This window comes from Tachyglossus aculeatus, chromosome 3, assembly GCF_015852505.1.
Source record: "Tachyglossus aculeatus isolate mTacAcu1 chromosome 3, mTacAcu1.pri, whole genome shotgun sequence".
In the NCBI taxonomy this organism is placed as follows: Eukaryota; Metazoa; Chordata; class Mammalia; order Monotremata; family Tachyglossidae; genus Tachyglossus; species Tachyglossus aculeatus.
Genome location: NC_052068.1, coordinates 53,025,773 through 53,314,130, shown reverse-complemented (window position 1 = coordinate 53,314,130; position 288,358 = coordinate 53,025,773). Strand labels below are relative to the sequence as shown.

The 288,358-nt window shown below is 43.2% G+C and overlaps 2 protein-coding genes and 1 non-coding gene across 6 annotated transcripts; 1 reads left to right on the top strand and 2 right to left on the bottom strand.

The window, feature by feature from the left end:
• The first annotated feature begins 63,815 nt into the window (after positions 1–63,815).
• On the top strand, positions 63,816–141,568 carry PHYHIPL (phytanoyl-CoA 2-hydroxylase interacting protein like). 3 transcript variants are annotated; one of them, XM_038743634.1, is made up of 5 exons: positions 63,816–63,959; positions 124,380–124,576; positions 128,188–128,362; positions 133,862–133,979; positions 140,305–141,568. In XM_038743634.1, the coding sequence occupies exons 1-5, from the start codon at positions 63,854–63,856 to the stop codon at positions 140,837–140,839; spliced, it is 1,131 nt and encodes a 376-aa protein (XP_038599562.1). In that variant the 5' UTR covers positions 63,816–63,853; the 3' UTR covers positions 140,840–141,568. The 3 variants fall into 3 exon arrangements, with proteins under 3 accessions (XP_038599562.1, XP_038599564.1, XP_038599563.1); XM_038743636.1 differs by lacking the exon at positions 63,816–63,959 and adding an exon at positions 93,200–93,230; XM_038743635.1 differs by lacking the exon at positions 63,816–63,959 and adding an exon at positions 119,843–119,905.
• Positions 141,569–141,658: 90 nt separating this feature from the next.
• Positions 141,659–283,035, bottom strand: FAM13C (family with sequence similarity 13 member C). 2 transcript variants are annotated; one of them, XM_038743632.1, is made up of 13 exons: positions 282,904–283,035; positions 272,530–272,728; positions 248,583–248,692; positions 215,969–216,032; positions 192,944–193,028; positions 176,806–177,016; positions 175,015–175,150; positions 169,638–169,719; positions 166,771–166,982; positions 154,566–154,661; positions 152,979–153,178; positions 146,288–146,389; positions 141,659–143,146 (listed from the first exon to the last, which is right to left on the bottom strand). In XM_038743632.1, the coding sequence occupies exons 1-13, from the start codon at positions 282,963–282,965 to the stop codon at positions 143,023–143,025; spliced, it is 1,683 nt and encodes a 560-aa protein (XP_038599560.1). In that variant the 5' UTR covers positions 282,966–283,035; the 3' UTR covers positions 141,659–143,022. The 2 variants fall into 2 exon arrangements, with proteins under 2 accessions (XP_038599560.1, XP_038599561.1); XM_038743633.1 differs by having other exon boundaries at positions 152,979–153,175.
• On the bottom strand, positions 258,857–258,994 carry LOC119926159. The gene has a single exon (XR_005450061.1). It is a non-coding gene; the product is annotated as a small nucleolar RNA SNORA7 (small nucleolar RNA).
• Positions 283,036–288,358: the final 5,323 nt, after the last annotated feature.

Sequence of the window (288,358 nt, the reverse complement as noted above, 5' to 3'; positions counted from 1 at the left end):
TTGGTACAGTGCTCTGCACACAGTAAGTGCTCAGTGTGAGCTTGCTGTGGGCAGGAAGTGTCTGTTATATTGTACTCTCCCAAGTGCTTAATACAGTGCTTTCCACACAGTAAGCACTCAATAAATACAATTGAATGGATGAATAATTATGACTGAATGACTCTCCCTCTCTGGATGATAAGCTTCTTGAGGGTAGAGGTAGTGTCTATTAAGTCTTTCAAGTACGTGGTACAATGTTCTGCACATGGTAGATGCACAGTAAATGCTATTGATTTATAGGAAATGTGTTGCTAATTGTGTTGTACTCTCCCAAGCCCTTAGTACAGTGCTCTGCACATAGTAATCACACAATAAATACCACTGATGGATTATGCTAGGAAGTTGAACCCAAGGCAAACCAAGAAACCATGTGATGATCTTTGGTGTGCTGGGTTGTTTTCAACCAGCTATCTGGGTCAAGTACTAACCACCAGATCCTGAATCATAGTTGCAATGGTGACATTCATTCAATCGTATCCCCTATTGCACTCACTCTCTCTTCCTGTCCTTTCCCCTCTCACTTTCCCCTCTCCCGCTCTCCCTCCCTGTATTTATGTAGATGTACACAAACATGGAATCAGCTTGGCCTAGCGGAAAGAGCACAGGCTTGGGAGTCAGAGGACCTGAATTCTAATCCTTGTTCTGCCAATTGCTTGCTCTGTGATCTTGGGCAATACACTTTACTTCTCTGTGCCTCAGTTCTCCTGTTCTCCTTCTTACCTAGACTGTGAGCCCCCTGTGGGACAGGGACTGTGTCCAACCTAATTGTTGTCTCTACCCCAGCACTTAGAACAGTGTTTGAGACATATAAAGTGTTTAAAATACCATGAAAGTTAGAGTGAGTTAGAGTCCTGGCTGAATATGCAAGCTGATTTCCTTGAAGGCACTCCAGAGCAAGCAAGAGGTGTGCAGGCTTAGCTGCAGTGAAGAAAATGAAGACCCAAGAAATATTCCTTTTCACAAGGGCCTTATGTGCCTAGGCCAAAACCCATCATCATTTCAAAAGTAAATTATTCTAAAATCCACCATTTCCTAATGGCCCAAACTCACCTTTCAATCTGCCCCACAGGGAATTCTGCTTTTGCAGAAGTTAAAGAAATTCAGGATCTTGTCATGATGGGTTTAAAGCTGCTTGCTAAGTTTAGGCAGCTGGAGTTTAGGTGTTGTGATTGGGTTTTCCAATATTATTAGTTTTATATTGAAGCTCTTACTCTGTGTCAAGCACTGTTCTAAGTGCTGGGGCAGATTCAAGTTAATCAGGTCTCCTAAGATTCCTAGCCAAAATGAGGCTTACAGTATTCCTCTGGAATGTTTCTGAAGTCCACTTGACTGACAGCTAGCTGCTTTTATGAAAGGAATGCTGCTCCTCTTACCCTTTTGTCAGCCTTCCCAGACCCTGAAGGTGCTCTGTAGACTCTCTTTGGGGAGGGAGCTGTGGATGTGGGGACAAATCCAGGCCCTGATTTCTTGGTCCTTTAATGTGCTGACCACATGATTCCCAAGTTGGAACCAAATCTAAGCATGAAGACAGTTGGGCAGGGGGCGGGGGGGAGCACTAACTACTTAGGTATTTTTAAATTATACCTGTGGAGTCAGTAGTTGGTATGGAAGCATTCTAACTGTTGGTTTTTCTTAATATTCATTGTAATGCCATGAAAGCTCCTTTTGTGGCTCTTTATTTTTGGAGGGTTACTACTTGTCTTCAGTTGCCACCTTTAAAACAATAGTTATTGAATGTTTTAAAACTGAGTGGATAATCTAAAGGGTTTTTTTATCTGTAGGTGTTTAAGGGAATGAAGTTCCCTTGCTCTGGGAAAGGTTAAAACATTGTCAAAAGTCAACCAAAAGAATGAACACTCCTTCTAGGGAAAGCTTCCTGCAGGTCATTTTTGTAAATCACTGGCTTAGCCCTGGTACTGTCAAATTTTTCTTCAGTGACCTCAGCTCTTTTCTCTGAAATTAATATTATGAAGGAATTTAACCCCACTTATCACAACTTGATTTAGATCTGTATGTCAAGTTTGGTGGGAAGTCTAGGACTATTTTCAGTTATTTGTGCTGAAGATTTCAAATGCAGTTAAAAAGATGTATGTAAAGGTGATAATTAAGCAGCTGTGACTTGGTGATTCTTCTGGTTATTCTGCACCAGATAAATACCATCCTGTTGACTTTGACTCAGGTTTTGTCAGTAAGCTCAATGTGGGCAGGGAATATGTCCCTTTTACTTTGTACTCTCCCAAATGCTTAGTACAGTGCTCTGCACACAGTAAGTGCTCAATAAATGAGTCTGACTAAAGTGTGCATAGAGAAAATTTTCTCACCCACGTGTGAAAAATTAGGAATTCTTGACATGCCTTAATTTAAAAAATACATTTTGGTTAATTATGTTGACACTGTTGGAGGGAGGAAAATGACTCCTGATTGTTGTGTTCAATTTGGAGCATCAATTTTGATCTTTTAGAGAGTCATCACCAGTGGTGGTGGTAGTAGTAGTAATAGCATTTACTAAATCCCTATTTTGTGCAAAGCACTGCACTGAGCATTGGACATGGTCCCTGACCCTCTAAGGACTCCCAATCTATGAATAAGGTAGGTCAGGGTTGGAGACAAACACAAAAAGAAAAATGAAGTCAATGAAAATACAAGATCACCATTAAAATAAAACAAAAAAAAAATAGAGTCCAATATGTCTGGTGGTGAAGGAGATAACTAGGGGTGTCTCAGTACTTATTAGAGTTCTCTACACCAGTAAGCACTCAATAAATACCACTGATTGATTGTGGCTACCTGTCACCCCCATTTACTATCAAATTCTTCCCAATAAAATATTCTAAAATTTGAAGCGGCCCCTTTCTGTCCCTACATGGCTCAGCAGAAAGAGTGTGGGCTTGGGAGTCAGAGGTCATGGGTTCGAATCCCAGCTCTGCCACTTGTCAGCTGTGTGACCTGGGGCAAGTCACTTCTCTGTGCCTTAGAAACCTCATCTGTAAAATGGGGATTAAGACTGTAAGCCCCAAGTGGGACAACCTGATCACCTTGTATCCCCCCCAGCACTTAGAACAGTGCTTTGCACATAGTAAGTGCTTAACAAATACCACCATTATTATTATTATTACTTAAATCACTTGCAGCCCATTAAGTAGAGGGCATGCTGGGGATGAAGGCTGTGGGTGGTGTGCTGGGAGAGTGATGAGGGTTCCCAATGGTTTGTCTTGGATGTCTAGTGGGAAGAGAAAAGGTGATCATAAGATGATGATGATAATAATAATAATAATGGTATTTGTTAAGTGCTTACTATGTGCCATGCACTGTACTAAGCACTGGGGTAGATACAAGGTAATTGTGTTGGACTCAGTCCCTGTCACAGCCTTAATCCCCATTCTACAGATGAGGGAACTGAGGCCCAGAGAAGTGAAATGACTTGCCCAAGATCATGCAGCAGACAAGTGGGGGAGCTAGAATTAGAACACATGTCCGAGAAGCAGCATGGCTCAGTGGAAAGAGCCCGGGCTTTGGAGTCCGAGGTCATGGGTTCAAATCCCAGCTCTGCCAATTGTCAGCTGTGTGACCTTGGGCAAGTCACTTAACTTCTCTGTGCCTCAGTTACCTCATCTGTAAAATGGTGATTGACTGTGAACCTCCCGTGGGACAACCTGATAACCTTGTAACTTCCCCAGTGCATAGAACAGTGCTTTTCACATAGTAAGCGCTTAATAAATGCCATTATTATTATTATTATCATTATTATTATTCTGACTCTCAGGCCTGTGCTCTGTCCACTATGCCATGCTGCTCCTCAAGATATGCAGTCAATCAATCAATCAATCGTATTTATTGAGTGCTTACAGTGTGCAGAGCACTGTACTAAGCGCTTGGGAAGTACAAGTTGGCAACATATAGAGACAGTCCCTACCCAGCAGTGGGCTCACAGTCTAGAAGGGGGAGACAGAGAACAAAACCAAACATATTAACAAAATAAAATAGAGTAGATATGTACAGGTAAAATAAATAGAGTAATAAATATGTACAAACATATATACGTATATACAGGTGCTGTAGGGAAGGGAAGAAGGTAAGATGGGGGGATGGAGAGGGGAGGAGGGGGAGAGGAAGGAGGGGGCTCAGTCTGGGAAGGTCTCCTGGAGGAGGTGAGTTCTCAGTAGGGCCTTGAAGGGAGGAAGAGAGCTAATTTGGCGGATGAGGGGAGGGAGGTCATTCCAGGCCAGGGGGATGAAGTGGGCCAGGGGTCGACAGCGGGACAGGTGAGAACGAGGCACGGTGAGGAGATTAGCGGCAGAGGAGCGGAGGGTGCAGGCTGGGCTGTAGAAGGAGAGAAGGGAGGTAAAGTAGGAGGGGACGAGGTGATGGAGAGCCTTGGAGCCGAGGGTGAGGAGTTTCTGCCTGATGCGCAGATTGATTGGTAGCCACAAGAGATTTTTGAGGAGGGAAGTAACATTCCCAGAGCATTTCTGGACAAAGACAATCTGGGCAGCGGCGTGAAGTATGTATTGAAGTGGGGAGAGACACGAGGATGGGAGATCAGAGAAAAGGCTGATGCAGTAGTCCAGACGGGATAGGATGAGAGCTTGAAGGAGCAGTGTAGCAGTTTGGATGGAGAGGAAAGGGCAGATCTTGGCAATGTTGCGTAGCTGAGATCGGCAGGTTTTGGTGACGGCTTGGATGCGAGGGCTGAAGGATAGAGCGGAGTCAAGGATGACACCAAGTTTGCGGGCTTGTGAGACGGGAAGGATGGTAGTGTGGTCAACAGTGATGGGAAAGTCAGGGAGAGGGCAGGTTTTGGGAGGGAAGACAAGGAGCATATTCAGTCAATATGAGTGAAATTAAATCTTTGATAGACCCAAAGTATCATTTTGTAAAACGTATCTGCCAGAGCTGTAAGTGGTGTCAGGGGGCTAGAAAAATGTAATGGCTCTCTCAAAGGAGCTGACTTTCAATCAACTTATCAGTCTTTCCTCTAACTCAATCTGTGGTATGTATTGAGTACTTACTGTGTGCAGAGCACTGTACTAAGCACTTGGGCGAATACAGTACCCCAAAGTTGGTAGACCTAGTCCCTGCCCTTAACAAGGTTAGAGTTTAGAGGAGGGGCAGCCAGTAATATAACTAAGTTATGGATAGGCAAATGAGTGATGTGGGGCTAATGGTGGAGGGGACATTTCAAGTGTCCAAGAATTACAGATCCAAGTCACTGGGGTTAAAGATCAAAATTTATGTGTTAGGGCACGAGACCAAGTGCTTGTCTTTTTATGGCTATTCTTCAGTGTCCACACTTAGGGTACTCAGAAAATACTTGGTAGCAATAGCAATTTGTGTGTGCGGTGAAAACCTCCTCTTCCTATGCACTTGGATAGGTCTCTCCATTTGGATCTGTGATCTTTGGGTGCTTGATATTCTCCTCAGCCCTACAGCACTTATGTACCTATCTATAGATTATATATTACAAATTACATTAATGTCTGTCTCTTCCTCTAGACTGTCAGCTCCCTGGGGGCAGGGGATATGCCTAGCAACTCTGTAGTATTGGGCTCTCCCTAGTGCTCTGTATTCAGTAAGCACTCACTAAATGCCATCGATTAATTGACTTCAGTTGGTAACCCAAGGGTAATTTGACCTCTCAGCTCCTCTTGAAGCTCCAAATGGATTTATTTCCTACACTTTTTATTTTGCTAAACTCCCCAAATACATCAGACACATCTTCCCAAAGTGTGTAAACAAAGTGGACTTAAAGAGCAACTCATTTCAAATTTCAGTTATATGATTTAATTATCTAAAGGTTAATCAATGAATGAGCCTAAGAGGTATAAGAATAATATTGATCCTTAGGGTCTCAATTCAGGTTCAAATCTTGAATAAAACTGAGCACTCAGCTATAAAAGTTTAAATGAATGGAGAAAGTTCTTCTCGAAATGATTAGTTCATGAAGCAATGTTAATGGACAATTAATTCAGCTAACCTATTTGAACAATTTAAAAATCCAGATCATAAACATCAGTTACTTCACTAGCTATTTATAATGGTGTTGGTATTCATGCTAATGGGAAAGTTAGGGGGAAGAAAGTGTTTCTCAGCTGGGAGTTGCTTCTAAGCCTCTATCATTTTGGCTGTTCTTTGAATCTTGTTCAACTCTCAGCTATGAATCCAGCCCCATAAATTCTGACTGGACCCCCCAGGCAAGACCAAAGAAGACCAAACTACTTCCAGCAGAATTCTAAATATGTCCCAGAAGCACTAGGAATGAACAAGAAAGCACTGTAAGCCCGTTGTTGGGTAGGGGTTGTCTCTATCTGTTGTAGAATTGTACTTTCCAAGTGCTTAGTACAGTGCTGTGCACACAGTAAGTGCTCAATAAATATGATTGAGTAAAATATGGCAGTGGGGGTGGTATCAAACTCTGGGTCTCCTTTACTTGGTCTCTCTCCTTGCTATGGGGTTGTCTGAGTGGGAATGACAAACTGGATACAATCTCACTGAGGTGTTGTGGTGCTACCCTTTGATTCATAACCCCCACCCTCTCACTCAGTAGTAGTAGCATTTCTTGAGTGCTTTTTAAGTGTAAAGCACTGTACTAATTGCTGGGAAACATATTCCCTGCCCACAAGGAGCTGACACTCTAGCAGTTATATATAAAAGTATTTACAGAGTAATCAGAATAATAGAATAAATGTACCTTAATGAATTCTGAGAATAAATAGCAGCATGGCTCAGTGGAAAGAGCTGGGGCTTAGGAGTCAGAGGTCATAGGTTCCACTTGTCAGCCGTGTGACTGGACAAGTCACTTAACTTTTCTGTGCCTGTTACCTCATCTGTAAAATGGGGATTAAGACTGTGAGCCCCAGGTGGGACAACCTGATTACATTTTGTTTCTCCCTTCCCCCCCACAGTGCTTAGAACAGTGCTTGGCACATAGTAAGTGCTTAAATACTATTATTATTATTATTATTATTAGAAAAGATTCAGAGAGGGCAGCAATGTCTATCTTGGAATGGTGGGAATTAATCAGGGAAGGCATATTGGAAGAGGTGGGCTTTGAATACAGGAAAGGGCTGTAGTGTGGGTTTAGGGAGGAAAGGCATCCCAGGACTGGGGGGAATAGCATGAACGAGGTGATGGAGGGGAGTGAGATACATTTAGCAGACTGAGTTGGGAAGAATGAAGAGAGTAGGAAGGGGAGTTGTGGGTGAAAAGACCAGAGAGGCAAGGTGGAGTTAGGTTTTGGAGAGAAAAAAACCAATTGTGAAGAGATTTTCCTTGATGCCAAGAGATGTGGGAAGCCAGTGGAGGGAGCAGAGCAAGGAAATAGTTCAGGAAAATGATCCCTGCAAAAGGAAAGGAGCCAACAGAGAATAAGAGTCTGGAGACAGCAGTGACAGAGGGAAGAAGGGTGGCCCTAGTGCCTTTAGGAGGAGAGGGGACAGGGTCGGTGATACAGATAGAGAGAGCAGGATTTAGGGAGTAGGTAGGAGCTCTCATCTTGTGAAACAGCAGGGAAGCAAGTGAAGGCCGACAAAGGGATAAAAGAGCAGTCAAGGAATCGATATGAAGACTTTGGAAAATTATCTGCTGATGGTTTCTGTTTTGTCAGTAAAGTAGCTGGTGGGATCATCAGGGAGTAGGGAGAGAGAAGTGATGGCGCAGGGGAATTGAAGGAGTTAAAAATTTGGAAAAGTTCATGGGAGTTATGGACATGGGATTTGATGGGGGAGGGATAGAAGTGTTACCAAATAGCAGAGAAAGCTGAAGAGTAGCCAGAGCGAACTTAGAGAAGTTGTCAATGGCTGGATTTCCACTGGTAGCATTCAGCTACGTGGGCACAAGAGAGGAGAAAGTGGAAAATGAGGGGTTTGTATGTGGGGTGGGTATTACCTGGGAAGAAATATCTTCTTAGAGTCACCACATCTTAAAAACAACCTGCAGTCCTTTCAGAGGGCAGTTGGCCAGGGTGGGCTAGGCAAAGTTGGGGGAGATTTGGGGGTAGGCACTCCCCTGTTTGCTAACTCTTCACCATTCCCTCCCCAAGGCTATTGTTGTTTTTGTTTATTGTATTGTTGTTGCTCTGTTTTAATCCATAAATTCAAGTGCAGTCATGTGAAGGGACCCCAAAGCTCTCAGTGCAGCTCCAGATGGCCACTCAGGTCTTTGCCACTGACAACATCTGTATAACTGTTTTAATGCATTCTAAATAAGTAATGATGGTATTTTAAGCACTTACTGTGTGCCAAACAGTGTTCTAAAAACTGGGATAGATACAAGATTATGAGGTAAAACACAGTCCCGTTCCATAAGGAGCTCACAATGTAAGTAGGAGGGAGAACAGGTAATGAACTCCCATTTTATAGATGAGGAAACTGAGACACAGAGAAGTGAAGTGACTTGCTCAAAGTCACACAGCAAACAAGTGACAGAGCTGGGATTAGAACCCAGGTCTTCTGACTTCCAGGCCTGTGGTCCTTCCACTTGGCCAGGCTTCTTCCTATGTGCTGTATTTCTTCAGAGGCCAAGAGAGGGCTTCAGTAAAACCACAATCTCGCCTCAGCCATAGTACTTATTAAATACAATTCTGTATGCCTTGACATAGCACGAAAAAAAATAAATACCCCATTTATTCATACTTATCTCCCCCAAATTATTTTCCTCATGATCCTTCATGTCTACCTTTTCATTTCTAAGAATCACTCGAATAACAATTAGTTGAGAGAAACTCATTAACTTTCTCTAATTAAAAGTCTCTAAGAAGTCTCTACACAGTCTCATTCTGACTCCCATTTTTCACATGTAAAATACACTGTGCACTAGTTGACTTAAAGTCCTTTCCTTGGAAACTGACTGAACACTGACCTCAATTACTAGTATTTTTCGTGCCTCAGTGGGACTATTAAAAAAAAAACCAAAAACTGGATAAAGTTTTCCTCATAAATCTAGGCAAATTATAATTTTTTTCATCATTTAATTTTTCTGCGTTTATTTTTTCAGAATGTCTTATTCCTAAACATAGAGTGAAATAATTCAGGTTTCTGAGAAGATCTGTAGGACACATATAAAATATAAATTCATGGAGCTTTTCCATTATTATTTTATAGCTTTGTGAAATGGAAGCACTTTTCAATTATCTTTCTCAAAGTTCAACTGCCTTTAGCCACTACAGAGGATACTCTTGTTCCAAATTCCTATAAGCAAAGTCAATCGGCAAATTTGGTTTCTGACTTTTGGCAGAATGACAATTCCAATGACAATTCTTCACAGTTCCTAATAAAATGGAAGTTTACAAATCATGCCACTAAAACTCTTCAAAGTTACTAATCCTTTAAGAATGTCAAGTATTTCACAAATAATTTTCTGTTCATTTTTAAGGAATTGGAGAACATAAAAATGTCATTATTGGGCCAGCTCAGTGGTTCATCCAGCCAGATATTTGATTCCTGGATGAACAATGGGATTGAACATAGCTCTGCTAACCATTCATCCTGAGGGTTATGGACGCACTATCTAACATTCAGAAAAGCTGCGTGGTTTAGTGGAAAGAGCACGGGCTTGGGAATCAGAGGTCAAGGGTTCTAATCCCAGCTCTGCCACTTGTCAGCTGTGTAACTTTGGGCAAATCACTTCACTTCTCTATGCCTGTTACTTCATCTGTAAAATGGGGATTAAGACTGTGAGCCCCACGTGGGACAACCTGATTACCTTGTATCTACCCCAGTGCTTAGAACAGTGCTTGGCACCTAGTAAGCGCTTAACAAAATTGTTATAATAATAATAATTATTATTGTTATTATTATCATCAACATTCCTAATTTTTTCCTCTACAATCCCCACTTTCCCTCTAGCAATTCCTAATCTATGAATCCATCCAAGTCCTTACTGAATTTTCTGATATTTTTGGCCAGCATAACCTCTGGGGGTTGAATTTCAGATGTTTGCCACCACTGTGTTAAGAAGGGCTTCCTTTTTATTTTCTTTGAACATACCACCTTCCCATTTCAACTGGTATTCCTCTGGCTATTCGTTCATTCAATCACATTTATTGAATGTTTACTGTGTGCAGAGCACTGTACTAAGTGTTTGGGAGGTACAATTCAGCAACAGAGACAATCCCTGCCCACAGTGGATATTCTCTGTCAGTACTTGTCCTCCCAGATTGGAGAGCCCTAATCCTTTCAACCTGTCTGGGTACAGGAGTTATTCTGTCCCCTGATCACTCATTCATTCATTCATTCATATTTATTGAGCACTTACTGTGTGCAGAACACTGTATTAATTTCTTGGGAGAGTACAGCATAAAAATTAACAGACACATTCCCTGCCTGCAACGATTTTACAGTCTAGAGGGGCATCACTTTGGTTGCCTTTCATGGAGGCTCTGGCTCCTTATATCTCCTTATGGAGATGTGACTAGAACTGTTGGCATCATTCCAGGTACAGATGGGTCCGGGTCTTATTTATTTAATTTTTTTAATGTACTTAAGTGTTTACAATCTGCCAGACACTGTACTAAGTGCTGGGGCAGATACGAAATAATCAGATTGGACACAGTTCCTGTCCCACGTGGGACTCACAATCTAAATTGGAAGGGGAAGGATTTAAATCTCCTTTTTAGAGAGGGAACTTCTGAGGATGCTGAAGTCAAGTGAAAGTTGGTCTTTTATAATTTGGACACCTGAAATGACTGAAGAAAGGGGACTATCAATTCTGTAGAGGTTCTGGATAGGAAGATACTTAAATGCAGTTTAAAAAAGACAGATTTAAGCCTGAAAACTGAATTAAAATAGAATAACATCCCCCTACACCTCCACTGCCTTCTTAAAAAATACCTGAGGTTATTGAGGCAGATAGTGTAGGCAACTCATTCTAAGAGATTGGTAAGGAATGATAAGAGGGAGATGAAACAATAACTGGAGGGTGCTTTAGGGTTAAGGGAGGGTTTTAAAGATAGGGGATGTAATGGGAAGGTTTGAAAGCAGTGGGGAAGGAGCCATTGGAAAATGAACGTTTGAAAATTGTCATAGGAAGAAGAAAAGAGGGGGCTAGTGTTTTGATGGGGTCAGAGAGTCAGGTAGAGAGGGTTAATTTTTGAAAGAAGGATAGTGACCTCCTCTTGAGATACTGCAGGAATAAGCAGTGTGGCTAAGTGGAAAGAGTGCGGGCTTGGGAGTCACTGGTTGTGGGTTCTAATTCTGACTGCACCACTTAAGAGCTGTGTGACTTTGGGTGAGTCATTTAGCTTCTCTGTGCTTGAGTTACCTCATCTGTAGCATGGGGATTAAGACTGTAAGCCCCACGTGGGACAACCTGATTACCTAGTATCTACCCCAGCCCTTAGAACAATGCGTGGCACATAGTAAGCACTTAACAAATACTATTATTATTATTATCAATAAGAATAAGAGTCAGAAGGGGTAGGAGGAGGGTGGGACTGGAGAGGAAGAGGGGCTATTAGGAAGATCATACCTGATGGTTTCAATTTGATCAAGATTGTTGGTGCCAGAGATGGAGGGAGTTGGGAGACCATGGAGTGCAGTGGCCACTACCTGACCCAGTGGGGATGCATGAGGGGAAGGGGCAACTGGCTAATGTCAGTTTATGTCATGTGGTCTGTTTGTCTACTGCAGTGGCCTGCCTAGAATCCATTGCTGTGTCCCATTATTTGAGGCTGTATTTCACCATGTTTATAAACAGTTTATTCTACCTTATTGGCTTATGTGCTCCCCTTTCAGTTCACTGCACAGCAACTAGGATATCCTACTTTCCATTCTCTCCACATACCCCATTCTGTGAAGCTGTGATTTGTATTATTACTGACTTACTCTGTGCCAAGAACTGTACTGTGTTCAGACATTCCCCCTTCTAGACTGTGAGCCCGTTGTTGGGTAGGGACCGTCTCTATATGTTGCTGACTTGTACTTCCCAAGCACTTAGTACAGTGCTCTGTACATGGTAAGTGTTCAATAAATATGATTGAATGAATGAACATCATCCCTATTCCCACATACTGTCTAAGGGGAAGGAGAGCAAATATTTTATCCCCATTTTATCCCCATTTTTCAGATGGTGAAACTGAGGCACAAGGAAGTTAAAGGACCTGTCCCACTTTACCCAGTAGGCAAGTGGTGGAGGCAGATTTAGAACTCAGGTCTTCTAATTCCCAGGCCTGTGCTCTTTCCACTAGGCCACATTGTTATCCTGAAGCTGCTCCTGCTGCTTTGCTGTGAGCATTGCTTCAATGCTGGTGAGTGAATTGTGGTCTAGGACCTTGTCTGGGAAATGGCGCCCTGCTACTTGCTGATGAATTGGGTGAGTAGGTGACTTGCTCAGGGAACTGGATGTGTCCTCTGTTATCAGTCAGTGCTGATTGTACTTTCCAAGTGCTTAGTATGTTGCTCTGCACACAGTAAGTGCTCAACAAATACGATTGAATGAATCAGTCACAATGTGGTCTCACAACAGTGAGATGCTTGGTAGGGCTTAGGAGAGTTGCCCTCCTGACATCCATCCTCATAGGGAAGCAGCATGGTATAGTCGAAAACACACGGGCCTGGGAGCCAGAGGATGTGGGTTCTAATCCCAGCTCTGCCACGTGTCTGCTGTGTGACCTTGGGCAAGTCACTTCACTTCTCTGGGCCTCAGTTTCCTCATCTGTAAAATGGGGATTAAGACTGTGACCCCCTACCCCCCATTTGAGACAGGGACTGTGTCCCACCCGATTACGCTGTATCTATTCCAGTGCTTAAAACAGTGCTTGGCATATATAGTATGTGCTTAACAAATACCACAATTATTACTGTGAAGCAATATTACTGAGAAGCAGCATGGCTCAGTGGAAAGAGCCCGGGCTTGGGAGTCAGAAGTTTTGGGTTCCAATCCCGGCTCAGCTACTTGTCATCTGTGTGACTTTGGGCAAGTCACTTCTTCTCTGGGCCTCAGTTCCCTCATCTGTAAAATGGAGATTGACTGTGAGCCCCACATGGGACAACCTTGATTACCTTGTACCCCCCCAACCCCCAGCACTTAGAACAGTGCTTGGCACATAGTAAGCACTTAACAAATGCCAACTTTACTATTATTATTGTCATTACTATGTTCAGGGATAGACCTGCTAACATCCTTAGCTTTTCCTTTTACAACCCTAACATTTCTTCTAATAACGGATTATTACCACAGTCCCACTTCCCTAGGCCCAGAGCAATGCTCAAGCAAGCCTGAAGTGGGGTCTGACTGAGGTGTAGGCATGTGTGTGTGTGTGTGTGTGTGTGTGTGTGTGTGTCTGGCTTGGCCTCCTGGTTTATTGGCATCCCATCCCAGCCTTGAACTAGCATCAAGCTGACTCTGCTTAGGGGCCAATGCCAAGGGAAAAATTGCTGCCTGAAAGCTTTCTCAGAGCTGTATGTGAGCGGGTTTCTGATCGACTGAATAGGCAGAGTTCATCCCTGGAGCTTTATAATGACTGAAGACTCAGTGCTGGCATATCCCTGTCTCTTGGAGGCTGTTGCCTCATGGGGAGTTGGAAATGACTTTTTATAAAGAGAAACGCACTATAGGTCAGTGAGAGAGAGAACACCAGAGAATTCCAGACATAGTAAAGGGCATTTCAGTGCAAAGGATCAAAGCCTGAAAAATTGGATCTTCTGTTTCTACCACTAGAATGATTAGCATTACTTTTCTGAGGGAAAAGATGCAGAAATTGCCAAAAGGGAAGACCGACAATAAAGAGAAATTTTTGTTAAAGCTCCATGGGATTTATATCATATTAGAACTAGAGAAGTCTAAAATTCATTACTTTTTTATAAAAAAACCCAGAATTCTGATAAAGCCTTGAATGACCAGACATCTGATGCCCTGCAAGGAGCCCTTATCTTGAAGAGGAACATCATAATCCTGAAATCCATGTTGGAAAGAAATGTGGGAATGGTTGCCTCACATATGTACCTCTCAATGAAAGGGCTTGCTTTGCTGATGGAGAGGAGCGGAGTAGATGCCCCTTCTCCCTTGTTGCAAAATCAGCAGCCACAAGCACTGTCACCTTTGCTATTGTTGCTCTGAGCAAATTGAGACATTCTGGCTCAAACTGTTATCATGGGTTTTTCCTGTGCAAGCTGGCCCAGGAAGTCCTCTGAATGGCCAATCCATGGCTGGATTGACAGCAGCATGGCTTAATGGGTAGAGCATGAGCTTGGAGTCAGAAGCACCTGGGTTCTAAGCCCGGCTCTGCCACTCGTCTGCTGTGTGAACTTGGGCAAGTCACTTCACTTCTCTGTGCCTCAGTTACCTCATCTGTAAAATGGGGATTGAGTCTGAGAGCCCCACTTGGGACTGGGACTGTGTCCAACCCTATTTGCTTGTATCCACCCCAATGCTTAGTACAGTGCTTGGTACATAGTACACACTTAAATATCGTTATTATTATTTCTCTTGTAGATACCATTATTATTATTATTATTTCTCTTGTAGAGAAGGAGAGCCAAGGAGGTGGGTAGAGAAGGTGGGTAATTGTAGGCTCCCTGAGTACAGAGAACATGGGTCTTACTGCTGTTCCACTCTCGCCAACTTAATTCCTGGCCAAGCATGTGGTAGGCATTTATTAGATACCATCGATTTGATTGACTGAAGACTAACCAGTGGGTACCAGGGAGCAGTGTGGCCTCATGGATAGAGCACGGGCCTGGGAGTCAGAAGGATCTGGGTTCTAGTTCCAGCTCTGCCACTTGTCTGCTGTATGACCTTGGGCAAATCACTTCACTTCTCTGTGTATCAGTTACCTCATGTGTAAAATGGAGATTACGACTCTGAGCTTCATGTGGGACATGGACTGTGACCTACTTGATTATCTTGTATCTACCCCAGCACTTAGAACAGTGCCTGACCCATAGTAAGTGCTTAAAAAGTACCATCAATATTATTATTATTAAATGCTTAATCAATACCGCAATATCATTATTATTAATAATGATAACCCAAAACACCACTGCTTTTAGGATTTCCTTCTCTTCCATAATTTGTTCCCATTCTCTTTTCCTCACCACCTGTTTCTCCCTGGTCCACGAAACCAAACATATATAAAAAGGAAGTGGGGCTTCTTTGGTTGGATAGAACAATTCAGTGCTTCAGCCTCACAGAAGGACTTGCCCAGAGTCGTGACATTTTTCAGGCAAAGTCTTTCAAAATTATATGACAACCAGGTGTTTTTTAGTGTCTACTGGTCGATCCATCTCATAGTTGGAATTGCTAGATCACCCAATCACTTGAGCAGGGGAGGGCGGCTCCAGAGAAGAGGGAAGTGCGACTTTCTGCGAAGCTTGAGAGGAAGGAGTCCAAACTGACTATGGGTCTGTGGTTTCCTCTGAAACCCCAAGTGTGTGCAGGTGAACTTGGGACTGACCCAGTGGCAGGGACAAAAGGGCCTCAGTTTGGCTGCTGCAGCTGGGTCTTTACCAGCCAGTCATGGCTACCATTGCTCCCACTGCTGCCATGAAAAGCAGCATGGCTCAATGGAAAGAGCCCGGGCTTGGGAGTCTGAGGTCATGGGTTCTAATCCTGGCTCTGCCAATTGTCTGCTGTGTGACTTTGGGCAAGTCACTTAACTTCTCTGTGCCTGTTACCTCATCTGTAAAATGGGGATGAAGACTGTGAGCCCCACATGGGATAACCTGATCACCTTGTAGCCTCCCCAGTGCTTAGAACAGTGCTTTGCACATAGTAAACACTTAACAAATGCCATCATCATCATCGCTAATCACATTCAGGACTGTGGGAGGGGAAAAGATGGGCAGGTAAGTTTGCATAACTTGGGTGCCTGGAGCTAATTCATTCATTCAATCGTATTTATTGAGCACTTGCTATGTGCAGAGCACTGTACTATGTGCTTGGGAAGTACAAGTTGGCAACATATAGAGACGGTCCCTACCCAACAGCGGGCTCACAGTCTAGAAGGGGAACTAATCAGGAGGGCTTGCTGGAAGAGGGGTTTTTAAGAGAGAATTGAATGTAAAGACCACTGTTGTCTGTTTGATTTAGAGAGGCCTGAGGGAACAGGGTGGGTGAGGAAATTAAAGTGAGAGGTACATTTAGAAGGTTGGCTTGAGAGGCCAAAGAGAACCAGCTGGGGAGTAGTGAGGGAAGACAACAGATATGTAAATTGGGGCAAATAGGTTCACTAGTTGCAAAACTCCCTTTCATTAAATTTTTAATGAGGCCGGTAACTTGCATTCCAGTTCTGAACTTTCTTTTGGTCTCTTTCAAACTACTGAATAAATTTCCAGGTGTACCTGAGTTATTTGAGTTAATTCACCTCCAAAAAGGAAAGTAATTTACTGTTGAGTCATTTACTCCCTGGAAGGAACAAACTCATCATTATATTTTAAGTATTTGTGAGGCACATTACATTGACCAAGTGCTTCAGTTATATAACACTCACATAAAACCAGTGAAGTGGGTCATTATTATCCTTAGTTAATCCACGAGAACACCTTAAAATGACTTGTCTAAGGTCATACAGTCCATAGCACTACTAGGACAAAAACCCATGCAGCCCAGGGATAAGACTTGGATAAAATGTTCTCTAACTCATATTTCCTCTCTTAAAATGTTCTCAAATTTATCTAGAATGGTAGCTAATATCTACTTAAGGCTGTAGAAGAGAATATTAGGGTTATAATAATAGTGGTATTTGTTAAGCGTTTGTGTTGGCTATAGTCCCTGTCCCGCATGGGGCTCACAGTCTTAATTCCCATTTGAAAGATGAGGGAACTGAGGCACAGAGAGGTGAAGTGACTCACCCAAGGCCACACAGAAGACAAGTGGCAAAGTAGGGATTAGAACTCATGACCTCCAGACTCCCAAACCAGTGCTTTCTCCATTACGCCATGCTGGTTCATAATAGAATAGAGAGATCATCTAGATCCATGATATCCTATGATGTCAGATGGCACATCCCTAACCATTAGGACAGACATCAGAGAGCTCAGCTTTCTCATTGTTGCTGGAATATCTACCAATCCTTCTCTGACCAGAATCTTTGTGTTGGGGATGGTGAGGAGGAAGCAGTAAAGGAGAAGAGGAGTTGAGGTATTGGAGCCAGAAACAGGAAGAGCTCAACATTCTGATGGAAGCAAGTATCCAGAAGGGTGGAACTGGGAGAATCATAGTAGAGTGAATGCTTCACCACAGGAAATCCAGGTTCTGGGACTTCAAGGGCAAGGAGACCCAGGTTTGTGTCTTTGGCAGGTTTGATGTCCATTAACCATAAATCCACCTGAGTTACTGGTGCCTATCCAAGCCACTGAATGCTTACTCTCATTTATAGCCTCACCGAAAACCCTTTTGGTAGGACTGCAGACCTATAATTGACTCTCCTATTATTTATTTCTGTGTAATACGTTGTTTCCTGCAGTGAGGGACGCTTTGAATTTTTAGACTCACAGAAAATTACCCATTTCAGCTGCAAAAATAATACCTTTTTTCAATCAATACCAAAATCCACAATTAGAAAATCAATTCTATGCCTGCTTTTCGACAACAACTTAGAGATGCTCAGCATGTGACTTTTTGGAACTCTGAAAAGAATTTTTTCTTATTATTTGGAGGGGGAATTTGGTTAGATTCTTCTAAACTTTTGCCTTGCTTTCTGCTCATCCTCAGGGTCCTGGAGTCACTGTGGATGACTTAGATGCACCGTGGATGAGGAGTTACTTTTTTATAGTATTTGTTAAGCACTTTCTGTATGTCAAACACAGTTCTAAGCACTGGAATTAGGTACAAGTTAATTAGGTCTGACAGAGTCCCTGTCCTGCTTGGGGCTCACAGTCTAAGTAGGAGGGAGAATAGGTATCCCTATTTTTCAGTTGAGGAAAATGAGGCACAGATGAGTTCATTCATTCAATTGTATTTATTGAGCTCTTAGTGTGTGCAGCATACTGTACTAACCACTTGGAAAGTAATTGACTTGCCCAAAGCCACACAAACATGAGAAGCAGTGTGGCTTAGTGGAAAGAGCACAGGCTTGGGAACCTTGGGAATCAGAGGATGTGGGTTCTAATCCCGGCTCTGCCACATGTCTGCTTTTTGACCTTGGGCAAGTCATTTAACTTCTCTGGGCCTCAGTTACCTCATCCGTAAAATGTAGATTAAAAGTGTGAGCCCCATGTGGGACAACCTGATTACCCTGTATCCACTCCAGTGCTGAGAAAAGTGCTTGGCACATAGTAAGCACTTAACAAATGCCATCATTATCATTATTATTACTCCAGTGCTTAGAACAGTGCTTGGCACATAGTAAGCCCTTAACAAATACTATCATCATTATTATGATTATTATTAAACAATTGGAAGAGCTGGGATTAGAATCCAGGCCCTTCTGATTTCCAGGCCCATGCTCTCTCCAATAAGTCACACTGCTTCTCCAAGGGCTTGTTCTCTATGGCTTATCATTGTTACTGCTTGTAGTGTGACAATTTCTGTTTGAATCAAAAGGATCTGCATTCCCAAGAGTTTTTCTCCCTACCATAGTCAATCAACAGGGGGACCAGATGCAATTTCCACCTGTGTGTTTTTTACAGGGCTTATTACAGTGTTCTGTGCATAGAAATCACTTAAATACTACTAGTAGTGCTTTACTATGTACGGAGCACAGTGCTCCCATGTGGTGCTTGAAAGAGTACAATAGAATAATAATAATAACAATAATAATAATGGTATTTAAGTGCTTACTATGTGCCAAGCACTATTCTAAGCACTGGGGTAGATACAAAGTGATCAGGTTGTTCCACTGGGGGCTCACAGTCTTAACCCCAATTTTACAGAAGAGGCAACTGAGGCCCAGAGAAGTTAAGTGGCTTGCCCAAAGTCACACAGCTGACAAGTGGTGGAGCTGGGATTAGAACCCATGACCTCTGACTCCCAAGCCTGTGCTGTTTCCACTAAGCCATGCTGCTTCTTGTATTCTTCTTAGAATACAAGAGTACAATAAAATTAGTATCTGGGAGGCCTGCCCTCAAGGAGCTTACATCCTAGGAGGGGATAGCAATAGAGTGCCATGTATTAAGGGTTTAAAATGTATGAACACAGTACTAAGGACTGGAAAGAGGTGCAAGAGCACAGACTGTGACACACAGGGAGACTCTAAATCTAAAGGTCAAAGGTGCCACCTTTAGCAGTATGGCCAAACTTTTGGGGGTTCCATTAGGGTTCTGTTTCCGACTGGAGTGATTGGAAAGGAAACCAACTAGTGCCGCCTCTTCACCCCTCCTGCTCCTCATCAATCAATGAAACTTATGTACATATCTGTAATTTTTTGTTATATTAATGACAGTCTCCCTCTCTAGATTGTAAGCTTGTCATAGGCAGGACTGTGTCTATTGTTCTGTTGTATTCTCCCAAATGTACAGTACTTTGAACAGTCAGCAGTCAATAAATACGATTGAACGAATGAATATTTGAGGGTCTACTGAGTATAAAACATTGTACTAAGCACTTGGGAGAGTACAGCAACACTTTCCCCTTCCTCTTGCTCAGATGTTCTGTGCCACGTTAGTGTTGGCCGCAAAGTCTTTCAATTGTATTTATTGAGTGCTTACTGTGTGTTGAGTGCTGTACTAAGTGCTTATATCCTTCTGTGGACAGAGTAAAGGGTCCTGGGAAGCTTTGGGGAACGGAGGTTGGTAGTACCCCACTCATCCTGGCATATCTCATCTTTCGCTCCATTGGTACAGAGATTTAGCGTGGTCACATGTTTCACGGGAGTGGCTGTCCCAGAATGAAGCACATGTCCTCACAGCCTCTCCTCCATCCCACTTGGAGTGACCCAGGCTGCTGCCAGCTGCTGAATGGCCAAGATCTTCTCAGTGGCACAGGCCAGTCAGTAGACGACCAGTAGGCTGCTAATGACCCTGTATGCCATTTCCTAATGGTGGACCCTGGGATCCAGCCTTTGCATCTCTTTGAAACTATTGAACTCCCTCTTCCCTGGGGTGGCAGAGGCAGTCTGAAGCATGACCTTGTGGAAAGAGCACAGGACTGGGAGTCAGAGGACCTGGAATCTAATCTCCACTCTAATGCGCGCCTGCTGAGTGACCTTAACTTCTCTGTGCCTCGATTGCCTTATCTGTTAAATGGAAACTAAATACCCGTTCTCTCTCCTACTTAGACTGTGAACCCCATGTGGGACAGGGACTGTATACAAACCCCATTATCCTTTCTCTGCTTCACCTGCAAAATGGGAGGTCTCCTCCTCACTCCCCTTGTCCACTTCCTCCCCACTGTGGGTTGCCTTTTGTGGTAATCAGATTCCCCTTCTGCTAACAAGCTAGGGTTTGTGTAAATGGCTGCCGTGTGTCAAGGTGGGTAAGAAAACCATAATACCAGAGAAGAAGCATGACCTACTGGAAAGAGCATGGTCCTCGAAGTCAGAGGATCTAGGTTCTAATTCCCACTTCCCCACTTGTCTGCTGGGTGACCTTAAGCAAATCACTTAACTTCTCTGGGCCTCAGTTGTCTCACTTGTATAATGGGGATTCAATACCTGTTATACCTCCTACTTACAATGTGAACACCAAGTAGGACCTAATGATCTTGTATCTACCCCAATGCTTAGTACAATGCTTGGTACATAGTAAGTGCTTAACAAATATCCCAATTATTATAATCATTATAATACCAGCCCACCTCAAGCTCTATCACAATCTACTCCATGATTTCTACCAAAAGCACAATCCATGTGTCTTCTCAATCAGAGCAGTATGGCACTTACTTCCAAGACACTTTAGGTAGGCTTACTGCCATTCTAAAACTCCCACATGTTTCCCTCAGGTCCACTACTTCTCATTCATCCATTTTTTTTGTTCACTCAATCATATTTATTGAGTGCTTAGTATGTGCAGAGCACTATGCTAAGCACTTGGGAGAGTACAATAGAACAACAGGCAAACCTCAGCTGCATTCAGCCAACCTAGTCAATATATGGACATCACAGTTGGCTAGGAGACCTCAGAGATACATCTGAAGGTTCATTGCCTCAAAAATGTTTCCTCCCTGAGTGCTAGCTCCACAAACGTTCATTTATGTCTGTTATTAAATTATACTCTCCCAAATGCTTAGTACAGTGCTCTGCCCACAATAAGTGCTCAATAAATATGATCGAATGAAACATCTGTTTGGCTCCTGTATAGTTTGGGCCCCAAACTGGCTGTTCCCCTTGGGAAAGAAAAACAAAATCTCCTCAAAAGAATAACAGCTCTGTGCCGTCTTAACCAATAAGTCCCTAAAGAGTACATAATAGCCTTTAGACGATATTGGTGTGATGGCAGGCTCAAAAAAGGAGAGGTTCTAATCCCACCTCTACCGATTGCTTGCTGGGTGGCTTTGGGCAAGTCACTCAACTCCTCTGTACTTCAGTTTCCTCAACTATAAACTGGGGATTGCTATTCTCCTTCCTACTTAGACTATGAGCCCTGTGTGGGACTGGGACTGTGTCAGCCCTAATAAACATGTATCTACTTGAGCACTGTGTGTTTGACACATAGTAAGCACTTAACAAATACCTTATGAAGAAGTGAGGATGATTTCCTTATTAGAGGGGTAGGCATGTATGAGAACAAAGATTTAGACTGCAGGAGAATGAGCAATTGGTCCAGTGGGAGCTGCCAATTGGAAGATTGAAGGAAACAGCTGTGCAAAGGATCTGGGCACCTAAAAGAACCAAACTAGTAGTTAAGAATAATAATAAAAAGTGTGGTATTTAAGTGTTTACTATGTGCCAGGTACTGTGCTAAAAGCTGGGGGGAAATACATGCAAATCTGGTTTGACCCAATCTCTGTCCCACACCGGGATCACAGTCTTAATCCCCATTTTACAGATGAGGTAACTGAGGCCCAGAGAGGTGAAGTGAGTTGCCCTAGGTCACACAGCAGACAAATGGCTGAGTGGGGATTAGAACACATGACTTTCAGATGCCCGGGCTTGTGCTCTGTCCATTAGGCCATGAGAATGGATATGACCCCCTTCTAAACTGTGAGCCCATTGTTGGATAGGGACCGTCTCTATATGTTGCCAACTCGTACTTCCCAAGTGCTTAGTATAGTGCTCTGCACACGGTAAATGCTCAATAAATATGATTGAATGAATGAATGTGGAATGGTCAGATGACAAGGGTGCCTTTAACTTTAGACTGATGTCTTAAAAGAAATAGCATAGATCCTTGCATTGTCCTTCCTTACCCAGATTCTTACTGTGGATACTTGCATAGTAAAACTGGGAGTTTGGTGATCTGTGAAAAACATCCCATTAAGTGTTAGGGCTTTTGATTCTCCAAAAAGAGATATTGGAGGCACAAAAAATCCCCATGGTAACAACCAGTCACCCTGAACACTTCCCCCAAGAAGAAAAGGTGACATGAGAAAAGAGTTGAGGCACCAGGAAAAATGCTGGCAAGAAGGGCTGACTGAGAAGTGGAATAGAAGGAGGAATGATAGATGGGACGGCTGAAGAAGCAGAAACAAAGCCTTTGAAGCAAAGAGGAAAGGGACGCTGAAGCAGGGAATCAATGCTCTGGGAACGAAGGGTGAGGAGTATGGCAAGGGTATAGAAAGGTAAACATCAAGAAATGCTCAATGCCTTAAAGATCAAATGGCTGGTCTGCAATGGGCTTTGTAAAATAGCTGTACATGGCATTACAAGAGAAAAAATAAAATTTGTTTAGCAAAGAAAGACTTTAACCAGCTGAAATCTGCAAATAAATTGTGGAGAATCCAGCTTTCACTCCTGTGTGTACAACAACTCACCCCTCCAACTCTGTTTTCTGTTTGACTTTTTCTCAGGCTTCAACTTCTAATTCTCTTTGGATGATTCCCAGGCTTGACTGCTCTCCTTCATTGCACTCTCACATTTCCTCCTGCCCTCAGGACACCTCTGAGATGTTCCACCTACATCTAAAATTAAGATGCCTGAGACAGAGCTCCTCATCTTCCCTCCCAAACCCTGTCCTTGCCCTGACTTTTCCATCACTATGATATAATAATAATAATAGTAACTGTGGTATTTAAGTGCTCACTATGTGCCAGGCACTGTAGTAAGTGCTGGAGTGGATAAAAGCAAATCAGGTTGGACACCGTCCCTGTCTTGCATAGAACCCTCAGTCTTAATCCCCATTTTCCAGATGAGGTAACTGAGGCCCAGGGAAGTGAAGGCCACACAGCAGACAAGTGGCAGGGGCAGGATTAAACCCATGACCTTCTGTCTCCCAGGTCTGTGCTCTATCCACTACACCATGCTGCTTCCCTATCTCACAAGCCCATAATCGAGGCATTATCCTTGACTCATCACTTTCTTTCACCCCCACATAGTCAATCTACTATGAAATCCCATTGCTTTTACTTTTATAACATCACCAGAATCCACCCTTTCCTCTCTATCCAAACTGCTACCATACTGATCCAAGTGCTTATTATATCCCACCTTGATTTTTGCATCAACCTCCTTGTTGACCCTCCTGCCGTACCCCACTGCTACTTGGACCATTTATCTAAAAAAAAAAAAAAAAATCAGCCCATGTCCATGGCATTGTGGAGAGAGCATGGGCCTGGGTGGTAATAATAATAATAATAATAATGGTATTTGTTAAGCGCTTGCTACGGTTATCAGGTTGTCCTACATGGGGTTTACAGTCTTAATCCCCATTTTCCAAATGAGGTAACTGAGGAACAGAGAAGTTAAGTGACTCGCCCAAAGTCACACAGCTGACAAGTGGTAGAGCTGGGATTAGAACCCACAACCTCTTGACTCCCAAGCCCGGGCTCTTTCCATTAAATCACACTGCTTCCCCTAACCACGCTGCTTCCCCCAGAAGGTCATGGGTTTTAATCTTGGCTCCACCACTTGTCTGCTGTGGGCAAGTCACTTCATTTCTCTGTGCCTCAGTTACCTCAACTGTAAACTGGGGATTAAGACTGTGAGCTCCACATGGGATAAGGACTGTGTCCTACCTGGTTTTCTGGTATCCACCCCAGTGCTTAGTACAGTGTCTGGCACCTAGCACTTAACAAATAGCAGAATTATTATTATTAACATTATTATGACAACTCTTCCAAAACCACCAATCCTTGCCCATCCATTTTTGCATCAAACATTGGTTTTAAGGCACTCAGTTCTTCTCCCTCCTATCTCACTGTTCTACTATGACTTAGTCCAGGCACTTCACTCTTCTAATGTCAACCTACTCTCTGTATCTCTATCTTGCTGATGACCCTTTGTCTATATCCTCCATCTGGCTTGGAACTCCCTCCCCATTCAATACCACTCTTCCCATCTTCAAAACCCTTTTAAATCACATCTCTTCCCAGAGGCCTTCCTGACCAAGTCCTCCTTTCCCATATTCACCCTTCCTTCTGTGTTGTTCTGTGTGGATCTATAATCATTAAGATCTTGATATTACCTCATCCCCAACCCCACAGCACTATGTACATATCCTTATACTCTACTGTTTTCCTTATCTGTGATTTATTTTAAATATCTATCCTGCCTGCAAGATTATTTTAAATATCTATCCTTTAAGGTCCTTGTGGGTATAGATAGTGTCTACCAAATTCATTGAATTGTACTCCCCCAAGCACTTAGTACAGTGCTCTGCACACAGTGAGTGCTCAATAAATGCCATCACTTGCTTGATCAGACATTCTGGCCCCCTTATGGCCTTCATTCCCAACATTGTCACTGCTACAAAGTCCTCTCTACCTGCATTGCTCATTTTACCCTAAGCTCAGGTTTCAGTTCAAATGTGCTCACAGATAACATTCGTTTTCCCTTTCTCATTTCTCCCTCACCTCATGCCCCAGCGGCTACTGACACATCCACAATCAGGATGGTGTCAGACCAATTCCTCACAGGATTGCAATGGAATTCAGTTTTTTCATGTCCAGGTAGAAATTTTGTCTTGGTGCCCAGAGCTCAGTTATGTCCAATGGGAAACATCTTTGCATTGAACGCTCCTAATATCAGCTTGTTGGATTGATGGCAGAATTCTTGCCAGTTAGTTGGGAGATCAGGGTCATTTTCTGGCCAGTGCAATTAAAATTTCAAGTGCCTACTTCTGTGTTTTGCACTCAGGTGTTCAAATACCAGTGCTTGATTAATAGAGAGGAGGCCTGCCAGGTGAAGAACTTTGAGCCCATGGAATGAAAGGTGAGGTGAAATGTATTCGTAATCAAAGAGAACATACATTTTCCATTTCAGGTGTTCAAAAAAATGGATTTGGTAGTCTTTAACCCATGGTGTTCTCTTAGAGTCCGAGTGTTTTGAGGAAAATTGAACATTCACTGATTATTTCAGGATTGTAATGATTTTAGGATTTACTAGTTAGACCAGACCCCCGTTAGTGAGAAAGAAGAACTGTAATATAGACCCAAGTGGTAGTGTGTCTTTCATTCATCCATTCAATTATATTTATTGAGCACTTACTGTGTGCAGAGCACTGTACTAAATGCTTGGAAAGTACAATTCAGCAAGAAGTAGAGATAATCCCTACCCAACAACGGACTCACAGTCTAGAAGCAGGGAGACAGACATCAAAACAAGTGAATAGGCATCAATAGCATTGATAAAAATAAATAGAATTATAGATATATACACATAATAAAATAAATAGAATGATAAGTATGTACATATACACACAAGTGCTGTGGGGCAGGGAGGTGGGTAGAGCAGAGATAGGAAGTTGGGCGATGGGGAGGAGGAGCAGAGGAAAGGGGGGCTCCTGGGAAGGCCTCTTGGAGGAGGTGAGCTTTCGGTAGGGCTCTGAAGAGGGAAAGTGTTCTAGTTTGGCATATGTAAGGAGGGAGGGCACTTCAGGCCAGAGGTAGAGCATGGACAAGGGGTCTTTGGAGGGATAGGCAAGAATGAGGCACAGTGAGAAGATTAGTACCAGAGGAGCGAAGTGTGTGGGCTGCACTGTAGGTGTGAAGTAAGAAGGGGCAAGGTGATGGACAGCTTTTATGGACACCAAAATTATCACTGGTGGTGTCTTGGATTGGGAGTTGAGCTGAGTCCCCTTTTCTGGTGAGGGATCATCTTCCAATCCTTGTTCTAATACAGCATCATGAAGGGAGGGCCTCTAATGTCTCAACTAATATCACTTTTTCTAGCCGAGATAGAGGTAGAAGGGGAGAAGCGTCATCTAGTGAAAAGAGCATGGGCCTGGGAGTCAGAGGACATGAGTTCTAATGCGGTTCTGCAACTTTGCTGTGTGATCTTGGGCAAATCACTTAACCTCCCTGTGCCTCAGTTACCTCATCTGGGAATTCCCTCATAAAATGGGAATTAAGACTATAAGCCCCACAGACTGTGTTCAACCTGACTAGCCTGTATCTACACGAATGCCTAGTACTGTGCCTGCCACATAGTAAGCACTAAATAACATTTAAAAATATATATAATTATGGTCTTTTTTAAGCACTTATTATGTGCCAAACCTGTTCTAAGCACTGGGGTTAGATACAAGGTAATCTGGTTGTCCCATGTGGGGTTCACAGTCTTAATTCCCATTTTATAGATGAGGTAACTGGGGCAAAGTAACTTAAGTAACTTGCCCAAGGTCACCCAGCAGACAGGTGGTGGAGCTGGGATTAGAATCCATATTCTCTGACTCCCAAGTCCCTGCTCTTGCCACTAGGTCATGCTACTTCTCTGAATCGCTGAGGATGAGAAGATCCTGAATTGAGCAGTACCTTAGAATTCTCTATAAGTATTCCTTAGAACATTTTTTTATGTTCACAGTGTTATCTGGTGAAAAGAGACTGGACTTCGGAGTCAAAGGACCTGGGTTCTAATCCCAGCTCTACCACTTGCCTTGTGTGTGACTTTGGTCATGTTATTTAACTTCTCTGGACCTCAGTTTCCTCATCCTTTAAAATGGGGATTCAATGCCCACTCTACCTGTCCCTTAGACTGTGAGTCCCATATGTAACAAAGAAGCAACGTGCTTTACTAAAACAATGTGCAGGCTTGGGAGTCAGAGGTCGTGGGTTCTAACCCTGGCTCCACCATTTATCCGCTGTGTAACTTTGGGCAAGTCACTTCACTTCTCTGTGCCTCAGTTTCCTCATCTGTAAAATGGGGATTAAGCCTGTGAGCCTAATGTGGGACAACCCAATGACCTGGTATCTACCCCCAGTGCTTAGAACAGTGTTTGGCACATAGTAAGCACTTGTCTACTTGTTTCAGTGCTTAGCATAGTGCTTTGCACATATTAAGTGCATAACAAATGGCAACATTATTATTATGTCCAGTGTGATAATCTTATATCTACACAGGTACTTTGTAACTAATGTACAAAGAGTACATCATTCATTCATTCAGTCGTATTTATTGAGCGCTTACTGTGTGCAGAGCATTGTACTAAGTACAAGTTGGCAACATATAGAGATGGTCCCTACCCAACAGCAGGCTCACAGTCTAGAAGGGGGAGACAGATAACAAAACAAAACATATTAACAAAATAAAATTAATAGAATCTTAATCAGATAAGGAAATGACAGCAAAAAGAAAACAAGAAGTTAAAAAGGTAGCAGAAAGAAGTGCTTTCTCATGAATGCCAGCAAACATCATTTGTGTTGTTCAAAAAATGAATAACATCTACTGTGTCAAATAGTTAGAACCACCAGATAAAATCATCCAGCTCTGATGAGTGAGAATATTCACTCTCTCTACCCACCCTGGCAACTATTCAACTGTATTTAGAATCCTTACCAGGATGAAACCTAAAATCTAACAAGGCAATGATAAATAAGACCCCATATTCAGCTCAACTCTCTTTTCTACTACCAAGCCTCTTATATTTAATGAAAGGAAATGTTTTAATAAGAATGACTGAACATTATCTCATTTGAGGGGACCAATAAAAATTCAGAGGGAATCAAGAAATAACTTGGGTTCATAATTTAGTGAACTTAGGTGTGAATTCCATTCTTCTTCATAAAGCACTGTCAGTATAGCTTTCTAGAGATGCCAAAGCCTCAGGCATAAGTACCTGAATGTCAAATGGAAGAATGAAAATGGGACAGACAGCTTGCCACCATAGGATCGGAAACAATGTAGCTATTGAACTTGGAACTTGAAGAGATCAGAACACAAGAGAAAATAGTAAGAAAAAACCATCATTTTTTATTACATTCACATCTTTAGAATGATTATATCTAAATAAATAGAAAATGGGGACATTTTAAGGTGGGTTTAGTTTTGCTTTGGATGCTCTTCTGTAGTTTAAAAAGGAAGGTCTCAGTACTATGTTGCCAGTTAAGAGCTTTGAATTCTAATCTCTGCTGTTGGCAAAGGACTGATCTTGCTTGCACACAAAGCCGAAGAGTGTCATCCACTCATCAGTCATCCATAGGTAGTATTTTGCCAGCCGCAGTGTCTTCTTTGAAACCAAAGGGCGGGTGTGTGTGTGTGTGTCTACTAATCCCAAATGTGCCACTGATTAGCTGAGAGATTTTGGAACATTCATTGCTTATTTTCTCTGAATCAGCTCTTCTCTCTGAAGGTAGGTCAAGTATTATAGGCAAAAATAGCAGTGTCCTTTCACTGTACTAAACTGGGATGGATAAACTATTATCTCTGGAAAGATCATCAAGATGGGAGCTCTAAAACTATCAATATTGCATTCCTATGACACTGAGTTATATAAATTTTTGCTTGTTCATACTTCCTTTGTCAATCAATAGTATTGAGCACTTAGCACAGAGCACTGTTCTAAGCACTCATGACAGTACAATAAAATTAGACAAGAGCATTTCCCTCAAGGATTTTACAGTCTGGACAGGGGTGGGATGGCCGTGGAGGTGAAGTTGCTCTCAAAGATCAAATGTTCACAATCTGACAGATGTCATGGGAGGAGATGGAACAACAAGGTAATTGTACTAGAATCATCATTTCCTGGGTCTGAAAATGGAGCTTGAAAGGTCAGATCCTTATCAGCCATCCTGTCTTTGTAGGTTCTAGGTGCTAGCTAGTAATCAATCCCCTCCAAATAAGAAGTGCATATTCAAAACCAAAACTTTCTGCTTATGTAAAAAATTCACCCATTCATACTGCTATCCAACTGAACAGGCACTGTGTACTTAAACATAGCCTATGGCTGAATAAAGCCAGAGTTCTCCAATAAACACAAATTGCTTTTGAACATTTAATGAAAAGTTAACTATAAAGGACAGATATCTTGAATTCCATTTCTTTTAGGTCTGCTGCCTGGTTTGATTTCTTTTAGGTCCTGGGTAAGATGGATCCCCCCAATTTATACAGTGATACTAATGTGAAAGTTTGCAATTGTTGCATTAAAGTCTGAGTGGATCTGGCTGCCCTCCAACTCAAGGCTCCAGTGATTAGAAACAATGAGGAAACAGTATTGAAAAAGGCAGTGCTCTGAGATGAGAATATTGTATATAAGGAGAGGTTCTACTGGGAGCTGTTTTGTGTGAACTTGAAGGAGTCATTCAGGATGCAAGGATTCAAGAAAAGTTTAGAAGGTGGAAAGGGTTACTTCAATTACCATGCTCTGTCTCTGACGTAGACTCTGAGAGAGGAAAAAAATAGTGGGAACTTTAAGGAGACAGAATGCCATTTAGAGCTCACTTCACTCACTAATAAGCATGCTAGGGGCAGGCTGATTAGGGAAAGTAAGGACATTTTGTTTTGCTTATAATATATTGAAAGTTTAGGAACAGTTTTGAACTATCCAAGTGAATAAAGCTTTGTTTCACATTTATCCAAAAAAGAAAATCGAAGGCGGATCACATTTTGAAATTTAAATTACTATAGTTTCACATAAGCAATGCATGTGTTACATAATAATAATAATAATAGCATTTATTAAGCATTTACTATGTGCAAAGCACTGTTCTAAGCGCTGATATGAAGTACTAAAGTGATGGGCATTATGTGGAAGACATGGATAAGAGGGATTAAAGTAAGTTTTAATATTATCAACATCTCAATATGAAATATGAGCCAATATGAATGGGAAAGGAAGTTCCATTTAAGTGAAAATTGTTTTCAAAAATGGGTATTGGTGTTTCAGGTACAAAATTCCAATAACCTTATTACATTAGCTCATTAATATATCCACCATTATTATAATTTCCAATTTGAGTAGGGATTCACTTTAACTTAGAAATCTGAAACTTCCATAGGATTGTATTTCTTAGAAACCTCAATTCATTAACTCTATAGTGGGGACGTGTGTCTTCAGCTCAAAAATGACTTTGAATTCATCAAAATGTCTGATTCAGAGGTTCAGGGAGATTCCATTGCCTGAAGCTTTGATGTACATCTCTGCTAGGCTGTAGTGACTATGTGAAAAACCAAACTGGAGGATTTTGTCTGTTCTCCAGATCCAAATTTGGTGTAGAGAAAGTTCCCTGAACACTTAATTCACGTGTTCTGGAGCTTAGCACACTGGCCTGAGAAATGTAATAGTGTTTGGTTTGAAGACAAGGTGATCTGTACTTTCTCAGTTATGACACCTCTTTGGGTGTCTTTAACCAATGCACATAGGTCAGTCCAGAGCCCCCCCTGAAAGGGAACAGCATTTACTTCTCAAAATGCATGAGGATATTCACCTGGTAAAATGGGAATGGGGAGCCATAAAGTGATTGCTGAAAGGACAGGAACCATAAAGTGTAATCTCCAGGACAGCTGATTCTCAATACTTACCCAATACATTGTATGTTCATAGTCCTTCAGCATATTAACAGTGACAGGGCTACCATCACCTGAACCACCAATCTTGTATTTACCTAGAACTTACTGTGTGCAGAGCACTGTACTAAGCACTCAGGTGAACAGTGTTGGTAGACACATTCCCTGCCCACAATGAGCTTACATTCTAGAGGTGGGGGACAGACATGAATATAAATGAATAAATTCCAGTTATGTACATAAGTGTTGTAGGGCTGAGGAAGTGGTGAATAAAGGGTGAAAATCTAAATTCAAAGGAGATGCATCCCTGAGAGGTAAGGTGGTTTTCTGAGCTCTGCTTCCTGTTTGAGAAAACCACGTGGCAACAATGCTAAGGGCTAGGCCAATATGGCTCTGGAAAACCAGTTTCAGAACTGCAATTCTCCTGGGTTGACATATAAGAATTAACCAGATTACTGAGGCCCAAAAAAACCTTAGGTCTGAATTATTCAGATATTTCAGCAGGAAAATAAATCCTCCAGAAATAACTGGATTATTCTGGCTGAAAGATATCTAGGAACCTGAATTAACTAGATAATTGCATATAAAGCTATAGAAGAAGGCTCCAAATTTATTAATGATAATAATAATAATGATGGCATTTGTTAAGCGCTTACTATTTGTTGAGCACTGTTCTAAGTGCTGGAGTAGATACAAGGTAATCAGGTTGTCCCAAGTGGGGCTCACAGTCAATCCTCATTTTACAGATGAGGTAACTGGGTCACAGAGAAGTGAGGTGACTTGCCCAAGGTCACACAGCAGACAAGTGGCAGAGCTGGGATTAGAACCCAAGTCTTCTGACTCCCAAGCCAGTGCTCTTTCTACTGAGCCACGCTGCTTCTCTAATTATTACTATTCTATTACTGATGATTTACCCCCAAATTATGTGAGTCAAAACTAAACTGTTAAACCATATGTGTCTTGCTTTGGTTGCACTCTCAAGCACTTAGTACAGTGTTTGCAATCGTTAGGTTTTCAATAAATACCACTGATATTTACAAACAAATATGCAAGGTAGATGGTTTCTGATGTTCTCTTTTGCAATGAAATAACCATTGAGACCACACTCAGAATTTCTTGTGAACTTCATTCAGCCCTAGGAGCCAAACACACTTATCTTTCCTCTTGTGTGCCACTTAAAAATATGAAGAAATAGCATGGCGTAGGGGAAAGAGCAGGGTGTCAGGAGGCCTGAATTTGAATTTGAGTTTCGCCACTTGCCTGCTGTGTGACACTGGGCAAGTCACTTAGCTTCTCTGTGTCTGTTTCCTCATCAGTAAAATGGGGATTAAATACACGTTCTTCCTCACACTTAGACTGTGGATCCCACGTGGGACAGGGACTATGTCCAATCTGATTTATCTTATATCTATCATGGTGTATAGTATAATGCTTGGCACATCGTGAGCACTTGACAAAAACACTACTATGATAATTATCATTATTTCTCAAAATTTCAATTGCTGTAGACTGTAAGCTCCTTGTTAGCAAGGATCATCTTTACCAACTCTTGTACATGTGTTTAGTACAGTGTTCTGCACACAGTAAGCTCTCAATAAATACCACTGATTGATTGATCATTCCCTGCTCTTCTGAACCATGAGTGGGTGGGTCAAAGAAAGTAATACTGGATATTTAAATAAGTTAAATATTCAACTAAGTAAATCCTTTCCTTCTTAGGAGCCCAATACTGAATGTTACTGTTGGAGAGATGGAAAAAAGAGAAAATAAGAAAGACAGCAATAAAGTGAGTAAGGATGAAATGAGAGGTTTACCTTCCCTTCCTCTATTTGGTTTTCACTCCATGCTTCTTTCTTGCTGCTTTATATTCCTGTATCTTGTCTTCTCCTTTACCATTTTCTTTGTCTGCATTTTATTCCCTTTTTTTCTCCACCTCCCACCTGAATTGCTTCACATTCATTCTGAAATTGTACAAGCCTTCCTAGCTTAGTGGTATCTGCCAGACTCTCCCTGTGGAGAAGCAGCATGGACTAGTGGAAAGAGCATGGGCTTGGGAGTCAGTGGACCTGGATTTTAATTCCTCTTCTACCTGTTTCCTGCTGGGTGACCTTGGGCAAGTCACTGAAATTCACAATGCCTCAGTTTCCTCATCTGTAAAATGGGGATTCAGTACCATTTCTCCCTCTCCTCCAGACTGTGAACTCCATGAGGTACAGTGCTTGGCACACTGTAATCACTTAACAAATGCCATAATAATAATAATGATGATTATTATTAAGTCTGATAACATCCCCAAAACAGATTAATCTGGATAATTGGGGGGTGGACTGGGGTTAACTGACTTCTAAATGACTTGGATTATTACCAGTATTATTTTCAGAGTTCTGATGGCAAACTTATTTAGGGAAAGCTAAATTGACATCAGTATACTAATGAAGAGACAAATATTGTCCGCATTTGAAGAAAACAAATGAGGAACATAGGAATTTGCTATTTTTATCTTCCATGACATTCTTATATAATGTCACTTTATATAAGCTTATTTATTTTTAAAAATGTAATGATTAGCCAGATTGTACCTTGATTTCATATTTGCAATGGAGAAATCTATAATCTGCTGCCTGAGGATAAGAAATAACTCTGAGAAGGAACAATTAATGAATTGGATGGAAACTAATTATTGTCATCATGATGCGTGACTCTTACTGATAAGGATCTTCAGAATTTTTTGAAGGTCTTCGAACTTCTTTGAAAACAGGAATAAACCAAACTTTTCAGATGAGATACAAACTGCACCCACAACAGCAAACAACTTTCTCCATTGTATTTAGCCAAGTATGCATTTTTTTTTAGTTTGTCTATTTACGTCCTTTGATCCAATTAGTTGAAGCTGCCCAGGAATCCAGTAGAAGACCTGTTGCTGTGTAGGAGGTGGGTGGGGGGTTGGAGGAAGTGCTACTGGAGACCCTTATCTCCTGGAGCCCCCAGTAAGATCTGATCAAGAGGATCAGATTTCCTAAAGAAGCTCTCTATGTTCAGGCCTATTTGGACATCACCAAGATCTGCCCTTTCCTCTCCATCCAAGGATCAGATTTCCTAAAGAAGCTCGCTAGGTTCAGGCATATTTGGACATCACCAAGATCTGCCCTTTCCTCTCCATCCAAACTGCTACCTTGTCAGTACAATCACTCATCAAATCCCAACTGGATTATTGCATCAGCCTTCTTTCTGACCTCCCAACCTTCTGTCTCTCCGCTCTTCAGTCTATACTTCATTCTGCTGCCTGGATTAACTGTCTACAGAAATCCTCTGGGCATGTCACCCCCTCCTCAATAACCTCCAGTTGCCTATAAACCTTCATATCAAGCAAAAACTCCTCACTATTGGCTTCAAAGCTCTCCATCCCCTTATCCTTTCCTATCTCACTTCCCTTCTCTCCTTCTACAGCCCAGCCCACTTAGTCTGCTTCTCTGCTGCTAACCTCTTCACTGTTCCTCATTCTCGCCTGTCCGGACATCGACCCCTGGCTCACTTTCGCCAAACTAGCTTTCTTGCCCCCTTCAAAGCCCTACTGAAAACTCACCTCCTCCAGGAGGCTTTCCCAGACTGAGCCCCCCTTTTCCTCTGCTCCTCCTTCATTCCCCGTCGCCCCTACTCCCTCTCTCTGCTCTACCCCTCCACGCCCCACAGTATTTGTGTATATATGTACATATTTATTATTCTATTTATTTTATTAATGATGTGTATGTATCTGTAATTCCATTTATTTATATTGACACTATTATGCCTGTCTACTTGTTTTGTTTTATTGTCTGTCTCCTCCCCTCCACCCCCACCAGACTGTGAGCCCATTGTTAGGTAGGGATATGTTGCCAACTTGTACTTCCCAAGTGCTTATTACAGTGCTCTGCACACAGTAAGTGCTCAATATATGTGATTGAATGAATGAATGAATTGTCTCTTTGTTGTACTTTGTTGTACTTTCCAAGCTTATTTCTGCACACAGTAAGCACTCAGTAAATACTTAGAACAGTGCTTTGCACATAGTAAGCGATTAACAAATACCATCATCATTATTATTATTATTACTAATGAATGAATGAATGGACCCAGTTGGGCGTACTTTTTCGAGATTGGAAGTCCTGTGATGTCACGCTGTGTGGCGGAGTAGCATTTGACATAGTGAATCTTGGGATCCGGTTGGCAGGAGTGCCATTGCGAGCCACCCTGACTTGGCATAAGGGTCAGTAAAGGAAACTGTGACCTTTCTTGTCCTTGAGATATTCAGCGCATGGTTCAACTGGGCCTGGAGGCAGATACCTGAAATAGATAATATCAGCAGAGCTCGCTATGCACATGATTCTATAAGAGGTCACTCATTCATCTAGGGCTGAGCCCAGCTGAAAAATAGGCAGTGCACTTTGGGTTTGTGTATTTGAATATTGAAAATAAAACTTTGTGTACATTTAAATGAAAATACACACTGCTGTTTTTGTCTAACTATAATTCTCATTATAAGAATGCTATAATTACAAATAATAATGATAATCCAGCATTCTTGTATTTCTCAAGACTTCTGAGGGAGGCACTGAGGAAGCAGTGTGGCCTGGTGGACAGAGCACAGGCCTGGGACTCAGAAGGACCTGTGTTCTAATTCTGGCTCTACCACTTGTCTGTTGTGTCACCTTAGGTAAAGTCACTTGACTTCTCTGGGCCTCAGTTACCACATCTGTAAAATGGGAATTGAGATTGTGAGTCTCATGTGGAACAGGGGCTGTGTCTCACCTGATTTACTTGTATCCACCTCAGCTTTTACTACAGTGCCTGGCACATAATAAGTACTTAACAAATACCATTATTATTATCATTATTTCATATAACTCTCTCCTCTGCTGTCTCAGCTCTAAGAATTCCGCATCAGTTAAGCGGATTTCTTCTGTAGTTCTGCAAGAAAAGATTTTGAACACAGGAAGGTTAGATCTGATTCTGCAGAGTTATGACCTGTCAGCATCTGCATGATTTTATGCAGGTAACTGTGTGTGAATTCAAAAATTATGTGCCAAAGTCGAATGAATAATTTGACAGAATTATCTACTTTATCCTAATTTGGAAATTACAAGTAACCAAATGCAGTTATAAGTACCCTCTTGGACAAACAGTTTAGGAATCCATTTTGGAGCATATTTCAGGATCCCAAGTAGCATCTGAGGTTAGGAGGCATAGGAATCAATCAATCAATCGCATTTATTGAGCACCTACTGTGTGCAGAGCACTGTACTAAGTGCTTGGGAAGTACAAGTTGGCAACACATAGAGACAGTCCCTACCTAACAGTGGGCTCACAGTCTAGAAGGGGGAGACAGAGAATAAAACCAAATATATTAACAAAATAAAATCAATCAATCAATCAATTGTATTTATTGAGCACTTACTATGTGCAGAGCACTGTACTAAGTGCTTGGGAAGTACAAATTGGCAACACACAGAGACAGTCCCTACCCAACAGTGGGCTCACAGTCTAAAAGGGGCAGACAGAGAACAGAACCAAACATACCAACAAAATAAAATAGGATAGAAATGTACAAGTAAAATAAATAAATAAATAAATAGAGTAATAAATATGTACAACCATATATACATATATACAGGTGCTATGGGGAAGGGAAGGAGGTAAGATGGGGGGATGGAGAGGGGGACGAGGGGGAGAGGAAGGAAGGGGCTCAGTCTGGGAAGGCCTCCTGGAGGAGGTGAGCTCTCAGCAGGGCCTTGAAGGGAGGAAGAGAGCTAGCTTGGCGGATGGGCAGACGGAGGGCATTCCAGGCCCGGGGGATGACGTGGGCCGGGGGGCGACGGCGGGACAGGCGAGAACGAGGTACAGTGAGGAGATTAGCGGTGGAGGAGCGGAGGTTGCGGGCTGGGCAGTAGAAGGAGAGAAGGGAGGTGAGGTAGGAGGGGGCGAGGTGATGGAGAGCCTTGAAGCCCAGGGTGAGGAGTTTCTGCCTGATGCGCAGATTGATTGGTAGCCACTGGAGATTTTTGAGGAGGGGAGTAATATGCCCAGAGCGTTTCTGGACAAAGATAATCCGGGCAGCAGCATGAAGTATGGATTGAAGTGGAGAGAGACACGAGGATGGGAGATCAGAGAGAAGGCTGGTGCAGTAGTCCAGACGGGATAGGATGAGAGCTTGAATGAGCAGGGTAGCAGTTTGGATGGAGAGGAAAGGGCGGATCTTGGCAATGTTGCGCAGCTGAGACCGGCAGGTTTTGGTGACGGCTTGGATGTGAGGGGTGAATGAGAGAGCGGAGTCGAGGATGACACCAAGGTTGCGGGCTTGTGAGACGGGAAGGATGGAAGTGCCGTCAACAGAGCTGGGAAAGTCAGGGAGAGGACAAGGTTTGGGAGGGAAGACAAGGAGCTCAGTCTTCGACATGTTGAGCTTTAGGTGGCGGGCGGACATCCAGATGGAGATGTCCTGAAGGAAGGAGGAGATGCGAGCCTGGAGGGAGGGGGAGAGAGCAGGGGCAGAGATGTTGATCTGGGTATCATCAGCGTAGAGATGATAGTTGAAGCCGTGGGAGCGAATGAGGTCACCAAGGGAGTGAGTGTAGATAGAGAACAGAAGGGGACCAAGCACTGAACCTTGGGGAACCCCCACAGTAAGAGGATGGGAGGGGGAGGAGGAGCCTGCAAAAGAGACTGAGGAAGAACGACCGGAGAGATAAGAGGAGAACCAGGAGAGGACGGAGTCTGTGAAGCCAAGATCAGATAGCGTGTTGAGGAGAAGGGGGTGGTCCACAGTGTCAAAGGCAGCTGAGAGGTCGAGGAGGATTAGGACAGAATATGAGCCGTTGGATTTGGCAAGCAGGAGGTCATTGGTGACCTTTGAGAGGGCAGTTTCCGTGGAATGAAGGGGACGGAAGCCAGACTGGAGGGGGTCGAGGAGAGAGTTGTCGTTGAGGAATTCTAGGCAGTGCGTGTAGACAACTCGTTCAAGGAGTTTGGAAAGGAATGGTAGGAGGGATATGGGACGATAACTAGAAGGTGAGGTGGGGTCAAGAGAGGGTTTTTTTAGGATGGGAGAGACATGGGCATGTTTGAAGGCAGAGGGGAAGGAACCAGTGGAGAGTGAGCGGTTGAAGATGGAAGTTAAGGAGGGGAGAAGGGATGGAGCGAGAGATTTCATAAGATGAGAGGGAATGGGGTCAGAAGCACAGGTGGCCGGAGTAGCACTTGAGAGGAGGGAGGAGAGTTCCTCTGAGGATACCGCTGGGAAGGATGGGAGAGTAGCAGAGAGTGTTGAGAGCCGGGGGGATGGAGAAAGGGGGGAAGAGACTTTGGGGAGGTCGGACCTGATGGATTTAATTTTGTTAATGAAGTAGGAGGCCAGATCGTTGGGGGTGAGGGAAGGAGGAGGGGGAGGAACCGGGGGCCTGAGAAGGGAGTTGAATGTACGGAAGAGCTGGCAGGGGTGATGGGCATGGGTGTCAATAAGGGAGGAGAAATAGTTTTGTCTGGCAGAAGAGAGGGCTGAGTTAAGACAGGAAAGGATAAACTTGAAGTGAACGAGGTTGGCATGGTGTTTAGACTTTCGCCAGCAGCGTTCAGCAGCTCGAGCATAAGAGCGAAGGAGGCGGACAGTGGCAGTGATCCAGGGTTGTGGGTTAGTGGTGCGAAAGCAGTGAAGGGAAAGGGGAGCGAGTGAGTCTAGCTGAGTAGAAAGTAGAAAGAATAAATAGAAGAGATATATACAAGTAAAATAAATAGAGTAATAAATATGTACAAACATATATACATATATACAGGTGCTGTGGGGAAGGGAAGGAGGTAAGATGGGGGGATGGAGAGGGTGACGAGGGGGAGAGGAAGGAAGGGGCTCAGTCTGGGAAGGCCTCCTGGAGGAGGTGAGCTCTCAGTAGGGCCTTGAAGGGAGGAAGAGAGCTAGCTTGGCGGATGGGCAGAAGGAGGGCATTCCAGGCCCGGGGGATGACGTGGGCCATGGGTCGACGGCGGGACAGGTGAGAATGAGGCACGGTGAGGAGATTAGCGGCAGAGGAGTGGAGGGTGCAGGCTGGGCTGTAGAAGGAGAGAAGGGAGGTGATGTAGGAGGGGACGAGGTGATGTAGAGCCTTGGAGCCCAGGGTGAGGAGTTTCTGCCTGATGCGCAGATTGATTGGTAGCCACTGGAGATTTTTGAGGAGGGGAGTAACATGCTCAGAGCGTTTCTGGACAAAGACAATCCGGGCAGCGGCGTGAAGTATGGATTGAAGTGGGGAGAGACATGAGGATGGGAGATCAGAGAGGAGGCTGATGCAGTAGTCCAGACGGGATAGGATGAGAGCTTGAACGAGCAGGGTAGTGGTTCGGATGGAGAGGAAAGGGCGGATCTTGGCAATGTTGCGGAGCTGTGACCGGCAGGTTTTGGTGATGGCTTGGATGTGAGGGGTGAATGAGAGAGCGGAGTCGAGGATGACACCAAGGTTGCGGGCTTGTGAGACGGGAAGAATGGTAGTGCCATCAACAGTGATGGGAAAGTCAGGGAGAGGGCAGGGTTTGGGAGGGAAGACAAGGAGTTCAGTCTTGGACATGTTGAGTTTTAGGTGGCGGGCAGACATCCAGAAGGAGATGTCCTGAAGGCAGGAGATGCGAGCCTGGAGGGAGGGGGAGAGAGCAGGGGCAGAGATGTAGATTTGGGTGTCATCAGCGTAGAGATGATAGTTGAAGCCGTGGGAGCAAATGAGGTCACCAAGGGAATGAGTGTAGATCGAGAACAGAAGGGGACCGAGAATATGTGCCTTTGCTAGTGTTGTTGAGGGATTTTTTTAATTAAAAGGAGCATATATTTTGGTGTTACTAATATATTTCTCGAGAACTTTAATTTTTGACTTTGGATATAAAGGTGAGAGTTGAGAAAAAGTCAAGTGATTCCTGAATACAATTCTGAGTTGAAAAGTCTCTGTACAACAACCAGTAGCAAGGGAATTGATATGCAAGAGAAATTCAAACATTTGCTACCTTAAGTTGTGTAAAATATAAAATGCCTCTGAAGTCTTCAGAATGCTGCCAGTTTTGATTTAAGTTGACAGCACTAAAGTTTCCAGCGATATGAAGAAGATAAAAAAAACTGAAATGCATTATTGCAGGTAGGTTTGTTCGAATCTATCACTAGGACATCAGATTTAAATTTCACAAATGGGAACTACTCTGAGCCTTTTCATTGTAGTATTTATTGAGTGCTTACTGTGTGCAGAGCACTGTACTAAGCACTTGTTCAGAAGTTCTTGGAAAATGCCTACACTTAGGTAAAAAAACAAAACAAAATCTCCTTTGTATTCTCCCACATCACTTCTCAGTTTTATACTTCAATCTCTGTCACCTAAAAACAATACAGTGCTTGTCATCTATCTTCTTCCTGGGCTTTTATGAGACGTCATCAAATGACACTCCTAGAACACTGAGGATTTGGATAGAAGGTGCTTTAAGTATTACCATTAGTATTTATGATACTATTGATCACTTTTTAATTAACAATTGCAGTAGGCGACTTTCCAGATTTACAGGGGGAAAGACTGAGTTCAATTCACATTTTTTCTTCACCTCTAAATAGTTCTGCCATGGGATTGCAGTGTGTGAATAGACACGGCCTTCTATATATTGCTTTCCTATGAGGTGTAAAGATGACACTATGGGGTGTCAGGTTTTTATTGATGTATTTGAGTGTGATTGATGAGATCAATGTGTGACTAACAACCTCTTCCACTGCGTTTGTAAAGATTGTTCTTTGAAGCACTATTGCATTTGTTACTCATGGTTGCCTTAAACAGTTTTCCTTTCTCCTTCAAAGTGTCAGCAACTCTGATAGCTGTGTGCTAGACCCTCCTGATGTCTGTTCCTGCCTCCCAGCTGTCCACTGTTGGGACATGTTGCTTGAGACTTTTCTTCGCTGGGTCTTTAAGGAATTTCTTCTATCCACCCTGTTTATAAGTTACCTTATTCACAAAGAGCAGCTGTTTGGGTATCCTTTCTGCTTCCCATTCTTGCCATACATTTCACCTTGTTGCTCTTCTGATACAACCCAGCCCACACACTTTACTCCTCTAGTGCCTTCCTGCTCACACTATACCTCGATCTCATCGTTCTTGCTGCCAAACTTTCGCCTGCTTCCTGCCTCTGTTCAGGAAAACCCTCTCTCTTCTTATCTGACAGATGATTACTCTCCCCACCTTCAAAGTCTTATTGAAGACACAATCACCTCTGAGAGGCCTTTTCTGACTAAGCCCTCATTTCTTTTTCTCCCACTCCCCTCTGTGTTGACCTGATTTACACCCTTTAATCACCCCCAACCTCAGCTCCATAGAACTTTTGTACATATCCATAATTTATATTCACGCCTGTCTCCCCCCCTAGGCCTTACATTCACTGTGAGCAGGAACTGCATCTTATATTGTTAATATAAGACAAGTAGTTAGCACAGTGCTCTGAGCATAGTAAGTGCTCAATAAATACAATTGAATGATTGGCTAGCACGGATCTTAGAACAGTGCTTGGCACATAGTAAGCACTTAACAAATACCATAATTATTATTATTATATGACAGGCATTTTTATGCCAGAATTGAACTGCCAGGACCTCATAATTTATGTCTTTCCTCTTGATAAGGAGCATTGAAGAAATTGCTCTAGAAAGTGAAAGAGGTACATTTAATAAGTACATGTCAAAGTTATAAAGTAGGCTGGACAGTACAGTTGTCCTCCATTCCTTCACTTTGGTCTGAATTTTGAAGTAAGTATTCGCGCCACATTTTGCCTTCCCCTGTCCCAGAGAACACATTATTCTTCTTAATTCATTTTTCTATCTCCTTCTGGATCCTTGCATCATTGGAGAATGTGTTACCCAAGTGACAGAATTTAGTGACAGTATTTATTCTGGGTTGCTGATGGAGCTCGTTGATGGGGTGTATGGTTTGCCAGATGTGGACTAATACATATCTTTGTTATGTCAAGCCAGTGTCCTATTTTCATTATCATTTAGATTTTGTCTTGTGTTTGTGCTCTCAAACCACAATCATCCAGGTCTAAGACTTTCAATGATGCTGGTAGTCTGCTGAGTTGAAATAGTTTCACAGAAGATCAGAATTACATTTTGCCACAAGCTTCCAAATTCCTTGTCATGTCTGGAGTGTGGCGCTATATAATAGATTGAACAAGCACACCCCTAATAGTACATAGCCATGCTTTATCCTGTTGTCAGCTAGATTACCATAGAATAGTCTTAAAATGTGGGTAAACTTTTCAGAACTACAAGTCTTTTTAGTAACTGCCAGAGTAACTACCTTTGTAAGATGTAGGGGCCCCCAAATTGAGATTTTGGTGTGGTTCTCTGCAAGTGTCTGACATGCAGGAAAGAACATGCTTATTTTAGCTTGCTTTGGTCTGAAGCTACATCATGAGTGCATGGCTGTAGACCAACTACTGAAGAATATTGCAAACCATATATTCCTAAAATCAAAATGCAACTTCAGACCTTAGTGAGGCATTCAAATGACTGTGTGTATACATGCTCATACATACATTCTCTCTCATTCTCTCTTTCTCTTTCTATATACATGCACATCTATGCATATAGTTATCCTTTACGTTTGACAGTGATACTTTGGTGGTGATATCCCATCTATGTATTTGTGCATGTGTCAATGTTTGACATTTTCTCTAATGTGAAAATGCAAATGTTTCAATTAAATAGGGCATATGCATTCCCTGTTATTTATTCTTGAGAACAATCAATCGATTGAGAACAATCAATCAATCAATCAATCGTATTTATTGAGCGCTTACTATGTGCAGAGCACTGTACTAAGCGCTTGGGAAGTACAAATTGGCAACACATAGAGACAGTCCCTACCCAACAGTGGGCTCAAAAAAGGGGGAGACAGAGAACAGAACCAAACATACCAACAAAATTAAATAAATAGGATAGAAATGTACAAGTAAAATAAATAAATAAATAAATAGAGTAATAAATATGTACAACCATATATACATATATACAGGTGCTGTGGGGAAGGGAAGGAGGTAAGATGGGGGGATGGAGAGGGGGTCGAGGGGGAGAGGAAGGAAGGGGCTCAGTCTGAGAAGGCCTCCTGGAGGAGGTGAGCTCTCAGCAGGGCTGAGAACAGTGGTCTTTATCTTTAAAAATGCAGGTGTGATTTAAATGGCTGATTCCTTAAGGCACAATAATTTTGAGAAGAAAAGATGAATGTGTGACCAGAAATTCCTTTCAGTACATTGTGTTCCCCCTTACTACAGTACTTAGAACAGTGCTTTGCATATAGTAAGCACTTAATAAATGCCATCATTATTATTACAATGATGTGTATACAGAGGCAGCCTGGCCTAGTAGAATGAGCACGGGTCTGGAGATCAGAAGACCTGGATTCTAATCCCGGCTCTGCCACTTGTCTGCTGTGTGACCTTGGGCAAGTCACGTAACTTCTCTGTGCCTCAGTTCCCTCTTCTGAAATATGGAAGTTCAATACCCGTTCTCCCTCCTACTTAGAATGTGAGACCCTTGCGGAACCTGATTATCTTGTATCAAACCCAGCACTTAGTGTAGTGCTTGGCACATAGTAAACACTTAACGAATACCATAATTATTATTACTATTATCATATGGTTTTTCTTTTCTGCATGTATCACTTTTTAGCTTCCTCTTAATATCTTGATCTTCCCAAAGTGTCTCTGACCATAGGAAGAAGCCTTTCCTGACAAAGCCCCCCCTCCTCTTCTCCCCCTCTATTCAGTACTGCTCTTACTTGCTCCTTCATTCATCCACCCTCTCATCCCCACAGCACATATCTAAATATCTGTGTATATATATATATATATATATATATATATATATAATATATATATATGTAATTTGTTTATATTAATTTCTGCCTCCCCCTCTAGACTGTGAGCTTGTTGTGGGCAGGAATGTGTCTGTTGTTATAGTGGATTCTACCAAGAACTTTATACAGTGCTTTGCACACAATAAGTGCTCAATAAATATGATTGAATGAAAGCAATCCCTCTATTTACCAAATGCCAAGATGAACTATCTGTTGGTATTTCTTTCATTCCTTCATTTAGCAGTTTCTGCATGCAAAGTATTTTATTACTATTATTATTATTGTACTTGTTAAGTACTTGCCAGGTGCCAAGCACTGTTCCTAAAAAATAGGGCAGATACAAGTTAATCAGGTTGGACACAGTCCCTGTCCCACATGGGGCTCACACTCTTAATCTCCATTTTACAGATGAAGGAACTGAGGCACAAGAAGTTAGGTGACTTGCACAAGGTCACAAAGCAGGCATGTGGAGAAGTGGGGATTTGAATCCCGTGCCTTCTGACACCCAAGCCTGTGTTCTTTCCACTAAGCCACACTGCTACTGAAAAAGACAATGAAGACACATTCTTGACCCTCTGAGTTGGCTTGTAGCTTAAAAGTGAGGGACTGAGAAGTTAGCTACTGACCTGTGAGAAAGAATTGGCTATTGCTTCCCACAGGGTTAGATTCTAGTCTTCACTGTGTCATTTGTTCAACCTTCCTCATGTCGGAAGTTTCCATTTCAGTTCAGGAAGGTCTTGGAATTTTACGATGTTGCAGCGTGTGGCTTCGATGCAAGCGGAATCTGGAATGACCAGCTTCTTGTTAATGGTGACCTTGTACTTTCATTTTCTGTTGAGGATGATTTGTGGATAAGGTTGATGAAACTTCATGAAGCTGCATATGCCTTTGGGACAGAGTCACACAGACAGATGGGCAGTACTTCAGCTTTAGTAGACTTTTGGTTTGCTATGAAGTTTGGTCCCTCATGGTCATCCCTCTCCAACTAACAGGCTCCCAAAAGACATAGCAATTAAAAGGTAGAATGCAGGAACCCAGGGGATGAAGTGATGTGTAAATTGAGCCTTAGGTGGCTAGAACTGTGACAAGAAAGAGATGGAGTGACCATCGAGTTTCAAGTGAGGATCATATCCAGCAGACTACCACTCTATCCATCTTCAAACCCCTTCTGAAAGCATAACTCCTCGAAGAAGCCTTCCCTGATAAGCCTCTCATCTCTCCACCCTATTCTCCCTCTCTGTGTCACGTGTCAACTGGGTCCCCTCAGCAGTTTGGTACTTAGCCCACCTCCATTGCATCATTCACCTGTAATTTGTCAGCGTCTATCTTTCCCATTAGATTGTAAACTCAATGTGGGCAGAGATTGAATCTACCAACTGTACTGAAGTGTACTCTTCCAGAACTTAGGTCAGTGCTCTGCACACAGTAAGTGCTCAGTAACTATCAGTGATTTATTAGAACTGGGTGAAGGATTGTAATTGCATCCAAATCTTCACACCTAAACTTCTGTACCATAGAGTACCTAATCACCTGACATTCAGTGCCCGTAAAACAATAGGTCTTAGCCTGTGTTGGCTTGGTCAGGTACTCCAGCCAGCCAGTTATGCATCTACCATTTTCAAATACCACATTACAGGGCTCTGAAAGCTCAAAGAAAGTAGCTTATTATCCTTAGAAATAATACAGAGAAACCACAAACAGCATACAGTACCTCTCCCATCCCCCGCCATCGCCTTTCCATTTCACTCTCCTGCCCAGTAAATTCTTCATTAAATGTTAAGTCTTTTCTGCCTCCTCTACTGGGTTTTAAGCTCCTACTATTAATAGGTACTTCCATTAATTTTATCATGACTAAAACATCAAATAAATGTTGGTCCATTGATCGTCTATTGATATCATTTGTCATAGCAGCTTTTTATTTATCTAATTGAATTTAAATCACTTGGTCAGGACCCAAGCTCATTCTTGTCAAAGTATAATTATGTTTGCCAAAGTTTTGCTTTTTTCATACATCATATCAGGTCTCCAAGGGTCTACCTCATTCTCAGAAATATGTGTAGAATCATAATAGAAATCTGGGATTATCACCATTTTTAGATTGTGTTTTCATTTATTTGGTTTTGCAGAGCACGGTGGTCTGGGAGGAAGCCAGAGAATTTCTAGTAACTCTGATCAAAATTTTACACTTCACTATAGAACTCGAAGATAAGGTCTGCTCCTTGTACATCTATTTGAGGTTTCCAACCTCATAGTACTGGGATCCACATCCAGTAGGTTCTCAATAAATAATGACCCTAATATTTCTAATTAAACTATAAAAAGTTTTCAAAGGGCTTATCTCAGAAACAGACATAATCATAAACATATCCTTTTAGTACCCTTTTGCTAGCCATGAGGTTCCAAAGTGCTCTTCATAATCCACAATCTTCCTCAAATGAGATGGAATTTATAAGGTGAAATGTGACACCTTTTTTTTTTTTTTTTGAGAAAATGCACAAGGTAGACTTACATGGCAGTCTGCAGAGATGAAGGTCAAAGCAATTGGAACTGCATAGGTATACTGTTCAGTTAGAATGGGGGCATTAAGTTTTGTCATGGAATTTATTGTCAACTCAATTATTCCAAGATCAATTATGTTCTTCATGTATTAGTTTGGGGTTCCCTGCTTTCTCCATTTTGTTATTTCCTTTAAGATTTCCTCTCTGCTCATGAGTAGAGGAGGAACAGGGAGAGTGAAAAATGTTGACTTACAATTGAGTTCCATTTTGCAGTTTTTAATAATAATAATAATGGCATTAAGTGCTTACTATTTGCAAAGCACTGTTCTAAGCACTGGGGAGGTTACAAGATGATCAGGTTGTCCCACAGGGGGCTCACAGTCTTAATACCCATTTTACAGATGAGGTAACTGGGGCATAGAGAAGTTCAGTGAGTTGCCCAAAGTCACACAGCTGACAATTGGTGGAGCCGGGATTTGAACCCATGACCTCTGACTCCAAATCCCGGTATTCTTCCACTGAGCCACGCTACTTCTCCGGTTCTTCAGTTCTTCTGAGTACTGATTAAACTGAACTGATTACTTTATTGAAAACCTGGAAATTGGGACACTACCCCATTCTTCTGGACAGTCTCCTTCACTCAATCACTTTGACATCGGGGGAGAGTGTGGCAGAAAAGTCCCCAACCTTATTAGATGTCCTCATTACAAATCTCAGAATGCTATGGGACCTAAATGAAGCATGTGCCAAGCATTCTCAATCAACCATATTTATTGAGCAGCTACTCTGTGCAGAGTACTGTACTAAGCACTTCAGAGAGTAAATTAGAATTAATAGACTCAATCCCAGCCCTCAAAGAGATGATAGCTGAGTGAGAGAGACTTGGAAGATCAAGTATTTTGGGTGAGAAAGAGCAACTACAATAGGTGTAAGGGGGAATGACCATTTAATAATAATCATAAAAATAATAACCGTGGTATTTGATAAGTGTTTTTTATGTACCAGGCACTGTACTAAGCCCTGGGGTGGATAAAAGATAATCAGGTTGACATAGACCATATCCCACATGGAATTCACAGTTATAATTCCAATTTTACAGATGAGGTAACTGAGGCCCAGAGAAGTGAAGTGACTTGCCCAAGATCACCCCAGCAGACAAGTGGCTGGGCTGGGATTAGAACCCAGGTCCTTCCAACTCCCAAGCTTGTGTTTTATTCATTAGGCCAGGACAGTCCTAATTCTGAGACCTTTGTGGATTTTTTTTCTAAATTGCTTAAAACAGCTTACAAGGTCTGGCACAATTGGCCAGCCTCCACCTGATAAAAGGTTGGTGGAGAGAGGAGAATTAAATACAGTGGTTGAAAGAATTCTTATGAATATTTCATTGTACCTAGCTCTAGCTCTGTCCCTCCATTAGTAGAGATCATCTAGGACTGTATATGAAATGAAAAATTTGTGAAAACACAAAACTAAGGAATGCTTTTCTCATGTTCAATATTTTGATGCAATTGAAATAACAAAAAAGAATGTTACATGTATGTCAACGTTTATCAGGTCATTATCAGCCTCTAAATGTTGTTGGTTCAAGATGGAAGTGAATAAAGGATATGAAAGCATACTGCGGTGGATGGGTCCTTTTCCATGCATGGGGATGCTGAGGATGGGTTGTATACAAGACATTTCCCCTTCCCCACCTCATTACGAGGCACCCAATGGACTTGGGGTCTGCCTTCAGTGTCTGGAGCTACTGGGACAACACTGAGCCTAATGCAGATCTGTTTTATTATACCTATAATTCTATTTGTTCTGAAGATTTTGACACCTGTCTACATGTTTTGTTGTCTGTCTCCCCCTTCTAGACTGTGAGCCTGTTGTTGGATAGGGACCATCTCTATATGTTTCCGACTTGTACTTCCCAAGTGCTTAGTACAGAGCTCTGCACACAGTAAGCACTCAATAAATACGATTGAATGAATGTTCTAAGTCCTCCCAGACTCCAGCTGGGTTCAAACAGACATCAGAATCTGGGACCAGCCAAGAGGCCTTCCTAATCCCGCCTCCTTTCCGACTTCATTAAGTTTGTTATCATAAATCCAAACTTTTTTTTTGCTTAGTGTCCGAATCTCCTGAGATTTTTTTTCCATTGACATGTATAGACCTCTAAATTAAACATGATCTTCTAATGCAACACTTTCTTGGCAAATCCGTTATGGTAGCTTTGACTTTATAGATTTGGAACTGTGGTATCTCCAGGCTCTGCAAAGAAAATCTAAAACTGCACACTCATCCATCCTTGGCTATTCACTTACATGCTTTGAGGGACAGCCCCAAACCTGACAGACCTGGGGAATCTGGATAGGGGCTTCAATCCCCTTGGATTTGGTAGCTCAAATCCCAAGGATCATGCTGTGCTCAGAAGCTCAGCTGAGCCAGCCCATTTCTGGGTTCCTAGTGATTTGGAAATTATGGCAGGAGATTCATTCATTTATTCAATCGAATTCACTGAGCACTAACTATGTGCAGAGCACTTTACTAACTGCTTGGGAGCATACAATATAACAATAAAGTCCAGGTTTCAACAAGGTTAGGCCACTCTCCATTTTTCTAAGGCACATAAGCAGCTACACCTTGGGAGAGAACTGGACTCCCACATCAAGTCCCCATTAAAGAAGAATTAAATAAGATAAATGATCTCAAGAGCAACTCAGTTTCTGAATTAGACAACACAAATGCTGGGATGCTGATAGTGTTGCATTATGCCACTGATGTTTTTTATTTAATAAAACATATTAAGTTTTTAATCTTCTGCTGCATCTCAAATCTCAAATCAAATTAGTGTCAGTGGTAATTATTACCAAGTGACTAGACTTAGGTAGCACTTCTAAAAATAAGGACATCTCCATTGGGAACACACACACTTAATTCTACTACTGTGATGTTAAACAAGCTTTGTGGTTCTTTAATCACATCACAAAAATAAAAAACCTTTTCTGGTTTTTTTTATGACATCAGTGATAAGCAAGTCAAAGAGCATAAGTGAATAGCCAAGAACAGATGAGTGGGCAGTTTTAGATATTCTTTGTAGAGCATAGAGATAAGACAGGTCAAGTTACCGTATCAACTTTGCCAAGAAAATGTTGCATTAGAAGATCATGTTTAATTTAGGGGTTTACATATGCCAATGGAAAAAAAAAAATCTCAGGAGACCTGGAAGCTGAGCAAAATCCATAGACTCATGATAACTAAGACTTAATGAATGTCAGAAAATATTTTTAAAGATGTGCTGGAAATAATTGATAAATAGTGAATTGTTAGAGAAAAATGAAAATAAAGACCACCATAAACTGAAAGGAAACGCTGAGAATACATGGAAAAGTGATTACGTCCATTGCCTAGAGAGGCATCACTACAGAAGAATTGCCTATGCCCCATTTATCCAAAATATTAAATTACCATTAACCTCAAAAGGAAGAGCCCCTTTTATTGAAAAAAAATCCACCACCCTAGCAACAGGGAAATAATTGGTGGGATGACTTTTGTTTGGAGGAAGAGAGGTAGAAAGACTGGAAACCAGAACAGGTGTCCTGAAAGAGGCATTGGGAAATCTCTTCGCCCACATTCCCAGTAGCGTGGCTCACATCTGTACCCTGCCGGAGCACTGAGAGTCAAATCCATTCTTTACAGAGGAGGCTATCCTGAGGACTTGTTTCCAAAACTCAGTAACCCTTGCAATCTGGAAATGTTTCTTTTGTTGTACCTAAATCCCTCATGCTGTAGTTTAACAAGGTTTCCTTTGGGCTGGTCTTCAGCAGCAAAAAGAGAAGAGCTGGCCTTATTTTTCTTACATTTTATGCATTTTTGTGGCTCTCCATTGGCCTGTCTCCAGTCTCTCAATGTCTCTGTTCAATTGTGGAGCCCAGAACTGTTCAGCATAAGGAGCTGATTCCTGTTTCCTCCAAGAAGCATAACCAGACTAAGCCCCACTTCCCTCATCAGGTCATCCTATCAAACAATCGATGGTATTTATTGAGTGCTTACTGTATACAGAGTACTGTACTAAGCACTCTGATCACTGTATTAATACACATTGGTTTATTCATTCCATCTATTTAGCTTATGCTTACTCTGTTTACAGATGAATCTGTGTTTTCCTTTTTGTTCCTTTAATTTGTAGATTACATGGGACTGTTTCCCCTATTGTATGGTCAGTTCCTCTACATCTCAGGCCTCTACTTTAAACTGACTGCTGCCAAGTGCTATGCACACAGGAGTTGCTTAATAATACTAATGATGATGAAGTAGAAAACTCAAAATGTAGCAGAGTTTGCTCAATTTGGATCATTCAATAATTCTATGAAAACTGAACCCCTCCCCCCCAGCACACACAAAATATTTTCATCTCTGAAGGGCTGATGGAAAGTACCATATTTTTCTGTCTCTATATCCATTATGCCTATGCAGAATGGTTTGGTGACATTATAGGTCATCACTGCACCCATTTATTTTAAGTTCTGTTTTGTGAATGTAAATGACCTAAAGTTGACAGTGCCTAAAACTGATGACTAGGTATAGTCCAAGCAATAGCAAAGCAAGCAGTTTTCCATGTCCTTCACCATTTGGAGATTTAAAAGGATTTTTTCAGTTCTTCCACTTATTCAAGATCTTAGTTCTTCTACAAAGGATAGACTTGGAAGACAACTTATTTTTATGGTAATTGCTAAGTGCTACTATGTGCCAGGCACTGTGCTAAGCACTGGGGTAGAGGCAAGATAATCAGATCAGACTCAGTCCCTGTCCCTCATGGGGGGTCATAGCCAAAGGTGGAGGGAGGAGGCTTTAATCTCACTTTGCAAATGAGGTAATTGAGGCATGGAGAATCGTAATTGAGGCATGGAGAAGTTGTGATGTGCTGGAGAAGCAGCGTGGCTCAGTGGAAAGAGCCCGGGCTTTGGAGTCAAAGGTCATGGGTTCAAATCCTGGTTCTGCCAATTGTCAGCTGTGTGACTTTGGGCAAGTCACTTTATTTCTCTGTGCCTCAGTTACCTCATCTGTAAAATGGAGATGAAGACTGTGAGCCTCCTGTGGGACAACCTGATCACTTTATAACCTCCCCAGCACTTAGAACAGTGCTTTGCACATAGTAAGTGCTTAACAAATACCAACATTATTATTGAGATTAAGTGGCATAGTCAGGATTTGAACCCAGGTCGTCTGACTCCCATGCCTAGTGGTTGGTTCACTCCATTTATGGAGAGGACATTATGGGTAGCTGAGAAGGACGTCTTAGTGATTTAATTGGGCTTTTTAACCTAGAAAGAACAACCTGATCTGGCAGAGAGACCAATTCCTGGACATTTGAATTGTCCCTTCTTCCTCAAGGATGTTGCTAATTCTGTTGTCTTGAACTCTCTCTAGCACTTAGTACAGTGGTCTTTGCACATAGTAAGTGCTCAGTAAACTCCACTGCTAGATGGTCATATTCTCTCAGTATGCTACAAAAATTCAATTTGAGCTGAAAGATGGAAAACGATTTTGTTTATCTGACCAACTGTATCTAGTAGAATGGTGAAAAATGGATGTATAAGGCTTAGTAGGCCCTTTATACACACCCGGAGGCTCCAGTCCCCTGCATCCACCACCGTCTACATGAGATTGCTTAGCAACTGCCATGGTCTCAGACAGAGTGTAAAGAAGAAAGCCTTGAAAAAGTATATTGGTGTTTCTTCTGTCCTCAGCAGGGAAGAGAAGTGTGAAGTAATTCTTTCTCTGTGGAGCTGTAACTAGTCTGTTGTCAAAGGAAGGCTCATTACCAATTTTTTTTTTTTTTGCTCATGAGGGAAAAACAAACAGGGAGCTTCAGTTCAACTATCATTTGAAGGCTGTAGATTAAGTGGAAAAATAAATGTCTGGAAATAATCAGAGCAATGCAGGTCACTAATAGCCATTCTGTGCTGCATCTTTCAGTGGCAGCCCCTTGAGGGATGGGAAAGAGAGGGGAAAGAGCCTCTGTTTAGTATTGCCTTGCCCTTTCTGACCGATTTAGTCCTAGGATCAGCTGTTGAATTGGATCCCTCCTGGGGCCCTGTCACTGGTGGTTAAGACCTGATTTTGGAGATCTGACTTTCACCCTCAGTATAATCTGGGATTAAAGAGACCAGCCATGCCTAGCCATTTAGAATACAAGTTTCTTTATTTGGCTCCCCATGTTCAAAATATCAAAGAAGCAGAACATACACAGAAGGACAGGATCACTAGTATTCAACAAAGCTGCTTGTAGTCACCTTGTTAGGAAGACAGTCATTACAACATGGACTAGTGGCAGGGATCAACTAGCCTTCAGAGAAAAAGTTATGACAATGAGGCCCAAGCCACCAGGCTCACTTGGATCCAAAAGCACTAATTCATTCATTCAATCATATTTTTTGAGTGCTTACTGTGTGCAGAGCACTGTACTAAGCACTAATCATGGAAGCAAATTAACCACTGAGCACCAGGTCCTTAAGAAACACACCTAGAGGTCAGGTATGTATGCTCCAGCCCTAAGAGGGACATCTAGCTCTATTCTAGGTCAACAGCAGGGGTTATGCAAATTCCTAGTGTGTTCCTCATGGTACTGGTTGTCATAGCTTGGGCACCCACAATCTGGGTAGGGGTGTCAGCATACTTGTCGTGCTATGACGTGCTGCCTCCTGGGTGCTGATTTTTATAGGGTATCGGCCCATCTAGGCTCTCCACTCGGGTGGTAACACTGGGGGATGCACTCTTGGCTGATCAGGGTGGATGTGGTCAAATACCAGTTTCCTGAGCACCTTTGCCTTCATTTTCAGCAATAATGATGGTATTTGTTAAGTGCTTACTATGTGCAAAGCACTGTTCTAAGTACTGGGGGGGGATACAAGGTGATCTGGTTGTCCCACATGGGGCTCACAGACTTAATCCCCATTTTACAGATGAGGTAACTGAGGTCCAGAGAAGTTAAGTGACTTGCCCAACTGACAAGTGGCAGAGCCGGGATTAGAACCCATGACTTCTGACTCCCAAACCCGGGCTCTTTTCACTGAACCACGCTTCTACCAGATGAAGGTTACACCCTCTCTCTGCTGACAGTGCCTAAGGTGACATCTCCCTTTACATTTACTGGGGACCTTGCATTTGCTTTCAGAACATTAAGGGGCCATTTAGAAATGCCTGATTCTGTAAGCTAGGTTGTCCCCAAGACAATCTGGTTCATTATGTCTTATGAATGATCATCATTTTCCTTATTGTGCATTTTAATTAAAAGAGATGAAAAGCAGCATGGCCTAGTGGATAGAGCATGGGTATGGGAGTCAGAAGAATCTGGGTTCTAATCCTGCCTCTGCCATTTGTCTAGTGTGATGCCTTGGGCAAATCATTTAACTTCTCTGTGCCTTGGTTTCCTCATCTGTAAAATGGGAATTAAGACTATGAGCCCTATGAGAGACATGAGCTGTTTTCAATCTGATTAGATTCTATCTACCCTAGTACTTAGTACAGTGCCTGGCACATAGTAAGCGCTTAACAAATACCATTAAATATATGCATATATTTCATTGGTTAGAATGCTCTTAAACGCAAGCTTCCATTGGCCAGAAGTGAAATTGCTAGTGAGTCTCAATCTCTTATTTAAGATCTGTACTCTATCTTTTTTTCATAACTATTGCAGTTCTTCTGGGATCTAATATTCTGGGAGTCTAAGGTTGCTCTTTAGTTTTTAAGGGTGCATCTTCAGGACACAATCCAACACATAGTCTAATAATATAATAAGTCAAAAGGCATTTGTACTTCTACTATATCATGTAGACATCATTGTAGGCAAGGTACATAGCTGTAGTATGCTCCCAAGTGTTCTGGACACAGAAAACATTGAATAAATACCACTGATTGGTATCATCTCATGTTTCCTAGGGATAATGTCATGTATATTGGAATAATTAAATGTACATAGAACTGGACTTGGAACCACAAAAATTTATGATTTCTTCTTGATTCCAAGTGAATTTTTCAGTAGTACATTCCATTGTAACCTTGATTCCTATGGAAAAAACTCAAAACCATGTAATGTTCACAATAATAACGATAGTATTTGTTAAGCACTTGCTATATGACAGGCAAAGTATTAGGCCCTGGTGTGGATACAGGAAAATAGAGTTCAACACAGTTCCTGTCCTATGTAGGGCTCACAGTTTCAATCCCCATTTTTATAGATGAGGTAATAATAATAATGATGATGATGGCATTTGTTAATTGCTTACTATGTGTCATGCACTGTTCTAAATGCTGGTGTAGATGCAAGATAATCAGGTTGTCCCAGGTGGGGCTCACAGTCTTAATCCCCATTATACAGATGAGGTAACTGAGGCAAGATATGATTCTGGGTAGGGACTGTCTATATATGTTGCCAACTTGTACTTCCCGAGTGCTTAGTACAGTGCTCTGCACACAGTAAGTGCTCAATAAATATGATTGATTGATTGATTCTGACACCTCCTTACCTCAGTTAATAGGATTGCACATCCTAGAACAGATCTAAAGCATCATACTTGGTTTTCCCCAGCTTAAAAAAAAGTCTGTGAAGCACATCACATTTCATTAGATATGCACATTTGTAATTCATGCTACCTTCTACTGCATTATGTCATATTTATAGCATGAAACTGTCAAATATACAGTATTATGAAACTGAATAATTCAGTGTATGAAAACATTAAAAATCATGTGGTGTTAAATAGTGAAGGTTTTAGACCCTATAGTGGTGATCCGGGAATCAAAATAGCAGATCCTTTAGTCTATGGACTGGTCAAAGATAACTGGTTGAATCGACCCAAGAACATAATTTTTCTTTTATTTATTGCATTCTTTCACCATCCATCTATCCTCTCCCCCAACCACTAGTCCTACTAGTTATGCTAAGTGGCCATCATCAACAGTATATATTGAGCTGCTACTCTAAAACAGTTCAGGCTCAGTAATTCACGTACCTTCTGTCCTGTCTCCATTTCATTCATTCATTAATATTTACTGAGCACTTATGGTGTGTAGTGAACTCTGTGACAGGATTGGGAAAGCACAATCAAAGCAAAAGGCACAGTCTTGTCCTTAAATGACTTACAATTTAATGGAGAAAGACTGCGGGAGCAGGAGGGAAAACACAGATCCAGCCGGTAATAGGAAAAGCATGGAGAAAATGAACAAACAAAAACATAAATTGTCAGAAACTTCTATTTGCTTTTGAGAGAAATGGGTAGCCAGTGAAGTTTTTTGAGAAGAGGAGTCATGCTTCTGTGAATGATGTATTAGAAGGCAGTACTGCCAAGTGGAAAGGGAATAGGATGGGAGTCAGGAGATTCAGGTTTGAGCCCCAGCTCTGCCACTGACCTACTGGGGGACCTTGAGGAAATCACTTAATTTCTTGGGGCCTCAGTTTGCTCATCTGTAAAACTGGGGAATAAAGTAGGTCAATCAATCATATGTATTTAGCACTTCCTATGCACAGAACACTGTGCTAAGCACTTGGGAGAGTACAATGTGGTTTAGAAGAAAGAACACGGGCTTGGGAGTCAGAGGATGTGGGTCCTAATCCCAGCTCTGCCACTTTTCTTCTGTGTGACCTTGGACAAGTCACTTAACTTCTCTGGGCCTCAGTTACCTCATCTGTAAAATGGGGATTAAGACTGTGAGCCCCACGTGGGGCAACCTGATTACTTTGTAAATCCCCTAGTGCTTAGAACAGTGCTTGGCACAGAGTAAGCACTTAACAAATACCATCATTATTATTACTATTACAATATAATAGAGTTGGGACACCCATTCCCTGCCCAAGAAGAGCTTACAAATTTTTAGTCCTGTGTGAGACAAGCAGCGTGGCTTAGTGGAAAGAGCACGGGTTTGGGAGTCAGTGGTCATGGGTTCTAATCCCGGCTCTGCCACTTATCAGCTATGTGACTTTGGGCAAGTCACTTAACTTCTCTGTGCCTCAGTTACCTCATCTGTAAAATGGGGATTAAGACTGTGAGCCCCAAGTGGGACAACCTGATAACCTTGTATCTATTCTAGAGCTTAGAGCAGTGCTTGGCACATAGTAAGTGCTTAATAAATACCATCATTATTATCATTATTATCGCATAATCTTGTACTTACCCCAGTGCTTAATATGTAATAAACACTAAAAAGGTATAATTACTTATAATGATATGATCCTAGCAATAGAGTGTAGGATAGACTGGAAAAGATAGTGGTTAGATGCCAAGAGATCAGGGTGGAAGAAGATACAGTTATCCAACTGGGAGATGACTAGAGTTGGAATCAGGGTGGTGGCCATTACTGTGTAGAAGAAGAGGTGGATCAAGGAAATACTGTGGATAAGAATGATGGCATTTGTTAAGCGCTTACTATGTGCTAAGAACTGTTTTATGCAGTGGACATCTTATAGGATTTGAGGACTTAAGGTGGAAGGTATAAGGCATAGAGAAGTCCAAGAAGCAACCCAGGTAATAAGCCTATAGAGCAGGAAAGATGGTAGCGTGGTCGACCATGATGAGGAAGTTAGGAGGAGGAAGTTTAGGAAAGAAGATGATGAAGTCCATTTTTGCCATGTTAAGATTACGACACCTGACAGGTTATTCATGCAGAGAGGTACGCATGCCTAGAGGAGATGTGAAATTGCAAAACGGGTGAGGGGTCGTCAGAAGTCTATTTGGGAGTCAGCCACGAAGGTGGGTACTGCAGCCATGGGGCCCCACCACCACCAAAGAGAGTGAGTATAGAAAATGGAGGGTAGGGGCCCAAAACAGAGCCCTGTGGCATGGCTAACAGTTACTGGTTCAGAAGTTTAAGAAGGGTTTGCAGTGGAGTCAGAAAGAGAGGAAGAGAAACTGCAAAGTATAATGTTGGAAAACACAGGGTGGGATCGATTTTCTAGAAGGGAGTGATCAGCAGTTTTAATGGCAACCCAAAGGTGGAATACCAAAAGGAGGTTATTAGAGACTTTGATGAGTGCAGCTTTAGAGCGACGAGGGCACAGTCCAGATTGCTATGGATTAAGGGAACAGTTGGTGGAGGGGATGTGCAGGGTGGATAGAAATGTGAGTATACCTAGAGAATTCAGAAGGATCCAGAGAAGACTTTTTTTTATAACAGGGAGAAATCTGAGCATGTTTGAAAGCAGAGGAGAAATTGCAAAAAGAGGCCTTGAGGTTGAAGGTAGTACAGGAGGGTGAAAGGATAGAGAGTTTTAAAGTGTGAAATGGCATGGGGTTCGTAGCACAGGTAGAGCGGTTAGGCTATAAAAGTGGGTATGAGGAGAATGTAGGACTGGGTTAGCCTGTAGAACACCACCCTGATTGTTAAAGAGAGGTTTATGATGTCAGGGATAGAGAAGGGGGACTTGGGGTTCAGGAGGGAGTAATAGGTCTGGAATAGTCTGTGTGGGCATGGACGTCAATGTGGTAAGTGTATGGTTATTGAACAGAAGCAAGGGCAAAGTTTTAGCAAGAGAGTGTAAATTCAAACTGCTAAGATGTTATCTTTTCTGGATTTCCGCCCTCAGTGCTCAGCTGCAGGAGTAGAAGTAGGCTAAGGTGGTGTGTGAGTGATGGAGGGCCTTAGTGACAATGAAGTTGAATTCCAAAGAGGATATTATCTCCTTTCTTCCAGCGAAGTGACAGGATTAACATGATATAGAAGCATGGGCATCTAGTGGATAGAGCATGAGCCTGGGAGTCAGAAGGACCTGGGTTCTAATCCCAGCTCTGCTACTTGTCTGCTGTGTGACCTTGGGCAAGTCAAATCACTTCTCTTTGCCTCAGTTACCTCATTTTGTAAAATGAGGATTAAGACTGTGAACCCAGTGAGGGACAGGGATTGTGTCAAACCTGATTCGCTTGTATCTACCCCAGTGCCTAATACAGTGCCTGGCACATAGTAAGCACTTACTACAAATATCACAATTATTACTATTATTATTACTGGTCTCCTCTATCCTGATTGAATCATGAATGATTCAATCACTCCCCCACACCCCCTACCAAGGATCCCTCTATACCAGCGCCAATCCTCCACTCCTCCCTCCCAGCCCCCTCCCTCCCCTCCTCCCCACCCCCACCCCATCCCAGTTCTCCTTTCCCATCGATACCCCTCTTCCCACTCTCCCCGCCTAGGCCCCCGCCAACTCATCCCAATCCAAACCCTCCCCACCCCTTGCACCCTTCCCCCTCCCTCCCCTCCCTCGACAGCTACTGCCAAGTGTGGCCTCTGGAATCCCCGCTCTGTTATAAGTAAGATCCCTTTCATCCTGGACCTATTCCTTTCCAGCTCTCTACTCCTTCTTGCCCTAACTGAAACATGGCTGTCTCCAGATGACACGGTCTCTTCTGCGGCTCCCTCCAGTAGAGGCCTCTTCATCTCCCACTCCCCCAGACTCACCGGAAAAGGAGGAGGTGTCGGTTTCCTTCTTGCTCCCCCAATGTCATTTTCGCACTATCCCTCCTCCCCCTTCCCTTTCCTCCCTTCCTTTGAAGCCCACATTATTCGCCTCTACCACCCCCTCCAGATTCTTGTAGCCGTCATCTACCACCCCCCCCGGCCCCACCTCCAACTTCTTTAACGACTTTGACCCCTTCCTCACCTTCCTTCTCTCCTTTTCCTCACCTTCCTTCTCTCCTTTTCCTCACCTTCCTTCTCTCCTTTTCCATGCCCACTCTGATCCTCGGAGACCTCAACATCCACATGGATATCCCTGGTTACTCCTCTGCCGCCTGCCTTCTGCCTCTCCTTGACACCGCTAACCTCTTGCTCCACCTCACCTCGCCCACTTAGCAACTTGGTCATACCCTCGACCTCATCATCTCCTACTGCTGCACTGTGTCCACCCTCACCAACTCTGAAATCCCTCTCTCTGATCATAATCTTCTCACCTGCCTCCTCACTCACACTCCTTTCCCCTGTAAATTCATATTACTCCCTCACAGAGATCTCTGCTCTCTTGACCCCATCCATCTATCTGAGCACTTCACACCCCACCTCGCCTCCCTCTCCTCTCTACGCAATCTTGATGATCAGATTACTGCTCTGAACTCTACCCTTTCTACTCAGCTAGATTCACTTGCTCCCCTTTCCCTTCACCGCTCTTGTACCACTAAACCACAGCCCTGGATCACTGCCACTGTCCACCTCCTTCGCTCTTATGCTCGAGCTGCCGAAAATCTAAATACCATGCCAACCTTGTTCACTTCAAGTTAATCCTTTCCTGCCTTAACTCAGCCCTCTCCTCTGCCAGACAAAAATATTTCTCCTCCCTTATTGACACCCATGCCCATCATACCCGTCAGCTCTTCTGTACATTCACCTCCCTTCTCAGGCCCCTGGTTCCTCCCCCTCCTCCTTCCCTCATCCCCAACGATCTGGCCTCCTACTTCATTAATAAAATTAAATCCATCAGGTCTGACCTCCCCAAAGTCAATCCCCCCCCAACCTCCCAGCTCTCAACACTCTCCACTACTCTCCCATCCTTCCCAGCAGTATCCTCAGAGGAGCTCTCCTCCCTCCTCTCAAGTGCTACTCCAGCCACCTGTGCTTCTGACCCCATTCCCTCTCATCTCATGAAATCTCTCACTCCATCCTTTCTCGCCTCCTTAACTTCCATCTTCAACCGCTCACTCTCCACTGGTTTCTTCCCCTCTGCCTTCAAACATGCCCATGTCTCTCCCACCCTAAAAAAACCCTCTCTTGACCCCACCTCACCTTCTAGTTATCGCCCTATCTCCCTCTTACCATTCCTTTCCAAACTCCTTGAAAGAGTCATCTACACGTGCTGCCTCGAATTCCTCAACACCAACTCTCTCCTCAACCCCCTCCAGTCTGGCTTCCATCCCCTACCTTCCACGAAAACTGCCCTCTCAAAGGTCACCAATGACCTCCTGCTTGCCAAATCCAATGGCTCAAACTCTATCCTAATACTCCTCGACCTCTCAGCTGCCTTCGACACTGTGGACCACCCCCTTCTCCTCAACACGCTATCCAACCTTGGCTTCACTGACTCCGTCCTCTCCTGGTTCTCCTCTTATCTCTCTGGTCATTCATTCTCAGTCTCTTTTTCAGGCTCCTCCTCCCCCTCCCATCCCCTTACTGTGGGAGTTCCTCAAGGTTCAGTTCTTGGTCCCCTTCTGTTCTCGATCTACACTCACTCCCTTGATGACCTCATTCCCTCCCACAGCTTCAACTATCATCTCTACGCTGATGACACCCAAATCTACATCTCTGCCCCTGCTCTCTCCCCCTCCCTCCAGGCTCACATCTCCTCCTGCCTTCAGGACATCTCCATCTGGATGTCTGCCCACCACCTAAAACTCAACACGTCCAAGACTGAACTCCTTGTCTTCCCTCCCAAACCCTGCCCTCTCCCTGACTTTCCCATCACTGTTGACGGCACTATCATCCTTCCCATCTCACAAGCCCGCAACCTTGGTGTCATCCTCGACTCCGCTCCCTCGTTCACCCCTCACATCCAAGTCGTCACCAAAAACTGCCGGTCTCAGCTCCGCAACATTGCCAAGATCCTCCCTTTCCTCTCCATCCAAACCGCTACCCTGCTCGTTCAAGCTCTCATCCTATCCCATCTGGACTACTGTATCAGCCTCCTCTCCGATCTCCCATCCTCGTGTCTCTCCCCACTTCAATCCATACTTCACACCGCTGCCCGGATTGTCTTTGTCCAGAAATGCTCTGGGCATGTTACTCCCCTCCTCAAAAATCTCCAGTGGCTACCAATCAACCTGCACATCAGGCAGAAACTCCTCACCCTCGGCTTCAAGGCTCTCCATCACCTCACCCCCTCCTATCTCACCTCCCTTCTCTCCTTCTACAGCCCAGCCCGCACCCTCCGCTCCTCTGCCACTAATCTCCTCACCGTGCCTCATTCTCGCCTGTCCCACCGTCGACCCCCGGCCCACATCATCCCCCTGGCCTGGAATGCCCTCTCTCCCTGCATCTGCCAAACTAGCTCTCTTCCTCCCTTCAAGGCCCTACTGAGAACTCACCTCCTCCAGGAGGCCTTCCCAGACTGAGCCCCCTCCTTCCTCTCCCCCTCCTCCACCTCTCCGTCCCCCCTGCCTTACCTCCTTCCCTTCCCCACAGCACCTGTATATATGTATATATGTTTGTTCGTATTTATTACTCTATTCATTTTACTTGTACATATCTATTCTATTTATTTTATTTTGTTAATATGTTTTGTTTTGTTCTCTGTCTCCCCCTTCTTGGCTGTGAGCCCACTGTTGGGTAGGGACCGTCTCTATATGTTACCAACTTGTACTTCCCAAGCGCTTAGTACAGTGTTCTGCACAGAGTAAGTGCTCAATAAATACGATTGATTGATTGAATCATTATGCTGGTAGGGAGTTGAATCAGTGGTATTTTTTGAGCACTCACTGTGTGCAAAGCAGTTTATTAAATGCTTGGGAGAGTACACTATGATAGAGTTGGTAGACATGATCCCTGCCCTCAAAAACCTTACAATTTAGTAGGGCAGACAGACAGTAAAATGAACTACAGAGAGGGGAAGTGTCAAAGTATAAAATATGTACATAAGTACTATAAGGCTGGGGTAGGGTGAGCATCAAAGTGCTTAAGGGGTACAAAGCCAAGCAGCATGGCGTGGTGGATACAGCACGGGCCTGGAAGGCAGAAGGTTGTGAGTTCTAAACCCAGTTCTACCACTTCTCTGCTATGTGACCTTGGACAAGTCACTTTACTTCTCTGTGCCTCAGTTACCTCATCTGTAAAATGGGGAAGGAGACTGTAAGCCCCAGGTGGGACAAGGACTGTGTCCAAACAGATTTGCACGTATCCATCCCAGTGCTCAGTTACAGTGCCTGACACACACAGTAAGCACGTAACAAATACCACAATTATCACTATTATTGCTAAGTGTCTAGATGAGGCAGAAGGAAGGAAAAATGGAATGGGGAGATAGAAGTAAGGGAAGTATTCTTGGAGGAAAAATGGTTGTGGTAGGGTTTTGTAGATATGGAGAGTGGCCTGCCAGATATGAAGGGGGTGGGAGTTCCAGTCCAGAGGGAGGATGGTGAGCAAGGTATAAATGGTGAGAGAGATGAAATGGAGCCATTCAGTGAATGTGTTGGTGATGGAGGTGTGAAGGGTGTGAACTGGTTGTAGTAAGAGATTAGCAAGGGTAGGTAGAATGGGGAGAGCTAATTGAGTGTTTTAAAGCCAGTAGTTAGGAGTTTGATGCGGGGGTGCATTGGCAACCCCTTTTTGGAGGAATGGGGAGATGAGTGTACTGATTTTTTTTTTTTTTTTTAGAAAAATGATCTGGGCAGTAGAGTGAAGTACAGACTAGTATGAGGAGACAGGAGGCAAACAGGTCTGTGAGGAGGCTGATGCAGTAGCCAAGATGGCAGTCACAGCCACTCATTCTACACACACACACACACACACTCCTTCGTCTCACAATCTCTCTCTCTTTCTCTCTCTCTCTCTCACACACACACACACACACACACAGAGTCACCCGCGCGCGCGCACTCATCCTCTTTCTCCACACACACCTCCCCGCACCTTCGTCTCACAAAATCACACACGGGCGCGCAGACACTCATTCTCTTTCTCCACACACACATACACACACCTCCCCCCACTTTCGTCTCACACCGTCACTCACACACACAGAGTCACACAAGCGCGCGCACTCATTCTCTTTCTACACATATACACACACACCTCCCCCCGCCTTCGCCTCACGAAGTCACACACGCGCGCTCATTCTCTTTCTACGCACGCCGCCACACCCACACACACCCCTCACCCCCACTTTCGTCTCACACAGTCAGTCACAGCCACTCATTCTGCACACACACACACACACACACACACACCTTCGTCTCACAATCTCTCTCTCTCTCTCTCTCTCTCTCTCTCACACACACACACACACACACACACACACACACACACACACAGGGTCACCCACGCGCGCGCACTCATTCTCTTTCTCCACACACACCTCTCCGCACCTTCGTCTCACAAAATCACACACGGGCGCGCAGACACTCATTCCCTTTCTCCACACACACATACACACACCTCCCCCCACTTTCGTCTCACACCGTCACTCACACACACAGTCACACACGCGCGCGCAGACACTCATTCTCTTTCTACACACACACACACACACACACACACACACACACACACACACCTCCCCCACCTTCGCCTCACAGTCACACACGCGCGCGCAGGCACTCATTCTCTTTCTACACACACACACCCCTCCCCCCCACTTTCGTCTCACACAGTCACTCACACACAGTCACAGCCACTCATTCTTTCTCCCCCCCTCCACACACATCTACCTTCGTCTCAAAAAACTCTCTCTCTCTCTGTGTCACACACACACACACACACACACACACACACACACACACACACGAGTCTCTCTCTCGCGCGCCCCCTCTGGCCCTGCGTGTTCTTTGGCGGGTCCCGTCCGTCCCCGCCGCACCCCTCTCCGGCCCGGCCCGGCCCGGCCCGCCCCCCCCCCCTCCGAGGCGCCCTCCCTCCCTCCTTCCCTCCCTCCTTCCCTCCCGTCGGTCCCCGGCCCGGCCCGCCCCGGCCCCTCCCCTCCGTTCCCCCACCCCGCGGGCTCGGTGCGGTGCGGCGCAGCGCGAGCCGGCGCCAGGCTGAGGCAGCCGAGCGGGTCGGGTGGGACGATGGAGACGCCGCGGCTGGACCGAGCCCTGAGCAGCCCCGCCAGCCCCTGCGAGGATGTCATCAAGAACCTCAGCCTGGAGGCCATTCAGCTCTGCGAGCGGGACGGTAAGGGGCGCCCCCCAGCCCCCAGCCCCCGGAGAAAGCCTGGAGAGCGGGGGCTGCCCCGAAGGCTTGCCGACCCGCCCTTCCCCTCTCCTCTCCTCTCTTACCTTCTCTTTTCCTCCCTTACTCTCTCCTCTCCTCCCTTCCCCTTTCCTCCCTTTCCCTCTCCTCTCCTCCCTTACCCTCCCCTCTCTTACCCTCACCTCCCCTCTCTTACCCTCTCCTCTCCTCTCTTACCCTCCCCTCTCCTCCCTTACCCTCTCCTCCCTTACCCTCTCCTCCCTTGCCCTTTCCTCTCCTCCGTTACCTTCTCTTCTCCTCCCTTACCTTCTCCTCTCCTCCCTTACCTTCTCCTCTCCTCCCTTACCTTCTCCTCTCCTCCCTTACCCTCTCCTCCCTTGCCTTCTCCTCTCCTCCCTTGCCCTCTCCTCCCTTACCCTCTCCTCCTTCCTTACCCTCTCCTCCCTTGCCCTTTCCTCTCCTCCGTTACCTTCTCTTCTCCTCCCTTACCTTCTCCTCTCCTCCCTTACCTTCTCCTCTCCTCCCTTACCCTCTCCTCCCTTGCCTTCTCCTCTCCTCCCTTGCCCTCTCCTCTCCTCCCTTACACTCCTCTCCTCTTTCCTCCCTTGTCCTCCCCTCCCTTGTCCTACTCTTCCCTCACTAACCCTCTCCTCCCTTGCTCTCCCTTTCCTTCCTTGCCTCTCCTCTCCCTTCCCCTCCCCACCCTTGCCTTCCCCTCTCGTTCCCTCCCCTGCCTTCCTCTGCCCTCCTCTGCCCTCCCCTGCCCTATTTTATTCATTCAGTCGTTTTTATGGAGCGCTTACTGTGTGTATAGTACTCTTCTGCCTTCACCTTCCTAAAGCTTCTCTGCCCTTCCCCTCCCGCCCCCCCCCCCCCCCCCGCCACGCCAACCCTTTACCTCCCCCTGCTTGCGCTCTCTCTTTCTCTTTTTCTCTCAGTCTCTCTCCCCACTGTGTTCCCGGGCTGCCCATGTAGGCCCCCTCCGGGCAGCTCCGGGGCTACGGTCATTCTTTGTTTCTTTAAGGCGGAAAGGAGGTGGAGGTACCAAAGCAGGAAGGAAAGGTAACCGGCCCCCACTAAAACGCTGACTTCTGGCTTCAAGTAGCCCATGGACCCACCCGCCAGTCTCAATTCACTAGCCACAACTTGCAAACAGTTCCTTTAATGGTTTTTTTTAATAGTTTAAAAACACCCATAGTTAAACATCCCAAGTCTCTCCACACGCATAAGCCATCCCCCCCCCCCCCCAAAAAAAAAAAAAATGAGGTGGGGTGATGAGCAGTAAGCTCTCAATAAATGCGATTGAATGAATTAGCGGGATAGCAAGGAGCTGGAGCTTTTATTCAGAACCATGGACAAGGAACCCGGTTCATGCTTTTGGGAGGCTATTCAAAAACGGTCGGGACATCCCGGGAATTGGCCTTGAGCGCGTGAATTTAGAAAGCAGCCCTAATAATCTTTTGTTCTTCGGATAAAGTTTGGAGTTTAGGGACCCAAAGTCGGCGGAACCGACTGCTAGACAAAGATGACGCTGCAGACACTGTAGGTGGTTATCTAGGTCTTGGTTAAATGGAATCTTTAAGGTGGTCATTGCTGCCTCAGAAATGTAAAACAAAACCTCGTTTGTTTAAGGATCATCTGATTGGTAAATGGCAAGCCAAATAACTGTAAAGTTGTCCAAACAGACAGAGAGAAAAGCCATTTACATTCAACAATGAACGTCATGGATGCTGTTGCTTATCAGTACATTTTGTATGAACAGGACAGTTGAATATGACTTCGATTAACTTCTAATCATAGGTAGATATAGAAATTCTAACAACTTCAAAAACGAAGCTGATGAATATATATTAACCTGTAACCCAGGTATTATTAACACTATGAATGCTAATACATGTTAACAGTACTAAATTGGTTGGGTATCTACAATTTATAGATGGCATGGGGAAATCAGAACTAAATTTTCCTTGGTTTGGTGGATTTAGTAAACCAGGTACAGCGAGCAGAGGATGCATGAATATATACTATTTTCTTCATTCTGGCACAGTTTTTTAAAAATCTGAGATAGCACAGTGCAACATTAATATTTTGGAACTTGAGCCATGTTCTGATATTGTTCTGTTATATTCAGTTGATAATATTTTTGACTGATTAGGCTTCATTGCCTGGATAGTAAGGCTTGCTGATTTTATTTTATCGGTCATTTTTTCACTCTTTACTCCCACTGTAAATTGAGTATATGATTCTTTCATATTTTAAGAGGATTGATTTCATTTTTATTTTCTTTGATGGCTTATCAAGTGTTCATTGCCATAGCAACTGAAAGTAGGCAACTCATTATTTCCGTATATTAACCCTATAATTCCAGCTCTAGAGAAGCTGACTCACTGTACATGTATGAGAGGATAATGAGTACAATTAAAGCTCTTAATATGTTTGCAAATGAAGTAGCTTAGTTTTCTAAAATCAACACTGAATTTGCATTCTTCCCATCTTCTAAAGCAGTAGATATTAGATTCTGAAACACACCCCTTTGTGTGTGGTTGATTGCAATGCTATTAGAGTCCTTTCTAAATGGACAAATTATGTAATGTTTAAATTTGGCTGGCCCTAAGCAATTCCAATGAAGACTCCTTTGTCTTTGCAGGATTCTAATTGATTGAGCGTAAAACAATTAAGCAGTGCTTGATTTGATGAAATAGCCTTGTCCTAGCAAGTCCAAAGAATCTATTTGAAAATGAATTAGAATCAAAAATTGGTGATGCAGACTCTTAAAGATAAACAACTTTCTTTTGTGGAGATAGGTTCCATAGGCAAATGTGTCCTATGTGGTTCTTATGCATGTACTAGAGAGGAAGGACTAGAATTAAGATAATAAAAAAGAAATGCTTGTTGCATATTATGTTTCTCAAGAAGCCCATTCATGCTAGCGCCGACTGGGACATTTTCAGGCGACAATACTTAATAATAATAATAATGATGGCATTTATTAAGCGCTTACAATGTGCAAAATACTTCTCTCCATTCCATTTTTTGCATCTAGACATATATGGCAGCCGAAAAGACACGGATGAGAGAGAGAGGGTGTGGCCATTTATTAAACTACCCAAGCTCATAGTCAGCACATTTTCATAATTTATATATTCTGGGAAACCTCTCTGTCTTTTTTGCCTTTAGTTTCTCTTCCCCTTTTTGTCACCATTGTAAAATGACCAGGGATGCCAGAACGTCTAGTCTCTAAAAAATGAAAAAAGGGAGAAAGATTTCTGTTTAGAATTTGCACAAGCAACTCTGACAATCTTCCTTTATTCCCTTCAGTTACTGATTTGGATGGACAAGAATGCTCCTAGGCTTTGAAGAAATGAGAAAGGGAAAAATGTTTCTTCTTGGAATTTGCATATATAATCCCAAGGGGGGTGGGGGATGGGAGGGTAATCTACTGTTACTACCATACATCATTTTCCTGCCAACCTCTTCAATCTTGTCGGGGCTATTTGTTGTTCGGCCTGTATTTGCATACTATATCAATGAGTCTGTATTTCTCTCTCTTTTGTGTCTCTCTGGTTTTCCTCTTGCTTTTCCTCTCTCTCATTTACATGTGCATATCATTCTTTTGCATACCATAAAATCCTCAGTAACCATCCTTAATAGTGGTTCTTCCCTTATTTCTCCATTTTTTTTCCCAAAAGCTTGGATTCAGCGGTCTCTGAAAATGTGAAATAGTCAGGGTGGTCACATAATTGGATTTTTTTTCTTTCAGTAAGGAAGCTATTTTATCTATCAGTACTTTGTCACACCCTCTAGATCCAATCTGTTTCAGTTGAAGTGAAATATTTTTCAAGCAGCGTGCCCCATAGCTCCTCATATAAGGCAATTACTCAACACCCAGTTTGAGACCACAAATGGAAAGCCAGGCTAGGCTTTGGATAGGAAACCCTCAAGAAAAAGTCCAGTTATTAATTTAGTAGTATCTGGCACCCTAACAGATGTAGTTGAAACATTTATTTTTCCATCTGCACTGAAGCCAGAGGGATCTGTGGACAAATTATGTCTAACATATATTATCAGATTATACACATGGTGTTTTTAATTTGTATTTCTCTTATTGTAGTTCCAGTCATTCGGATCTGGATGTATTGATAACAGGGCAATTCCCATTTAATTCACTTCCTCACCTACTTCACCAACATATATTAGCCTGTGGTGAGAGAGAACAAAAAACGTTGAAATTATCTATGCCAGCCTATCTTAATCCCTTCATTGTGCCTATCACAGTCTCCTGGAAAAGGAAAGACTGCTTTGCCTTGACTGCATCCAAGCTCTTTGTTCTCCATATATCTTAAGAAGAGAAATAAAAATGGACTTTTAACTCAGTAATTGGAACTGCTTCCTAGACTTCCTAACTGCAGAAGTTATCATTTTCTGATGGGGGCATTATAAGTCTTCTCTTACCCTAGGGCAAGAACCACTATGTTCTTTAGCAGGGGGAATATATGTTAAGGGATTAGATGGCATGAGGCTGACATTTCCCCTTATCTTTGTTCCAAAATAGTGGTTTTCCAGGGAACAGAAAAACAAAAAAAAAAGACTTCCCCCAGACCAAGTATCCAAAAGGATGAGGCCCTGTGAATTTTGAGAATTTCCCCAGATTGTAAAAGTTCCCAAAGCCCCCGGATGAGTTATGTCATACAGTTCAACCATATTGTGAACATTTTGGAAATAGAAAAGGCTGAATGATCCTCCACAACAGGAATATAATTTACTCTACCAATTTTCTCTTAAGAAGAGATAAGGTAAAGGAGTTCTTGCATGCTTTGGTTTTATATATTTTATATTAGAAGAAAGAAATGATGAGCCATTAGTAATCCATGGGTTGCCGACCTCTTTGAAAAACTTACTTTATGGCTTTTAGTAACTTCTCTCTAGCTGTGTGTGGTTAACCCAGATAAAATCCTGTAACTTCATTTCAACTTTACTTAGCTAAGTGGTGAAAGGAATCGGTACATCTCCTGGACTGGGGAAGAATCATATCTTAAAGCATAGTTCTGTTTCTCCTATCTCTAGTCTTTATTTTATTTTGATATCAGTACCAACTTTGTTGCACTTGATACTAAACACTGTTTCCCCTCAGTGATTTTACAATATGTCTTTTGAAATGCTGTCTGCTTTATTTCTAGTGGCCTTCATTCATTCATTCATTCATTCAATTGTATTTATCATCAATCGTATTTATTGAGCGCTTACTGTGTGCAGAGCACTGTACTAAGCGCTTGGGAAGTACAAGTTGGCAAAATATAGAGACGGTCCCTACCCAACAGTGGGCTCACAGTCTAGAAGGGGGAGACAGAGAACAAAACAAAACATATTAACAAAATAAAATAAATAGAATGAATATGTACAAATAAAATAAATAGAGTAATAAATATGTACAAACATATATACATATATACAGGTGCTGTGGGGAGGGGAAGGAGGTAAGGTGGGGGGGATGGGGAGGGGGAGGAGGGGGACAGGAAGGAGGGGGCTCAGTCTGGGAAGGCCTCCTGGAGGAGGTGAGCTCTCAGTAGGGCTTTGAAGGGAGGAAGAGAGCTAGCTTGGCGGATGTGCGGAGGGAGGGCATTCCAGGCCAGGGGAATGATGGTGGGAGAGGTGAGAATGAGGCACAGTGAGGAGATTAGTGGCAGAGGAGCGGAGGCTGCGGGCTGGGCTGTAGAAGGAGAGAAGGGAGGGGAGGTAGGAGGGGGCAAGGTGATGGAGAGCCTTGAAGCTGAGGGTGAGGATCTGTCTTGATACTTACTTATGATGGAAACTTAATTGTTGGCACCCCTGCACTTGCCTTTTAATTGTCTTCTTTATACCTTTTAATTGTCACCTCCCAAGGTAAGTCTTTCCAAGTCCCCTTTTTGGGTTCTGAAATGACTTCCTTGGTTCTGATGCCTAGATGCAATAAAGATATCCATTAATGGTGGTAAAAAAGAGGCTGGAGTAAAATTGATTGGCCAGTTGGGATTACTAGTTGAGGTGCTAATTGAGTACATTAACAGGGCATTCAATTGCACCCCTGAGTACCTGTAAAGAGACCCACAAAGAGCTGGGGAGAGACCTGTCCTGGGGAAGCTGGAGCAGTTTGGTGGCTGGAGAAAGCCCAGCAGAGATGGTTCCCACAGCCACCTCTCTGACTGACCTTACTGGTCCTCCCCAAAGGCTCCCTAAGGCTGACTGTTTTGGTCTGCCCAACCAATGACCACCACCACAAAGGCTGCAGAACTCTGCTGTCTACCCAGCCACAACTCCCTCTACTACCCCCTGTCCTCTCCAGTTGTCCCACCAATCCCGGGAGACTTTCTTCCTTCACCACTTTATTTGCTGGTTTACTTGATACTTAGCTAGCAGAATTATTTATAGGGTAAGCTCAAGGTTCTCGAATGGAAAACATCACATGAAGGTGATGATTGACTCCCTTTTGGGCAGAGAGAACGAATGTGTTCTAGGGACTAACCCTGAGGCAGCTCACCTTGCTCGGCAGACTAAAAGGTCAAAACATCACTTAATCCCCCTTTCAATAGATGATGTAGACCTCTCCCATCTATTCTTAGCCCAAGATCTAATTTAAACCCTCTTCCTAAACCTAGACCCCTCTCTTTTCCAAACTCTAACTCTAGGTTTGCCTTGAGTGCTGGCAGTTTTCCACATTTGATTTATGATCCTGACAGATTTCTGTGAGCCAACTCTTGGGTGTTCAGCACTCAGGAGTCTTCTTTTCTGTCTAGTCTTTCTGACCTTCTTGCAGGTCTCATCTCTCCTTCTGTTTCCCTCCATCTCTGCCCTAAGGAGTCTGAGCTCCTCTCTGCTTCATCATGGCAAGCGTCTCCATGTATGTTTCCACTTGCCAACTCCCTTTCTAACTTATTCTTCTTAATTGCCTTCCTTTTTCTTTATTTTTCTCACATGTAAAACTGACTTTTTGACCTTCATTGGGGAATTTCTCTTTAATATTGCACATTTTGTTGAAGCATAACTTTTTATCACTGAAAAACACTTTGTGACTGTAGCAAAGGTGAAGGATACAAGGCATGTAGAAACATGGAGATGGCATTAAACAACAACTCTAAAATTCTAGGTTTGGCTGTTCCAGGAATAGTTCTTCTCCTTACAATTGACCTCATAGCTGTCCACTATCTTTCTCTACTTCACATACCTCTCCTTACCTACTACTCCCCAATTTTCCCTCTCACTCCCCCTCCCCAGCTCATTTTCTAACTGTACCCCATTCTTGACTCTCTTGCCTCTGACCCCTTGGTCAAGCTATTTCCCTATATTGAACTCCTTCCCACCACCAAATCTTACAGCTTTCCCCATCTTCAAACACTCCTAAAATTCCACCTCTTTCAGAAAGCCTTCCCTGATTAATTCCATCACCCCAAATTGTCACAACCTTAGTCACCCCATCCTTATATATCCATCCTTAGCTTTTACTACATTTGTCTATAAATATACATAAATATACACATATCTATATTAATTGCAGGTTCAAGTATTTTGATTTATCCTGATATTTGATCCAGGCATATTGTTTCTTTTTTTATGGTATTTAAGTGTGTACTATGTGCCAGGCTCTATAAGTGTTGGGGTAGGTACAACTAATCAGGTTGGACACAGGCCATGTTCCACATGGAGTTCACAGTCTTAATCCCCATTTTACAGATGGTAACTGAGGCACAGAGACGTCAAGTGACTTGCCCTAGGTCACACAGAAGACAAGTGGCAGAGCTGGGATTAGAACCCAGGTCCTTCTGACTCCCAAGCCCTTGCTCTATCCACTAGGTCATGCTGGGTCTCTTACCTTTTTAGTCTTTATTTGTCCTATTACTAGGACCAGAATGCCCCACTTCCATCTGCATTAGTTCCAGTAGTGTATCTATAGAATTTTCATGGTGAAAATATGGAGTGGTTTACCATTGCCTCCTGCCACATAGTAAACAAATCTCTGTCCACAACTCTCTCCCAGTGCAGGTGAGTTATGACTTGTAGAAGATTGCTGTCAATTCACTAACCACTGCCCCAGCCAGGAATGGGTATGCCTCTGCTTGAGTCTCCCTCCTGTAGTTGAGACTAGTAGAGTACTGGAAACTCTCCAGGTGAGACCCTGAGAGGATGTCCTACTACTACCATTTATAAATAGTTTCATGTGTCTGTCTCCTCCATTAGATTGTAAGCTTCCAGAGAGCAGGGAATGCATGTTTTGCTTACATCGTCCTTTTCCCAGCACTTAATACAGTTCATTGCACTAAATAGATACTCAAGTAATACAGTTAGTACTACTAATTAAAAAATTTATTTACACATATACGATACATGCCTCCCTCTGTCTCTGATTAATGATTATCTTTACAACTTATAGAAATTTGAATTTCTATCTCAGCTCTGCCTCTCATATATGCTTAGTACAGTGCTTTGCCCACAGTAAGCACTCAATGAATACGATTGAATGAATACCTCTCAGCTGGTGGCACCAGATGTCCGCGGCTGGACTGGGGAAGGTTGGGGAGGGTTAGGGAAGGAGGGGTGATGGTGGCAGCAGAAGAGTCAGTGAAGGAGAAGGGGTGGGAAGAAGATCCAAGTCACTCTCCCAATTCATCCTTTACTGATGATGCTGCCTTCCTTTCTCCACCATCCTACCCTGTTCTGGCCCTGGACCTTTGACTTCTCAGCCTCGGAAGGCTAGGATTAGTCAGTCGTTTTTATTGAGCACTTACTATGTGAAGAGCACTGTACTAAGTGCTTGGGGGAGTACAATATACCAGGGTAGTATAGTATATACAGTCTAGGATCACCTAATGAAGGGGACTGGTGGGGCTGTAGCAGGAGTGGAGGAGTAGGAGGGAGAAAGTTGATGGAGTGCCTTAAAGTCAATGATCAAGAGTTTCAATTTGATTAGGAGAGAAATAGATAACTATAGGAGGTTTTTAAGGGGTGGGGGGACTTGTGTAGAATGATGTATCTTCTAATCCATTAATTGCTCTTGAACCAGTAGTTGCTGGAATGCAATTTTCTCATAACATTAGTTTTGTCAAGAATACAACTACTGTCATGTAAGGCAAGTCCCATGTACTGGGGGGAAAAAAACCCTTTTTTAAAGATTTGCACATGAAAGAATACTAAAAGGTCCTTGTTCCTAAAGGGAAAGAAAATATCTGGTTTTGTATGGGCACTGAATGGTTAACCCTCTGTATTTCATCAGTACTGTATTTTGATAGTTTGTTGCTTATCTAATAAAGGTGGCTATGTTTTTTTTACATGGAAATTACTTGTTCCAGTGTTTGTAAAAATGGGTGTAAATAAATCTTTTGTGGGGATTATATTGGTGTGCGCTTATTAATTTCCAGTTAATATAAAAAACTCATCTATTCTGGACCACTATTTAGACACATTCCATTAATGTAGTAGTAGTAATAGTATTTAGTACTTAAATGCAGAGCACTGTACAAAGCACCAGAAAGGAAATATGTAGATGAGTTAATGACATGATCCCTGGCTTCAAAGTTTTCACAATCTCATAATAAGCCAAGTGGAGCAACTAGTGGATAGACCACAGACCTGGGACTCAGAAGGACATGAGTTCTAATCCTGACTCCACCACATATCTGTTGTGTGATCTTGGGTAAGTCACTTAACTTCTCTGTATTTCAGTTACCTCCTCCATAAAATGGAAATTGAGAGTGTGAGCCCCACATGAAACAGGGTCTGTGTCCAACCTAATCAACAGTGCTTGGTACATAGTAAGTGATTAACAAGTACTAGAATATTATTATTTTTATCATTATTAAAGACCCAAAAGATGCATTAAAGGCAGAAACACAAAAAAGCATATTCAAGTTCTATTTTTCTCTTTTTGAAAAAGTAAAAACCAGAAGACCTTAGGTAGTGACGACAGTTTGCCGAAGGAAAGCCTCTCTTCAAACTGTGTCCGACCTAATTAACTTGTACCTACCCCAATACACACACTAAGCGTTTAACGGATACCATAAAAAACAACAAAACTCTACTCTCGGCTTACCCCTATGAGGGGAATGACAATTTAGTGGTGCAAAACCCTGCATTAAGGAAAACTAACATACTAACTCACCTGGTCTGATGCTGTTGCAGATATACCAGCACACCGCACGTGCAGTTCCTCTGACTCCGTGTTCCACCAATTTTAGGCTCTTGTTATCAGATGAATGTTCTCTGATCACATTCTGTGGCCTAATGGCAACAGCATGGGCTTGGGAGTCAGAGGTCGTGGGTTCTAATCCCGGCTCTGCCACTTATCAGCGTTGCGACTTTGAGCAAGTCACTTAACTTCTCTGTGACTGTTACCTCATCTGTAAAATGGGGATTAAGGCTGTGAGCCCCACATGGGACAACCTGATTACGTTTTATCTACTCCAGCGCTTAGAACAGTGCTTGGCACATAGTAAGCACTTAACAAATACCATCTTTATCTTTCTAGACAAAATGCAGAATGAAAACACGTGGTGGCAGGACTGAGTGTTTATGATGAGATTATGCAGTATTTTCCCATCCAGGCAAAGGTATGGAATACTGGAGAACTGCAGTAGCCAACAAACTTAGCTGGGATGGAAAAATCAGAAATTACTAGTTGGGAGTTTTTCTTTCTATTCTTTCATTTTATCTTTTCTTTCTCACTCTCGCCTTAATGTTTTCCTTTCTCTATATCTCCTCCCAGCGCTATTTCCCCCGTTTACTTCTCCTTTTCCTGTTTACTTTCTCTCTCTCTTTTTCATGCCTTCTCATCCTCTCCTCTTTCCTCTTCATGCTAGGGCTTCCAAAAGAATGTATTAGCTCATCTTTGCAGAATGGGTGCTGCCCCCCACTTTAGGTGCTCTTAGAATGAGTGCTCAGGAGGAGGAAATCAAAGTCCTTGGGAGGTAGGTAGCTGGTTCCAGAAAACATAATCATTAATAGTACCATCAGAGTTTACCTTCCTTGGTTTTGGGTTATGTGTTAGAGAGAGCTGTGTATATCACCGAGTTAGGTGTTATATTGGGCTGTTGTTCGGGTTGTATATACAATTCTTTCTAGGCATCATATGCCTTAAAGACTGGGCATACAGTAATATGGATTTTTGGTCTTTCGGTGCTGCGTACGGTAATATGGATTTTTGGTCTTTCGGTGTTGTTTCCGGGTGTAACTGGAAAAACCTGGATTTCTCTTGTTCTTTACTGATGGCATGTTTAGGACAAAATAAACTAACTGCTGGATTTCAAATAAGGGGACAAATATTGATCATGGAGCTAAAGAAAAAAACAAGCCTTCATCAAAGTTAGTTTCGAGGTTTCAAGCACCGTGACATTACGCCCTGCCAAAGATTTACTTTAACCTTGAAACTACATCTTGCAAAAAGTTTGCCAAGACACACATTTGTTTAATGTTCCTTCAATTAAGAATTATTATTTTTCAATTTGTTTGGATGTTTGAATAGCAGCAGTCTTTTTATGCTTTGACACTTGCCATTTTAACTGAACGTTTAAAAATTACCTTTCTGTTGGACTGAGCTTTTAAGCCATACTGAAACACGATAGTGTGGTCTTGCTATAACCAGTGCTTCAAAGACATGCTGAAATGGTAATAACTCCTTTCTGTGCAGCAGCACCCTGCAATTACAATAGACAGACCAGCCTGTCTGACAACAATTAGGAGAGGATAAACTAAGTCTTGAGAAAGGTTAGTGACTGAGAGACAAATGGAAAACAGCAATCAGTACCGCGCATTGTCAACCAGGGCAGACAGGACAAGTAGAGAAGTTGCACGGGCCTTAGAGTAAGAGGAACTGTATTCTAATTTTGGCTCAGCCATTTGTCTGCTGTGAGACCTTAGGCAAGCTTCTTAACTTCTCTGTGTCTTAGTTCCCTCACCAGCAGGTTGGGAATTAAATATCCGTTCTCCCTCCTACTTAAACTGTGAGTCCCATGTGGGACCTGAATATCTTGTGACTACCCCAGTGCTTAGTACAGTCCTTGGCACATAGTAAGCACTTATCACATGCAATCTTTTGGGTTTTTTTCTTGTAGAAAATCCATATATATGGGTAATAATAATAATAATGATGTCATTTATTAAGCGCTTACTATGTGCAAAGCACTGTTCTAGGACCTCTCCTTCAGTAATATTATTCTCAAACATGAAAGGCTGCATATAACTGGCAATGTCAGAAGAAAACAGAAATTATATTTCAGCCTATACCAGGAAAACCAAAATACGTTCAACAGTTTAAAAAAATTACTCAGAATTTAAAGGGGGTCATTAAATTCTATCACCTAGGCAATATGTTGTCCAACAGTACTCAAATAGAAAAAGATATGAAAAAAAAATGAAGAGAAAGAGCTAGTTTGGCTTTCAGAAGTCTGTAACACAAAGTGGGACAACAGTTTGGCCTACCGGAACATTCATTCAATTGTATTTATTGAGTGTTTACTGTGTGCAGAGCACCGTACTAAGTGCTTGGGAAGTACAAGTTGGCAACATATAGAGACGGTCCCTATCCAACAGTGGGCTCACAGTCCAGAAATATGCTATTTAAAAAGTAAAACGACAACAACAAAAAAATTAAAAATTACTTGGCCTCTGCTTTCGCACCTACCCACATTTCCATCCTAAAAAAAATACTTTCTTGACTCCCACTTCATCAGCTGTCTACTCCTGCTCCCTTCTTTGATTCCTGTACAAACCTCTCAAATGTTATTTACACTTGCTGCCTCCAAATCCTCTCCTTATTTCCCTCCTTGACCTTCTAAATTCCAGTTTCCCCCTCCTCCCTTCCACTGAAACTGCTCTCTCCAAGGTCACCAATGATTTCCTTCTCACCAAATCTAAGGGACTCTATTTCATTTTAATGGTATTTGTTAAGTACCTACTATGTGCCAGGCACTATACTAAGCACTGGAGTAAATACAAGCTAATCAGACTGGATCTAGTCAAAGTCCCACGTGGGATCACAGTCTGAAGCAACATGGCTCAGTGGAAAGAGCCTGGACTTTGGAGTCAGAGGTCATGGGTTCAAATCCAGACTCTGCCACTTGTCAGCTGTGTGACTTTAGGCAAATTACTTTTCTGTGCCTCAGTTCCCTCATCTGTAAAATGGGGATGAAGTCATGAGCCTCCCGTGGGACAACCTGATTGCTTTGTATCCCCCCCAGTGCTTAGAACAGTGCTTTGCACATAGCACTTAACAAATACCATCATTATTATTATTATTAATCCCCATTTTCAGATGAAGTGACTGATGCATAGAGAAGTGAAGTAACTTGCCCAAGGTCACACAGCAGACAAGTGGCAGAGCGAAGATTAGAACCCAGGTCTTCTGACTCCCAGGCTGATGCTCTTTCCACTAGGCCACACTGACTCTACTTTGTCATAGGTCTTCCTTAACCTGTCAGCTACCTTTGACAGTGTGGACCACCTCCTTCTAGAAACATTATCTAACCTTAGTTTTTCTGACTCATTCCTTTCCTGGCTCTCATATCTCTAGCTTCTCCCTCTTGGTCTCTTTCACCAGTTCTTCCTCTGCCTCCCATTCCCTAATTTCCTACCTCACTAATTCTCCTTCTCTGGAATCCCACATTTCTTCCTGCTTATAGGACATCTACATTAGAGCTGTCCTGCTGGTATCACAAGCTTAGCATTTTTAGTTTTTGACTCAGTTGACATGGAAACATTGCATAGATTCTCCCAAATCAAACTCCTTAAGTAGTCCTGGGTGTCATAGAATTGACAATCAAATCATTTTTGTCACATTTTTACATAGGCATCATTCAGATGCCATTTTTTTCTTAAATTTTCATTTTACTTGTGTCAGTCTATTGATTCCTGTGTTTGGAAACTTTTGGTTGGTTAAACTCCTGGGAGAAATTATGCATGATAGTGTCAAGATAAAATTTAGAAGATAATGTGAAGATAAATTGCACTTTGACCTTATTTGAAACCAGATAATAAGTAAATTACTAATCATTAATTCCTTCTAGGCATGATTTATTTCAAAAATGTAATGCAAAACTCCCTGAGAATTAACATAGGCTTTCATCCCCTGAAGCTTCTGTTGACAATTTTTTTACAAAACAGATTGTTGTTTTTGAGAATTGTTTCAAATCAAAATAGGTGATGCTAGTGATATCTCAAAGAAAAAGTACATCTAGCTATTATTTTTTGATACATCTAGCCATGATTTTTAGAACTAACCCTTTTGGTGAGATTGTTTTTGTCAACTTTAAAATGGAAGAAAATACTTTTTTATTTTCTAAATTGCTTGTATGTTTATTCATGGCAATTGAGTAAATAAGACAGACTGCAAGGTTTCCCGCTGAGTCTGTCATTTAAAATGTCTGTGAACTATTATTGTAAAGAAGATAGGAGGCTGGTTCACAGGTGCCAAAATGTATTGCTGCACTCTATTTTCCCTTTCAGTCTTTTATATTAGAGTAGTGAGAAATTCAGTGTGAAAAAGCTATCTAGTGATTTTTTTTAACTTTCTGAATTAAAACCTGGAAGGCGGTTTTAACTCTGAATTAATTATTTAGTAATAAATGTATCTAGAGAAATTTAATTTAGTAGAAAGCATATATGTAGCGTATCTACAGCAGGTATGCTTATTGATCGCTGGATAAAAACTTCTGGCTCTGCCACTTGTCTGTTCTGTGACCTTGGGCAAGTCACTTAACTTCTCTGTGCCTCAGTTACCCCATCTGTAAAATAGGGATTAAGAATATGATGCCTATGTGGGACATGGACTGTGTCCAACCTGATTAGCTTGTATCTACCCCAGCAGTTAGTACAATGCCTAGCACATAGTAAATGCTTAATACCATTAAATAACCTTAGCAGATTCAGTGTACTGATGCCTAATAATTGAAACAGTCCCAGCTGCTGGTGTTTTGCAGTCTAAACTGAGTTTATTGCACTTTGAAACCACCTTTTGCTCATAGGAACTTACTATAATGTCTTGGTGTATGCTTCTTGATTGACTTGTGAGTGTTGGCAGCTAGGATCAGAGGTTCTGGAGGCTTTTATCTCCCACTCCTCTCCCCTGCAACTCCACCACTAGCCTGCTTGGGCTCTGGGCCTTCCTAAGGGAGATGATTGAATGAGGGACTGGAAAATCCTGAGTTTCTCTTACAATCAATCAATTGTATTTATTGAGTGCTTACTGTGTGCAGAGCACTGTACTAAGAGATTTGGAAAGTACAGTTCAGCACTGAAGAGTGACAGTCCCTTCCCAAAATGAGCTCACAGTTTTGGGGGAGATGAGGGGGGAGACAGGCATCAGTATAAATAAATAGACATCAATATAAATAAATAAAATCACAGATATATACATAAGTCCTGAGGGGCAGGGAGAGGGGGAAAGAGCAAAGGAAGTGAGTCGGGGCAACGTGGAAGGGAATGAGAGATGAAGAAAAGTGGAGCTTAGTCTGTGAAGACCTCTTGGAGATGTCCTTCAATAAGGCTTTGAAGGAGGGGGGGAGTAATTGTCTGGCTGATTTGAGGAGGGAGGGCATTCCAGTCCAGAGGTAGGGCATAGGCCAGGGGTTGGCGGCGAGACAAGCAAGATCAAGGCACACTGAGAAGATTAGCACCAGAGGAGTGAAGTGTGCCGGCTGAGTTGTAGAAGGGGGCAAGGTGATAATGTGCTTTAAAGCCAATAGTGAGGAGTTTTTGTTTGATACCGAGGTGGATAGGCAACCACTGGAGATTTTTGTAGATTTCTATAGAAAGATAATCCTCACAATCAATCAGTCGTGTTTATTGAACGCTTACTGTGTGCAGAGCACTGTACTACGTGCTTGGGAAGTACAAGTTGGCAACATATAGAGACAGTCCCTACCCAACAGTGGGCTCACAGTCTAGAAGGGGGAGACAGAGAACAAAACCAAACATATTAACAAAATAAAATAAATAGAATAAATATGTACAAGTAAAATAAATAAATAAATAGAGTAATAAATATGTACAAACATATACATATATACAGGTGCTGTGGGGAAGGGAAGGAGTAAGACGGGGATGGAGAGGGGGACGAGGGGGAGAGGAAGGAGGGGGCTAAGTCTGGGAAGGCCTCCTGGAGGAGGTGAGCTCTCAGTAGGACCTTGAAGGGAGGAAGAGAGCTAGCTTGGTGGATGGGCAGAGGGAGGGCATTCCAGGCCAGGGGGATGACGTGGGCCGGGGGTCGACGGCTGGACAGGCGAGAACGAGGCACGGTGAGGAGATTAACGGCAGAGGAGCGGAGGGTGCAGGCTGGGCTGTAGAAGGAGAGAAGGGAGGTGAGGTAGGAGGGGGCGAGGTGATGGATAGCCTTGGAGCAGAGGGTGAGGAGTTTCTGCCTGATGCACAGATTGGTAGCCACCGGAGATTTTTGAGGAGGGGAGTAACATGCCCAGAGCGTTTCTGGACAAAGACAATCCGAGCAGCAGCATAAAGTACGGATTGAAGTGGGGAGAGACACGAGGATGGGAGATCAGAGAGAAGGCTGATGCAGTAGTCCAGACGGGATAGGATAAAAGCTTGAACAAGCAGGGTAGCGGTTTATAAAGTATGGACTGGAGTAGGGAGAGGCAGGAGGTTTGGCGGTCAGAAATTATGCTGATGCAGTAATCTAGGCGGGATAGGATAAGTGATTGTACTAACGTGATAGCGGCTTGGATGGAGAGGAAAGGGCAGATTTTAGCTATGTTGTGAAGGTGAGACCGACAGGATTTGGTGATGGATTGGATATGTGGGTTGAATGACAGAGCGAAATCAAGGATGATGCCAAGGTTATGGGCTTGTGATATGGGAAGGATGGTTGTGCCTTTTACAGTGATGGGAAAGTTCGGAAGAGGACAGGGTCTGGGAGGAAAGATAAGGAGCTCTGTTTTGGACTTATTAACTTTGAGGTGACGGGAAGGCATCCAAGTAGAGATGTCTTGAAGGCAGGAGGAGATGCAAATTGGAGAGAGGGTGAGAGATCAAGGGAGGAGTTGTAGACTTGGGTATCATCCATATAGAGATGATAGTTGAAGCCGTGGGAGCAAATGAGCTCTCCGAGGGAATGAGTGTAGATGGAAAATAGAAGGGGACAGAGAGCTGGACCTTCCAATTTGAATTGCTCATTTTGGAGTTAACCAAGGGCATGTGGCTTTGCTAAAGTTTGTTGAACCTCCCATTGTTATTCGTTCAGGCACTAAGCAACAATCTTGCCCATGAAGATTCCTTTCTAAACTGAAACTTTCCACAGAAAGATTCCTTTATTCCAATTATTTTGGAGTGTCAGTGTGATATGAATTTGCAACTGAGTCTTAATATTTGAAAACAAAGACAAATCTTACACATGATTCCTGCTTAACCTAGCTAGAAAAACAAAGTTCCTTCGGCTTGTAAACTGGAAGCAATGTTCTGTGGTTTTCTACCTTTCACCTGCATCTTTAATGTGTATTGTTATTCAAACTAAGGCTGAACTTACCTGTATTATGTATTCTAACCTTACTGTCTTCCATGTCAGATTTACATTAGCAGTTATTGTAAAAAGCGAATCAGCAGGTTTGTTTACAGGTGACATGCATATTTAAGCTCTTTGTTTTTGTATATCGCTAAAATCTGCCCTTTCCTCTCCATCCATACTGCTAAAATGTTAATGCAATCACTCATCCTTTCCTGCCTGGATTACTGTATTAGCCTCCTTGCTGACCTCCCAGCCTCCTGTCTTTCCCCACTCTGGTCCATTCTTCATTCTGCTGCCCGGATCATTTTCCTACAAAAGCCTTCTGGACATGTCACCCTGTGCCTCAACAAACTCCAGTGGTTGCCCACCCACTTCATTATCGGACAAAAACTCCTCTCCATTGGCTTTAAAGCACTCCATCGCCTTGCTTCCTCCTACCTCACCACACTTCTTTCCTCCTACAACCAGCCTGCACACTCCACTCCTCTGGTGCTAACCTTCTCACTGTGCCTTGATCTTGCCTGTCTCACCACCGACCCCTGCCTCTGGCCTGGAATACCCTCCCTCCTCTAACGACAGACAACTTTCCCGGGCTTCAAAGCCCTGCTGAAGGCACATCTTTTCCTAGAGACCTTCCCAGATTAAGCCCCACTTTTCCTCATCTCCTACTCCCTTCTGTATCACTCTGATTTGCTCCCTTTGCTCTTCCCTCACCCCCTTCTCTCCAGCCCCAAAGCACTTATGTACATATCTTTAGTTTTATTTATTTGTACTAGTGTCTGTCTCCCCCACTGTAGACTGTGGGCTCATTGTGGGCAGGGAATGTCATTGTTTATTGTTGTATTGTACTTTCCCAAGTGCTTAGTACATTGCTCTGTACACAGTAAGCACTCGATAAATATGATGAAATGAATGAATATATATTTGGGCAGAGTTTACCAACTAGTAATAAATGGGACACACAAGCTCACCCCCTCCAGGAGGCCTTCCCAGACTGAGCCCCCTCCTTCCTCTCCCCCCTTTCCTCTCCTTCCTCCCCCTCCCCCTCCCCCCTGCCCTACCTCCTTCCCCTCCCCACAGCAACTGTATAAATGTCTGTACAGATTTATTACTCTATTTATTTTACTTGTACATATTTACTATTCTATTTATTTTATTTTGTTAATATGTGTTGTTTTGTTGTCTGTCTCCCCCTTCTAGACTGTGAGCCCGCTATTGAGTAGGGACCGTCTCTATATGTTGCCAACTTGTACTTCCCAAGCACTTAGTACAGTGTTCTGCACACAATAAGCGCTCAATAAATATGATTGAATGAATGAACTGGTCACACGTCATCTGTAAACTATTGTCTCCATGCAAATGCAAGTGTTCTTTTTCACACTGGTAAAGACTTCTAGAGTCTCATAATCCAGTCTCATAATAGAGTCTTCATAATCCCCTTGCCTTCTGTATGTAGGCCAAGTTCCCTTTGAAAGCCTTTGGGAAAAGGTTGTAGACTGAGACTCTAGACTGTAAGCTCATTGTGGGTAGAGAATGTGTCTGTTTATTGTTACACTGTACTCTCCCAAGTGCTTAGTACAATGTTCTGTCCACAATAAGCACTCAGTAAATACAATTGACTGGAGAATTAGGCTTAATCCATTGAATCAACATATCTTATCCAAGGTAGGTGTAGAATGTTTTCAGCTAAGTAGATAGGAAACAGGCTTTCAAGAAACCACCAAAGGTGTAATGCAGTGAGAATTAGGTGAGAACAAGTTGGGGAAAAGCATTTCTGTAAGGCACAAGGGCTGACTTCTGATTTCCTGAATCGGTTGGAGGTAGAATTAGTGATAGATGACTCCACAAACACCCATTTTTTCTGTGCAGTTTGTGCTTGATTTTGTCTTTGTCCATGCAGAGTTGGTGAAGAAATTCGTTTTTCTGATGAAAGGATCTCTTCAAAGAAATATGCTTTGCCCCCTGCTGACAGTCTGTTTGGTAGAACCAGTCATGTTCGTTGATTTTGAGTTTGAGGGTAGTTGACCCTCTGTGGCTTAGGATGGCACTACCATTTTAATGATAATAATAATAATAATAATAATAATAATAATAATAATTGTGGTATTTGTAAGCACTTACTAAGTGCCAGGCAGTGTACTAAGCACTGAGGTGGATACAAACAAATCATGTTGGACACAGTCCCTGTCCCACATTGGGCTCACAGTCGATCCCCATTTTACAGATGAAGTAATTTAGGCCCAGAGAAGTGAAGTGACTTGTCCAAGGTCACACAGCAGATAGGTGGCAGAGACAGGATTAGAACCCATGACCTTCTGCCTCCCAGGCCCGTGCTTTATCCACTATGCCATGCTGCTTCCCCATTAGACTTTGTGCCAGACATAGAGTCTCATCGTGCCCCTATGCTGGAGATGGGGCCCACCCCACCAGAAGCTGACCTCGAGACTTGAATTCTTGTTTTAGTTCAATTCTAAAGCATTCCTTCCTTTTCTAAGCATTGGAGTAGGTACAAGGTAATTAGGTATGACACAGTCCCTGTCTCGCTTGGGGATCGCAGTCTAAGTAGGAAGGAGAATAGGTGTCTCCATTTTACAGTTGAGGAAAGTGAGGCATAGAGGAATTCATTGAATGAATCATATTTATTGAGCACTTACTGTGTGCAGAGCACTGTACTAACCACTTGGAGAGTAAGTGACTTGCCCAAAATCACACAAACAAAAGAAGTAGCATGCCTTAGTGGGAAGAGCACGGGCTTGAAAGTCAGAGGATGTGGGTTCTAATCCCAGCTCCAACCCTTGTCTGCTGTGTGACCTTGGACAAGTCACTTTGCTTCTCTGGGCCTCATTTATTTCACCTGGAAAATGGGAATTAAGAATGTGAGCCCCATGTGGGACAGGGACTGTGTCCAACCTGATTAACTTGTATCTACTCCAGTGCTTAGAACAGTGCTTGGTACATAGTAAGTGCTTAACAAGTACTGTCATCATCATTATTATTATTATTAACCCAGTGCTTAATATAGCCCTTTTCACATTAAATGCTTCACAAATACCATTGTTATTATTATCATTATTATTATCATTACAAGTTTTTGAAGAGTAGGAAGATGGGTGCCAAACAGCTTTTTAGAGAAATGATTGGGGTAACATAAAGAAAATTGGACTGGAGCTGGGTGAGTTTGGAGTAGGGAGATCAACAAAGAAACAGGTCCAATGCAGTGTTCATTTGGATGGAGAGGAAGGGAGAGATCATGGAAATGTTGGGGAGGAAGAACTGAGCGGCCTAAATATGAGTTTGAAAAAGATGGAGGAGATGAGGAAATGCCAAGTTTGCAGAATTTAGTAGAGAAAACGGTGGACTTATCAACAGTAGTGGCAAAGTTGGGTGGAAGACAGGATTTTGGAGGGAAGATGAGGAGTTCAATTTTGGGCATGGTGACCTTGAGGTAACAGTGGGACACCAGTTAGAGATATCCTGGAAGCAGGAAGAAATGTGAGATTTCAAGAGACGGAGAGAGGTCAAAACTAGGAAGATAGATTTGGGAGGCAATCTAGAAGTACAGTGGTTTGCACACAGTAAGCACTCAACAAATGCAATTGAATGAATGAATGGAGAGGAGATAAAGGTGTAGGAGTCCATGAGCTCCCCAAAGCAATGAGATTAAATTAAGTAGAGAAGAGTAGCTAGGATAGAACCTTGAAGGGCACTCTTAGTTGAGTGTGGGAGGCCGAGGAAAATTCAGTGAAACTGGAGAAGGATCAGCCAGAGAGATAAATGGAGAATCAGCATAGAACTGTTTCAGAAAAACAAACCAAGGTTAGAAGGTTTTTCCAGGAGAAATGAATGGCTCACATTATTGAAGGCAGCAAGCAGGTAGAGGTGGCTTAGGACAAAGTAAAAGTCGACTATATTAAAGAAGGAGGTCACTGTTGACCTGGGGGAGAGCAATCTCAGTGGAGTGAAGTTGTGAGGGAGTGACTGTCAAGGCTCGAGAATGTTGGAGGAAAAATAGGGGAAGTGGTAAGTGGATACAAACAATTCGAGGAGTTGAGGAAGGAATGGGAGAAGAGAGGTGGAACAATAGCTGGATGATTCAGTGAGGTCCAGAGAATATATTTGTAGGGATGGGGAGATGTTGATATGTTTGAAGGCAGAGGGGAAGGACCCATCAGATAGTGTGGGTTGAAGAGAGTTGCAGGGATGAGAGAAGAGTGGGTGCAAGTGTTTTGTTTTGTTTTTAGAAGGTGGGAAGTGATGGAATTCAAGGAACAGATGGAGGGTAGGTTTTAAAAGCAAATGTCTTCTCGAGCAGCAGCCAAAAGGGATGAAAGAGTAGATGTATGGGTGGTAGGTAGTTGGGAAGTTGAGGGGAAGATTATTTTACTGGTATTTAAGTGCTTACTATGTGCCAAAACCATGCTAACCACTGGGGTAGATAAAAGGTTAACAGGTTGGACATGGTCTGTATCCCACAACAGGCTCTCAGTCTTAATTCCCATTTTAGAGATGAGATAATTGAGGCTCAGAAAAATTAAATGACTTGCTCAAGGTCACACAGCAGACGAGTGGCAGAGTCGGAGTTAGAATCCAGGTCCTTTGACTCCCAGGCCTGTGCACTTTCCACTTGATCACACTGCTTTTCTGTATCTGGGGACTTCACACTTGATGGTTTTGATTTTTTTTAACCAAGAAGTTGACAAGGTGATTGAAGTGAGAGAAGGGAGAGGTGGTTTTCAGGAGGGAGTTTGATCTCTGGAATAGTTTGTGGGGGCAATGGGCAAGGGAGTTACTGCTGGAGGGGAAAGTGATGAGCTGAGTGGAAGAAAGAGTTATAGCAGGAAAGGATACATTGGTAGTGGCCAAAATCATCCTGGGACCTGGATTTCCACCAAAAAGACTTCACCGCCTGAACGAAAGAGCTGAGGAAGATTACTATGGAGATTAATTCATTTGTTCAGTTGTATTAATTGAGCGCTTACTGTGTGCACAATATAACAATATAACAGTATAACAATAAACAGACACACTCCCTACCCACAACAAACTTACAGTCCAGAGGAGGGGAGATAGTAATATAAATAATTACATTTCAGATATGTACATAAGTGCTGTGTATTGGGAGCGAGGGGATGATTGAAGGCTCGGGGTTGGTGATATATGATGGAGGGACAGGGTTGAATGACCCCTTCAAATTTCATATTCAAACATGCAGATAAGGATTAGGTAACAGCATGTCTTGCTTGAAATATTCTGTATGTAAATTTTCCTTGCATAATATCCTTGCACATTCTGATAAATCATTCAGAGTTTTTCCCCTTCTTAATACTAAAAATTGAATAGTGTCCTCTTAACTCTTAAAGCCCTTTATTGAAGTTTACACAGAATAGACGTGCAATAAGTGCCTTCAGGACAAAGATGATGATTAAATGGGTGTTTATTTTAGAACTTTGAGGAAGAAGAGTAGATTCATTCTAGAAACAAAGCTTTGATGAGGCAGTGCATAGCTGAGAAGGAGTTTTCCTTGGAATTTGGAAGCAGTATTCCCAGAACTCACAAAGGTGACTTGTTATATATTCACCAGGATGCTACTTCCTTAGCGATGTGTCTAGCACAATCTCCACAAAGGTTGTATCTTAAATGCTAAGAGGATAACATTTCCTCTGGGGTCAACTGTCATGTTCTAACCTAGGATTTGAGCAGGCAACAAATATCTATTGTGTATGCATATCAGTCAATCAATCAACGGTATTTATTGAGCACTTATTGTGGGCAGAGCACTGTACTAAGTGCTTGGAAAAGTACAAAATGCCATAGAGTTGGTAGACACAATCCCTACCCAAAAGTGTCTTACAGTCTACAATCCTCAGCAATTGACTCCAAGTTTTCAGCAGGGATACATCGTCTGAGGTTTTGTTTTACTTTGTCCTTAACATATTTCTCCTGTTGCCAATTTTCAATTTCTAAGTTTCACATCTTCATATACAAATTGTTTTGGGTATCCTGCTGCCATTCATTCTCATTCATCCATTCATTCAATCGTATTTATTGAGCACTTACTGTGTGTAGAGCACTGTACTAAGCGATTGGGAAGTACAAGTTGGCAACATATAGAGACAGTCCCTACCCAACAATGGGCTCACAGTCTAGATGGGGAAGACAGACAACAAAACAACTTTTCATGTAGCCCACCGAGTTGTAGCTGCCTTGAGGTGAATGTGAATTCAATGCTAGGAGAACTTCATTGAGAAGCATAGAGAAGCAGCATGGCCTAGCGGATAGACATGGGCCTGGGAGTTAGAAGAACACAGGTTCTAATTCCAGCTCTGCCACATGTCTGTTGTGTGACCTTGGGCTAGTCATTTAATTTCTTTGTGCCTCAGTTTCCTCATCTCTAAAAAATGGGAATTAGGACTGTGAGCCCAATGGACAACAGGGACTGTGTCCACCCCAATTTGCTTGAATCCACCCCAGGACATAGTACAGTGTTAGGCACATAGTATGTGCTTAACAACTGCCATTATTATTGTTATTGCTATTATTATTATTATTATTAATGATCTTGTTTTGCTATTTGATATTATGTAGGGTCTGTGAAAAATGCTGATGGAACTGCTCAAGAGGCCAGATGTGGCACCCGGGCAGAGTCCAACTGGATTGTAAACTCACTGTGGGTGGGAAATGTGTCTGTTTACTGTCATTTTGTATCCTCCTAAACACTTAGTACAATGCTCTAACACAGTAAGCGCTCAGTAAATATGAGTGACTGAAATACGAGTGACAGACTGACTAACCTTAGAGGAGGTTGGACAGTGCTACAACATGGCGGGAGCTTTAGTTTGATCTAGAGCCTGATGCCACACTGCCACCAAACTTTGTCTCACAGCCTTCCAAAGGATCTGCTGGCCTTCTTCCCTTGGTTTCCTTTCTACTTTTATATCGGTGCATTAGTGGTCAGTTTGCTACCTAAGTAAAGGATTACTGTGGCAAGGATTAGCTCTGAGTTTCCAGTATAAATTATGGGTTGGGTGTATGGCAGATACATCACCTGGGTTTACTTTAGACTCATCATCAATCTCTAATGACGACTGTCTGACTTGGTGAAGCAGTTTAAAATCATTTGCATGACTTCTAGGATGTGAGAAGCAGCGTGGCTCAGTGGAAAGAGCACGGGCTTTGGAATCAGAGGTCATGGGTTCAAATCCCGGCTCCGTCAATTGTCAGCTCTGTGACTTTGGGCAAGTCACTTAACTTCTCTGTGCCTCAGTTACCTCATCTGTAAAATGGGGATTAAGACTGTGAGCACCCCGTGGGACAAGCTGATCACTTTGTAACCTCCCCAGCGCTTAGAACAGTGCTTTGCACATAGTAAGCACTTAATAAATGCCATCATTATTACTATGTGTGTTTCTACGGTGCACTCATCTGCCTACTGCAGTTGTTGAATGCTGGCCTCTAGGACTTGGATGGTGCCTAAAATCAGTTAACATGGAACCCCATTCATTGAGGCAAGAGGAACATTGCCTTGGAAAGTAGATGTGGTGGTCATTATGATTGCTGTAGCAGCTGGATTTTCGATTCTTATCTTCTCCCGAGTCCTGACACTATTGCACCATTTCTTACTGGGGTCCCAGGAGAGGTAAGAAATTCAATAAGAAATGAAGCAGCAGCTATAGTAGAATGGGCACTGCAGCCACCAACTTCCCAGAGTTCATGTCTGTAGGGAACCTAGTAGTGGTAAAAGAAGGTGGATAGCAGACCAGCCCTTTCATAATGACCGCCCCTGCCACCACAGACAGAAGCCAGAGATGGGGCCTGGACTGCTTAGGAGACCAAAGCCCTACCTGTAAGATTTGGTGAGGTGACCAAGATAGTGGAAACAGCAACTGAACCTGCTCTCTTGCTCCATAATGAGGACATTGGCTCACACATCTTTGGATTTTGGGCTGTGTGATTAAGTATATGTAGGTGGGCATTTGTATGTCTTTACCTGTCTTGTCTCCCGAACCCCCAGTGAAGCCAGTCTATTCCATTAATGATCCAATCAATCAGGGGTATTTACTGAGCACTTACTATGTTTAGGGCACTGTGCTAAAACCTTAGGAGAGTACATTAAAGGAAGTAGACACAATCCCTACCCTCCTGTAGCATACAATCTAGCAGGGTAGTAAGTTATTATAACAGTGGCATGGAAAGAAATCTGAGTGAAGGAGCTTCTCCTACAAATTTTGTATATAGCTATTATTCTATTTATCTATTTTGATGGTATTGATGCCTGTCTACTTGTTTGGTTGCCTGTCTCCCCCTTCTAGACTGTGAGCCTGTTGTTGGGTAGGGAATGTCTCAATCTGTTGCCGAGTTGTACTTTCCAAGGTCTTTGTACAGTCCTCTGTACATAGTAAGTGCTCAGTAAATATGAATTTCTTCTGCTTAAAGAGCCTTTGTTATCATTATTGGCAGGATCAGATGATTTTAAGTGAGTCTGTTTATATGTAAAGAAGAGCATTTCAGTGGAACATTTTACCTTCAGTAGCTGCTCCAACCATTAACTGCCTCCGATTTCAGTGATGTTTCCAGAATTTCAGCCAGATCCTTTCTGATTTAAGAAAAGTCCCACCGACAGCCAATATGCTGGTAGATATCTTGTTGATTGGTGTTTATTACTTTGCTTCATTCAGCACCACTGGATATGGCTTTTAATGAATTTATTTATCTACTACACGATGACTTTCAAGTATACTCATCAGACTGCACCGATTCTGCTAGAAATTACCTTCTGTTATTCAGACAGAGATGAAATTAGAGCAATGAAAGTGTGCTTTGCAAACTAATACCGGATTATCTTTGTCCAGAAACGCTCTGGGCATATTACTCCCCTCCTCAAAAATCTCCAGTGGCTACCAATCAATCTGCGCATCAGGCAGAAACTCCTCACCCTGGGCTTCAAAGCTCTCCATCACCTCGCCCCCTCCTACCTCACCTCCCTTCTCTCCTTCTACTGCCCAGCCCGCAACCTCCGCTCCTCCACCGCTAATCTCCTCACTGTACCTCGTTCTCGCCTGTCCCGCCGTCGACCCCCGGCCCACGTCATCCCCCGGGCCTGGAATGCCCTCCCTCTGCCCCTCCGCCAAGCTAGCTCTCTTCCTCCCTTCAAGGCCCTGCTGAGAGCTCACCTCCTCCAGGAGGCCTTCCCAGACTGAGCCCCTTCCTTCCTCTCCCCCTCGCCCCCCTCTCCATCCCCCCATCTTACCTCCTTCCCTTCCTCACAGCACCTGTATATATGTATATATGGTTGTACATATTTATTACTCTATTTATTTATTTATTTATTTATTTATTTTACTTGTACATTTCTATCCTATTTATTTTATTTTGTTGGTATGTTTGATTCTGTTCTCTGTCTCCCCCTTTTAGACTGTGAGCCCACTGTTGGGTAGGGACTGTCTCTATGTGTTGCCAATTTGTACTTCCCAAGCGCTTAGTACAGTGCTCTGCACATAGTAAGTGCTCAATAAATACGATTGATTGATTGATTGATTGATAGTAGTAATTCCCGATAGTCAATTGTCCTCAAGCAGTGTGCCTGCCCTGGAACAGAGCCTGATACGATGAGCCTTCAAAAAGAGATGTTCCTGGGAATTTTTTCCTATATAGGGATCAAATAGTCAGGTTTGGAGGAGCACGGATAGGGCACAAAATTAAAAATTGATGGAAAATGAACATTTGTTTATTGTAATTATATTAACCAATCTGTGTAGTAAGAGTGTGTCTATGATAATAGGAAAAAGGGAAGCAGAGTCAAATCCATAGGTAATCCCCAAATTTCTTTTAAATTATTATTTATCCTTCCCCAGACAGCCTCTATTTGACAGTGCTATCAAGAAGCAAAATAAATAGGTATTTTACCTCTTCTCCATGGCTTGCCTGCCCTCTGGAAGAAGGGCTGAAAATAATATAATAATAATAATAATGGTATTGGTTAAGCACTTACTATGTGCCAGGCACTGAACTAAGCACTGTGGTGGATACAAGCAAATCAGGTTGGACACAGTCCCTGTCCCGTGTGGGACTCACAGTCTTAATCTCCATTTTACAGATGACATAACTGAGGTACAGAGATGTGAAGCGACTTGCCCAAAGTTCACAGCAGACGAGTGGTGGAGCCGGGATTAGAACCGTGACCTTCAGACTCCCAGGCCTGTGCTTTATCCACTATGCACTGCTGCTTCTCAACTGTGAAATGTCCAAAGCAGTGTCAGCAATAGTGTAGACAGTGGTGGGATGATAATGAGAGGGTAGAAAAGAGAGGACTTGGATGATCCATAAATTAGATAATCTGCCCCAGAGGAATTGGCATTTGGCTCTTTCTGTCAGTTTTCTAAAAAAAATAATTCTGTGCACATCTCCTCATTCCTCTCCAAATGTAGCCCATCCATCTTTGCCTCAAACATAAATTTTTCACTATTGACTTTAGGGCACTTAGCTCTCTTCCCAGTACCTATCTTCCCTCCTCTCTTACTACAACCCAGCGTGTACACATCACTCCTCTAATGCCCTCCTATTTGTGTGTCCATCTTATCTCTATCACTGTTGACACTATACTTACACCCTCCCTTTTGCCTGGAACTCCTTCCCTACTTCACATCTACATCTTCAAAGCCCTACTAAAATCATATCTTCTCCAGGAAACCTTCCCTGACTTTTCTTTCATCTTCCCACCCATTTCTCCCTCCTTTCTGTATCAACCATGCACCACTTAAGCACTTTGTTTCCCACCCCCACAGTACTTATGTACATGCCCTTATATTTTACTGCTTCCCCTACCTGTAGTGTCTATCTCCCCCACTATATTGTAAATTATTTGAGGGCAGGGTTCATGTGTACCAGCTCTTTAGCATTCTCCCAAGCAGTAAGTGCTCAGTGAAATACTAGTGATTGATTGACTGTGGCATTTACTCACAAAATGATTTTCCCTCTTTCAGAAATACCTCACAGGAGGGGGTGTCTTATCAGAACAACTAAAGTAGTGTCCAGAAAGAATTTTAAGGGACTCCTAAATGTAAAGTCACAAGGATCTGGATTATAAAATCAGGAGAAACATGAGAAAAGGGTAGATTTGGATTTGAAACCTTTAGTCACCTTTCCCTCAGGCCCACAGCACTTTTATACATACCTGTAATTTACTTATATTAATATCTGTATCCCCCTCTAGACTGTAAACTCACTGTAAGCAGGGAACATGCCTATCAACCCTGTTTACATTGTACTCTCCCAATTGCTTAGTACAGTGCATTGCTCACAGTAAGCACTCATTAAATAAGATCAGTTGATCGACTGCAAAAAACCTCTCCCAATTCTTTAGATCAATCAATATTAAAAAGCAGGGGATGTCAACTGGGAGTCAGAAAAACAATCAGACAATCAGACCATCATGATGTTTGACTTTCTAATATCCATCCTTGATTAGGAACTCTATATTCAAAATACGTTTTAGAAGAACTATATTTTCAAGCTTTTTGACTTTTTTAGAATTTATAGCCTTAGTTCCAAAGGAGGAGAGAGGTGAGAATTGAATTTGACAGCTTTAAAAATGCTTCAGCTTGCTCTCAAGATGGCTTCGCTGCTCCGTGCCAGCCCTATTGTTGATCTCATAGAGGTGACGGAACTTCTTCGTCCTTATATGCAATTTTTTTTCCACTCTGATCCACATTCCAGATTCTATCTGCACAGGAGATATGGAGCAAATTCTTGTTCACTTAAGCTGTTTTGATTCAACTTTGAAGGTGATGATCACATCTGTTTGAAAATGGATTAGTTCATTTAACTGGGAATTTAACTCTTGGATATGGTGGAGAAATTAGGTTATAAACAGGAGCGTGATGCATTACTGTTAAGGCACCTCAGCTAATGACAGTGAAACTGGCATTTTGGGTGTATTCTCTAGCTCAGAGTGTTATGTGTAAAGTCTGCGTAGAGCAGACAAGCGGTTCAAGAATTTTAATGCTTCAAGTATTAAGTAAACTTCAATTAATTTCTTGGTATTCGCAATATGTGGTACTGTGGTATTACATTGCTTTGATGCTAGGACTTGCTCTTCCTGGAATATATGAATTTCTAGCTGTTCTATATGTGTACTATTGCCCATAATATTGTTATGGTTTAATTTCCATTTTTCCCTTCTTTAGCTCAGAAACTGTGGGGTATCAGCACAATACAAATAGAAAAGAACAGCTTCAGAGGTGATGCTTTCAGAAATATTTCATATTGGAAGCTTTAAAAGCACTCCAACTTGTTCAGTCACTGTATTATGTCTAGTCATACGTACAGCATTTGATATTAGCCTTCATGAAGATTTCTTGACAAATGAATTATCTATTAAAACATTCTTACATGGACTTAAAAACAGGGTCAGCTGCATCATCTCAAATTGAGGAAGAGGAGTGTTTCTGGGTTTGGATGGGTAAGATAAGGGTTTATTTCACATCTTTATGACCTAGAAGAGATAGTGAACAGTACTATAAATGCTCTGAAAATAAGAGGTGCTGCTACTGTGAGGAAGAGCCTCCTTCAAAATTACTTTTTGGTTCTTCCTCATAGTAGCAGCACCTCCTAATTTAGTTAGCTACATGAGGAAAAAAATTGGGTTTGAAAATGTAAGCTAGTTATAAATGAAGAAAATTACTGCTATGAAAGAGCTCATACACTTTCTTTGACACAAATGAACTCTCATGTCATCTTCAAATGTGAAAGTCAGCCTTACACATACGTGCCAACTTTTCATTTTGAGTACAGAGTCCTCTAGAGTTCAGCAGGAATATAAGGGGAATGAGAGCTGGAAGGACCAGACTTCAAAGAACTAATGGGCCAGCAAGTTATCATTTTGGGGCTTTTCAGCTCCAATTAGAAACTCTCAGTTCTTTTTAGAAATCTGGGATAGGCCTAGCTAGGAGTCTAGTTCAAAAAGTTGTGGGAATAATCACGTCCATCATTTCAAAGAAACTGGCACTTCTGGACATGTGTATTTGTACCGTGTGTGTGTATGAAATACATACTGATGTAATTAAGCATTTAGTATTAGCCAAATACTGGAATACATACAAGATAATTGGATTAAATACAGTCTCAGTTTCTCACAGTGCTCACAACTTCAGAAAGAGAATAGCTTTTTATCCCCATTTTACAGATGAGGAAACTAAAATGTCGAGTAGTTAAGTCCTTTGGCCAAGGTCACCCAACTAGCATGTGGCACACTTGGAAGTACAACCCAGGTCTCCTGACTTCATCTTGTGCTTTTTCCACTATGACACTCTGCTGGTATACTATAAGGTCAAAAAGGACTCTGACATGAATTTAGATATACACTTCCTGGTGTCCTAGTAGACGAGGGAAAAAGAGTTTTGCTGTGATTTTTGGGACTGTATAGATTGAAATATCACAGCACATCCCAGTAGATTGTGATCTCTTTCAGAACAAGTGGATTCACCTCTGGAAAATCGTGTTCAGTTTCTAGGCTAGTCAGAACCAGATAAATATCAGAAAATCAGAAGAATTGCTGGGGTAAAGCTAATTACAACTACTAAGGAGCTGGAAGAGACTGACTATGAGATATTAACAGAAGCTATTTTTATATACATGTTGCCCTACTGAGAACTATGTTAACATGATCATCATTGTTTGGGAAAATCTAATGGCCCAATCAAAGAGAAGCAGCATGGCTTAGTGGAAAGAGCCCGGGCTTGGGAGTCAGAGGATGTGGGTTCTAATCCTGCCTCTGCCACATGTCTGCTGGGTGACTTTAGGCAAGTCACTTAACTTCCCTGGGCCTCAGTTCTGTCATCTGTAAAATGGAGATTAAAAGTGTGAGCCCCTCGTGGGACAACCTGATTACCTTGTATCTGCCCTAGCTCTTAGAACAGTGCTTGGCACATAGTAAGCACTTAACAAATACCATCATTATTAGAGAAGCAACGTGGCACAGTGGAAGGAGCACGGGCTTTGGAGTCAGAGGTCATGGGTTCAAATCCCAGCTCCGCCAATTGTCAGCTGTGTGACTTTGGGCAAGTCACTTAACTTCTCTGTGCCTCAGTTACCTCATCTGTAAAATGGGGATGAAGACTGTGAGCCCCACGTGAGACAACTTGATCACCTTGTAACCTCCCCAGCGTGTAGAACAGTGCTTTGCACATAGTAAGCACTTAACAAATGCCATCATTATTATTATTATTAAGTAAATCTCAGTGCTCATTTACATTCATAAACATATCATTAATTCCAAAAGGAAAATGTAATAATTCCTTTTTAGCATTTTGGGACGTAAATGCCTAACAGGAGTAATGATAATCTTAGCATAATTCAGGTTGAGGGGAAATCAAGCAAAGGTAAAGGAGAGAAAGAAATCCCAATCACCTTGGGATAGTCCAATCTGAAGATCTTTAGAAGGGTCTAGTGAAGGCATCAGCAGTTTTATGTAGATACCATGCTCTTGCCCTTGCTAGAAGTAAGCTCACTGTGGGCAGGAGTTGTGTCTGTTCATTGTTATACTGTACTCTCTCAAGGGAACATTACAGTGCTCTGCACACAGCAAGCTTTGAATAAATACGATTGACTGACAGACTGAGTCCAGAGAGCGAAGTCGATAGGGTGAGAACCTGCTGCTGCAGATGCAGCTGTGTTGCTGCCACTTGTTCGATGACGAGGATGGAATTTACTAAGCGCTTACTATGTGCAAAGCACTGTTCTAAACGCTGGGGAGGATACAAGGTGGTCAGGTTGTCCCACATGGGGCTCACAGTCTCATTTTACAGATGAGGTAACTGAGGCACAGAGAAGTTAAGTGACTTGCCCAAAGTCACACAGCTGACAAGTGGCAGAACCAGGATTAGAACCCATGAACTCTGACTCCCAAGCCCGGGCTCTTTCCACTGAGCCACACTGCAGCTCCCAGATACTGCACTATTTTTCGAGTTTCAAACCCCAGAACTGGGGAGAGTACTCCAGAGCAGGCTGGAAGGTTCTAGAAACACCAGTAGAAGCAGCAGCTGAAGCCTCTGGTTAGTTGGAGCAGGAGATGTGGATTTTAGACCCAACTCTACTATTTGGACAAGTTAACCTCTCTGTGCCTCAGCCCCCTTTAGACTGTAAGTTCCTTATGGACAGGGAACATGTCTACAGCTTTGTTGTACACTTTCATTCATTCATTCAATTGTATTTATTGAGCGCTTCCTGTGTGCAGAGCACTGTACTAAGTGCTTGGGAAGTACAAATCAGCAATATATAGAGACGGTCCCTACCCAACAACGGGGTCACAGTCTAGAAGGGGGAGAGAGACAACAAAACAAGTACTTAGTACAATGTTCTGCACACGGTAAGCACTCAGTACATACAATTGATTATTTTTTGATTGATTTTCTCATCTGTAAAAAATAGACAAGTTCCCTGCTCTCCTTCTTTCTTAGATTGTGAACTCTGTATTCGACAGGGATTGTCTTTGATTATATATACACCCCAGTGCAGTAATGCCACCAATATCATTATTGTTGTTATTCTGGGGAAAACCAAGAAACAAAACAACTGTTTTTCATCCCAGAGAAGCAGCATGACCTAGTGGAAAGAGCAAGGGCCTGGGAGACAGAAAACTTGGGTTTTAATTCCCACTTTGCCACTTACCTGCTATGTGTATCGATGATTCATTCATTTATTCAATCATATTTATTAAGCATTTACTGTGTGCAGAGCACTGTACTAAGCACTTGGGAAGTGCAAATCAGCAACATATAGAGATGGTCCCTACCCAACAATGGGCTCTGAAGGGTTGTATCTACTTCAGCACTTAGTACAGTGTGTGGTTCACAGAAGGCACTTAACAAATACCACAGTTTATTATTATTATTATTATTATTACTATAATTCGATTCTACTATCGTAAGTGAATCTGAGTTAATAAATGTAAAATTGTTAAGATTCAAGGAATTCAGCTTCGGGACTATGGACTATGCAGCAACAACCAAATGAGATTTGGGGACTGTTGCTAAGAATCATTTCTATCATCATCTCATTATGATGATTTTGTACAATAGTCGAGTTATAGAATAAAAGGTAAACAGTTAAAGATGAAATGAGAGTCATTCTGGAATGCGATCTGTCCACTTCAGAAAGGTTATCATGTGAGAACTAAATAAGCGAAAAAGATTAATGGTTTGAGTTAGAAAGGCAAGCATATTGAAAGGCTTAAAATGGCTTAAACGTAAAGCAGGAACCTCAATATATTGTAAGTATTTCAAGTTTTGTAGAAAAAATGATCAACGAATTAGTGAGAAGAGAATAGAAGGTTTTATGATACAATAAGTTATTTTCTACTGAAAGGAGATTGGAGGATATAATAATGGTTATTAAGCAGATAGGTGAGTTGGAGTTAATTGCCTTTTCTTTACATGTGGGAGCTCTAAAAGACTCATTGGAGGAAAACATAACTACAGTATCTTGTTTTCAAATTAATTTAGCTCTGTGAAAGAAAAATGCATGATAAATCCAATAAATAGCCATTTTTCATAGAGGTAATAACATGTAAAACTTGATGATGATACCAATAGTGAGATTTTCTGAGTGTGTATGTGTATGGGTGTGGCTGTGAAAGTGTTTTCTACATCATGTCATATTAAAGATTGTCCTTTGTTGCTGAAGGATTCCCTGACCAGCACTGATCCCCAGCACTTGCAGTTTCTAGGCAGTTGTCACAGATGGGCCTCAGTAAGGTGTATTTGCCCCCAGTTAGGCCTCAGGGTTAGGAAGATGCAGACACCAACTGAGTGTTTCCCCGAATAGGTGCCACAGAGCCAAAGGCCCTCCATTCTTTCAGTCTTCTCTCAAAATGGCAGCCAGCCCAGCAAACCCAAAAGCTAATAATTATAATAATTATGGTATTTGTTAAGTTCTTACTATGTGCCAGGCACTGTACTAAGCCCCGGGGTGGATACAAGCAAATCACCCTCATTTTACAGATGAGGTAACTGAGACACAGAGAAGTGAAGTGGCTTGCCCAAGGCCACACAGGAGACAAGTGGTGGAGCTGGAATTAGAACCCTTGACCTTCTGACTCTCAGGTGTGTGCTCTATCCACTATGCCACTATAATCTTTTTCTTACTCAAAAGTCAGAGGGAGATAATTATGCCATGGAAGAAATCAGGCAAATAAGTATGATAAACATATTTATGTGCAAAAATTAATTCATAAGTGCTTGGGATAGTGAAAGGGTCTGTATGATTTAGATGGTTGGGAATTTGGGGAGGAAGGCTGGCTGGAGGAAGTGGGATTTTAGGTGTGCTTTGATTGTGAGCAGAGCTGAGACCTGTTGAACCCAGAGTGCAAGGCAAGAAGTTCCAAGCGAGGACAATACATTAGGACAGTCAAGAGTGTTCCACTCAAACAAGCCTTTTAATTGTGCTAGTTGGAGAGAAAGCTGAGGAATAGTGAGTGAAGTAAGTTCTAGATGGTAATCTCATTGTGGGCAGGGAATATGTCTGCTTATTCATTCATTCAATCATATTTATTGAGCGCGTACTGTGTGCAGAGCACTGTACTAAGCACTTGAGAAGTACAAGTTGGCCACATATAGAGAGGGTCCCTGCCCAACAATGGGCTCACAGTTATTGTTGCATTGTACTCTCCCAAGTGCTTACTACAGTACTCTGCACTCAGTAAGTGTTCAGTTAATATGATTGATTGACTGAGAGAAGGTTTGATGGCAAGCCTTAAAGTTGATTGTGAAGTACTTTTTTACCTGAAGGGGTACAGGCATCCAGTTGATGGTTTTAAGGAGAGATGTGGGCTGAGAGATGCTTACAGAAGAAGAGTCTTGTAGCAGCATGTGATATAGATCGTGGGAAGAGGCTGGAGGCAGGGTGATCTATAAGGAGGCTGATGCAATTATCAAAAGTTTGGACTGCATTGGTAGCTCTTTGAGATGGAGAGGAAGAAGTGGATCCAATAGACAACCAACAAGAACCGACAGGATTTGGTGGTAGGTTGAATGTGAGAGATGAAAGACAGCGAGGATTAGAGCATGACACTGCGGTTGTGGGCTTCTGGGATTGGAAGTAAACTGTTGTTATTAACTGATGGAAAAGTTAAGAGAAGTAGGTTTAGGGGGAAACATGAGTAGTTATTATTACTATCGTTATTATATTTGTTAAGCACTTAACTGTGTGTCAAGCATGGTTCTAAACACTGGGTAAATACAAATTAATCAAGTTGGTCAAAGTCTCTGTCCCACATGGGGTTCACTGTCTAAGTAGGAGGAAGTAAGCACTTAGTACAGTGCTTTGCACACAGCAAGCGCTCAATAAATGACTGAATGAATAAATTTAATCTCCATTTTTCAGTTGAGGAAACAGAGGTACAGATAAGTCAAATGACTCACCCAAGATCACCCAGCACACAATCGGCAGAGACAGGATTAGAGCCCAGGTCCTTTGATTCCTCGGCTCATGCTCTTTTCATTAGTCCTGCTGCCTCTCACTGGGCCGGGCTGTTTTAGTTATGGTTAGATATTTTGAGTTTGAGATCCAGGAGGGACTTCCAAGCGGAAATGTCTTGGAGGCAAGAGGAAAGATGGGACTGTAGGTAGATGAAGGGTCAGGGCTTGAGAGACAGATTTGGTTGTACTCCATCAGATCAGCCTCCAGTTGCACTGTTGTATTTTTGACCAAATAGCCCTACCTGGTACTGTTTCATTTTTTCTGTTTTGGAGTAGAAATCTAGCTGACAGCTCTGCTGTAACTCCCTTCTGCGTCAGCCTGACTTGCTCCCTTTAATCATCTCTTCCCCCCAGCCCCCGCTCCCAGCCCTACAGCACTTATGTACATTTATGTAATTTTATTTATTTATATTAATGTCTGTCTCCCCCTCGAGACTGTAGGCTTGTTGTGGGCAGGGAATGTGTCTGTTCTATTGTACTCTCCCAAGTGTTTAGTACAGTGCTTTGCACACAGTGCTCAATAAATATGACTGACTAACAGTTACTAGATATGCTGTTGTTGTACAAAGCTGGTATGTCTTCTGCTACTGTTTCCCAATTGTCCATGTCTAGGCCACAAAATTTGAGTTTTTACTTCATCGTCTTTGAAGCATTACTTATGGCCTCTCTGTTCGGTTACCTTATTTCAGCTTAGAGTGAGAAGCTTTTTGTATATCCTTTTGTCTTTGATTCTTCTTGTAGAATGCTTACAGTGAAGGTGTGATGTGAAATTTGATCACTGTAGTGGCACATAATTGTCCAGGTGCATTGAACAGGAATTGTACAAATGAGACAAAAACAACACCAGAAGCTGTAAACAAGAAGAGCAAGTTTTTGTGTGAGTGCTGGCCAATGAGAGCTGTGGAGTCTTTGTCCTTTGTGGTCACACATAGACCTTAAGTGAATTTCCTCCCCTTAGGTGTCTTCTTTGAGCACATATAACAAATCAAGCGCTTAGTACAGTGCCCAAGCACTTAGTACAGTGCTCAAGCGCTTAGTACAGTGCTCTGCATACAGTAAGCGCTCAATAAATACTATTGAATGAAATAAATCTGTGGATGAGGAAATTTTAAGCATGAATGAAAAGGACTTTGTTTGACCTGTATTCCAGCTAAACTGAAAAGTGAAAAATGAGGCCAAAAGAGCCTTCCATGACTGCAGTGTGAATGTTTTCTTACTCTCCTGCTGTACATGGAACAAATCAGTTTATCATATTTATTGAGTGCTTACTGTGAGCAGAGTATTGTACTAAGAGTTTGGGATAGTACAACATAACAAGGTTGGGAAACATGATGATGATAATGGTGATGATGGTATTTAGCGCTTATTGTGTGTCAAGCACTGTTCTAAGTGCTGGGGTAGATCCAAGCTAATCAGGTTGGACACAGTCTTCTCTGTCCCACATGGAGCTGACAGACTTAATTCCCATTTTACAGATGAGGTAACTGAGGCACAGAGCAATTAAGTGACTTGCCCAAGGTCGCAAAGTAGGCAAGTGGCAGAGCTGGGATTAAAACCTAGGTCCTTCTGACTCCCAGGCCCATGCTCTATCTACTAGGCGATGCTGCTTCCCTGACATGTTCCCTGCTCACAAGGAGCTTACAGTCTAGAGGGGGAGACAGGCATTAAAATAATGGATATCTACGTAAGTGCTGTGGGGCTGAGAGTGGGATGAATAAAGGTTACAAATCCAAGTTTGAGTGATGCAGAAGGGATAAGGAGTAGGGGAAATGAGTACTTCATTGGGGAAATTACCTAGTCCAGTTTCTGCCCAAACAGGACCACTCCTGAACCATCCCAGAAAGAGAAACAACTAGAAGACATTGAGTAGAGACTATTTTTCAACTTCCCTTGGAAGCTCAGAATGGTTTAAACAATTCTCACCAATAGAAAGTCCTTAATCAATAAATTATTGGTATTTATTGAGCATTTGCTATGTGCAGAGCTCTGTACTGAATGTTTGGGAGATTGATTGGGAGAGTACAATATAGTATCAACCTGCGCTTACTGTGCGCAGAGCACTGTACTAAGCGCTCGGGGAAGTACAATATAAATGAGTTGGTAGGCATGTTCCCCGCTTACCAGAAGCTTATGAACCCTTTCTACCCCCATATAAAGCCTGCTGTAGTGGATATTTTTAAATAATTAAATGCTAGTTTTTGATGGAAGGTCAAATGAATGTAAAGGGTGAAAATTTCTTTCAAAATGAAAGAAGGCACAATGGTCTTTTTACTGATAATTGCATCATTTCACTAAAACACCTTAGTTTCTAGGACCATCTAGAATCCAATTATTTTTTAACAGAGTAATTTTGTTTCATGGCAAAGGGTGCCACATAAGCAAATATTATTAGTATAATTTTCTATTATTTTCAGTTTAGTGCTGTTGATAGAAATGTTGCCTTTGAATTGATTGTTTTGGCAAGCCGCTCTTTCCCTCAGGAGAATTTTAAAACACATACAAAGGCATTCATTTGAGCTTTGCCTTTGGTCAAAGCTTCAAAATCACTTCCTTCAAAGTCACTGTAACAACGTACTCCCAGACTTTAGAATCTTGTATTTTAAATGCAGCAGGATAGCTAGAATGACCCTTAAAATAAACATGCATTGCAACAAAGGAAGCTGCATTTGTCTCGAAATTTGTGCCTAAATTTGTTCACCTATAAGGCACCAATATCCTTTTATTTTATTTTATTTCATTGGTATTTAAGTGCTCACCATGTGCCAGGCACTGTACTAAGCACGGGGAAGATACAAGCTAATCAGCTTGGACATAGTCCCATGTGGGCTCCCAGTCTTAATACACATTTTACAGATGAGGTAACTGAGGCATAGAGAAGTTAAGTGACTTGCCCAAGGTCACACAGCAGACAAGCGGCAGAGCAGGAATTAGAACTCAGGTCCTTCCTATTCTTAGGCCTCTGCTCTATCCTGTTACTTCTCCTTTATTTGCTTTATGATTCAGGGGGACCAAATGATGTTTGAGGAGGAAATTATAAGAAATTTACCTAGTTTTATAACTTATTTTTTCCTTGTTAACATTGTTTACTACAGGTGGGATCTCCCCCATCCTATCCATCCAAATGTCCAGCATGCTAATCATCATCATCAATCATATTTATTGAGCGCTTACTGTGTGCAGAGCACTGTACTAAGCGCTTGGGAAGTACAAATTGGCAACATATAGAGACAGTCCCTACCCAACAGTGGGCTCACAGCCTAAAAGGGGGAGACAAAACCAAACATACTACAAAATAAAATAGAATAGATATGTACAAGTAAAATAAATAAATAAATAAATAGAGTAATAAATATGTACAAACATATATACATATATACAGGTGCTGTGGGGAAGGGAAGGAGGTAAGATGGGGGGATGGAAAGGGGGACGAGGGGGAGAGGAAGGAAGGGGCTCAGTCTGGGAAGGCCTCCTGGAGGAGGTAAGCTCTCAGTAGGGCCTTGAAGGGAGGAAGAGAGCTAGCTTGGCGAATGGGCAGAGGGAGGGCATTCCAGGCCCGGGGGATGACGTGGACTGGGGGTCGATGGCGGGACAGGCGAGAACGAGGTATGGTGAGGAGATTAGCGGCAGAGGAGCAGAGGGTGTGGGGTGGGCTGTAGAAGGAGAGAAGGGAGGTGAGATAGGAGGAGGCGAGGTGACGGACAGCCTTGAAGCCCAGGGTGAGGAGTTTCTGCCTGATGCACAGATTGATTGGTAGCCATTGGAGATTTTTGAGGAGGGGAGTAATATGCCCAGAGCATTTCTGGACAAACACAATCCGGGCAGCAGCATGAAGTATGGATTGAAGTGGAGAGAGACACGAGGATGGGAGATCAGAGAGAAGGCTGATGCAGTAGTCCAGACGGGATAGGATAAGAGCTTGAACAAGCAGGGTAGCGGTATGGATGGAGAGGAAAGGGCGGATCTTGGCAATGTTGCGGAGCTGAGACCGGCAGGTTTTGGTAACGGCTTGGATGTGAGGGGTGAATGAGAGAGCGGAGTCGAGGATGACACCAAGGTTGCGGGCTTGTGAGACGGGAAGGATGGTAGTGCCGTCAACAGAGATGGGAAAGTCAGAGAGAGGTCAAGGTTTGGGAGGGAAGACAAGGAGTTCAGTCTTCGACATGTTGAGCTTTAGGTGGCGGGCAGACATCCAGATACAGATGTCCTGAAGGTAGGAGGAGATGCGAGCCTGGAGAGAGGGGGAGAGAGCAGGGGCAGAGATGTAGATCTGGGTGTCATCAGCATAGAGATGATAGTTGAAGCCATGGGAGCGAATGAGGTCACCGAGGGAGTGCGTGTAGATCGAGAACAGAAGGGGACCAAGCACTGAACCTTGGGGAGCCCCTACAGTAAGAGGATGGGAGGGGGAGGAGGAGCCTGCAAAAGAGATTGAGAATGAACGACTGGAGAGATAAGAGGAGAACCAGGAGAGGACGAAGTCTATGAAGCCAAGGTCAGATAGCGTGTTGAGGAGAAGGGGGTGGTCCACAGTGTCGAAGGCAGCTGAGAGGTCGAGGAGGATTAGGACAGAGTATGAGCCGTTGGATTTGGCAAGCAGGAGGTCATTGGTGACCTTTGAGAGGGCAGTTTCCGTGGAATGTAGGGGACAGAAGCCAGACTGGAGGGGGTTGAGGAGAGAGTTGTTGTTGAGGAATTCTAGGCAGCACGTGTAGACAAGTCATTCAGGCATTTGTTCTATATTGACTTAAGTTCTTCCATCAGATGGTAAATTCCTCAAGTGCAGGGATCCTGTCTACCAACTCCATTTTATTGCACTCTTCTAAGTGCTTAGTATAGTGCTCTGCTCCCAGTAAATAGCATCTTTATTGCTTGATTGGTTTGACTACTTCCTGAGTCTCCTAGTTGATCTCTCTGACTTCAGTTTCTCCCCTCTCCTGTCCATATGTCACATTGCTGCCCAGATCACTTTTCTAAAATTGTAGTCTATACTCTTTATCCTGCTTCTCAAAAACCTCCAATTGTTGCCCATCTTTTCTGCATCTAGCATAAACCCTGACCATTGGCTAAACACTTAGTAGTACAGTGCTCTGCAAACAGTAAGCACTCAGTAAATGCCAGTGATGGATTATTGATTGATATAAGGCACTGCATCAGTTCTCACTCTTCTCCCTTAACCTTTCTCTTCTTCCACTCTCTATATGCTCTTTGTTCTTTTCAAGATAATCTGGTAGTTTTCCCTAATTCTCATTATGCCAACCTCTTGCCCACACCCTCTCCACTGATTGAAACTCCCTCTCTCTTCAAATCTGCTGGACTGTAGCTCTCTCCATCTTAAAGCCCTTCTGCCATCACATCTCCAAGAGGCCTTCCCCAATTCATTTCTAATATTCTTACCTTATATTCCTGCTTAATGCTACTTTAGATCTCCCATACTACTTAAGCATGTCAATCAGTCAATCTGATCACTGTTCTAAGGGCTTGGGAGAGTACAATGCAACAGAATTGGCAGATATGTTCCCTGCCCGTAATGACTTTACAGTCTAGAGCTGCATGTTAAGTATTCACAACCCCACATAGCATTTGTGTATGTATCTTGTACCCTCTATTTTTCATTATCTGCATTCTTACCTGTAATCTATTTTAATGCCCATATCCCCTGCTAGATTGCAAGATCCTTCAGGACAGGGATCCTGCATGTTAATGCTATTTTACTCTTCCAAGGTGCTCAGTTTGACATTAGAGGAGAATGAAAGATAGCAAAATACTCAACCAGCTGATGTTTGGGGAATTGAAGGGTGGCCCAGAGAGTTGAAAACACAGTGAAGCAAATCCTTAAACTAGATCAATCAATCAATCACTCGTATTTATTGAGAGCTTACTGTGTGCAGAGCACTGTACTAAGCACTTGGGAAGTACAAGTTGGCAACATATAGAGACAGTCCCTACCCAACAGTGGGCTCACAGTCTAGAAACTAGATGACATAGTAGATGTTGGGAGACCACAGCAGCAGACAGAACGGCCCATGAGACAGAACGCACAAGAGGGTTGTTCACCTAGAGCAAAGGTATTGTGAATGTTAAGATGTAGGGAGGCAGAGTTTAAAACAGTGTCAGGCCTGATGGGGATAAAACCCATGGTGCAACAAGGATTTTACCTTCCTTGCAAATGGTTTTTGTTGTTGTTGTTTATTTTTATGGTATTTGTTAAGTGTTTATTATTAGTCAAACACTGTTCTAAGGGCTGGGGTAGATACAAGTCAATTAGGCCAAATACAGTCCCCGTCTCACATGGGGCGCACAGTCTAAGTAGAAGGGAGAACAGGAATTGAATCCCCATTTTGCAGTTGAGAAAATAGGCACAGAGAAGTTAAGTGACTTGCCCAAGCTCATACAGTAAGCAAGTGGCAGAGCCTGGATTAGAACCCAGATCCTCTGGCTCCAAGGCCCATGGTTAATATACTAGACCATGCTGATTTGGGGTTATATCAATTCTTCATTAGTTTTTTCAGCCACACTCACACAAATGAATAGGACCTTTCCATTGGTAGCACCATCTATGAATAGAAAAGACAGCTATGCATGTATCTTATTGTTGTACTTTCCCAAGCGCTAGTCCAGTGCCTAGTATTCAGTATGTGCTCAATAAATGACATTGATTGGTACATTTGCAAGGTATATTCAATCAGTCAGTCAACTGCAGAGCAGTGTGCTAAGGGCTTGGGACAGTACAATACAGTAGAGATGGTAGCCATGATCCCTACCCACAAGAAGGTTGCAGTCTAGAGAGGGAGACAGACATTAAAATAAGCTGCTGAGTATAGGGATATGCATGTAAATTCTGTGAGGCTGGGGTGTGTCAAAGTGATTAAGTGGTACACAGGCATAGTTAATGCAGAGGAGAAATGAGGGATTCCTCATGTCTGAACTCCATAATACAAACATGATTATTTCCTCAACAACGTGAATGTATTACAAAAGACTGTATCATGGTGTATGTTTTCCCACAGAATCTAGACTGTAAGCTCATTGTGGGCAGGGAAAAAATCTACCAACTCTATTATATTGTCCTCACCCAAGCATTTAGTACAGTGTGCTCTGCACACCAAAAGCACTCAATATAGGCAATTGATTGACTCATATTTTATAAATTGAGATCCATCCAAAATCCTTGGAAAAAATATAAAAAAATTTGTGTCCTGTATATTGTTATATTAAACAGCACTAACTCTTGTTCAATATTTGTTAAAATAATTCAAAACCCAAAATTGCCACATTAACTAATGAGCAGTTGCAGTATGCTTATGACTCTTTGCAGGAGACTGCAAAAACAGAAGCTTGGTCTGCTGTCTGAGGTAATGGTTTTTCAATTTTATCAGAAAATTTGTCCATTGAATAACAGCCTTCTTTTTGCCTTCACAAGTATTCTGTAGCAAATAAACTCTTTTTAAACATTTCCCCATACAACTAAACTATTTTCTTCATGTTATTTTTTTTAAATGGTATTTGTTAAGGGCTTACTCTGTGCCAGAAACTGTTCTTAGCACTGGTGAAGATGTAAGCTGATTAGGTTGGACCCAATGACCCACATGGGGCTCACAGTCTTAATCTCCATTTTTATAGATGAGGCACAAGGAAGTGCAGTGACTTGTCCAAGGTCACAGATCTTCAAACATTTTCATAAATTCATCGTTCTTTAAAATTTATGCCAGACTTCTTAATCTCCAAATCTCAGATGGTGGTGCAGAAACCATAACTACTTCACATGCTCTGGCATCTTGCAGTGATACTTTGAATAGTCGAGGTGTTGAACAGTAGACCAATATCCCCAGGTTGCGTGTATCTCGGGCTGGTTGTTACCTAGTAGGGAGCTCTGCATGGAGGAAAATGCTTAAAGACTGGTAATTGCATTTCTGGGGATTGTGGCCGAAAGATGTTAAAATGTGGCAAATAACTGAAGAAGTTAATTCTGCAGTTAAATGCTCTAGGGAGCTGGAGCAGTGGTTGACGTTCTTGTTCCTGGTAGGTTGAGTCCCCTTCAAATAGAATTGACACTCAAATTTTGTATTTCTTTAAGTTGTCTAAGCAGTATGCTCTACTGGAAAGAGCATGGATCTGGAAGTCACAGGGTGTGGGTTCTAATCCGGGTTCCGCTACCTTCTACTGTGGGATCTTGGACAAACATAACTTCGGGCCTCAGTTTTCTCATCTGTAAAATGACTTTTTACAGATGGCATAGTGGACTTTTTACAGAAACGGCATGGCATAGTGGACAAAGCACAGACCTTTTAGTAAGAAGGTCATGGGTTCTAATCCTGACTCTGCCACTTTTCTGCCATGCAACCTTGGGAAAGTCATTTCCCAAGCTAGCTCTCTTCCTCCCTTCAAAGTCCTACTGAGAGCTCACCTCCTCCAGGAGGCCTTCCTTGACTGAGCCCCTTTTTCCTCTCCTCCTCTCCATACCTCCTGCCCTACCTCCTTCCCCTCCCCACAGCACTTGTATATATTTGTACAGATTTATTACTCTATTACTATTCTATTTATTTTGTTAATAATGTGCAAAAAGCTATAATTCTATTTATTCTGATGATTCTGACACCTTTCTACATGTTTTGTTTTGTTGTCTGTCTCACCCTTCTAGACTGTGAGCCCCTTGTTGGGTAGGGACCGTCTCTATATGTTGCTGACTTGTACTTCCAAAGCGTTTAGTACAGTGCTCTGCATACAGTAAGCGCTCAATAAATATGATTGAATGAATGAATGATGACTGTTGATATTTGTCAATATCAGTATTGCACTTTGTTTTTTGTTTGGGTTAGTTTAAAGTTGTGTACACTAGTCATAATGACTGTTGATGTTTGTCATTATCAATACTGCTTTAGCTGCCAGTCTACCTTAAACTTCGGGAGAAATTCTTTGGGTCAGGTTTACACTCCTTTCAGCCCATATGTAGAGAGCTGTAGAACCTTGCCAACTCCCCAGGGCCATCAATTGGCTGGGTCAGGTCACCAACCTGGGTCACTCATTGAGTGACTGAGAACTAGCTCCAGTAAATCTTGTCCTACGCTTCACTGGAACATGAGAAAAAGAGATTTTATGGAGCCAACTCCGCTCTCCTCGAGTGTTCTCAAAATGAAGAAAGATAGGTCCAACACAAGTAGAAAGGTTCCCCAGTGGCTGATTTGCTCTCATCTGCCAGGGATTTATCCCCTCAAAGAAGTTGTATGCTATTTCAGCAGGTCATCATGCTCCCACTGAATGGTGGTGGAATTTGCATAGCCATGTTGGAAAGCTGTTTCTGGCAATCAAACAAAGCTCCCATCATCAAAGATTGTGTCTTGGTCCTTTAAAGCAAGAAGATGCTTGCTGCAGCAAATACCTGGAGTTTAGGTCGCGTCTGAGGCTCTGTAATACTACCCGCATAAAACCTAAGAGCTGAACATAGTGGGCTTCCTAGATGTGAGGACGAGGTCTCCTTGTGAGATTCCAATTTTCTTAGGTGAATGACTTGGATATTATTTTGAATATAAGCACTATTGAACTTAGGCTCATTCAAGACTTTTATTGAACTACTATTAGATGAAGAGAAAACTGGGGATTAGGTGCCAAGAAATAACCTCTTGGTCAAGAGGAAAACAGCTATGGATATAAGTAATGCCACAGTGTTATCTAGGCCACATTCTTAAAGATTAGTTTCCTAAATTCTAACCAGACAGGACCTTCTGACTGTACTGGTCTGTACTGAGTTTAATTGTTAGTCAAATCAGTCGATGGTATTTTAGTGCTTACTTTTCTGGTAAGCACAACCGTGTGCCAGAACCATGATCCCTGCATGTTCAGGGCAGCAGATGCCAATCATGTAGGTGTAACAGGAGGAAGAACAAATATGTCATGGTTAGTAACATCAGTATATTGGGGTGAAGTGATCAAATGAATAATTGAATATGTGTATACGTTAATGCGTAAGGTATATGGCAAGAGCACGGGTTTGGGAGTCAGAGGATGTGGGTTCTAATCCTGGCTCCACCACTTGTCTTCTATGTGACCCTGGGCAAGTCATTTATGTGCCTCAGTTACCTCCTCTGTAAAATGGGGATTAAGACTGTGAGGCCCATATGGGACAAGGGCCTGTGTCCAACCTGATTAGCTTATATCTACCACAGCGCTTAGGACAGTGCTTGGTATATGGTAAGCCCTTAACAAATGCCATTATTAATATTGTTATTATTAATTTTATAACTAATTTAATAATTACAGAATTCGTTAAATGCTTATTATGTGCCATGTACTGTTCTCAGTGTTGGGGTAGAGAAAAGTTAATCAGGTCAGACCCAGTTCATGTCCCACATGGGGCACACAGTCTAATTAATCTATCAATCAATCAGTTGTATTTATTGAGTGCTTACTGGGTGCAGAGCAGTGTGCTAAATGCTTGGGAGAGTTCAGTGCAGTAGAATTGGTAGAGATGTTCCCTATCCACAGTGAGCTTACAGTCTAGAGGGCTGTAATTATAACTTGCTATAATAGTAATATACATATTAATAGTATTTATATTTATAATTCCAGATTTTCAGGAAATTAATAGGAAAACTGTAGTGATGAATCTAATGGCTTTCTTACTATCTATCCAATTCTAGTTGGTTGGAAAATGTAGTTTCTAGAGAAAATATATCATTACTTTGATCATTACAATCACCTCAGTAGACAAACATCCTGTCTACCTTTACCCTGTAATTAGATTTTTGTTATATAAATTAGAAGAAACATTTTTAAAAGTGAAAAATCAGGTGTTCCTTAGTCCCTAAGTCACCTGGGTAATTGGGTGCCTATGAAGGTGAATTAATCCTTTGGGTGACAGCATAGCATTAGTATACTGCAAATAATAATGTCATCGCGGAGCCATAAACCTGTCAAGAGTTTTCTAAATGGTCCCTGGATGGCCTGAAGAGCTACATGCATTTCTCTAGACATTCAGTTTGTATAAGACATTTGAAATGGAGGTGTGTTTTTGCAAATAATGTAACTATTCTAGATTCTGGCTAGTCTGAGAAATTCTAGAATACTTATTTCTGCTTGACACTAAGCTTGGATGAAGCCATAAGGTCAGAAAATTTGGATGACAAAATACATTATCTCAACTTCATCTATAAAGATTTGTGCTGAAACCATTTTTACATTCAGAAGAGAGTCATAAAAGCTTCTCATGAATAGAGATCATCAGTTTAGTGAAGATAAATTATCTTTGTAAAGCCAGCTCAGAAACCTTTCTAGCTAAAAATTTGAACTAATTTTGTAATGCCCTTATTAGATTTCCCCTAGAAACTGTCCAGTGTTTTCTATCCTAGCCTTTTGATTTATGTTTTCAGTGAATGCATGCATTATGAGGAATTTCAAAATCTTAGAACTCCTGGATGTTGAGTAGTGAGGAGGCATATGATTTCCTTGTTTCATCTGGAAATTTGATTCACTCTCCTGGTGTTTTCTGTTCCTTCTCTCCTCATCCCCAACATTCATCCTTGGAGGCTTCAATATCCATGTGGTTGTTCCCCCTCATTCAGTTGCTTACTTTCATTCTTCAACTCCACAGATCACTTGCTCTACTCCACCGTACCCACCCACCAACTTGTACACATACTGGATCTCATTATCACTAGCCACTGCAGTATTTCTTATCTACCACTCTCCAACTAAAACTTCCTAATGTCATCTCATTCACACAACTCCTTCCTTTAAAATTGTTCTCCTCTGTTTCAGAGACCTTGATTCTCTAGACCCAATCAATGAATATTATTTATTGAGTACTTACTAAATGCTTGGGAAAGTACAAGACAGTAGATTAGGTAGACCCAATCCCTGCCTTTCAAGGAGTTTACTATCTGCCATTGTACCCAATTTGGACTCCCTGCCTAATCTTCTCATTCTCGCGATAGAAAAGTAGACCCGCAACATACTCTCTCCACTTCAAACTCCCACAGTTCTCTGACTCACTGGTAATTTCACACCACCAAACCACAACCCTGGATCACCTCCAGAATATACTTCTTCCACTCCAATTCTCATGCCAAAGAGCACTTTTGCCAGAAATCCAGACACGAGACTGATTTCAGTCTTTTCACACTCTACTTGTTATACCTCCACTTTTTCTTCCTCTGAGAAACTTTACTTCCCTTTCCTTGGTTCCTATTCCTGTTTCCCCCATGCTATTCTATTTCATTGGCTTCTTCCTGAGGCCTCCAGTGACCCAAACTCCTTCTCCCAAGTCCCCATCAGCTCACCCCTGATGACCTTGCCAACTACTTTTTTAAAAATTGAAATCATCAAAAACAAGAACTCATCTTCTCTTCCCTCCCAAATGATTTTCTCCCCTGACTTTCCCATCACTGTAGGCAGCACCACTATTCCCCCATCTCACAAACCCACAGATTTAGCATTATCCTCAACTCATCTCTCTCATTCAACCCTCATATTCAATCTGTCACCAAATCCTGTCGGATCTACTTTCACAACATTTCTAAAATAATCCTTTTCTTCTCCATCCAAACAGCTACCATGTTGATCCAAACATTGACCCTCTCCTGCCTTGACTACTGCATCAGCCTCGTTGATGACCTCCCTAGCTCCTGTCTCTCCTTAGGCCATACTTCACTCTGTTGCTTGGATCATTTTTTGAAAAAAAATATTCAATCCATGTTTCCCAATTCCTCAACAACCTCCATCGGTTGTCCATCCATCTCCGCCTCAAAAGAAATTCCTGACCATTGGTTTTAAAACATTCAATTACCTTGCTCCCTTGAAGCAGCTTGGCTCAGTGGAAACAGCCTGGGCTTGGGAGTCAGAGGTCACAGGTTCTAATCCCAGCTTTGCCACTTGTCAGCTGTGTAACTTTGGGCAAGTCACTTCACTTCTCTGTGCCTAAGTTCCCTCATCTGTAAAGCGGGGATTAAGGCTGTGAGCCCCACGTGGGACAACCGGATCACCTTGTATCCCTCCAGCACTTAGAACGGTGCTTTGCACATAGTAAGCACAAATGCCATCATTAATTAATTTATTCTCTATGCCTCAGTTACTTCATCTGTAAAATGGGAATTAAGACTGTGAGCCCCATGTGAGACAACCTGATTACCTTGTATTTCCCACCCCCCAGCACTTAGAACAGTGCTTGGCATACAGTAAGCTCTTAACAAATACCATCATCATTATTATTATTGCTATCTTACCTCAATGATCTACTACAACCCAGACCACTCACTTCACTCCTGTAATGTCAATCTACTCATTATATCTCCATCCCCTCTATCTTGCCACTGACCCCTTATGAAATATAACAGAACACCACTCTCCCTAACTATGAAACCTTTTAAAAATCATATCTCCTCCAAGAGACCTTCCCCAGCTAAACCCCCATTTTCCCTATTCCCTCTCCCTTCTGTGTAACCCTTGCACTTGGGCTGATACCCTTTAAGCACTTGATTATTCACCTCACTTTCAGTCCCAAAGCACATATGTACATGTCCATAATTTATTTTTATTATAGTCTGTCTCCCCCTCTACATTGTAAGCTCCTTGTTGTCAGGCAAGATGTCTACCAACTCTTTTGTATTGTATCTCCCAAGCATTTAGTACAGTCCTCTACACTGTAAGCATCCCATAAACACAACTGATTGATCAGGAGTGAGCTCCCCAAAGTCTTCCCCACACGGCTGTGAGCTCGTTGTGGGCAGGGAATGTTGTCTGTTGTTATATTGTACTCTCTCAAGTGCTTAGTACAGTGCTTTGCACACAGTAAGTGCTCAATAAATATGATTGAATGAATGAACGAACCTCTCCAGCTTTCCCACTGCTGCATTCACTCTGTCACTCTCCTTGGTCATCTTTCAAGAAGAGATCACTGATCTGCTTTTAAAAACTAACCTCTCCACTTCAGCTTTCAACCCAATCCCTTCTCCTCTTCTAAAATCACTCCCACTTTTCTTCCTTCCCTGATCACTGTCTTGAACTGTTTGTTCTCTGATACATTCTCCTCTGTCATCAGACATGCTCACATCACTCATGTACTAAAAAAAGTTTCTCTAGATCCCACCATACCCACCATTTATTGTGAATGGTGTCATTCCATTGAGACAGCAGAGTCACCAGTGATCTAGGTTATGAAAAATCTAATGGACTCTACCACAATTTTTCTCCACCTCTTGGTTCTCTTTGGCACTATAGACCACTCCTTTCTCCCAGAAACATTCTAACCTTAGTTTACTGTCTTGGTCATCCTCTTATCTCTGTTGTTTCTCCATCGTAGTAGCTTCTTTTGCTGGTTTTTCCTTTGTCTTTCACCCTCTAACTGTGTTGCCCTTCAAGTCTCTGTCCTGGGTCTCTTCTCTTCTTACTTGACATTTCTACATGGTGAGGGCTTATCCACTCCCATAGCTTCAATTCCTACCTCTGGTAGAATGACTCAAATCTCCTTAGCTGGCCCAGATCTCTCACCTCCTCTGTAATCTCATATTTACTCCTACCTCCAGGACTTCTCTGTCTGGATTTCCCACAGTCACCACAAGTTCAGTAGCTCTAAAACTGAATCCTCATTTTCTCACCTGAAGCCTATTCCCCACCTAATTTTCCTATCAGAGTTGATATTACCAACATTCTCTCTATTTTGGAAGCCTACAACCATTGTAGTAATCTTTGACTCCTCTTTTTCTTTCACTGTCATGCTCAGTGTGTTGTTAAATCCTGTTGGGTTTTACCCCGTAACATTTGCAGATAGTGCTTTTCTCTCTATTCAAACTGCCACCATACAGGACCTGGTATTTGAAATATCCTGTCTGGAGGACTCCACCTGCCTTTGTCATGGCTCTCCTTGCTTCCGATTTCCCTCATCTATTGTCCACACTTCACTCTACTGTCTGGATATTTTTTCTAATATTTCATTCTGTACACTTCTCCCCACTCCTAAAAAACTACAATCGTTTCCCATTCCTTTCCATATCAAGCAGAAATTCCTAACTACTACTAATAATAAGGTACTCAACTAACTCTCTCCCTCTTTCCTCTCCATTCTCTTCTCCCACTACACCTTTGTTCCTCTCAAGATAACCTACTCACTGATGTTTGCTCTTTGCTGTTTGCTCTTGCCTGACTTTCTGCCTGAAACTTCCTTACCTTTAAAGTCTGCTAAATCACACAGCTCTCCTCATCTTCAAAATGTTTCTGAAATATCCTGCTAAACTGTAAGTTTGAGGGCAAGGGATCATGTCTGCCAACTCGTATTGTACTCTCCCAAGCACTTAGTATAGTAAGTGCTCAATAACCTCCACAAGGTCTTCTCCAGATTAATTTCTAATCTCTTCAGGATATGTTCTCCAACTACCATTTCAGCAGCTCTACATCACCTTCACACTTTTGTATTCACAACCACTCATAGCATATACATCCATAGCTCACATGCCCTTACCCTTTCATTTAAGCATTAACTCATATAAATATCTATTTTTCCTCCTGCCTCTGATTTGTAAATTAGTTTAATGTTTCCCTCCCTTGCCTCTACTACTATGTTTACTACTATGTTTACTACTATCCCTATTGTATTACCCAAGTGATTAGTGCGGTGGTCTGCACACAATAGACACTGCATATATGCTATTGATTGATGAATAAGAGTGAAGGAAAGCAAGACCCCAGTTGGTACCACAGGTAACCGCTTGGTGATACTAGTCACTAGTTCATACTGAGCTTTATTGAGAAATATTAGGAATACTTATTTTTTCTTCAGCTCTTCGTTCAGTTGTTTTATTTAGCTAAAATGTCATTACTTCCCCTTCATAAGTAGTACTCCAGAAAGAAAAGGAAGAGAGTTGCCTGCCTGGGGGTTCAACAGTGTAGTCACTAAAGAGTTTCTGTATAACTGTGTAATGCTTCCAAATGGGAAAAACCAATTTGAAAAAGTCAAAGATGCTATTCCAGGAGTCCATAGATGAGGGAACTCTGAAAGAGATATTTTTATAGTGAGCATTTTTTTCTTGATTGACATCTCTTCAGGCACTTCCATTCAACTGGTTGGTTTGAAATGCAGAGGATTATTTCAGATTGCCATAAGAGTACAACAGCAGCTGGCCCAGTGGCAGAGCAGCTCGTCTATTCTGTGAGCTGGTTCCCACACTTGCTTTTGAAGCCTTCCTCCGTCAGCCTCCCACCTTCCCACCCGTCTCCTCCGTCAGCTTCGATCCCTTCCACCAGCTTCCCAGACAATCTTATATATGCTTTGGGGAGTCAGAACTCATCCTCTGCCACCTGGCAAGCTCTCATACCTACTGTTGTGGGGGCAAAGGAGGGAGGAGAAGAGATCACAGAAGCAAGTAGAACTGCTTCCTGAAGAAACTATTCCTGAAACAAGCATATGTCCCTGGATTTTAAAGAGTGACTCTGGTCACCTCTGACCACTTGGGAAACACCATTCAATCAATTGATGGTGTGTATTGAGTGCTTACTGTGTGCAGAGCACTGTACTAAGCACTGATCACCATATCACCCCAGCAGCAAGTCCTCTGCTGGATCAAAAAATGTGATTTTAGTAAGTTTTTTTTTTTTTTTTTGGATTGTGCATACCCAGATCTAGGGACATAATGCCACATGTTTTTTATGATATTTGTTAAAGGTTTACCATGTGCCAGGCACTGTACAGAGCACTGAGGTAGACACAAGATAATCAGGTTGGACAGAGACAATGTCCCACATGGAGTACACAGTTTTAATCCGCATTTTATAGATGAGAGAACTGAGGCACAGAAAGGTTAAATGACTTGCCTAAGGTCACACAGCAGACAAATGGCAGGGCTGGGATTAGAACCCAGGTCCTTCAGACTTATTGGGCCTGTTACAGGTGAATGGTTAATGGAAAGAAAGAAAGCATTTCAGCAGATCCCAGTACTTTCTGGGTGCAAGAATATCCCAACTCCACACTTAATCGAAAGAGAAATCTTGATAAGGAATGTTTTTTGTGTGTTATTGACACTGGGCTTGTGGAGACAGGGAGCCAGTTTGCTGCTCTGCTTCCATGGGCAGGCTTCCAGGACAACCAGGAAGCCTGAATGAACTGGCATCTCGATTGGCCTAGTTGCCCGTTGCTGCTAAGCAATGTTGGCCCTACTCTCTCTTCCACTCTCTACCCATAATTCCTGAATTTTAGTGGCTTTTGTGAGTCCACCTAAGCCAACAAAGGGGTAGGGAAGTCAGGGAGAGCTGAATTGCAAATTTTCAGAAGGTTTCTTTCAATTGGATATATGTAATAATAATAATAATAGTAATGATGGCATTTATTAAGCGCTTACTATGTGCAAAGTACTGTGCTAAGCACTGGGGAGGTTACAAGGTGATCAGGTTGTCCCACGGGGGGCTCACAGTCAATCCCCATTTTACAGATGAGGTAACTGAGGCACAGAGAAGTTAAGTGACTTGCCCAAAGTCACACAGCTGACAATTGGTAGAGCCAGGATTTGAACCCATGACCCAATACTATAAGGATACCTGATGAGAGCTTGGGAGTAGTAAAAAGAGACCAGAGTGGTGTTTGGATGGCTTAGTAGATATAGTATGGACTTGGGAATTGGAAGGTCATGGGTTCTAATCCCAGCTCCTCCACGTGTCTGCTGTATGACCTTGGGCAAGTCTCTTCACTTCTCTGGGCCTCCATTACCTTATCTGTAAAATTGGGATTAAGAGTGTAAGTCCTATGTGGGGCAGGTACTATGTCCAACCTGACTAACTTGTATCTACCCCAGCACTTAGTACGGTGCTTGGCACAGAGTAAACACTTAAGTACCATAATTATTATTATTATTTTTATTATTTGGAGAATTGGAAGAAAAAGGGTGAGAAACAGAGAAGGAGGAGTTCAGAAAGTATTCATCCAATTGTATTTATTGAGCACTTGCTGTCTGCAGAGCACTGTACTAAGTGCTTGGGAGAGTACAATATAATAATAAATAGACACATTCTCTGCCCGCAATGAGCTTATAGTCGAGAGACAAGCTAAAGTAAAAGAAGGATAAAGGGGAAAGGGATATGGAGAGATGAGAGTGATGAAGAGAAGAGGGGAGAAGAGAATGCTTGCTGAGATATTACTGCTGTTGCTCTCCACTACTGGGCCACTTGCCACCTTTGTCCACTGGCTGGTAACCACTGCAGCCAGTCTAGTCACTTGTAATGGCCATGGCCACTTCCAGTGACTGGCAGCAGAAAATAGTAGTGGGGAGAAAGGGGGCAGAGCATTGGGGATAAAACTGCTTTGCTGTTCCTGCCCCCATCAGAAGAAGAGATGGAGGTTAAGCAGCTTCTCCTCCTCTCCTCCTTTTCCCTGTCGCCATGCTGCTGCCTCCCTTCTCTTAGACCTGTTGGGTCTCCTGCTATCTTGAGTCAAAGTAGAACCATATTGGACCACCTATAACTGCTACTATTTCTTCTTATTATTATTATTCTTACAACTACTATTAATAATCATAATTTTTTTTTAATTCTTAATATATGGCAAGCACTGTACTGTACTGAGGTAGATACAAGATCATCAGGTATCACTTGGGGCTCACTCTAAATAGAAGGATGAACAGGTACTGAATCCCCATTTTACAGATGAGGGAAAATGAGGCCCGGGGAAGTGACTTGCCCAAGGCCACACATCAGGTAAGTGGTAGAGCTGGGATTAGAACCCAGGTAACTGGATGGGATCCTGAAAATGGGGACTTCACCAGCCCTAAGCATTAGCCAGACACTGAATGAGAGACTTGTTCTGGGTGACTTTTTTCAAAAAAAATTTGGTCACCAAAAACATTTTTTCCTGCTGTAGAACTATTATGTGAATGTTAATTCCAGCTCTACTTTTATCGTCTGTGTGACCTTGTGTAAGTCCCTTAGCCCTAGTTAGCTTGCAGGTTTCTTCAAGCGTAAAATGAGTTTGCTGTTGCAAGCATTTGGTGGATATTAGAGCTCTGCAATGAGCACATGGCTAATGACCTGGCCAACTTGGATAAATCCACAGTTTGCAAAAAGTTACCCAGCTATCATTCTGAATACTATGGATTATTCCAGAAATGGGCTGAAAAAAAAGACAGTGTTGGCTTGATATTCACTGAGGATGAGGATGATGGCAGTGGTTAGGAATTAGTGGTTACAGGGAAAAGTTAAGGCTGGAGAAAACTCAGGGAGAGTTTAGATAAATTCATGGACAGTAAGACCAGGATACTTAACTGACCACAGCCATGGCCACTAGAAAACAACAGGGGAGAAGTTAGGGATAAAAAGTAGCGCATGCTCAACCACGGAAAGGATGTGAGGAAAGTAACAACACTTTTCCTCCAAAGTTGCTTTGGTGCTTCAGTCATGGGTATTAATGATTCCATTTGGAATTTGAGGCTGGAAGGATGGAATATGGCATATTTTTTGTATTCATTTAATAAGGGGAGATAGTCTCCATTTTATTTTTGGTGATTCTGCCTTCATCCCTTTAACATTATAACACTGCCTTCTGTCCTTTGACTCTATAACACCCTCCTTCAGCCCCCACTATGGAAACACACCTGCCTGTCTGAAACAAAATGGCGAAGTGGTTAGAGCATGGACCTGGAAGTCAGATGGTCATGGGTTCTAATCCTGTCTCTGCCACTTGTCTCCTATGTGACCTTGGTCAAGTCACTTCATTTCTCTGTGCCTCAGTTAGCTCATCTGGAAAATGGGGATCAAGATGTAGGACAGGGACTGAGTCCAACTCGATTGGTTTGTGTCCTATCCAGTACTTAGTACAATGCCTGTCACATAGTAAGTGCTTAACAAATACCATCATTATTGTTATCATCATTCAAATTGTCTAACCAGGGCTTTCCCACCCTCCCTTTGGCTCAAGATGTGTGCCATAATTATTTCTACGTTGACTAGGTCGAATCCTGGAATTACTGTGTGGCCTTGATGTTTAGATTCGCTCTCCGTAGAAAATTACCCTGGAAAAAGTGAGTAAATGCTACTCTCAGAGACTGTCTGTGTGTGACAGCTCACAAATACTTCAGCAGGAAATAAATCAGTGCCCATGGGAGGGTTTGACTGTATGCAGAAACCAATTCCACCCTTTGTTTCAAAACGTTTGTTTTTCCTGCATCATGGGACATCTTTCTGAAAACAACCTCCTACTGAACTGTTAATTGTTAGTGTCTATAACGGGGCACGGGGAGATTGAAAAGATTCCAGGGAGAGCCCACATGTGGTGTAATCACCATCCTGTTTCCAGTCTCAGTTTCCATCTGGGCAAAACACTGGAACTGGAAAAGTTGAGAATGGTTCTTGAGAAGGCTAGGCTAGGTAGGCGACACACAGTACTAGATCAGTTGATCAATTGTATTTATTGAATGCTCACTGTGTGTAGAACACCATACTAAGTGTTAGGGAGAGTACAGCATAACAGTTGGTACCTATGTCCCCTGCCCACAGTGAGTTTACAGTCTAGACAGACATTAAATGCTTGGGAGAATATAGATTCCAGGTGTAGCTTCCCTGGGCAGCTGAGGAGGCAAATCTAGAGACAGTCTTCATTCAGGTGGACAAGAAGCGTGACTTGAGCTTTGAGAAGGATGAATGGGAACAGGGCATTGCTCCCATAGAATCCAACCGCCATGTGCATTTGTTACTTAGACAGGATCACACTCCTCCTCTTTGGAACTGGGCAAAAGAGGCCTCTCCACTGCTAAGTGTGATTACAAAAAGCTGTCTGCCTAGTGAGGGCACAATCAGTAAGTCACACCTTGGACAAGTCACTATACTTCTCTGGGCCTCCATTACCTTCTCTGTAAAATGGGGATTGAGACTGTGAACCCCACATGGGACTAGGACTGCGTCCAACGCAATTTGCTTGTATCCACCCCAGTGCTTGGTACTGTGCCTGGCACATGGTAAGCACTTAACAGATGCAACAGTTATTAGTCTGATTTGGGCTTTCAACTCTCTCTGAGGCTACATGGAAACAAATCAGAAAAATGATAAAATGACTGGGACCAAGCCATAAAGTCCATTTGCTCAAGTAGCTGTGATCCCTGCTGCTGACAAGAAAACTCAAGGTTCTACCAACCTCTTAGAAATTGAGCTGTGTGGGTAAAAGATGCCCTCTGATATCATATTCATTCATTCATTCATTCAGTTGTATTGAGCACTTACTGTGTGCAGAGCACTGTACTAAGCACTTGGGAAGTACAAGTTGGCAACATATAGAGAAGGTCCCTACCCAACAATGGGCTCACAGTCTAGAAGGGGAGACAGACAACAAAACAAGTGGACAGGTGTCAAGTCATCAGAACAAATAGAATTAAAGCTAAATGCACATCATTAACAAAATAAATAGAATAGTAAATATGTACAAGTAAAATAAATAGAGTAATAAATCTGTACAAACATATATACAGGTGCTGTGGGGAGGGGAAGGTGGTAGGGCTGGAGGGATGGGGAGGAGAAGAGGAAAAAAGGGGCTCAGTCTGGGAAGGCTTCTTGGAGGAGGTGGGCTCTCAGTAGGGCTCAGTAGTAGCCACACCAGGACAGTTTTCCTAGTTTTCAAGTATGAATTTTCAGTTTATTAATGATTCCATTTGAGCAAGCTTTATAAATAGCAAGAAATGAAAATTCAAGGTGTGTGGGCTGGATAGCTTCCCCTAAGTGTGGCCTACTTTGCTAATCCCCCAGTTTGCCTTTTTCTTCTGCTAGAGAGAGTGTGCTCAGGGGAATTTCCAATGACCAGGTGTGGTGAGATGGGGAAAGAAGGAGAGGCTGGGGGCAGTGGGGAAGTAGCCAGTCCTCACTAGCAACAGCTGTCAAAATTGTGTGGACAGTAAGTACTCTGTCCTCTGTGTGCACAGAAATCTGCACACAGTAAGAGCTCAATAAATACGATTGAATGAATGAATGAATGAATGTAGACTCACAGGCCAGTGATGCAGTGTGAAGGAGGAATCTATTTTGCGGATCTATTCCCTCTCCCCCTTTACTCATTCAGTCATATTTATTAAACACTTACTGTGTGCAGAGTACTGTGCTAAGTGCTCAGAAGAGTACAATACAACAATAAACCTACACATTCCCTGCCCTCAACGCGCTTATAGTCTAGAGGGGGACTGCAGGGTTGGCTCCCTTATCTCCCCAAACCCAACCCAGCATTCATAAGGGGCGCTATGCTGAATTGTGGCAAATTTAATTTTTTTAAATCTCCCTTTTATTGTGGTTAAAACTGGGCTTGAACCACAATTATGATTCAGCATCAGAAAGTGTCTGTTCAGATTGGCTTGTCTTTTCATACTGCCAAATAGTTTTAGTTTTTCAGTCTTTGAGATTTGCATTTATAATGAGTCAACGGACAACTTTAATTTGCTAAACAGTCTCTCCCAGCGAAGTTCCAGGTTTGCTGCAGTAAGTCAGTAGAGCTGAAGACTATTTTACGCATTTTCTATTTCCTTTTTGTTTGATTGAAAATTGTTCCCAGAGATATTTTCATCTCAAGAATCAGTCTTGTTCATCAGAGTATTTCTTTATATTTCCCTTAGTTCCAATTAGATTCTCTTACTTTAATGTCCCCCATAGCCTTATTTTTTGATATTTTATGGTGTTTGTTCAGCGCTTAGTATGTGCCAGGCAGTGTACTAGGCTCTGGGGTAAATACAAGTTAATCAGGTTTAACACAGTCCCTGTCCCACACAGGGCTCACAGTCTTAATCCTCGTTTTACAGATGAAATAACTGGGGTACAGAGAAGTTGAGTGACTTGCCCAAGGTCGCACAGCAGAAAAGTGGCAGAGCTAGGATTAAAACCCAGGTCCTTCTGACACCGAGGCCCGTGCTCTATCCATTAGGCCACACCACTTCTTTTCTAAGTTTTCTCCCCATTGTCCTTTTCCTTTCTGTTTAGTCATTCCCATTCCCTGATTTTGGGCCATCTGATTCCCTGTCTTCTTGGGGACCTTGTCCATTTTGGTGGCCCCCCTCAATATAACCAACTGTGATATAACTGTCTATCATTGGCCCACAGTCCAGTCAATTTATCTGCATTAGGAGTACTGTTATGGAAACCCTGCTGGGAATTTGCCTGGGAAAAGGGTCTCTAGTAACCACTCTGGGTTATGAATCAATCAATGACATTTATTGAGCACTTACTGTGTACAGAGCACTGTGCTAAGCAGTTGGGAAAGTACAACACAGCAGTTTGACACATTGCCTGCCCACAACAAGCTTAATGTAAGAGGCAGTTTGGGTCCATTTTCCCAGTTATTATTATTATTATTATTATTATTATTATTATTATTATTTTGGCATTTGTTAAGCACTTACCATGTGTGAGGCAATGTACCAAGCAGTCGGGGGTATGCAAGCAAATCGGGTTGGACACAGTCCCTGTCCCATGTGGGGCTCACAATCTCAATCCCCATTTTACAGATGAGGTAACTGAGGCACAGAGAAATGAAATGGCTTGCCCAAGGTCACAAAGTAGACAAGTGGCAGAGCCGAGATTAGAACCCATGACTTTCTGACTCCCAGGCCCGTGCTCTACCCACTATGCCATGCTGCTTCTCAGTTGAGTAAATGGGGTTGATGTTAGCTGGGTTAAAATGGATGAGATTTGCAATTATAAATGATGGAAAAATAGAGCTGCAGTTTTGTCTCAGTAAAATGAATAAGATCTTGCATTTATTTTGATATTCAAAAATGTGAAAACCACAAATGTTGGAAGTGTTGTTATACTCTAAAGACTGATGCTGGAAAAAATACAGGCCTGGGAGTCAGAGGACCTGGGTTGTAATCCCGGCTCTACCACTTACCTGCTGGGTGACCTTGGAGAAGTCATTTAAATTCTTTGTACCTCAGTTATCTCATCTTTAAAATGGGGATTGAATGCTTGTCCTTCCAAATTAGACTGGGAGCCCTAAGTGGAACAGTGACTGTGGCCAACCTGAGTGTTTTGTATCTACCCCAGTGGTTAACACAGTGCCTGGCACATAGTAAGTGCCTAACAGTGACTATAAATTACCTTTAGACTGTAAGCTTGTGTGGACAGGGAATGTGCTACTAACTCTGTTATGCTGTACTCTCCCAAACACTTCGTACAGTGCTAGCACACAGTAAATGCTCACTAGATACAATTAAGTGATTGATCATAAAAACAAAAAAGACTGACCGTATATTTCAATTCATGTTCTTGGTTTTGACAGTTGAATTGATATCACAAAGCATTGTTTTAAATGGCATCTGTCTGAGCCTACAAACAATTGTTTTCTAGTGAAAAGCTAAAGTTTTTTTTATTGGATTCACAAATTTGATTCTGGATCCGTTAACTCTGCGTGAAGTCTATGCCTGCTTATAGAACTGTACTTTGTTCTAGTCGCTTGTAGAAAGGGGATTATTATTTTCTAGACTAATGATGCCTGCTTAATGATTGCCTTCCTTATGTTTTTGGCAGGGAATAAGTCACAAGACAGTGGCATAGTAGAAATGGAGGAGCTTCCCGTCCCCCACAACATCAAAATAAGTAACATCACGTGCGATTCTTTCAAGATTTCATGGGAGATGGATTCCAAATCAAAGGACCGCATTACACATTATTTTATTGACCTGAACAAGAAAGAGAACAAAAATTCCAACAAGTTTAAACACAAGGTAAATATTTAATTAAGAACAGCAATTCTAGTAGGAAGGTGAGCAACAGCATGTAACAATTGGGGCAAAAGTAATGTAAATGGATAGAGTTACATAGAGTCCTTAGGTTTTAATCCATGGAAGGGTGCGTTGATAGTATAGTATATTAACATGTCACATTTGACTTAGGATCAAACCAGAAAAAGCACTTGGGTGAAGTGGTTTTAGCATAAAAAAGAAAAAATTGTCCATAGTTAATCCTGATTAACTTGTATCTACCCCTGTGCTTTGAATAGTGTTTGACATGTAGTAAGAGCTTAACAAATATAATAATAATGATAATAACGATGACACTTCCCTAAATCTTTAAAACTGAGGAATTCCTATCCCTCTGTTCCCACTAGACCCAGGTCAATCACTAACAGTTTGCTCTGCCTCTTGGGTTTTTATTTTTTTCTGTAAACCTGGTCTCAATATTACTTCATAAATTCTTTGAACCTAATCCCCCTAGGTATCTCCTTCTCTGCAACAGAAGCATTATCAGGAAGGGGAATTGAAAACATAAGTCTTTAACATTTAATGCTTGCCAATGTTTCTCTTGTCTAGGATCTGCCGTGGTATAGAGTCACTACTGAGGATGTCCTTTGGGTATTTAATCAAGGGAAAGGTTCTTCCTTCTCCCTCCATAAGCTGCCCATGGGTGTTAAACTATAGTAATGATAATGATAATTATGGTAATTGTTAAGTGTTTGATATGTGCCAATCACCATTCTAAGTGCTGGGATAGATACAAATTAATCAGTTGGGTACAGTCCCTGTCCCATATAACAATAATAATAATTATGGTATTTGTTAAATGCTTACTATGTGCCAAGGACTGTTCTAAGCACTGGGATAGATACAAGGTTATCATGTTGTCCCACATGGGGCTCCCAGTCTTAATCCCCATTTTGCAGAATAGGTAACTGAGGCACAGAGAAGTTAAGTGACTTTCCCAAAGTCACACAGCTGACAAGTGGTGGAGTCGAGATTAGAACTCATGACCTCTGACTCCCAGGCCCGGGCTCTTTCCACTAAGCCATGCTGCTTCTCTATAGGGCTCACACTCTTATTCTCCATTTTACAGGTGAGGTAACTGAGGCCCAGAGAAGTAAATTGACTTGCCCAAGGACACACAGCAGACATGTGGCAGAGCCGGGATTAGAACTGAGGTCCTTCCGACTCCCAGGCCCAACCACGTCTACTCAGTGGGACATTTGGCAATGTCACCCTCATTGTCCCATAACTAGGGTGTGCAGCAGCCAGAGTGTCTCTCAGCTTTTGGAATTTGGGGAACTTTGGATCTCTCATGTTTAAAGCTAGCCTCAGGTTACCCGCTTCAGGTTGTAGGTCCCCCTGGGGGAAATCCTTGCCCCAGAAGACCACTGCCTCCCTATCTCCCAAGCCCTTTGGAAATTACATCACCTCCAGGAGTCCTTCCCTAACTAATAACCTCGCACCTCTCCAATAAATACTATGAATTGAGTAATTTACTGTACACCCTAGCAACCTAGCTTTGAGTTGGCTCTTTCATTAGGGATTCCAATCAGTCGTGTTTATTGAGTGCATACTGTGTGCAAAGCACTGTACTAAGCACATGAGAGAGTATAGTTACAAACAGACACATTCCCTGCCCACAGTGAGCTCAGTCTTGGACCGGGGGGAACAGACATAAATAAGTTACAGATATATACATATATGCTGTGGGGATGGGAGGGAGGATGAATGAAGGGAGCAAGTCAGGGCGATGTAGAAGGGAGTAAGAGTAGAGGAGGGCTTAGTTAGGGAAGGCTTCTTGGAGGTGATATGCCTTCATTAAAGCTTTGAAATGGGGGAAAGCGATTACTCTCCCTCTGTTATGAGGAGGGAGGGTATTCAGGCCAAAGATAGGATGTGGGCAAGAGGTCAGTGGTGAGATAGATGAGATCGAGTTACAGTGAGGGATATACAGGCATGCCCCTGGCCTGCCAAAGAAACCTGTCTCAATCAGAGAATTTGGAGGGATATAGGGAGTGTGATGTCCTTTTTCCCCATTAACTGGCTCCTGGGCTCCAGTGGGCTGAATATGGGAAATTATATATAATCTTAGTATGATGGGAGGTATAGCTACTGTCTGTGGTTTGAGGGGCAACCCCCTCTTGGTCTGCATGGTGCCCTTCTTTTGGATTGGCTTGCTCAAGATTTTTAAGTTAGTTTCTACTTCATTTGAGTCTAATTCCCTTACATCAATTTATTCTTTCTGAATGGCACCTTTTAAAACAGTGTTCTTGAAAAAGCATCACGCACACCCCAGCAGTATGATACTCCTCTAGCCATAGCACCCTACCGAGCTTTGTCTCTGTTGTTTAGTGTTTTCCTTACATCTCTCCCTATTTTTCATCAGCCCCCACTTCATTATTATTATTGTTGTTCCTGCTGTTGTTGTTGTTAGAATGTGAACCCCTCCCCCCAGGTCCAGGGACCATCTCTAATTTTCACCAGTATATTCTTTCCCAGCGCTACGTTTAGTTATGCACACACTGAGCATTCAACCCACATGTTCAATCTGTTACCAACTCCTGTCGGTTAGCCTTCACAACATTTCTAAAATCCCCTCTTTCCTTTCCATCGAAACTGCTACCATGATGATCCAAGCATGTACCATATCCTGCCTTGATTACTGCATCAGCCTTCTTGTTAACCTCCCAGTCTCCTGTCTCTCTCCATTCCAGTCCATACTTCACTCAGCTGCCCAGATGATTTTTCTACAAAACCATTCAGTCCATGTTACCTCATTCCTCAAGAACTTCCAGTTGTTGCCCATCCACCTCTGCATCAAGCAGAAACTCCTTACCATCGACTTTAAAGCACTCAATCACCTTTCCTGCCCCTACCTTTTTTCTCTGATTCCTTACTACAACCCAGCCTGCACATTTCAGCTCCTCTATTGCCAGCCTACTCATCTCTGTCCTACGTCCTGCCTCTGGCCTGGAACTCCCTTCCTCTTCATATCTGACAGACGATCACTCTCTCCACCTTCAATAATAATAATAATAATGGCCTTTATTTTGCGCTTACTATGTGCAAAGCACTGTTCTAAGCCATGGGGAGGATATAAGGTGATAAGGTTGTCCCACGTGGGGCTCACAATCTTAATCCCCATTTTACAGATGAGGGAATGAAGTACAGAGAAGTGAAGTGACTTGCCCAAAGTCACAAAGCTGACAAGCGGCGGAGCCAGGATTAGAACCCATGACCTCTGGCTTCCAAGCCCGGGCTCTTTCCACTGAGCTATGCTGCTTCTCTAAAGCACATCTTCTTCAAAAGCTCATCTTCTCCAAGAGGCCTTCCCCGACTAAGCCCTCATTTCCTTATTTAATATATGAAGAAACTGTGGCATAGAGAAGTTAAGTGATTTGTCCAAAGTCAAAAGAAAGTAAATGGCAGAGATGGGAGTAGAACCCAGGTCCTCTGACTCCCAGCCTGTTGCTCTTTCTTCTAGGCCACAAATTAAAAATTGTTAAAGTCCCCAGAGCTTATTAGGAGAATGTGTCAGCCTGAATCTTACTGTGACTGTTTACATTTTATTTCCTTGCATTGATTTCTTTCCTTAGGATGTTCCCACCAAATTAGTGGCCAAAGCTGTCCCCTTACCTATGACAGTCCGTGGACACTGGTTTTTGAGCCCAAGGACAGAATATACAGTAGCAGTGCAAACTGCCTCAAAACAAGTGGATGGAGATTATGTTGTTTCAGAGTGGAGCGAAATCATCGAATTTTGTACAGCAGGTAAGTAGGAGGTATGGAAAAAGAAAAGCATTAATCTCATATTTACTCCCAAAAATTGTGTTCAAGAAATCTTAGCCTTCTCCAAGTGCTGTAAATGTTGATATACAATGATCATTTTTTATTTTCTTAAAGAGAAGTACTTGCTCATGTAACGGCCTAAAGCAATGTTCTGTTGATTAAAATGGGCAGAGGTTCCCAGCAGTAAGATATGGGAAATAACACAATGTTCCTATTTTACACCATCAGACCTCGGCAGTTTCGCAAAACATTCCCAGGCCTTTAGCAAACCCCGAGAAGTCCAGCTGGAAATTGCAGATTTGTTTGGGGGCTGATTTTTCAGACCTCTCTGGTTCCACTTTGTTGTCACATTTCAGCCAGCTGACAACTACTGGAGGGAAAAGGAGTAGAAAGCAAACAGGGAGCTATTTTTTATGAGATTTGCTAAACACTTTGTGCTGGGCACTATATTAAACGCTGAGGTAGATATGAGCTAATCAGCTTATACAAAATCAATAATATTGAGTGCTTAATGTTTGCGGAGCAGTCTGTGTCCCACAAGGGGCCTGCAGCCTTAATCCACATTTTGCAGATGAGGTAACCGAGGCACATAGAAGTTAAGTGACTTGCCCAAGGTCTCACAGCAGCCCAAGTGATGGAGCCAGAATTAGAACCCAGGTCCTCCGACTCCCAGGCTCAAGCCTTATCCTTTAGCCCATGTTGCTTCTCCTATTTATGAAGGAAGTCATTTTGCCTTTACCACCAGGGCTAGAAGTGAAGGTAGAAGCCAGCAATGTGGTTTTTTTTTTGTTTTCTTTCTCTCTCTCTCTCTCTCTCTCTCTCTCTCTCTCTCTCTCTCTCTCTCTCTCTCTCTCCCTCTCCCTCTCCCTCTCCCTCTCCCTCTCCCTCTCCCTCTCCCTCTCCCTCTCCCTCTCCCTCTCCCTCTCTCCCTCTCTCCCTCTCTCCCTCTCTCCCTCTCTCCCCCCCCAGCCCAGTCTCATGAGTGGTCAACTGGATCGAGGCACTGCACTAGCAATGGGGGTAGATACAAACTAATCAGGTTGGACACAGCCCATGTCCCATGTTTCATGTGGGATTCAGTCTTAATCCACCTTTTTTACAGATGAGGTAACTGAAGCACAGAGTAGTTAAATTCCTTGCCCAAGGCCACACTAGACCATGGTGTTCTTCTTCCCATTATACTCAGTTTCTTCTGGATTTAAATTCAAGCCCAGTTCTTCCTATTGGGGTGAAAGTGTAAAGATTTTCATGCACTGCTCCCTAAAGGTCTATCGTCCCTTCCTTGCTTTCTGATAGGGTGAGACCTCCCTCATTTTCTTGGTTGGACTATTGTTTCCAAAATAGTACTGTCAGGGGAGACTCAGCTTTTAGACTCACACAGGGGGGGATTGTGGAAGATGCATCAAAAATGCGTTCATTTCACCAGTCGGTTACCTAGCAACGTTTAGCCACCTGAGGCTTAGAACAGACAGCGAGAAATCAGTTTCTTCCCCGTGGTCTCATAATTACTTGCATGATTTTGGACTTCATGCAAGTTTATTGTCTCCCTCTAAATTCCTGGCATGTTTACCTTTATGAGCTGCAAGATCTGGTGGAAGGAGCGTCAGCCTGGGAGTCAGAGGATCTGGGTTTTAATCCAGGCTCTGCCACTTGACTGCTTTGTGACCCTGGGCAAGTCAGAGCTTCTCTGTGCCACAGTTTCCTCAACTGTAAAATGGGGATTCAATCTCTGTTCTCCTTCCCACTTAGACTGTAAGACTGTGTCTGACCCGATTATCTTGTCTGTCCCAGTGCTTAACACAGTAAGCACTTAACAAATACTATTATTATTATTATTAGTTGTAGTAGTATCCTAAACCTAAGTACAACCTCCTGAAATGTTCTTCAGTGACTCTCCTTATATTGAACCAGTGAGCTCTGTTTAGCCATGACTTTCTCCACAAGACCTGGAAAAGTATGCTTCCTAAGGGGATTGCTATGGCAAAATTTTGGCTCTGCTATAGAACAGGCATTACCCTTTGAACAGAGAGAAATAATGTTTTCTACTTGGGTGAAATATCTTTTTTTTTTTGCCTTTCCAGTTGGAAAAACATCTCTCTGGAACCCATATCAGGTTTATTTTATTTCCAGCCTGTACATGACTGGACTAGCCTTTGCTTAGAAGCAAGAAAGTTCCGAATCATTTTTTGATTTTTTTCCCAACAATCAAAGGGTTCAACAAGACAGTGTGAAAATATCTAGACTGCAAACCATCCCCACTCAGGAATCCTAAAGTTTTTCTAAGGAAAATCAGAAGAGGTACCAGCAATTGATTCTTTTATTAGCATATTTGTCACTGAGCAAAAATATGCTATTAAATGAGAAAATAGCTTATACATCTTCTGATTTTGCATAGAAAACCCTAGCTCCTTTTTTCAACTTCGGAAAGAATAGATTTAAATTAACCTGGACCTTTACTCCAGCTGATTTTCCTGCCAAGACTTGATATTCATTCAATCATATTTATTGAGCGCTTACTGTGTGCAGAGCACTGTACTAAGCACTTGGGAAAGTACAAGTTGGCAGCATATAGTGACAGTCCCTACCCAACAATGGGCTCACAGTCTAGAAAGGGGAGACAGACAACAAAACAAAACATGTGGACAGGTGTCAAGTCATCAGAACAAATAGAATTAAAGCTAGATGCACATCATAGAACAGTGCTTTGCACATAGTAAGCGCTTAATAAGTGCCATCATTATTATTATTATCATTAACAAAATAAATGGAATAGTAAATATGTACAGGTAAAATAAATATGTGAATTCTGTTTGAAATCTGGGTCTCCATTGGTCTTTCCTTCTGTTTCCCACAGTTCCCATGGGAGAACTGTACTTTTTTAGATGGAGAATAAGCAAACTCTGCTAGTAATTTTCAGAGGAAGCTTTTTCATGAAAAAGTTTCCTTTTTATTTTCTCCTGATAAAATCCATAGGGAATTGAATCTGTTCAGAAGAAGCTGCATCATGAGAAGCAGCTTTGCCTAGTGGCTAGAGCACAGGCCTGGGAGTCAGAAGGACCTAGGTTCTAATCCTGGCTCTGCCCTTGTCTGCTGGGTGACCATGGGGAAGTCATTTCACTTCTCTGTACCTCAGTTACCTCATCTCTAAAATCAGGAGTAAGACTGTGAGCCGCATGTGGGACATACACCATGTCCAACCCTATTAGCTTATATCTACTCCAGTGCCTAGTACAGTGTCTGGCACATAGTAAACACTTAACAAATACCATCAAAAATACTATGCTGAGTGTTGCTGTTTCCAAATTTCTAATTCTAATACAATACCAATTTATCTGTCTCCAAAACCTCTGTATTGGATTCCATTTTTAAGGCCCAGGGAAGATGCTTTCAATCCATTGTGCCCATCCTCAAACCACATACAGTAGATATTTTCATGAAAATTATGCTCAACCCCAAAGAGTGGGATGCCTTCTTTGATCTGTGGTATGAGGATCTGGTTATTGCAAAAGGAGGGGTAAATAGCCATTTGGTTGGGCAGATGGAGATGGGGCCATTTTTCGGTAACCTCCATATAGATATATGGAGAACCTCCAAAGATATATTAGAGAAGCAGCATGGCTCAATGGAAAGAGCACGGGCTGTGGAGTCAGAGGTCATGGGTTCAAATCCCGCCTCCGCCAATTGTCAGCTGTGTGACTTTGGGCAAATCACTTCATTTCTCTGGGCCTCAGTTGCCTCATTGTAAAATGGGGATTAAGACTGTGAGCCCCACGTGGGACAACATGATCACCTTGTATCCCCCCCAGCGCTTAGAATAGTGCTTTGCACATAGTAAACGCTTAACAAATGCCATCATCATTATTATATATATTTAATCCACATCTCTTATTGCATTTGCAGAGCCACTATAAATTTCATTATTAACTGAGTAGATCTAGAAGAGGTAATTTGCCTCGGATGCAGTTTATTTGGGGTTCCGCCAGTTCTGGTGGGGAAATGCCTAAGACATGAAAATAGCAATCCTTCAGTAAGAGGCTTGGGAAGAGACAAACTTTCCCTCAGACTGATTTTGATTGAGATCCTTCTTCTCTCTCTCTCTCTGAAATAAAGACACTGCTTTAGTCTACTCAATATTCCTCCAAAACATAGAGAAGAACTGGGCTTTTTTTTTTTTTGCGGGGGAGGGGGGGCAGTGTTAGGTCACTATTCAGCAACAAAAGGCAAAGATGGAACTTCAAAATACAATTTGACCTGCACCTGAAGCTGCTGGGGAGGAATGGAGAAAGAGATTGGGTGGTAGAGGGAATATGTGTTCCCCTCTAGGCTTCTTGGAGATCTGGGAAGGTGATTAGGCCAGAGAGGAGTGAGTGGATTGGGAGAAAAGGAATTGAACCATTATGATGGAAATTGTTTTTCCATAATTACAGGAGTGTGTAGTCACAAAAGGATTAAGGCATGACTGGGCAGAGCCTATACAGGAGTTACAGCTGCTTTCACTTTCTGGTTTCTTCCTTTTTTCTACCTCCTTCCTCTTCTTCCCACTGGTTTAAAAATTGGATTTCTCCTTCTGACACTAATTCTTCTGCCGACTGTTTTCTTCCTCTTTTTCTCCTCCACTTTTCTTCTTCTATTTGTAACAGAGAAAGCTGGCCATTTACATTCCTTACACACTTTCCCCTGCAGCCTCTATTAAATCCAAACGCCTACACCAAAACAGGACTTTAGCTCCTCCTGTCTCATTAAGAAAGGTCAGATCAGAAAAATATTGTACCCAGGGAGATCCTTGAAATATAGCTCAGTGTTGTCGTAAATGCCTGGAATAAAAAAAAAATTCGTGATTGTCGTGGGGAAATGACTAAGACACATGGAAATAACAATCTTCGGCAGAAGACTTGGGAAGAGAAGCAGCGTGGCTCAATGGAAAGAGCATGGGCTTGGGAGTCAGAGGTCATGAGTTCAAATCCCGACTCTGCCAAGTGTCAGCTGTGTGACTTTGGGCAAATCACTTCACTTCTCTGTGCCTCAGCTCCCTCATCTGTAAAATGGGGATTAAGACTGTGAGCCACACGTGGGACAACCTGATCACCTTGTATCCTTCCCAGTGCTTAGAAAAGCGCTTTGCACATAGTAAGTGCTTAACAAATGCCATCATTATTATTATTATGAGACAAGCTTTCTCTCAATCTCTGATTCTGACTTTTGTCTGAGATCCTCCCTCTCTCTCTCTTTCTGAGAATGCTATGTTTTGGAGCACACGAATTTGGTAGGGTTTTTTCCTTCTATCTGGGACCACCTTGGTTGTGGAACAATGCTGTATTAACAAAGCAATCAAATTTGGTTAAAAGCAAAATAATGCTTTTTTGTTGTGGTTTTTTTTCAAAAATGGTTTTGATGGTTTCAGTCTTCAAATGGATGACTGAATTTTCTCTAGGGTATAAATTTGAGACTTGATTCATCTTATACACTTTTTTTTGTTTTCAGATTATTCAAAAGTTCACCTAACACAATTATTAGAAAAGGCTGAAGTGATTGCAGGGCGAATGCTTAAACTCTCTGTTTTCTATCGGAACCAGCACAAAGAATATTTTGATTACATCAGGTAAGAATGCAAGTTGTATAATTATTTGTCCTATGAAAGCACTTTTTCATTTAAATATCTCTATCCATCATTTAGCATTACAATTAGAACATGTAAAAAATGGACTTTGCATGGGATATCATAAACATTTTTATTCCAACACAGAAAGAAAGAACACACTGAAGTGAAGTATTTTCTTTAAGACTATTTAACTTAGCATTAAATTCGAATTAAAAAATGACAGGAATAGCATGGACTTGTAATTAGTTATATTTCAGTTGAATTCTAGTGAGAATGTTATTTTGATTTATTTCTTGGAATATTTGTTCTATTTTTTGTTTTGTGCTAGCACCAGAAAACTGTAAGAAGCCACCACTTTCAGCCCTTATTGATGTTACTTATCAACAGTATCAATAGCAACATTCTTAAAGTTTCTACTCCGATCAGAACACTATATTAAACTTGAGGAACACACAAAGGAAGGGGTGATCCTGGCCCTGGAGAATCTTAACAATATAAAGTTGATGTAAATTAGTGAATAGAAAATATTTGATAGAATATATCAATGATAAGGACAAGTGAATGAGCCAATACCAAATAGATAAATACATGAGTACTGAAATGAAAACTGGAGGGATTGCTTCCTGGAGGAAGTGACATTTTGCAAGGGCTCTGGAGAGGGAGTGGATATCCCCGCCCCACCTCCCTCCCCCCAAGAAACACTTTGTACATTTCCCATGAGTACATTATTTCTCAGCAGTATGTACAGTGATCTGCTCAAGTGATATAAATACTATTATACTATGTGATTTGGTGAAGCTGAAGGAGTAGATTATTCTAGGAAATGGGAAAGACCTGAGTCATGGGTCACAGGTGGGAGAGTTAGGTGATTTGTTTGAGAGAAATAAACACAAGCAGGGATCTAGTGGGAAAAAGCTAGGTAAAGGGGAACCAGCTAAAAGCAGGGTCTTGACTCTGATGATCAGCTAATGGCTATTATTTTATGCCAAGGGTATCCTTTGGAGACATTTAAGGTTGAGTGAGAGGCTACATTTTGTAACAAAATATGTGCAGTGATATTGCAACCTCAGAAGGGAAGATTCTGGAAGCTGGGAGACTGTTTTAGCAGTCTGGCCAGGACTTTTGGTTACTACGTAACCCATAATGATAGACTGAGCATAAACGTTTGCAAGACAATCAAGATTTGAGAGGAACTTGCCCTGAGGGGATAGTGAGGAGTCCTCTAGACTGTAAACTTTAGAGGTAGGAAACTTGTCTGCTAATTCTGTTTTACCCTCCCAAGAGCTTAGTACAGTGCTCTGCACATAGTAAGCACTCAATAAATACCACTGATTGATTGAGATGGGGGAAAGGAAAAAGCTTCCTAGCACAAAGTGAAGCTGAGACGATTGGGAGAACAATCCATTCAGCTGGTATTCTTCATTGACCCTCGCCCCAAGATTGATGGTTCCTCCACCTTGTTCTCTCCCTGACTTCTTTAGTAGCAATGGTGTTTGCCCCTATGGGGAGCTGTAGAAAACCCCACCTCAGACAAGTGAGCCTGCAGCCTATTCCTCTCCCCGCAAACCCCACCCCATTTAGACCTCTCCACCAACTGGCCAGAACCCCAGACTCAGCATACCCACCCAAGGGTTGATAGCATTTTGGGTTTTCCCACTTTTCTCCCGTGGGGCAAGGTGGGGCTTAGTCGCCAGGCAAGTACATGGTATCATGTGTTTCAGGTAGACTCTCTGCTCCATCAGAAAACTCATGAGGAGAAATTATCCTTGGTGCTCAATCAATCAGTGATATTTATTGAACACTTACTGTGTGAAGAGTACTGTACTAAGCACTTAGGAGAGGATAATATGGTTGGCAGATATGACTCCTGTACAAACAACCCTGTTCACAGTTGAGTTGGGAAGACAGACAATAAAAAATTTCCAGATAAGGAAAGCAAAGGAGTATAAGGATTATGAAGCAGCGTGACTTAGTGGAAAAAGCACGGGCTTGGGAGTCAGAGGATGTGGATTCTGATCCCGCCTCCGCCACTTGTCTGCTGTGTGACCTTGGGCATTCCACTTCACTTCTCTGTGCCTCAGTTACCTCATCTGTAAAATGGGAATTAAGACTTTGAGCCCCATGTGGCACAACCTGATTACCTTGTATCTGCCCTAGCACTTAGAACAGTGCTCGGCACATAGTAAGCGCTTAACAAATACCATCATTTATTTTTTTTTATATATGCTCTGGAAGGGAGTTAGGATGAATAGCTAAGTGCTCAGAGAGTATGAATGTAGGAACACGTGATGCAGAAGGGAGAATAGAGGGGGGAGATGAGAGATTAGTCAGAGAAAGCTTCCTGGAGAAGATATGATTTTAGAACGGCTTTGAAGATTGTGAGAGTGGTAGTCTGCCGAGCATAATTTGTTTTTGAACAATACCGGTATCAAATAGTCTTAATATTTGCTAACAAATAATTCTTAACCATTCTGGTTAGGGCACATTTAAACAGTTGCTCTATGGGTAGTTTGGAAGGCTTGAAATCTCAGCCGTTATTTTGAATTGACTGGAGAAAGAGTGGAGACCTTTGGCTGCTTTGGATAGTATAGTGCTTTGCACACATTAAGGGCTCAATAAGTACAATTGAACTGAATCAAGAATCAGTTCAATTAATGTTTTGAAAAACAAAAGCAGACTGTGGAAGGTTTTAAAACTGCAAGGCTGTCTTGGGTATTTTTCATGCTTCGTATGCTTCATTTTTATTTGTTGAAGCAATTGTTGATACAGATTTAGATGTGCTTTAAAACAAACCTTAAAAAAGGAATAGTTTGTGGAGGTTGACAGTTATGATTTAGGATAGTAGGACTATTTCACTCTAGGTATCATGTTTTCAAGATTCTTAAGGAACTGGGTTGCCATTTTTTAGCTTTAGAACTGCTCCATCCAGATAAGATTTTTATTTTGCAATGGTCCTTTATGCAATGCAGTTCTTGATCTGGGGGACTTAAGAAAAGTAGGGAGATTTCAAGAAAATCAGTGAAATTAAGAAGTGTCTTGGACTAAGTGTTTTGTACTAAATATGCAGAAAAAAAACCAGAAGGAACATTGCTGTACAAGCATAAAAGAATTCACATAAATTCCATTGCCAAGCATTGGTAGACATCATTTATCTCTATAAAGGCACTGACCTTGGCATTTGTTTAATTGCTGTTTATTAAAGTCATGCACCACGAATTAACTGTGAAACCAGCCCGTTCGGGTTATCACTACATGATTCCTTCAAATATCTGCTAGAGGTCAAATTTGCAGAAGTAATCTTTCAGTGACTGTTATCTTTAATATAAAACGTACTTCATCAGTTGGCAGAACAGACATAAATCTTTAAGTTTTTTATTGAATTTTAATCGGGAATGATGTTAACCTATAAGTAGCTTAACTGGCCACTGGATGTCAGTATTGCTCCATGCTGGCCCTTCTAAATGGACATGTTAGTTTGCAGTGACTGAATATTTAGTTTCAGGTGCCCAATAATAACAACAATGACGGTATGTACTAACAGCCTACTACGTACCATCTAATTAATCTCTGGTTCTATTTTATCCCTTTTTGTAAGTGCTACCATGGCATGAAAGGTAAAGGAGAACCTGGGTCCTGAGAAGAGTAAAATCTATGATTCGAAACAAGCTCAATTCTCATTACAGTAGATCAACTCAACCACTGAAATACCCCTTTGTTGTAATGATCCATCCCATGGGTTGCAAAATTTATGTAAAACTTATCTGGTAGCTATATATTTAAGTGAATCATCAGGCTACGAGTGATCAAGTGTGTGCTTTTTAGAATGTTTAGCAAAATTAACAGTAAAATGGTGGTGTGAATTAACCAAGAATGCTTGAGGATTTTTCTTTTCATGTAATTCTTGTGAATTAAGAACCAAAATCCAAATTAGAATCAATTTAAGATGTAGATATGTACTGCACTGTAGAGCCTGGTTTATGGAGAACTTTCACACTCCTTTTCTTGTCAACATGCACATTAACTTCCCTTTGATAAAGACAGTAAGCTGTGCCAGCCATCGATAAACCCTGAACAGATTTTTGGGAAATGACCTATTCCAATACTCTTCTGTAAATTGGGTCCCCATTTTGGCAATATTCCTTAGCCTGGATGACTGGGTTGGAAGGTTAATTTGAATCTCTAGAGGATATTTCCTCCAAGAAGCATTCCCTAAGCCCTTCTCTCCTCTTCTCCCACTACCCTCTGTGCTGGTCTTACTTGCTCCCTCATTCATCCTCCCTCCCATCCCCACAGCACATATGTGTATGTCTGTAATTTATATTAATGCCTGTCTTCCCCTTTAGACTGTGAGATTGCTGTGGTCAGGAATGTGCTTATTTGTTTTTACACTGTAATAATAATAATAATAATGTTGGTATTTTTTAAGCGCTTACTATGTGCCAAGCACTGTTCTAAGTGCTGGGGTAGATACAAGGTCATCAGGTTGTCTCACATGGGGCTCACAGTCTTCATCCCCATTTTTTACAGGTGAGGGAACTGAGGCCCAGAGAAGTTAAGTGACTTGCCCAAAGTCACACAGCTGACAAGTGGTGGAGCTGGGATTTGAACCCACAACCTCTGACTCCAAAGCCCATGCTCTGTCCACTGAGCCCTCTCTCAAGCACTTAGTACAGTGCTTTGCACACAGAAAGCTGTCAATAAATACAATTGAATTGAATGAATAGAGGAACTCTTCCTCTCAATCAATGGCATTTATTGAGCACATACTATGTGCAGAGCACTGTACTGAGTGGTTGGGAGAATACCATACAACAGAAGTAGCAGACACATTCCCTGCCCAAATCCCTCCAAATAGCATTAAGGTAGGATACTTGAATTACTACTTGTTTCATTCATTCATTCAATCGTATTTATTGAGTGCTTACTGTGTGCAGAGCACTGTTCTAAGCTCTTGGGAAGTACAAATCGGCAACATATAGAGACGGTCCCTACCCAACAACGGGCTCACAGTCTAGGAGGGGGAGACAGACATTAAAACAAAGTAAGTATGTGGTTTGGGGATTAATCAATCATACGAAGGGCTCACAGTCTGTCAACTGTCACCAATTGTTTTTCTTCTAGTATGAACCCTAGACTGGCTTTTCTTGCTTAGTACCAACTGGTGGGAGATCCTTCCTACAAGATCCAAAAAGTGTCCATGCCCAATGAGAGCATTAAAATGAATGGCCAAAATGTTAAGCCAAAATGCTCGTGCCTTTCCCACTAGGGCTCAAATTCTAAGTAGGAACGAGTAGGCGTTAATCTCCATTTTACAGGTGAAGAAAGTGAGGCACAGAAAAGTTAAAGTGACTTGCCCAAGCTCAAACAACCCACAAACGTTAGATCTAGGATTAGAATCCAGGTCCTCTTACTCCCAAGCCTGTGGTCTAAACACTAGGTCATGGTGCTTCATATTGCTGTGTTAATCAGTCAATCAATCACTGATAATTATTTAGTGCTTCCCATGTGCAGAGCACTGTACTAAGCACTTGGGAGAGTTGATAGACATGATCCCTTCCCACAAGGAGCTTAATGTTTAGAGGGGGAGACTGACATGAAAATAAGAACTTCTGTAGGGTTTTCAAATAGTAAAATAACTCTTTTTGGAGACTAGTAGTTGAATATCCACAATTGCTGATGCTGTGTGTATCTTAGAAATACGTTCAGTTTTACTGAGTTGTCACCACTAAAGTGATTCTAGTTCATTCAAAAGAATGAGCCTAGGTAATCAGTTCACATTACTAGGAAAGAGTGAAATAGCCTTGTTACTCACATACAGGGGACAACACTCTGAGTTAATGTAAAAGTGGTCAGATACTCTCCCAAGTACTTAGTACTTTGCACACAGTAAACACTCAATAAATATGCCTGAATGAATGAATATGCTTCTTGACTGGCAACGTGGCTGTGGAGTCAGGGAAGCTACTGAAAGGTGTCCCATTACTTCTAACGTTTCTTGAATATTTTCAGGGTGATCAGGGTAGAGACTATCTGCTCCTGTTGACAAGGAACATATCAACTAACTCTGTTGTATTGTACTCTCGTAAGTGCTTAGTACAGTGCTCAGCCTACAGTTCACAATCAATGATATTTGACAGACTTTGAAGTTCTGCCAATTAAGGTTTCAGCAGCAGATAGACATGGGGCTTGGATGTTTGTGCCCTTTCAAACAGCTGGGTAATTAGTGCTGGTCCATGGGATTTTCTCAGTTGGCTTGAGGGGGTCAAAGTGCAGTGATGTTGCCGTGATTGCAGACTAAACAGTGCTGATGATGACTTCCTTCCAGAGAGCACCATGGGAATGCCATGCAGCCTTCTGTCAAGGATAACAGCGGTAGCCACGGCTCCCCCATCAGCGGGAAGTTGGAAGGCATCTTTTTCAGCTGCAGTACCGAGTTTAACACTGGCAAGCCGCCCCAGGATTCACCATATGGAAGGTTCAGATTTGAAATTGCAGCCGAAAAACTATTCAACCCCAATACCAACTTATACTTTGGGGACTTCTACTGTATGTACACCGCCTACCATTATGTTATTCTTGTCGTTGCTCCCGCTGGATCGCCAGGAGATGAATTCTGTAAGCAGCGCCTTCCTCAGCTCAATTCTAAGGAGAATAAATTTCTGACCTGCAACGAAGAAGACGGGGTCATGGTTTACCGTCATGCCCAGGATGTTATTTTAGAAGTCATTTACACCGATCCCGTGGATCTCTCCCTCGGCACAGTGGCTGAAATCACTGGGCACCAGCTCATGAGCTTGTCGACTGCAAACGCAAAGAAAGATCCCAGCTGCAAAACCTGCAACATCAGTGTTGGACGTTAGGCCCTCGGCTCACTCCTCCCTGCTCAGTTAGGAGCATTTGATTCCCCTCCCTGCCCCAACCGCCCTCCCCTGTTGTCCATTTTCGTCGTCTGATGTTTCTCTCCGGAGCATGCACCTGCTGCTGTCAACAAAAGCAGATCGCCTGTTTCCTTTTTAGTGTCACCCTCTTCCTTCCCCTTCCCCCTGCTTTAAAATGAGGATTTCCGTTTGGCTCCCTATTCATTCTCTAGATGCTGCAATATGGTTTTTTTTCTTTTTTTATTTTGCCAAACATAACCAACCAAATCTATATAGACTGCTTTAGCAAAACCAAAATAATGGCTTATTAATGGTGTTTAAATATGCATTCATTTTAATCTACTGAACAAATATCGAGATAACTACCAACAGCATGAAAGGTCGTAATTGCAGCATGAGTTAAATCTTGAAGCCTAGAATTGTCAGCACTTCCAACTTGTCGTTTGACCGTGTTATTTATGTTATTTATATTAGTTAACCAGAAACAGCAACTGTGTTTCACCATAATAAATATAATAGAAAAATATTTTATTTGTACTGTTGTATAAAATATTTACAATCATAGAATATATAGATTACACTTTAATAGCAACTGTATATGTCACGAAACCAGTTCCCCTTATCAAAGATGTAGTTTGTAAACCTCAACTAGTTGTGAATTTGTTCCTGTTACTATTAGATGACTTTAATTAAACAAGGTTACGAAGGTCAATCTGATTCATAAAAGATAGAAAATATTAATTCATTACACAGCAAACTGCAAGCCTCAGAAATCAACTGTTCACTTCCAAAGTGCTAAACATGTTTTCCCATCCAAACAATTCGAAGATGTGAATTGCTTCAAAATCATGCGTTAACCTTACATACTACATAAATACAAAGATGATAGGTACATAACAGAACACTGATATGGACACATCCTCTTCAGCTACCAAAATAAGTGAAGGTATGGAATTGAATGCAACAATAGCACTAAAGGCAACCTACATTTAACATAATGCAACGTATCTGCTTTCTAGTTTCTCCTCTTCCAACCCTGGAATATCCTATGTGGACTATATGCACATAGTGAGTCAACGTGGAAAACAGGTCTCCTTCAAATGCTTTCATTTTATACAGAAACAAAAATCATCACACCTTGCAAGAAAATGTCTTTGACTTCACATGGTATGGTATGTGGGACATTAAGAAAAGGCATAATTCCACTGGAAAAATAGTAATATGCTATTAATTTTGTTAAACAAGAAGTTCAGCCATCACATTTGATTATATTCAGCGGACATCTACCTACCCAAAATACTTATTTTCAAATGTCATTGCAATATTCTTATTTTAATATAAACATCTGGCAATTAAAGACAAGGAATACTTGATATTTCACAAAGTGCATGCTGTCAAAGTGAGCTTTGGTAATTAGAAACACAAAATTTCAGATCACACCAGGCAAAATAAGGTGCTAAATTTTTGATACAGAAATAAATTCAGTAATCATTCCTATTAGCTGATCTGAAGGTATTGAAAATCTAGAAGGAATAAGCAGATTTAAAGAGAGAGCGAAGTCCTTTGTTACTTATATTTAAAAATATCTCTACCCTTCACTTGGGGCAGAACTACATCAGAAGCATAAAGTAAAATTCTTTCCTACCAGTTTTAAGTCTTTCTAGTTGAGAAACAAATGCCTGCAGGCCCATTCTCTTTTTTACTGATATAAAACCAACGTTGACTCTGCTTCAAACAACTTCTCTTCCGCACCATCAGGGTTTTGGAAATGAAGCTGTGTTAGATGATACACCTCAGGGCAATTCAATTTGCTGAGGTCATACATACACCTGTAGTTAAGTTTTTTTAAAAAAGAATATTAGGTCAATTACCTTGATTTAATGCTATTATAATTGGCTAGGAAATGAACTTTGAAGCCTTTAAAGTTTAAAAAAATAAGTCCCATAATTTTTTAATTTGACTGATCTTCATGTGTTTCCCATACATTTCAGTTACCACTATTCACATATTATTAAGCTTTACATCCTTTATTACCTTCGGTAATAAAGTGCTTCATGACTAAAGTGCTTTAAAATAGTGTCTCCAAGCAACCGGGTAGGAACACTAAAGAGCAAAACAAGTTTCCTTTTCCTCAAGAGAAGGTCATTGTGAACATTTCTTCAACCTCAAATAGTTTTAGATACATCTTGCTTAGTGATGAGAACCTCCAATAGCCTCAGCTTGGCTTTTATGTGCTTGTACTCATAGTACTCTTCTGCCATTGGAATTCGATCTTCCTTTTGGGGGCTCCTGAAAGAAAAAGGAGAGCAATTCCCACCTTCAATTCATTCAGATTAATTGTAAACTAGATCTGTTTGTCCCAAGAGCAGTTGTAATACCTCCTCCCTACTTCCCTCTCATTCTTTCTCAAGTTTTCATTCAATACATTGAAGCACTTCAAAGACTTGCTTCTAAGGCTCCTTGACAGCCAGATCACACCTACCAACTCAGTTGTATTGTACTCTCCCAAGCACTTAGTACAGTGCTCTGCACACAAAAAACTTGATAAATGCCACTGATCTATTGACTTGAATGCTAAGGGTACTAAGTAGATGTAATAAGGGAATTAAGACAGTAGAGGCGAGTGGTCTTAATTGAATTGATCAATGCTCCTTGGTCTCACAAAATAATCTCCCTCCTGTTCATTCATATAGCATTTCCCCCAGGTCTTTCATGGATCCTAAAGAAAATGCCACAAGAAGGATAAAGTCAATCAATCAGTAGTAAAGGTTTAAGGCTACAAAACATGTTTCAATACTCTGAAGTTATATAATGGGAACAATTTAAACTACTGACACGTATTTAAATATTTGAGTACTGATATCTAGAGCTCTAGCTAAGACTATAGAGGGCAAGCATCTTTTGCTTGCCTAAACCCACCTGTCTGCCCCTTTGTAAATTTCCAGACATTTAGAGTGCTAGAGGTGAGTATCCTAAATACGTGACCATTGCCCCTTGTTCTCACAAAAGAACCTCACTCCTGTTCATTCATATAGCATGTCCCCCAAGACTTCCAGAGATCCTGTATAAAATGCCTAGCTACAGCAGTGATAGTTAATCAATCAATCATAAAGGTCTTTAAGGTTATAACACATTTCAAAACTCTGAAGTTGTATAATGGAAATCATTTAAACGACTGATATATGTAAATATTTGAGCATTAATATATAGAGTTCTAGCTAAGATGGTTCAAGGCTAAGCTTTTTCTACTTTCCTAAACCTATCTCTCTGGCCCTGTATTAGTTTCCAGAAGCTTGGAAAGCTGCGGCTTTCTTTTTGTACTTGATTTATGTGATCCACCAAAGGTTTCTCTTCTCATGTTCCCTTAAGGGGTTGAAGAAAGTTATTTGCTTCCAAAAAACTACGTAGTGAATTTAGAAAACAATTTTAAGGCTGCTAAGACAGTCAAGTGTTTATAAAACATTCCCAGGGAGAACATTGCTCCCCCTGATGCCAATAATTGAGAGGAGCTGGTGAAAAGGACAGGAAAACATTTTCAGCTTTCACATGTGAAGGTGTAAATGTATATGTTTTCCCTCCATATAGTGCTTGGTTTGCATTAATAGCTGAGAAACATCATGAATGGCCCTGCAAAACTCTCCTGTAGTAGAAAAAAAGAATGAAGTAAAACATTTAAGTTCCTCAGGAACCCAGTCCTCTGTCGCTGATGCAGTATTGTCTATTTCATTGAAAACTTGAGCAAAGCATGGAGAATCAGTCAATGGTATTTATTGAGCACTTATTGTGGCCAGAGCCTTGTATTAAGCACCAGGGAGATGTTCCTTGCTCACAAGAAGCTTACAGTTTAGAGGATAGAATGAAGACATGAAAGTCAGGCTCTACAACAGGCTTATTCTGAAGTTGTATCACCTCTTTGCTTCTTTAATAACAATAATAATAATAATAATAATAATAGTACTGGTTAAGCACTTTCTATGTGCCAGGCACTGTTCTAAGTGCTGGGGTGGATACAAGTGAATCAGTTTGGACACAGTCCCTGTCCTGTGTGGGGCTCACAATCGCAATTCCCCATTTTACAGATGAGGTAACTGAGGCCCAGAGAAGTGACTTGCCGAACATCACACAGCAGACAAGTGGCAGAGCCGGGATTAAAACCCATGACCTTCCAACTTCCAGGCCCATGCTCTATCCACTACACCATGCTTCTTTCTCTTTACCTGTAAGAATCACATTCTGTTTTGGATGCTATGGAAGCTCCTGGAAGTTCAATGCAGCAACCAACAACAAACTGTAGGGCCAGCATCCTTTCCATTTCCTTGTTCAGTCTAATTGAAAAACACTGAAAAATCCCCCTGTGATTTCCCCCTAATAAAACCTACGTGGCCAAGGTTTCTCTACAGGTAACCTAGGACCCCTCTAGCTTTGTGAAAAGATGCTGGCATTTGGAAACTTTCTGGGAAAATTTCAAGTGGTTTAAAATTTGTAATTTTCATTTTCCAGGAGAAAAAGGTTTAAGGAAGGGAAAACCTTCCTCTGGAGAAATAATTTAGGTGGTGTAATCTCAGCTCTGCCACTTTTGGAAAGTGGTCTTTGGGAACATGTCTACCAAATCGGTTGTATCCAACTTTCCCAACTGCTTAGTACAGTGTTCTGCATACAATAATTACTGCTCTGTGACTTTGGGCAAGTCACTTAACTTTTCTGTGCCTCAGTTACCTCATCTGTAAAATGAGGATTAAGGCTGTGAGCTCCATGAATTACAGGGATTGTGTCCAACCTGACTAATTTGGTAAGCGTGCCTGATAAATGCTTAATAAATACTATAAAAAATAATAAATATCATTGATTAACTGACTGACTGACTCCAGTTCAGGGATTAAGTCCACACCATCAAGGGGCACTCCCCACATTGAAAGCTAAAAAGTGGCCATGATGTGGGTGAGACTTCAGGATTCAGTATGAGCACCCGCAGATTGCCAGGGAGCTGGAAATCCTCCAGGCTATGATGCAGTCGACTTCTAGGGCACCAAAAGTAGCACTTACTTTACTTGGAATCTCAAGAATTGCACGGAGAATGGGACTAGGGCTGGGTGAGTGTGAGAATTTCTGGAACACAGAGAGTTGGGCAGAGATGTATAAAAAAACTTAAAGTCAGCAACTTCTTAACCATTTGTTCTGACCCATTATAGTTATTTAGAGTGAACATTTCTCTGAGTTAACGTTTACATTTTTCTCTGAGACTGCAGGTTAAGCAGATCTCAGACTAAGGAAGCAAAAAGAGTCATGGAATAAACTCAAATCTTTTACTTGCAGATCACATTGACCTCTGTCATTTCCCTACAAGCTACAGATCTTGTCATCTTGTCATTTTGTCAATTCTCCCTCATATGATTTTAAGATTAGATTTAGCTCAATCCCATTTTGCTTTACCTTCCAGTTTGCTTAAAAAACTGTTCTTCAAATTCTCTCAAAGCTTTCCGCAACCTCTTCTTGTCAGCCCTGGTTTCTCTGAGATGGTCCAGCAGCACGGGCCTGAAAGATATAAATATGTTGTCAATCTCAGCTTATTGGGATACTGGAGAGTTAAAGAGGGAACCACTCCCTAGAAGCAGGCATGAGCTCCTCTGGCTTGTCCCCTGCTCCTACCCTGGCCCCTACTCACTTGTGACTTCCATCCATTCCACTGTTGTGTCCATTTGGTGCTGTGACCCCGTTTCTTTCTACCAGCTCAGCATGTGGCAACTCTGCCAATCCGTAGCCCCCAGTCGGCAGCACGCTGCATCAATTCATTCATTCAATTGTATTTATTAAACACTTACTGTGAGCAGAGCACTGTACTACGCACTTGGAAAAGTACAATACAACAATAAACAGTGACAATCCCTGCCCACAATGAGCTCACTGTACAGAGGGGGAGAGACAGACATCAACACAAATAAATAGAATTACAAATATCTGAAGTGCTGTGGGGTTGGGAGGGGGGACGAGCAAAGGGAACAAGTCAGGGTGATGCAGAAGGGAGTGGGAGATGAGGAAAAGAGGGGCATAGTGGGGGAAGGTCTCTGGGAGGAGATGTGCTTAGGCTCTGAAGGGAGGGAGAATAGTTGTCTGTCAGATTTGAGGAAGGAGAGTGCTCCAGACCTGAGGCAGGACTTGGGCCAGGGGTTGGCGGCAAGACAGGCGAGATTGAGGCACAGTGAGAAGGTTACACTAGAGGAGCGAAGCGTGTGGGCTGGGTTGTAGAAAGAGAGAAGTGAAGTGAGGTAGGGGGGTCAAGGTGATGGAGAGCTTTAAAGCCGATGATGAGGAGTTTTTGTTTGATATGAAGGTGGACAAGCAACCACTAGACAATTTTGAGGAGGGCGGTGACATGTCCTGAACGTTTTTGTAGAAAGATGATCTGGGCAGTGGAATGCCTCATCAGCACCATCATCCCTAAGAATATACTTCAAGACTGTTTCCCCATTGCTTAGTACAGTGCTTTGCATACAGTAGAGACTGGAATGGGGAGAGACAGGAGGTTGGGAGGTCAGCAAGGAACCTGATGCAGTAATCTAGGTGGGATAGGATGAGTGATTTGCCAATGCATTCCAAAGACTTAATTTAGTTGACCTGTACAATTAGCAAAGCAGCATGGTCTAGTGGAAAGAACACAGGCTCGGGAATCAGAGGACCTGGGTTCTAATCTCTGCTCTTCCATTTTCCTGCTGTGTGACCTTGGGCAAGCCATTTAAGTTCTCTATGCCTCAGTTTCCTCTTCTGCAAAATGGGGATTCAATACCTATTCTCCCTCCAACTTACACTATGAGCTCCATGTGGACCTGATTATCTTGTAACTACCCCAGTGCTTAGTACAGTGCTTGGCACATCATAAATGCTTAACAAAAACCAAAATTAATACAATCAATCAATCAATAGCATTTATTGAGCACTTACTAGGGGCAGACACTATATTAAGCGCTTGGGAAAATAGAATTCAACAGAATTAGCAGACATATTTCCTGCCCATAATGAATTTATAGTCTAGAGGGGGAACAGTACTTGGTAGAAAAAGGACAGGTTACAGTTAGCTTTATGCTAGGGATGCCAGGAAGAATCTATACAGGAAGAGTTCTATACAGAGAACTCTTCTGTATAGCCTAACATGATCTCATCAGCACCATCATCCCTATGGATATACTTCAAGACTGTTCCCCCAATGCTTAGTACAGTGCTTTGCATACAGTAGGGACACAATATATGCCACTGAATGATGAAAGGTTAGGATGCCCTTTACAAGAGCTCACTCTCACTTATCTATCATAGGAATACTATAACTGAAAATCCAACCAAACCTCTGCCACTTGAGTCTAGCTGAGCAGATTGTCAACCACTTTAGAGTGGCCAATCCCTAACAGCAGGAGAAGGCTGGAAGAGGACAAGGTGTCCTGTCTATCCTATCCTTTGGATAGGTTTCAGAGGAGATTGGGAGAATTCCTCTCTACACCACCTACGGAAAGGCTGGGTCGTCAGGCTTCACCCAGCCTTCTCTAGAAACTGGCCAGAGGTAAAGCAGCATGACCTAGTGGATAGAACATGGGCCTGGGACTCAGAAAGGCATGGGTTCTAATCCAGGTTCTGCCACTTGCCTACCATGTGACCTTGGACAAGTCACTTCACTATGCCTCAGTTACCTCATTTGGAAAATGGGGATTGAATTGGTGAGCCTTACGTGGCATAGGGACTATGACTTGTATCACCCCAGCACTTAGTAGAGTGCCTCACACATAGCAAGCGCTTAACAAATACCATAATAATAATTAGTATTATTATTATTTTTATGGGTCCTCCAGTTGCTCTTCCAATCACAGTAAGGGGAAAGGGTGGAAGGTAGCATTTTTTAATCTGCACCCCTGCTAAGAGAATTTTCCACTGAGGTTCAGAGGCAAAACAGAGAGAAGGAGCGAGCAGTTATCCTGTTTCGAAATCTTGTGTTCATTTAGCCTCTTCCAAAGAGCCATAAGTCAGTCCCTTATGAAATTCTGTTGCCTTCTGAAGATAACCCATTGACACTGTTTGAGCTGAATTTGCAAGGTGACAAGTCAGTCTTGTTTGATGTTTAAAAGGAGCTGTACTTCCAATGAACTGTACCCTATATGGAATAGCTGGAAAAATACAAGAATGCAGATGCCAGGAAAGGTGAAGGCTGAGAGGGGACTTGTTCACAAAATCAGGAAGGCAATGAATGGGAACATCCAATGATGCTTGAGAATGATTTAAAACCCACAAAAAAGTGTTACCCCAGCAAGTTGCGTAGGCTGAAAATGCCAGTGGGTCAAAGGGGAGTTGAAGTAGATTCAGAGATAAGGAGCCCGTAATGGGTTACTAGAGGGATATTAGGTAGAACACCCATGAATGTTAGGAATGAATGTCAAGAACAACCATCACGGTGTTCCTCTGAGTCTCCTGCTCTCCCCTCACTGAATGGATTACTGGTCTCACCCACTAATGTGAGAGGCAGAATGGTTTAGTGGATAGAGCACAAGCCTGGGAGTCAGAAGGACCCAGCTTCTAAACCTGGCTCTGCCACTTGTCTGCTGTTTGACCTTGGGCGAGTCACTTAACTTCTCTATGCCTCAGTTACCTCATCTGTAAAATGGGGATTAAGACCGTGAGCCCTATGTGGGACACGGACTGCGTCCAACCTGATTACCTTGTATCTACCTCAGCATTTAGAACAGTGCCTGGCACATAGTAAGCACTTAGGTAAAATTTAAAAAATGTTCCCATCTAACTTCCTTGCTGGAACATTTTTCCTGTCAAATGTAATAACTGCTATAATGTCTGGTATCAACAGAGATGCGGAACTCCCATTTCATCTTTATAGCTCTGCTCGGTTTGGAAACATTAAGAGAAGCAGAGTGGCTCAGTGGAAAGAGCCCGGGTTTGGAAGTCAGAGGTTGTGGGTTCTAATCCAGATCCACCACTTGTCAGCTGTGTGACCTTGGGCAAGTCACTTAACTTCTCTGTGCCTCAGTTGCCTCATCTGGAAAATGGGGATTAAGACTGTGAGCCCCCTGTGGGACAACCTGATTACCTTGTATCTACCCCAGAGCTTAGAACATTGCTTGGCACATTGTAAATGCTTAACAAATACAAACTTTATTATTGTTATTAGAAGGTTTGGGTTGACACAGCTGTGGGGCACAGGACTGAGGAAAGAACAGGGTGGGGAAATGGGAAAAGGGGATGAGGGAAAGTTGGAGGACAGGTAACAATAATAATAATAATAATAATAATAATAATAATAATAATAATAATGGTATTTGCTAAAGCACTTACTATTTGCCAAGCACTGTTCTAAGTTCTGGGGTAAATACAAAGGAATCAGATTGCCCCACATGAGGCTCACAGTCATAGCCCCCATTTCACAGAAGAGGGAACTGAGACACAGAGAAGTTAAGTGATTTGCCCAAAGTCACACAGCTGACAAGTGGCAGAGCCACGATTCAAACCCATAATCTCTGACTCCCAACCCGGGCTCTAGCTGAAGAGGGATAGACTGGCTGGATTTAAAAGGACACAAGAGGAAATGTCTGCACCTCATTGTATTGACTGTTAGGGAATTCACATTAAGACGATCCAGGTTTACGGCCACTTTTTGATTCTAGACTTTCTCATGAGAAACTGTTTTGGATAAATCCTCTGCATTTTGCATCCAGCTCAAAATTTTACCTATGAAACAGCTAGATGAGAAGCATAATAGTAGAACCACAGAACAAAATGGAAAATGAATATGAAGCAATTCAAGAAAAGTATAATCAAGTGTGGGGCGGTGGAGCACTGTCCTTACCTGATGAATGAAACAGACTCCAACCATTGGTCACTGGGGGTCAATGACCCCCTATCCTAACCCTACCCCTGGACTCTGGACTCAGACTTGCTAAGGAGAAGGAGAGGAAGCCCAGTCAGAGTAGATAACAACCAGAGAAGCAGCATGGCTCAGTGGAAAGAGCCCAGGCTTTGGAGTCAGAGGTCATGGATTCAAATCCCGGCTCCACCAATTGTGCGTGACTTTGTGTGGCTGTGTGACTTTGGGCAAGTCACTTGACTTCTCTGTGCCTCAGCTACCTCATCTGTAAAATGGGGATTAAGACTGTGAACCCTCCATGGGACAACCTGATCACCTAGTAACCTCCCCAGTGCTTAGAACAGTGCTTTGCACATAGTAAGCACTTAATAAATGCCATTATTATTATTATTATTATTATTAACCATGAGGATGAACCAAATTGAAAGGAGAAGTCATCAGAGCACACTCAGTCCTCCTGAGGGTGAGGACAGGGAGTGCAGCTTTTCACTTACTGATGGATCAGTCTGAACAATGCCTGGACTATGAGATGTCACTTGTATTTTCAACAAAGTGTATCACAAGACAAAGTCAGACTTTGATATTATTGATAATAACAATATCACATGCCAAATACTATACTAAGTGCTGAAGTAAGAGGGAGAAAAGATATCAAATCCCCATTTTATGGGTGAGAAAACTGAGGCCTAGAGATGTTAAATGACTTGATGAAGGTCACATAACAGACAAGGTACAGAGCTGGGATTAAAAACCATGTCCTCTGACTTCCAGGCCTATGCATTTTCTACTAGGCTATGTTGTTTCTAGCCTTCTACCCTGTAAACCGGACAAAAAATGACTAGACTGCTGCTATTTACAGGCCTCGAACTGGACTAACTTCACCGAAACTACCTTCCTGAAGGGCAGTACTGGAACAAAGTTCTGGAAAGGGAGGCTGGTAGAATAGTTCACATGTGGAGGCACAGGGAAGCATCATGGCTTAGTGGAAAGATCACAGGTTTGGGAGCCAGAGGTCATGAGTTCTAATCCTGCCTCTGCCATTTGTCAGCTGTGTGACTTTGGGCAAGTCACTTCACTTCTCTGTGCCTCAGTTCCCTCATCTGTAAAATGGGAATTAAGACTGTGAGCCCCATGTGGGACAACCTAATTACCTTGTACCTCCCTGCCCAGTGCTTAGAACAATGCTTGGCACATAGTAAGCACTTAACAAATACCATCATCATTATTATTATTTACTACATTTGGGAAATACTGTGAGCCCATTGTTGGGTAGGGACCGTCTCTAAATGTTGACGATTTGTACTTCCTAAGTGCCTAGTACAGTGCTCTGCACACAGTAAGTGCCCAATAAATACGATTAAATGAATGAATGAAATAAATATGACACCAGTGTGCAATCATTTCTCTCTAAGGTGCCAACCCTCTCTATAACTACTGAAAACAGCCCTCTCTATCACTCCTTTTCTATAGACTGAGTGAGGTAGGCTTGCATCCCTCTGAAACAACTTAGCTGTTTTTAAAGGAACTCCGAATGACAAAGGAGGTAAGGTATACCCAGCCTGCCATGGGTAGCAAGTGAGGGAATGGAAAGAGTGGCCACTTGTCCAGTACATTAGGCAAGAGGGGAAGCTCATCCCATTGGAATACTATGACTTAGCATGGTCTAGTAGAAAGAGTATGGATTTAGGAATCAGAGGACCTGGGTATTAATCCTGGCTCCGCCAAGTATCTGCTATATGATCTTGGGCAAGTCACTTGACTTCTCTGTGCCTCATTTCCCTCATCTGTAAAATGGAGATTAAGACTGTGAGCCCCATGTGAGACATGGACTAAGTCCTAAACTTGATTAGTTTGTTTCTACCCCAGTGTTTAACAAACACCATTTGCTTGGGTGATTCCTCCTCTCAGTGGAGTTTCTTTTCATTTCTCACCAGGACAGTGAACCACACAGATTAGGAAAACACCAGGGAAGAGAAAGAGTGTGACCTAGTAGATAGAGCACAGGCCCGGGAATCAGGAGGACCTGGCTTCTAATCCTGCCTCGGCCACTTGTCTGCTGTGTGGCCTTGGTAAAGTTGCTTCACTTCTCTGTGCCTCAGTTATTTCATCTGTAAAATGGGGATTAAAACTGAGAGCCCTATGTGGAACAGGGACTGTGTCCAAACTGGTCAATACGTATCTACCCCAGCACTTAATAACAGTGTCTGACACATAGTAAGTGCTCAACAAATACCACTAAAACAACAACAACAAAAAAAGAAGGACACTCACATTGTGGCCTCATGCAAATTGGACATGGACAGAGCTGGTTGAAGGACTTCCTTCATCCCATCCGGGGGCAGAACGACAGGAGGCTCTTCCTCATCAGAGGGCTCTGGGTGTTCCCCCACACGGTGGTGAGATGCCGGACTGGATAAGGAAGACTCATTGCCCGTCTGGGGAGCGTCTTCATCAGAGTCTTCTTCCTCCTTCTTGCAAGATTTAGGGTGTTAACAAGGATGAAAAGCATGCTCAATACAATTTGAAACAACAAAGATGGATAATGCCACTGGCAATGAATTTGAACCCAAAATTCAGGGCCCACACTTGGGGGATTAGCAGATATGTCTGATGAGAACTGAAAGTGAAATAGAATCTGGTGATTAAATGAGGTTTTTCTAGATTTTTTTTTACAACCAAGTAAGAAAATCTCTTATGACCTTCCAAACCAAATGAAAAATGAAACCAAACAAGAAACTCAGTGAAATTTTGAAATGGAGTAAAGCTTGCCTTCACCCAGGTTGCTTCTAACCAAGGGGTTAAAATGGGCTGGGAGGAATAGTGTTAGAAAACAAACAAAACTTTAATCAAATGACAAAAAGACAACACACACACACACAAAATATTACCCTGGCATGAAAAGATAGACACAGGGATTTGCTGACATTCCCGGACACATCCTTGGGAAGGCACATTCCAAAACAGAGGCAGACATACACAGTGACAGACACAAGCAGGAGGATAGTGAAAGAGCAGAACGAAAGGAATTAAATCATATGAAACTGAGAAACACAGACACAAGAGGTTATAATTATAAAAAAAATGAGAAAGAAAATATGGCTTTAGACAAAATCAGAAAAACTAAAGCAGAGGCACAAAGGTTCTTGGAAACCAATACAAAACCTGTTCTCTAACCAGTGTGAAAGAAGATGGAAGATGTATCTTCGAATGAAGTGAAAATGTAAACACTACCCTTTGGGGTTATATTAAGGCTTAAAAATTCCTAGCCTAGAGTTCTTTATTCTTTAAAGGATACTAAGTGTTAGTTGTTCCTAATGCTAGCATTTTTAATTAGGGTGAAATGTGTGTTATATTCAGCTAGTTAATGCAACTAATTCTCTATGATACTATTAAAAAACGATTTGTTGAACTTTTCTAGTTTAGTGTGTATTCCTTATTTAAAGTGATCTCGACAAACCATTTCAAAGTTCCTATTTTGTTTTCTAATATATTGGCCCTGGCTCAGAAAAATATGGTCCAATATTACTGGAAGACAAATGTGCCACTTTTAACTTTCTTATAAACTAAAATTCAGAGAATGAATAAAAAGTGGGTAACTGTCACACTATTAGCAAAAGTCAAATGAAAAAACCATTGCTCCTCCTTGTCCCAAGCACAGAATATAATGCATTTTCAAGAATGATTAGAAAATAGATGTGACCACTTCATGAGAATTGAAATATAGATGATGTTGACAATATCACTTTGGTATGCATGATAGTCATGCTATTTCTGTAGCTTCAGTTGTGTCTCCAGACAGAATTAGGAAGCACAGGTCTGCAGTAGTGGGGCTTATTCACCCAAAATGCTTTGACTTACAATTGTAGGAATCAGGGAAGGAGTTGACAGAAGCTGCTTGATAATTCGGTATCGATCATAGAGAGGCTTTATGAGGCTCTTGTCTTGCTTGGCTACCTGAAAGACATTACATCAATCACTGCTCCTCTCACAGACAAAACTCTGAAACCATTACGGTAGGCGACATGAAGAAAACAAATAGTGTTATTACATCAAATGAGAGGAACAGTTCAATATGCTGGGGTTGTTTACATTTCCCGGCCCCAGGTCCATGACCCCAAGATGTCTCATCTCCCTCACGAGCCCAAATGACTTGACCCCAGCAACTCAAATCCCAACCGCAAACTCCCGTTGCCAACTGTGGATTGACTAAATGATCCTGTCTCTAATTTTGACAGTGTCCTGGGCTCTCCCACTCCTAGCACCAGCCCAGCCCCGCTTAAACCTTTTTAGCTCCAGAACCAGGGAGGTAAGAAAGATCAGAATCAAGAGGGAACTCAGATGACAACCCCTTCCAGAGCTGCTGGTTTCCAGGTTCTGAGAAGAGGACACCCTGGGAATTTCAGGATCTGGAGGTTCACACAAACACACACCCAGGGGAAGTAACACAGCCTGTTTAATTTTTCAAGTAGAAGGTCTTGTCTTCCAGTTCATGAGAAAGAAAAGGACACTGCTCTGCCAATGTTCCTGTTTGTTTTCCCCCAACAGATGACTAGCAATAATAATAATAATAATAATGGCATTTGTTAGGCACTTACTATGTGTCAAGCACTGTTCTAAAGTGCTGGGGTAGATACAAGGTAATCAGGTTGGATATAGTTCCTTTCCCATCTGGGGCTCACAATCTCCATTTCATAGATGAGGTAACTAAGGCATGGAGAAGTGAAGTGACTTGCACAAGGTCACACAGCAGACGAGTGGTGGAGCCTATTCCTATTGGGATCCTCACATTGCAAGAGAAGTAGTGTAGCCTAGTAGGAAAAGCACAGGTGTGGGAGTCAGAGGAACTGAGTTCTAATCCCGGCCCTGCAAGGCCTTGCATGTGACCTTGGGCAAATCACTTCACTTCTCTGAGCCTTGGTTACCTCATCTGTAAAAGTGAAGAGTAAGACTGCGAGCCCCAAGTGGGACATGTACTGTGTCCAACCTGGTTAACTTGTATCTATCCCAGAGTTTAGCACAGTGCCTGGCACATAGTAAGTGCTTAACAAATACCTTTAAAAAAAAGACATGAGAAGGGTCATGTGACATCATAATAATAAATAATAAAGATGGCATTTATTAAGCGCTTACTATATGCAAAGCACTGTTCTAAGCGCTGGGGAGGTTACAAGTCTTCATCCCCATTTTACAGTCTTCATCCCCATTTTACAGATGAGGGAACTGAGGCCCAGAGAAGTGGAGTGACTTGCCCAAAGTCACACAGCTGACAATTGGCAGAGCCAGGATTTGAACCCATGACCCCAATGTTGGGTAGGGACTGTCTCTATATGTTGCCAATTTGTACTTCCCAAGCGCTTAGTACAGTGCTGTGCACATAGTAAGCACTCAATAAATACGATTGATGATGATGATGATGATGATGACCTCTGACTACATAGCCCAGGCTCTTTCCACTGAGCCACGCTTCTTCTCATGATGCCATATTTGTACTTCCCAAGCGCTTAGTACAGTGCTCTGCACACAGTAAGCGCTCAATAAATACGATTGATTGATTGATTCCTCGACCCCCTCCAGTCTGGCTTCCGTCCCCTTCATTCCACGGAAACTGCCCTCTCAAAGGTCACCAATGACCTCCTGCTTGCCAAATCCAACGGCTCATATTCTTTCCTAATCCTCCTCGACCTCTCAGCTGCCTTTGACACTGTGGACCACCCCCTTCTCCTCAACACGCTATCTGACCTTGGCTTCACAGACTCCGTCCTCTCCTGGTTCTCCTCTTATCTCTCCGGTCGTTCTTTCTCAGTCTCTTTAGCAGGCTCCTCCTCCCCCTCCCATCCTCTTACTGTGGGGGTTCCCCAAGGTTCAGTGCTTGGTCCCCTTCTGTTCTCAATCTACACTCACTCCCTTGGTGACCTCATTCGCTCCCACGGCTTCAACTATCATCTCTACGCTGATGACACCCAGATCTACATCTCTGCCCCTGCTCTCTCCCCCTCCCTCCAGGCTCGCATCTCCTCCTGCCTTCAGGACATCTCCATCTGGATGTCCGCCCGCCACCTAAAGCTCAACATGTCGAAGACTGAGCTCCTTGTCTTCCCTCCCAAACCTTGTCCTCTCCCTGACTTTCCCATCTCTGTTGACGGCACTACCATCCTTCCCGTCTCACAAGCCCGCAACCTTGGTGTCATCCTCGACTCCGCTCTCTCAGTCACCCCTCACATCCAAGCCGTCACCAAAACCTGCCGGTCTCAGCTGCGCAACATTGCCAAGATCCGCCCTTTCCTCTCCATCCAAACTGCTACCCTGCTCATTCAAGCTCTCATCCTATCCCGTCTGGACTACTGCACCAGCCTTCTCTCTGATCTCCCATCCCCGTGTCTCTCTCCACTTCAATCCATACTTCATGCTGCTGCCCGGATTGTCTTTGTCCAGAAATGCTCTGGGCATGTTACTCCCCTCCTCAAAAATCTCCAGTGGCTACCTATCAGTCTGCGCATCAGGCAGAAACTCCTCACCCTGGGCTTCAAGGCTGTCCGTCACCTCGCCCCCTCCTACCTCACCTCCCTCCTCTCCTTCTACTGCCCAGCCCGCAACCTCCGCTCCTCCACCGCTAATCTCCTCACTGTACCTCGTTCTCGCCTGTCCCGCCGTCGACCCCCGGCCCACGTCATCCCCCGGGCCTGGAATGCCCTCCCTCTGCCCATCCGCCAAGCTAGCTCTCTTCCTCCCTTCAAGGCCCTGCTGAGAGCTCACCTCCTCCAGGAGGCCTTCCCAGACTGAGCCCCTTCCTTCCTCTCCCCCTCGTCCCCCTCTCCATCCCCCCATCTTACCTCCTTCCCTTCCCCATAGCACCTGTATATATGTATATATGGTTGTACATATTTATTACTCTATTTATTTATTTATTTATTTTACTTGTACATTTCTATCCTATTTATTTTATTTTGTTGGTATGTTTGGTTCTGTTCTCTGTCTCCCCCTTTTAGACTGTGAGCCCACTGTTGGGTAGGGACTGTCTCTATGTGTTGCCAATTTGTACTTCCCAAGCGCTTAGTACAGTACTCTGCACATAGTAAGCGCTCAATACGATTGATTGATTGATTGATTGATTGATTGATTTTGAGGCTACAGCCCAGGGCACTGGACTATGGGATGATTCCACATTAAGGAAAATGGGAATGAAGGGGATGACTGGAGAGTGAGAGATGAGTTGGGACAGGGACTGAGAGCAAGGACCAGGCAAGGACCTTAATCTCTTCCAGAACCTGGGTAGGGGCACAGCATGCTGGCCCACGGTTAAAGAGCTGCAAAGTACTCTTGGAACGGGTTGAAAATCCGAGATTCTTTTCCCCTTGCAATAGCTTTCTCTTTGTCAACTCAAGCTGCTGCGTGCGTGGCTTGTGCACCGTCTGATCCTTGACTTGAATTCTCAGAAGTTGAGAGAGAGAGTGTGTGTGTGTGTGTGTGTGTGTATGTGTGTGTGTGTGTACACTGTTCACTCTCAGTGGCACTCATTTAACCCAACCCTACCTTGTATTCCCCCCACCCCCGCCCCACCAGCGCTTAGAACCTGTCTACGTGTTTTGTTTTGTTGTCTCTCTCCCCCTTCTAGATTGTGAGCCCATTGTTGGGTAGGGACCGTCTCCATATGTTGTCGACTTGTACTTCCCAAGTTCTTAGTACAGTGCTCTGCACACAGTAAGTGCTCAATAAATACAATTGAATGAATGAATGAATCTCGGAGTTGGCAGGCTGGCTTTCTCTGAGACCACCCACTCTGTACCCGGAATGTCAGCCCACCCCTTCCCCAACAGCGCAGCTCCACCCTCCCTCTCCATAGGAAGTGTTTGACCACCTCCTCCCTAGAATCCCCTCCACCAGCTCCCACTCTGAATTCCCCCCACCCCAGCGACATTCATTCATTCATTCAATCGTATTTATTGAGCACTTACTGTGTGCAGAGCACTATACTACGCGCTTGGGAAGTACAAGTTGGCAACATATAGAGACGGTCCCTACCCAAAAACGGGATCACAGTCTAGAAGGGGGAGACAGACAACAAAACAATACATGTAGACAGGTGTCAAAGTCATCAGAACAAATAGAATTAAAGCTATATGCACATCATTTACAAAATAAATAGAATAGTAAACATGTACAAGTAAAATAAATAGAGTAATAAATCTGTACAAATATATTCTCAACTGCCTGAGTCAGAGGTGGGAGTGAAGGACAGAGGGTGAAAGGGAAGGGGGGTTGGAAGGAGCAGGCCATCAGTGCCTCCTTAGCCTGGAAATGGCCCAGTGGCTGAGCTCCGGCCCGTGTTGAGCAGCAGTTGGGGTTTAGTGTCTGAGTAGCCCAGACAGAGTCAGAGAGTCAGAGAGTGAGTTACCAGCTGAGGGGCCAGGTCATACTGGCCAGGCTGGAGCAGCGGTGGTGGTGGAGTGATGCAACGTGGCTCAGTGGAAAGAGCACGGGCTTTGGAGTCAGAGGACATAGGTTCAAATCCTGGCTCTGCCAATTATCAACTGTGGGACTTTGAGCAAGTCACTTAACTTCTCTGTGCCTCAGTTCCCTCATCTGTAAAATGGGGATGAAGACTGTGAGCCTCCCGTGGGACAACCTGATCACCTTGTATCTCCCCCAGCGCTTAGAACAGTGCTTTGCACATAGTAAGTGCCTAATAAATGCCATCATTATTGGATGTCATGATGACAGTTACTGCTGCCTCTGAGACCTCTGGGAGGCAGTGGGAGTGTGCCGGGGGTGAGAGGAAGAGAAGCACACACTGGACATAACGTGACACAGAGTTCACACACACTGCCCACAGAGCGATCACTGTGCCCTCCAAAAACACCATTACACCATGGAGCCCAGCCCAAGTCCACAGGCCCCAACCCACCACCTCCTGGATCAGCTGTGCCAGGGTCACCCCCCTCACCACCCCTCCGCAGTGTCACCTGCTTGGCCCCAGAGCTGTGATGGCAGGAGCCTAGGGACTGAAAAACACAAAAACGACCCTTTCCAAATAATCCCCACCGGATTCCTGCATCAGCACCCATTGCCCTACTCGTTCTGCATGCTGAGCTTCTCTGCCTTCCTTTGGCTTCCACTTCTCCCGACTCAATTATCTCCATTCCTTTAATCTTGCCTCAGGTGTATCAGCAGGACAGGACCTGCTCTTCACAGGCTTTGCTGGTAATTTCCACTACCTTATTCTCTGTTTTTTCCAAGGTGAATGGAAATTGATTTAGGGATGCTTTCCCCAGGGTTTTTTTGGGTATAAAACAGTGCTCTCACACAGAAAGTGCTCAATAAATACAATTAAATGAAAGAAACCTACAAGTGTTTAATTTCTACAGCCACGCACCACCATGTGTGTTCTTTCTTAAAATATTACTATCACTCAAAAAGCAAACTAAGTTCCACCTCTAGACAGCTCATTTGGGGCAGAGAATGTGTCAACCAAACTGTTGGACTGTACTCTCTCCCACGTTCTGCACACAGTAAGCATACATCAAATACCATTGATTGATCGATCTACAGAATGATCTGATCTGTGGGATGAAAGTGCACCACACTGATAGAAAGTGGAAGCCCATGTGGATCAGGACCTGTGTTTGCTTTATCTCACATCTAACTCAGTGCTTAGCACAGAGTAAGTGCTGAGCAAATATCATTATTCAATCCCATCTATTTGCCTTGGGAGAACCACCACCAGTACTGGTCAGTATTTGAAATATCAGGCTTCAGATTTTTTTTAATGGTGTTTGTTAAGCGCTTACTATGTGCCAGGCACTGTACTAAACACTAAGGCAAATACAAGGTAATCAGGTTGGATACAGTTCCATGTTCCACGTGGACTCACAGTCTTAATCCCCATTTTACAGATGAGGTAACTGAGGTTCAGAGAAGTGAAGTGGCTTCCCCAAGATCCTATCACTGATTTTACAGATGAGGAAACTGAAGCACTGAGAAATTAAATGACTTGCCCTAAGTCACACAGCAGGCAAATGGTGGCGCAGGAGACTTTTGGCTTCTAGGACTCGAATTCCTGGTTTAAGGTTTACTGAAAGGCCTAAATTCATCAAGGTCACAGAGCAGATGAGTGGCAGAGCAGGGATTAGAACCCAGATCCTTTTGACTCCCAGGCCTGAGTTCTACCCAGTAGGCCAGGTTGCTTCTCAAAATCATAGATTTGATTTTGATTTATATATGAATATAATTTCAAAATCATAGCTTTGAACTTCAGTGGTGAGACAGGGATGTCTCCTCCACTATAATTTTTAGAAAGCTCATTTATCTATGACCAAAACCCCTCTGGCGTGCAACTTTCATAATGAGGTGCTGTCTTGTAAAAATGTCTTTAAATAAAAAGGCAGATGCCTGTGTTCATGTTTGGTAGATAGCTCAAAAGTGCTTAGAAAAAGCTTTTTAATATTCTAGCAATGAACCCAATAGCTGGAGAATCTATTCAAAATGCACAATCTCTAACAGATGGCTTGGGTTCACCATTAATGACATTACTCCAGTAAATACCTGGCTTGGCAGTATTTGCACATTAAGATAATGTGGCAGTAGGAGAGCTGGGGATTCCTCGTAAATTTAGAGAAATGTCAGCGCTCATTCCATCAGCAGAAAGCAGGACAAAAAGAAAGAACTTCAATATTCTCCCTCTCTGAAAAAGATTTAAACTCATATCCTGGCTGCCAGATCATCTATCAGCCTCATCATCACCATTCAGATTAACAAGGCAGGCAGCCCGCCCTGAACACATTCTACTTACAGCTGAACATTTACAAAGCCAAAAGCAAACAGAGCCTCATATCACTAGGAAGCAGTGGCTTAGCGCATAGAGCAGGCCCAGGAGTCAGAAGGACCTGGGTTCTAATCCTACTCCACCACATGTCTGCTGTGTGACCTTGGGCAGGTCACTTCACTTCTCTGGGCCTCAGTTACCTCATCTGTAAAATGGGGATTAAGACTGTGAGCCCCAGGTGGGACAGGGACTGTGTCCAACCTGATTAAATTGTATCTACTGCAGTGCTTAAAACAGTGCTTGGTATATAGTAAGCGCTTAACAAGTACCAAAATTAGAAAAATTGATTCCCCCATACATGCAAGACAAAAATCAGTGCCCAGAAGCAAAAACAATACACAAATCAATTTTCAACTGTGCTATTCATTAAGTGCTTCCTATGTGCTAGCACTGTACTAAGCATTGGGGTAGATACAATACAATTAGATCAGACACAGTCTTTGTCCTACAATGGATTCACAGTCTAAGGGGGAGGGAGACACACAACAGGTCACAAAACAGGCAAGTGGTGGCTCCAGGGACTTTTGGCATCTAGGACCTGTATTCCTTGTTTAAGTTTTGCTGAAAGGTCTAAATTAATCAAGAGACATCACAAGCCCAGATTTCAATCCTATCAGATCTCTACTATCCTAGAAAGGGTTGACTATACCAGCCGCCTTAATTTTCTCTCTAGCAAATCTCTTCTCGATCCTCCGCAGACTGGCTTTCAACCCCTTCACTGTGAAACAGCACTTTATTTATGGTATTTTTTAAGTATGTATAATGTGTCAGGCACCATACTGGGTAGATGCAAGATAATCATTTGGACATAGTCTATGTTCCACATAGGGCCCTCAGTCTTAATCCCTATTGTATAGATGTGAGCCCACTTCTAGACTGTGAGCCCACTGTTGGGTAGGGACCATCTCTATATGTTGCCAACTTATACTTCCCAAGTGCTCTGCACACAGTAGTAGTGCTCTGCTTAGTATAGAGCTCTGCACACAGTAAGTGCTCAATAAATATGATTGATTGATTGATTAGGTAACTGAGGCACAGAGAAGTGAAGTGACTTGCCCAAGGTCACACAGCAAACAAGTGGTGGAGCTGGGATTAGAACCCAGGTCCTTCTCACTCCCAGGCCTACTCTATTCCCCAGGAGCCAAGTCCACAGGTCTATATTCCATCCTGATCCTCCTCAGTCTCCCTGCTGCTTTCAACTCTAGTTCACTCTGTCCTCTTGGAAACACTGTTTGATTCTGTTTGGCTGCCATAGTTCTAACCTGCTTCTCTTCTTACTTCTCTGATAGTTCCTTCTCAGTTTCATTCACTGGCTCCTCCTCTGCCCCTCATTCTCTTTCTGTTTGTTCTGGGTCTCTATCTCCTATCTCTTCTCACTCTAAACTCACTCTCTCGGGAGCTCATTCGCTTAGATACACTGCTCTCCCACTACAACCCAGCCTGCAAATTTCACTCTAACCAATCTTCCCATATCCTTCTCATCCACTGTTGACCCCTTTTGTCACATCCACTGTTGACACTTGCTCACACCCTACTGCCTGCATGGAACTCCTTCCCCTTATAAACCTCACAGACTAGCACTTTCCCCATAATCAAAGTCCTACTGAAATAATATTTCCTCTGGGAAGCCTTCCTTAATTTCTCATCCCCCAAACCTTTTTCTGGCCCTACTGTCTCACCTAAGCACTATGCACTTAGTCCCTCCCTCTAAGCACTGAGGTTCTCACCCCACCCCCACAGCATTCATGTATACATCCTTTCCTCCACTGAGAAGCAGTATGGCCTAACGGATACAGCATGGGCCTGGAAGTCAGAAGGTCCTGGGTTCTAGTTCTGGCTCCACCACGTGTTTGCTGTGTGACCTTGGGTAAGTCACTTAAATTATCTGCGCCTGTTACCTTATCTGTAAAATAGAGATGAAGACTGTGTGCCCCATGTGGAACATGGACTGTGTTCAACCTGATTAGCTTGTGTGCTTGGAACACTGCCTGGCACATAGTAAGCGCTCAACAAATTCCACAATCATTAATTATTATTATTGCTTCTCTTACCTGTAATTTATTTAAATGTCTTTCTTCCCCATTAGACTGTAAGCTCCTTGACCTGCAATGCCGCATCTCCTCTTGCCTCCAGAATATCTCCACTTGGATATCCTCCCAGCAGCTACAACTAAATATGCCTACTATCGAACTCTTCATCTTTCCCCCTAAACTCACTCTTCCCTCCTCCTCCTAACTTTTCTCAGTCGATCAAGTCAACCAACCTCCTCTTCACAGAAGCCTGCAACCTTGGTGTCACCCTTGACTCCTCAATATCTTTCAACTGGCAAATACAATCTACTACTAAATCCTGACAGTTCTCCCTACACAACATCCTCCAGATCTGCCGCTTCCTCTTCACGCAAAACACTTTCAGCCAGGAATGAGTTCTGACTTTGCCACAGCTAGACTACTGCACCAGCATCCCGGCTTCCATCCTCTCCCCGCTCCAATCTGTAGTCCACTCTGCTGTTCGGATCAGCTACCTGAAGCATCGCTCGACCCACATCTCTCTTCTCCGTCAAACCCTCCATTTGCTTCCTGTGTCTCTTTGCATCAAACAAAAACTCCTTGCAATCAACTTCATGGCTGTCTGTGCTCCGGCCCCGCTTTGCTTCTCTGCTCTCTTCTCCCACCCCTTTCTAACTCACTCTCTTTATCTCTCTTCAGCCCACATGCTAGATATCAACCAAGAAGTGGGGTGCAAGAGGCTCCTGTAAGGTCACAGTTGAACACTAAAACTGCTCATTAGATGCGCCCAATCACGCTGGATGGCAACAACAGTTCTAGTGGCAAATTATTTCGATTACTAGGTGGATACAAATGTAGGTTCCATGGGAAAGCAGCATAGCCAGCAGGGCCTGGGAGTCGGAAAGACCAGGGTTCTAAATCCAGTTCCACCACCGGTCTGCGGTGTGACCTTGGGCAAATCACTCAACTTCTCTGGGCCTCAGTTTGCTCACCTGTGAAATTGGGATTAAGACTGTGAGCCCCATGCAGAACATGGTCTGTGTCCAACTTGATTTGCTTGTATCTACCCCATTGCTTAGTACAGTGTCTGGCAAATAGTAAGTACTTAACAAATAGCATAAAAATCAGAATAGTTTCATTTTGGAAAGAGGTAAGCAGAAGAAATCCATATTACTAATTTGCTAGGTAATGTAGGCTTTGAGCTTTTCCAAATCTGCTGCCTCAGGTGACGGACTAACGAGAATACCTCTGTTGTACTGACTCCTGTGTTATCAGGAGGGAGACATGCATGAGATATCATTTTCTAGGCCACAGAAGCAAAACATGCTCAAGCATCACCAATGGGTGAAAGGGAAAGGAAATCACTCTTCAGCATATTCAAGCTGGCGAAGCAGAAATGACTGATTTCTCAGCATTTTTCCAGGCTCTGAACAGACACCAAATGGAAACATCAGAGAGGAAACTATCCACACAAAATGCCTCACTGAAAGGAGCAGTAATATTTCAGTTGGGGAGTCAGCATTTTCCTCAGCTTGGCACAGGGAACCCTGGTGAATGCCATCTATCCTTTCTGGATAAACAAGGAATGGGATTACAGGACTTTTACAATTGTCTGCCACTATCATCACCACCATATATTCACTGAGCACCACACCTGGTCCCAGAACCTGGTTCTAGGTACTCATTTGGAAATAGCTCTTCATTCTCATTGCCATGCTCTTATTAAAACCGATACCGAGCCTTTCCCACCTCCACATTCCAGGGTATTTCGGAGTGGCCATTGAATCCCACCCAATGCAGAACCATGAACAAGAGAGGTACATACCGTACATGTTAATATTTGTGCAGCATTCTGTTCTCTGCCTTCTGCTTTGAGTTCAAACATGGTTGCCAGTTCTGTAGGCCCAACCCTACCATTACATTTCTCTGCCATTATTGCAAGCTTTCGCAAATAGGCGAGCACATTTTATTCATTCATTCATTCAATCTTATTTATTGAGCACTTACTGTGTGCAGTGCACTAAGTCCTTGAGTGCAACACAACAAACCAAGTTCTCTGCCCACAACGAGCTTACAGTCTAGAGAAGGGGAGACAGACATTAATATAAATAAATTACAAATATGTACATAAGTGCTGTAGGGCTGGGAGCGGGGATGAACAAAGGGAGCAAGTCAGGGTAAGGCAGAAGGGAGTGGGAGACGAAGAAAGGGGGATTTAGGGAAGGCCTCTTTGAGGAGACGTGCCTTCATTAGGGGTTTGAATGAGGGGAGTATAATTGCCTGTCAGATTTGAGGAAGGAGGGCATTCCAGACCAGAGGCAGGACATTTTATGCAGGATTTGTATTCAGAAAACTGTTCCTCTGTGGTTTTATGCATCCCATATTTCTCGCTACCTCTGTGAATGATTAGGGCAGCTCCATCAACCCAATATCCTTCTACATCTGGTGGCACTCCGCAACCCTTTCCCGACAAACCCATTTTCTATAACGAGATCTTGGGGTCAGCAGTGGCCTCCCAAAGCTGTAATTCTCAAGGGTGAGGACAAATGTAGGAAAAATGCTGCCAGGTGAAAGAGGCTAATGCTCTCTCAGGAGAGTTTTTTTTTAATGATATTTATTAAGCCCTTACTACATGCCAGGCACTCTACTAAGCACTGGGGTAGATATAAGCAAATCAAGCTGGACACATTCCATGTCCCACATGGGGCTCATAGTCTTAATCCCTATTTTACAGTTAAGGGAACTGAAGCACAGAGAAGTGAAGTGACTTGTCCAAGGTCAAGCAACGGGAAGCAGTGTGGCTTTAGTGGAAAGAGCACGGGCTTGGGAGCCAGAGGTCATGGGTTCTAATCCCAGCTCCACCGCTTGTCAGCTGTGTGACTTTGGGCAAGTCACTTAACTTCTCTGTGCCTCAGTTATGTCATCTGTAAAATGGGGATTAAGACTGGAAGCCCCACATGGGACAACCTGATAACCTTATATCTATCTCAGTGCTTAGAAAAGTGCTTGGCACATGGTAAGCGCTTAACAAATACCATCATCATCAACATCAAGGTCACACAAAAGATAAGTGGCAGAGTAGGAATTAAAACCCAGTTCCTTTTGACTCCCAGTCTCTTGCTCTACCCACTAGGCCAAGAGTTGACCTACCAGGTATTTTGGTTCCTACCCAGCTGCCCCTCCTGGCCATGGGAAGATTTTGTCAGGAGAAGACATAGGATAGAATATGAGTTACCTTGATCTCCTCCGGGAGGTTAAGCTGTTGTCTCTTCTCCTTCAGCTGCATCAACATGACATCTGGGGCTTCTTCTACAGATGAATTTGGCTCAGCCCCTGCAGCTTCCGGCTTTCCATTTTCCTTGTATGTCCCAGATCGCTCATGTTGCAAACTTCTGAGTGCGGCCTTAGGCACATTCCCTTGTTCTTCCGATAGTTTCAGTTTGAGCTCTGTTAGAAATCAAACACATGCGGTCAATGCTTTGTATGGATAATACAAAACAACAGAAAAGAAAATGTGAATCTCTTTGGCTAGGCATAGATGATGAGGAATGGGAGAGAGGGATATTGGCAGGGGTCCGGAGTCAAGGAGAGAGGATCTTTGGCCTCCTTTATGAGCTGCCACATGAAAGAATGTTATGAAGGGAAGCACGTTCAGAGCTGATCATAGCTTAACGCTGTGCCATAAACAATCTATGAACCATTCAGATCTGATGAATAAAGATGGACTTGGAAGTGTTTGATTATTCTGTTATTTCGATATCAGACATCATGCCTGACCATGACCACAGGATTTGGAGAGAGAGTCATTCATTCATTCATTCCATCGTATTTATTGAGTGCTGACTGTGTGCAGAGCACTGTACTAAGCACTTGGGAAGTACAAGTTGGCAACATATGGAGATGGTCCCTACCCAACAACAGGCTCACAGTCTAGAATGGGGAGACAGACAACAAAACAAAACATGTGGTCAGGTGTCAAGTCATCAGAATAAATAGAAGTAAAGCTAGATGCACATCATTGACAAAACACATATAATAGTAAATATGTACAAGTAAAATAAATAGAGTAATAGAGATGAAAACCTTTTTCTCAGGAATTCATTTCACAGTAATGTATGAGTAGGTAAACATCACCTTGTGCAAAGTACTACCCTGAGATTTGCATTTTGAAACTGCAGGATCACAGTCCTGGAAGAAAACCTGAGGGAAGATCATCTAGCCAGTCCCCTGCCTCTCTTCCTTCCACAATCTGGGAAGGAGATCATCTGGTTTTATAAAGATTTTCTGGAATAGAGATTCCCCATCCTACCACAGGAGGCTCTCCTGGTGGCTCTTCTCCCTGAGAGACAGGAAGCTTATCAAAACATCCAGCTAAAATCACCCCATCTTAAGTTAAGCCCATTTCCTCCTAATGGGCTCTCCATGGACTTTGGAGAACATCTAATAAGCATCCCACTAACAAAACTTTTCATCAATGCAAGTATGGTTGCTAACTCCTCCCCACTTAGCCTATTTTTCTCCAGTCCCAAATAACCTTTCACCAGGATTTGTTTTCTAATCACTGAGTTAGTCTGGTCAATTGTCTTTGAATTTCCTCCTATTCTTTTACATCCTTTTGAAAATGCACTGACTCAAACAGGGCTCCACATTTTACTAAGGCCTGACCCAAACATGAGTATTCCTGAGTAGCCTAGCATCTTAATGGCATCTTAATAGTGTCATAATAGGATCATATTAGCATTCTATTACTGTCTCCCAAGTGCTTACTTATTGCAATATTTAGTACTACATATCATTATGACCTCCTGATCTTTTTTACTTTTCTTTTGACTAGCCACTCTTCCCCATTATAACTGTACTCTTGGACTTTTTCCCCCACCAAAGGGTTTTACCTTGCACTTGTCCCTGTAGAATTTCATTATAGTTTGGAGGCCCATTTTACCAATTCATCAGGTCACACTGAATTTAATTCCTGTCTTCCAAAAGGGCCATCTGCAAGCTTGAAGAGCTGCTTCCAAATAAATTCAAGCAAACTCCCTTTATGGACTTTGCCCATCTTATTCCTGCTTTATGATAGCACTTCCTTTCATTCTGGGAGGACCTTTTCTCATCTCGACACTGATTCCTACATGAAACCTAAGACATTGTCAATGACAAAATATTCTACATGCCTTCTGGGAATGCTCTTATGGATGAGGTGGTGTCTTAGTACAATTTTGCACCTTTAAGTAACTTTCAATAATGCAGTTATGGTTTGGCAACTACACTTAGCTAGATATATGTGGAATGCTAATACATCACTGCAACTAAATCTTTTGAATCTTAAATTAGTGAACACATCCACAAAACATATTTTAAGCCATTAAACATCAGACTTTCTAACACTTGGCCTGACCATCTATGTCACTTCCACCTCCCAGCCCTATGGCACTTAAGTACATATCTGTAATTTTTTTTATTTATACTCATGGCTGTCTGCCCCTCTAGACTGTAAGCTCATTGTGAGCAGGGAATGTGTCTGTTATATTACACTCTCCCAAGTGCTTAGTTCAGTGCTGTGCACAAAGTAAGCGCTCAATAAGTACAATTGATTAACTGACTAAAAGCCTGGCTTGAATAATGGTGGGGATACATTTTTAATACCAAACTAGAATCCGTTTTCCAATGTAAACCCACTGCAGTATTGCTTCAATCCCATAAAACTCTAAACATTTTGCAGTTGGCACACAGTGGTATTAACACTGCCTTATTAATAACAATCTCTAGATTGCAAGCTCCTTGTGGGCAGGGAATATGTTTACCAACTCTGATAAATTTTACTCTCTCAAGTGCTTAGTGCTCTTAGTGCACAGTGCTCTGCATTCGGTAAGTGCTCAATAAATTTGATTGATTCATTGATATGACTCTGGCCCTAGAGTAAATGTGTAGTCTTAGACTACTGTGTCTGTAACTACTTCCAGGAAGGTCTACAGCAGGCAGCTGGGTTATGAATGAGTCCATAGGAGGCATCTCCTTAAACACAGATCAGGGCATCTAGATAAAAGGATAATCACAGGTTGATTGCCTTGGAATGGAATGGAATGGAAGTCCAGCGCTATTTACCTCTGAGCTGTTTTCGACCCTTAGCCAAATCATTCATCCATTTCAGGACTTCTGGATTCGAGGTTTTGTCACCATGCGAAGGCTAAAAGAGGAAAGAGAAGCAGGGTTTGTCGGTAGCACGTCAACACCCTTGAACCATGCGATCAGGTCACCAGGCAAAATGAGTTCAAGTTATGAGCTATGTTACACAGTGTGGTCTAGTGGAACGAGCATGGCCCTGGGAGTCAGAAGACCTGGGTTCTAACCCCAGTTCTGCCACTTGTCTGTGTGACCTTAGTCAAGTCACTAAGTTCTTCAAGCTTCAGTTCCCTTATTTGCCAAATGGAGATTCAATATCTGTTATCTCTCTTATTTAGACTGTAAGTCCTATGTAGGACCTCATTATCTTGTACTGCCCTGGGGCTTAGAACAGTGCTTGAGGCATAATAAGTCTTTAACAAATACCACAATTAAGGGAAGACAGTGCTTTCCAAGTGGCTTGAGGGAGATGAGATACAGATGTACTGGGGGTTATGGGAGGGAGTTGCTAGGGTAGACTTAAAGATAGATTCCCTGGCAGTGGAGGGAGTTTGGGCATCTCCTTTCCTGGAGCTCTTTCAAAACACCAATTAACTGTTCATCTGCTTGGGCTGTTCTGAGTGGCGGATCCGCATTGGGGGAAGAAAAATCATCATCATCCACTGAGCTTCCTGCAAGTCTACTGTGTCCAGGGCACTGAGCCTGGTGTCCTAGGACTATTCAGTACACAAGTGTATGAACAGTTCCTGCCCTCAAGGAATGTGCAAGGGACAAGGGACATTGGTCCCTTGTGGTTCCATTTTTAGCCTCATGATTATCAGATCCTTTGATTACTACTCAGAAAAATAAGAAAAAAATACTCTTCCAAAGGAGGGTTTGGAATCTTTTTCTCAGTTGGACAGGAGCAAAGTTGTGGGCTTTGCGAAATATGACAAATATCATCAAGAAACCCAGTGTTAGAACTAAGACCAAAACCCTTATGGCTGCTCGCAAATCCAAGGCAGGCATTGCTTTCGGTCTGCTGGGAGGAGAAGCTCTAACCCGCAGTCAATCAGAGCCCCTGTGGCTAACTGAACCAGTAGAAGCAGCCAGGCCTAGTGGAAACAGCATGGGCCTGGGAATCAGAGGACATGGGTTCTAATGCTAATTGCCTGCTGTATGACCTTGGGTAAGTAACAACTTATCAGCGCCTGGTTTGGTTCTCTCTTCTGTAAAATGGAGATTGAATATCTGTTCTCCCTCCTACTTTGGGTTGAGAGCCTCATGTGGAACATGGACTGAATCCCACCTGATTCATTTATATCTACCCTGGTGATAAGAACAGTGCTTAACACTTAGTAAGTGCTTATCTTGATTATCATGTATCTACCCCAGTGCTTAGAACAGTGCTTGACACATAGTAAATGCTTATTATTATTATTATTATTATTATTATTATTATTATTATTATTATTATTATAAGCAGCATGGCATAGTGAATTGAGCACAGGCCTTGAAGTCAGAAGGACCTGGGTTATAATTCAGGCACCACCACTTGTCTGCTGTGTGACCCTTGGCAAGTCACTTAGCTTCTCTGAACCTCAGTTCCCTCATCTGTAAATACAAATTAAGGCTGTGAGCTCCATATGGGACATGGACTGTGTCCAACCTAATTTGCTTGTATCCACTCTAGCTTTAGTACAGTGCCTGGCACATAGCACTTAACAAATACCACAATTATTATTATTATCAGACAGCAGGAGCCCTGAGAGATTGCACAGGATGGCTGTCATTCTCGATACGGCTGCTGTTCCCCCAGGTCCTCAGACACTGACCTGCTTGCCAGGGGCTCGAGAGACTTCGGGCCACCAGAATCTTGACTGACACACCTCTTAGTTCACAGGTGCAACTGGTAGGGGCTGTGCAAGTGAGAAGTTGAAGGGCTTCCATCTGCCTCTCCCTCCCCCATCACACTCACAAATGTCTAAACCCACAGCGGAGGTCAAATCCATTTAAAGAGCCCTGTTCTCTCCAGGGTAAATGGGATTCACTAACAATAACAGTACAGTAAAGGAGACCTAGGCTATTGTCCAACCTGATTAGCTTGTTTCCACCCCAGTGCTTAGTACAGTGCCTGGCACTAAGCAGTTAAGAAATACTATTGTTATTATTATTATTATTATTATTATTATTATTATTATTATTATTATTATTATTATATAAAGCAAGTAGCTAGGGGCTGACAGCCTGTCAGGAAAGGGAAAAGGGGAAGCCCAGTTTCCCCAAACAAGCAAAGTCCTGATGACTCCATGGGTGGGTCTGTCTTGTAGGAGGGCAGGGAGCAGGCTTCTCTGTTCCTTGTTTCAGAAGTTTTCCTTTGACCCAGGTGTCGGGCTAATCCAGTAGGTTGTGTGCTAAAGGGCCTGGCAGTCAGAGAAACAGAGAGAAGGGCCCACAGGTAGCTTCTGGAAACACTGTAGCTATTGGAGATGGGATGAAATGCAGAGCACCTAGAACCCTTGCTTGTCTGTGGCTCTGTACGCTGTGCCTTGCAGCTGATTCTTTTTTGTTTTCTACGACATTTGTTAAGCACTTACTATATCCCAAGCATTGTTCTAAGCACTGGGGTAGATATAAGTATATCAGGTTGGACACAGTTCCTGTCCCACGTGGGGCCCACAGCCTAAGTTGGAAGGAGGAGGAAGCAGCATGGCTTAGTGGGTAGAGCACGGGCCTGGGAGTCAGAAGGATCAATCAATCAATCAATCAATTGTATTTATTGAGCGCTTACTATGTGCAGAGCACTGTACTAAGCGCTTGGGAAGTACAAATTGGCAACACATAGAGACAGTCCCTACCCAACAGTGGGCTCACAGTCTAAAAGGGGGAGACAGAGAACAGAACCAAACATACCAACAAAATTAAATAAATAGGATAGAAATGTACAAGTAAAATAAATAAAAAAATAAATAAATAAATAGAGTAATAAATATGTACAACCATATATACATATATACAGGTAAAGGATCTGGGTTCTAATCTCACTCCACCACATGTCTGCTGTGTGACCTTGGGTAAATCACTTAACATCTCCAGGTCTCTGTTACCTCATCTGTAAAATGGGGATTAAGCGTGTGAGCCCCATGCGGGGCAGGGATTGTGTCCAACCTGACTAACTTGTATTTACCCCAGTGCTCAGAACAGTGTTCAGCTCAGAGTAAGCACTTAACAAGTACCATATTTCACAGATGAGGTAATATAGGCACAGAGAAGCCAAGTGACTTGCCCAAGGGCACACATCAAGCAATTGGAAAAACTGGGATTAGAAGCAGATCCTCTGATTCCTAGGCTCACCTGCTTTTTACAAGGCCATGAGGCTTCCCTCTTGCCTGCCCACCTCATGACCTACTTCTACTCAGAGGAAGTAACTCACTAATGGAGGTAGTTTCTCAGTAACTGGAGCTGAGGCAGAAACAGCCTCAGGTGAAATTGTATCTTTATGGAACCGGAGAGGAACTAGAAAAGCTATAATATGTCCTGGGTCCATGATACCTTTGGTCCAGAGTTTCTGCTTATAGAAAGTAACAAGCTGAATAATAATACTCCAGTGAAAACTCCACCTGGCCAAAGAGATCAAAAAAAATTCTGGACCCCTCAGCTAATTAGTAGTTCCAAAAATCGGCATTGGTCCCACTCACATTCACCAACCAAACCCTCTTCCAAGGAATCTTGCCTCCAAGCAATTACTCCCTACATCACTAAGATGGAAAGTCTCTACACTGTAAGCTCCTTGTAGGCAGGGAACACGTCTAATGACTCTGTTATATTGTAATCTTCTAAATGCTTAGTAAGTGCTTTGCACATAGTAAGCGCTTGATAAATTGATTTGATTGATTGGAAAATCCAGACGTCTGCAGTACCAAGCCATCTAGAGTTTCCATGTCACATGGGTTAATAATAGGTAATGAGGATAAGGTAGAAATTTCAAATGCCTTCTGGACATGCAATCTGATTCCTTGCAGACCCTGCTGGATTTCTTTCAAATCCTGGGAGTGAAGACATGTATTAAATTATACATTATCTATTGCATCAATGTCAGTTCCCCTTCTAGACCATAAGCTCGTTGTGGGCAGAGAATGTGTTTACCAACTCTGTGGTATTATATTCTACCAGAGCGTAGAACAGTGCACCACACACAGTAAGCATCCAATAAATAGCATTGATGACGATTCAGTCTCTTCCATTTTGGGGGACTAAAATCTTGGTCCCAGATGAGCTTTTTAGAAATTTTTCATATTTTTCCAGGACAAATTCATCACTAAAGAAAAATGAAGAACTGTCAAATTCCAGGAGGGAATTTCAAATAGAAGTCTTCTATTTCTGCGGTTTAAATGTTCAAGTTAGCAACATTCTCCTACCCACCAACCTAGGGCAGTCCTGTTAGGGCTGAAATTTCAGGAAGAATGTGATAGCAGATGACAGTAGAAAAAACATAAAAAAAGGCCATGACTGTGCCCAACCTATGGTTAACCTAGAAAAGTATCCTGCTTCCAACATGGTTACTGCCATTCTTGGTATCTGTACTAATATTTATGGGATGTGCCATCTGACATCACTAGTTTTTCCCTCTACCTGCCTGCCTAAATTTCCCATTCTAGACTCCTCATTCATGAATTTATCTCAACCCTTCTGCACACAGTAAGCTCTCAATAAATATGATTGATTTAATGAGTGATCCTTTCTGCTGCTAATTTCTGGGTACACAGTTTCTTGATGGATACCACCTACCACCTCAAATTTATCCTTTCATTTTGAACCTACTACCCTCTGTGTTTCTTCATCTCGGCATTTTGGAATTTGATGTGATAATTCCACGTGTGCCCCATCTACATCCATCACAAGAAGCAGTGTGGTTTAGTGAATAGAGCATGGACCTGGGAGTCAGAAGGTCATGGGTTCAAATCCTGGCTCTGCTGCTCATCTGCTGTGTGACCTTGGGCAAGTCACTTCACTTCTCTGTGCCTCAGTTACCTCATCTGTAAAATGGGGATTTAGAGTGTGAGCCCCACATGGAACAGGGACTGTGTCCAACCTAACTTGTATATTCTGCAATGTTTAGAACAGTGTTTGGCACATAAATAAGCATTTAATAGGTACCATAATTATTATTATGATGATGATTTTGTAGGCCTTTGCCAAATTCCATGGACCAGCTTGGCAAGGGATCGTCTTGTCAGAGGCAGACATAGGGAGGAAGAACAGCGATGGTGGTCTACTCCTTCTGACACCCTCCTCCCCATGAATAAAAGCTCCTCCTTTTCTTCAAAAACGAAGGGCAGCTCTTGCCTGATTTTTCTTATTTCACTCAGAAGAGTCTTACCCGGTATTTCTTCTCTTGTTCAAATTTTTCTTCAAATTTCCGAATTTTCCTCTTGAGACTCTGAATGTGTTTGGTAAGTTGGGTGACCGTTTGGGGTCCCTTGCCTGCCTCACTACACCTCGAAGAGCTTCTTGGCCTACAAAAGTGAGATGCATAAGGATTAGTAAGGGCTTTATTCAAAAATAAATTCTCTCAGCAACAAGAAAGTTGATCTTCAAACTAAGTTCTCCAGTACACAAAACTAGACCAAAGAGTACAGTACACTTTCTGGAAGTGTTACAAACTGCACCATCTGGAAATGATAGTGTCATAATTGCCTATTATTTTCTTGGCAACTTAAAGATGAAATTTTCTAGATGGGGCTTCCTTCTATGCCTGGGCATTAATCAACTGGTAAAATCCATACCCTAGAATTTATATCAGTTTCTTCAAATACAATGAAAAGCTTCATACGTGGCTCAGTGGAAAGAGCACGGGGTTTGGAGTCACAGGTCATGAGTTCAAATCCCAGCTCTGCCAACTGTCAGCTGTGTGACTTTGGGCATGTCACTTAACTTCTCTGTGCCTCAGTTACCTCATCTGTAAAATGGGGACTAGAACTGTGAGCCCCCCTTGGGAAACCTGATCACCTTGTAACCTCCCCAGTGCTTAGAACAGTGCTTTGCACATAGTAAGCTCAGTGGAAAGAGCACGGGCTTTGGAGTCAGTGTTCATGGGTTCAAATCCCAGCTCTGCCAATTGCCAGCTGTGTGACTTTGAGCAAGTCAATTAACTTCTCTGTGTCTCAGTTACCTTATCTGTAAAATGGGGATTGACTGTGAACCCCTCGTGGGACAACCTGATCACCTTGTAGCCTCCCTAGTGCTTAGAACAGTGCTTTGCACATAGTAAGCACTTAACAAATGCCATCATTATTATTATTATTATTATTATTATTATTATTATTATTATAGTAAGCACTTAACACAATATCATTATTATTATTATTATCATTATTATTATTATTATTATTATTATTATTATTACAATAAACAAAGGGACCAAGTTGGAGAATGGCTCTCCCCTACCTGGGAAGAGTCACTTTTAAGGGAATATTTCAGCAAAAAATGTCTTCTTTACCCCAAATCTGCTTGTCTGAACCTGGCAGCAGGAACTACCTTCAAGCCTGCCTTGTCACGATAGCCAGCTTGCATTTCCAGTTCGCTCCACCCTCCCTCTCTCTGCTATTTTGGGGACTCAGGCCAGTGTGGGAACCAAAGCTGGATGATATGTGGGAAGGACAGCTCAGAGCTATCACACCCTTGGGCAACAGCTATCAATGGGACAGATTCCCAGGCCACCTGGGAGAGACTCACACAAGGACACTATTTTAATGAAAAAGTCTTTTGGGCTCTTCCATGTTGAATTGTGGGAAAGAAGATCTAAGTAACAAATCTCTTCAATGGGTCAATCACTAACCAGTCAACAGTCATTACAGTCATTAAGACAACCGTGAATTCCATCATATTTTTTTTTCCCACCAATCCTAGGTTTGTTCCATGTAAGGTCATCAGTTAGGTACAAAAGTTTTAATAAAGATGTTTTGCAGCTTTGCCTAAACATTGCTTTTGAACCAGCCAGGTGTTACTAGAACATTTTCCAATCAAAGTAAGCATGCCAAAATAGTGAATCAGTAAATAGAACAAAATTTATCCCCATGAGAAAGCACAATATTTGAAAAGCACCAAGCTTCAAACATGGTTCATTATGCAGAGGTAATTATAAAGTGTTTACAGAGTCACTTTGCCTTACATCATAAATGGCTGAGCACTTGGCGGAGAAGGGGCTGATTCCGGATCTAAATTAAATCTCTGGCTTTGGCTAAAGATAGAGCAGCGTGGTGACAAGAGGGGATTATCTCCATCGGTTATGTGATACAGCAGACGGCTGGTCCCTAAGGTCTGGGGTTCTTCCGAGCCACTGTCCGCTTCATTCTGGCAGTCTTTAGGGGTTTGCACAGGCTCTGAGGAGAGATGATAAATCAAGGAGGTTCGCATTATTGTCATGAGCTAAAAGTACATAAATACTGAAAGCTAGATGTTGTTTTTCTCTCATTCCCTAAGGAACTAATAACCTTTTACAGAAAATGCTCATTAGGGTTTGTCAATGTTCCCGTGAAGCGGAGAGGTGGGGTCTAACACTGCTTCCATTTCACAGGGCAGCACATTAACATCCCAGGAAGTTGGACGGTCTCAGAGTCAGCCACGAAGCTCAGGTCCATTCTCTGGAGAAAAATGAATATTTCTGAAACCTGATGGCAATATCCGTTTCAAGATATGAAATCAGGGAACAAAGGAAAATCTACAAGTGAGCTGGATAGATTGCCCTGAGTAAACATAGATGGACCAGTGAAAAGGTGACTGATAAATAAAAGAACACTGACGGTTTACTGATGTTTTCTTATACTGCACATTCATGAAGGTAAAAGAAAAGCATTAAAGGTACCAGAAATAGATCATTGATTTTTGCCTCCGGACATAAAAATCAGGTTTACAACACCTATGAGAAAACATAGTTGCCTCTTCCTAACCTGCAACTATGTCCAAATTCATTGGGGAAGAACCAGGAGAAGGCAATGGGGGAGGGTGAGCTGAAATAGGTGGGGAACATGGAAGCGTGTGGGAGACATGAGTGGACATAATGTTTGCTTGAACTGTATCCCCTCTTTGTCAGGTAGGAATCTTGCCTGTTGGAGAGTCAGGAGCAGCAGATACAGTGTGTTGAGTCGTGGCATAACCTAATGGAAACAGCACAGGCCTAGGAGTCAGAAGACCTGGCTTCTAATCCTGCCTCTGCCACTTGCCCACTCTGTGACCTTGGGCAATTCACTTAAGTTTTCTGTGCTTCAGAGTCCTCATTTGTAAAGTGGGGATTAAATATTAGTTCCTCCTTAAACTGGGGTTCTCATGTGGGACAGAGACTGTATCCAGACAGATTATTTGTATTTGACCCCTATGCTTAGTGCAGTTCTTGGCTTATGGTAAGTGCTTTACAAATATTATCATTATTATTCTTATCAGGAGGATGGGCAAGAACGGGGGAAACCAAATAACGAATAGGAGATGAAGGGAGGGAAAATGACTGAAGCAGGAATAGTGTACACAGAGAAGGTTGAGTCAGACTCTCCAGAGCTGGTCAACTTTCCTGGGGCACAGATAATAATAATAATTATGGTATTTGTTAAGCACTTACTACATGCCAAGTACTGTTCTAAGTGCAGGGGTAGATACAAGGTAATCAGGTTGCCCCACGTGGGGCTCACAGTCTTAATCCCCATTTTACAGATGAGGTAACTGAGGCACAGAGAAGTTAAGTGGCTTGCCCAAGGTCACACAGCAGACAAGTGGCAGATTGGGATTAGAACCCATGACCTCTGACTTCCAAGCCAGGGTTTTTTCCACTAAGCCACGCTGCTTCTCTAATACATCCGGAAGACTGGAAAGTACATATCTGTCCAATAGATTTGAATCATTCCATAAATACCCTATTGCAGCCTAATTTACTCAGAAAACCTCATACAGAGATTTTTGATAGCTTCAGAAACTAGGATTATCCAAAAATGTCTCAGGCACAAATAATTTCCTTCAAAATCCACAAAGAAGCAGCTTTTCATTTATGCTCTCCAATGTATTACAATAAGACAAGAAAATCGTATTATTTTCTGTATTCATTCTGTGGTTCTTGGGAATCTCATGATAAGCAAAGCACCAGGTCTCCAACTGCACAAAATGCTTACTCCTTTCAAAATCCCCATAAATGTGTGATTTTAATGTCCACTCCAAGGGGGCTGAGAGGCCCAAATCAACAGTAGCTTTCTGACATTCAATAGTAGCCCTACTGATCTCCCTCTGATGAAGAGGAAACAGAGACCCAACCTAACTGCAGGGACACACTGGGAAATTGGGAAAATCTAGACTATAAGATCCTCCTCTAGACTGTAAGCTCCTTGTAGGCAGGGAATGTGTCTACTAACTCTGTTAAAATGTATTCTCCCAAGTGCTTATTTCAGTGCTCTGCATACAGTAGTGTTCAGTAGAGAGGCAGCATGACCTAGTGGATGGAGCACTGGACCTCCTAGTGGACAGAGCATGGGATCTGGGAGTCAGAAGGACCTGGGTTCTAATCCAGTTCTGCCACTTGCCTGTCAAGTGACTTTGGGTAAGTCACTTAACACTTCTGTGCCTCAGCTACCTCATCTGTGTAATACGGAGTAAGACTGTGAGCCCCATGTGGGACTTGCATCCAAATTGCTGATAAGCTTTACCTATTCCAGTGTTTAGCAAAGTGCCTAGCACATATTAAGCACTAAGCAAATACCATGGAAAAAAATACATCATTGATTGACACAAGCTCTGAATTGTGGGACAAAACCAGGACAGCCACCATCAAAGCTGGACAATGATCCAGGGTCAGAACTGTTAGACCACTGTCCTTTTCATATCCAATGAGACCTTTAAACCAACCCAGATGCAGAACCCATCTCCTGTTTCATCTGTCTCCTTTCTCTATACCTATCAATAACCCTGTATAATCCTACTTCAGACCTCCCAGGATGGTTGAATCATTTTGCTAGCTGGATTCAGCAGGCCTAAAAGGGGAAGGAAGGAGACTGGTCAAAAGGTAAGTCAGCAGCAGAGGAGGTCATAAAACCCCAGTCACCCAATTCCAGTCACAGGTGGCTGTGTGATGTGATTCAGAAAATCACCCCAAATTACCAATAGCTCCTACACCTGGGGATTTTCTTGGCTTCCCTAGAGCACCCATTAGTAGAAAATGAAGGGGCCACCAGCATCAATGATCATCAACTTTGCTGTTGCTCTAATTATTATTATTATGGTATTTGCCAAGTGCTTACTATGTACCAAGCACTGTTCTAAGCGCTGATGGAAGATATTCTTGTTGCTGATGATCTGTCTTTATCCCCTGCCATAGGTGAGCTGAAAGTGGGGAATCAAAACAAGGACAGAGTAACTGTTGTAAAGACACTGGCAAACAAAGTCTCAGGCAATGCTGCATCCTACGCAGCTCTCGTCTATCTTGATATCTCCTCCCTCTTCATATCTGACAGACAATTACTCTCCCCTCCTTCAAAGCCCTATTGAAGGCATATCTCCTCCAAGAGGCCTTCCCTAAACCCTCTTTTCTTCTTCTCCCACTCCTTTCTGCATTGCCATGACTTGATTCCTTTATTCATCCCACTCCCAGCCCCACAGCACTTATACACATATCTGTAATTTATTTATATTAATGTCTGTCTCCCCTTCTAGATTGTAAGCTCATGGTAGGCAGGGAATGTGTCTGTTATATTGTACTCTCCCAAGTGCTTAGTAGAGTGTTCTCCACATTCATTCATTCAATCATATTTATTGAGCGCTTACTGTGTGCAAAGCACTGTACTAAGCACTTGGGAAGTACAAGTCAGCAACATATAGAGATGGTCCCTACTCAACAACGGGCTCATATAAATACCACTGACTGACCTACTGACTAGCAACTGAAAACTGGTAGTCAGTTGCTAAGGATGGGCTGGTATGGCACACTGCCATCAAGAAAGAAGAAGCTCTTATCAAAGAGGGGCTTGAGACAAGGAGGCAAAAGCCAAAATGATGCCAGGGACTGCAGAGAACAAAGGGTCAGGCCTGCTGTATAAACAGTGTGGTTGGGGTAAAGGCTTCTCCTTGGCCTTTTTAGTCCCCTCCTCACACCTAATTGGGGTAATTCCACTGTCACTGGCATGTTCTTTGAACATGAAGGGAAGCTATGTATTTTTGGTCTGTAGATTAATTAGGGTTGGACTGTGGGAAAAGGGGATAGGACAGTTTCAACTTTAGCTTGATAGACTGTGCCATTATGCATATTTACATGATTGAATACATGATTTGTACATATTTACTCTTGTACATTACTATTCTATTTATTTTGTTAATGATGTGCATCTAGCTTTAATTCTATTTGCCCTGACGACTTGACACCTGTCCACATGTTTTGTTTTGTTGTCTGTCTCCCCCTTCTAGACTGTGATCCCGTTGTTGGGTAGGGACCGTCTCTATATGTTGCCAACTTGTACTTCCCAAGCGCTTAATACAGTGCTCTGCACACAGTAAGAGTTTAATAAATATGATTGAATGAATGAATGCATTGGCCTAGGAATCTTGGTGAACTTCCTTGAGCAGCCAAATGAGAAGCTGCATGGCCTGGTGGATAGAACATGGGCCTGGGAGTCAGAAGGACCCGAGTTCTAATCCTGCTCTGCCACTTGTCTGCTGTGTGACCTAGAGCAAGTCACTTCATTTCCCTGTGCCCCAGTTACCTCATCTGTGAAATGATGATTAAGACTGTGAGCCTCATGTGGGACAAACCTTGTCCAACCTGATTAGCTTGTATCTAGCCTAGCGCTTAGTGCAGTGCCTGACACACAGTAAACATTTAACAAATACCATAAAAAAAATGCCATAAAATACCATAAAAAAAGTGTTCCTAACAGTTTCCCAAGTCCTTGTTTGATGATGGTGTCAAATGCTTTGTATATTCTACAAAAATAATAGATCATATCTGCTGTGCAGTATTTTGGTCTGATGTCACTACTGTTTAACTTATTCTGTGCTGTCACACTCAAAAAGCATGCGGAACATGGAATCGGGAGTCACACTATGCTTCCAATTAACTGGGAAATTCTCCCAAACCTATAGGTTCAGGGAATCATCAAGAATCTTTGTGAAATTACTGAACACTGACACTCATGCTCTTGAGGCACATATTCAAGACAACAATCAGATGATTACCAATCTCTTTGCAGATTCTACATGAGGCTTTGGGCTGACAAACCTCAAGAAAATTGTTGTTAGGGACCAGCTTAAATGGGCCATACCACCTGCTCACAACCAGAGAGTTTATTGGCAAGAGAAAACTTAATGCTGTCACTGAATTCTGCTATGTAGGCAACACAGTACCTTCCCATTCCTTCAGTGTGGAGTAGAGCATCTATCGCATCCGGCTTAGTCACACCCCACATATATGGATAAGATTCTACTGGCAAGAGTGTCATTTTTGGAAACACAGGACAAGAAGCAGCAGCCTTTCACCTTTCTCTCATTCCACAAGAACAGTAATGATGACAATAATAACAATGGTATTTATAAAGCTCTTACTATGTACCAAACCCTGGGGTAGATATAAGATCATCGGGTTAGGAACAGCAGCCAATAGGTTACAGGATACCAAGTTTTCCCAGTCTCTGGATACCAAAGATGTTTAATCCACTTGTCCAAATTACATTCACCCCAAACCTCATAAATTGGAAAAAGCAGGGCACATACATGCTCATTTTGACTATTTTATATGAACGCTCCTTGCCCTGAAGAACCTTGCATTTTACATCAACTTGTATGGTACTTGCACTTTTCACATCGTGTGCTTGGGTTTCTGCTGTACTTCCCAAGGACTTATTACTGTGTACTGCATGCAGTAGACACCCAGGTATCATCTATGCCTTATATGGTAAAAGACACTTAATAAATCTATGTTAAAGTGAAAACCCAAAATCCAATACCAGCTTTCATTACTAGTATAACTAATAGTTAGGCAGTGTGGTGTAGTGGAAAGAACATGGGATTGGACTTCAAAAGACCTGGATTCTAGTCTCTGCTCTGTCACCGATCTATTGTGTTTGAACTTGGGCAAGTCATTTCACCTCTCTGGGCATCAGTTTCCTCATCTGTCAAATGGGGATTGTGTAAACTGTGAGCACCGTTTGGGACAGGGACTGTTTCCAATCTGATCATTTTTTATCTAACCTGCACTTAGAATATAGTAAGTTCATAAAATACTTACTATACTATACTTACTATACTTATTACTATACTATACTTATTACTCAATTACTATACTTATTATTGTTGTTATTGGTTACTACTAACAGCTAGAATCTCCTTCCTGTTGGTATTAGTAACAACTGGCAGTAACAGATTTCAGGTTTCCATTAGCGACAGTCCACAGGTTGCAGAATGCTCAGCAGAGTTGAGGAGGAAAAGAAGCAAAACACTGAGAAAGAGCCACATAGAGGATAGCCAAGCACACAACTATATCCAAAGAGATATAGTATCACACAGAGATAATCCAGACCACAACCCCTTTCCTTTCCCCCATCACAAAGACATATAGAGATATAAACACAGAAAGGTGGCAAATCCAAATAACATTCACTGACACAGTCAAAGACGGAGAATGAGACAGAGAGATGGTAAGGGAGGCAGAATCAGGGATGAGCGAGACAGACAGACAAAAAGACACACAAAAAAGAGACAGATGCAAAAGAGAAGGAGGATGGGAGTGAGTTATGACTTGTTCAGGGAGCAACTATAGTGAACAGGGAGGGAGGAGGGAGGTTGGAGAGCGCTGGTAAGTGGGTGGGTGGGGAATGAAATCAAAGTTTCAAAGATTGCTGCTTATGTTCCATCAGAAAAACTTATATATTATAAATTATTTATTGATATTAATATCCATCTCCTCCTGAAGACTGTAAGCTCACTGTGGGCAGGGAACGTGTCTGCCAACTCTTTTGTATTGTATTCCCCTAAACTCTTAGTACAGTGCTCTACACAAGGTAAGCGCTTAATAAATGCCACTGATGATAAAAAAATCTTCAAGATGGGTTCCAGCTCAGAAACATTTGTACTGTCATACAAAATGCTCACACTCTCCCATATATTTAGCAGTGCTTTACTGAGGTTCTGTTAAAATCCTTACGAGCTCAATGCAATAAGCTCTGTGGCAGACTGGACTGTGTGGGCTCTGCTGTTGGCAATTATTCATCGTAAAAGTACTCTCCCTGCCTTTTTATTAATATATGAAACTTTTCATTAGTGTTGAGCCAATATCTCAAGAACAAGAAAATTAAAATTTAGATCCATTCCCCAGCCCCAAAGAGCAGGAGAAACCCTCTCATAAAGAGAAATCATTTCCCTTAAATTTTGACACAGCAGTTTTATGGGAGAGGAATAAAAATATGCAGTTATTGCTATAACTGATTAGACTTGCAAAGCAATGCCAAGTTCCAGACTCTCTCTTTCCTGGACAGAAGGCAGCCCAGGGAATTGGATCAAGGAAACGGGATCCCACATCCTATAACCAGGGTTTCATTCATCCATCCCATCTATATTATGAGCAATAAATACATCCTCTGATTCAGCTTTTATTGGTAAATATAGGTCCAGGCCTCTGGGTGTTTCTGAAGATAAATCTGTTTGTACTATTGCTCTTTAATGAAGGATTACAGGAGGAACAATTTTAGAAATATTTCTCTAGACACAAAATAAAATTTGATTCAGTACCACTGAGCATAAATACAAACAGTGGGATCAGTTTTGTCCTATAAAAACGTATACAACTATCAACTGCCTGAAAAAGGTCACAGTCTATTACACTATTTTATTTTAAAAAACAAACACTCATGCATTCTACTCTCCATCCAGAGCTTCCTGGGTCATAATCACACATCTTAGGAAGCAGCAGCAGCAGCAGAATAATAATAAAAATAATAATGTTTATTAAGAACTTACTATATGACAAACACTGTTCTAAGCCTGGAGTAGATTCAAGATAATCTGGTTGGCACAGTCCCTTATCCCACATGGGGCTCCCAGTTTATAGGGGAAGGAAAACAGGTATTTAATCCCCATTTTACTGATGAGGAAATTGAGAAACGCAGAAACGCTCTGGGCATGTTACTCCCTTCCTCAAAAATCTTCAGTGGATGCCAGTCAACCTATGCATCAAGCAAAAACTTCTCATTCTCGGCTTCAAGGCTGTCCATCACCTTGCCCCCTCCTACCTCACCTCCTTTCTCTCCTACAGCCCAGCCCGCACCCTCCACTCCTCTGCTTCTAACCTCCTCACTGTACCTCGTTCTCGCCTGTCCTGCCATTGACCCCCAGCCCACATCCTCCCCATGGCCTGGAATGCCCACCCTCCACACATCTGCCAAGCTAGCTCTCTTCCTCCCGTCAAATCCCTACTGACAGCTCACCTCCTCCAAGAGGCCTTCCCAGACAGAGCCCCCTTTTTCCTCTCCTCCTCCCCATCCCCCTGCCCTACCTCCTTCCTCTCCCCACAGCACCTGTATATATGTTTGTACAGATTTATTACTCTATTTATTTTACTTGTACATATTTACTATTCCATTTATTTTGTTAATGATGCACATTTAGCTTTAATTCTATTTGTTCTGACAATTTGACACCTGTCCACATGTTTTGTTTGGTTGTCTGTCTCCGCCTTCTAGACTGTGAGCCTGTTGTTGGGTAGGGGCTGTCTCTATATGTTGCCAACTTGTACTGCCCAAGCGTTTAGTACAGTGCTCTGCACACAGTGAGTGCTCAAATATGATTGATTGAATGAATAAATGAACAATTGAGACACCAAGAAGTTTAGTGACTTGCCCAAGGTCACTCAACATGCAAATGTGGCTCAGTGGAAAAGAGCACGGGCTTTGAAGTCAGAGGTCATGGGTTCAAATCCCAGCTCCGCCATCTGTCTGCTCTGTGACCTTGGGGCAAGCCACTTAACTTCTCTGTGCCTCAGTTACCTCATCTGTAAAATGGGGATGAAGACTGTGAGCCCCCCGTGGGCCAACCTGATCACCTTGTAACCTCCCCAGTGCTTAGAACAGTGCTTTGCACATAGCAAGCACTTAACAAATACCATCATTATTATTATTATTAAATGTCAGAGTCAGGATTAGAACCCAATCCTCTGACTGTAAAACAGTGCTTCTTCTCTTTCTTTCACCACATCTTAGCCAGTTAGGGTGGCATTAATGACTTGGGGAAGGAGTAGCTGCTCTGGGCCCATGGTCTTTAGGAGGACTTCCTCACAACCGTTAAGGGGACCCAACTGCCACCATCTGCTCTGTGTTGTTGATATCACAGGAAGATTATCCTCCACATTTCTGACAGAGCTACCGCAACTTCTCTCTGCAGAAGACGTGAGATAGAGTGTACAGGGCCTTATAGCATTCTGTAACGATGTTAGAGAAGCATCATGGCCTCGTAGAAAGTGTACAGGACTGGAATTTAGGAAACCTGGGTTCTAAGCCTGCCTCTGCTATTCGCCAGCTGTGTGACTTTGGTCAAGTCACTTCTTTGAGTACTGGTTTCCTGCTTTACAAAATAGGGCTTAAATACTGGTTCTCTCTCCCCTTTGATGGTGAGGCCCATGAAGGGACAGAAACTGTCTCTTATCTGAGTATCTTGTATGTGCCCCAACAATTAGCACAGTACTTTGCACATAGTATGTCCTTAACAAATATCACAATCATTACTATTATTGTTGTGAGAAGTCCTTGGATTGGTGGCTTCTTGAATCACCTTGGATCTCTTCAGCTGTGGCATTCCACCATTTGTCGCACATGTCCCTTAATTCAATTTACACTGCCATGATGAGTGCACCATAAACCTCTCTTTAGTCAGGATTACTAGATGTTATTAATAATAATAATGACATTCAATGCGTCAGGCACAGTATTCAGTACTGGGATGGATATAAGCAAATGGAGTTGGACACAGTCTCTGTCCCATGTGGGGCTTCCAATCTCCATCCCCATTTTACGGATGAGGTAACAGAGGCACAGAGAAGTGAACTGACTTGCCCAAGGTCACTCAGCAGATAAGTGGTGAAGGCTGGATTAGAACCCATGAACTTCTGACTCCCAAGAATAGTAACAATAGTAATGATTATGGTATGCTGTTGATGTATTGCTTGCTTTGCTGCAAGTATACCTTTAATCCTTGAGTCATTTCATCATACCAGCCCATTCATTCATTCAATTGTATTTATTGAGAGCTTACTGTGTGCAGAGCACTGTACTAAGCACTTGTAGCTTTGACTAACCAACCCCAGTGTCTTGATGGCTGTGAGTATTAATATTACTACTAATAGTAATAATAATGATAATTGTCATATTTGTTAAGCATCTACTATATGCCAAGCTATACTAAGCACTGGGGTACATAGAAGACAATCAGTTCAAACACAGTAACCGGCCCACATGGGGGTCAGTAGGAAGAAGAACAGTTATTCTTCTAGACTCTTCTAGACTGTGAGTCCACTGTTGGGTAGGGACCGTCTCTATATGTTGCCAACTTGTACTTCCCAAGCACTTAGTACAGTGCTCTGCACACAGTAAGCACTCAATAAATACGATTGATTGATTGAGTTATTGAATCCTCATTTTATAGATGAGGAAACTGAGGTACAGAGAAGCATAATGACTTCCCCAGGGTCACTCAGCAGGCAAGTGGCAGAGGCAGGATTAGAACCTGGGTCCTCTGACTCCCCAGCTCAATCCTCTTTCCGCTAGGCCTCACGGAGATGTGTCCCCACGTGGTTTACCCTGGAGCTTAGAGATGGGGATTCATGGTACAGCTGAATTGAAGAGTTTCTCCGGGAGCCATCTTGTAGAAATAGGCTGGCCTAGTGGATGCAGCAGGGGGCTGGGATTCAGAAGGACTTGGGTTCAAATCCCAGCTCTGACACTTCTCTGCTGTGTGACCTTAGGCAAGTCACTTAACTTCTCCGTGCTTCAGTTACCGCATCTGTAAAATGGGGATTAATATTGTGAGCCCCATGTGGGACATGGACTGTATCCAACCTGATTAGTGTGTATCTACCCTAGCTCTTAGTACAATGTCTGGCCCATAACACACATTTAACAAATACAAAAAAAAAAAAAAACCCAAAAAAACTTGGGGGTTTGAACATCCCTTTTTGATGCTTCAGCTGAAGATCAGAAAATGGATGACAACTTGATGGATGACTGCGGGGTTGACCCACCTCTTGTTATTTTGTATATTGATGGAGCCTTGGCTTGTTGGTGAGCAGGCCAACAGTACTGCTGACACTCTTGAATTGGGCCATTGATCCAGTCCCCCTATCCCACCCTCCCTCTCTTCCTGTTGTCCCCACTTCCCAACAGTGGCAGAGCACATTAAAGAGACCAGTGCAGGGGAGTGGGAACGGAAGGGAGCAGGGGCAACCTCAAGAAATTCAGAAATGGCAAGTGGGGTCAGCAACTGACTTGGGAGTTTAAACCTGATTCTGGCACTAACTAGTTATGGTGCTTATCAAGTGCTGATTATATGCCAATCACTGTGCCAAAAGCCAGGGTAGGTCTTGTTAGATAAAAGCCACTGACTGAAACACCTAACATAAGAAGTATAATTTACCCTTCTGCAGACCAGGCAATCAAAAAGAACCAAAGTAAAGTTGAAATCTGGCCAGAATCTGTAAGGGACCTCTCCCTGAATACTTCCCAAAATTGATCATTTCCACAGCAAACAGAAACTACTTACCATCTTCTTTACAACATTCAATCAGCTCTCATCCTCATATCTTACCTTGCTCATCTCCTACTACAACCCAGCCCACACATTTCACTCTTCGAACACCAACCTACTCTTTGTCTCTATCTCACCTATCTCACCACCGACTCCTTGTCCAAATCCTTCCTCTAGTCTGGTTCTCAGTTCCCCTTCATATCCAAAGGATCACTACTCTCCTCTATTTTCAAGCCTTTCTGAAATCACATCTGCTCCAAGAGGCCTTTCCTGACTAAGCCCTCATTTCCCTTATTGGCCCTCCTGTCTGAATCGCCTATACATTTAGATCTGTATCTATTAAGAACTCTATACTCACCCCACCCTCAGCCCTACCACGATTATGTGCATATCTTATACTTTTCCATTTCCCCTCACTGTAATTTATTTGAATGTCTATCTCCCCGTCTAGACTGTAAGGTCTTTGTGGGCAGAGATCGTATCTACCAACTATATTGGACACTGCCAAGTGCTTAGTGCCATGCTCTGCATACAGGAAGTGCTCAATATCACTGATCAATTGGTTAACAAATACTATTTTAATAGGAAATAAAATGAAAAAGGATACAAGAAAATGAATTCAAACAAAATCTTAAAACCACAAACTAAGATTTATGCCAGGAATATCCCATGAAAGATCATCAATCCCCCATTTCCCTGGTCTACCTCTCCATCAGTTTAATTAAGGGATGAGAAGCAGCATTGCCTAATGGAGATAGCATGAGCCAGGAAATCAGAAGGGCCTGGGTTCTAATCCTGACTCTGCCACTTGTCTGCTGGGTGACCTTGGGCAAATCACTTAACTTCTCTGTGTTTCAGTTACCTCATCTGCAAAATGAGGATTAAGACTGTGACCCCCATGTGGGACAGGGGCTGTATCCAACCTGATTAACTTGTATCTACCCCAGCACTTACTACTACTACTACTACTACTACTACTACTACTACTACTACTACTACTACTACTACTACCACTACTACTACTACTAGCATTTGTTAAGCACTTACTACATGCAAAGCACTGTTCTAAGCACTGGGGGGGATACAAGGTGATTAGGCTGTCCCACGTGGGACTCACAGTCTGAATCCCCATTTTACAGTTGAGGGAACTGAGGCCCAGAGAAGTGAAGTGACTTGCCCAAAGTCACATAGCTGATAAGTGGCAGAGTCGGGATTAGAACTCATGACCTTTGACTCCCAAATAAAATGTCTAGCACATAGTAAACCCTTAACAAATACCATAAAAAATAATAATCTGGTTTTACCCATGGATGATCAGTTCTGAAGAGGCCCTCCTCATTGATCAGTGTCTGGAGAGCAAATGGAAAGCAGAAATCCACTCCGATCTTTATCATGGCAAGGCCTGGGCTTAGCTCCACCCAGGGCCAACCCCCATTGTGGTGCCAAGAACTCATGATTCAGCCCCTTTGCTTCCTGGTAAATGTAATTTCTTCTTTTCTTCCCTATAATCAACTGGGTCTTTTGTATGACTTTTTGGAGAACCAAAGACTAGCCATAGCACAGGTCTAAGATTACCAGATGGCACAAAGTACATGGCCCATGACCTAAGAACAATAATAATAATTATAATAACAATGGTATTTATTAAGCAATTACTAAGTGCCAAGCACTGATCTAAGCACTGGGGTAGATACAAGGTAATCAGGTTGGACATAGTTCCTGTCCCACATAGGGCTCACAGTCTTAAACCTCATTTTACCTATGAGGTAACTGAGGCACAGAGAAGTGAAGTGACTTGCCCAAGGTAACACAGCAGACAAATAGCAGAGCTGGGATTAGGACCCATGACCTTCTGACTCCCAGGCCCATGCTCTATCCACTACAACATACTGCTTCTCAAGTAAGACCAGGGTTCATACCCTCATTTTACAGATGAGGAAACTGAAGCACAGAGAGGTCATATGACTTGGCTAAAATCACACAGCTGTCTAGCTTTCCTCTCCCCCTCGTCCCCCTCTCCATCCCCTCGTCTTACCTCCTTCCCTTCCCCACAGCACCTGTATATATGTATATATGGTTGTACATATTTATTACTCTATTTATTTATTTATTTATTTATTTATTTATTTATTACTCTATTTATTTATTTATTTATTTTACTTGTACATTTCTATCCTACTTATTTTATTTTGTTGGTATGTTTGGTTCTGTTCTCTGTCTCCCCCTTTTAGACTGTGAGCCCACTGTTGGGTAGGGACTGTCTCTATGTGATGCCAATTTGTACTTCCCAAGCGCTTAGTACAGTGCTCTGCACATAGTAAGCGCTCAATAAATACGATTGATTGATTGATTGATTGATTAGGGGCAGAAATAGGATTAGAACCTGGATCTTCCATTTACCAGTCATATGCTCTTTCCACTGAACCAAACTGCCCCTTCGTTAAGCTCCTGTTAGTGGATTGTTACTCTACCAATAGCATGTGAGCTAGCTTGGAGATCCCTGGTCTGACTCAGGGAAGCCAATGTAACTGCATAGGGAAATTCTTTGCTTACCCTCACACCTTTTCCCATACTCAAAGTTTGTGTCACCACAGATTGGATTAATGTTCATTCCTTGTGAAATAAATGCTCTTCTTCGACACAGGCATCTGAGCGGGCAAGGTTGCTCTCATAACTCTCAGAATGACTAAATGGCATCACGAAACGGAAATCTTCCAGTTCAGAGTGGGAATCTGGGGAGAGTTTTTGTTTCCTATCTTTGGGGAGGTTTGAGGATTTTTCTAGATCCCTACCCATACCCACAGTGGAACTCCTCCTACAGTCCAGTTGCACATGACTTGGGCTCTCAGAGCCAAACCAACCCACCAATCTCCTCTTATATTTACCTTATGGCTCATGTTCCCTTTTCTCTCCCTCTTCCCTTCAGTCTCTCCCACCTCTCCTCTTCCACCTCCCAACACCACTCTCGCATTTCCCTTCTCATGCTTCCCTCTTTCTTTCCAACTATCACCTGCTCTGTTACCTCTCCACTCCCTTCACCCACTTCTCTCTCCATCACACCTAACTTGAAGTTGAGCTTGTTATGTCTCTGGTCTCTGCTCCATTTAGCCTTGCAACCCGGTTGCCCCAAGAACTCCCTTAGTGATGCAGAAAGCAGAAGGTGAGGTTTCTATCTAGACTTAAGCTTCTTGAGAGCAGGGAAAGTGCTCCCACTAAGTGCTCAATTTATACCATGACTGATCGCCAGGGTGATTTTTCGTCATAACCAGGTTGACAACCAGAGAACCTTGAGCAGATACCGTCTCCCACCCAGCTCTGAGGCCTCCTTCCCACAGCATCTTCAATCTGGGCCTAAAGCATGTAACCAGGCATCCAGAGAAGCAGTGTATGTCACATACATGATATTTGCCTGAAGGTCTTTTTTTAAAATCATGGTTTCAAAAATAGGTTTGCTAACTGTCTCCAGGGGTTTTGTATTATTTCCCTATTTCTCCCTCTATGCAGATAATTCATCATCATTGATGGTATTTATTGAGCGCTTACTGTGTGCAAAGCACTGTGATGAGTGCTTGGGAGAGTTCAATACAACAGAATCAGTAGACACGTTCCCTATCCATAAGGAGATTACAGCCTAGAGCGGAAGACAGATACCCTCTCAAGCCCACTTAGTACGGTGCACTGCACACAGTAAGCACTCAATAAACATGATTGAGCGAATGAAAGAATGCTCGATAAATACCATTGATTAATGAATATAAATGAAAAATAAATAATGTACAATTCATAGATATTCAAGCAAGTTCTCCAGAATGGATCAGTTTATTAACCTAAAAATTGGGTCTTCAACCTGTGACCTCATGGCTTTAAAGCTGACTGGCCTTTGATGTCCCCCAATCCTGGTCCCAGGTATTCATGGGGATGACCCACTTTTTTCAGTGACAGAAATAATTTGCCTTCTGCTGCTGGGGATTCTGTCACCCTAAGATATAAGGCTTGGGGGACTCCCCTCAAAATCACCCTGAGCATTACAGACTTCTGAATGCAGAGGTTAGAGCTTGACAAAGAGAAACCAGACTGGATATGATCATGATGAGGAAGACTTATTTATAATTAGGATCATTGTGTTACGGGCTTTCCCTCTACTCCTCCCACGTTTTGACATCAAATGAAAATCAATTATGCTGTAAATAACCTGGCTGCATTCAAACCCCCAAAAGATAATAAAAATCCATCTGACATTTGAAACAGCCCAGGTGACACAAGCCGATTGAAATGAACAACCCTCTTGTAAGGAAGCGCTCAAGTAAGGCGGCCAAATGTTGGATTCTAAGATTTTTCCATTGAATGCCACCCAGGACAGATAAGATGGTGAATAATGCAGCTTTCAGATATTGTTGCTTTCCTTGCCTGGCTGGGGGAAGCACCCTTCTCTGCCTTAGTTTTTACAATGCATCAGCAGCGCTGAACGCCAGAGGACTTCACTATTTGATGAAGCTGCAAGATGAGGGTCCACTTCGTCCAGTGAGCCTACTCCCCCGTCCCTGTCCCCGGCCTCTTACCTCCAGAATTGGTTCCGTCGGTTGGCCCGCTGGGGAGGGAAGAGGGTGCTGGATCTTTGCCTCCCTGCAGCGGAGGTGTTTCTTCCTGGTTTGGGAGAAATGCAGAACACAGATCAGTTTCAAGGGCTTGGAGCTTCAACAGAGAATTCTGCAAGCAGAAGCAGAACATTGGGCCAGCTAAGTAGATCACTGAAAGGCAACGCTGGGCCGGCCTTTCGGCTGAAGTCTCTTCCCAGGCTTCGGCCTCTGTTCCCGAGGAGCAGTTCTGTTTAAGGAGCGCCGAGATATGCATCCTTCCCCATGTCGCCTTGGATTCTGCAGTTCTTTAAATCCTAACGTGTTCAGATTATCCGTGACACCCGGGGAACGTGGATTTCGTCAGCAAGAGACGACATGTCCCGGGAACCAATCTGAATGTCTGTCTATACTCCCAGCCTCGCAGCTTTAAGCTGGCCAAGTACGTTCCATTCATTGTGCTGACATCAGGATCTGATGACACTGTGCCCCTCCCGGCCCACCATTCATAAAAAACCCTCGCCCCAGGTCCACGGGGAACACACAGACCACGGCTCACAAAGAGTTACAGAGCCAGCCTCCCCTTCACACACAGGGGAGCCTCTCTGCTTTTCATCTGTTCTTTCTGCTTCTTTTATGTGGACTGCAGCTATCGGGCTCTCATATCTCACCATCCACAGAGGCAGAATGAACAGATCTTTGTCACTCAGGGTAAACCAATCACTGAGGGGGCGGGCCGTTTATCTTACACAGCACTTCAGGCTGTCTATGCCCTCTGTTGCTCTAGTTTGCTCTTGGTCTGGCTCTGGGGAGAGAATCATTCATCTGCACTCTCTGACACCAGGAACTCACCATGATGCAAAAGCCCCAGCAATTTTAATTAGCTTCTGACTGGACTGCGTGAGTCATTTCTAATTCCCCAAAGGTTCCAATCCCCTCCCTCTGGAGGGGTGGGAGAGGGGTGTAGAAGTCCCTTTTCTTAGACTTGTCTCGTTGGGGTGAGGACAGAGATGGAGGAAGAGAAGATCAAAGGGGGAGAGGCGTGTGATCTCATTCACATCCTCTATCTTGATGAAGGAGAGACTCCTTTTAGAGGGATGAAAGAGCAAGGACTTTGAATCAGCTTATTTTGGAAGTTGTAGTCACTGAAAGTATGAAGCCCCAGACTGGCCCAGTGGAAAGAGTACAGGACTGGGAGACAGGAGACCTGAGTTCTAATCCCAGCTCCATAAATTCCCTGCTGTGTGATCTTGGACAAATCACTTAACTTCACCATGTCTCCGTTACTTCATCTACAAAATGGGGATAAAACACTGCTTCTCCCTCCCTCTTGGACTGTGAGCCTTATTTGGCACAGGGACTGTGTCCGATCTGATTGCATTGTGTCCTCCCCAGCTGTTAGCAAGGTGTTTGACACATAGTAAGTGTTTAATAAATATCACAGTTCATATTATTCTTGTTATTGCAAGTGAGAAAATATCCTATTGCTATCAGGGCTACTTCTGACTGGTTTGTGCCTGCTGAAGCTACCACAACAGGTGCTGCACAGGGCTCTTAATTCCAGTCTGGCAACCATTTTGGAAACAGAAGTTGCCTGTTGGCACCCTCTGAGATGGTGCTCAATTTGACTCAGGGCGGCTACTGACTTTATTCAACCCCTCTGGAATTTCCAGCCCAGGACAGAGCACGGAGCTAGGAGTCAGAAGAACCTGGATTCTAATCCCAGTTCTGCCACTTGTCTACTGGGTGATCTTGGACAAGTCACTTCACTTCTCCGACCTCAGTTACCTCATCTGCAAAATGAGCATGAAGGCTGTGAGCCCCATGTGGGACAGGGACTTTGTCCAACCTGATTATCTGGTAACTGTCCTAGGGCTCAGTACAGTGCCTGATACCATTAAAAATAAAGTCCTTTTCAGCCCTCTGCTAAGACTGGGTTTCCAATACTTATTCCCTGAGTAAGGAGAGAAGGCAACTGGATGGCCATGAGAGGACACATGGAAGATGCAAGTGTATCCACTCCTCGATTAGGGGCAGAAGAGAGAGGAGATACTTCTTTGAGAGATCCTACTTTGATTGGCATGTCGGCTGGTTACCTGGAGAAGAATGGAAAGATTTGCCTCCTTTCTTTCCATGCAAACCAGCACCATGCTGATCCAAGAACTCATCATATCTAATTTTAACTACAGCACCAGCCTCCTCACTGACCTCCCTGCCTTTAGCCTCTTCCAGTCCATACTTCATTCTGCTGCCTGGATCATTTTCCTAAAAAATTCATTCAGTCCTCATCTCCCCAGTCCTCAAAATCCTCCAATGGTTTTCCATCCATCACCACATCAAGTAAAACTACAAACCATCAACTTTAAGGTACTCAAGTTTCTCCTCAATCAGTGTGCTACGTGCAGAGCACTGTACTAAGCACTTGGGAGAATACAAAATTAACAGCATTGGTGGACATGTTCCCTACCCACAAGGAGCTTCTAGACTGTGAGCCCGTTGTTGGGTAGGGTTTGCCTCTATCTGTTACCAAATTGTACTTTCCAAGTGCTTAGTACAGTGCTCTGCACACAGTAAGCACTCAATAAATACAATTGAATGAATGAATGACCTCACTGTCTAGAAGGTGAGACAGACATTAAAATAAACTATGGATATGTTACATAAGACCTGTGGGTGGGGTGAATAAAGGGTAATAATAATAATGATCATTATGGTATTTATTAAATGCTTACTATGTGCCAAGCACTGTTTTAAGTGCTGAGGTAGATACAAGCTAATCAGGTTGGACACAGACCCTGTCCCACATGGGGCTCACAGCCTCAATCCCCATTTTACAGATGAGGTAACTGAGGCACAGAGAAGTGAATGATTTGCCCAAGGTCACACAGCAGACATATGGAGGAGATAGGATTAGAATGCATGACCTTCTGACTTCTGATAGACATACTCTATCCACTACACTGCGCTGCTTCATCCAAATTTAAGTGAAAGGGCTGTTCAGAAGGAAGAGGGAGTAGGGGAAATGAAGGCTTAGATAGAGAAGATCTTTTGGAGGAGATGTGGTTTTAATAAGGCTGTGAAGGCGAGGAGAGTAATGATCAGAGAAGCAGCATGGCTTAGTGGAAGGAGCATGGGCTTGGAAGTCAGAGGTCGTGGGTTCTAATCCCATCTCCTCCACTTGCCTGCTGTGTGACCTTGGGCAAATCACTTCACTTCACTGTGCCTCAGTTACCTCATCTGTAAACTGGGGATTAAGATTGTGAGGCCCACGTGGGACCTGATTTCCTTGTATCTACCCAGCGCTTAAAACAGTGCTTGGCACATAGTAAGTGCTTAACAAATACCATTATTATTATTATCATTAACATGCTATCTAACATCAATCTTCTCCCAGTACAAACCAGACCACACGTTTTACTCCTCTCGCATCTCCTTACTGTACCTCGATCTCACCTCTCTGGCTGTCAACCCCTTCCTCACACCCTCCTTCCCTTCTTGGAACTCTTTCCCTTTCGCAACCGAAAACCCACCACTTTCCCTGCATTCAAAGCCCAATAACAATAATAATTATAGTGCTCCTTAAGTGATTACTATGTGCCAAGCACTGCTCTAAACTCTGAGGTAGATACAAGATCATCAGGTTGGACAGTACCTGTCCCACATGGGGCTCACAGTGTTTATCTCCATTTTATAGTAGAGGTAACTGAGGTGCAGAGAAGTTAAGTGATTTATCCAAGGTAACGTGGCAGAGCAGGTACTAGAACACAGGTCCTTCTGACTCCCAGGCTTGTGCTCTATTCACTAAGCCACACTGCTTCCCCTACTAAAATCATACCTCTCCCACCAAATCCTAACTATTTTCTCTCCCATCTGCATAACCTATGCATTTAGTCCTATGCCCTAAACATTTAGGTTCTCACCCCCAACCCCCTCAGCACTTGTACACATAGCTTTATACTTGGGGGCTTCCACTACTATAATTTATTTGAAATGCTGTCTCCGCAAATAGACTGCAACTCTCCAAGGGCAGAGATTGTGTCAGTTTACATTTTTGTACTCTCCCAAGTGCTCTAAACACAATAAACACTTAAAAAAACAAATTAATTGACTTGAGCCAATATAGAGAATCCTAGAAATAGAGGGGATGAAATAAGGCCCTGGCAGACATTGATTCCATTGATCCCTTTGGGATTTACAACCTAAAAGGGATAGCATGGTGTAGTGGATAGAGCACGGGCCTGGAGTCAGAAGGTCATGGGTTCTAATTCCAGCTCTGCCACTTGCCTGCTCTGTGACCTTGGGCAAATCTCTTCATTTATCTGGGCCTCACATACCTCATCTGTAAAATGGGGATTGACACTGTGAGCCTCATATAGGACAGTGACTAAGTCCAATCCTATTTGCTTGTATCTACCCCAGCACTTGGTACAGTGCGTGGCACAAAGTAAGAGCTTAATAAATGCTGGACATCATTTTTATGAAAAGGAGAAATGTGTTGGTTATCAAGTCTTTATCCCAATATCTTTCTCAACCCCACTAACAGCAAAGGAAGACAAACATAAAAATCTTCTTTGCCTCAAAACATAAAGAGATGTAATATGAAAGTCTGAGGTCTTTTGACTTGGCAATGAGCCAAAATAGCTATGTATTCTTAGACAGGCAGCCCAATGAAGAATCGATTTGTTCCTGAAAAGTTGCCTCTTCAGCAAAATTTTGCACGTTAAATGCATAGACCGCATTCTGCAACTGAAGATGAATTCCTGCCACTTGTCCATCTCTTGAGACTTTCCCTAGGCAGAGAGAAGTGCTGAGAGGAAGATTAGAATCCACGGAAGTAGGAGTTTCAAGCTGTTTAGCCTCTGATCCACTGCGGCTCATTCCAGTCACTGTCTCTTCCGAAGCAGAGGCTCAAATCTAATTCCATGCCTGGGATTTCAGTCTGCGGTGTTCTTGGTATTGAGCCACAGTGTGGGCTAGGCAGGGTGAGTCCAAAGCTAAGAAACAAATCTTAAGGCTCTCAGGGAAAATTCCTTCCAGTCTCAAGTCCAGCAGGTTCCGCAGATCTTTAATATGGCCCTGCATTACATGGTCATTTCTTTTAGCATCTTGAGAAAGGAGAATATGCTCCTTCCCTGAGAAAAACCTTACTAGTTGTCAGTCTAAAATTACCCAGGTTCAGTTTACAAAGTGCTTGAAATATGACACACCCATCCAGGGTCCATTGTAAAACATAATTTTAGGGCAATCTGGCTCGCAATTAGCCTGCTGCAGAGCCAGGTCTTTTATCAATCAATGGATGGCATTTATTGAGCACTTTCATTCATTCATTCAATCGTATTTACTGAGCGCTTACTTTGTGCAGAGCACCGTACTAAGCTTTTGGAAGAGTACAATACAGCAATACACAGTTACATTCCCTGCTTACAATAGGCTTACAGTCTAGACTGGAGGAGGCAGACATCAATACAAATAAATAAAATAACCAATATGTACATAAGTGTTGTGGGACTAGAATGGGGGAAGAGCAAAGGAAGTCAGGGCGTCGCAGAAAGAAGTGGGAGATGAGGAAAAGTGGGGCTTAGTCTGGGAAGGCCTCTTGGATGAGTTGTACCTTTAATAAGGCTTTGAAGGGGGAGAGAGTACTGTCTGTCAGATATGAGGAGGGAAGGTGTCCTAGGCCAGAGGCAGGACATGGGCTGGGGGTCAGAGATGAAACAGGCCCCCGGGCCTGGAATGCCCTCCCTCTGCCCATCCGCCAAGCTAGCTCTCTTCCTCCCTTCAAGGCCCTGCTGAGAGCTCACCTCCTCCAGAAGGCCTTCCCAGACTGAGCCCCTTCCTTCCTCTCCCCCTCGTTCCCCCTCTCCATCCCCCCCATCTTACCTCCTTCCCTTCCCCACAGCACCTGTATGTATGTATATATGTTTGTACATATTTATTACTCTATTTATTTATTTTACTTGTACATATCTATTCTATTTATTTTATTTTGTTAGTATGTTTGGTTTTGTTCTCTGTCTCCCCCCTTTTAGACTGTGAGCTCACTGTTGGGTAGGGACTGTCTCTATATGTTCCCAATTTGTACTTCCCAAGCGCTTAGTACAGTGCTCTGCACATAGTAAGCGCTCAATAAATACGATTGACGATGAAACAGGCAAGATTGAGGCACAGTGTGAAGGTTAGCACTAAAGGAGCAAAGCATGCAGGCTGAGTTGTAGAAGGAGAAAGTGAGGTGAGGTAGGAGGGGGCAAGGTAGTGGAGCACTTTAAGGGTGATGGTGAGGAATTTTTGTTTGTTGAAGAGGTGGATGGGCAACCACTGGAGTTTTTTGAGGAGCAGAGTGACATGTCCTGAACGTTTTTGTAGAAAAATGGCAGGAGAGTGAAGTATGGACTGGAGTAGGGAGAGACAGGAGGCTGGGGGAACAGCAAGGAGGCTGATGCAGTAAGTCAGGCAGGATAGGATTAGTGATTGTATTAATGTGGTTGCAGTTTGGATGGAGAGGAAAGGGTGGATTTTAGCTATGTTGTAAAGGTGGAACCATCAAGATTTAGTGACCTGTGAATAGAGGACTGTACTAAGTGCTTGGGAGAGTACAATATAAGGGAATTGGTAGTTATGGGGAAACAGTGCGGCCTAATGGATAGAGCACCACCAGTCAGAAGGATTTGAGTTCTAGTGCCAGCTCCATGACCTGTCTGCTGTATGATCATGCAAGCCACTTCATTTCTCTAGATCTTAGTTACCTCACCTGTAAAATGGGGATTAAGACTGTGAGCCCCATACAGACAGGAACTTTGGCCAACCTGATTACTTTGCATCTATATTGGTGCTTAGAACATTACCTGGTATGTAGTAAGCTTTATGGATACTTTAGGGGGAAAAAAATGTCATTTATGTTTAGTTGGTGTGAGGTGTTTTTTTTTTCCCCCTTCATTCTTACTGAAACAGATCAGTCAGTTTGGTGCAGGGATCTAAAGCAAAATCTAAAGGGAGAGGCTGAAGCAAGGATATGGCCTGGCCAAGGGCTGGAGTTGGGTGGACCCTACTGCCCTTGGGACCTGTGTCTGGAGCCGGGCATGAGTCATGGCTCTTGAGGTGCTGGCTATAAACTCCAGTGGGCAGCCATGCTGGAAATCCTGCATCTTTAGATATAGGGCAGGTGTAATTTGGGAAAGGAATTGACAGCAGAAAGCTGGGGATGGAAGGGAAACGTTGGGACATCAGATAACATGTCCCTCAAAATACCAACGCTGCTGAATTGTACTCTTCCAAGAGCTTAGTACAGTGCTCTGTGCACAGTAAGTACTCAATAATATCACTGATTGATTAGAAGGTCAAGGAGGGCAACCACCACTTGTTTCCTCCCAACTTCCTGTAGAGAGGGTGGAAGGCAGAATCCTGGACTGGCTACTACATTGGCCTAGCCCAAAACTGGCATCACTTATAACTTTATGTCCAAATCTGAATGGACTAAACCTCTCCCTATAAGTAGTATAGAAGCAGGCAAGATTTACTACAAAAGTTTCCAGAACCCCTAAAACAGTGCTGTCTTTGTCTGCACTTTTGTCTGCTTGGGCTTTCTAGCTCAAAGGTTGATCTTTGCAGCCAGTTGCTTTGCTGAGGGGCCTTCAAAATGGCTCCTGGCATCCAAGCAATCTGGCATGGAGGTAAGTGGGTGCAGCAGCCTCCCCCAGCAACAGCCATTGATTAAGCAGATCCCCAGCCAATCAGGAGGCATGTCAAATGACACTACCTCACTACAAAAATTTCCCATTTAATAATAATAATAATAGAATTTATTAAGCACTTACTATGTGCAAAGCACTGTTCTAAGCACCAGGAAGGTTACAAGGTGAGCAGGTTGTCCCACGGGGGCTCACAGTCTTAATCCCCATTTTACAGATGAGGTAACTGAGGCCCAGAGAAGTTAAGTGACTTGCCCAAAGTCACATAGCTGACAGGTGGCGGAGCCGAGATTTGAACCTATAACTTCCGACTCCAAAGCCCGGACTCTTTCCACTGAACCACACTGCTTCTCCAATTTGCCTTCCTGTGCCACCATGCTGAATTGTAACCCCACCAAAATGGTACTAAACCCTCCTATTGTCAGCTGACTATTGTGGGTGATGTTGTTAGGGTAGGGAACCCAGACAAGGGAACTCATTAAAGTTGCAACTTGTTATTAGCTAAATCTCATGCTGAACCATGAGAGAAGCAATGTTGCCTAGCTAATAGGGCATGGGCCTGGGAGTAAGAAGGAACTGGGTTCTGATTCTAGCTCCATCACTTGATTGCTGTGTGACCTTGGGTGAGTCACTTCTCTTTACCTCAGTTACCTTATCTGTAAAATGGGGATTAAGACTCTGAGCCCCGTGTGAGGTCTAGACGATGTCTATGCTGCTTAACTTGTATCTACCTCTGTGTTTAGCAGAGTGCCTGGAACATAGTGCTTAAAGGCCGCAACCTCCCCACCCCCACAAAAAAAAACCTCAACCCAGAAAAACAAACAGCTGCATTGGAGACAAGGATATTTGCCTTCCCAAGGGGAGATGGAGAGGGTGAAACTCCCTCTCCCCAAACCCAATACTCACCCTGGATCCAAAGGTCTTCCCCCTGATCTCATCCAGCTCTGCTCTCCAGCTCACTCATCCACCTACCATGATCTCCATTACTCTATCCACTCTGTTTTTAGTTCCCTGTCTCAAAGCACTGCTTGCCTCTCTTATATAGGAAAAGCAGCATGGCTCAGTGGAAAGAACCCGGGCTTGGGAGCCAGAGGTAATGGGTTCTAATTCTGCCTCTGCCACTTGTCAGCTGTGTGACTTTGGGCAAGTCACTTAACTTCTCTATGCCACAGTTACCTCATCTGTTAAATGAGGATTAAGACTGTGAGCCCTACATGGGGCAACCTGATCACCTTGTATCCCCCCAGCACATAGAACAGTGCTTCACACATAGTAAGCACTTAACAAATGCCATCATCATCATCGTTATGGGAAAATTTCCCCAGTAAGATTGAGCTTCTCCTTCAAGGAGTATTTTACTCCTACAGGACACAAGAACCAATTACATGAAAGGCCTGTCCTGCTGTAGCACTTAAAAACCTCAAAATAATTTCAATTTCATTTGAGCAATGGTGCAATGATTCTGACATTTGCTTTTAATCTCAGCTGACTTTGAGATTAGCATTTATGAAGAAATAAAGAGCACTTGGAGTATTATTGCTTTGATGAGTCTCCTAAAAGACCTTACTTTAAATTCTCGATATTTTCTCAATTGCTTATTTATTTTAATTGATGAGGTAGAAATCCCAGAAGGAATGAAAGGTGAAGCAAATAATAATAATAATGATGATGATAATAGTCATATTTTTTAAGTACTTACTATAAGCCAAGCACTAAACTAAGTGCCGGGGTAGATACAAAATAATCAGGTTATCAATCCATCAGTGGTATTTAGTGAACATTTACTGTGTTCAGAACACTGTAATATGTGCTTGAGAAATGAAGCTCAGTGGAAAGAACACGGGCTTGGGAGTCAGAGGTCGTGGGTTCTAATCCTGGCTCTGCCACTTGTCAGCTGTGTGACTTTGGACAAGTCACTTAACTTCTCTGCCCCTATATCTCTGCCCTCTACATCTCTGCCCCTGCTCTCTCCCCCTCCCTCGAGGCTCGCATCTCCTCCTGCCTTCAGGACATCTCCATCTGGATGTCTGCCCGCCACAGAAAACTCAACATGTCCAAGACTGAACTCCTTGTCTTCCCTCCCAAACCCTGCCCTCTCCCTGACTTTCCCATCACTGTTGATGGCACTACCATCCTTCCCGTCTCACAAGCCCGCAACCTTGGTGTCATCCCCTACTCCGCTCTCTTGTTCAACCCTCACATCCAAGCCATCACCAAAACCTGCCGATCTCAGCTTCGCAACATTGCCAAGATCTGCCCTTTCCTCTCCATCCAAACTGCTACCCTGCTCGTTCAAGCTCTCATCCTATCTCATCTGGACTACTGTATCAGCCTCCTCTCCAATCTCCCATCCTCTTGTCTCTCCCCACTTCAATCCATACTTCACACCGCTGCCCGGATTGTCTTTGTCCAGAAACGCTCTGGACATGTTACTCCCCTCCTCAAAAATCTCCAGTGGCTACCAATCAACCTACACATGAGGCAGAAACTCCTCACCCTCGGCTTCAAGGCTCTCCATCACCTCGCCCTCTCCTACCTCACCTCCCTTCTCTTCTTCTACAGCCCAGCCTGCACCCTCCACTCCTCTGCCACTAATCTCCTCACCATGCCTCATTCTCGCCTGTCCCGCCATCGATCCCCGGCCCACGTCATCCCCCTGGCCTGGAATGCCCTCCCTCCCCACATCCACCAAGCTAGCTCTCTTCCTCCCTTCAAGGCCCTACTGAGAGCTCACCTCCTCCAGGAGGCCTTCCCAGACTGAGCCCCCTCCTTCCTCTCCCCCTCCTCCCCTTCTTCATCCCCCCGACTTACCTCCTTCCCTTCCCCACAGCACCTGTATATATGTATATATGTACGTATTTATTACTCTATTTATTTTACTTGTACATGTCTATTCTATTTATTTTATTTTGTTAATGTGTTTTGTTTTGTTCTCTGTCTCCCCCTTCTAGACTGTGAGCCCACCGTTGGGAAGGGACCATCTCTACATGTTGCCAACTTGTACTTCCCAAGTGCTTAGTACACTGCTCTGCACACAGTAAGCGCTCAATAAATATGATTGATTGATTGATTCTCTGTGCCCCAGTTACCTCATCTGTAAAATGGGGATGAAGACTGTGAGCCCCATGGGGGACAACCTGATTACCTTGTTTCTACTCCAGCGCTTAGAATGGTGCTTGGCACATAGTAAGTGCTTAACAAATACCACCATTATAAGCGCTTAGTACAGTGCTCTGCACACAGTAAGCGGTCAAAAAATATGATTGAATGAATGGTAAGCACCATCCCTACCCACAAAGAACTTACAGTGTGTACAAGGAGACAGACATTAAAATAAATTAGGGATAAATTGGACATAGTCCCTGTCCCACATGGGAAAGGTAAAGTACATTTTTAAATTACATTTTCTCAACTGCAAATTTTTAGTTAACAAATAAAATTATTTGGTGATTATATCACTTGCATACCTGAAAGGTGGGGCTTTACCCATCCAAAGAAAACAAGAAAGAACACAAGAAGAACAGAACATACTGGAATTTTTCAGCAAACATTCAAGTGCCCAAAAGTCTTTTTTCACTGCTCCTGCCTATTCCTCTTGCCTCCAAAAAATGTTGAAAATCACCTCCCAAGTGGAGAAGACCTACGCCAGAGTGGTCCTCCTTGCAGGGTGGCCATTGATAGCCCTCTCCAGCAGTCATGTGCTATTAGAACATTTCTCTGGGGGAGCCTGATGCTCCCACCACTTGCTGCAGAGACATTGCACTTCCTTCCTCATCAGTCAATCACATTTCTTGAATGCTTACTTTGTGCAAAACACTGTACTAAGCACTTGGGAGAGTATAATAACAATATAACAGATATATTCCCTGTCCACAGTGAGCTTACATCTAGGGGAGACTAGATCTAAATGTCCCCTGCCATTGCATCCCAACTGCAAAACCTGGCATTCATGGGGGAGAGAAGTCTGGGGATGAAAATCATCAAACCTGGCATAAAGGCATCTGCTTGGTATTAATAATGAACAAGGGACCAGCCAGCTAAGAACTGGTCAATCAATCAGTGGTATTTATTGAATGCTGTGTGCAGAGGACTGTACGAAGTGTTTGGGAAAGTATGACAGAGTTGCTAATAGAAACCCCAGCCCAAGGGGTCACCTGATTTCTCATCCATTTACTTCCCCCTGCCTTAGCCTGGCAGCAGCTGGAAACATGACAAAGGGGTGGAAGAAGAGAATTTAAAGAGGGTTGGAGGAAAGAAGGAAAGACCTGGGAGAGGGACCAAAGAGGAAGGGGAGGCAAAAAGCAAAAAAGGAAGAGATGAGACAGCAGAAGAGAATAATGAGGCAAGAATGGAGGAAGAGATGATGGAAACCAGAAGGCAGACTTGGGAAGATGAAGGGACTTTAATCTCCTTTAGGTCAAGGATAATATTTACTAATATGATCCAGTGGAAAGAGCACAGGCCTGGGAGTGAGGACCTGAGTTCTAATCCTGGCTCTGCCACTTGCCTTCTGTGTGACCTTGGGCAAGTCACTTAGCTTCTCTGTGCCTCAGTTTCCTCAACTATCAAATGGGGATTCAATATCTGTTATCCCTCCTACTTAGACTATGAGCCCTATGTGGACCTCATAAATGGGTATCTACCCCAGGGCTTACAACAGTGCTTGACACAGAGTAAGCACTTAAAAAAATAACTATTATTATTATTGTACTTCTTCAAGTGCTTAATTCAGTGCTCTGCCCACAAGAAGCACTCAATGAACACCACTGATTGACTTCAGAAACTTTGCTATAATCATGGCTCCAGAGTTTCATCTCTGGGAAGAATGGAGAAAGAGGTGGGCTCAAAGTTCAGAGATGTAGCCATTCCAGCTCCTGTAATAGTCTTATTCCCCATCATTTTGAAGGGTATTTTGTCCTGGATTTGCCTCCAGGGCTTCTGCAATGTGTCTTATTGTTACTAAGGGGGTGGTTAGGGGTTCTACTGACCCAATCCCACTGCCTTGGGGAAAAGATTTAAACTGCAGCCAGAGGACTTGAGCCCTGGGATTGTCTGCAAGGGCAGCCTTCCCCAATTGGAATACTAATAATTGTGGTATTTGTTAAGCGCTTACACTTAACTTCTCTGTACCTCAGTTACCTCATCTGTAAAATGGGGATGAAGCCTGTGAGCCCTACGTGGGAAACCCTGATTACCTTGTATCTACCCCGGTGTTTAGAACAGTGCCTGGCACATAGTAAGCACTTAACAAATGCCATTATTATTATTATTATTATTATTTGCCAGACCCTGTACTAAGTGCTGCAGGGGAATACAAGCTAATCAGGGTGGACGCAGTCTCTGTCCCACATAGGGCTCAAAACAGTCTTAATCCCCATTTTACAGATGAGGTAACTGAGGCACAGAAAAGTAAAGTGACTTGCCCAGGGTCACACAGCATATGTGGCAGAGCTGGGATTGGCACCCATGACCTTCTGACTCCCGGGCCCATGCTCTACCCACAATGCCACACTGCTTCTCAAACTGGAACTACTCTGGAGGAAAGGAAGGCTTTCAGACTGCTTTGCCTATACTGTTTGCTAGTTGTCCCAGAGATTGGCTGCCACCATTCTGGCCCCTAGCAAGTGTGAACTGCCGAGAGGCACAGGTAGCTTTTTGGGTTTCAATGAAGTAATCAATCATTGTGTGCAGAGCACTGTACTAATCACTTGGAATAGTACAATATAACAGACAGTGGACATGTTCCCTGCCCATGAGGAGCTCATAATCTAGAAGGGAAAACAGACATTAAATGAATTACAGTTATGTACCTAAGTCCTGTGGGACTGTTTGTGGGGTGAATAAAAGGTATTTAGTACAGTGCCTGGCACATAGTAAGCAGTTACCAAATGCCTTTAATATTATTGTTATTATTACAAATCTAAGAGCAAGGGTGATGCAGAAGAGAGAGGGAGTAAGGGAAATAAGGGCTTAATCAGGGAAGGCCTCTTGGGGGAGATGTGATTTTAAAAAAGGTTTTGAAAGAGGGGAGAATGATGGTCCGCCAGATATGAAGGGGGAGGGTGTCCCAGACCAGATTCAGGATGTGGGTGAGGGGTGGGCAATGAAATAGACAAGAATGAGGTACAGTAAATAGGCTGGTGTTAGAGAGGCCAAGGGAGCTTGCTGGGTTTGTAGTAGGAAATCAGAGAGGTAAGATCGGAGGGGCAGGGTGATTGAGTGCTTTAAAGCCAATGGTAAGGAGTTTCTGTTGATGTAGAGGTAGATGGGCAACCATTGGAGGATCTTGAGGCGTGAACAAAGACTGATCTTATTTTAGAAAAATGATTTGGGTAGCAGAGTGAAGTATGAATTGGTGTGGAGAGAGACAGGAGTCAAGGAAGGACAGTGAGGAGGATGAAGTACTAGTCAAGACAGGATAGGATAAGTGCTTGGATCAACATTGTAGCAGTTTTGATGGAAAGGAAAGGGTAAATTTTAGTGATGCTGTGAAGGTAGAACCGACAGGACCTGATGCAATATTGAATGTACTGCTAACCTCTTCCTCTGTAGGATCTGCAGCCAGCAAGGGAACAAAGTCAACTACATTTTTTCCCTCTCCAAGCCATTAGCAAAGTGTTACCCAGAAGAGGGAGCTCATATGAAGAGAACAGACACCCCTCCTTAAAGAAAACAGATATTAAAAATACATACTCACTATGCAGCAATTCCTAAGGCCAAATGCCTCACATATCCTAAGCACTAACTCACAGACAAATCCCTTTTTTCCTTTCTCCTATTTGTAAAATTATTTTAGTGCCCGTTTCCCCAGCAAAATTGTAAGTTTCTTTAAGGCAGGGATCATGAACACTAACCCTATTATACTAGCCCAAGCACTCAATTCTGTGCTCTGCACCTGGGTTCTCAATAAATACTGTCTGCTGATAGTGTATAAACAAATCAACAACAGAAATTTGGAAATTGAGTTGTGAAAGCTAGTCCTGGCCTCTCCCCTTCCCTTTGCTCCAAACCTTCACCAAAATTGTCTGGGCTCAGAGTGACCAGTGGGACATGGAAATGTGTTTGTCACTGACGACCTTTCACCCACATCTTGCCTTTGGCCAGGAATACCTTCCCTCTTCACACCCAACAGATGATCACTACCTCCCCCCACCCCCGGCCCACTTTCAAAACCTTATTAAAACCACATATCCGTCAAGAGTCCTTCCCTTTTCCTCTTCTCCCACTTCCTTATGTGTCTCCTTTGCCCTTGGCTTGCACCCTTTATTCACCCCTCCCTCAGCCTCACAGCACTTATGTACATATCCATAATTTAATTATGTTAATGTCTGTCTGTAATTATGTACATATCCATAATTTAATTATGTTAATGTCTGTAAACTCATCATGGGCAGGGAATGTATCTGCCAACTCTGTTACACTGCACTCTCCCAAGTGCTTGGTACAGTACGTACTCAATAAATACCATTGATCAATTGATTGCTTGACTGACAAGTTTTTTCCCCTGGCCTACCCCCAGTAGCAAAAACTCACAATGACCCATGGGGTGGCCAGCGAGGCCTGGGCAGATCACCTCAGCTCCATGCTGGCCAAGCAGACCAGGGTAGTGAGGAGTCTTCCCTCGCCTTAGAACATGGCTGCTGAGGTAATACCCTTCCTCTCCCCTTCCCTGACCATCTCTCTCGGTGACAACACTTCCATGAGACTAGCAGGGGCAAAGCCACTGGGGCAGAAACCAAGCCCAGGCTGGGGATGGCGTGTCTATGGGGCACAATAATGCAAATCATTTTCCAGACCAGCCCAAGGTTGCCACCAGCTCTCTCTCCCACCTTGGTATGAGGTTTTCTCCTCCCCAAGTCCCAGGGTAGCCCTGCAGTACAGGGAGGACTGCAAACAGGGTGGTGTCCGACCCAATTATCTTAAATCCACCCCAGTGCTTAGTACAGTGCCTGGCACATAGTAAGCGTTTAACAAATACCACAGTTATTATTAACTGTTTTCTTTTTGCCTTTAAACCCAGATTTTGTGAATTGAGGATTTGATCAGTGATACACAAATGAGGGGATTTGATTCCTTTTTTTCTCTTCCACTCTGGTATTTTCTTGGTGGGGACTGGAAAAGAGGTTAGGATTCAGGAATAAGCAATGGTTATTTGCAGCCTAATTTCAAATTTGGAGCCGTTTTCAAGGCAACCCCAAGTAGCTTTTTCCAGGCTCCTATCCAGTAGGTGGTGATTTGGGTATGGGAGGGAACAGGTTATCTCAGATGGATTGGACAGCAATGCAGCAGCAGCAGCAGCAGAATCAATCAATCAATCAATCAATCGTATTTATTGAGCGCTTACTATGTGCAGAGCACTGTACTAAGTGCTTGGGAAGTACAAATTGGCAACACATAGAGACAGTCCCTACCCAACAGTGGGCTCACAGTCTAAAAGGGGGAGACAGAGAACAGAACCAAACATACCAACAAAATAAAATAAATAGGATAGAAATGTACAAGTAAAATAAATAAATAAATAAATAGAGAATAAATATGTACAACCATATATACATATATACAGGTGCTGTGGGGAAGGAGGTAAGATGGGGGGATGGAGAGGGGGACGAGGGGGAGAGGAGGGAAGGGGCTCAGTCTGGGAAGGCCTCCTGGAGGAGGTAACTCCTCCAGGAGTTCTGGAGGTAACTCCTCCAGAAACTGAATCACTCCAAAGAAGCTGTTCATCACAAGACTTCACTGGAAGCATTGTGTCCTAGTGTAAAGACCACAGGCCTGGGAATCAAAGGACCTGGGTTCTAAACCTGGCTCCGCCACTTGTTTGCTGTGACACTAGTCAAGTTACTTAGCTTTTCTGTGCCCCGGTTACCTCATCTGTAAAATGGGAATGAAGTACCTGTTTTCCTTCCTGTTTAGACTATGAGCCCCATGAAGGATAGTGTCTGTGTCCAACCTGAGTACCTTGTATCTACCCCAGTGCTTAATATAGGATTTGGCACACAGCAAGTGCTTAACACTTATGGCAGTTATTATTAATAATTATTACTACCACCTTTCCAACCCCAATTTAGGAGTCACGAGGCAGGACATTAAAAAATATGGAAAGTTCAAGAATGGTCCCCAGCAGACTACAAAAGCAGGGCACTACTTGAAAGAAAACTAGTTTTCTTACATTGGTCTCATGTCAGTATTCCGTCCTAGCTGCTTCTGAGGTACAGTTGGGTAGCCCAGATTACGCTGAACATATTCAAGTGAAATATAATTACCACATGATTCAAAACAAACTTTTTTACACTTCTGTGACTCCAAGGTATATCCTGCAATAACTCCCTTTATCATTTCTATTTAACAGCATTTGTAAAGCATTTATTGTGTGCCAGGCACAGAACTAAGCATTAGGTAGATACAAGTTAGGTTGGACATAGTCCCTGTGTCAGAGGGGCCTCACAATCTTAATCCCCATTTTACAGCGGGGGTAACTGAGGCACAGAGAAGTGAAGCAACTTGCCCAAGGTCACAGAACAGACAAGTGATGGAGCTGGCATTAGAACCCAGGTCCTTCTCACTCCCAGGCACATGTTCTATCCACTAGGTCACACTGCTTCTCAATTGCCCTAGAGAATGATGAACACTGATTCCTTTCTTTCCCTCCAAGCACTGAGAAGAGTCATCACTTTATCTTCACAATCACCAATTCTCTTGGTGCCTCTGTCCAAACAAACCCATTGTTCCTTCACAGAAAGGGTTTAGTTCCCAGGAAACTAACTGCCTTCTCCTATTGCCAAATTACAATTTCATTTGATCTCTGCTTTCTCTTTCCATTCATTTTCCCAATAAAACTCTGTTGTACTGTACTCTCCCAGGTGTTTAGGACTGTGCTGTGCACACAGTAAGCACTCAATACATACAATCGATTGATTTTCCCAGATCTCAGCATTTCTTTTCACGTTGATTGTGGTTTGCACTCTTTATTCATCCCTGCCTTAGCCACATAGCACTCATGTACATATCTGTAATTTATTTATTTATATTAATGACTGTCTCCTCTATAGACTGCAAATTCATTGTGCACAGGGAACATGTCTACCAACTCTTTTGTACCGTACTTTCCCAAGCACTTAGTACAGTGAGTCCTCAATGAAAAGGACTGATTACATCATTGACCTCCAGGTCACCTGATCTTGTCTGCTTAGGTTTTCCTCTATCACTGTGACTCTTCGAACTGTGGGGAAGGCTTGTGATATGACTGACCAAATCAAGCAGACCACCCAATATGCTTAAATTTTACGAGAAAAAGAGAGAGAGACCAGGACTAGACAAAATATTCTAAACGAATATCCTCAGGAAAGGGCAAGGGGAAAAGAAAGAGATGAAATGCAATTATGTGCTAATTGATTATTGAAAAGACAATTACTAACACATAAAAAAGCAAAATCTGGGGAAACTAATTAAGATGACAGGTTCCAGAATGGATAAAATGTAATGTGAAGTTTTGGATCCAGCTGGATTGGGGAGCTCTGTGTTTAATGCTCAAAAATGCACATCCTAGGCTTGAATTTAAGCCCAAAGATTGCCACATCCAGCGAGGAGACTGTTTCAGAATGGCCACTAATGAAAAGAAAAACCATGACAAATAAAATAAATGTTGTGGTTATTTGCAGTTCCAGTTGTTGGGACAACTGAAAAAGCTACAGGGACATATACCAAAGGCATAAAACAATGTCACTGTGAGCCTGTCTTCTAGACTGAGCCCATTGTTGGGTAGAGACCATCTCTATATGTTGCCGACTTGTACTTCCCAAGCACTTTGTACAACATTCTGCACACAGTAAGCACTCAATAAATATGATTGAATGAATGAATGAATGTCACAGTACAATGGGAAGCAGTATACCTTAGTGGAAAGAACATGGGCCTGGGGGTTGGAGGATCTGGCTTCTAATCCCCACTATGCCACTTGCTCCCTATGTGTCCTTAAGCCACTCCACTTTTCTGGGCCTCAGTTTCTTCATCTGTAAAATGGGAATTAAATATTAGTTCTCCCTTCCACTTAGACTGTGAGCTCCATGTGAGACAGGGAAGAGTGTTTCGTCTGATTAACTTCTATCTGCCCCAGGGCTTAGTACAGTACTTGTCACAGAGTAAGCATGTAACAAATAGCATATTTATTATCATGGCAAGAGTGGGCCAGGCCCCACGTGGCTCTTCACATGCTGGGCGGTTTGTACACGTGTGTCTCATCAGCTATTATTTCACCACGGCAGTGGAGCTCAGCCTCTTCACCACAACGGCAGTGACTCCCCACTCACACAACCCCAAGCTGGGGAGGGATGTGGGGCCTGGCCCCACCCCGAGTCTCCACCACAGTTAACTTTGTCTCACTGCGGTCATCTCCTCCCTCTGACGCTCAAAATGTCTGCTCTCACCCACCCGCCCTTCCCTCTCCCTGGACGGCCCCCTGTCACTTTCATCATCCCAGCTCCTGGCCACAAGAAGTGTTTGGTTTGTGGCTGTCCAGTTTCTGAGGTTTGGCTGCTCCTGCCATAGTTTTTGACACTAACAGGAAGAGTAGAAACCACCACCTACCCTGAGAAATAGAGCTGCAGCCAGATTAATGCAGTGTTATTTACTTTTCTTTGTTTTTTAGGGCATTTATTATGTGTTTACTACGTACCAGGTGATGTACTAAGTGCTGGGGCAGATCCAAGCAAATCCGGTTGGACACCTTTAATGTCCCACAATCTTATCCTCATTTTACAGATGAGAGAAATGAGGTACAGAGAAATAAAGCAATTTGCCCTAGGTCACAGAGCATACAAGTGGAAGAGCGGAGATTAGAATCCAGATTCCTCTGACTCCCAGGATTGTGCTCTATCCACTAGGGCAGGCTGCTTCCCTTCTGTTCACATGGGAAGTGCTCAATAAATACCATTAATTAATGGATTAGGGCAGTCTCGCTGGAAAATGAAGCCAAACATCCATAGCACGAGAAGCAGAATGTCCTAGTGAATAGAGCACAGGCCTGGGAGTCAGCGGGATGTGGGTTCTAATTCCAGTTCTGTTACTTGTCTTCTGTGTGACCTTAGGTAAGTCACAACTTCTCTGTGGCTCAGTTTCTTCATCTGTAAAATAGGGATTGAGATTAGGAGCCCCTTGTGGGTCAGGGACTGTGTTCAGTTTTGAAGGTTTTTTATTCTTTGCTGAATCTCTTAATCCAGCAACATGTGTGATTCCCCACCATCAAAACCTGTTGTCTGTGTTCAGTGTTAGGACAATCAAGGGGCATCTGCAGCACTGGTTTATTTGATAATATATGAGTCCTTCACAAAATCCAGTCTCAAAATCACTGAAGCATGGAATTTTTAAATAAAGGACATGAGGATTATTCAGATGAGAGCAAATTTAGGAAAAAGAAATTCAAAAAGTAGAAAAAGCACAACCAGAGAGGATTGTGGCTGTACACATCAACCAATCAATAGTATTTGTTGAGCATTTACTGAGTGCAGCACACTGTACTAAGCTCTTCGAAGAGTACAATATAAAAGTGTTGGTAGACAGGTTCCCCACCAACAAGGAGCTTATATTCTAGAGGGAGAGACAAGCATTAATATAAATATAGAAGCATATTTATAAATAAATACGGAGAAGTAGTGTGGCTTAGTGAAAAGAGCATGGTCTTGGGAGTCAGAGGATGTGGGTTCTAGTCTCAGCTCCTCCACTTGTCTGCTCTGTGACCTTGGGCAAGCCACTTCACTTCTCTGTGCCTCAGTTATCTTATTTGTAAAATGGGGATTAAAACTGTTAGCCCCACGTGGGACAACCACATTACCTTGTATCTACGCTAGTGCTTAAAACAGTGCTTGGCACATAGTAAAGCACTTAACAAATACCAACATTATTAATATTGTTATTATTATTATTACATGGAGGGGCAGGAAGTTTCAGGCCAGAGGGAGGAATGGGAAAGGAGTCAGTAGCAAGATAGATGAGATTGGGGTGCAGTGAGCCAGTTGGCGTTGGAGGAGCTAAATGTGTAGATTGTGCTGTAGTAGAACAACAGTGGGGTAATCTAGCAGGGGGAAAGATGACTGAGTGTTTTAAAGCTGATGAAAAGTGTTTCTGTCTGATCCAGAGGTGAATGGACAACCACGGTAGAAGGTTCTTGAGGAGTGGGAAGAGATGAACTGAATGTTTGTTTTTTTTTTTTTTAGAAAAAAGACCCAGCCAGCAGAGTGAAGTAAGAATTGGAGTTGGTTGAGACAGGAGGCAGGGGAGTCAGAAAGAAGGCTGATGCAGTAATAATAATAATAAATAATAATAATAATAATGGCATTTATTAAATGCTTACTATGTGCAAAGCACTGTTCTAATAGCTGGGGAGTTTACAAGGTGATCAGGTTGTCCCATGGGGGGCCCACAATCTTAATCCCCATTTTACAGATGAGGGAACTGAGGCCCAGAGAAGTTAAGTGACTTGCCCAAGGTCACACAGCTGACAAGTGGCAGAGCCGGGATTTGAACTGATGACCTCTGACTCCAAAGCCTGTGCTCTTCCACTGAGCCACGTTGCTTCTCTAGTCAAGGTAGGATAGGATAAGTGCTTGAATCAGCATAATAGCACTTTGGATGGAAAGGAAAGGGTTGATTTTAGTGATGTTGTCTAGGTAGAACAAACAAGATTTGGTAATCTTGAATATATGGGTTGAATGAGAGATATGAGTTGAGGATAATGCCAAGCTTATGGGCTTGGAAGACAGGGAGGAGAGTGGTATTATCAACAGTGATGGAAAAGACTTGGAGAGGACAGGGTTTGGGTGGTAATATAAGGAGCTCTGTTTTGAACATATGGCCATGAAGCACATCATGGGCTCCAGCTGCATTCATGAAACACCCCCATATTTGAGTTTTTATATTGCTTCTACTGCCTAGGAAAGCTACCTTGATGGATATGTGTAAAAATGAGAATTCACCAGGAAGTGTAAGTTGTCTAAATCATGCATGTGCCTTAGCCAAGAGACTGTTTGCTTTCAGTATTGTTTGTCAGCATACAGCCCCACTGCTGGTTCAATCTCTCATCTTATCCCAACTGGATTACTGCATCAGCCTCCTCTCTGATCTCCCATCCTCCTGTCTCTCCCCACTTCAGTCTATACTTCGCTCTGCTGCCCAGATTATCTTTGTGCAGAAACGCTCTGGGCATGTCACTCTCCTCCCCAAAAATCTCCAGCGGCTGCCTGTCAACCTACAAATCAAGCAAAAACTCCTCACTCTCGGCTTCAAGGCTCTCCATCACCTCGCCCCCACCTCCTACCTCACTTCCCTTCTATCCCCCTACAGCCCAGCTCACACCCTCCGCTCCACTGCCGCTAACCTCCTCACTGTACCTCGTTCTTGCCTGTCCCGCTATCGACCCCCAGCCCACATCCTTCCCCTGGCCTGGAATGCCCTCTTTCCACACATCCACCAAGCTAGAGCTCTTTTCCTTCCATCAAAGCCCTACTGAGAGCTCACCTCCTCCAAGAGGCCTTCCCAGACTGAGCCCCCCTTTTTCCTCTCCCCCTCCCCACAGCACTTGTATATATTTGTACAGATTTATTACTCTATTTATTTTACTTGTACATATTTACTATTCTATTTATTTTGTTAATGATGTGCATATAGCTTTAATTCTAATTGTTCTGATGATTTTGACACCTGTCTACATGTTTTGTTTTGTTGTCTGTCTCCCACTTCTAAACTGTGGGCCCATTGTTGGGTAAGGACCGTCTCTATATGTTGCTGACTTGTACTTCCCAAGCGCTTAGTACAGTGCTCTGCACACAGTAAGTGCTCAATAAATACGATGAATTAATAGAATTGGTACTATGACATCAGAAATGTAGACATTAACCCCATGAAATATGCACATGTGAGGGCAATAGGAAGTTGGGGTGAGCAGAGGGAATCGGAACATATACGCTTACTTCTGATTAAAACAAAGGTTTGCAACTGCTGAGTTCGTCAGGTACGAGCTCTCTCTCAAGAACCCATATGCAGGCATCAGATCATGACTACCATGCCATTAGAGAATACTGAGCTTCTAGATTTGGGTTAGATCCAAGGCCCATCTAGCGTATTCCTTCACCTAACATTTAATGGGCCGGCTCTGGAGACAGGAAATTTTTCCCGGAACAAAGGAGGACCAACTTACAGTTTCAACTCTAAAGTACCTCTTGAAAATGGATGGCAATTTATCTAAACATACTGCTTTGGCTAGGAGAAAAGAACATTACAAAAACACTCTCAACCAAATGTCACTGGCATTGCATCTAAGGTATTAAAAACTTACTTCATCTAAGTCTTTCACGGGCTCAGGAACATCCTTTGGCCAAACAGTAGTTCGCTGGTCAATTCTACAAAACAAAATGAAAATCAGCATCCTTCAGCAGAGATCATAAACATTTTTTAAATGGTATTTGTTAAGGGCTTAGTATGTGCCAGGCACTGTAACAAGCACTGGAGTAGATACAGGATAATCAAGTTGGGCACAGTCCATGTCCCACATGGGCTCACGACCTTAATCTCCATTTTACATATGAGGTAACTAAGGCACAGAGGAGTAAAGTGACTTACCCAGGGTCATACAGCAGACAAGTGGTGGAGCTGGGAGTAGAACACAAGTCCTCTGACTCCCAGGCCTGTGCTCTTTCCACTAGGCAACGCTGCTTCTTAGCTAGACCTCAGGGCATAGCCTTCCCTAACCCCACTGACTAGTTCCAAATTTACCCACAAAAGAGAAATTAGGAGGCTGCAACATTCCCCTTGGAAATTTTGTTCTGTCCCTCACCTATCATCCTACACATGATTTATACAGGGATCTACTTAAAACAGTCAACTTTTTATTGAATTCATTCATTCATTCATTCAATCGTATTTATTGAGCGCTTACTGTGTGCAGAGCACTGTACTAAGCGCTTGGGAAGTACAAGTTGGAAACATATAGAGACGGTCCCTACCCAACAGCGGGCTCACAGTCTAGAAGGGGGAGACAGACAACAAAACAAAACATATTAACAAAATAAAATAGAATAAATATGTACAAATAAAATAGAGTAATAAATACGTACAATCATATACATATATACAGGTGGTGTGGGGAGGGGAAGGAGGAAAGGTGGGGGGGATGGGGAGGTGGAGGAGGGGGAGAGGAAGGACAGAGCTCAGTCTGGGAAGGCCTCCTGGAGGAGGTGAGCTCTCAGTAGGCTCAGTGGAAAGAGCCCGGGCTTTGGAGTCAGGGGTCACGGGTTCAAATTCCAGCTCTGCCGATTGTCAGCTGTGTGACTTTGGACAAGTCACTTCACTTCTCTGGGCCTCAGTTACCTCATCTGTAAAATGGGGATTAAGACTGTGAGTCCCGCATGGGACAACCTGATCGTGTAACCTCCCCAGAGCTTAGAACACTACTTTGCACATAGTAAGCATTTAATAAATGCCAACATTATTATTATTATTATTATTCCCAGTTGTCCCTGAATATGGATACTGCTTCCAAGCTGCACAATTTGGTGGCAGAGGCAGATGCAGTAGGAAGTGCTGAAAATAAGAGTGCCAGACATAAAGGCATCCAGGCATGCCAGACATAAAGGCATCCATAAATTCATAAAAGTTAGGGTTTCCTTTTCTACAGTGGCTATCTTACTAGGCAAAATAATATGAATATCTATATAAAATGTGTTTTCAACTCCATATGCAAGTCATAAAATCAATGTGTAAAATAATTTTGGGGGTGGTTTAATTTTGTAACAATTGTCTGGCCTCGATTTTGATGATTTGGCCAGTAAACATGATTAATTCCAATGCTCAAAGTCAACTATTTCAGAATTTAGTACAATATTGTCCAGAAATCCAGTGTGTTCCTGGATGTAGCAAAATCCACTCATCTGAGAGACACTGGTAGCCATGGAAACGATTTACTTCAAAGGGTAAAATGAAGGTGCTGATAAGAAAATGAAAACAACAACAGTGGTTTGCTCTCATCTGTAGGATTATCTTTATGGGAAGGGAGAAAGCCAAAATCCATCCATCCAACCAGAAGAGACGATTTGAGTGGTTCAAAATGTCCTTTAAAGTCTAGAGAATCAAAGTGTCTAGGAGTTTTAAGAAGCATGTAGCACTTTCCCCAGGGCTAGGAAATGCTAAAAATAGAATTGCTCTGTCACTGCAAAGTGCCTACCTCGAAACAGCTCAAAGCTTTTCTCTGAAAGCATTCGTTTGGCCATTAACAAGCTCAACTCTGAGGTTGTCAGTCAGGGCCTGGGAGTGGGGGATGTATTAAAGGGAGCAAGTCAAGATTACTCAGAAGGGAGTGGGAGAAGAAGAAAGGAGGGCTTAGTCAGAGAAGGCCTCTTGGAGGAGATGTGCCTTCAGTAAGGCTTTGGTGGGGGGTAGTAACTGTCTGTTGGATATGAGGAGGGCAGGCATTCCAGGCCAGAGGCAGGTGAGATAGATGAGATCGATGTACAGTGAGGCTACCATTAGAGGTGCAAAGTGTGGGTTGTAATAGGATAGTAGCTACATGAGATAGGAGGAATCAAGGTGATTGAGGGATTTAAAGCTGGACTCAAGGTAAAATAAACTGGAATCCATTTCTCAATTTTCTTCCTTCTCTTATCTCACTTTCCCCCCTATACTTCTCCCTGAGGCAGAAGTGAAGTTTGTCAAAAATTGAGCTCAATTTAGTTAAAACGTCAACCTGAAAATCAGAGTCTGGCTTCTCAGGTGGGGCACACCCATGCAACCCGTTGTCCTCATCTTTCTTTAATAATAATGATGGCATTTGTTAAGTGCTATGTGCAAAGCACTGTTCTAAGCGCTGGGGGGATACAAGGTGATCAGGTTGTCCCACATGGGGCTCACAGTCCTAGTCCCCATTTTACAGATGAGGTAAGTGAGGCACAGAGAAGTGAAATGACTTGCTCAGAGTCACACAGCTGACAAGTGGTGGAGCCAGGATTAGAACCCATGACCTCTGGCTCCCAAGCCCATGCTCTTTCCACAGAGCCATGCTGCTTCACATGAAGATTGTAAACCTTATGCGGGATGAGATCTGCCTCATCTGTTATGCTTGCATTTGCCCCAGCTCTTAGCACAGTGTTTGGCAGTGCTTAATAAATACCATAACTACCCCCCGCAAATAAACACATCACCATTAGCCACCTGCCATATTTCCTCAGCCCACTGTCTCCAGGGAATGAAATAATTTAAATCAGCCTTTTTCATGGTACACCTGCCTTACAGTATTTGATGCCTCGGGGGAAAAGGTTATTTAAAAGCTGGTCTAGGAGCAATAACCCTAGTCAGGATATCTGAATTCTTGACCTGGAGTCCTGCACACACTACCCTTATGAGAAATGCACTTACTCATTCTCTCTATCCCTTGCTTTCCCCATTTTGGGTTCTTCATCCATAAAATGTAAGTGCAAATCTGCCCTCCACCTAGTTAACAGACAATTAATGAGGCTTCATTAAATTATTTGGTCAGAAATAACGATATCAATGTTAATCAGCAGTTCAAAATGCATTCAAATCAATTCCTGATATTTAGTCCTGGTGTTACTACAGGAAAAAAGCACAGCTCTGGAAATCAAACAATCATATTTACTGAGCACTTACTGCGTTCTGAGAACCTTAATAAGCACTTGAAAGAGTACAATATAACAGAGTTGGTATACCAGTTCTCTGCCCACAACAAGCTTACAGTCTGGAGGGAAGCAGGCAATCCAGGTTCTAGTCCTGACTTTGCAAGGTGAGTAATGCCTTCTGGGACTATGTCATTGGTAATGAAGGTTTCTGATCAAAGAACCTCTTGTGGGGGCGGGGGGGTTCTGTGAGCTGGGTAGGCCTAGCCAGACTCCAGGAAAAGTAGCTGGCTAACTTGGGCAGAGAGGCTGCAGTGGCTACCAAGTAAATCTCTTGTTGGGTTATAGGTCCAGCTTCAGAACCTATGTAATGGTCACTCTAGCCATAAATGTTTCCTGCATGTGAAAAAGCCCTCTCATTGCACTCTGCATGAGTCGGTAGAAGTGGTCACGTGCTACAGTCCTTTAAATATAAATTGACAAGCCAACAATGGTTCTTATCATATTCCATCCTCCCTCTGACCCATGCAGATTATGAAAGGATCTTCCAGCCTACCATTAGTACATAGTTTGACTTCCTAGAAAACAAAATTAATGATTGAATTTCACCTCAAGAACAAAAGGATGAGTGTCAGTCCTGAGATTTCAGGACTGGGAACCTGGGTGAAGGATTAGGTTGTAGTAATAATGTTTTAGAACAGGAACACTCTCACTCTCTTTTCCCTGCCAGTTGAGAAGCAGCATGATGTAGTGGATAGAGCACGGGCCGGGGAGTCAGAAGGTCATGGGTTCTAATCCCAGCTCTGCCACTTGTCTGCTGTGTGGCCCTGGGCAAGTCACTTCACTTCTCTGGGCCTCAGTCACTTCATCTGTAAAACGGGGATTGAGACTGTGAACCCCATGTGGGACAGGTACTGTGTTCCAATTTACTTGTAATCACCCCAGAGCTTAGTACAGTGCCTGGCATACAGTAAGTGCTTAACAAATAACATCATCATTATTATTATTATTATTGTTATTATTATTATTATTATTATTAACACTGTTACTGTCACGGATTCTCAGTCCTGAGCTTGCCCACTAAGAAATACTACAGATTGGCTGATATTCCATCATCATTATTTCAGACATTTATTAAGCACCTACTTTGAGCCGAATAAGGGTAGGGAAAAACTACAAGGTTATTGTCGTGCTTAGAACAGTGCTTTGAACACAGTAAGCTCTTAATAAATGCCATCATTATTATTTATTTATTGAATCAGAAAGAGTACCTGGACCACAGAGGCCTCACAATTTAAGAAGGAGAGGGCAAAAAGCCAACCCTGGGAAAATGCTACAAGACAGAAAAAGCAACAATCAATGGTTCCACAACAGTTTGACATACTTTAGGAAACTCAAATGAAACATTATTCTTGGAGATGATAGCAATAATAATGACAATAATGATAATAATAATTATAATAATGGTATTTGTTAAGCACTTACTATGGGTCAAACACTGTTCTAAGCGCTGGGCTAGATACAAAATTATCAGTTGGATGCAGTCCCTGTGTCATATGGGGCTCACAGTCTTAATCCCTATTTTACAGATGAGGTAACAGAGGCACAGAAAAGTGAAGTGACTTGCCCAAGATCACACAGCAGACAGGTAATGGAGCCAGGATTAGAGCCCAGGTCCTTCTGACTCCCAGGCCCGTGCTTAATCCACTAAGCCACACTGCTTCTCAATCCCACTCGGTGGCACTTTATAGAATCGCCCAACCAGATTTCTACAAACTTTATACTACAGAATTGTCATACTCTCCAAGCAGCGGGGTGGCACTGGGGGAGGTGGGACTTTGAGTTGAAAGTCATGGGTGTGATCCAGACTCCTCCCAGGTCCCAGGCAGCAGTAGGTCATTCTTTTATTCTTTCATTCGCTTGTATTTATTAAGCACTTACTGTGTGCAGAGCACTCTACTAAATACGTGAGAGAGTACAACAGCAAAGATTTCTTCACTCCACCTTCCACAGCAGCCCCAGCTGGGAAACGAGGTGGCTGGGCTTTGTAAGATGGGCCAGGTCGAGTCCCTGGAAGAAGAGTTTCACTCTGAAATAAGATGGAGTCAGTCGATTGTGTTTATTGAGCACTTACTGTGTGCAGAGCCCTGTATTAAGCGCTTAGGAGAGTACAATACAACAATATAACAGACACATTCGTTGCCCACCATGAAGTTACAGTCTAGAGGGAAGCCATGTTAGGACAAGCCATCTTGCGCACTTACTATGGAGGTGGAGGAACAGAGAGTCAGGGCTCCCAGGTGGGGAAGAGAATTTATAAAGACACATAAATCATACTCTTCTCCCATTTCCAAGCATTTGGGAATTAATTAATAGGGAGCTGCCTGTTTTTGACTCTCATCTATGAAACATGAGTCAATCATTCATCAGTTTGTGATGACTGCTGTGCTGGAGAAGATGGCTGCAATTGGCTACATCTTAAACAAGATAAAGTAGTACATATATATAATTTACAGATCTGTTCCTTGCTCTGACCATCCACTATCATACCTGATCTTGATTTGTATTTTAAGCCAACTTTGGCTTTTAGAAATAGAGTTGTTCTCTTTAAGCCCTAGATATACACCTCGTCTTCAGCACTTAAGTAATAATGATGGCATTTGTTAAGCGCTTACTATGTGCAAAGCACTGTTCTAAGTGCCGAGGGGGGGGGGGGGGGCGGGGGGAGATACAAGATGATCAGGTTGTCCCACGTGGGGCTCACAGTCTTAAACCCCATTTTACAGATGAGGGAACTGAGAAGTGAAATGGCCCAAGGTCACACAGCAGACACGTGTCGGAGCCGGGATTAGAACCCCTGACCTCTGACTCCCAAGTCCGTGCTCTTTCCACTGACCCACGCTGCTTCCCACACATCTGTAATTTCTTTTAATATCTCTCTCCTACTCTTGACAAACTATTATCAATCAATCAATCAATCGTATTTATTGAGCGCTTACTATATGCAGAGCACTGTACTAAGCGCTTGGGAAGTACAAATTGGCAACACATAGAGACAGTCCCTACCCAACAGTGGGCTCACAGTCTAAAAGGGGGAGACAGAGAACAGAACCAAACATACCAACAAAATAAAATAAATAGGATAGAAATGTACAAGTAAAATAAATAAATAAATAGAGTAATAAATATGTACAACCATAAATAAATATGTACAACCATAGTAAATATGTACAACCATTAGTGTGTTGGGAATGAGTCTACTAACTCTGTTATATTATACTTTCCCAATCACTTGGTACAGTACTCTGCACTCAGCAAGAACTCATATACCATTAATTGATTGATATGAAACTCAGACTGCTTCATTAACTGTCTTGTTATCATGAGGAAACTGAGGCACAAAGTTAAATGACTTGTTCCTTGCTTCTCTCTCACTACACTCCAGGTAGTAAACCATAAACCAGCACCTCCAACCCATTCCTCCACCCACCCCATCTTCAATTCTCTCCAGTTGTCTGCTGAAAATTGTTAGGGCCACTAGATCAGTCAATAAATCTATGGTTTTTAATGTGAACTTTCAGACTAAGGAATACTGTACTAAGTGCTTGGGAAAGTCTAGTGAGGGGCGGGAAGGATGTGGAAATGGGATTGCTAGCTGGGATGTAGAGAGGGAGAGCAAGGAGCAAGTCATTTAACTTCTTTGTGCCAATTTCCTCATGATAAAGGAATTGACAAAGCAGTCACTGTTTCATTAAAATTATTCAATGGTATTATACTAAACACTTGGGAAAGTTCAATACAACAAAGTTGGTAGACAAAGTCCCTGCCCACCAGCAGTTTGACTAGCAGGGGAGACAGACATTTTGGGGTTTGGGTTGTTTTTTTTAATATGGTATTTGTTAAGTGCTTATTATATGCTAGGCACTGTATTAAGCTCTGGGATAAATACAAGCTAATCAGGTTGGACACAGTCCATGTCCCACATGGGGCTCATAGTCTTAATCCCCATTTTACAGATGAGGGAACTGAGGCACAGAGAATTTAAGTGATTTACCCAAGGTCACACAGCAGACAAGTGTCAGAGATGGGATAAGAACCCAGGTCCCTCTGACTCCTGGGCCTGTGCTCTACCCACTAGAGCATTTTGCTTCTATTTGTAGAAGCTGTTTGTAGAAGATATTCAAATGAATTATAGATGTTTACATAAATGCTGAGAGTGGGGTGAATATCAAGTGCTTAAAGAGAACAACTCTATTTGTAGAAACCAGAGTTGGCTTAAAATACGTTTTATTAATTAATAATTATAAGAATAATGGCACTTACTAAGTGCTTACTATGTGCAAAGCACTGTTCTAAGCACTGGGGATACACGGTGATCAGATTGCCCCACATGGGGCTCATAGTCTTCATCCCCATTTTATAGATGAGGTAACTGAGGCCCAGAAAAGTTAAGTGATTTGCCCAAAGTCACACAGCTGACAAGTAGCAGAGCCATGACCTCTGACTCCCAAGCCCGGTCTCGTTCCACAGAGCCACGCTGCTTCTCTATAAATCCCAAATACTTGAAAATTTCAGCATAAACTGATGAGTAACTGACATCTTGCCACTGGAGCAAGTGAGACTGTAAATTCTCCAGGGGGAGGGGAGAAATTCAAATCCTTTGCCTCTCTGTTGATAAAATTGATAGAATGCCCAGACAACCTCAGAAGCCAACAATACAATTGTCATGAAAATTGCACCATTGTTGAAGCACCCAATCAATAGCATCTATTGTACACCTACTGTGTTCAGAGCACTGTACTACGAGATTGGGAATGTACACTTCAACAGAGCTGGTGGACACGATTCCTGCTCATCTATAAGCTCCTCGTGGGCAGGGAAGATCTCTTCCAAATCTTATTGTATTGTATTCTCCCAAGCACACTGTGTTCTCTGCACACAGTGTTCACTCAAATACAACAGATTGATTGATAAAAGAGCTTACATAGTAAAGGAGGAGAACGATATTAACATAGATACCAAATAGGGGAAATAGAGTATTCATTCATTCAACCATACAGAACACTGTAGTAAGCGCTTGGGAAAGTACAACAATCAAGAGTGACAATCCTTGCCCACAAAGAGTTCACAGTTTCACAGTCTGGAGGTGGGGGAAGGGGGAGTAAAGAATCAAGAATAGCAACAAAAATAACACAGGCAGTAATCCTTGAAGAAAGGCATTATTCAGGGTTCTGATCAGAAAAGAAACAGCATGGCCTAGAGGAAAGAGCCCAGTCCTGGGAGTCAGAGGACCTGGGTTCTAATGTTGGTCTGCCAATTACATGCTATGTGACCTTGGGCAAGTCACTTAACTCCTCTGTGCCTCAGTTTCCTCAATTGTAAAATGGGGATTAAATACCTGTTCTCCATCCTACTTAGACTGTGAGTCTCACTTAGGATAGTGAATGTTTCTGACCTAATTAACCTGTACCTAAGCCAGCACTTAGAACAGTGTTTGACATATAGTAAGCACATAGATAATATAAAGAAAAATCTCCATAGGGCTATTTTCATCCTCACTCTGTCTTGAGATTTAGGGCATACTGCATCTTTAAAATGAGCCTCTCCTATAGAGCAGTCCTGGTGCAGTGCTGGAGTATACTTAACTTATGGTTGCAAGATTGTTATTTCCTGAAATCCACTTTAAAACAAGATGTGTATCTCCAAGAGGCTACTGCTGTGAATGTGGTGTTCTTTTTACCCTCACAATAGCTCTATTTATAGACACAAGCACAAAGGGAAAGAAATCCTGATTATTGCTAGCAACAATCCTGCCCCCTAATGCTTTTATACTTTGAAGTTTTTTCTTCCAGCTGGGCAGATAATTTCTCATCAGCACTCACCAGTTTTCTGGGTTCCAGAGCAAGTTACCCCAATTCTATAGATGAGGGAACTACTAAAATAATACAACAATAATAATAATAATAATAATAATAATAATGACATTTATTAAGCACTTACTATGTGCAAAGCACTATTCTAAGCACTGGGGAGGTTACAAGTGGCTTGTTTAAACCCCAGTCAAATCAGAGAATCAAGACTTGTGGCATTCATAGCCTAGGGGATAGAGCACAGGCCTGGGAGTCAGAAAGACCTGGGTTCTAATTTCAGCTCTGCCACTTGTCTGCTGTGTCACCTTGAGCAAATAAATTCACTTCTCTGTGCCTCAGTTATCTTATCTGTAAAATGGGAATTAAGATTGTGAGCCCCCACTGTGGAACATGGACTGTATCCAACATGATTAGCTTGTTTCCACCCCAGAGCTTAGTGCAGTGCCTGTCACATTGTAAGCACTTAACAATTACCATTATAACCACCCCCACAAAAAAAAACAAGTGCCTGGCCCTGAAAACAATGAATGTCACAAAGGGTGGTCTTTGGTGCCTTATGGGGTAAGGACTGAGGTTTTTGCTTTGGCATTTTCCGCTCTATCTTAGTTCATGTGACTCCATTTGGGACATCCTCAAAGAAGCAGGGTGATTACACTTTGGGGTGGGGTTTTTTTGCCTGCCAATATGCTGCAGCTTTATGCGGTCTTCATGACTCATAGTAGACGCATAGGCAACCTAGTTTGGGTTGGGCTTGCAGCCCATCCGCGTTGAGTTGCCTGAAGGTGAATGTGGGGCTGAGGTGCTGAAGGCTGAGAAAAAACGTCCAGAGTGGTTACAGAAACAGTGGTAACAGGTGAACTCTGGGGAGGAAACCACCTCTTGTGCTGCTTGAAGAATACAAATTAACCAACCACAGAAGCTGCACTTGACTGGATTTTAACTCAGCTGCAAATGATCCAAAAACTTATTTGCAGACCGCCAAGATTTATTTAAAGCCCTCAAAAGCCTAATTGAAACTTTCAGAGCACCTCTGTCCTCTCTCACTATTCCACATTAAAAAATAAAAACCTTTTAAGGATCTTAGTAATGGATGTGTCCCCAATTGGAATAGTGTGTGTAGTATAGTGTATGTAGTCATCAAAACTAAAGTGATAAAGGAAATGAAGCAGCTTTGATGTGAGGACTGACTGATAACATCAGGGCTCTTCATTCTGAAAGATGATGCCTGAGTGGGAAGACTGATGTTAACAAAAGCCTAAAGGATGTGGATGAGCCAACATGGAATTGCTATAACAGTAATAACTGTGGTATAGATTAAGTGCTATCTAGGAACCAAGCACTGTGCTGACTGCTAGGATAGATACAAGATAATCAGCTGGAACATAGTTCCTGCTCCCCAGGAAGCTCACAGTATAAGAGGGAGAAAACAGGTTCTTTTATCCCCATTTTACAGATAAGGAAATTGAAGCCCAGAGAAGTTAAGTGACTTGTCCTCGGACACGCAGCAGGCAAATGGTAAAGCCTGGATCAGAATCTGGCTTTTCTGACTCCCAATACTGGGTCTTTTTCTCTAAGGCCCCACTGCCTCAATCCCACAGTGATTGAACTGGAACCATTCAGTAGAGGTTGAAGATGGTATGATCCAAACAAGCCAAAATAATTTTTTTCACACAGCGGGTGGTAATACTACTACTACTACCACCACCACCACTAATAATAATAATAATACTTTTTTTATTTGTGCTTAGTAGGTTTCAAGATAATCAGGTCATTCATGAGACTCACAGTCTAAGTAGGAGGGAGAACAGGTATTGAATCCCCATTTTGTACATGAAAGAACCTAGGCACAGAAAAGTGAAGTGACTACCCGAGGTCATCCAGCAGTCAGTGGCAGAAGCGAGATTAGAAGCCAGGTCCTCAGACTCCCAGGCTCAAGCTCTTTCCAACTTACAAAAGTGCCTAACTTCTCTGATTTATTGTATTCTCCCAAGGACTTAGTGCAGTGCTGAAATAAATTTATTTACTGAGCCCTTACTATGTGCAGAGCACTGTACTAAGCATTGGGATGCATTTGTTGCCAATTTTGCAACAAAATTAGCAGATAGGATCACTGCCCATGAGTTTACTGTCTAGAGGGGGAGATAGACAATAATTTAAATAATTTACAATATATCATTTAAAGCTAGGTACATAAGTGCTGTGGGGTTTGTTGGGAGAGCTAATATCAAATGCCCAAACGTTACAGATCAAAGTGCACACAATAAGTACTCAAAAAATGTAATTGATTTCTACTAGGCCAAGCTGCTTCTCTTGAAGGTGGTAAGAATATGGAGTCTGTTACCACAGGAAGTTGGGCAAGAAGAAATATCAACAGGTGGCCTCAGTTCTGTCCAAACACATTTTCCCTGTGTGTTTTGAGAGCACATGATAATAGCATTAAGAAGTGTTCTTCCAACCGTGCATGTCCGGCTGCATTAACAAATGGCTGGGTGCTTGCATGCAGCATTGGACATGGGTACTGTAGTGAGTGCTCTCCTTAATCTGGGCATCTGTCGGAATTTGACCCCTATATTATAGGAGAAATGGGTGTAGAAGAATTGGTTAAAACCTTGAATAGGCAGTCTATAACAGTTTATTAGAAGGCAGGCACAGAGATATGAAATGAAAAAGTTAGTGATGCTAGATGCTTTGAGAAGGGTTAAATAAAAAGATCAAAAAGACCATGGGAAAAGATATGTATAATGATCCTAGTATTTGTTAAGCACTTACTATCTCTCAAGCACTAGGGTATACAAGGTAATCAGATTGGACACGGTCCCTGTTCCACATGGGGCTCACAGTCTCAATCCCCATTTTACAGATGAGGGAACAGAGGCATGGAGAAGTCAAGTAACTTGCCCAAGGTCACACAACAGACAAGAGGCAGAGAGGGGATTAGAATCCAGGTCCTTCTGACTCCCAGGCCTGTGCTCTATCCACTAAGCACACTGCTTCTTGGTGCGGCCATAAACATTGCCAGGAGGGCAACAACCACACTGTTCCCACAAATCATCATCATCAATCGTATTTATTGAGCGCTTACTATGTGCAGAGCACTGTACTAAGCGCTTGGGAAGTACAAATTGGCAACATATAGAGACAGTCCCTACCCAACAGTGGGCTCACAGTCTAAAAGGGGGAGACAGAGAACAAAACCACACATACTAACAAAAGAAAATAAATAGAATAGATATGTACAAATAAAATAAATAGAGTAAAAAATATGTACAAACATATATACATATATACAGGTGCTGTGGGGAAGGGAAGGAGGTAAGATGGGGGGGATGGAGAGGGGGATGAGGGGGAGAGGAAGGAAGGGGCTCAGTCTGGGAAGGCCTCCTGGAGGAGGTGAGCTCTCAGCAGGGCCTTGAAGGGAGGAAGAGAGCTAGCTTGGCGGAGGGGCAGAGGAAGGGCATTCCAGGCCCGGGGGGATGACGTGGGCCGGGGGTCGATGGCGGGACAGGCGAGAGCGAGGTACGGTGAGGAGATCAGCAGTGGAGGAGCGGAGGGTGCGGACTGGGCTGTAGAAGGAGAGAAGGGAGGTGAGGTAGGAGGGGGCGAGGTGATGGAGAGCCTTGAAGCCCAGGGTGAGGAGTTTCTGCCTGATGCGCAGATTGATTGGTAGCCACTGGAGATTTTTGAGGAGGGGAGTGATATGCCCAGAGCGTTTCTGGGCAAAGATAATCCGGGCAGCAGCATGAAGTATGGATTGAAGTGGAGAGAGACACGAGGATGGGAGATCAGAGAGAAGGCTGATGCAGTAGTCCAGACAGGATAGGATGAGAGCTTGAATGAGCAGGGTAGCGGTTGGGATGGAGAGGAAAGGGCGGATCTTGGCAATGTTGTGGAGCTGAGACCGGCAGGTTTTGGTCACGGCTTGGATGTGAGGGGTGAATGAGAGAGCGGAGTCGAGGATGACACCAAGTTTGCGGGCTTGTGAACAGAACAAATGTTCTGCTGCCACTGTGCTGGTGGACCCCCCTGTCTGACACAGAAGTAGAGCGGCTTTTTCTCTTATACATAAGCAGAATGCAGTGCATCAGATTTATAAAACAGAAGTCAGCAACCCTTTTATGTTGCAGAGCCAAACCAAATAAAACCTTTGCGCAGTTGATTAGGAAAGATCAATTCATCAATCAATCATATTTGTTGAGCACTTACTGTGTGCAGAGCACTGTACTAAGCGCTTGGGAAGTACAAGTTGGCAACATATACAGACAGTCCTTACCCAACAGTGGGCTCACAGTCTAGAAGGGGGAGACAGAGAACATAACCAAACATACTAACAAAATAAAATAAATAGAATAGATATGTACAAGTAAAATAAATAAATGAATAAATAGAGTAATAAATATGTACAAACATATATACATATATACAGGAGCTGTGGGGAAGGAAAGGAGGTAAGACGGGGGGGATGGAGGGGGGGACGAGGGGGAGAGTAAGGAGGGGGCTCAGTCTGGGAAGGCCTCCTGGAGGAGGTGAGCTCTCAGTAGGGCCTTGAAGGGAGGAAGAGAGCTAGCTTGGCGGATGGGCAGAGGGAGGGCATTCCAGGCCAGGGGGATGACGTGGGCCGGGGGTCGACGGCGGGACAGGCGAGAATGAGGCACGGTGAGGAGATTAGCAGCAGAGGAGCAGAGGGTGCGGGCTGGGCTGTAGAAGGAGAGAAGGGAGGTGAGGTAGGAGGGGGCGAGGTGATGGAGAGCCTTGAAGCCGAGGGTGAGGAGTTTCTGCCTGATGCGCAGATTGATTGGTAGCCACTGGAGATTTTTGAGGAGGGGAGTAACATGCCCAAAGCGTTTCTGGACAAAGACAATCTGGGCAGCAGCATGAAGTATGGATTGAATTCATTCGTACTAAATTCATACAATTTAAACACACATTAATGTCTTTTATATGATTGTGAAGGCGTGATTGTGAAATAATAAAACCATGAAGTTATATAGTGTCCTTACATTTCTATTTTCTAATGGAACTTTGAAAGAGGAGAAAAGAAAGGGAGGGGAGAGAGAGAGATAGAGAGACTCAGACACTCAGCTGCGAGTAAATAAGGTGCTTTCCTCTTCTCCAGCATCCATAGGGATTGCTATCAGTTAGCCAGTTAATTACTGTTTGTTTTTTTTAGCACTTACTGAGTGCATAGTCCTGTATTAAGCATTTGGGAGAGTACAAGAATAAACAGACATGTTTCCCTGTTGACAATGAGCTAATGCTCTCAGGACAAGGGCTGCATTCACCCACCTTGCCATCCCCAGGTGCTTTCCCTGACTAACCTGCAGTTCTGCTCACTCCTATTAGTGTACGTGCCTCCTGGTACACCTCCCAACCTCCATCAGCGAGCAGAAATGCTACCAAGGCAGGCCAGTCATGCTGGGCAGGAAAAGGGGTGAGTTACCACCACAGGCACCGAAGAGTGGGAGAGGAGAGAAGTTCCTGCTCACCCTTCCATCCAGGAAGGACTATGGGGATCCACAGGTGCCGGGGCCAGTGAGGCTGCTTCCTGCCAGCTGAGGGCCAGGGAGAGGAGACCCCGTCTTGCGTCCAATGAGGTTCCTTTCCAACTCAAAAGGGTGGGCCAAATGCTTTCTGTCCAAGAAGCTGTGGGACAAAGCTAATGGGTGTTGCCCCACAACCCTGAATCTGAGAGGTGATTTTGCCCTCGGAGTGGGTGTCTCTCTGCTCCTGAGCCACATTTGGTTCCCATGAGAACTAGATGAGGCACATATACATTGTACTCTACCAAGTGCTTAGTACAGTGCTCTGTGCATAGTAAGCACTTAATAAATACCACTAATTGATTGATAAATGACGCAGATATGGCACAGAAGTGGCCTAATGGATAGAACACAGGTCTCGGAGTCAGGAGGATCTGGGTTCTAATGCCAGCTCCGCCACTTGTCTGTTGTGTGACCTTGGGCAACTCATTCAACTTCTCTGTGCCTCAGAGGGAAATGGGGATTAAGATTGTGAGCCCAGTGTGGGACCTGGACTGTGTCCACTCTGATTAGCTCGCAGGGGAAGTGGTGTGGCGAAGCGGCAGAGTGCCGATCTAGAAGCTGGAGAACCCCGGTTTGAGTCTGTGCTGCTAGTCTGTCATGTGGCCATGGGTAACAACTTCCCTGTACCTCAGTTTCCCCATCTGTAAAATGGGGATAAAAAGACCCGCCTTGTCTCCCCACCTCAGAGGGTTGGTGTAAGGGTTGAAATGACCTAGTGTGGGAGCGCTTTGGTAATAAAAGTGCTATAACAAATCAAGGCCCAGTGCTTAGGACAGTACTTGACACATAGTAAGCACTTAAATACCATCATTTTTATTATCTACCCCAGTGTTTAGTACAGTGTCTGGAACAGAGTAAGCACTTAATACTACTTTTAAAAACTCTCATCTAAGCTATCATTCTGCCTTTCATGAAGCTGACATCCTAGTGCTTATCAACCAGTGGTATTCACTGAGCGCTTCCTTTGTGCAGAGCACTGTAATAAGTGCTTGGGAGAGTAAAATACAACAGAGTTGGTAGACATATCCCCTGCCCACAAGAAGCTTACAAGCTAGAGAACGAGTTTACAATCCCCTCAATTTATGAGATGAAAGAATGGATAAAAGTCTCTGGCATTCTCCTTTGGAATTTGGTGTTTCCAAGTCAAAATTAAGGAGGGCATAATAATAATAATGGCATTTATTAAGCACTTACTATGTGCAAAGCACTGTTCTAAGCACTGGGGAGGTTACAAGGTGATCAGGTTGTCCCACGTGGGGCTCAAAGTCTTAATCCTCATTTTACAGATGAGGGAACTGAGGCCCAGAGAAGTTACGTGATTTGACCAAAGTCACACAGCAGACAAGTGGAAGAGCAGGGATTTGAACCCATGACCTCTGACTCTAAAGCCTGGGCTCTTTCTACTGAGCCACGCTAAACTAATGAGTCTGAAACCTAGCTTTCCCTGCCTGAATGGACACGTTGCCTTACCCAGTTTTACTGATACAATGTCCCTTTCAAGATCACCCCCTGGCTAAGTTGAGTGCCAACTACTGACATGCAGGAATAATTGCAGAAATTGGTTTATTCAGCCAGGGTCAGCCTAGATTGGTGGCAAAAGGAAACAAATTGGAACAGGCTGTAGTGGATGAGAGGGCTGTTTTGTTCTGATGTGTTCAGACTGCTTCCTGCTTTACCCTTGTATCTCCTTTGGCTCTCACTATCTGTAAATCAGTTTTGTTTGATTCCATTAATGTGCAAGCACTTTAAGGGCAGGGACTGTAATAATAGTTGGGGTATTTGTTTAGCACTTGCCTGGCTCAGTGGAAAGAGCACGGGCTTTGGAGTCAGTAGTCATGGGTTCAAATCCTGACTCCACCAGTTGTCAGCCGGGTGACTTTGGGCAAGTCACTTAACTTTTCTGTGCCTCAGTTACCTCATCTGTAAAATGGGGATGAAGACTGTGAGCCCCCCATGGGACAACCTACCTTGTAACCTCCCCAGCTCTTAGAACAGCGCTTTGCACATAGTAAGTGCTTAATAAATGCCATTATTATTATCCTTCTAGACTGTGAGCTCATTGTTGTGTTGGGACCATCTCTATATGTTGCCAACTTGTACTTCCCAAGCACTTATTATAGTGCTCTGCACACAGTAAGTGCTCAATGAATATGATTGAATGAATGTATGTTGCACTTAACTAGGTGCTGGGGTAAATAAAATGTAATCAGATTAGACACAGTCCAACTTGGGGCTCACGGGGAATAGGTATCTCACCCCCATTCTTATAGATAAGGAAATTGAGGCATTGAGAAGTTTAGCGGCTTACTTTAGGTAAGTTTACTCTTCCCATATTTTCCATTAGGCCCTGAGTCTCTTGCTAGAGTTGTACTCTAGTGCCTAGCATTCAGGAGTGCTCAATAAATACCACTGAGTGATTGACCATTCAGGTTTCCTCACATAGCAAAAACTCCTCACTCTCAGCTTCAAGGCTCTCCATCACCTCGCCTGATCCTACCTCACCTCCCTTCTCTCCTTCTACAGCCCAGCCCGCACCCTCCGCTCCTCTGCCACTACCCTCCTCACTGTACCTCATTCTCACCTGTCCCGTGGTTGACCACCGGCCCACGTCCTTCCTGTGGCCTGGAATGCCCTCCCTCCACGCATCTGCCAAGCTAGCTCTCTCCCTCCCTTCAAACACCTACTGAGAGCTCACCTCATCCAAGAGGCCTTCCCAAACTGAGCTCCCTTTTTCCTCTCCTCCTCCCCATTCCCCTGCCCTACCTCCTTCCCCTCCCCACAGCACTTGTATATATATTTGTACAGATTTATTACTCTATTTTACTTGTACATATTTACTATTCTATTTATTTTATTAATGATGTACATGTAGCTTTAATTCTATTTGTTCTGACGATTTTGACACCTGTCTACATGTTTTGTTGTCTGTCTCCCCCTTCTAGACTGTGAGCCCATTGTTGGGTAGGGACCATCTTTATATGTTGCCGACTTGTACTTCTCAAGCGCTTAGTACAGTGCTCTGCACACAGTAAGTGCTCAATAAATACGATTGAATGAATGCATGAACAGAGGTGGAAGCCTACAGTCAAGAAGTCTCCGTCACCATTTCTCACCCTGTACTCTGAAATGGTTCAGCCCAAACTACTCAGATGGGGGTGGGATCTGCCATCTGAGAATGTCCCTGGGTTATCAACTGACCTAATAATAATAATTGTGGATTTGCCAAGTGCTTACTTTGTGCCAGGCACTGTACTAAGCATTGGGGTGCTCACCTCACCTTGAGGTGAGGTGATACAAGCAAATCAGGATGGACACAGTCCCTGTCCCACATAGGGCTCACAGACTTAGTCCCCATTATATAGATGAGGTAACAGACACAGAGAAGTGAAGTGACTTGCCCAAGGTCACACAGCAGGAAAGGGACAGAACTGGATTAGAACCCAGGTTCTTATAACTACCAATCATGTGCTCTATCCACTAGGCCACATTGCTTCTCAAAGACATAAGCTGTTACCAGCCTCATAAGAAATGGGGGTTGGTCAGTGTGGGGTCCCTCTGGGGAAATCCCAGTGGCTGTTCTGAGGTCCCAGGGGATTGGAGGAGGAGAAGACAAAGGGGCTCTTAGCCCCAGAGCCCTCAGAAGAGGAACCTGGACTCTTCCCATTCTTCCCAGGAACAAAACTAACCTGATCTTTTCAGATGCCTTAGGAAGGACCATTCTTGACTGAAGGGAATCAGCTGGGCTTAGTAGAAAGAGAATGGGTTTGGAAGTCAGGGGATTTGGGTTCTAATCTCACTCCATCATGTGCCTGCTGTATGACCTTGGGCAAGTCACTTCTCCATGCCTCAGTTTTCTTAGCTGTAAAATGGGGATTAAACACCTGTTCTCCCTCCTCAGATTGTGAGCCCCACGTGGAACAGGGACTACATCTGATCTGCTTATCTTGTATGTATCCCAGCACTTTAGTGCAGTGCTTAGCACATAGTAAGTGCTTAATGAATACCACAAATTATTATATTATTATTATTATTACTGAGCCAGAACTCAGAGTGAGCCAATTCTCCCAGAACAAAATGGTTTCTACTTCCCTTCCCCAAAGGCAGTCAAGCAGAGTATTTTGGAAGAAGAGGGAGAGGGAGTTGGAAGGGATAGCCGGCATGGGTGGAGTAAAATGAGGCTTAGGGAACAGGAGAGACAACAAAAATATCTCTCTAGAAAATCATTTTTCCCACCAGGTACAGAACTTCAAAAGTCCTCTATCAGCTGTTGCTTTCAATCCATTGGAAGGGGTGGGGTTGTTTTCTGCCTTGGAAGGGTGTGGAGTTAAACACATTGTCTAAGGAACTCCCTGAAACACTTAGTTTCTTTCCTGAACCCTGTTCCCCCTCCACCCTTTGCTGATTTTAGACTATGAACCCGTGTGAGTCAGCCTTGCAATTTCCTTTGTCTCTGGCATTAGCACAGTCAGTGTGGGTCTGACGGTCAGGCTTAATAGGAATGTTCTCAGAAGGCTGCCAGTGAAGCTAATCGGATCACACAGAAAGGATTCTTCTCTCTCACTTTGCCACCGTGTAGTGTGGATCCAAGAAAGTAGATGCTCTCAATCACAACTCCAGGTGTTCTATTCACAGGGACTCGTGTTTGTTTTTGTTCTTTGAATCACCCAAACCGCTATGCTCAGGAGCAGAAAAAACACATCCTAGTTTTAATTTTAAATGTAAATGTCTAAATTCCCCATAGTTCCAATCAATCAATGGTAATCACTGAACATTTATTGAGTGCAGAACACTCTACTAAGTGCTTGGGAGAGTACAATACAACGGAGTTGGTAAACAAACTCCTGGCACACAAGGAGTTAACAATCCCAGATCATGTCATCCCTCTCTTGCAATCTCTGGGTCCCAAGTGGATGTGCAGAAAGCTGGTCACTGCTAGATCACGTGGCTTGGATTCATTCATTCAATCATATTTATTGAGCACTTACTGTGTGCAGAGTACTGTATACTAAGCACTTGGGAAGTACAAGTTGGCAACATGTATAGACGGTCCCTACCCAACAAGAGGCTCACAGTCTAGAAGGGGGAGACAGACAACAAAACAAAATATGTGGACAGGTGTCAAGTCAACAGAACAAATAGAATTAAAGCTAGATGCACATCATTAACAAAATAAATAGAATATTAAATATGTACAAGTAAAATATGGTAATAAATCTGTACAAACATATATACAGGTATATACTATACCTATACTGAGGTTTGATCCCACTGATGACCATGATCTCATACCTGATGGGGTGAAAAGGTAGGTATGGGCCCTGAAAGCTTCCTGAGGGCAAGGATCATCTCTTCCTGTTATATTGTACTCTCCCAAGAGCTTAGTACAATGCTCTGTGCACAAAAAGTGCTCAATACAATTGATTGATTCGGCTCTAAAGTAAAACTCCGGGAATTCAGTCTTAAAAGCCAACTTTCAAAATGAGTGAAATAAAGAACATTGCCTTTTGTCCACATAGCAAGCTGTGTAAATGTTCAAGTCATTTCTTAAGGTTATGAAAAAAAATCCTCTCTCATCCAAAGGGCTAAGCTTGGGCTCACAGTCATGGTTCATCCCAGACCCTAGTTTTGTGATTTTGAATGGGTGGGACAGTCCCTCACTTTCTCTGCCTGAGGAGTCTCAGAAAGCAGACAAAAAAAAAATACTTCCTAAGCGCTTAGTATAGTGCTCTGCACACAGTAAGCACTCAATAAATACGACTGAATTTATGAATGAAAATGGAAGAAATATACATGGGACCGAAACACACCCAGATGCATTTACAGATTAAAATGTACAGATTTCAAAACATTTCAGCTAGTCTCCCTGCTTCTGCCCTACCACCAACCTTCACTGGAGCTTCTAACAAATATTTAAAACAAACAAAAAACTGGAACATTTTTCTCTTTGCTCTGGAAGAAATGTGTGTGTGTGTGTGTGTGTGTGTGTGTGTGTGTGTGTGTGTGTGTGTGTGTGTGTGTGTGTGTGTACACACTCAAACAGAAACAACCAAAAAAATCAGACCATGGGGAGAAGTAAAAAGCCAACTGCATATTCATCCTGGACTAATCAGAATTTGGCACTGCCTCTGACAATATTTTGGAGGCTGATTTTAATTTTCCCCTTCAGAGTGCATTCTATTACTTTTAACACCTAGCATAAAGGCTTGAAGTTTGGAGTACAATCCCTTTATGTTTGTGAAATGTAGGTGCTTTAAATGTGACTTTATCCCCATCACCAGTAAGGATTTAAGATCTACTGTGAGCATTATTGAACTTAATCTAAAAGTACAGATTCCTGTTCATCACACTCTGATGTAGTTAAAGATCTACAGGTAAGACTGACCAAAGACCGACAGAGGTGATGTATAATATAAAGCCATCCTTCACAAAGATGCTGCTGCTGAAAGGGAGATTGTGACTCTGAAGGTGGTTGTGGCTATAAAGACAGCCTTTTCCAAAATGTGCATATTTGAAGATGGAGGCATTTCCCTAGCCCTTTTACAAATATTATGTGTTACATTTGACCTTCATTCAATTGTATTTATTGAGCACTTACTGTGTGCAGAGCACTGTACTAAGCACTTGGGAAGTACAAGTTGGCAACATATAGAGACGGTCCCTACTCAACAGTGGGCTCACAGTCTAGAAGGGGGAGACAGACAACAAAACAAAACATATTAACAAAATAAAATAAGTAGAATAAAAATATACAAGTAAAATAGAGTAATAAATATGTTCAAACATATATACATATATACAGGTGCTGTGGGGAAGGGAAGGAGGTAAGGTGGGGGGGATGGAGAGGGGGAGGAGGGGACCTTCCCAACTAAGCCCTCATTTCCACTTCTCCAACTCCCTTCCATGTTGTCCTTGCACTAGGATTTGCCCCATTTATTCATCCTACTCTCAGCCCCACAGCATTTACATAAATATCTGTAATTTATTTATATTAACATCTGTTGTAGGCTGTATGCCTTTGTAGGCAGGGAACAGGACTAACAATTCTGTTACATTGTACACTCCCAGAAACACAATACGTTGCTCTGCACACAGTAAGCACTCAATATAATTGATTGCACCTTAGGAATGCAATAAAGAAAGGATTCTACCTAAAAGGTATTACTGTCATTTCAGCAACTAGCACCAGTATAGGATTGACACTGTGAGGAAAGTCCATGGTTTAGGGAAAGAGGAGTGGGGGGATAAGAGGAAGAAGGAAAGAGAATGAAGTAGGAAAGAGAGGGAGGGAGACAATCATCTTTGTGCAGAAACGCTCTGGGCATGTTACTCCCCTCCTCAAAAATCTCCAGTGGCTGCCCATCAACCTATGAATAAAGCAAAAACTCCTCACCCTTGGCTTCAAGGCTCTCCATCATCTTGCCCCCTCCTACCTCACCTCCCTTCTCTCCTTCTCCAGCCCAGCCTGCACCCTCCTCTCCTCTATCACTAACTTCCTCACTGCACCTCACTCTCACCTGTCCCGCCATCGTCCCCTGGCCCACATCCTTTCCCTGGTCTAGAATGCCCTCCCTCCACGCATCCGCCAAGCTAGCTCTCTCCCTCCCTTCAAAGCCCTACTGAGAGCTCACCTCCTCCAGGAGGCCTTCCCAGACTGAGCCCCCTTTTTCCTCTCCTCCTTCCCATCCCCCCGCCCTACCTCCTTCCCCTCCCCACAGCACTTGTATATATATTTGTATAGATTTATTACTCTATTTTACTTGTACATATTTACCATTCTATTTATTTTGTTAATGATGTGCATATAACTTTAATTCTATTTGTTCTGACGATTCTGACACCTAGTTACATGTGTTTTGTTATCTGTCTCCCCTTCTAGACTGTGAGCCCCTTATTGGGTAGGGACCATCTCTATATGTGGCTGACTTGTACTTCCCAAGTGCTTAGTACAGTGCTTTGCACACAGTAAGTGCTCAATAAATACAATTGAATGAATGAAAGAAAGAGAGGGGGGGGGGAGAAGAAAGAGGGAGAGGGAGGGAAGAAAGAGAGAGGGCAGGAAGAAAGAGAGAGGGCAGGAAGAAAGAGAGAGGGCAGGAAGAAAGAGAGAGGGCAGGAAGAAAGAGAGAGGGCAGGAAAGAAAGAGGAAGGGAGGAAAGAAAGAGGTAGGGAGGAAAGAAAGAGGAAGGGAGGAAAGAAAGAGGAAGGGAGGAAAGAAAGAGGAAGGGAGGAAAGAAAGAGGAAGAGAGGAAAGAAAAAGGGAGGAAAAAGTGAGAAGGAGGAAGGGGAAGGGAGATAGGGAAGGAAGAGAGGGAAAGGGAGGGAAGAAAGGGAGAGGGAGGGAAGAGAGGGAGGGAAGAAAGGGAGAGGAAGGGAGAGGGAGGGAAGAGAGGGAGGGAGGGAGGGAAGAGAGGGAGGGAAGAGAGGGAGGGAAGAGAGGGAGGGAGGGAAGAGAGAGAGGAAGGGAAGAGAGAGAGAGAGGGAAGGGGGGGAAGAGAGGGGGAGGGGGAAAGAGAGGGACTGAGGAAAGAGAGATAGGGAGTGAGGGAGGGAAGAGAGGGAGTGAGGAAAGAGAGGGAGGGAAGAGAGAGAGGGAGGGAAGAGAGAGAGGGAGGGAAGAGAGAGAGGGAGGGAAGAGAGAGAGGGAGGGAAGAGAGAGGGAGGGAAGAGAGAGAGGGAGGGAAGAGAGAGAGGGAGGGAAGAGAGAGAGGGAGGGAAGAGAGAGAGGGAGGGAAGAGAGAGAGGGAGGGAAGAGAGGGAGAGAGGGAGGGGGAAAGAGAGGGGGAGGGGGAAAGAGAGGGAGTGAGGAAAGAGAGATAGGGAGTGAGGGAGGGAAGAGAGGGAGTGAGGAGAGAGAGGGAGGGAAGAGAGAGAGGGAGGGGGAAGAGGGAGGGGGAAGAGGGGGAGGGGGAAGAGAGGGGGAGGGGAAAGAAAGGGAGTGAGGAAAGAGAGGGAGTGAGGAAAGAGAGAGAGGGAGTGAGGAAAGAGAGAGAGGGAGTGAGGAAAGAGAGGGAGGGAAGAGAGAGAGGGAGGGAAGAGAGAGAGGGAGAGAAGAGAGAGAGGGAGGGGGAAGAGGGGGAGGGGGAAGAGAGGGGGAGGGGAAAGAAAGGGAGTGAGGAAAGAGAGGGAGTGAGTAAAGAGAGAGAGGGAGTGAGGAAAGAGAGAGAGGGAGTGAGGAAAGAGAGAGGGAGTGAGTAAAGAGAGAGGGAGTGAGGAAAGAGAGAGAGGGAGTGAGGAAAGAGAGGGAGTGAGTAAAGAGAGAGAGGGAGTGAGTAAAGAGAGAGAGGGAGTGAGGAAAAAGAGAGAGGAAAGAGGGAGAAGCCATCAAGGGGACAAAACTTTGAGTTGTTTTTCAAGTAATGGTGATGAGCTGTGCTGAGTAGCAATAATAAGTTGGTATTTGTTAAGCACTTACTATATAATGAGCACTGTGCTAAGCACTGGGGTAGATACAAGCTAATGAGGTTCCACATGGGGCTCACAGCCAAAGTAGAACGGAGAACAGATATTAAATCCCCATTTTGCAGTTAAGGAAACTGAGGCACAGTAAACTGAAATGACCTACCCTAGGTCACATGGCAGTCAAGTGGTAGAGCTGGGATTAGAACCTAGGTCCTTTAGTTCTAGGCCATGCTCCTGCCCAAACACAAACTGAACACAACACAGACAATCCAATGCTTAGTATAGTGCCTGGCACATCGTAAGTGTTTAACAAATACCAAATACACAAAATGAAAACAAGATCAGGAGGAGGCTCTGGCTTAGAGGAGGGGAATTTCAGGCTCCTCAGGGCTCAAAGTTCAGTGTGGTTGCTGACCATCCACATTCCCTTTCTTGGGTCCCACGTGGCCAAAACTGTGCACTGGGAGACTAGACTGTAAGTTTCTTGAGGGCAGAGATCATGTCTATCAACTCTACCAAATTGCACTCTTCCAGATGCTTTAGTAGGGTGCTCTGCACAAAGTAGGTGCTCAATACCATTGACTGAGTTAGCAGACATCTCTGCCTATGGCATACATCTTTGGGAGACTTCCTCAGCAGCAGATGTCATTTTGTCTTCACTCTCTTCATAAGTCATCGTCAGACATGGGACAGAGAAACCCAAAAAACAGTTTCAGATTTGCGTCGGATAGCAAGGCGAACCCTCGAGGGAGGAAAATGATGGGAGAGGACAAGCCACAGGGCAGAAGAGAGAGAAAAAACAAGGCAGGAACAAGAAGGAGGAGTGTAGGAGGATAAGCTCAGTTCATCGGAAAGAAGAGCAAGGCTCATGGCTCAGAGCACCATCCTACACAGTCATTACTTTTGGTTTGTTCCCCCCCTGCTCTCTCATCATTGTTCCATCTTAATTCCAATTCTCTGAGGTAAAAATCACCCAAAATATTCTTGCTGTCCCAAGCCAGGCAAATAATGTCCTGACCAAGAACTTCAGGGTGGCCATTCCATTCTGTTGAGAGAATACCAAAGTGCTGACTTCTTGGGAGTAACCTTGAGCTCATTTTTAGATATAGGCAGGTTCACTAGCTTGGAACAGCAGACAAAAGATCACATCCCCCAGTGAAGAAATGCTGCCAATAAAGCTTCCTCTTTCTACAAAGAACATGCACTTTTCCTTCATCTGGCATCTTGCAAAAATAGTCTAGGCCCTCAGAAGCGATTATTCTTGCCAGTTGTGAGAAATTGTTCCTCCAAGTTGTGTTCTATGCAACAAGGAACAGAAAGTAAGCGACGGCTAAAAACCTAGTAAATGCCTAGCCTCAACTGGTAAATAAATAATAGCAAAGCTAGATGAAATAGTTGCTGTGCAGACCAAGTTATTTTAAGACACAAAAATATTTGAATCATGTAATGCCCTAATGACTTTTAATAGGTAGGAATATATTGAAATGCTTTGTGTGTTAGTCATTCTCATACCTAAATATATTTAGTTAACTATAAAATTGGGGTGAGAGTATGCTCTCACACATATGCATTTCTGGTCTATTGAATTTAAAAAAGTGTGAAAGAAGGGTAGTAGTCTCCATAGCCTTTCAAGTTCAGAAAAGAAAATTCCTTCTCGATGCATAAATCCTGAAGAGACTAGTGAAGAGTAACTATGAATTAGAAACATAGGTAAGAAAATGCAAATAAGGAATATTTGCAATAAGGAATGCAAATAGATAATGATCAATAAGAAAGAGTTGAGCAGCTGACATTTCCTTCCAAACATTTTGCCCAGTTCATTACATATACAACATCACCCATTCCTGGTTGTCCTGGTTTTGTTCTCAGCTCTTCCTTTTTTGAAGAGCAATTGTGAAGTGTTTTTAAGACTAATAACCTCTCTAGTGTTACCTCCAAAATGTTCTTCCCTTTCTCTTATAGCTTCAGCTGACAAGCAGAATGACCCAGTGGCTAGAGCACGGGCTTGGGAATCAGAGGACTTGGGTTCTAATCCCCGCTCCTCCACTTGTTTGCCATGTGACCTTGGAAAAGTTATTTAACTCTTCTGTGCCCCAGTTACCTCATCTGTAAAATGGGGATTAGGACTGTGACAGGGACTGGGACTGTATCCACCTTGTAGCTAAGTACTTAGAATAGTGCTTTGAACATAGTAAGCACTTAAATACCATTATCATTATTAGTAACAATAACCACCACCCTTTTTTGTAGGGAACATGTCCGCTAATTCTTTTGTACTCTCCAAAGTATTTAGTATCGTGCTATGCACATAGTAAGCACATAATGAAAACAACTGATTGATAGCTCTAGAATACAAAGATGATAACATTTGGTAAACACTTACCAGGCATTTACCAAGCATGGTGGAAAATGTTAGGGTAGATACAGGATAGTCAGACTGGACACAATATCAAGCCCACCTATTGCTTTCAGTCCTCCAAACTTTTCTGGACCAAGAATAGGGATTTCTAGGCACTACTCTGTTGTCACCTCATCCGTACCCTTGGAACCTTCCCACCCTTCAAGATTTCACTTTGCACTGTTGCATGTGTCAACCATGGGTGAAAAGGAAGGGAAAAAATACCTAGGTTGCCAGAAACTGGATCCTAGAATTACTTTGCTTCTGATCATCTTATTTCCAGACCATTCCATTTCATAATTTTTTGGAACAGCTAAAATAAATTCCAAGTCATCTCCAAATTAAACTGCCATATAATATGCTCGTACAGAACTAACTCTTTAGCTGTAATGCTGCCTTTCCCAGAATATAATTTGGGTCCCACACTGGCCTATTATGTTGATGAAACATGGGACTCTGTAATCCCTGGCAGTGGTGCACAACATGCTTAGACACTGCAGCAGCAGGAACAGACCAAGATAAGACAGAACAGGGAAAAATAGGGGGTTTGTTTGGCTAATGAGTAAGAGAAGATAACAGAAGCAGTGGGGCCTACTGGAAAGAACAGGGGCCTGAGAGTCACAGGACCTGGGTTCTAATCCTGGCTCTGTTACTTGCCTGCTGTGTGACCTTGGGCAAGTCACTTAACCTACCTGGGCCTCAGTTTCCCAACCTGAAAAATGGAGATTCAATCCTGGTCTCCTCCCTATCTAGATTGTGAGCAAATACCATTATTATCTAGGCAATTCTAGAAAAGAGATTCCAAAAATGGAGAGCTTTTTTAATAGTCTTACTATGTGCCAGGCATTGTACTAAGTGCTGGGGTAGATACAAGATAATCAGGTTGAACACAGTCCCTGTCCCACATACGGTTCACAGTCTAAGTCAGAAGGAGAAGAGCGCTTAGTACAGTGCTCTGCACACAGTAAGCACTCAAATGCACTGAATGAATTTTACAGATCCGGTAACTGAATCACAGAGAAGTTAAGCAACTTGTCCAAGGTCACATAGGCAAGTGGCAGAGCTGGGATGAGAGCCCAGGTCCTCTGACTCCAAGGCCCATGCTGCTTCTCTTTGTGGAAACAGTGATTTTACATAGTGAACCCCTAAATATTCCCTCTCATGGCCTCATTCGGAGAGTTTCCAGTACTTTACCAGTCTTGACTATGGGAGGAAGAGTCAAGCAGAGGCCTACCCATTCCTAGCTTGGGCAGTGGCTAGCGAGCAGAAGGCAATCTGCTATAAATCAGAACTCACCTGTGCTGGGCAGCAATGTCATGGGAGAGAGTCAAAGGTGGAGATTCAAATTTACTGCACGGAAGAAGTAAACCACTTTTATATTTTGACCAAGAAAACTCTATGGATACACTATCTGAACAATTGCAGATGGAGGTGGGGTGTTCTGGGGGAGATGTGTCCTTGGTCTCGCTATGGGTCGGAGATGACTCGACGGCATAAGACAAGACAATACCCCTCAATAGCATGAGATTTTCCTCATCAGTAAGGTAAGGACAGCATTAGTGTTCCTCCATCCACTGTGTGCTCAAATTCTCAGACAGAAGTTAGTAGATGGAGCCCAATTAGAATAGACTAAACGATCATATTCAGAAATAGAGTGATAAATTTAAGCACTGAGAAGTTAAGATGCTCTGGATTTTTCATCACAAGCCCAGGATAACTCACTTCTTGATAGTTGATGATTTACTAAAACCAGTGCCTTGAAACTATCTTTCTAAATGTCACATCCAGACGACCAGTGCTCACCCAGTGATCCCAGACTGTCAGCTGACCAGGCTGGGGATTGAATTCCCCTGCTATTATTGACAGAAGAGACAGCTGCTTTGCACATTTCCTGTCATGGATCCCATTCCCGGTTGGGTCTCTGACCTGAAAGGACCCGCAGCCTAGGTCCTGGGTCAGCATTCTAACCCATTCAATCCTTGGCCTTTGCTTCTGAGGAAGAAAGTTTCTAATAATTAGTGCCCTGGGTGGATGAGGTCAGACCATCCCTTGGGAAAGAAGCAGAGACCCAAAGGTGCCAAGGATGAAACTTATGGGGAATGACCCAGCATGTCCAGGGCTCATCAATCAATCAATAAATGACATTTATTGAGTACTTACTGGTTGCAGACCAATGTACTAAGCACTTGGGAAAACACAGAGATGTGATCCCTGCCCATAGGGAGCTGTCGATAAGGAGAGACAGACATTACAATAAAAAAAAGGATGGGGCCATAATAGTGTATAACAATATTTACATAAGTGCTGTGGGACTGGGTTGAGTATCAAAGTGTTTAAAAGGAACAAAGCCAAGTACATAGTTGTCACAACTGGAGGGTGGATGGGAGCAATAAGGGTTTAGTCAGGAAAGGCCTCTTGGAGGAGATGTGATTTTGTTCAGGTTTTTGAAAGTGGAGAGAATGGTGGACCTCAGATATGAAGTGGGAAAGCGCTTCAGGTCTGGTAGAGAATGTGGTCATGGGGTTGGTGGTGAGATAGATGAGAGCAAGGTACAGAGAGTAGGTTGGTGTTATGATTCCCAGGCTCATGCACTAGGCATATGGGAAGAACTCTGCCTGGAGCTAGACTCTAAGTTCCTTGAGGGCTGGGATCATGTCCACTAACTATCAAACTCTCCCAAACAGTCAGTACTGTTTCTGCACACAGTAACAATAATAATAATGATAATAATTGTGGTATTTGTTAAGCACTTACTATGTGAAAGGCACTGTACTAAGGACTGGGATAGACACAAGATAATCACATCCCACATGGGGCTGTCTAATTAGGATAATAATAATAATAATAATAATAATGGCATTTATTAAATGCTTACTATGTGCAAAGCACTGTTCTAAGTGCTGGGGAGGTTACTAGGTGATCAGGTTGTCCCATGGGGGGCTCACAGTCTTAATCCCCATTTTACGGATGAGGGAACTGAGGCACAGAGAAGTTAAGTGACTTGCCCAAAGTCACATAGCTGACAATTGGTGGAGCCGGGATTTGAACCCTTGACCTCTGACACCAAGGCCTGGACTCTTTCCACTGAGCCACGCTGCTTCTCTGGACAGGATGGACGGTCAGCCTTTGATAAACACTATTGATTGAGGGAGGGCCTGAGTTTTCCCACTTCTCATTCCCTAGAGGCTCAGACAGTGAGAAAGGAAATCTTTTATTCCAAGTAGGATCCAGCTGATGAGGGGCCCAGAGAGGGCCTATAATTGTGTTGCTGAGTGTTACCTGGGCACTGACCTCACTGGAGCTAAGTATTCCAATTAATAGTTCTCTTCAAGGCAGACCTCAGATGTTTGGCCACCTCGAGACAGGAAAAATATCACCACCCCACCCTGGGTTGTGGAGACGGACACCCAGATGCATGCTATATTGCTAGCGCTATGGCAGGCACTCTGTGTAAGGTCATCACATCGTTGTCATCTGGAACCCCAAACTCAGAATGCTTTTTGGAGGGGATTCCTGACAATTCTCTAGCCCGAAAACCATCTCTCTTCCTTCCCCAGGAGTCACTTCTGAGCCTTGGGACTCCAGAGTTGCAAATGTTCTCTCCTAGGGTCCCTGCCTCTCTCACTGACTGCTGACCCTGATTTTTTTTAATAGTGTTTATTAAGCTCTATGTGCCACGCACTAAGTGCCAGGGTAGAAACTAAGTAATCAGGTTGAATACAATCTATGTTCTACATGAGGCTCACAGTCTTAATCCTCATTTTACATATGAGGTAACAGAGGCATAGAGAAGCTAAGTGACTTGCCCAAGGTCACATACCAGACAAGTGGCAGAGCCAGGATTACCCTCTAATTCTAATTCTTCTTATCCTCTAATTCATCACCACTAGCCCTAGTTCCCAGGCTAGTTATTCTGTTGTTCCTTGGTTTCCCTCCCCAAGTTACCTGCTCCTGAAATTCTGATTCTCCTAGTTTCTTAATGGTGGGTCTCCCAAGGAGACATGGATACCAGGTGAGTGGGAGACTAGATCATTTTTTTGAAGTTTGGCTTCTTGAACCTCCCTGGCTGCTCTCCCACCATCTGTTCAGAGTCATATCAAGGTCACCAGGAAAGAAAAACATAGGGGAGCAGAAATAGATCTATGACGGCATGAAGAGGAGAGCAAGCCACACTAATCTGATATTCTAACATTTTGGGTCCCACTAATCCCAGGAACAGGAGATGGCAATGGTAAACAACTTTTGTATTTTTACCGGAAAACCTCTATGGATACCCTTCCAGAACAATTACAGATGGAGGTGGGGCATTCTGGGAAGAATGTGTCCATGGAGTTGCTATGGATCAGAAACGACTCGACAGCATAAGGCAAGACGGGGGCTAGAGAATGTGTCTACCAACTCTGTTGTATTCTCCCAAGTGCTTAGTCAAGTGCTCTTCACACAGTAAGCACTCAAATACCATTGTTTGATTGTAAACTCATTGCGGGCAGGGAATGTGCCTGTTTATTGTTATATTGTACTCTCCCAAGCATTTGGTACAGTGTTCTGCACATAGGAAGCACTCAATAAGTACAATTGAGTGAATGAAAGGCAAGATGCCCAGGAAATGGTAGCGACAAATTGGAAATGGAGCAAGAGTGCTTTATGTCACCAAGGGTCCCTTTCCATCACTTCCCATTTTCCCAGAATGCCATAAAGAAGACACTGATCAAGGATGTAGAGGAAGAGAAAGAGTCAGAGCTGAGATAGCTAATCTTCCTTCCACAGTGACCCAGATTCAGGAACACTGCCTGCTAGCTGGGAAGAGTGGGGGATATTGGGAGCAGGAAGGAATATATCGTGGGTCAAAGAAGGAGGAAAGGGACTTGGTAGTATTGTTGAGTTCCATAGCAACCAGCCTTGGACATAGGTATTTTGTCAGAAGACAGCCTAGAGAAATAGTGCTGCATAGCAGAAAGAGCATGGTTCTGAATCAGATCATCTGGGTTGTAATCTCTTCTTTGCCAATTGTTTGCTGTGTGATCTTGGGTAGGTCACAACTTCTTTATGCTTCCATTTCCTCCTCTGTAAAATGGGGATTAAATACCTGTCCTCCCTCCCCCTCACCCTGTGGAGTGGAGACTTTTTCTGATCTGGTTGCATTGCATTTACCCCAGCCTGTGTTTGTCACATGGTTAGCATTCAACAGATACCCCAATTATTATTATTATTAGTGCTCCCTAGGAAGTGTTCAAACAATCCAGAATTTTTCATTTTGGGAAAAATGAAACCTGCTCTGTGGACCTCTAGAGTGTGAGCTTATTTTGGGCAGGGAATGTGTTTGTTGTTGCACTCTACTCTCCCAAGCGCTTAGTGCAGGGCTTTGCACACAGTAAGTGCTAAACAGCATGATTGAAAGAATGAATGAAAATGGTCAGGCACGCCTTCAGGCTAGGATCAGAGCCTTGGGTACCACCAGTTCACACTCTGCATCCTGGTGGGTCTCCAGGCAGCCAAGACCACCCCCTGGTTTCTAAACCTGGCTCTAGGGTGGGCTGGTGTTTCCCTCCTGGCCTGGAGCTCCCCTCACTGGCCTAGTGACCTCTGACTCAGGTCCACAGGCCCATCAGAAGTCACTTCCGGGGTGTAGGTAGGAATTACTGTCCACTCTAAGGAGCGGCAAAGCAGTAGCAGAGGAGCCCCAAATCAGGTCTATCTGGCTGAAACTTAGAAACGGTGGAACAACTTAAGGCGGCCAAATGACAGCTCAAGTCCAATCCTGACAGTTAGCCAAACTGGTTGACCCTTGCCAAATATTGGAAATGAGATACTCTAGGTGAGAACAGAAAGGCCAGAAGGGAAAAAGTACAGGGCGTAGTTCAGAGGCAGGGCCAGTTTTTTTTTTTTTTTTTTTTTTTTTTTTGCTACCCAGTAAGCTTGTTATCAAGCTGAAAACAGAAGTCATACGCTGTGTCCATCTCTCCAGCTCCCCTGCTCTCTGGAAGCTGCTTTTCAGCCAATAAATAGTGCTGTCTGTCAAAGTCAGGAGTCTTGATATTTCTTGTGGGTAGTGGCCTATGTGTTGAGCATTCCTGTGAGTAAGTCAGCCTAAGGCAACCTTTCCAACCTGAGGGCTCACCTTGGCCGGAACCTCACTGTGTCTTGGCCCCAGAATGTACTGCTCTGTGGACAGCCAGGAGCAGCTCTCCCTTGACGTTCCAAGACGCTTGGCACCACATTCTCCGTCTCCTGCAGGAATCAACAGGAAAAGCAAACACACTGTCAGCAGCAATTGGGTTGAGAAGATCATTTCGCAGGAGGATAAAATAGTTTCATCACCTCAAGCACTAATTTGTGAAGAAGAGATTCTGTCCAGTGGTTCAGAAAATAGGAAGCTCTCTTTCTATTTTCAGCAAATGTAGAGTTACAAATGACCTAGAATAAGGTAGGGAAATGGAGAAAATGTCCATCCATCCCTCAACATGCTACTGTCAGTCTTCACCACTTTGTGAAGAATCAACTTTCTCAAGAAACATTGCCATCCAATTCATGCCACCCATGAGATCAATGCATTGCCCAACCTCCTGCATTTTCACAGGAAAGGTTAGTTCTCCAAAGTCTGGCATGTGAACTCCACTGATCAAACAATGTGTCTCTCAGTCTTGCTAGGAGCTTGCAGATGCTCTCTGGTTCGTGTACAATGGACTGGTTGTGCTACAAGTCTGATAAAGGTCAGCTGCTCTGAGCACCAGTCTGCAAATCTGGGGCAGTTTTGAGTGCCAGTAGTCCTGGAGCCTAACCCCTTTAGATTGGGAGTCCTTTGTGAGATGGGGACTGAGTCTGATCAGATTGCATTGTACCTTCTCTACTGCTTAGCACAGTGCTTGGACATAGTAAGCAGTTAAAAGATACCCAAATTGTTGTTATTATTTTGTTTGTAGAGAGATAGCCACACAGCTTATATAAATTAGAGTGAGTTCCCCCTCCCTCCTTGGTTGGATTTGAGTCCCAAGCCTGCCCTGGATCTAGTTCTGATGGCAGCAGCCCTCATCAGGGAAGATCACACCTAAATTATCTTCTTCGTTTGGCTTTTACACACACACACACACACACACACACACACACACACACACACACACACACACACACACATATATATATATATATATATATATATATATATATATATCTCCCTTTGCTTTTCCTCTTCCTTGCTGGGCTGGCAGCCAAAGGAGAGGAAAGCAAGCTGGGCCCAGAATTAGGTTCTGGACCAGCCTAAAATGGTTCCACAGATTCAGACTTGGCCTGTGCAGAGTTGCATTCCCTAAGGCCACTTTGACCCAGGCCCTGTCCACCCATGTTATAACCCGCAGAAGGTTGGGGTTGGATGTGTCAAAGTCCCACTTTTATAGCTACTTACCTCAGAATTCTAGGGCACTTTCATCTTCACTAACACCTACACTATTTTTTCAGAGCTACTGCAGGCAGAATAGTGCACTATGGTCGTGGGAGACCTAAAAGAAGAAGTAGATATGATCCCTGCTCCTGGGAAGCTTACCATCTAATGATTTACAGAAAACAAACACAAGTGGATAAGTGAATAATGCATCTTTTAACCTTTCTCTGTTTGAACATCAAATTTACATTTTATTGGCCCTTTAGCCTAGAAAGTTATGCCATTCTTCCTTATTTTGGAATCTACAAACTACAAATAACAGAGAAACCTTCCTCCAGACATCAGGCTGACTTCTGCCACTTCACTAGCTACAACTCTGCCCTACCTTCAGGTCAGTGACATTACATCTACTCACTAGACTCCTATGCCTTGCCCCCCACAAATTATTACAGACATAACACCCTCCTGAAGCTCCCAGTGTCCTCACTTCCCTTTCCTCTGATCCCTGACAACCATACCAAGCTCCCAGTGTCCTCACTACCCTTCCCTCTCATCCCTGACAACCATATGTTGCCAACTTGGAATCTGCCCTCTCAAAGGTCACCAATGACCTCCTGCTTGCCAACTCCAACGGCTCTTACACAATCCTAATCCTCCTCGACCTCTCAGCTGCCTTCAACACTGTGGACCACCCCCTTCTCCTCAACACGTTATCCGACCTTGGCTTCACAGACTCCGTCCTCTCCTGGTTCTCTTCTTACCTCTCCGGTCGTTCATTCTCAGTCTCTTTTGCAGGCTCCTCCTCCACCTCCCATCCCCTTACAGTGGGGGTTCCCCAAGGTTCAGTGCTTGGTCCCCTTCTGTTCTCGATCTACACTCACTCCCTTGTGACCTCATTCGCTCCCACAGCTTCAACTATCACCTCTACACTGATGACACCCAGATCTACATCTCTGCCTCTGCTCTCTCCCCCTCTCTCCAGGCTCACATCTCCTCCTGCCTTCAGGACATCTCCATCTGGATGTCTGCCCGCCACCTAAAACTCAACATGTCCAAGACTGAACTCCTTGTCTTCCCTCCCAAACCCTGCCCTCTCTCCCTGACTTTCCCATCTCTATTGACGGCACTACCATCCTTCCCATCTCACAAGCCCGCAACCGTGGTGTCATCCTCGACTCCGCTCTCTCATTCACCCCTCACGTCCAAGCCGTCACCAAAACCTAACAGTCTCAGCTCCGCAACATTGCCAAGCTCCGCCCTTTCCTCTCCATCCAAACCGCTACCCTGCTCGTTCAAGCTCTCATCCTATCCCGTCTGGACTACTGTATCAGCCTTCTCTCTGATCTCCCATCCTCGTGTCTCTCCCCACTTCAATCCATACTTCATGCTACTGCCCGGATTGTCTTTGTCCAGAAACGCTCTGGGCATGTTACTCCCCTCCTCAAAAATCTCAAGTGGCTACCAATCAATCTGCACATCAGGCAGAAACTCCTCACCGTCGGCTATAAGGCTCTTCATCACCTTGCCCCCTCCTACCTCACCTCCTTTCTCTCCTTCTACAGCCCACCCCACACCCTCCGCTCCTCTGCTGCTAATCTCCTCACCGTGCCTTGTTCTCGCCTGTTCCGCCATCGACCCCCAGCCCACGTCATCCCCCGGGCCTGGAATGCCCTCCCTCTGCCCATCCGCCAAGCTAGTGCTCTTCCTCCCTTCAAGGCCCTACTGAGAGCTCACCTCCTCCAGGAGGCCTTCCTAGACTGAGCCCCTTCCTTCCTCTCCCCCTTGCCCCCCTCTCCATCCCCCCATCTTACCTCCTTCCCTTCCCCAAAGCACCTGTATATATGTTTGTACATATTTATTACTCTATTTATTTAACTTGTACATATCTATTCTATTTATTTTATTTTGTTAGTATGTTTGGTTTTGTTCTCTGTCTCCCCCTTTTAGACTGTGAGCCCACTGTTGGGTAGGGACTGTCTCTATATGTTGCCAACTTGTACTTCCCAAGTGCTTAGTACAGTGCTCTTCACACAGTAAGCACTCAATAAATGATTGAATGATGGAATGAATATCAACTACTCTTTTGCTAAAACTGAAACCAGCTCCTCAAAATCCCCCACCAACCTCAATTTCCTCCAACCCTTATAGTCATTCTCTCAGCTTATCCAGCCATCTGTCTTGAGATCTCTCACCTGCCTTCAAATCCTAGCTCCCACTAATTGTGCCTTCTCGCCTTCTAACCAATCAATAGCATTTATTTAGCACCAACTATAGAGTACTGTACTAAGAGCTTGTCATGCATGGCTTAGTGGAAAGAGCACAGGCTTTGGAGTCAGAGGGCATGGGTTCTAATTCTGGCTCCGCCACTTGTCTGCTGTGACCTTGAGCAAGCCACTTAGCTGCTCTGTGCCTCAGTTACCTCCTCTGTAAAATGGTGATTAAAACTGTGAGCCCCACGTGAGACATCTCCTTCCTCTCCGCACCCCACAGCACTTATGCATGTATCTATAATTCTCTCCCCCAGTGCTTAGAACATAGTAAGTGCTTAACAAATACCACTAAAAAAAAAGGAAAAAAAAAAGCTAGCTAAAAGCACTTGCTCTCACCTTTCTCTTTTCTCTAATTACCCTCTTCAAATGCCGGCTCTGTGATGGTTCCTTTCCCTCCACCTTCAAACGTGCTTGAATCTCTCCAATATTTTGGAAAAAAAAAAAACCTCCCTTGACTCCATTGCCCTGGCTCCATTCACAATCAAACTCCTCAAATAGATTGCATAAAAATGCTACGAGGGCTGGCAGGGAGAGACAGGAGGTGAAGTTGGCAAGGCTGCCTCTTGGATTCATCCAGGGTGGCTGGGTGGCCTAGGAGCAGAAATTGTGGGTTCCTGTTCTTTCCCCATGCTACTGGATCACTATCATCATCAACCATCGTTAATCGTATTTATTGAGCACTTACTATGTGCAGAGCACTGTACTAAGAGCTTGGGAAGTACAAATTGGCAACATATAGAGACAGTCCTTACCCAACAGTGGGCTCACAGTCTAAAAGGGGGAGACAAAGAACAAAACCAAACATACTAACAAAATAAAATAGAGTTATAAATATGTACAAACATATATACATATATACAGGTGCTGCGGGAAAGGGAAGGAGGTAAGATGGGGGGGATGGAGAGGGGAACGAGGGGGAGAGGAAGGAAGGGGCTCAGTCTGGGAAGGCCTCCTGGAGGAAGTGAGCTCTCAGTAGGGCCTTGAAGGGAGGAAGAGAGCTAGCTTGGCGGATGGGCAGAGGGAGGGCATTCCAGGCCCGGGGGGATGACGTGTGCCGGGGGTCGATGGCGGGACAGGCGAGAACGAGGTACGGTGAGGAGATTAGCGGCGGAGGAACGGAGGGTGCGGACTGGGCTGTAGAAGGAGAGAAGGGAGGTGAGGTAGGAGGGGGCGAGGTGATGGACAGCCTTGAAGCCCAGGGTGAGGAGTTTCTTCCTGATGTGCAGATTGATTGGTAGCCACTGGAGATTTTTGAGGAGGGGAGTAATATGCCCAGAGCGTTTCTGGACAAAGATAATTCGGTCAGCAGCATGAAGTATGGATTGAAGTGGAGAGAGACATGAGGATGGGAGATCAGAGAGAAGGCTGATGCAGTAGTCCAGACGGGATAGGATGAGAGCTTGAATAAGCAGGGTAGCGGTATGGATGGAGAGGAAAGGGCGGATCTTGGCAATGTTGCAGAGCTGAGACTGGCAGGTTTTGGTGACGGCTTGGATGTGAGGGGTGAATGAGAGAGCGGAGTCGAGGATGACACCAAGGTTGTGGGCTTGTGAGACGGGAAGGATGGTGGTGCCGTCAACAGAGATGGGAAAGTCAGGAAGAGGGCAAGGTTTGGGAGGGAAGACAAGGAGTTCGGTCTTCGACATGTTGAGTTTTAGGTGGCGGGCAGACATCCAGATGGAGATGTCCTGAAGGCAGGAGGAGATGCGAGCCTGGAGAGAGGGGGAGAGAGCAGGGGCAGAGATGTAGATCTGGGTGTCATCAGCGTAGAGATGATAGTTGAAGCCGTGGGAGAGAATGAGGTCACAAGGGAGTGCGTGTAGATCGAGAACAGAAGGGGACCAAGAACTGAACCTTGGGGAACCCCCACAGTAAGAGGATGGGAGGGGGAGGAAGAGCGTGCAAAAGAGACTGAGAATGAATGACCGGAGAGGTAAGAAGAGAACCAGGAGAGGACGGAGTCTGTGAAGCCAAGGTCAGATAGCGTGTTGAGGAGAAGGGGGTGGTCCACAGTGTCGAAGGCAGCTGAGAGGTCGAGGAGGATTAGGACAGAGTATGAGCCGTTGGATTTGTTAAGCAGGAGGTCATTGGTGACCTTTGAGAGGGCAGTTTCCGTGGAATGTAGGGGACGGAAGCCAGACTGGAGGGGGTCGAGGAGAGAGTTGTTGTTAAGGAATTCTAGGCAGCGCGTGTAAACACTATCACTAAGCCTGCCCTCTCCCTGACTTTCCCATCACTGTTGTCAGCACCACCATCGTTCCCATCTCACAAACCCGCAACCGTGGTGTCATCCTCGACTCCGCTCTCTCATTCACCCCTCACGTCCAAGCCGTCACCAAAACCTAACAGTCTCAGCTCCACAACATCGCCAGGATCCGCCCTTTCCTCTCCATCCAAACTGCTACCCTACTCATTCAATCCCTCATCCTATCCTGACTGGATTACTGCATCAGCCTCCTCTCCGATCTCCCATCCTCCTGTCTCTCCCCACTTCAATCCATACTTCACACTGCTGCCCGGATTGTCTTTGTGCAGAAACGCTCTGGGCATGCTACTCCCCTCCTCAAAAATCTCCAGTGGCTACCAATCAACCTACGCATCAGGCAAAAACTCCTCACCCTCGGCTTCAAGGCTCTCCATCACCTCTACCCCTCCTACCTCACCTCCCTTCTCTCCTTCTACAGCCCAGCCGGCACCCTCCGCTCCTCTGCCACTAATCTCCTGACTGTGCCTTTTTCTCGCCTGTCCCACCGTCAACCCCCGGCCCACATCCCCCCCCTGGCCTGGAATGCCCTCCCTCCGCACATCCGCCAAGCTAGCTCTCTTCCTCCCTTCAAAGCCCTACTGAGAGCTCACCTCCTCCAGGAGGCATTCCCAGATGGAGCCCCCTCCTTCCTCTCCCCCTACTCCCCCTCCCCATCCCCTGCCTTACCTCTTTCCCCTCCCCACAGCACCTGTATATATGTATATATGTTTGTACAAATTTATTACTCTATTTATTTTACTTGTACATATTTATTCTATTTCTTTTATTTTGTTAATATGTTTTGTTTTGTTGTCTGTCTCCCCCTTCTAGACTGTGAGCCTGCTGTTGGGTAGGGACCGTCTCTATATGTTGTGAACTTGTACTTCCCAAGCGCTTAGTGCAGTGCTCTGAACACAGTAAGTGCTCAATAAATACGATTGAATGAATGAATGAATAAGAGGGGCTAACTGTGACTCAGGATTACTAGCCACCGAAGGTAGATTCAGAAAAACCATACTCTGTGGCATCCAGAGACTGAACAACCATAGCCTGGATGAAAATTAGGACCACAGGATATTTTCTCCAAAATTTCAAGGGCCCCGGAAAACTTGCTTATATATCCTCTGCTAGTTATGGTTACAGTGTTTCAAAACTCCAGGATCACCCTTCCTGCCCTCTACTGGTTACCAGATGAAATACTGCCATACTGACCTGCCTCAATTACTGAATGCTAATAGAAAAATAAAATCCAAATCAACCAATTTTATTTTTTAAGCTACACCTTTTACTTACAAAGAACTGTACTAAGCTCTTGGGAGAGTACAATAAAAGTAAAAGACACAGTCCGTGCCCTTGAGATATAATGCTTACAGATAAAAATTTATCACAACAGTTATTTGAAATAGCAAACGGTTCTGTACTCAAATCTCTGGTGCTTATCTTCACAGGCAAACTTACCTCTCCCATTACTAACTCTGGGAAAGTCAACTCTGATTCAGAAACTTTGACACTTCATTTTCTCAGTAATACTAATAAAATTTATTTGTTATTCTGCATTTTTCATATATTCCACTTTTTGTTCCCAAGGCACTCCTTATTCATCAAAAAAACAAGATCAAATGAAAGAGGGTTCTTTTATCCAAAAATGATCATGATGGAAGTCAAGATTCTGGTAGCAAGAAATGTTTCTTAACTGTTCCAACTTTTCTAATGGTGCCATAAACATTACAGCACCCACTTGGACCAACTACTTACATTATTTTCACAATAAACAAACAAAAAAACAATCCATAAGCATATATTTTGCTGAGATTTATGAAAGAAATCCCTTGCCAAACAACTCTGCTGTATTATATTGTCCCAAGCACTTAGTGTAGTGACCTGCAAATGGTAAGCGCTCAATTAATACTATTGATTGATTCACTCATTCAACTGTATTTATTGAGCACTTACTGTGTGCAGAGCACTGTACTAAATGCTTGGGAAGTACAAGTTGGCAACATATAGAGACGGTCCCTACCAAACAACGGGCTCACAGTCTAGAAGGAGGAGACAGACAGCAAAATAATTGATTACTGGGTTGGACCAATGATCCACCCACACAGGGATCTGCTTTCCACAGCACGGTAATTCAAAAAGCAACTGAAGGTTACCCTTCCTTGACATTCATCTTGTAATAAGTGTAGCATTAACACCCATAGCTTTTCCTACTTTTTCCTAAACTTTCCCCTTAGTTTCCTTTTATTGAACACTATACCAATAATCTAAATCCTTCTTGAACCTACCAATATTTGTGGCTTGCACACCTTCCTGTGGTAACAAATCCCATATGTGTCTTCATTTTCCTTATGCTAATTTTCAACGAACTTCAATGCATTCCCCTCAATCATCTTAAAAGCAATGGTAAGGAATTTGCCCTGTCCAAATATTAATCTTTTCCCCCCTAAATTTTCAGTTTTTTTCCCCAGAGTCCAAAACATTTCAGCTGCTTCTTCCCTGAGAATCACATTCATCCTTTTCTCTATTTTCTCCCACAAGGCCCAGTGGAAACAGTACAGGACTGGGCTCTTAAAAGAGCTCTTCTCTTGGTCTGCCATGTGACCTTGGGCAAGTCACAAACTCTGGGCCTCATTTTTCCCATCTGTAAAATGAGGATAATATAGATTGTGATCCCCATGTGGGACAGGGATTGTGTCTGATCTGACAATCTTGCATTAATATGATCTGATCACTTTGTCACTAAATCCTGTACATTATGTCATCATAACATCGCCAGAATCCATCCTTTACTCTCCATTCACCAATAGTCCACCACACTGGTCCAAATACTTGTCATATCCTTTCTTGACTACTACCTCAGACTTATTGCTGCCCTCTCTGCCTCCAGTCTCACCTCTCTCCCATCCAGACTTCACTTTGCTGCCTGGATCAGTTTTCTAAAAAAAATCATTCTGGCCATGTTGACCCCTTGCCCACATTCTCCCTCAAACCTAGAACTCCTGCCCCCTTCGTATCCAACAGGTTACCACTCCACTACCTTTAAAACCCTCCTAAAAACAAAAATCACATGTGCTCCAAAAAGCTTTCCCTAAATCCTCATTTCTTCTGTCCTTCTTTTTAATTTGCCCATCTAGAGTAGAACAAGGCATAGAGGGTGTGTTTGACTTCATCCAATGGCCAAATACCCCACAGCCTGCCTCCTGCCTCTTTGCCACTGGCCTGCATAATTCCCAGCCCAAGGAATCATTGAGCAGCCAACTGGATTGAATCCACCAGGGAGAGATTCAAGATTCAATTTCCCTGTCAACTGCAGAGAACAACATATTTGCCACCTACATTTCAGTGACCAGACGGTTTCAAGTTCTAGAATGAAAAGTGTCACTACAGAGCACTCAGGTCTAATCTAGCTATATACTTGTCATTTTGCTCAGTCCTTAATGCAATTCTAAAAGAGGGATACATTTTTTTTTACCCAAAATATTGGGTTTTTAAAAGACAATTTGCACGATTAATTTTAATCCATCTATTGTCCTTGCCTTAAAATATGTTAAAAAGAGGCTGCAGGTCCTTTCATTAACTAAATTAAAATGGCCAAATGACATTCTCTTGTTAGCTGTGCTTTTCTTTTTTTTTTTCCAATTTTAGTGCTGAGGTTGTTGGGAGTGTTTGCCCTGCAAAACACAGTCTCCCAGCAAATGCAATTGCTCTACCCTGCAAGCTAACAGTTTAGGAAGAGCAAGGAGGGAGGAGCTCCTAGGGAAGAGAAAAGGTGCCAACATTCAAGTCGATCACACACAATTGTCCTGGCGAAGCATGGCCAAGATGGACACTGTGAACACCCCAGTCAATGGGTAGGTGGATTCTAGGAGTGGGTTTTCTGGCTCCAGGTGCCATTTTTCCAACATGAATTAGAGCAAATTGAGGCCTTGTCACAAGCATGACCTTTGCTTTTTGAAATTCCATTGTAGATCAGGACATTAAAGGAGAAACAAGAAAAATGACATTAAAAGAGTCTTTTGTCCTTTCACTGCTTCTCTGGATTGTGCTTGCATCCCTCTGAGCAGTCGTCATCATCTGAAGAGCTCCTTCAGGAGTTAGCAAAAAGGAAACTGACATCACCCCGTATGGCAAAATGAAATTGGTCCCTCAGGGCAAGATGTACCTGATTACCTAGGGTAACCGAAGGGGGCCTGATTGCATCTCACGTGGGCAGGGAATGTGTCTGTTTTATTGTCATGTTGTCCTCTCCCAAGCACTTATGACAGTGTCCTGCATACATTGTCTTATGCTGTCGAGTCGTTTCCAACCCTTAGCGACGCCACAGACACAACTCTCCCAGAATGTCCCGTTCTCCATCTGCAATCATTCTGGTAGTGTATCCTTAGCGTTTTCTTGGTAAAAATACAGAAGTGGTTTATTATTGCCTCCTTCCATGCAGTAAACCTGATTCTCTGCCCTCAATTCTCTCCCATGACGCTGCTACCCGACACAGGTGAGTTTTGACTTGTAGCAGACTGCCTTCCACTAGCTAGTCACTGCACAAACTAGGAATGGAATGGGTATGCCTTTGCTTGACTCTCCCTCCCATAGCAGAGACTGGTAGAGTACTGAAAACTCTCCAGGTGCAACCCTGAGAAGGGATGCACACAGTAAGTACTCAATAAATACAATTGATTGATAATAATAATTTTACAAAGCTATATATGATCCTGCAGTATGGGGCTGTTCTGCTTTTCCAACGGGATGTCCAGACTAGTTTACAGCAAAACTGTAGGGAGCTGAACCCTCCGCTGAAGGTGCTTAGTTGAAGTTCACTGAAGTGTCAAAAATTCAATTCAACTTAAGTAATTTTTAAAACTAAAAATGTCAGCATTAATACCACAAAGAATACACTGCAAACAAGTGGAGCTGCTTTAATTTGAGCCTTTTTCCAGGACCTTGAGAAAGGACCAATTATAATTTTGATCAGCTATGGGTCACCCTCAATTCTTTAATGAGCCAGATGCAACCACATTCTTCCTAGCACTCTCCAGAGTAGGTCTTGATTAAGTGTCTACTGAGTGTGTAGCCCTGGAGAAGCATTCACCAGAAGCAAAATATGCATTCCCCGCCCCCAGAGAACTTACATCTTCATTGGGGAGATAGAAAAAGGTAGGAGCAGAAAGAATTTCAAAGACAAAATTGGTATCAGTCTGAATGTCAGTTTAGCATGGCTTTGGGGTTGACAAGATTTGTGGTGTAGGAAAATAATCAGGGCAGATTTCCTGGAGGAAGTGGAATTTTTTTTAAAAAAAGGGCTCTGAAGATAAGAATGGTTGCAGTCTGGTATATTTGGGGAGGTGCGGGAAAGGCATGAACAAGAGATCAGAGGTTGGAAAGTTGGGAGTGGGGTGCAGTTAGAAGATGAATTTAGGATGATGAAGTATACCAGATGAAGAGAGATCCTGGGTCATATGGCAAAAATCTGGTAGAGTCAAACCAATGCTGAGGAATTTTTTGTTTAATGTGGAGAGACATGGGCAGCCATTGGAGATTTTCTGAGAACTGGAGAGATGCACTCCGAATGACTTCAGGAAGATGACTGTACAGTGCTCAGCACACAGTAAGCACTCAGTAAATACCACTCTTGTTGACTGGGGAAGTAATGGGTAGCATAACCTGAAAAAGTGAGAGGATGGAGGCTGGGAGACCAGTGAGGAGCTTGATATAGGAATCTAACTGTGATTTGATGGAAGCTTGGATCAGGTGGTGAGACAAATGTTGGGGAGGAAGGGGTGTTTCCAGGAAGTGTTCTTGAGGAAGAAACGATAGAATTCAGTAGTTTAGCAGTGACTAGCAGAGAGTCGCTGGAGCAGGCAACAATCTCTTCTGTTGCCTCAGTTTCCTCGATAGTCACTCCTACTCTGAAAGCTCTCCAAATTTCAGTGCCCCCCACTGTTGGGTAGAGACCGTCTCTATATGTTGCCGAATTGTACTTCCCAAGTGCTTAGTACAGTGCTCTGCACACAGTAAGCGCTCAATAAATACGATTGAATGAATAGCCAGGAGAACGACTGTGTTCCAGGCTCCACCTACCAGCTTTCTTACCCTTCTCTGTCACAGATTGTATCAGAAGTAAGCACCAAAGTGTCACAGATAGGAGATGTTGGGTGGACTAGGATACATGACTATTACTCATAATAAATAACTGGTATTAAAATAACAATAATAATAATACTTCTGTGGTATGTTAAGTTCTTACTGTGTGCCAGGCACTGTACTGAGCTTTGGGGTGAATACAAACAAATCAGGTTGGACACAGTCCCTTGTCCCATGTAGGGCTCACAGTCTCAATCCCCATTTTACAGATGAGGTAACTGAGGTGCCGAGAAGTGAAGTAACTTGCCCAAGGTCACGAAGCAGACAGTGGCAGAGCAGGGATTAGAATCCATGACCTTCTGACTCTGAGGCCCATGCTCTATTCACTATGCCTGTGTACTGTTCAAGTGTTTACTATGTGCCAAGCACTCTACTGTGCACTGGGGGGAGACACAAGTTAACCACATCAGGCACCCCTATAGGAGGCTCAAAGTCTAAAGGGGAGGGTAAATAGACATCAATTGGAAAGCCGTGTGGCCTAGTGGAAAGAGCATGGACCTAGGAGTCAGAGGACTAATCCTGCCTCCACCTGCTTTGTGACCTTGAGCAAATCACTTAACTTTTCTGTCCCTTAGTTTCTATATCTGTATAATGGGCATTAAATATCTGTTCTCTCTCCTCTTTGAACTGTGAGATTAATAATAAAAATAAAATAATAATGGCAATTATTAAGCACTTACTATGTGCAAAGCACTGTTCTAAGCACTGGGGAGGTTACAAGTTGATCAGGTTGTCCCACGTGGGGCTCACAGTCTTAATCCCCATTTTACAGATGAGGTAACTGAGGCCTAGAGAAGTGAAGTGACTTGCCGAAAGTCATTCAGCTGACAATTGGCAGAGCCGGGATTCAAACCCATGACCTCTGACTCCAAAGCCCAGGCTCTTTCCACTGAGCTACGCTGCTTCTCTAAGATTAATGTGGGGGCCTGTTCCTGACCTGACTACCTTTTATAATAATAATGAGGGCAATTCTGCTGAAATTAGCTTGGTGTTCAAAGTATGGATCTGGATTGTTAAAGTTTCCATTGGAAAGCATCTTTTATAAAATATGCTTGGCCATTAGATTGGTGTTTACTGTTAGGACTTACTCCTTGGCTGATTTTGGCAGCAAAGACCATTTTCTAAGCTAATTTTTATGGTGCATGCAAACATGGTTAAAAGGATGAAGTTTCTTGACTAGTTCAAACAACACACACAAAGTAGGACAGATTGAATTGGGGAAGCAATGAGAAGAGCAAGGAATCCAATTGGTCCCCAAAGTTGCAAACTCATGAAACTGGATGGATTGCATCAGTAAGTTAGTGTTGGGAAAGTTAGAAAGAGAAAAGTGTTAATAAACAAAGCCGAGGAGAGTTCACTTTTCATCTCTAACAAAGTTTGAGGACTAATCCTGGCTAGTCCTCAGATTTTGACTAACAAAGTTTTGTCTCTGAAGTTTGTTTCATTGAACTAAGAAAAAGCACAAGGCATACATATATTCAGGAAAATGACCATGGATAGATATGTTACTCCATAAATATTATTGATTGGTTGATCTACGTCAAGAGGAAGAGAAACCCCTTCTGATTATCCCTAATTGCCAAACCAAAGTTAGTTTCTCAGTTTGTAAATAGGATGATCTTTTCCTGATATTTTTGTTGGTGGTTCAACTGAACACTGGAAACTAAACCAGGAGCTGGGCAATGGAAAAGGGTTTTGGTCAGTCTCCTTAAAATGACTTCTGAAGGAAGCATTTTGAACCATTTCTATGTTCTTATATTTAAGCAAGGATTTCAGTAAATACTTGGGTGTGCAGATTAATGCCCTAACACATTCTGTGCTATTTATCTATTTGGACTGTATTCCTTAGGCAGGGAAAGCTGCTTTAAAAGGACCTTTATGGCTTGCTTTGGGGGGTTGAAAGCAAAGCTGTTTATTTTTTTCATGGAAAAAAGCATAATTAATTGACATTTAATCTGACTCCTTAATTACTAAAAGCATTTCTCCCAAGTCTTCTAGACTGTGAGCCCACTGTTGGGTAGGGACCATCTCTATATGTTGCCAACTTGTACTTCCCAAGCGCTTAGTACAGTGCTCTGCACACAGTAAGCGCTCAATAAATACGATTGAATGAAAGTGGACCCTGGATTTAAGACCACCCCTCCAGCAACTGATACTTGAGAAAAAGAGTTTACCTACAGTACCTCTACATGACCTTCACTTGCCTCCAGGCTAGTCATTCTGTTGTTACTAATTCTTTGTCTCTTTCCTCCTTCATTTTTAAAATCAACATCTCTCATCCACTTTTTTAATAACTATTAATTCATTTTGGTTAGTCAGAGATGGATAGGAGTTTGGCCTGAGGTAAAAGGAGGAGACATTCAGGGACAGAGACAGAAACATAGTGAACCTTATGTAGGAGGGGACTGTGAAAGATCTCATTAAGTTGTATTTACCCCCAACATTTAGAACAGTGCTTGACACATAATAATAATGATTGTTTTTTGAGCACAGAATCAAAAACAGAGGCAAAAAGAGGAGTGGAAACAGAACAGAGAGAGGGCAGACTGAGACAGGCAGATACAAAGAAGTTCCATCTTTGTTAACACCACCATCATGTCCATCCTAGAAGCCCACAATCTTATTATCAATTTCAGCTCCTTGCTGTCCTTCAACTCTCATTTTCACTCCTGCTAGAAAGAGGGAAAAATCAAGGAGCAGCTGGGAGGGGCTGGAGTGGGTTTTTCCTCCACAAGATCTACCCAAACACTCAGACTCCTGGTTTAAGCTCTTATCTTCTAAATATATTCTATTTCTTCACTGGTCTCCCTGCCTTCAACTTCTGTCTACATTTCTGTCTGCTGCCCAGATCATCCTTCCAAAAGTGTCTTTCAGCATATGTCTTTCTACCTCTCACTAGCCACCCCATTTCCCACTGAATCAAGCAGAAACTCCTGACCACTACCTTAAAGGCTCTCATTCACCATTCTCCTTCTTATATAACTTGAGAAGCAGCATGGCTCAGTGGAAAGAGCATGGGCTTTGGAGTCAGAGGTCATGGGTTCAAATCCTGGCTCCACTAATTGTCAGCTGTGTGACTTTGGGCAAGTCACTTAACTTCTCTGTGCCTCAGTTACCTCATCTATAAAATGGGGATTAAGACTGTAAGCCCCCCATGGGACAACCTGATCACCTTGTAATCTCCCCAGCGCTTAGAACAGTGCTTTGCACATAGTAAGTGCTTAATAAATGCCATTATTATTATTATTATTATACCTGGCTTCTTCATCTGCTGGTCTCCAGCTCATATTCCTCCCTCTTCCAATGCAGAACTTTTTACTCTTGCTTACTTTCAACACTACTGCCTCCCACCTCTTGCTCATATCCTATCCCAAGCCTGAAACATCCTCCACTTACCCTCCAGACCGTAGTTCTCCCCATCTTCATAGTCCTCTTAAAGTCCCACCTACTCTAGGAAGTTTTCCTGTTTTTGTTTTTGTTTTTAAATGGTACTTGTTAAGTATGGGCCATCCACTGTACTAAGCAGTGGGGTAGATACAAGATAATTGGGTTGGACACAGTTCCTGTCCCACATAGGGCTCACAGTCTTAATCCCCATTTCACAGATTCATTCATTCATTCAATCATATTTATTGAGCGCTTACTGTGTGCAGAGCACTGTACTAAGTGCTTGGGAAGTACAAGTCGGCAACATATAGTGACGGTCCCTACCCAACAACGGGCTCACAGTCTAGAAGGGGGAGACAGACAACAAAACAAAACATGTAGGCAGGTGTCAAAATCATCTGAACAAATAGAATTAAAGCTATGCTGCTTCTCCAAGTGAATTATAACTAACTTGCATGTAACTCTAGATTCTAGGAATGCATTAAGCACTTATCAAATACCACAATTATTATTGTTAGAAATGGGTTTCCCCTAGCCAAGGGTTGGGCCTGTTTTTAAACTCTCAAATGCCACAGTCTTCCAAAGCATAGCTCCAGATCAATTTTCCCCTCTTAGTACTGCACCAGAACTTTCTCCCCATGTTCTGGAGCCAGTAAATCAATATGCTTTGAAAGCAATGCCTTTGTAGTTCCCTTTGAAGTACTGCATTGATCTGTCACTAAGGGTCAAAGAAGGAGATATCATACAAATTTGAACTGTAACAGAGAGGTCCAGGTGTCCAAACCCAATGCTGCAGTGTCAGTTCTTTTCTCTGTCATCGATTTATGCTAGGTCCATTTGACTTGAATCCTATAATAGAAATCATAATAATAATTATAGTATTTGTTTAAGCACTTACTATATGCCAGGCACTGTACTAAGTGCTGGGGTGGAGAGAAGCAAATTGTGTTGGACATAGTCCCTGTCCCACGTGGGTCTCCCAGTCATCCATTCATTCAATCATGTTTATTGAGCGCTTACTGTGTGCAAGTGTGTGAGTTCAACCGAACTCTCTTGTTCTCTCCCAAGTACAGTAGTACTCCACTTCCAGCAAGCACTCGATAAATACTATTGACTGATGATTGCCTTCCAGTTCTCAATCTGAAAATACGAGGACTGCAAACCCGTGTGGACAAAGGACTGTCTGTCTTTATTGCTGAACTGTATTTTCCAAGCGCTTAGTACATGGCTCTGCACACAGCTCGCATCTCCTCCTGCCTTCAGGACATCTCCATCTGGATGTCTGCCCGCCATCTAAAACTCAACATGTCCAAGACTGAACTCCTTGTCTTCCCTCCCAAACTCTGCCCTCTTCCTGACTTTACCATCACTGTTGATGGCACTACCATCCTTCCTGTCTCACAAGCCCGCAACCTTGGTGTCGTCCTCGACTCCGCTCTCTCGTTCACCCCTCACATCCAAGCCGTCACCAAAACCTGCCAGTCTCACCTCCGCAACATTGCCAAGATCCACCTTTTCCTCTCCATCCAAATTGCTACCCTGCTTGTTCAAGCTCTCATCCTATCCCATTTGGACTACTGTATCAGCCTCCTCTCCAATCTCCCATCCTCCTGTCTCTCCCCACTTCAATCCATACTTCACGCCGCTGCCCAGATTGTCTTTGTCCAGAAATGCTCTGGGCATGTTACTCCCCTCTTCAAAAATCTCCAGTGGCTACCAATCAACCTACGCATCAGGCAGAAACTCCTCACCCTCAGCTTCAAGGCTCTCCATCACCTCGCCCCCTCCTACCTCACCTCCCTTCTCTCCTTCTACAGCCCAGCCCGCACCCTCCACTCCTCTGCCACTAATCTCCTCATCGTGCCTCGTTCTTGCCCAGCCCACCATCGACCCCCCAGCCCACGTCATCCCCCTGGCATGGAATGCCCTCCTTCCACACATCCGCCAAGCTAGCTCTCTTCCTCCCTTCAAGGCCCTACTGAGAGCTCACCTCCTCCAGGAGGCCTTCCCAGACTAAGCGCCCTCCTTCCTCTCCCCATCCCCCCCGCCTTACCTCATTCTCTTCCACACAGCACCTGTACATATTATATATGTTTTTACGTATTTATTACTCTATTTATTTTACTTGTACATATTCTATTTATTTTATTTTGTTAATATGTTTTGTTTTGTTTTCTGTCTCCCCCTTCTAGACTGTGAGCCCACTGTTGGGTAGGGACCATCTCTATATGTTGCCAACTTGTACTTCCCAAGTGCTTAGTACAGTGCTCTGCACACAGTAAGCGCTCAGTAAATATGATTGAATGAATGTATTGAATGTATTGAGTGCTTACTGTGTGCAGAGCACTATACTAAGCAATCTCAATCCCCCATTTTACAGATGAGGGAACTGAGGCCCAGAGAAGTGAAGTGACTGCCCAAGGTCACACAGCAGGCAAGTGACAGAGCTGGGATTAGAACTTGTGACCTCCTGACTCCCAGGTCCGTGCTCTATCCACTATGTCATGCTGCTTTCCATGCTGTTATTGCAATAACAATAATGATAGTAATAATAATGGTCTTTACTAAGCCCTTCCCTGTGCCAAGCATTGTATTAGGCACTGGAGTAGATATTCAGTAATCAAGTCCCACATAGAGCTCACAGTCTAAGTAGGAGGGAGAATAGGTATTGAATCTATTTCTCAGATTAGGGAATCAAGGCACAGAGAAGTTAAATAACTTACCCAAGGTTGCACAACAGGTAAGATGCAGAGATGGGATTAGAACTCAGGTCCTCTGATTCCCAGGCCCATATTCTGTCCAAAAGACTACACTGCTATATTTACTCCAAGTAATCTAATTGGCAAGATCTATGCCAGTCATGTTCCCTTGGCCAATTCCTATTCCTGCCCTTTTCTGGGTAGGGTTCTATTCACTTGGACATCTGGAATACAGTCATCACTGCCACTAAACTTCAGCTGTGTCAGTGAAAGCACATGTGGCATATTAAATGTGCATTCAGAGTAGTTCACTCTTGGTAGAAAATCTTTGCTTAGCCACACACTACACTGCAAAATAATGAAATATTTTATTTAAATCAATGGTATTTATTAAGCACTTACTGTGTGAGGAGAGCTTGGAAAAGTGTAATAGAATTGGTAGTTAGGGTCCCTGTTGACAAGGAGTTTACAGTCTAGAGGAGGAGCTTGACAGAAAGCACAGGTTGGCAGTGTCAGGGAACAGAATGAGCCCTAGTCTGGATTCCTATTTTCAGGCCCACCCTTAATTTAGGAGGGCCCTGGATAAATCATCCCATCACCCTACCTGGAACTATGAAACTTGATTCAAATTAGTTAAGATAGCCCAGAAGAAGAAAGAGACAACACCTGCAAAATTCTCATCTCCTTTTAGGAAAGGAACTTTCTTAAAAGGAGCAATGTGACAGTGGTTAGAGCACGGGCTTGGGAGTCAAAAGGTATCCTGAGTCCTCCACTTGTCTGCTGTGTGACCTTGGGCAAATCAGTTAACTTCCCCTGCCTCAGTTCCCTCATCTGTAAAATGGAGATTAGGTCTGTGAGTCCCTTGTGGGAGAAGGACTGGGTCCAACCTGATTTGGTTGTATCTACCCCAGTGCTTAATACAGTGCCTGGCATATTGTAGGTGCTTCAATATCATTAAAAAAACCCAAAACACCCCACTCATCTCTTATGTCTTGAGTACCAAGAGAAGCTCGTCAAAACTCTAACTTCACCCCCATCGGAGAATGCGGCAAAGTGAAAAAGCCAGCCCCTAGTGAAATCTCTCCACTGGACCACAGTGGCCTAGAATATCATCCCTCATGAACCACTTACTGCAACATCTTGCCGCTGTAGTTTGTGAATGGAGGAGAAGAGTGAGAAGCAGCATGGTCTAGTGGAAAGAGCATGGTCCTGGGAGTCAGAGGACCTGGGTTCTAATCCTGCTCTGCTACATGTCTACTGCATGACCTTGGGCAAGTCAAAACTTCTCTGAACCTCACTTTCCTCAATTATAAAATGGGATTAAGACTGTGAGCCCATGTGGGACATGGACTCTGTCCAAACTGATCATGTTTTGTTTTGTTGTCTGTCTCTCCCTTCTAGACTGTGAGCCCATTGCTGGGTAGGGACCGTCTCTATATGTCGCCCACTTGTACTTCCCAAGTGCTTAGTACACTGCTCTGCACACAGTAAGTGCTCAATAAATATGATTGAATGAATGAATGATCAACTTGTATCCACTCCACCTTTTAGTATAGAGCCTGGCACATAGAGTTCTAACAAATCAATCACTCAATGCTATTTACTGAGCAATTACTATGTGCAGAGCACTATTCTAAGTGCTTGGGAGAGTACAATACAAGATAATTAATAGACACACTCCCTGCCCATATTGAGCTTATACCTCTAAAAGAAAAAAAAAATCATTCACCCTAGATCCCTTTCTGGCCTTGGCAAATCGTGAATCCTCAGGTCTGGGACTGACTTCACTTCCCTGGAATCCTTTGGGTTGAGAGTGCTGTAGATCCAGTGTGGAAACAGCATGGGCTTTGCAGTCAAAGGACATGGGTTCTAAGCCCAGCTCCACCACTTGTCTGCTCCGTAACCTTGGGCAAGTCCCTTAACTTCTCAGTGCCTCAGTTACCTCATCTATAAAATGAGGATTAAAAGTGTGAGCCCCATGTGGGACAACCTGATTACTCTGCGTCTACCCCAATAGTTAGCACACAGTAAGCGCTTAACAAATACCATAATTATTATTATTATTATCCAGGTAAGACATTGATGGAACAGTTTGAATTGAAACTGGACCACTGAAACCCCATCCCAACCTTGCATTCTGATCCCTGCCCTTTCAGTAACTTAGGAGTGAACAAGAGAGCAGCATGGCTCAGTGGAAAGAGCACGGGCTTTGGAGTCAGAGGTCATGGATTCAAATCCCAGCTCCGCCAATTGTCATCTGTGTGACTTTGGGCAAGTCACTTAACTTCTCTGGGCCTCAGTTACCTCATCTGTAAAATGGGGATGAAGACTGTGAGCCCCCCATGGGACAACCTGATCACCTTGTAACCTCCCCAGCACTTTGAACAGTGCTTTGCACATAGTAAGTGCTTAATAAATGCCATCATTATTATTATTAAGAGAGGATTAGACTTCCCCAGCATTCAAGTCCCAGAAGCTGTGAGAGTTGATTTAAATGCAGTCAGTTCTCCTGCAACACAGCAGTTGGGTTATTGAAGTACCTCATGTTATGGAGAAATCACATGGAAGTATTTACGCCTTGCCCAACACCACAAGCACACACACGACCATTTTTGCTGACATCGCATCCTGTTCTATCTGGAAACATCATCAGAAGAACATTCACTCATTCTGCCAACACGTTCTAAGCTAAAATATGTAATGAAAACAACATGCTGTGGCAGATCACATTCAGCATAATTCCTAGTGGAAATGAGAGCTTAAGCTTCACAGCAAACAAGAGCAGTTGTTGGAGAGGTGTTGTGTGTTTGTGTGTGTGTGAGTGTGGTGGGGGGGTGGACGGGAAGAGGGAGGGGAGAATGTATTTGTTAGTACAAGGTGGGCTGACTTTAATAATAATTGTATTTGGTTTTATTTTTCTTTTGGTTTTGTTTTTTAATGGTATTTAAGTGCCTACTATGTGGCAGGCACTGTACTAAGCTCTGGAGTAGCTACAAAATAATCTAGGTTGGACAGGGTCCCTGTCCCAAATAGAGGTCACAGTCAATCCCCATTTTATCTCTTATCTCTTATCTCTCCGGTCGTTCTTTCTCAGTCTCTTTTGCAGGCTCCTCCTCCCCCTCCCATCCCCTTACTGTGGGGGTTCCCCAAGGTTCAGTGCTTGGTCCCCTTCTGTTCTCAATCTACACTCACTCCCTTGGTGACCTCATTTGCTCCCACGGCTTCAACTATCATCTCTATGCTGATGACACCCAGATCTACATCTCTGCCCCTGCTCTCTCCCCCTCCCTCCAGGCTCGCACCTCCTCCTGCCTTCAGGACATCTCCATCTGGATGTCCGCCCGCCACCTAAAGCTCAACATGTCGAAGACTGAGCTCCTTGTCTTCCCTCCCAAACCTTGTCCTCTCCCTGACTTTCCCATCTCTGTTGACGGCACTACCATCCTTCCCGTCTCACAAGCCCGCAACCTTGGTGTCATCCTCGACTCCGCTCTCTCATTCACCCCTCACATCCAAGCCGTCACCAAAACCTGCCGGTCTCAGCTCCGCAACATTGCCAAGATCCGCCCTTTCCTCTCCATCCAAACTGCTACCCTGCTCATTCAAGCTCTCATCCTATCCCGTCTGGACTACTGCACCAGCCTTCTCTCTGATCTCCCATCCTCGTGTCTCTCTCCACTTCAATCCATACTTCATGCTGCTGCCCGGATTATCTTTGTCCAGAAACGCTCTGGGCATATTACTCCCCTCCTCAAAAATCTCCAGTGGCTACCAATCAATCTGTGCATCAGGCAGAAACTCCTCACCCTCAGCTTCAAGGCTCTCCATCACCTCGCCCCCTCCTACCTCACCTCCCTTCTCTCCTTCTACTGCCCAGCCCGCAACCTCCGCTCCTCCACCGCTAATCTCCTCACTGTACCTCATTCTCGCCTGTCCCGCCGTCGACCCCCGGCCCACGTCATCCCCCGGGCCTGGAATGCCCTCCCTCTGCCCCTCCGCCAAGCTAGCTCTCTTCCTCCCTTCAAGGCCCTGCTGAGAGCTCACCTCCTCCAGGAGGCCTTCCCAGACTGAGCCCCTTCCTTCCTCTCCCCCCTCGTTCCCCTCTCCATCCCCCCATCTTACCTCCTTCCCTTCCCCATAGCACCTGTATATATGTATATATGGTTGTACATATTTATTACTCTATTTATTTATTTATTTATTTTACTTGTACATTTCTATCCTATTTTATTTTGTTGGTATGTTTGGTTCTGTTCTCTGTCTCCCCCTTTTAGACTGTGAGCCCACTGTTGGGTAGGGACTGTCTCTATGTGTTGCCAATCTGTACTTCCCAAGCGCTTAGTACAGTGCTCTGCACATAGTAAGCGCTCAATAAATACGATTGATTGATTGATTTTACACACGGGGTAACTGAGGCACAAAGAAGTTAAGTAATTTGCCCAAGGTCACACAGAAGACAAATGTCAGAGCTGGAATTAGAACCCAGGTTTTTTTTTTATTCCCAAGCCTGTGATCTTTCTACTAGGCCATACAGTTCATCAACCTGGGCAGACCCAAATATAGAACATTATCAAACTTCTCCAGAATTGCCTAGGACATATTAGAAAAAAAATCCAGGACTCTTCTAGCTAAATTGGGCCACAAGGTCAGTTTACAGCTCAGTCTCCAAGGGCTCCTTTAAATAGAGACAGGCCCCAGAACTTCAGAATGGAGTGGTCACATTTGCTTTAGTATATTTTTCTTGTGACTCATTCTTCCATGACACTGAAGGAGCAAAGATCCAGTCACCTGCTGAAGGGAACATAGGTTTGGTAGAGTGATGGTTCTGTTACTTAATGAGCACCAGACAAGGATTGTAATGGAAGTTCATCATGAGTGTAAGAGAAATAACAGAACCCTCACCGTAACACTGAGAAATTAATTAGCCCTCCTAGGGAAGTGGGGAAAGACCACAACTTGGAAACATAAGAGGGAGTGTTTAAGGGTCTCATCCCACTTTGAAATAATCACCTCATGTTTTGTTCAAATTATGTTCAGAAGAAGCTTTAGACCCTCATCCGGTATTTGATGAACCATCCTGGGACCCATCAAGGCTGGAAGAAGTGGGACAAGAACACTTTTCACCTATAGTCTGTCCTGAACCTTTGTGTCCTAGCATAGTGTAGAAGACCATGTCTAAATAATAATAATAATAATAATAACAATTGTTAAGTACTTACTATGTGACAAGCATTGTTCTCAGCACTGGGATAGATACAAAATAATCAGATCGGACACATTCCCTATTCCACATGGGGCTCGCAGTCTAAGAGGGCGGGAGAGTTGGTATTGAATCCTCATTTTATAGTTGAGAAAACTGAGGCACAGGAAAGTGAATGAATTGACCAAGGTCACACAGCAGGCAACTGAAAGTCAGGATTAGAATCCAGGTCCTCTGACTCCCAGGACTGTGCTCTCTCAGATGTATTTGGTGAGATGTACAGCAGAGGGCTAGCTTTTTTCTGACTAGCCCAGATCTTCTACCGCTTTTCTCAAGCATCAATAAATACTATTGATTGATACAAGACACTCAGATCAGATCCAATCCTTGTCCCACAAGGGAGTCACAAGACGGAGGGAGATCATCATCAATGGCATTTATTGAGCATTTACTATGAGCAGACCATTGAACTAAGTGCTTGGGAGAGTACAGTTCAACAGAGTTGGCAGACACATTCCCTGCCCACACGGAGTCTAGAGGGAGATTAGACATTTTATTTCTGTTTCACAGAAGAAGAAACTGAGGCACAGAAAAGTTAAAGTGACTCACTCAAGATTACACAGCAGGCAAGTGGAAGAGTCAGGAATAGAACCCCGGTCTGCTGACTCCCAGCATTGAGCTGTTTCTGTTGACCACGCTGGACAAAATGCAAAGCTCTTAAGAGTGCTCATTCCAAAGCTGAGTTCCCTACCTGGTTCTCTGGTTGGCTCCTCCCGTTCTCCCCTTTAATGATCGCCTTGGGCTTCCTGGACTTGAAATTTCCCATTCCAGGCTGTATAGCACCATCTAGCACGGTATGAGTTACTTGCTGCTGGTTCTCTTGAAGGGGCAGTTGACTCTCCTCTAAGAGGGTGATGGTGTCTGGGTAATTCTCCTTATTGTTTTCATCTCTAAAATTAGAAGCACACAATTAAGAAAACACACAAAAGACTAAATTCATTCATTCAATCGTATTTATTGAGCACTTACTGTGTGCAGAGCATTATACTAAGTGCTTGGAAAGTACAATTCAGTTAATTGAAAGTAAATAAATGTAAAACGGCTGGGAATATGTTCATTGATAGGCTAACCCAAAGGGGAGCCTAGCCTTCAGTTTTTCCTGAGCATGTGAATGAATGGACATTCTTTATTAAATGTCCCCTGAGCACAGGGCTGGGCATAGATCCCTGTAACAGACATAGTCCCTGCTCCATAGAAGCATAGTCCATTAGAAACATTCCAAAGGAAGGCAGAGGAGTTATAAAAAATGTTGTAAGTGTGGGCCAATTCCAAGATGCCCAACCCTGTATTTACCCCAGTACTTAGAACAATGCCTGGCACAGAGTAAGCACTTAACAAATACCAACATTATCATTATTATTATTATTATTATTATCAGTGGGACAATACTCGAACCACCTGAAACGCCTCTGGGCATATCACGTTATATACATTGCTGTTTAGGCGCTTACTCATCCACATATCCACCTTTCCCTTCTCCTTTTCCCCCTCCTTAATTTGTGTCCATCTGTTCCACTAGATTGTAAACTCATCGAAGCTGGGATCCTGTCTCCTAACTCTATTGTAGTTTCTCAAGCATTTAGTACAATGCTCCATTTAATAAATACTACTGATTGATTAGCAGACTGCAACAAATCTAATTTTGATTTGGGGACCCCCTGTAAACGAGATAAACAACCAGACCACAAAGGTCTTATACTCATCTAGCTAGCAAAGGCTGTTCCCCCTGGCTATCTGGCCCCAATACCTCAAGGGTGAGTAAGCTAATGGGAAAGACACTGTCCAGCCTGATTTCCTGCATCTATCCCAGTGCTTAGTACAGTCCTTGGTACATATTAAGCCCTTAACAAATAGCACAGTTATAATTATTAGACAGGGCAGAACCGTACAATTTTCAAGAACAGAGACCCCTCAAGAATCCACTCCATTCACCCCAAAGTCACCTTTCTTTACTCATCATCATCATCATCATCATCAATCGTATTTATTGAACACTTACTGTGTGCAGAGCACTGTACTAAGCGCTTGAGAAGTACAAGTTGGCAACATATAGGGACAGTCCCTACCCAACAGTGGGCTCACAGTCTAAAAGGGCTCACAGTCTAAAAGATTTACTGATATAAACCATCACATGAGCCACCGTAAAAGGGGAAACCCAAGGTGTGAAGACATGCTTGTTAAAACTACAAGGGCTTACTTTATGTGTGTTCACCCACTTGAAAGCAGCTTATACCCCAAAGTACCGCCTGTCTCTAAGAGTTTAGCAAGCACTATTGGACAACAGTTTCATCCAAGAACCAACTTTTCAAAGGCCTCATTCTGAGACATCATTCTAGAAGCATTCCCAAGGAGAAATGTAAAAAAAAAATACCCAAGTCCTTTCCAGTTTTGCAATGCTCCCTTTGATCAAAGGAATCATCATCATAATAATAATAATAATAACAATCTGTGGTATTTATTAAGCACTTGCTATGTACAAAGCATTGTGCTCAGCACTGGGGTTGATATAAAATCGGATTGGACATAGTCCTGATCCCAGAGGGGCCTCAGTTTGTAAGGGAGAGAGAAACAGGCATTAATCTCCACTTTATAGAGAAAAGTGAGTCACAGAGAAGTCAAGAGAATTGTCCAAGATCACACAGCAGGCAAATAAAAGAACCCAGGTCTACTGATTCCCAATCCTCTGCTCTTTCCACTAGGTCATAATGTTTTACATCCCAAAATAGCACATCACTTTGCTTCTATAAATAGTTGTTTCAAAAGCACTGAAAATGTATTTTACAAATGTTATTAACCCATTCATCTTCACAGCTTAGATATCAGGAAAACCGTAATGAAGAGAAGGCAAAGTTGCATGCATTCCGCATCACAGATGAAGAAAGCAAGTCACAGAGAAACCATGCTTGCTTATCAATGAATGACCTCATTCACCAGACAAGGGGTGATGGAATGGGGTATATTAATGAAACGATCAGTCTGTACTGCTTGCCAGGCAGAGACTGTTACTGTTACTTGGCTTTGTAAGTGGCTAGTTGCAAAGATAACTGAGATCACTATTTGAGTCTACCCAGGGTGACAGCAGTGCATTTGTAACTAATCCTAGACCTTCTGGTGTTCTATAATGTTGTGAAATTTAGTTGGCAGGGTCTGAGTCCGTGGCCAGTTATTAATTTCAAGATCCAAGCTCTAAACCTTCACTGTGGACTTACTGAAGCTTCAATTCATTCAATCATATTTATTCACTCAATCGTATTTATTGAGCGCTTACTGTGTCCTGAGCTCTGTACTAAGTGCTTGAAGGTTAGCTTTGATTATTTTTTTTTGTATTAAGGTTAAGAAACTGTGGGTTCTGGGCCAAGTCACCTAGTTAAAATGAGAGCCTACTTGAAGATAATAATAGTAATAAATTATAATAATTATGGTATTTGTTAAGCATTTACTATGTGCCAGGCACTGTACTAAGCACTGGGTAGATACAAGCAAATTGAGTTGGACACAGTGCCTGTCCCATGTGGGGCTCCCAGTCTCAGTCCCCATTTTGCAGATGAGGTAACTGAGGTTCACAGAAGGGAAGTGATTTACCCAAGGTCACACAGCAGACAAGTGGCAGAGTGGGGATTAGAACCCATGACCTTCTGGTTTGATCTTCATGAATAGATCCTGAAATTGTGTTGCTCTGGGGGTTCCATGAATGATTATTGTCATTTTGAACTATGACCACCCCTATCACCACTGCCTCCATTGTTTAAGTGGTAGTTGCCAGCCTAGCTAGAAGTAACAGTGCCTAGTGGATAGAACATGGGCCTGGGAATCAGAAGGACCTCCCAGCTCCACCACTTGTCTGTTATGTGACCTCGGGCAAGTCACATAACTTCTCTGGGCCTCACTTGCCTTGTCTGTAAAACAGGGATTAAGACTGTGAGCCCCATGTGGGACATGGACTGTGTCCAACCTGATTGTCTTGTATCTACCTCAGCTTTTAGTAGAGTGCCTGGAACATAGTAAGTGCTTAAATGCCATTAGAAAAAGTGGGGCGGGGGCTGAGTCAAAGAAGAGGGCAGTTGGGATGTTCTGGTAAATCTCACTTCCACCCCTCCCACTGGCCTCTGTCCCTCTTCACTGACACTAACCCCTCTACCTCCTTTCTGCCCTCTGGAGGAATAGTGGTGGTGGTATGATACTTCCAAGGTCTCATTACATGTCCTCTCTCCTTTAGAGAGGCAGGGGCCATGGGGTCCAAGGGTTATAAAAGGGGATTGCCCTGGGCAGTGGGAACAGACACACTTCCCTCAGGGGCCAGGCACACAACTGTAAGGCTAGCAGGGTTGTGTGAGGTTCATGGGGACAAACCCTCCCTGACCTCCCAGAAAGGCAGTATTGTGAGACTTGTGGGAATGTGTGAGGCTTATGGGGACAGTTCCCATCCCCCCCAAACCCCACCATGAAGAGCCCAGAGGCAGCACTGTGAGAATCATGGGGGTGTTCTATAGCAGATAAACATCTCTCTTCTGAAATTTCTTTCCTCCAGTTGTAATGACTAGTAGCAATGAGAAAGAATAGTTTTGTGTGAGTGGCAGATGTTATTTTGTGTGTGACAGATGTTTTAATCAATCATATCCTGTCTGCAGGAACCAGAAGATGTGGCTAATTTGCAGATCATAAATCAACACCTTCAACGAGGTGGGGAGGATCAGATAAAGGCCTATAATCTGTAATCCAATCAAAAGTACTTTAGGCATTTGGCACCTGGAATATGAGTTCCAGATGAGAGAGGGACTACAGGGGAAGCAGCATGGATAGAGGATGGGCCTGGAGGTCAGAAGGTCATGCCTTCTAATCCTGGCTCCATCACTTGTCTGTTTTGTGGCCTTCTGCAAGGTACTTCATTTCTCTGTGCCTCAGATACCTCATCTGTAAATGATGATTAAGACTCTGAGCCCCTTGAGGGACAGGAAATGTGTCCATCATGATTTGCTTGTATCTACACAAGTGTTTAGTACAGTGTCTGACATAAATGCTTAACAAATACCACAATTATTATTATTAATCTGATTTAACACAGTGCTTAGCACATAACATGTGCTTAAAAGTACCACAATTTCCTATGCTTTGCAAGATCCACCTCTAGACTGTGACTTCTAGTTTGTCACACCTGTGGTATCCCCAGGATTAGCATGTCCAAGACTGAACTAACATGTCCAAGACTGAACTAACATGTCCAAGACTGAACTCCTTGTCTTCCCTCCCAAACCCTGCCCTCTCCCTGACTTTTCCATCTCTGCTGATGGCACTACTATCCGTCCCGTCTCCCAAGCCCGAAACCTTGGTGTCATCCTCGACTCCGCTCTCTCATTCACCCCTCACATCCAAGCCGTCACCAAAACCTGCCGGTCTCAGCTCCGCAACATTGCCAAGATCCGCCCTTTCCTCTCCATCCAAACCGCTACCCTGCTTGTTCAAGCTCTCATCCTATCCCGCCTGGACTACTGTATCAGCCTTCTCTCAGATCTCCCATCCTCATGTCTCTCCCCACTTCAATCCATACTTCATGCTGCTGCCCAGATTGTCTTTGTCCAGAAATGCTCTGGGCATGTTACTCCCCTCCTCAGAAATCTCCAGTGGCTACCAATCAATCTGCGCATCAGGCAGAAACTCCTCATCCTGGGCTTCAAGGCTGTCCATCACCTTGCCCCCTCCTACCTCACCTCCCTTCTCTCCTTCTACAGCCCACCTCGCATCCTCCGCTCCTCTGCCACTAATCTCCTCACCGTGCCTCCTTCTCGCCTGTCCCACCATCGACCCCCGGCCCACGTCATCCCCAGGGCCTGGAATGCCCTCCCTCTGCCTATCCACCAAGCTAGCTCTCTTCCTCCCTTCAAGGCCCTACTGAGAGCTCACCTCCTCCAGGAGGCCTTCCCAGACTGAGCCCCTTCCTTCCTCTCCCCCTCGTCCTCCTCTCCATCCCCCCATCTTACCTCCTTCCCTTCCCCACAGCACCTGTATATACGTTTGTACATATTTATTACTCTATTTATTTATTTTACTTGTACATATCTATTCTATTTATTTTGTTTTGTTAGTATGTTTGGTTTTGTTCTCTGTCTCCCCCTTTTAGACTGTGCGCCCACTGTTGGGTAGGGACTGTCTCTATATGTTGCCAACTTGTACTTCCCAAGCGCTTAGTACAGTGCTCTGCACACAGTAAGTGCTCAATAAATACGATAGATTGATTGATTGATTAGCCATGGCAAACTATTAGAATTGCCTTAATTAATGTGGCTTTTTTTCTTGAAATAAAAGTACCACTTGCATTCTCTCCTCCTCCATATTTCATAAAGTGTTCTGTTTCTGCTGGCAACTTTAATATTTGAAGAAAAAAATTAGAAAATTTATTGTTTAAATATGTTTGTGCCTGATAATAACTCCTTCTGAAAAACAGCAATTAACTTTCCATATAATGCCTTTTCACCCTGTTAGAGGCTTTCACATTAATAGGTCATCTGGGGCTTTGTAAAGCTAACAAAGCTATTGCCCAATAAGAGTTAATTTAGCAAAGCAAACCATAGATGAACAATCTAAAGCAGGCAATCAGAAAGCCAACCCTACAGCTTAACAGTGCTGTTTGGACCTTGACATCTCCTCCTGCCTTCAGGACATCTCCATCTGGATGTCTGCCCATCACCTAAAACTCAACATGTCCAAGACTGAACTCCTTGTCTTCCCTCCCAAACTCTGCCCTCTCCCTGACTTTCCCATCTCTGTTGACGGCACTACCATCCTTCCCGTCTCACAAGCCCGCAAACTTGGTGTCATCCTCGACTCCGCTCTCTCATTCACCCCTCACATCCAAGCCGTCACCAAAACCTGCCGGTCTCAACTCCGCAACATTGCCAAGATCTGCCCATTCCTCTCCATCCAAACTGCTACCCTGCTCGTTCAAGCTCTCATCCTATCCCGTCTGGACTACTGCATCGGCCTTCTCTCTGATCTCCCATCCTCGTGTCTCTCCCCACTTCAATCCATACTTCATGCTGCTGCCCGGATTGTCTTTGTCCAGAAACGCTCTGGGCATGTTACTCCCCTCCTCAAAAATCTCTAGTGGCTACCAATCAATCTGCGCATCAGGCAGAAACTCCTTACCCTCAGCTTCAAGGCTCTCCATCACCTTGCCCCCTCCTACCTCACCTCCCTTCTCTCCTTCTACAGCCAACCCCGCACCCTCCGCTCCTCTGCCGCTAATCTCCTCACCGTGCCTCCTTCTCGCCTGTCCCACCATCGACCCCCGGCCCACGTCATTCCCCAGGCCTGGAATGCCCTCCCTCTGCCCATCCGCCAAGCTAGCTCTCTTCCTCCCTTCAAGGCCCTACTGAGAGCTCACCTCCTCCAGGAGGCCTTCCTAGACTGAGCCCCTTCCTTTCTCTCCCCCTCATCCCCCTCTCCATGCCCATCTTACCGCCTTCCCTTCCCCACAGCACCTGTATATATGCATATATGTCTGTACATATTTATTACTCTATTTATTTATTTATTTTACTTGTACATATCTATTCTATTTATTTTATTTTGTTAGTATGTTTGGTTTTGTTCTCTGTCTCCCCCTTTTAGACTGTGAGCCCACTGTTGGGTAGGGACTGTCTCTATATGTTGCCAAATTGTACTTCCCAAGCACTTAGTACAGTGCTCTGCACACAGTAAGCACTCAATAAATACGATTGATTGATTGATTGATTTTTAAAGTACAAGTTGTAAGAAAGTGGACACCAAGAATCAAAACACTGAAACAGGGATGCAGTCTCTGAGCATGAAGATAGAAGTGAAACTGGGTTGGTCAGCATCTCCTAAGTAGATACAAGCCTCTTAAAGTTCTCTATTGCCGCCAATCAAAACCACCTTCTGCATTCCGGTTTATTAATAATATGCAGTCACTGAGAATTGAGGTTAAGATTTCTAGATTGACAGATGGTCATTACCAAATTACTAGATTGGCGTAGCATATTTAACGTTGGCAGAGGAGGCCAAGTGTGGGAAACAACCTTTAATCCAGGGACTATAATGTTTGTATTTGGAAGGCATTTGATTCAGGAGATCCACAATTCTATTAAACATTAAAAAGCAATGTCCCTTCTGGAAGACTCTTCTCAATGGAGGCTTTTCCACTAAGTTTCTCTTCTCCACAGTGTTTTCAATCAGTCAACACTATTTAATAAATGCTCACTCTATGCACAACTCTGTACCAAGTATTTGGGAATGTACAATAAAGCAGATATGATCCCTGCCTCTAGGAGCTTACAAATTTGCTGATACCTCGGTGAGGAGAAGATCATCTATGCTAAAAACCCATTTCCTACACTACCTCCATTCTCTCTTGAGTTGCTCCACACCCCCATTTCAAGTGTTTCTTCATAGAATATATGTGGTAATCCCAACAGGCTTTAGTTGGAGTCATTCAGCTGTCCCTGTGGTGGAAGTTACTATGGTGCTTTCCTGAAGGACTATGCAGTTGTTAATATTTAACTATTTCCCTCAGAGGGTAGGGGAACAGGGAGGGGTAGTAAGTTATCTCTATCCCTATCATTTTTTTTACATTATTTGTTAAGCGCTTACTTTATGTCAGACACTAGGCTATAAATGCCTGATATCCTTCTGTTCTGTTCTTATTATAAGTCTTGTTAGTGCTCAGGAAACGATGAATTGATTAGCAGATCTTTTCCTTTTGGTGTCAGTGATCGTCAAAGAAGAATGCTCCTTCCACTCTTCAATTACTTAGAATACAAGAAAATCCAAAGTGGAGAAGTCTAAGGATTCATTTTGCTCAGTATTCTATGTATTTTGTAGCTGGAAAGGCCACCTGGAAGAGGTGAGATATCAAAAGGGCCTTGAAGCTGAGGGGAGCAACTGTCTCCTGGTGTGAAGTAAGAGGGAGCTCTAGGCAAAAGGGAAGACTTGAGCAAATGGGTTTCGCTCCTCATTTGGATGTACTATTTGCAGTTCTGCCCTTAGGTGGCCCAAATACTATCAAAGGTGGAGAGGGAATCAATCTCAAAAATCATAAATTTAAGCACAGTCACATTTATAAGGCTGAGACACAAATAAGAAATCTATTTTTGAGAAGAAAATGAATTCATAGGTGACTGGGCAGCAGGAGACTGCTCATTTCCCAGATCAGGTGCTTTTTCATGATGTCCTCCTCACCCATGTGGCATTGCCAAAGGCCAGGTGCATTCCGGGGCCAGAGAGACTAGGACAAGTTACAGTGAGAAAGTTGTTGAGAGGAGGATAGTGCGTGAGCTGGAGCGTAATGAGAAAGGAGTAAGGAGAGAAGGAGCTGATTGAGTGCCTTAAAGCCAATGGTCAGAAGTTTCTGCTTGATGCTCAGAAATCAGAAAATGGTGGTCAGAGTACCAAAGAAAGACCACTTCATTTCAATGGGAGGTGGAAAAAAAGATCCCTCAATTCCCACCGTGATGAACAACAACATGTTTTTGAGGGCTGTGCCGTGTTCTATTCATATTGCACTTTATTATTAATTATGCATTCAGATTTTGAACTGGGCCCTGATGCAAACTGTTTGACATTTATGAATGTGAAATTAAATCACTGTCACATTTCTGAAGGCAGCATCATAATTCTAAGTGACCAAGAATCCACTGAGGCCTCTTTCTCTCTCTCCCTTCATTTCTCTTTCCCTTCTATTTATACAAATACATATATACACATGCTCATACACACAAATATAGAAAAAGAAATTCTACTTTAATGCTTCCTTCTGAGAAAGTGAAAATTTCAATTTCTTCCATTTCTAAATGCTTACATTACAAAGCCTGGCCCCAGAATGCACCTGGCCTTTGGCAATGCCGCATGGGTGAAGAGGACATCATGAAAATGCACTTGATCTGGGAAATGAACAGTCTCCTGCTGCCTAGTCACCTGTGTGTTCATTTTCTCCTCAAAAATAGATTTATTATTTGTGTTTCACCCTCCCTCTCCACTTTTGATAGTATTTGTGCCTCCTCAGGGCAGAACTGCAAATAGTACATCCAACTGAGGAGCGAAAGAATGTGTAAGGCTAAATGAGGCCTAGGATCCCTGCAGAATTTGGCATCTACTACCCGTAGTCATTCCTGTGACAACATTAGGGACTGTGCAAGTCAAATTACAGGCCGGGGGATTCTGTCCGAATTCAGCTCGTCCTCACAACTTTTACAAACAACTCACCAGGCATTTGGGTTTTCTATTTCACCATTCCAGAAATTTTAAGAGAATCTAAGTACAACCAATCATACCTCCTCTCACTTCTGGAAATATATTGTAAAAACAACCCCAAACACACGAGAAAGTTTGGCCCAGAACATTCTCAACACCGATACCGGGCATATCGGCGTTTGAAAAGAAAGAAGTGAAAACATTTATTGCCCTTGAAAAAAATGTCAAAAGTAAATGTGCAGTCTCCCAGTTAAGTCAATATTTTGAAACTTCAACCACCTTCCTATTCTTCCTGCTGAGCTATTTCTTTAACAACCAGGTTTTAAGATCAATCAAGACAAGACTAAACTGGGGATGAAAAATTTACTTTGCTGAATCCTAAAAAATAGTCAGGATGAACCACTTTCTTTCTCTAACACACACACACACACACACACACACACACACACAGAGTTCCATAAGTTATTTCCAACACCTCTGTGTCCCCCCAGCCCTCATTCCATCTTCATCTCCATTAAATGTATACAGCATATGCTTCCTGGATATCAACACTTAGGATGGCAAAGAAAACACATTTTCCTTCAGATATGTAAAATCAATCTAAAAATCTTAAGCTCCAATAACAAACACGACAAGTAGCACTGCCACCAACACAGCACTCAGTTATTTTCATGTTGCAACAATGCTGCTAAACATTTCAATGTGTAAGGATTTCTGTGACATCATCCAGCCCCTTCATGGTAATAATATCCATAAATGACAAGAGACAATGCATTCTAATATCACTAGAGGATTGGGACTGAACCGATCGTCTCTTCCCTGGAAAGGCATGCAAAGCCGATTTAATGGCATATCCACTTACTCTGCTACAGCGGTGTTGTTGAAGGAATTATCCTGAAGGCTGAAACAAAAACAAGAAAACATCAGATAAGTCAGGCCAGCCAGCCGTTTCTCTGAATCCTCCTCGGGAGTAAGAACACATACGCAAACATGGCATTGCAAGGCAAGCCTCTGTGTTCGCTCTCCATGCACATACTGTACCTTGGGCTGATCTGCACATGCTCATAATGAACACCCCTCAGGGATTAGGCTGCAACACTGACAGACCACAAAGTCCATCAGGCAGTGCTCAGAACACACCCCGGGCCCCTTTGGCAGTGCAGAAGATCTCCAAAACGGGTCACGTCTTGAAAGTTACCCACCACAGGCTGTCAAATCGCAGCCGGCAATTGTTCCACATTCAGACAAAAGCTGGATGCTTTGCTATGGAGCCCATTTAATTGGGGGTTTTTGAATCTGCCAGCCTCACTCAGGGTTTGAAATAGGAATGACTAATTGTTTATCCCCAGGTAGATTCCCTAGAGATTTTTACTTCCAGAAATCTCACACAAATTGTGCGGCGAGCCAAACCCAAAGGATGTTTTGAACAATTAATCTTTCAGCCGGAGCAGCTCAGTGAGCACAGGGCTGCTGTTGTGGTTGGGTTTCTCTCTCCCTCCCTCTTGACTAAGGAGGTAGCGAGAGACAAACACTGCTTCTGCAGAGCGGCACCTAGCAACGGATCTGGCCTGGAACTGCTAGGTGGGACTGTACAGGATGTGGGGGGAGATTAGGTTTATGTTCAGCCCCGGGGATGGTATGATTTGGCCCTGTAAGATGGGGAAGCTTGGAAAACCCTGTGTTTCCTCACATGAGAGGGGTGAAGGGGTGGGGGGGGGGATGACATTTCAGGCATAGGTGCTACATGATAATGGGACTGAGGAGACCTCAGTGAGAATAGGACAGGGGTTGGAATGGGGGAGACTTGGCATCCCACTGCAGCTTGCCCTGGTAGAGACCTCTGAATCCATTTTACAATTCCCTGCAGGACCAATGAGAGCCCAGACTGTGAGTAGATCAAATGATCCCTCCCAAGGCAGCCAGTGTCCCCACCACCATCACCCTCAATACTCAACCACCTCCTCTTCTCTTCCTTGACCAATTTTCTTTTTTTTTTTTTTTAATGCCACGAACTGTACTAAGTGCTTGGATAGACAGAAGATAATCGAATTGGACAAGAACTGGTGATCAGTCTTGATACCCATTTTACAGGTGAGGTAGCTGAGGCATAAAGAAGTTGTGACTAATTAATTAATGATAGCATTTATTAAGTGCTTACTATGTGCAAAGCACTGTTCTAAGCACTGGGGAAGTTACAAGGTGATCAGGTTGTCCCACAGGGGGCTCACAATGTTAATCCCCATTTTACAGATGAGGTAATGAGGCCCAGAGAAGTGAAGTGACTTACCCAAAGTCATACAGCTGACAATTGGCAGAGCTGGGATTTGAACCCATGACCTCTGACTCCAAAGCCTGTGCTCTTTCCATTGAGCCACACTGCTTCTCTGCCTTGTCCAAGGCCACACAGCAGACAAGTGGAGAATCCAGGATTAGAACCCAAGTCCTCTGACTCCTGGTCCTATGTTCCTTCCAAAAAGTCACACTGCTTTGTATAGCTTTTCCCTTCACAGTTTCTTCTGCCCAAGAGAAGACAGATATTCCCATCCCTCAGTCCTCCCAGCCTATTCAGCAAGGTGGCATTGCTGGGATGAAGGCTTATTGGGGAAAAGAGCTCTTCCCGGTTCTCCCTCCACACTTTCGCTCCATTTGGGAAGTGATTTAAGCACTTTGGGGGCAACAGGAGCTGCTCCTGATTCTCTTGTACTGTCCCAAGTGTTTAGTACAGAGCTCTGAACAGCATAAGTTTTCAGTAAACATTGATGGATCTACAGGTGGTTGTTGGCGCAGTATGGGATGGAGGATTTCAGGGGCTGTCCTTCCCACTTCCGGCCACTTAGGGTAGAGCCATCCCACCTTCTCAAAGATTAAACACTGAATTCCAAAGAAGCAGCTTGGTCTTCTGCTTCCCTATTTCCCAGGGAATTCAGGAGGGACAAGTGCAAAAACTTTCAGACCATGTTTCCCCACTCCTCAAAAAATTCCAGTGGTTGCCCATCTACCTTCACATCAAACAAAAACTTATCACTATTGACTTTAAAGCACCCAATCACCTTGTCCCCTCCTACCTCGCCTCACTATTCTCCTACTACAACCCAATCCACACACTTCACTCCTCTAATGCTAACCTTCTCACTGCACCACGATCTCATTTACCTCGCCACCAACCTCACACCCACATCCTGCCTCTGGCCTGGAATGCCCTCCCTCCTCATATCCAAGAGACAATTACTCTCCCCCCACTTCAAAGCCTCACTGAAGGCACATCTCCTCCAAAAAGCCTACCCTAAGTCTTCCTTTCCTCCTCTCCCACTCCCTCCTAACCCCTGACTAGTTTCCTTTATTCATCCCCCTTTCCAGCCCCACAGCATTTGTGTACATATCTGTAATTTATTTATTCATATTAATGCCTGCCTCCTCCGCTAGACTGTAAGCTCATTCTGGGCAGGCATCTGTCTGCTTATTCTTATATTGTACTCTTCCAAGTGCTTAGTGCAGTGCTTTGCACACAGTAAGTGCTCAATAAATACAAATGAATGAATGAAAGTGCTAGGGAGTGTACTTAGGGATAAAGAGTTCATGACAAATTTACAGGATGGGATAACACAATAATAATAATAATGGCATATGTTAAGTGCTTACTATGTGCAGAGCCCTGCTGTAAGCGCTGAGGAGGATACAAGGTGATCATGTTGTCCCACGTGGGGCTCACAGTCTTTATCCCCATTTTACAGACGAGGTAACTGAGGCCCAGAGAAGTTAAATGACTTTCCCAAGGTCACACAGCTGACGAGGGGCAGAACGGGGATTCAAACCCATGATCTCTGACTCCCAAGCTCACTGAGCCATGCTGCTTCTCTAAAGCTTCACAGGAGTTTCTCTAAGTTTCTCTATCTAAACTTACAGTTGACCTCAGGGCGAACAGGAGCCAGCAATGGCATGATTGTCTAAAATTCAGCAAAACACTGGGATTTCTCAAGGGTACAGCAACAGATAAGGGCAGGAAGTGATCTCCCCTCTAGAATCTGCCCTATGTCTGGTTTTGGTCAGCACACTTTTTAAAAAGATGTGGAGAAACAGGAGAGAGCCCAGAGAACATTAATGATTAAAAGGATGGAAGATAAATCCCTTGAATTGGCCCATACTAATCTATTTGGCAATTTCTGGCTTAAATGTAAATATGTCAAGTGATTCTAAAGACTCCCTGCAATAAATAATATTTATTGAGCACTTGCTCTGTGCAGACATTATACTTTTCGGTAGAGGACAGCTATAGGGTACAAAGTTTGGTCCACAAGTCCAACCGTGTATGCTGGAGGGAGCAAAACACTTCAGTGATGGAGAAGTGCTGAAATAGCACTAGGGTTGGGGGATGAGAGCTTAATCAGGGAAGACCTCCTGGAGGTGGTGTGATTCCTGAAGTACCAGTTCTGCTGGGTCCTGCTGGAAGAAATCTAGACACCAGGTTGACTTTGTCCATCTCAAATTCATCCTCAACTGCTTTATAATTCTGCTCACCCATCCACATGGCAACAATACTTACCCATCCTTGATGAGTCCCATACTCATTGCCCACAACAGACTTTTATCTCCTTCTTCAAACCCCTCACCCCCTTGCCTCCTCTTGTCTTGCTCATACTTACCTGGCCACATACATCACAGATGAAACAGCAACCATTAAGCCTGGTATCCCTAAAATCTTTCCTGTTCCTCTAAACTCATTCCTCCACCAACACCCTCTTCAACTCTACCACCCTTCCCAGCAGTATCTAAAGAGGAGATCTTTTGCCTTCTCTCAAATTCTACCCCTCTACATGTGTTTTTGTTCCCATCTCTTCTTACCATATCGAAACACTTGCTCCCTCCCCGACCACCATCTTCAACTGCTCACTTCTCAATGGCTTCTTTCCGACATCTTTCAAGAATGTACATGTATCCCCTATTCTAAAAAAAAAAACAAAAAACAAAAAACCTTCCCTTGACCCCATGACACTCTCCAATGATCATCCCATCTCCATCCTACCAGTCCTCTTCAAACTGCTTGAGTGAGTTGTCTACGCTGGCTGCTTCCACTTACTCTCAAAGCCCTGCAACATAGCCTCTGCCCCTTCCACTCCACAGAACTGGCCTGCTGTATGGTCACCAGTGACTTCTTTCTTGCCATAGTCAATGGCCACTACTCCATCTTAATTCTCCTTGACTCTTCTTCTGTCTTTGACATTGTGGACCAACCCCTTCTCCTGTGAACATTATCTAACCTTAGCTTCACTAACACTGTTCTCTCCTGGTTTTCCTCCTATCTCACTGACAGCTCCTTCTCAGTCTCTTTCATAGGCTCCTCCTCTACCTCCCACACTCAAACTCTGGGAGTCCCTCAAGGTTCAGTTCTGAATCCCCTTCAATTCTCCATCTACACGCACTCCCTTGGAGAACTCATTCACTTCTATAGCTTCAACAACCATCAGTAAGTGGACAATTCCCAAAATTACCTCTCTAACCCTGACCTCTTTCCTCTGCAGTCTTGCATTTCCTCCAGCCTTCAGGATAATATCTACTTGGATGTCCCATCAACACAAACTTAACCTGTCCAAAACAGAACTCTTCCTCTTCCCCCTCCAAACCCATCCTCTCCCTGTTTGACTGTAGAAAGCATCACCATCCTCTGTGTCTCACAAGCCTGTAACCTTGGTGATATCAACTCATCTCTCTCATCCAAACTATTCAATCTGTCATGAACTCATGTCAGTTCTACCTTCACATCCCTAGAATCTACTTTTTCCCTTCTATCCAAACTGTTACCATGTTGATTTCCCATCTTGACTATTGCATCAGCCTCCTTGCTGACCTCCTTGACTCTTGCCCCACTCCAGTCCTTACTTCACTCTGCTACCCTGATCATTTTTATGAAGAACTGTCTCTACTCCATCTCTCCACTCCTTATATCCTGCAATCATTGCTGACTTACTGCCGCATCAAATAGAAGCTCCTTACCATCGACTTTAATGCTATCAACTCTCTCCCTAACTAATCTCTCTGATCTTCTACTACAACCCAACCTTCAATCACTGCTCCTCTATCATTCAATCAATCATTTTTTGAGCACTTACTATGCTCAGAGCACTGTACTAAGTGTTTGGGAGAGTTCATAGACACATTTGCCACCCACAATGGGCTCTAATGCCAGCTTGCTCACTGTACCTTGATTTTGTCCATCCTGCCATAAATACTTTGCCCAGGTCCTGCAATGCCCTCCTCCTTCACATTCACCAGTTCACGACTCACCCTACCTTCAAAACCCTTTCCCCAGGGATCCCCTATGC

Bases quoted from the DNA above. Each gene is read 5' to 3' on its own strand.
- PHYHIPL (XM_038743634.1), top strand. From the start codon at position 63,854: ATGGAGACGCCGCGGCTGGACCGAGCCCTGAGCAGCCCCGCCAGCCCC. The intron at 124,577-128,187 runs GTAAATATTTAA...TTCTTTCCTTAG, and splicing joins CCAACAAGTTTAAACACAAG to GATGTTCCCACCAAATTAGT. The intron at 133,980-140,304 runs GTAAGAATGCAA...ACTTCCTTCCAG, and splicing joins GAATATTTTGATTACATCAG to AGAGCACCATGGGAATGCCA.
- FAM13C (XM_038743632.1), bottom strand. From the start codon at position 282,965: ATGTTTTCTTGTTTTTGTTTCAGCCTTCAGGATAATTCCTTCAACAAC. The intron at 248,693-272,529 runs GTAGGGAACTCA...TGATTCCTGCAG, and splicing joins GGAGCCAACCAGAGAACCAG to GAGACGGAGAATGTGGTGCC. The intron at 153,179-154,565 runs GTAAGTCAAAGC...AAATCTTGCAAG, and splicing joins CTTCCCTGATTCCTACAATT to AAGGAGGAAGAAGACTCTGA.